Raw genomic sequence first — 288,358 nt, 5'->3', positions numbered from 1 at the left:
TATTCTGCCTGTCTTACAAATGGAGACATAGGGAGAAAAGTTCAAATACCCACTGAGTCCAAAGCTAGTGAAGGATGCAGCTCAACCCTGTGATATATAATGAAGTGAGTGTGAGAAACAAAAAGATAGAGACAGAAAGATAGACAGATGACAGACACACAGAAAGAGACAGGCAGACAGAAAGAGGCAGGAAAATATACATTAAAAAGAAAGAAAAGCAAAAAGAAGACAGTGACAGAGAACAGCAGACAGACAGACAGACAGACAGAAGACACAGATTTTTAACACAGCTTTAGCGGAAAGTAAAAATCCTTTCTCAGTTTCGGCCCTCCCAGAATCAGACTGTTTGAATAGCTTCTGTCGGTGCGTAGAGCACAGACCACCCGTCCACACTGCTGCCCATCATAGCAAGTCCCCCCCACCTGGACCGGCACCCACTGGGGTCTGTGGTACCAACCCTGGGACAGAAGATGGAGCTTTCAAACCGAAATTCACCCACTTCCTCTACCAAGGGAGGATGTTTCTCCCACTAATTAAGGAAGATGTGTTGGTGTGGGCTCCCCTGGGCTTCAAGGCAGCCCTGATGCATGAGGGCCGATCATCAATCTCATTTAGTGAAAATCCCCCTGCCCCCTCCCCCCAGAGCTCTTGCAGAATATGTCAGCTGTCACAGGCACTGGGGGCTTCGCTTCAATGCCCCTGGGAAGTCATGCTGGAGAGAAGACTCGTGCACTAACCTGCAGAAATACTACAGAAATTTAGGAAGAGACATGGAGGTCTCCAGATCACTGGCCCAAGACTGAAGGAATTACAGTAGAAATGGTGACAAGTACAGGGAAGATAAATCATAGGCTGCCTGTCATCTACTTAGAGAGAGGAAAGTGGAAGAGAAAAGAAAATACGGAACGTTAATTAACCTGCCAAGTTTTTAATCATTCACCCACATTTCAGAGCAAGGAGACAAGGACAGAGAAAGAAAGAGAGATGAGTCCTGAAATGCAGGCAACACTCAGAACCCGTCCCTCTAGTCGGTCCCCATCATGGGGAGGGAACATGATACTTGGAGAGAAGTGACAAGGCCTGCTGGGCTGTCCCCTGTTCTGCAGACTCCCGCTTGCTGGTCAGAGTGGGTTCCGTGGCTCCAGCTGCCCGCTGCCTCAGAAAAGTGATCTTCTTTAAGAGAGCAGCCATGTTCCTCCTGACTTCCGCTTTCCCCGAGAATCTTGCTTCCTTCCGAAGCCACAAGCATGCCAGGGCTTGTGTCTCCTCAGATCAGAGCATGGTTGCTGGCCTACAGATGCCAGCTGCTGACACTGTTAGCGGCTGCTCCATATTTAAAACCACGGGCATGGCTGACGTGGCCACACCTCTGTAGTTGGAGTGAATTATCCCTCCATCACTGCTTCCTGGGGCCCCAGTCCTCATTGTCTTGTGTGTGTGTGTGTGTGTGTGTGTGTGTGTGTGTGTGTGTGTGTGTGTGTGTGTGTCCAGGGTACCTCCTCCAGAGCCTTCACCAGCAGCTCCCGCCACGTTCACATCCAGACGGGCATTCTTGCTGGGTAAGTGTGGAAGAAAGGGACAGTGCCAACCATTACAAAGAGACTTGTAGGCTCATGCCAGGCAGATGGGGTCTGGAGTGTGACTTCCAGAAGGGGGTCTAGTGCAGAGCTTCCTCCTTGTGAAGCAGCACATGAGGGCTCCAGCTCACAGGTTGCTAGGATTAAATAAGATAATGAGCCTGGCAAGCAGAGCTCAGTGTTGAGTGCCCAGTGGGTGTTCATTCTCCTCCGCTTTTCTGCAGCAATGATGATTAAGCTGACAGTGTCTGTTGTTTTCAGTCCTTTCCAAAAGGAGCCCTCGACTGTATTTCTTCCACACCCAGAGGGGCCTCGTGTTTCTTCTTTCTCATAAGTCACATAGAAAGAGCCCACAAAAAACCCACTCACCCTGGCCTTTCCCACGGACCCCCAAGTGCCAAGGAGGGTAGAGAGATGCATTTCACAGCAAACATCCATTTCTCTGCTGATAGAAAACAAAAGATGAATTTCTAAGCTCTGTTCTGAGGTGGAAGACAAATTCTGTGTGTGTGTGTGTGTGTGTGTGTGTGTGTGTGTGTGTGTGTGTTCAGATGGAGAACTGGGAGAGGAGATGAATCTGAAGAGAAGAACAGAGGGGCTGGGGTGGAAGGAGATGATGAAGTTCAGCCTCACTCTTAGCTCTGCTTTAAAATCTCTCTTGTAAAAGTGAAACGTGATCCTGGGCTGGAAGAGTAGCTCAGTGCTAGAGTGTTTGCCCAGCGTGTTCATGTAGTAGGTTCAATCCTCAGCAACACACACACACACACACACACACACACACACACACACACACACACACACTTACACAATGGGCACACACACACTCACACACATACATACACACACTCACACACACAGATTAAAGCAAAAACTGGTTTGCTGTGGTAAGGGCTTGAATAGGGATGTGAGCCTGTCAGAACAGTTAGGAGTAACAGTGGAATCCTACAACTACTCCCTGACAACTAAAAGCAGCGAGGGTTTGGCCCTGTTGCAGAGACAGGTCACAGACTTTAATGCTGGGGTGAACCTGGTTTCCTGGTGAATTGTTGAAAAGAGAGCTTTGTATAGGGTAAAGACGCCCAGTGATTCACTCCCCTCTCTACAGCTGTCATTATTGGCTATGTGCAGAAAGGTTCCTGTCACCAAATGCCACTAAGGACTGTCAGTTCACATGCCTTGTCAGGCCCACCTAACAGTCAAAATGCTTTCAGCTTTGAGACATTACAGCAGCCACAAGAAATTTGAGGCAAGGGCAAGGGCATGGATGCTGCTTCTGCGTGGTGGGACTAAGCATGGGAGTTCAAGTCAAATACTTGCCCTCTTAAGACACCACATTGTCCAACTCCTAAACTCCCACATTTGTCAAATAATTTTATTCAGGAAAATTGGTTAATCGCATCTAGAGCAGTGTCCCCACACAGCCTGCCCTTGTCACAACCTGGCAACCTTTCCATGTGAGGCTGTGGTCCTCTAGACACAGCAGATCTTAAAAAGATGGACGGTGAGTGCAGATTCCAGAGAGTACAGGCAGAATGGTCACCCACACAGGCACTGCTCAGCACAGCTAGTTACAGCCACCAGCTGCAACCATGGCAACCTATGCATCTGGGCTGTGTGAGTTGAGCAGTGACCCCTAACAGGTACATCCACATCCAGAACTTGTGACTTATGTTGTCTGATCTACAAGAAGGAGCCCCGCCATGCTGAGAACCTCATCTGCACCACCCCCAGTCCTCACCGCAGTATAAGCTGCTGTGTCCAAGTGTTCTGATGTCACATGGGTATCCCTCACTAGGCAGGGGACCCCTTCGGAGATTTCCTGACTTCTAAGGTTGCTCCTAGGCACCACAAGGAGGCCACTTGCTGGTCCCTGGTTGTGTCTCTCTTGTGAAACTTAACTGGAGAACCACTTGCTGTTCCATCCGTCACAAGCATGAATTTTTGAAAGAGAGGTCATTCGTGTGCCCTTTGGGGACTCTTGGAGCAGCAGGGAGGAGAAGACATGTGCTGACCTCACAATCCTGACCATTTTGCAAGTAAGAAATCATTGCCAGAATCCCCTAAATCATTTTATTAAAAGCGCAAAGAGGCTGAGTGCAAAAATCTCGCTTCTAGCCCGCCAACTCCCACTCCCAGCCTTCACTCCTTCGATGAGCAATATTTACGAACGTCAGCAAGAGCCAGGTACGGCCTTAGGTGTGTGGAATGTAACAGCAAACCAAATGAAGAGAAACACCTGCCCTTGGCATTCTGAGATCCCTGGGGGGAAGGTCAGGGAGAGGGCAAGTAATGAATGTACAAGCCAGCAAGATGCATCGCAGTAGCCACCAGACAGGGACAAAGTGACAACCAGCAGGTAGAAGACAGGGAGGTGGGCTTCAACCTTAAGTGCTACTACATAGGATTCTGTCAAATCATTTCTAAGCAAAAGGAAATCTTTCCTTATTCTTCAATAATCGTACATGGAATTGCAATATGGAAAGGCTGACCCAGGGACACTTCCATATGACGTCACAGCCAAAGCCCTCCCAGTAGCTATTACCCTAGACCTCTAGTCTGTCTGTAAAGCACTGGGGTGTATGGACCCCCAAAGGAACCAATGTGCTGTTAAAGAAAAGCTCTGTTACCTCAAGCGCCCGATCTCCTTTGGGTCAGCTGGTTTATTCTGCCCGGTCTCTCATGCCCTAACTTATAGGTCTGCTTCTCACAAGCCCAGGGCTGGCTCTCCCTGAGCCTGGCCAAGCGAAGCTGGGAACCATCTGCAAGAGAGACCTGCCACACAGGGTGATGTGCCTTTGAGAGCTGGCCAGATTTTCAAAGTAACACCGTGGGGGAACTGGTCCTCTGCCTCGCTTGAGGGAGATGCTGGGAACTTGGCTCCTGAATGCTAGAGGGGAGCTGCCTTGAGGGTGCTCTCCTGGGAACTGATGATGGTGACAAATGGCCCCTTGTCTGACTAGCTCATATGGCTACAGTCGTGAGCACCCAGGCCACGCCACGTTAGCGGGGTCCTGAGAAAGAGGCCCTTTGGGCTCCTTCCCTGAGCCTTCAATTCACCGTCAAGGCTCTTTCCACGGAGCTCACGGCCCAGCCAAGGACAAGAGGTAGGTGAATTAGCTTCCATGCAGCAGAGGGTTTATTCTCTCAGTCCTCAAGTGAAGGCTTTGATTCCAGAGGGGCCTTCAACTGGTGGAGCAGAATAGAAAATGAGGCCACTGCTACAGGAGGTAGGGGTGGGCCAAGCCAAGCTACAATCCCTATGCAATCCTAAATGCATTCACCGGTCAAAAGCTCAGGTCCAGTGGCCGCCCGTGTGAAAGGCTGCTCTGCCAGAGACTTACCAGTCTCAGGACTCCACCTCTGTCTACCTCAGGCCTCAGAGGGACAGCTCCCTCCTGTCTCCCTGTCCTCACCCTTCTCTGCAATTGTCTTGCTACTGCCCAGCTCTTTTCTGGGACTTCATTAAGCCTTCATTCCAAAGTAGCTTGCTAGCAGATTAAAACACTGGAAAATACTGAGGAGGAAAATGAATGTCGGGGAGGCCCAGCCCCATGATAATGGGGCTGTCTACACTGGACTGGCTAGGGAGCTGCTGACAGGACCAAGTTAGCAAGGCAGCAGAACCAAGAAACAGCCGGCAAGTAGACCCAGAGCCAAGGCAGCCTGGATTCCTCCCTGCCCTTGCTTGGTGGCCGGCAGTGCCAGCACTCTGCACCTTGTGGCTGTGCCCTCTCCCTATGCCTCATTGCCTCCGTTTACCAAACACAGAGCTTTGGTGCGGCACAGCCTGGAGGCTTCCATTGTGTCCTAGGGGGTTTTGATCACACTTACTGGAGTGTGCATTGACCACTCAGGACACCCCATACTCTCCGCCCCCCCCCCCTCCGCAATTTCCTGATCATAAAAATGGAAGCATGACCATTTTTTTTTTTTTTTTTTTTTTTTTTTTTTGCAACCTACTGCCCATGTGGGCCTCCCACTTAAGGAGTACACAGACAGCTTGCCTTTGACCTTGTACCCTTACCCAAAAGTTTCCACTATGGACCTCCTCTTCTGGTAAATTACAGCCCTCATGCTCTCTGGGGCTCAGAGCTCCCTGAAGCCCAGGCCTGGGGCTTTCTCAAATCTGGATCCTGGAAACTCCATCAGTGCATTGAAGCTAAACCGTTCACACCCACAAAGGCATTGGAAACAGAACTCAGGATCAGGGTGCCAAGTACTAAGTCAACCTCCAGACCCCACATTCCTTCCTCACCCCAACACCAGGATGGGCCACAATATCCTGGAAATGAAATGCTTTCTGAATGGAGAGCTAGAACATCCCATGATCATGTCTCCAGCAGACATGACCACTACCAGAGCTCAGCTTCAAAAGTGAGACGCCAACAGGGGCCTGCTCCCTGCATGCAATGCCACCATCCCCAAGGCTTTCTGCATAGGGCTTCTAAATCCTCAAGCCTGTGGCCCTCCCCCAACAGATAAACACCAGGCTGCAGAGATGTGTGGGTCCTAGAAAACAGAGATAAGAGGGTCAGCTATTCGGACACTGGGGCCTTCTTGTTGGGCACCTCTGAGTATCTACACTAACCTACTGAGAGGGTCTCCCAAGCCAGACTGTCCTTAGGATGCAGTCAGCTCTCACAGTTTGAAACTTAACTGCACACAACCCCTCTATGCCATCCCAGCAAAATCATCCCTTGAATGCTTCCATCCAAGGGCCTCATCCTCATCAATTCATACTAGGTGGGAATCATTTGGGAGTTTATAGTGAGCCAGTTTCCTTCAAGTCACCCTTAGCATCCAATAGAGATATCTGTGTCTACATAACCCCCTCCATCCTGTCCCAGCCAGTCTCATCCAGTCTCAATCCCTGACCCCACTGCCCATCTGCTTGGCCATACCTGACCTACTCTCACCTTCTTCCCATCCAGGCTGGGCCTGTGGGCCATGCTACACAGTGCTCTGGAGAGCCAGAAGGAGAGAGTTGGTGTATTCTTGCACATTGATGAGATCCGCTGTTTTAGTATAAGCTCCCAGGACATTCAAGCAGCCACAGCATCATCCTTTGTATTTGCAGCCTCCCAAACCGCTAGTAATAGTGTCCTAGCATCCTTCTTGTGGTTCACTTCCTGTCTCCCTGCCTGCAGTGGAGATGGAAAAACACAGGGCTGGCTGGCCCCAGAGCCCACCTCCAGGGCATCACACATGATAGAGGCTGTGCTGTTTTACCTTCTCTCATGCCTAATGTACAGTTTGCTTCCTCCTTGCTGATAACCCCTTGGGCCCAGGACCGCCAACTCCTCATTCACACTCACTCCCACCCAGAAAGTACCAGAGCTGCTTCCTGTCATCTCAGTGGCTGGGACGATTTCAAATCCAACCTGGCATCAGCTGCTGCACTCACTGGGCAGCTGACATACCTTGCAGACCCACACTGCTCTTTCTTTAAGCTCTCTCTGTTCATTGCTGGCAGCTCACCCAGCCAAGTATGGCCCACCACTCACTACTTCTCTTGGTCTTGTATGAGCTCCTCCCAGGGACCAAGCAGGAGCCCCATGAGCCATGTAACCTGGAGGGAAAGGCAGAGGCTTGAGGTCTAGGTTCCCCTTGGAGTCCTCCCGTGATGTGCTCCTCCTAAGCTCCCCTACAGAATCCCAGTCCTCTGTGAATGAGGTTTACACCTACAAGTTTCCCTGACTCTGCTCCTCCACCAGCACACCTGGCACAGTCACTGTCACTTGTCTGAAAGAAGTCAAGAGGGAGCGCCACTGTCTTGGGCATTGGTAGATTTCTACTCTTCCTGGTTCTCAAGCAAGTCTGGGGCAAGGCTCTCTCTGTCCCTCTTGCTGAGCCATGACAGAGCTCTGCTTCATGTTATCTTGTCCAGCCACTGAGATATCCTCCCCCTATCTCCTTGGCCACAGTTTCTCATCTCCCAAAAGCACCTGTCCCAGTCACCAGATGACCAAGCTGTTCTTTTCCTGACATGTTTTCACCATCACCCTGTTTCTGTGAACACACACACACACACACACACACACACACACACAGAGTGACTTTTCATCCCCACCCCCACTGTGTCCTGCCTGGCTTCTCTGCCGCGTATGACATCTGCACAGCTTCTCAGGCCAGAGGTGTATTCAACCGGGTCCTTCCCTCCAGGCCCAACACTTCATGAACAGCTCAACAGTCAACCAGCTTTGAATTACCCTCCTTGGCCAGGCACCCTGTATTCTCCCAGTGCATGACTGTCCAGTCCCCCTGTCTTATTCAACCCACGTCTCCTGCACAGAGCCCAAGGGCCACAGGAGGCTGTTTGCATGCCTGTCACCCACTAACTGACCAGCCTGAGCGTTCCTCGGAAGCTGACAGGGGCCAAGCTCTTTTCATCTTTAAACCCGTAGCAGCGTCTGGCTTCCAGCAGACACCCCCCTGGTGATGGATAAATGAATGAATGATTGATGGAACCAGCCTGCAGCCTGGGATCTCCTCTTCTCCGTAGACAGTTCATTTTGTCCTAACTCGCCAAACTCTGAAGAAAAAAAAAAAAAAGCAAATAGCTTTCTAAGAACCCAACCACTGAAGCTCTTAGTGGGAGACTGACGTGTGTCCAACCAAGCCAAGGAATCTAAAGCCCTCTGGGCTCGGCACCATCCAACAGTCTGCGCAAGATTACAGCCCTGGAAGTTTCTAAAGGGAGACAGTGTCATCATTCATCCAGCTTGCCCGAGCAGCAACTCCAGGAATGCTATCTATCTTAGTGCACACCTATTTTGTGAGCAAACATAATTGCATATAAAGGGCTCCCTCAGCCCTGGTACACCCACAGCCCTGGAGACTCAGGCTGTCTCCTGGACAGGGTGGGCAGGAAGACAATTCAGAAGCTAGCTCAGCCTGTGAGTTTCTCATCTGCCCTCTAATCAGCTGTGAGGATTGGTTGGCAACTGAAAAACAGGGACATTTTGATTCATCCCCGAGAGCTGGGAAGCCTAGAAGAGGAAGCCAGGTCCAGAACCATAAAGACTTGGCTTATGGATGTTTTCCCAGATTGTAGAGATGAATGAAAGAGAGTGGGACAGAAACGGGGAGCCTGGAACCCGGCAGGGCTCACCTCTGTGTGCTGAGGCTTTGTACCTTTGCCTCCCCCACAGGGTCAATGCTACCCACACAGAAGGTGACGCTGTGCTCTAAGATGAGCCAGGCACCCTGGGCTTAAAAGCTCCAGGCTGGGAGGCTGCTGACAGCCCCAGCAAGCAGCAGCACCACCCGACCCCACCCTTGTGTATATGCATTCACTTTTCCACACAATCCTGAATGCCAGGCACAGAGGACAGGCACACCTGGGCCTTTCTCCACTTTGGCCTCTGTCTTCCTTGGTTGCTGGTTATCCTGAGAGCACGGATATTCAAACTCTTGCCTTCTTTGCCTTCACAGATCCATCTTCTCTGCCACCAGTGTAGCAGAACTGCCAATCATCATCTCCTGTCTTATTATCTCCCACTCTGAGCTAAGCTAAGTGCTGCCCCGTTCCCACAAGAAAAATCTGATCCCCATAGTCTGTGTGGAATGCTTCTTTTCCTGGCATGAGGGACTCGTGTGTGTGTGTGTGTGTGTGTGTGTGTGTGTGTGTGTGTGTGTGTGTGTGTGTGTGAAGACCAGAAGACAGCCTCAGCTGTCACTCTTCAAGCACTGTCTACCTTGTTTTGAGTTCTTTGTGTGTGTGTATGTGTGTGTGTGTGTGTGTGTGTGTGTGTGTGTGTGTGTGTGTGTGTGTGAAGGCCAGAAGACAGCCTCAGTTGTCACTCTTCAAACACTGTCTACCTTGTTTTGAGTTCTTTGTGTGTGTGTGTGTGTGTGTGTGTGTGTGTGTGTGTGTGTGTTGCCTTAGTTTTTGTTTTGGTTTGGATTGTTTTGTTTTGTTTGAGGGGAGGAGTTGTTTTTGTCACTGTTGTTTGTTTGTTTGTTTGTGTGTGTGTGTGTGTTTGTTTTTCCCCAGTAGGGCTGGCTGAAATGGAACTCCCTATACACACCAAGCTAGCCTCAGACTTAGAGAGTCACTAGTTTCTGCCTGTAGGCTCTAGGATTAAAGGTGCATACCACCATTCCCTGCCTGCTGCTTTGTTTCTCTTACTTGCTCTGGTGATTCTCATTAGGTGGGTGAGGGGTGGAGGTGCAGGTGAGGTGAGGGAGAGGGCTGGTAGCAATCCTCAGAAGTCCTCTTGTCTCTGTCCTTCCCCCAGTGGGTGAATGGCAAGTGCATACCACCACAGGAGACCAATTTTTCTCTTGGACGTTTTGACTTAAACTTAGGTCCTCAGGCTTGCAAGGCAAGGACTTTATTGACTGAACCATCTTCCTCACCCCAGGTAGGAGTCTTAAGGAAAGACAGGCCTAAGTTATCAAATTGGACCTTAAATGTGGTTACCATGAGTATCAGTGACTTTTCTGTCATTGTGACTGAGATCCCTGACAGAAACCTAAGTGGTCACAGGAGGACAGGGCTTCTTTGACTCACAGTTTCAAAGGGGGCAGTCCCTCACAGTGGAAACAGCATGGTGAGTGGGTTTCACCTTTGGAGGCAGGAGCAGGAGGCTGTGGCTGCCCACATGTCAGTGAGCTGAATGCAGAGCAGTCCGGCAGACCCAGGGCCAGGTGTTGCCCTCAAAAGCAAGACCCTGGTGTCTACTTTTGACAGCCAAACATTACCTCCTAAAAGCCCAACCGCCTTTAAACTAGAGCCACAAGCTGGAGAGCAAGCCTTCAAAGTGCGAGGCTGTGAGAGGTGTCTCATATTCAGATCCTAACACCATGTCCACAAAGGGAAAAGGCAGAGAGATGACCACAGAAGAGAGGAAAGTGGTGTGCTGGTGAAAGCAAAGGAGTTCATGCTGAAGGAAGGGACCAAAGATCAAGGAAAACCTGCAGATGTCAAAATGATGGGAAAGTGTGCCTCCTCCCAGGCCCCAAAAGAAAGCAGCCCCACCCCCCACCCAGTGGGCCAACTTCAGCAGGGGCTAAGGATCAAACTTGAAAGGCAGTGTCAATGTTGTATTGTGCTTGAAGTTGCTGAGCTAAGGCAACTTGTTTCAATGCCTAGGAAGATCCCAGAGGAGACTGTGCCTTCCACTGGAATGTCCTAGGATGTGGTATCTAGACTGGGAAGGGCCATTCTGGGCCATCAGGGATCTCTTTAGGTTTCCAACACTGAGCTCACTGGTCAGGTTTGTACAATGGGTTGCTTCCCAGTCTTACTTGAGCTGGAAAGAGGGGTGATGTCAACAGAACAGATGCTGAAGAACTGCCCATGGATGCAAGGGTTGCTTACTCAAACCATGTGACATGGAGGCCAACACCTGCGTGCGCACGCACACACGCGCACGCGCAGACACACACACACACACACACACACACACACACACACACACACACACACAGACCATTTGATTCTCAGACAATGCTGGCTGCTAGAATGTCCCTTCTTTGACTTGACCAGGGTTCCCTAGAAATCACCTCTTCCAGAAAGTTCTAAGAGTGAACAGACCCTAAAAGAGCAGTGCGGTCCTGGGCTTCTTTCTCCCTTCATGTGCTCTATTTTTGTGACAGCCACCAGCTCATTCATCCAATTAAATGCTATATGAAGTTCCCACGTCCCTGCTCCCTTACCTGTCTGCTGTCACTTAGACACACTGCCCTTGTGTCTGGGCAATTGATTTACTTGGGCCAGGCTCATTTTGCTTTTGACTGGCCACCACTCCGAACTAGACCAGCTGGTCCTGCTCGCCTGTATTATCCACATAGTCTCAGCTTTCTGTCAGCAGGAAAGCTGAGCTTCTCTGCAGACGGTTTGTCTCCTGACTCCCTGGTCTAACCTTCTGCAGGTCATTGGACACACATCAGGAGACTCTATGATCACAGGTCCATGAGGCTGACCTTGCCTTCTTCCTCAGGGTGGTGTCTACTTTTACCGAAAATAAGAAGAATTTAAAGCACCTTTCTCCCTCATCTGTCTGAGATCCTGACAGGCCCTCTGTGAGGACACTCCACTGGCATTAGGGTACCAGGCGAGGCCTTCCCAGAAGAATTCCACAGAGATGCCAAGGGCCTGTGAATCAGGACGGCGGCCTCTGACAGAGATTGGTGAGGCCTCCCCCATTGGCTGAAGGAATTGCAGCCAGCCACCCCAAGCACACCCTAATCCTCCCAACAGAACACAGATATCAGCAATTAGAAGCGTACCATTTCTAAGAGACAAAGAACAACACGGGCAGGAAGATAAGCCAGGGAGGGTTGGGACACAACAATATGCAGTTGGAGGAGGTGATCCAGTGAGGCTTGCCAGTCATATACCCCAAGAAAAGGCCTCTACAGAAGCAATCTCCCTCTCTGGACCACACTGTGCTTTCCCACAGGCTGAGCATGAAGTGATACCGCCAGTCTTCAAGTAAAAGATGAGCAATATTCCCCCATTGCTCTTGCCATATTGCGCTGCAGCTCCCTTCTCTTCTGTGGCCATGAACTGACAGACCGTGTCCTCACCCAGCAGAGCACTTTGGTCACGGGGACTCTCCACCTGCCAGTGATCTTCATAAGACATCTTCTGGTTGTTCCCCCCAGAGTCTTCGGTGACTAGTGGGTCTTCTCTGGAGTCTTTCATGACAGGTGGCCTGTGAGATCATCCCTAAGTGTTGACTTCTTGGCTCCTTTCTCTGATTCTCCTCCCATCACCTGACTACAACCTGGCTTTTCGGTATACCGACATTCACCTTTAACTCGAGGCTGTTCCTGCAATGTCCTCTGGGAGGCGCTCTTGCAGCCTCTCTGATGGGCTCCATCAACCTGCTGCTGGTGCCCTTGATGCCCTGGATGCTCTGAGAAGAGCCTGTAGCACTCAGAACCAGCCTACTGCTCCCATCATGAAACATATCTTACTATGTCAGATTTCTTTTGTGCCCAGCATCTAGAAGAGTGGAAGATGCTGGCAAGTGTGGGTCCCTCCTGGTCTCTCTCCCATAGGCAGCATCCCACTGGCTCGGCCTTGGGGAATACACACTTGCACTTCTTGAGACCCCTCCAGCCACCACTCAGCCTAGAAAACAAGCACCCTGACTTCTTCCCTCCCTTTGTTAGATAGTAGAATCTGGTTACACAAAACTTTCCCCTGGCAAGACACATGCACACACAGGTTAGAAAGAGGCCATGAGCTCGGAGTCACTTGCACAACTTGTCAAGGCCCAGTGCAAGATGGAAGCCAGACTCCTGTGTTCAGCAAGCCTATTCTCTGCTGCAGCCTCTCTCCCTCTCTCCCTCTCTCTCTCTCTCTCTCTCTCTCTCTCTCTCTCTCTCTCTCTCTCTCTCAAAAATGTCACGACTGGGCAAGTAAGATGTCTCAGTGGGCAAAATGCTTGTGGCCAAGGCTGACGACCTGAGGCTCCCCCTCTCCCAAGACCCACATGGGAGGAAAAAAACTGACTCCTGCAAGCTGCCCTCTGACTTCTATGCACATCCCTTGCCATGCATGCATATATGCAAATGCACACAGACACACACAATAAATCAATAATCAATCAAAGACTTCAAAGTGTTGGGATAGGCTGTATTTCTTATTAATATCACTTGCTCTTGGGACAGGGAAATTTTGCAGGACAGTTACTGACCTTCACAGCCCCTCCCTTCAACCCCAGCACATCTGATGCCCTGTACTTTCCGGGTACAAGGGTGGTACTGAGAGGGGAAGGGGAAAGAGCTAGCAGCCATGGGTAGCAGGGACCCCAGCCTTTAAGTACAGACCCTCCAATCCCAGCAGACATCACTCACAAGACACACATACACACACACTCACAGAGAGAGAGAGAGAGAGAGAGAGAGAGAGAGAGAGAGAGAGAGAGAGAGGAGAGAGAGCTGTCAAGAGATTCAACGTGACAGCTTTGAAACTTTAAGCCCCAGGTGTGGCATGCTAGGTTTGGGTCAGTCACACATCTGTGACGACAACCCAGATAAGACCAACCCATGACTGCAAAGAGAAGTGTAAACATGCGTTGGGTCTCTTGGTTGACCTGCAGTGTTTATCTCCTATCAGCACCAGGCCAACAAAGGGGCCTGGCAAGCCTTCTCTGTAGATGAGGACACAGGTGCTGGCATGGGTGAGGTAAGCTGAGATCAAATCTTGCTTCAAAATGTCACGTCATCTCGCTTTACATGCCGGGTTCCCTGTGACAAGCAAGTGTGACAGTCAGTAACCTTCGCTGTAGACAAGGAAGAAAGTGGCCAATGCTCTGAGGTTTGGGGAAATTCACAGTAGGCATAACATGTTAAATACAAGTCCCATTAAAGCAAGAACAAAAAGACAGGACATGAAGGATTATGGTGGGGGAAGGAAAATGGTTTCACCAGGCTCTGATTTAAAATAAATAAATAAATAAAAGCTTCATTGGCAGATCCAAGCTGCCTGGAAGCTGAGGCAGGTCAAGGCCCATGTACCACACCGTTCTTGGGCCCTGAAAAATAGTGGTATGTGGAGAAGTGCATGACGCCTACGTCATTGGCACTAGATTTTAAGAACGCCATGAAGCCATTTGACAAACACCAGCAGATATTCTCATCCTGGCCATTTCATAGAGTGGCTCTTGGGGCTACAGCTGAGATGCCACATTATGTAGCAGGAAAACTGAAGCACACGAACAGAGGCGCAAACAGTTCCGGGGCATTCCATGAGGAAGTGCTGGCTTCCTCATCCCGTGGGTCAAGGACTCTCACAAGGACTCTGTGCTGGAAAGTCCAGACCCAAGATGGATTTCTGGACACACTATCTCCGTGGAAAGATAAAACTTATGAGGTAAAACAAAAGATTAGTGTTATTGAACTAATAATCTTATTATTTTTTTTTTTTTTACAAGCTGGACTCTTTGTCCTCGTTTAGAAAATCGTGTTGGACACGATTACTTTGCCACTGTGGGAAACTGGCCCTTGGCAGGGAGCTGCTCAGTTCCTGGCCTCGGCAAATGCCAACATTAGAGAGACTCTGAGGGGAAAGCATCAGTGTGTGTGGAAGATGATAGGGTCGACTCTGCAGCTTGGAGTCTAGCGCTGAGGGATGGGAGAGACTCTAGTCAGAGACCAGAGATTGCTATCAAACAGTGGCCTCCACTCTCAAGATCAAAGAGGTTGGGGAGGAGGAAGGAGGGGCCTAGAGCAAGAAGGGAGCACATACAGCCAGACTTCCAAGCTGCCTACCTGTGAGCCAGCTTTGGGTTCCCCCAGCTTCCACATCCATCCACAGGGAGGCCAGGCAAAGAAGGGCTAAGTTAACAAGCACCAGCAGCAGGGCTTGGCTAGCAAAAGGCTAGAAACAGGCTCTCCACACTAACATATCTGGTTCAGCCATGCCTGACACTCTGACCAGCACACCTGCTCTCTGTGGATGTCTAACCGTGCTCCAGGACAGTCAAACAGCAGCTACTCATGAGAACCCTGTGGTATCATACGTAAGCTGCCCTTGAATTGAATGGAGAGGTGACTAAAGTTCCATCCCTGACCTCAGGGGAACTGGCCATCTAATGCAGAAGGGCCAATGATAGGACACCACAGCTGATACAGTTAGATAGCAATGTCCCACTTCACATGCTTCCAAAATTCACGCTCCAACACATCTAAAAGGCTATGGGCAAGCTGCGGTGCCCCAAGATCACTTCACATTTGGCCCACTGGAGGACCCCACAGTTGCCAGGCGTTCCATCTGCTAGTTCCTAAGAACCAAGGTGGGCTGCTGAGTTCTCTGTATTGGGTGTTCTGGGTGATTGGCAGTAGCTCTCTGAACACTAAATGTGACGGGCTCTGAGCTCACCACATTGACCTCACAGCTTGCCAGCGCAGCCTCTGTCCCTTGAGACTAACACTGGGTATGAGCACGGCCCTTGAAGTTTGTCTCGCCTCAGGACATAAACCATCCAAGATCATTAGCAAAACTAATTTGGACCCTGATTAGTCCATATAAACCATCCACCACCAAGGAGCAGGCTGTGTTTGGACTGATTAATAATTGTTACTGAAGCTGGCTGTAATTAGTTCTGTAATTCCGAGCAGGGTAACTCTAATTCCACTGAGCTGACATCACAGCCTGAAGTGTTAGCAAGAGTTGCTTTCCAAACGCTGGTAGGTATGACTACATGCCCATGTGTTCTCGCCCTTGTGTTTGAACTAAGTCCAGGGCCACAGGCTCGATATCAACTCGACATTGTTTTAACAAGGCTTTTATGGAACCGATGCCACAAGTGTTTCTTTCTTGGCAACCCCAGCGCCTGCTCCAGAACTCCTCAGAACCCGCTTCTGGGTGGCGCATTTTATGCTGGCTGCCTTTCCCACCTACCCCAGTGAGGCATACTGGCAGCAGCTGTCCCTGCTCCTCACTATGCCCTGAGCATTGATTCCCTCTTGGTTCTCAACTCTCACGGAGCTTGAATTTCCAAGTGCTGCTGCAGCTGCTGTCTATCTGAGGGGACACGTGTGTCCTGGCCCCTCAAACGTCCATCTCCCAGGGTGGGTCAGAGTCTAGGTGCTCTGTGGCTCTTCACCTCCACCAGCCATGTACAAGTCACCTCATTCTAATTCATTCCAGATCATTCCAGAAAACAAACCTATCTTGCTGTACTTCCGACAAAGGCCTTGGAGTGGGGCAGCCCTGCATTCCAAGTCCACAGCATCACCCTCCCCTATTGGTAGGGGAGGCCACAAGGACACCATCTGAAAGAGTGACAAGAATGGCTCCCATAGGATAGGCTCATATGTATGAAAACTTGGTCCCCAGTTAGTGGAACTGATTGGGAAGGATTGGGGGTGTGGCCTCTATGGAGAAGATGTGTCACTGGAACAGGTTTTGTTTTAAAAGCTCACATCATTTCCAGTCTCTCTCTGGGACTCATGCCTGTGGACCAAGATGTAAGCGCTCAGGCACTGCTCCAGACTCATGCCTACCTGACTGCTGCCATGCTCCCCACCATGATGGCCGTGGACTCTAGCCCTCTGAAGCTGTAAGCCCCAAATAAATGCCTTCTTTTGTAAGTCCCCTTGGCCGTGGTGTCTTATCACAGCAATAGAAAAATAACTAAGATGGTGACCAAGAAAGATAGTAATCAAAATATCTTATATACATGGATGAAGACAACACATGAATCCCATTATTTTGTGTAGTTAACATATGCTATTTTTAAATAGAATGGAGGAGGGGAAGCCCTTCTCACAGTAGAAACCAGAATTAAGAACAACACCGTTAGGATCACTGGTCCATGGGGCCCCATCACCAGCATACAATATTCATGTCTACCTTAGTATCTCTATATCAGGCCCCTCCCACACCATGGTCCTTCAGCACTTGCTTCCCAGGCTAGCCTCTCACTTAGGGCCAGCTCCCTTAGAACCATTGCTTTAGTTTGAAAATGGAATCTTATACAGATAGTCACAGGGGAATTCTGACCTAGTTATCCATCACTGTATCTCCTCCATTTCTGTCACAACACAAGCAGGGGAATATTACAAATCTACATGCAATGACTTGACTCTAAAGGACTCTTGGAGTCTAAGGAGTCAGGTAAAAACTCATCCAAGCAAATGACACCATGGCATTGGTTGATCAGTTGTCACTAAGCCTAATCTTGCAATTAAAGGAGACAGTGACAGCCTGTGGGAAGGCTTTGTTCCCTTCATATCCCCTGAAAGTGCCTCATTGGGTTATTTTCCAAGAATAGGAGGGAGATTCTGTAGCTGGATTACAAAATATTGCTGCTGGTGTGACTGATGGAAATGAATAGCAAAGGTTCCTGTAAGTAGGTCACAGTGAACATGATCTCTCAGCTTCCTGCTCTGGCCAAATGATGCCAAGATTTTCATGACGGACTAGCCCTCTGAAACTGTGAGTACAAATAAACCCTTCCTCCCATGAACTCCGGTTACTTCCGCTTTATCACAGCAGCAGAAATGTAACCAACAAGGCAGTGCACCATCCGCGTTAAGCTAGTACAATCTACCTTGTCTACAGAGGGGGGAACTAGGCTCTCCTTCATGGGATCTGCCTGAAGCTCTGACCCTGGCCGGAGAACTCAAGCCTCTGCCTTTGCTTTTGACCCTCATCAGTCATCACACTGACACTATAGATTTCTACATTATGCACCGCCTCTGCCGTATTTCCAGGAGGCTAGATGTTCTTATTATACACAATTCATAAAATTACATAACAACCTCACAGAATCATGCATTTCAAACATGGTGTTTCTCTCACAGGAAGGAATACGGAATGGGAGTATTACACCTTCAGATTTTTCTAGGAAGCAGGATATAAAACAAGTAAGGGGATAGATATAGTGCAGGCCCAGAGGTACTGGTTTCTCAGAGGCCTATCAATCATTTCTGCCAGATTTGCCCACGATGTCAAAGACTGGGACTGATGGAGGCATCTCCCAGAAGTCAGGAGGACTTCGTGATAGGATGGTTAAACCCTGGGCTTCTCTCCCCTGTTCAGTTTTCAGGATTGTTGGGCCAGGTACTGTATAAATGAAGTGAGCTAAGGGGCATCGAGGACAGACTCATAGGCCAGGCAGCCCAGATCTACCATCTGGTGTTCATTAGCAAGCAATGTTTTAAGCTTCTAGTCACGCAGGGAAAAAGAACTCTGTTCATTGGAAATGTGGAGGTATTCAGATGTCAGCAACGAGGCCCACCTCTAGGGACCAGGTTTTCTTGAAAGAAATGTTATTGCAGCAACAAATCTGTTTTTCTGGTGATTTCACCCCATTTCCACATCACCGTCATCTAAGTTCATGTTCAAAACTGATGCAAGGCATGTGGCAACTTTTTTCCATGGGTGGGGCACCTGACTAATTGCAGAACTATGTCTCCCTTCTCCTTACTCACCCATGAAGCCAATGGAAGCATCTTTCAGCAAACCAGGCTGGTCCAAGGACGTGGCCAAAGTCACACAGATGAGACGTGACAGAGGGTCCTATGCCAAGTCCCTCCTCCCACAGTCCCTGGGTGTCCTAATGCTTCCACCAGAGATTGGATAACGTTCTCCCAAAAATTCATACACTGCAGGCCTAACCTCCAATTTGCTTGTGTTCATAGACCTCCCATCTTCCCTGGACGTTTCTATAACCCAAACCAGTCCTGTGCCCAAGGTAAACAAGCATAACGAAGGGTCAGATGTTATACTTCAGTGTCCATGGCAGAGAGTATCATCTGAAGGGCATTTAGGGCTTTGACTGGGTACCTCCTCCCCCCACCCTCAAAAAAATGATACATTAAAGTCCCAGTTCCTGATACCCAATACCTCCAGCTATGATCTCATTTGGAAAAGTAAATCTTAGAAATGTGATTAAAATCATGGAAGTGGGCTGGCCACTAATCCAATACAATTGTCACTTTTGCAGGACAATGGCTTTGCAAAACTAGGAACTGATTTCTGTAATCAACTTAACTTGCACTTGCCACAATTGGCTTCTGGCTGCCATGTTGGACGTGGGGGGCACACACTGTGATCAGAGGGAAATTGAGGCCAGTTTGAAGCTCTGTGCTATGGAGGAAGGGTGGGAGCGAAGATGCCTTAAGCTTAACTGGGCAAAGGATGGGTTTTAAATCATCGGAATCTCTCCTTACTGCACTTAGCAACTCAAAAGGGAAATGGGATACTTGCGTAGAAGTTGGGAATCATGCCCAGGGCACACTGTAGGTGTGCAAGATAAATCTTCACCCTCTGTCTCTCAGTTAGCAGAGGTCACTGCGCCCTTCAGCTGTCCCATGTTTGTATTAAGAGTGGGTGCATTTCTGGACGTTTTAAAAGCTTCCCAGATGAGCCCCAGAGATCCGTCCTGGAGATGTGGCAGGCACGTTATTTTATGGGGTTTTATATCATCAGAGCCTTCTTCTAATGTTGTAAAGAAAGCCCTCGGGGAGGATAGGATGCCTGTTGGCTAATTAAACTCAGTAACAAGCCATTTGCCCTCTCTTGGGGCTTAGGAAGCTCCAGCTACCCCGTGGAGGACCCTCTTGATGCACCACATGTCAGAAAAGAAATATTTAACCACGGCTGCACCATCCACTACATCTCTCACTAATTTCCATGATGGCAAATGCTCTTTAAAAAACAAAAACAAAAACTTGGTTATTTTCCTCTAAGCTCGTATCACTCTGTATCAGTCCTTGGGCATTGGCAAAGGAAGCCATGCTCCCACACATGTTCGAGAAAACCAACTGGAATATGGTCACATTCCCAAGTGACAGGGCCTAACTCAGGGCCTGAGGTCTCTCCCAATGTCTGACATCATCCCTCAGACGCCTTTGGTCTAGAGCGATGGCTTTCAACCTTTACTACCGTTCCTCATGCTGCTACGGTGAGCCCCTAACCATCAAATTTTCTCACTGCTACTGTTACAAATAATAATGTAAATATCTATGTCTTCCCATGGTTCAACTTCAAAGGGGCTGTGACCCACAGGTTGAAAACTGCTAGTCTAAACCTTCCTGTCCAAACTCTGTGGCATCCCTATGAGAGGTATATGGTTGGGTGTCCAAGGATGGGCTGTATTGTCTTGTAAAGGACTGCACAAGGAGACTCTAATGCTAAAGGACTCCACAGTGGAACACCACACACAGCTACATATGAGAGCGTCAGGTGGATAGACTGATGTGGTCCCCAGCTCAGGAACTGAGAAGTGTGGCTCGCACCCAAGAGGGAAAAATCACTCCCCTCCCTGAATTCAGAAGGACTTTATCACCACAGACCCCAGCTGCAAGGAGCCCCGGGCAGAATAAAGATATTAACCAGATTAATGAGACCTATCTCCTCTAATATTTTTCTTGGATTGACCAAAAGAAAAAAACTACATGTTAACTTTTTTGTTTGCACTGCCTGGACTCCTGCCACTGCCAACTCCAACCGCCTGTGGCAGGGGTTTGTGGGTCTATTGCAGTCCGTCCAGCTGTGGCCTGAGGGACACTACCTCCCCCACCCCTGGACAACAACTATTTCTCTGTGGCGTTTTCACACACAATCCCTTAGTGTTCTCAGGTTTTATTTCCTTCCCATTTATTCAAGCCTAGTTGGCAAAACCGTCACGCAGAGAGACCTTATTAGAGACAATCCTTTCAGTGGTGTTTTCATTTTTACCACGGTGCTTATGCCACCACTTGGGGACTTTTTTTTTTAATCCTTTTTTAAATTAAAAAAAAAAAGATATCAATGAACTAGGCTGTCTCACTGGATGTGTCCCAGGGTTATGAAAATAAAATATATACTCCACGGTGATGTCTTCAGAGAGAAGAAGCAGAAAGGCCAGCACAGGTGACCCACACAGCAGTCATTCTTAATAACCAAACATAGAGTGAGGCTTCACTTCCTAAAGCAACACCCCAGGCCTGCTATAGCTCCTGCTGGCAAGAATCAATACCAGCACCAGCCAGAAGAGCAGGCTTAATGGTATCTGCAGGCATCCTTCCATGCGGTGTCGGGGGCGGGATGAAAGTCCTCGACAAGACACGGAGCCACACAAACAAAAGTAATTTGGGTATGTGAGTTTTATTCTCAGTGGGGGTAAAAAAAATCATTCAAAGAAATATTTGATATTTAACTCTTCTAAAAGTTGCATGCCAGACCCTGGGGGTGCAGGTTGGGATGGGGCAAGCCAGGCTGAGTGGGTCTGGAGGCTTCCCCCATTGTTCCCCCCATGGCTCACAGGACACACAATGGCAGCATGGGTTTTGTTGTGGTGACTGACACTACTTACACATCTGTCTCTCTGTGGACCTGTGGCCAACCTTGCTGGCTCACTCGCTGCAGGTAATTAGAGAGGAGCCTCTCCTCCCCGGGGCTGTCGCTTGTGAGTCTTGGCACGATTTACAGTGTTTGGTTTTCATTAAAAGAACCCGCAGATAGTTCTTTCAAAAAACCCAGCCTGCCCTCGGGATAGATGTGGTAAGTCTTGGCCACATTAATGGGAGTTTTGTGAAAGCTCATGAATTGATCAGCTGGGCCTGAGTGAAGTCTCTTTGTTACCGTGAAGGGCACGTGGATCATTCATTGATTCCTTGATTCTGCAGCCGTGCCTTTGTCCTACTGTGTTCTAACACTACACAAGGACCAAGAGCACATATGTAGAAGGCATCCTCCGTTGGGTTCTGATGTCTCACCCTCAGAAACTCCCGGGTGAAAAGTGCAGATACTCCTGGATCCCGTAGGCCATGTCCCCGGCAAGCCCATCACACATAGAACCGTGTTTAGGATCCCTGGCTTTCCAGGTGTCCCATCACAGCTGCCACAGTACATCACAGTACAGTGTTTATCCATCCCCTTGGTTACAGAACTGACTGGGAGCTGCACTGGGTAATGCTTCTCGTGGCCCACTGAGAGAGGGTGGGACCACCCATCATCGCATGTGTTAGCACAAAACACAGATCAGCATCCTAACGTTAAGGATGGCTTCCATGGAGTGAAGTCCAGGCTGTTGTAAAGACGAAAGCGCACTAAATCCAACCGTCCTAAATCAGGAGCTATCTGCATGGCAGAGGCCAGAGAACACACGAGTGGAGATGAACTCAGGCTGTTCTCTTAGGTGTGAGGTGATTAGTCATAGCCATGGGCTTCTAACCTTCCTGATCTTTCTCAGCCTCCCTCTGGATCTCAGAACAGGCTACACAGCATCCAGACGGCCTGGGGCTCAGGGACAGCCAGCTCACACGACCGACCACCTGGATTGAGCATGTGGTCTGACTTCTAAATCGGGTCCTAAGGGAATTCCATCACTTGCAGGCAGCCCTCAGGGGCCTGCAAGGCATGCTGGTCCATCTCTTTGCCATTGGCTGTTTCAAGGAAGCTGTGTGAATTGGCCTTAGGGCATGTCACATGGTCCTTGTTCACTCTGCCCTGGCAGAGGTACAGGGTTCCTGAGTTGAGTCACTGTAGTCAGAGCCAACAACTTACTTATTTTCTCCACTGTTGTTCATGTTTAGAAACCTCTAATGGTATGCATATAACTGCAGGGTGAGGTTTTAGAAGCTCAACCCACATGGCTATTAAAATAGAATGAAATATAATCTTTGATAATGCCAGAATTTTTTTTTTAATCCATTAGGTAGGGCCTAGAGAGATGGCTTAGTGGTTAAGGGCATTGGCTGCTCTTCCAGAGGATCCAGGCACTATTCCCAGCACCCACATGGTGATTCACAACTGTCTACAGCTCTAGTTCTTGGAAATATGACACCCTCTTCTAGCTTCTGGGGGGGACCCATGGACAGACATACAAACAATCAAAATACTGATACACAAAATAAAAATAAAATAAATCTGTTAGGTGAATCCATATGGACAAAGAGACCGTACAGAAACAATTCTTAAGATGACTTAGAAGACTTTACTGCAATGGGTTATATTGATCTGGGCCTGCAGAGCTTGCTGGTGATAAAACATATTTGTTTGAAACCACCATTCTACAGGCAAAGCGGGGCAGGCCTGGGGCACTGGCCTGCACGCAAACCAAAGACTTCATCAGTCATCTCAGTTGCCCTTGTGCCTTGACAGAGTAATGGAGAAGAAAAGCAAGTTCTGGGGAGCTGGGGAGCTGGAGAAGTAGAGCTGATAGGCCAAGGCCACCATGACACTATCTAGGGATTTTCCTTTGCATCCTTGCAGTCAGACACTGGAGATACTGTAGACAGAAGCACACCGCAGAGAGGGTGAGTTATTTGAGCAGAGCAAGAATTTTTGATCTAGATAAATCTGACTCCCAAATTACAGAGGTGCCACTGCGTGTGCTGGGAAGAAAGCCATTGCTCTCTGAAGCCATCAGCATTTGCTTTCCAGCACCAGGCTGTGAACTTGGAAGTCTAACCCAGGAAAGCATGGAATGGAAGTCTGGGGTCCGCTGAGCTGGCAGGATCCATCAGAGCTCTCTCCATTGGCGGTCTCTGGCCCACCATGAGGCTAGGAACACTCAGAGAAACAGGGACTCCTGGAATAGAATAAAGGCCACTCCAGTCAGAGCCTGAAGCCAAGAGGGACCCTTACATCTTCACCTTCTTGAACTTGGACAATTTCTTGGAACTGAATTAAAAAGCAAATGGATCCTGCTCCATCTGTCTCTTTTCGAATACAGGGACATACCACATGCCAGAAAGAGCAGTCATTTTCTGCACTCACTGACTTGCTCATTAGCTTAATGAGCCTGTTAGGCCCGCCAAGCACTGCGCTAGACCCCAGCCATAGAGCTGCAGAAGGCCCATCCTAAGAACCCCTTCTGAGGAGCTTGACTAAGGTGGACCAAGGAGAAACATGCCTCCGTCCCTTTACCAAGTCTCCAATTTTTAAAAATGTTTTCTAGATCAAGTAACCAGAAGGAATTGGTGGCCAAAGAGCAGGTCAGCATGGAAATGGCCATCTTAAACGAGGAGAGACTCATTGAGATCTAAAATGGTGGCAGGCTTAGCCTCCTCCATGAAGCAGCTTGGCGGCTTGGTACAGCCTCCGTTTGGCCACCCTGGACCTCCTGCTGAAACAATGGACAACCTCAGACATCATAGCCACGCCCTTTGAGTTGTTGATCTTTAGCTGGGCCTGCCTTTAAAAGAACATGATTTTTTTAGGCATGAAAATTATTCCTATTTATCCTTTCTACCAAGAAAGACAACGGATTGTCAACTTGACAAACTCAAGGGAATCTCATGAGATTCATTAAACCAAACGACTCATTAGAAAGAAAAGCCGGGTGAGGGGTGACTCTGACCCACAGAAGTCTGTGTTTGCTCCATCTCAAAGCCTTTTTTTTTTCCCCCAGCCTGATAAATAGAGCGGCCAAGGTTGCATTTTTAGATAACATCCCAGGCTTGCAATCTTATTTGGCCTTTGAGTGACTTCTGGATTAAAAAAAAAAAAACCAACTCTGTGAAACAAACGTGCAATTCATCAGGTATATCTGTTGGAGGACTGAGGCCCAAACTCACAGCTTGGAAGAGGGAAGACAGAACGTGCCTCTGTGAGTGGGCTGTGGTTTCTAAGAGCCGTCTGACTTCTCTGGGAGGCTGGGCTGTCACCAAGGGCCACTGGTTTCCTGCCTGGACCACTTAGGCTGGAGGCAGCCTAGGGGAGTGGCTTCAGAACCAGATGGTCTTGGGTTTAAATGGGGGGACTTACAATCAACTGAGTTCACGGGCTATTTGCTTGATGTTACTAACACTGCCAAAACCCCAAAGTGAAAGCCAAAAGCGCCCAGAGCTCCAGTTTGGTCTACCAAGAACACGGGAGTTCTTTCATTTCTTTTCACTGTGTATGCCCAATTCCACCTTAAAAGTCAATTCACAGAGCAATGCTTCTTTTGTGCCCACACAGAGAAAACAACAACAACACACACACACACACACACACACACACACACACACACACATACCCTATAGCATCCCAGCTCACTGACTCTGCAGGAAACTGTGACATGGATGTATCCTGAGAAGACAACACTGGCAGTGATTTCTTGGTGTATCTACTGGCCAGGAGACAATTGTTTCATCAGTTTAAATCAGCCCCTTTTCTGCTTTTGTGCTGTTTGTTAACACCGCATTCTCTCTAAAGACAGCTGAAGGAACACAATGCACGGAGCAGGGCTGAACACTTAGCGTCTGGCTTTGCTTATCTGTGCACTAATGGATGTAACAATTCAGCAGTGAGTATTTGGCACAAGACCAGCATGCCCTGTTGACGTGTCCATAGGGCACTGGGTACTGATGGCAATGGCCACTCATGACAAGGTTCCAGAAAGGTTGAACATCCCAGCTTTCCACAGAACACTACACTGGGGCTTCACCACATGAGAAGAGTAGCAGCTACATGCAGTGCTGCCTCCTGCTGCGTGTCCTACTCTGCCTCAGTGGGACTCAGTTTACAGGCCTAATTACACTCTATTACTAACAGGCACCTGGTAGGTCAGTACTAATCCCTGACCTGAGGGGCCTCTCCTCAAATGTTTGAAATGGATTCACACACACACACACACACACACACACACACACACACACACACACACACACACACCTGGAATGTCTCTGACGGCCTGGCTTTTCCATGTTCAGTTGAAGGCATTTCTCTGGGTGTGTACAAAGGCACTAAAAGCATTTGCCTGGATACAGCCCAAACCAGGGATAAAGAAACATTCCTGGAGCAAACTACTTCCACGCCATGTACCCCAAGGATGGTCCACTTACAGAACAATGCAGGTAAGACCCTAAGGATCAAACATTTGCCTTTGCACTCAAAATATCTGAGCAAGCCACTTACATGAGGTTGATTTTCCCATAGCCCCTTTCCCAAGCTTTTTTGAAATTTTAAAATTTTTTTTTATTTATTCACTTTACATCTGGATCGTGGCCCCCTACTTCCTCTTCTCCTAGTCCCACCCTTCCTTCCTCTTTCCCCCATTCCCCCTCCCCTAATCCTCAGAAAAAGAGAATTCCCCCCTTATCCACCTACCCCAGCTCATCAAGTCGAATCAGAACTGAGCACATCCTCTTTCCCTGTGGCCTGGCAAAGCAGCCCCAACAGGGGAGGAGTGATCAAAAAGCAAGCAACTGAATCCATGTCAGAGACAGCCCCCCCTCCACCCCTGCTCCCCTTACTTGGAGACTCACATGAAGCCTGAGCTCCTATCTGCAAGCATATCAGTGTACTGTTAATAGTGTCAGGGGTTGGCTCTCTCCCATGGCATGGGCCTCAGGTTGGACCAGGCATTGGTTGGGCATTCCCTCAATCTCTGCTCTAGCTTTATCCCTACACATCTTGTAGGCAGGGTAAAGTTTTTGTGGGTGGGTTGGTGTTCCCCTCCCTCCACTAGGAGTCCTGTCTAGTTAGAGGGTGTTCTCTTCAGTCTCCATGACCCCTGCTACTGGGAGTATCAGCTAGAGTCACCCCCATATCCTCCCAAAAGCCTACCCTGTCCTAGGTCTCCAGCTTGTCACAGAGATGCCTCTGCCTACAGTTTCTTTTCTCTCTGCAGGCTCTCTGTCCTCCAGCCCCCACTTGCCCCAGGTCTGATCTCCACCCTCATTTCTCTCTATGTTTTTTCTCTACTTTGTTTCCTCTTTTCAACCACTTCTGATGTCTATTCTATTTTCCCTTCTGAGAGAGATTTAATCATCCTCCCCTGGGTCCTCCATGTTACTTATCTTCCTTGGCTCTGTGAATCGTAGTACCTTTATCCTGTATTGTATGGCCAGAACCCACTTATAAGTGAATACATGACATGTGTATTTTTCTGGGTCTGGGTTACCTCACTCAGGATTATCATTTCTAGTTCCATCCATTTGCCTGGCATTTTCATGATGTCCTTGTTTTTAATAGCTGAGTAGTATTCCATTGTGTAAATGTACCACAATTTCCTTATCCATTCCTTGGTTGAGGGATATCTAGGTTGTTTCCAGATTCTGGTTATTACAAATAAAGCTGCTATAACCATAGCTGAGCAAGGGTCCTTGTTGTATGGTGGAGCATCTTTTGGGTATATGCCCAGGATTGGTATAGCTGGGTCTTGAGGTAGAGCTATTTCCAATTTTCTGAGAAAGCTTAAGATTGATTTCTAAAGTGGTTGAACAAGTTTGCACCCCCACCCACAATGGAGGAGTGTTCCCCTTTAAAGATATCTATCTATCTATCTATCTATCTATCTATCTATCTATCTATCTCTGTCTCTCTCTTTCAAGGCTGTTTCCCAAGATACTCACTCAGGGATGGATCTAAGATGCCTCTGCCCACCTCTGACCTCTCCACTCTGTTTACCTTTTGGAAGCTTAAGTTTAAGACATAAAGAAGAAAAAGCTCAGTGTGGGCTCTCTGGTACCCTGGAGCTCCCAAAGCAAAGAACCATTGCAACAGTCCCAGAAACCTCTGATGTTTTGAAGTCTTCCAGTTAAGTCTCCTTACTGGGATGCATGAATTCAGAGTTAGCACTGCCAGTTGGAAAGATCCATCAGGACTCCTCAGAGCCTGGGGTGCACTGGGAATTTCCCACAATGCAATGCAGCATTTCTCAGCCACATCTGACTTCCAAGCATGCTTAACCAGGGAGAGCTGCTTAGAGTCAACCTCTGCTGAAATGCTTTACCTCAGGAACCACCCCAACACTCTTGCTGGCCTGACTTAATGAAGTCACTCACCGCTAGTTTGCCTCTATAATATCTCACGGTCTGATAGTTGGGAAGCAAGAACAGGGGACCTGGGATTCAGGTTTGGCCACAAAGGCAGGTGATGACTTAGCTGATCTCAGATATGATTTATCTTTCCCCACACAGACTCTCTCACCAGCAAGATAAATGTCTGGGGTCCACACAGTAAGCCTAGCTGGGGTGAAGTAGAAGTGATGAATTGATTAAGCTGGTCTAGAGGCAGGCCACCAGCAACCACACCTAATTACTCACCCAGCACTCAGGGCCTCACCAGGAATTCCACCTCAGTGACTCACTGGTCTTCCTTCAACTGGCTGCCGGAAATGATTCCTCCTGGGGGCACTTTGGGCGAGCCTGAGAAGCCGTGGCCCCCTGCTAGCACCATAGCCCTTGGGCATCAGGCAGGCAGGATCCAACCCTGAAGGCTAAAGAGAAAGTATTTGGGGGGGTGGATCTAAGACTGTCCTTAGAGAACTCAGGGACTAATATCGAGTTTGGCCTCTTCTTGTGTCAGGTATTGAGACTGACCACAAAATAAGAGGGGAAAAAGAAATGTTAGACACCAGAGAGAGGGGATGTAAAGTGCCTCCCTGCCACAGCCTTTTGGTGGGAGGGGTTGGGTGAAGTGCAGGGAAGGAGTTGGCTGACAGGAGCAGAGTTCCTGCTAGTCACTCAGGAGAGCAAACGTGGTGCGGGAACCTCACCAAGTCTCTCAGGGGTCTGGGCACACCACCACAATAAGGAAGCCCAGAGCTCAGCTTCTGGGGAGGGATGGATACCTCCAGTGTTGGCATATCTCAGCTAGGGGAGGGACCAAGGCTAAATACCCACGAAAGCATTTAGGTGGGCACTGCCGTGGGAACTGGGGCTACCGAGGTAAGATGACCCTGCCAGGGATACTGACTATGGTAGAGTGAGAGGAAGAGCTCACAGGCAGTGACAAAACAAAAGACAAAAAACAAAAACAAAAACAAACCCTACAAAGCACAGTGGCAGAAACCAATCCAGTGGCAGAAGTCACTCCTTCCACCAGGGCGTGGCAGGGGAGGATGGGAAAGTGTCTGAGAATGACAGGAAAGGCAGGCAACAGGTGGACCTCGGCTGGACACTCCCTCAACACATTCAGCTTTTGAGGGGTCCCAGGAACTACACCCAGCCCTGGGACCAGGCAGCCTACTTAGGGCTGCAGCAAACATTCTCCAAGCCAGTATTTCTTTGCCTCAGCACTAATGGGCATTTGGGACTGCGTAATTGACTACTTTAAGCACCATCCTGGGCACTGGAGGATGTCTAGACACATCCCTGGCCTCTGGGTACTGGATAATAGCAGCAGCACCCAAGTATGACACCAAAGCTAGCCCCAGACCTTGCCAAGGGTTCCCAGGGGGCAGAAATATGCCCTGTTAAGAACCACTGATCTGAGTCATGGCAGGCAGTGAGTCCTGAGTGAGCTCATCTGAAGGAATTGCACATGCAAGTCAGCAGGCAGTAGAGTGAGAAGGGCCCAACCTGCCAGTGGCGCTGCAGTGTGGCAGTAGCTGGGCCCTCTGTTGTGTGGCTAGGTTCAGAGGCAGCCCATTTCCCATGGCCGTGGAAGCATGCAGCTTAGCCATGCACTTTTAGGGAAGCGATGTTTCCATTTGTCCCATGTATCACCACAAGGCACAGAAGTAAAGGGAGAGCAGAGAAGGGAAGGGGACAGAGCTCAGCTGGAACAGGCACTAGCATCGCACCGACCACTGCAAGGAGGCAGCAGAGTCCTCCGCTTGCCGAGCGGGAGACTGAAGAAACACAAAGCCAGTGTCATGCAAGCCTGCACTGGCTCTCAGCCTTAGAGCCAGGACATCTAGGCAAAGCAGGACACACGAGTCATGTAACACCCACCAATACACCATACACACATAACACAATACACACAGTACATGCCATCGTACAATATAGGCCACAAAGCAGACACCGCATACACAATATAGAGACTATACACAGGCAGCACATCATACAGCATATATGTGCCACGCTTCCTGTGTGTGTGTGTGTGTGTGTGTGTGTGTGTGTGTGTGTGTACAACTCACATATAGTAGTCCATATATACACCATACATATTACATATACTTAACACAGACTACACAGCACTGGTTCCATGCACACTCACACCCCACACATACCAAACACACCACATACATATGACATCACACACACACACACACACACACACACACACACACACACCTGAGGGGCCACACTGTTTCACCTGAGGCCAGCACTGACCCTGTCATCATCCTGCAGAATTACCAAGGAGCCACCTTCTTATGTCTTTCTGCTTCCGTGTTTAAGCACAGCATGATGAGCACTGGGCCCGCACTTCAGGTACCAGCACGAGCAAAACAGACACACAGAACAACCTCCTCTGAACACTGACTTCTCCAGGGGGTCTTAAAGGGCAAACCACAGCTGTCTTGAACCTCTAGGGGGAAAAAAATCAACCCAAAAGACGCCACCCTGGGAAAGCCAAGTTTGGGTTCCCACGGAGTCATGAACTTTGGGCGTGTCCCTACTTCACAGGGAGCCAGAAGGACAAAGTCCCAGGATGTGCAGGGAAACCATGGGGCAGCTGAAGTCATCCACCTGGAAAGCCCCAGGCTTCTCTCAGTTTTCTTTTTACTTCCCTGTCCTGGGCTTCATTTTCTGTCCCAAGAGAGGGAACATGGTGACCTTTGAATTCCAGGTAAGGATAAGGCACCACACCGGGACGGGCAGTCTCAGGGTATTCGTTAGCTCTGTTCAGACAGACCCTTCACTTTCCCTGCAAAGAACACTTAAAACGTGATGCCATCATGGGAGCTGAGGCTTAAGGCCTGAGCTTTGTTCCCGGGCCTGCCCTGCAGTTCTGGTCATCAGCAGGGTCCCTTCTCTGTAAGCCTTCCTTGTTTCTCTGATCTAAAGGGCCACGCCCTCCTTCCTCTAAGCTAAGACTCCAGGACACCCCTCGCCTTGATACACTCTCCTAGTCTCACTGCCCGTCACCACCGCGGGCCGGGGGCATCTCTAAAGGAAACGCAGTGGCCCGGCCATCTCTGCACTTTAAAGACAAGTACATTGTGCAGCCCACAGTGGGCGTTCCATAAAGCCCGTCCAACTAGGGATTGAATGAGTGAAATGTACGGACGGATGAATGAATTAACAGGACCAAGTGCAGAATAAATTGTCAGCAAAGACGTCTCTTGGGCTGCCCAGCTGGGCAACTGGCGATTTTTCATTTACACATCATGCGCCACACGAAATTCAAATTCTCATTACAGCACAGCACAGAACGCAGCCCGCACTTTCAACAAGGACCCTGAGAAATGCGCCGGTGGGGGAACCTTTAATGTGTTCTTCTATTGATTACAGCCCCGTGGAAAGAAATGAAAAGATAGCTTCAAACGCTTTCATATGAAAAGGCTAAAAGGAAGCAAATTGTGCATGGCTTGCTGAAGCCAGGCCTCTTCAGACACGCCACCGCCACCAACAAGACACGTCTGCTGCCCGCCACATGGCGCGTTGCCGTGCCAACATACATTCTGAGTCACCCAAGCAGATTTAATGCCATCGCCCCAATGACTTTCTCTCTGCCTTTTCTTGTGAAAACTGTTCAAGGGAAGACGCTGACCTACCTAGGAAATCAGTTTTGTTCCGGAAATAACTATGGAAATGCAGATGCTTCTGGATGTTATGTTGTGACAAATGGCTGTGAAGTTCCCCCCCCCCCCCGCCTCCCCGCCCCCTGCTCTGCACCCCTCAGCCTGAAGGAAGAACTGCCCTGAGTGGCAGCCGTTCAGAATCCTACATGAAGTGTCTGAAGGCATCAGCATATGAAAGCCCATAGACATGAAGCTGGCGAAGAGGGCAAAATGGCAAAGCTGTACCTCACTTTTCACATGCCATACCGACAACCATGACCACCTTTATACAGGATCCTGCCCTGGATCTGTGAATCTCAGAGGCTGAGAAGCAGGATCCTCAGAAATGGAGGCCAGGACAGCGTGGAACACAGACAAGGACTGCGTTGACAACATCTTGCAGAGAGCCAGGTGAAGAGACACTTGTAGCAGACATCAGGCAAGCTTGACAGCATGGGTTACACCGGGGGGGGGGGGGGGGGGCAGGGATGCCATACATTTCCAGGTTGGTGACAGAATCACGGAGCACCTCGGTATTCAGTGACAGGAAGATGAATCACAGGGGTTGGGGGGGGGGGGGCGGGTTGGGAGTTCAGCAAATTTCTGAAAACATTAGTGTGTCCCTGAGCAGATTTCCAAATGTGTCCCACTCTCTAGTCACTGGACTGCATTAAATCGCAGGTGCTCTGTGTTTCAGTCTCCTCAATAATCCTCTCAGGAAGAGGAGCAGCAGTATGTGGTTCACCTCACTGAGCTTAGAAGAAGCCAATAGTGTCAATCACCCTAGCTTGATGTCGTCCGGTTGGCCCCTGTCCAGAGACCATGTTCTTTCTGGGCCTGGCTATTTATTTGTTTCTATTGTTTGCATTTACTTCTTTGTGAGAGAGAGGGTTAGAGGACAATCCGTGACTCTGTCAACTCCTTTAGATACTCTTCCCAGCCCTGGACATGTCAGAGGCTCTGCTAAGGGTGTGCTTGGCACCCTGAAGCCCCTAGTCCTAGTGGCCAGCTAGATCCTGGCTCTCCTCATCACCACTCTGTTGATGCCTGGAGCCTGCTGCTTCAATGTTACTGAGCAGTTCTGTGCCCTGAGGGCTGTTCAGCAGTGGCCTGAGCCTCTACTCACTGCATGCTAGTTTTCTCATCACACCCCACCACCACCACCACCACCCCAAAACCCCACATCTGTGCATTGCCAAGTGTGTCACGGGACAGCTGCCACAGAAGAAAAGCATTGCTAAGGCAGATGAGGCCCAAAGGCAAATTTTCTTTCACCTCATTCTGAAATGCTTTAGTATAAAACAAAACAAAACAAAACATGAAGATTGTCCAGAGGTGGGAGATGGACCAGTTGCTTGCTGTTTTCTGCGCATGTCTGCGACAAGCCCTTTGCAAGGACTTTGTGATTTGGTCACTACAGTAACCATCTGGGACAAGGCATATCACATCCAATGCTATAGAGGAGCTACCAAGCTCAGCAAAGTTAAAGCCTTCCTCACTTCCCTGCATGGTGAACAGTGACAGCTCTTTGGGCTATTCCCAGGGCTGGCCCTGACCATGGTAGGTACCAGTGCCTTCTAGAAGATGAACCTCAAATTGTGGCCAGAATGCTCACTCGACTCATCCCAAACATGACCCTGCAAACCCCGTCTGCGTGTGGGTTGGTTACAGGAACAGTAATAGCAAGTCATGTCCATATGGGGGTATAGGTATACAAGTGTCTGAGGGTGTGAGAGTCAGAGTAGGGAAGGAAATGTTCCTAGGAGGGTTGACTCACAGCTGAACCAGCTGTCCAGGCTCCCCTAGCTGCTCCCAAACACAATAAAACACTGCAGAGCCAAATTCTGCAGGTAAGTCAGCACACCATCAGAGCTGGTTCACATTTGTCTCATATCATGTATGTATTGTATCCCTGGGATCAAGACTGGGGCGGGGCTTGAAGGTGTTGCAGGGAGGCACCCCACCAAGTCTGAAGAGAAATTTTGCTGGACGATGTAGGCATAGAGGAGTGGAGGAGTATTAGAGCTATAACGCTGAGCTTTTTGCCATATGTGGCCCACCTGTACCCATCACTTTTGAAGGACTAAACTCCACAGAGAAGCAATACAGAGTTCAGAAGGGAGACCCTGCTCCCCAGGCAGGTACCTTGGGGCCACCTTGCTGCCGTCTCTATGGATGTCCCTGCCTAATCCATTCCATGTCGTCCCATCCTGTTCCACCTCATGCAAGTCCATGGATCTTGCATTTCTCCCAAGCTCTGAGACACTGCATTTCGCATAGATGGATATCTCTGAGACCCGTCAGTTACAGGGTACCCCCAGAGAGCACCCTAGAAGGAAGAATTCCCTAATCCTAGTAAATAAACCAGACACCTACAGATGATTCCAGGAGAGGCCCCAAGAAACCTCTGGTGCAATGATTTCAAACTTCTTGACTCTCTGACGGTTGTGAACACAGATGTGTGTGTCACGGGGAGGGGAGCTCCAGGTTGCAGGCATGGGCACTTGCATGAGGCTCCTCAAAGGAACACAGGCCATTGGGTAGTGGTTAGGTTTTGTTCCTTGGTGTCAAGTGCTTTGAAAGTCATTATTCTTAATTTCTGGAAAACCCAGGCCACACCTAAAGTAAATAGTTTATGCATCAAGCCAGGGGGAATACATCCACACAGCAGTGAGCAGTGCTAATAAGTGTTCCTGGAGCTTCTGGACGGGATGGAGAGTGCAGAGGTGTGGCTCCTGGCAGGTAAGGCACCAAGTGGCCTTCACACTTTGGGTGGCTAGATCCTGGTGTTTCGAAAGATCTGCCCTTCACAAAGGAAGCCAAGAGTGGCTCCAACATGCCATAGTTAGGGTTCCTATTGCTGTAAGGAAAATCCTTATTTCAGCCTCCAGTTCCAGGCAGCAGTCCATTGCTCAGGGAAGTCAGGACAAGAATCCAAGGCAGGAACCTGGAGGCAGCAACTAAAGCAGAAGGCATGGAGGAACACCGCACCAGCTTGCTCTCCATGGCTTGCTCAGTCTGCTTTCTTAGAGCACCAAGGACTGCCATTCCAAGGATGGCACCACCACAGTTAACTGGGCTCTCCCATATCAACCACTAACCAAGAAAATGCATCATAGTCTGATGGGGGCAGGGGGAGCATTTTCTCAGCTGAGATTTCTTCTTCCAAAAATGACTTCTAGCTTTTGTCAAGTCGACATAAGAAGTCAGCATAGCAAGTGACAGAATTCCTGGGCCTCTGGTGTCTTGATTTTAGGAAAATCAGGGTCTCTTGGCTTCCCTCTTTCCACCAAGTCCTGTACCACATCCATCCATCACACAATCTTCTTTCTGCCTCCCCTATGCTCACATACTTAGAGTGGGACAGAATATTCTCTCTGTGTTTAAAGGATGACCCATTCACTTGCATACATTCTATACTCCTGATTCTCCATTTTCCCATAATGCCTCAGGAAATGTGCTGCAGAAGCCTAAGGTTGGACTTGGAGTATAGAAAGCAGGGATCCATCACCAGGTCTTGGAGCATCGGGGGAACAAAGAAGAGGATGTGTACAAGTACAGAGAGAGTTCAGTCACTTGGCCATCCCTGAGACAGAGGTGTTGTCTATACCCTGGAGACAGCTGACTTGGCACATTTGTCAAGAACCTTTTGCCAGAGTAGGGTGGGGGTGGGGTGGGGCATGTAACAGGAAATCCCCTCAGTGAAAAGGCACAGGATGGCAAACCTCTCTCTGTCTTCTCCTCATTTCATAGGGAGAAGAGACAGTTAGATGGTTATCCTGTGGCATAGGGTGGTAAAGTAGAAAAGGCCAGGAATCCCAATAAACACCCCCAGGGTCCCACATGGCAAGGACTTGTCAGCAGAAGCCAAGGACTAAATCTGACAGAGGAGACCTGCCTGAAGAGCAGGCAGAAAGGACGTATCAGGCAGCATCATGGACTCCTACCCACCCCAGCGAGGTACAGTCATTCATGACTTAACCAGTCTTCCAGAGAAAGGCAATAGGCCCTCACTGGCTATCTGAGCCCTCGGGGCCTCAATGGTAGAGGAGAGTTGAGCTCTGTTGAATATTTTCACTGAATGCAGGGCTGAGCTGTAGACCTCTCCCCCTCCCACTCGACCTGCCCCTCGAGTTTACTACTTAGAGAGTATCTCTACTCATCTGAACCACTTGATACCTCAGAACAGACACGAGGTCCCTGGTCATGGTCAGGAACACACAATGGGTTGTAATTTCCCCACAACTTTGCATGACCATTTTTCTTATTTTCCCTTGTCGGTAATTCTGCCTATTGTTAGACTATTATCTCGTGGGCTGTATGATTGCTAGCTAAGCAGAATGTTCTTTGGATAGAGGCCAATTGTTGAAACACCAAAGGATGTAAGTATGCACTCAGCAGGTATTAATACAAGTTAACAACCCTAGTTTAAAATTTTTTCAGGCATGAAGCCCTTCATGGGATATAGGTGTCCTGCAGATGACATACATGGTCCATGTGCCCCTGGGGGACTTTAAGCTGCTGACTGTGAATGAGGGAAAGCCCGTGAACACAGGGGCTTTCCTACAGAAGGGCAGCCGCAGGCTCTCCAGATCAGTGCTTCTGGCTTTGATTTATCTATGCATGGGCCGACAGCCCCCCTCAATCATCCTCAGGGCTGGAGAAGGAAAATGCAGCTTTGAGAACCAACCTATCTCTGAGTTCCCGCCTGGCATTCCTTTAGCTCCATGGAGGATTAGTGAGGGTAGGGAATGCCCCCATTTTAAAAGGACACTTCAAACTCATCATAACACGAATTAATGCACAAGCCAGAACCTCGCTTCCTGCATTCCCTTAGGAGGAGGTCCAAAGCCATATTTTGAGACAGAGACTTACTACATAGTCCTGCCTAGCCTGGAACTCACTATATAGATCAGGTTAGTTCTAGCCTTGACCTGGCAGAGGCCGGCCTCCAGAGTGCTAGGAGTAAAGGTGCTTTGTGCTCGGGGAGTCACACGGCATACCCAGCTCGCTGACACATACAATAACAAGAATGGGAATGCACTACCTAACCCTATGGCCTCAGTAGGAAGCTGCAATGGACATGTGGCTGTGGAAGATGGCTGGTGTAAGGTGAGGGCACAAGCTCCTGGGTAGACAGTGGGCAGCACATCTTCCAGCAAGTTCCACTCAACAGCCACTGAGATGCACCCACCCCAGCCTAGCTCATCCTGCCCCCACCGCCTGAAAATGGTCCTTTAGGAGCAAAGCAAAGGGACCCACCCTCCTCAGATGCCACTTTTGAACCAATCCATCCTCCTGAGCCCCGGAAGCCCACCCACCTGAGCACCATGCTTGAGTTTTACAGTGGTCCTCTCTCATTGAATTTCTTCTTCTTGGGTGCATGTGTCACATATTTCCGTTTGTCAGTACCATGCCTGCCATCCAAAGCCCAAGCATGCTTTCAAAACTGAAGCACAGACGCAGCTTTAGGAAACAAAAAAATCTTTATTAAAAAAATAACTTACAAATCATGAGAACGTTCTGTTCCCTTTGTTCATGGGTTTGCAGCCAGAAACATAACTCTACAATACGGTTTATGTCACAACTGCATTGCTGGGCAGTTTTTTTTGTTCCATATCCTGTGCTGGCACCAAACACCACACAGATATAAAACTATCGTAAATAAAACATTTCAGCCAAGGCTGGCATAAATTTATATTTATATATATTTATATATATATATAATTTCAAATCAGCTAACAATTAATGTCATCCTTAGTCAAAACTCAAGTCCAAGCTAGTCTGAGGCCCTACACGGTCTGAATACAACAGCATTACACACCTTCCATACAATATTTAAAATATATTTAACTTTCAAATACATTTATAAGGAACATCCATAGTGAGAAAATAAAGTCTTAAAACTTAAATACAAAAGTCAACAAGTAAAAACTTGAGGAAACACAGAAGAGTCTATTTTACAGAAGTCCAAAGCAGCCTGTCCCAACGCTGGCTTTAATAGACAGCTCTGCCTGCCCCCAAGCTGTCAGAATGAACACCCAGGTGACAGCCACCTTGGCTGGAGAGTGAGAGACGGGAAGCACAGTCACAAGCCATCTCCTCTTCACACCTCTCAGGCAACCAGACCCAACGCTACATTGCTTTCTTCGAGAAACCACAGGGCCCGGCGCCCCACTTGCAACATGCACGTGTTCCCACACCTCTGCAGGGCGATCACTTGGTGTTCTGTTCCAGGGCTGAGTACTCCGTCTCTGACACTCTGGAGGCATCAATGAGCTTGGTGAGGCCTGTTTTGGCTGAGTACTTGAAAATGAAGGCCTTCATCAGCTCGTACCTATAGTTGCGGTTGATGAAGCTGTAGAGCACCGGGTTGACGCAGCAGTGCACCAGGGACAGGCACTGTGTGACATGCAGCGCTGTGAAGAGGGCGTTCTCCAGCTGGCATGTGAACGGGATGTAGTGCAAGATGGAGAATATGTCCAACAGAACCACGGCGTGGTACGGCAACCAGCACACCAGGAAGACCACCACGTAGGAGAAGATTATCTTCCTGCTGCTGTGCTTCTCTTGGTCACCCGATGATGACATGGCTCTGGCTAGCAGGAAGTAGAAGATAGCGATGATGGTGAAGGGAACAGCAAAACCCAAGATGACAGAGACCAGCTCCATGCCGATGAGCCACTCCTTGATGCTGTGCTCGGGGTAGAAGGACCGGCAGTAGGTCTCGTTGTTGGAAGCGGAAGTGACCGTCTTCAGGTAGTAGGTATCAGGCAGGGACACAAAGAAGGCCAGCAGCCACACCAAGATGCAGACAACACGGCGAGCCATCTTCTTCTTATAGCCGGAGGTGCTGGTGAAGTAGGTGATGGAGAGATAGCGGTCCACGCTCATGCACGCGAGGAAGAAGATGCTCCCGAAAAGGTTGATGGAGAAAATGAGGTGCGTGACCTTGCATGTGAGCTCACCCATGGGCCACTGGTTATGCTGCACGAGACTGACCACCCAGACGGGGATGGTGATGACGACCCACAGATCCGCAATGGCCAGGTTTAAGATGTAGCAGTGTGTGTCGTAGCCTGTGGTCTTGGCCTGGATATTCACCCAGACCACCACGGAGTTGGCGATCATGCCGATGACGAAGATGAAAATGTAGACGAAGGAGAGTGTGTACAGCAGCACATTCTTGTTGGGCATGCTGGGACACTGCACCGTGTCCACCATGATGCAGTCGCTGCTGTTACATGGCCAGTTGATGTCGGAGTAGTTCCCGGGCTCTGCATAGTCAAACAGATGCGCATCCATGGTCTGGAGGAGAGCGAGCACGTGACCTACAGCAAAGGCAAATGGGAGAGAAAGGCAGGCAAGATCATTTCACTAGGAAAACCTCAGGTCTCGGTCGGAACACTCTTCTGGGGCTCTGGAAGTGCTCATCTGTTTTGTTTTTCGCTCTATGATGTCTTCACAAAGAAAGGAGGGAGGTGGAGGGGGGTAGGGGAACAACCATCTTAGACTGCAGAAAGGAAAACCAAGCACACCCAGATACAGCTACATGGTGCTGGAGAGGGGCTCTGCTATCGAGGCATCAGCTTGGCTGTGTCCTGGGTGTGAAATCAACATGATACAGGGGCCAAAGAAATGTCAAGACAGTAGAGCCCTGGCCACAGAGATGCTGATGGCCTTCCTGCGCTCAGCAGGAGCCCACAGACAGCCATTACTGACATCCCCAAGAGTGGCAGGGTTGATTGGCTCCTGGCATGAGGATCACAAGTGTGCTGCTTTGGTGTCTTAATGAAAGCACTTCAAGTCACTTCTGATTTTGCATTTAAAAATGGGACTCTGTTTTTAGTCTTTTTTGCAATGTCTGTCTGTTTACCTGGATCCTCCCCAGGTCCTCTGCTGCCCTCGAGTGCTAGCCTGTGTGGAACGCCTGCCATATGATTGTACCCAGCAGACTCTAGGCTTGCTGGGAGTTTTCAAGCGAGGGCAACCAGCCAACTGCCTCAAGCTCTCAGCCTTCGCCTGGGTTTCCATTTCTTACTTGCTCAGTTGACTCAAGAGCAGTGTGTGCCAAGACTCAGAGCGCATGAGCCACCAGCCACCTGCTGTATCTCTGGAGGGTTGGCGAGCCCTGTTGATTGATGTCCCACTGACCTGCCTGACCTAAGGCCAACACTCTTAGCTGTCATCATGTCATACCTAGTGAGAATTTGTCCCCAGGATGGCATTCTCCCTGGGGTGATTTCTCCACAGACACTGTAGGGACCTACGAGCTGTCTTCTAGTGCCCATCTGTCTATGGTTCTAAGACCGTTGTCCATGACATCCCAGCCAAACCACACTGCAGGACTGGGATGGAGAGGCATCCAGTCACATGTCGGCACCCATCCCTGGTGATGGCTTAAACAGAGCTAAGCTTGTCTTTCGGGTTCACTTGCGATGGACTCTAGGTTACGCATGAGAACTCTCACGGGACAGCAGTCAGTGGGTCAGTGGCCAGGTGGCTAACCCCAAGTTATGAAAACCCACCAAATCCAGGATCGGACACTCCTGGGTTGGAATTATGGCTTTCTCAATCACTTCTAAGCTAAGATTTAACCACCTGTGTCTGCTCCTCCAAGGCAGAATGGCATAAGCCAGGATCTGGGAACCAGCAGTTACTCCACACAGCTCCACCTCCAGCACCCGCCAGGAGGAGAGGACACAGGACTCTTCTGTTAATTAGGGCCTGGAGAGGTGGCTCAGTGGTTAAGAGGCTGCTCTTCCAGAGGACTCAGTTTCAATTCCCAGCACCCACATGGCAGCTCACAACCTGTCTGTAACTCCAGTTCCAGAGGATCTGGCACTTTTAAACAGACATACATGCAAGTGAAACATTGATGCAAATAAAAATAAAGAAAAGTAGCCAATTATCCCCTTTAGCAAAGCCTGACCTGAATGCTGGCTGTGTGCTCTTAGGAATGTTAAGAATCCAGCAGAGGAGACATAAGAGCTGGTAGACCACCGCTAGTCAGAGGGCTTTCTCATCCAAGACAACGGCAGTGGGATCTTGTAAAAAGATGGCTTCTGATGCCACCCACAGTCACTCATGCCACCAACCCACAGCAGGTAACCCATTTCTGAATCCCAGTTAAAACAGACTGCCTGCAGGCTCTTAGAGGGCTCCTTTCCCAGTAACCTAAATAGACTCTGAGTTCTCAGCTGCTGATGGATGATGTAGCCATCTGTGATAGACTCACTAACCCCGGCCCCCCGCCCACATTCAGAGGGTCTCCCATGGTGGGAGAGGATGATGGTCCTCAGAGATGTCCTGGCAAGTGGACCACGACCAGTTTAGAAGGTGCCAGTTCTGCCCTACATCATGGCTCTGAGAACTACAGAAGGGCACCAGCTCTCAGAGCTGCAGAGTACCTTCCAAAAGATGGGGCCTCTGTGACTTATTAGACTGGCCTCTGGGAAGAGTACCAACCCCAGGTTGCTTAAAACTGCTACACACACACACACACACACACACACACACACACACACACACAACACACACACACATACACAACACACACACATACTGGCACTGACTCTTCACTCTGAACTCATGACTTGGAAGGAACAAAGTAAGAATTCTGTCCTGCATAACTCCAGGGCAAAGATCCTTTTTTTATTTTTTTATTCTAGTTCATTAAAATAAGAGACATGAGCCAGGTATGGTGGTGCACACCTTCAATCCCAGCACTCAAGAGGCAGAAGCAGGCAGATCTCTATGAGTCTGAGGCCAGCCTGGTCTACAAAATGAGTTCCAGGACAGCCAGGTCTATACAGAAAAACCCTGGCTCAAAAAAAAAAAAAAAAAAAAAGACACATGGTGGTTCACACCTATAAATCCAGCACTCAGGAGGTAGGAGATCAAGAGTTCAAGGTGATCCTCAAGTACATAAGAACTCCCTCCTGGACTACAAGAAACTCAGTTTAGACTGAGCCTTCTCAGGCTCCTCTGACCCAGAGTCTCTGCGTAACGTCATTAGCATCATCAATCAGCTAAAAGATAACCCACAACCACATAAAAGGAAGGATGGCAATGGAAACCAGGGTTGACTGGAAGTGCTGCAAGGCCCTCCTTGACCTACTGGTCCAGTACATGGCCTCAAGAGCCGCAGTCATGGAGGCTGAAAGGACTAGCCCCAAGTCCTGAACCTGTTCTCCCGCTGTCTACACACCAGGAGGCAGCCTCTTGCTCCCACCTCCCTTGCCTTTAGTGCCCAGGCATGTGTAGTGCTGGCAGTGGTCCAAGAAGGTACTGTGCAGCGCAGGGGACAGAAGGAGAAGGCGTCTGCCTTCTGCACCCCTCCACTGTCCCTGCAAAATCAACTCTCCAGTTCTCATGTGTATCTGCAAGTCTCAGGGGTTTGGTTTGTTTTGTTTTGGGGGTGTCCTCTAGAGCAGCAGTTGATGGTAGCAGGGCTTGGGGATCCCCATCCAGCCCTTTGGCTTCTGACTTTTACCTTTGGGGAACGGAACCTTGGTTTCCTGACCATTGAGTCCCAGAGTCACAGCAGTATTTCGGGGGCAAGCACAGAGCCCCAGCCTCCTGTCTGTCCCTACTTACGGGGCTCCCTGGCACCGAGGAAAGTCAGGAGCAGGGGTGACGCTGCTATGGTCCCACTCTGAAGGATGGAGCTGAAGCTGGCACCATGACTACCTGTCCCCTCCTGGTACCATGACTACCTGTCCCCTCCTGGCACTATGACTACCTACATGTCCTCTACAGTGGGCCAGATGAAGCTAGAGAAACTCACTCTGACCACCCACCTTCCCCGTGACTGGACGTCCCCTCTCTGCTATAGGAGGCACCTGGAGACCAGGGAAAGGAGGGGACCAGACCCTCCCTCCTTCAAACAGGCAACTAAAGAAAACAAAAGCAAAGATGCCAAAGGGCCACGCACAGCATGGCCTTTGTCATTTGGACATCTTTCATGCATTAGGTGTTAGAAACAAGAAAGACCGACTCCAGAAAAGAGCCAACGAAAGGGCACTCCATCTTCTCGGGGACAAGAGAAGCTGCACGTCACCTGGGTGTGCTCTGCAGTCGCAGCCCCAGTGCAAAGAGCCCTCCTCCATTTCTTGCGTTTGCTCCCTCAGCAAATGGCCTTTAGCCTTTTTGACGGAAATATAATCGTGACACAGTAAACTAGGGGACATCAACTCACAGCCCTTAGACTCCAGGAGTCCTGGACAACGCTCTCAGGGAAATCTGAACGTGAAGGCCAGTGAGGTTAAAAGGAGACTCCACCAACCTCCCAGGACCCCTGCATGGGGACCTGGACTCCCTCCAGCAGACAAAGGGAATTCCCAGGCAGTTCGTGAGGAACCCCTTACGTTCCACAAGAATCTGGGTGGACAAGGCCCAGAGTCTAGAATTAACATCATCTGGCTACCATGACAGGCCTGTTTATACTGGCAGCAAGGAGAGCTGACAACCAAAGAGACCAAAAGAGTTTTTTCCACCCTGCCCAGTCACCCATTGCTGCAATCAACCCTGGTTCCTTTCCTGCTGTCTTCAGGCCAGAGGTAAAGAGTGATTGATGGGGTGCCCCTGCATGCGGTCTCATTTTTGAACATTCAGAGTCCACCCCTGGGAAGGCCAGGATGAGACCCACTGAGGATGTTTCCAGTGTGCCACATCTGGGAAAAGAATGCATGGGGGGGGGCGGAGGAGCAGAGCCTCAGAATGATGATTTTATTCTATGATTTTACAAGTTCCCACACCTCTTCTTGAGATACCCACATGTTCTCAAGCACACACCTTAGGTAGCTACTAAAGTTTACCAGCAAAAACCGCTGGCAGCATAAAAGTCCCACAATAGCAGACTAGTCCAATAAAGCACAGTGCATCTAATGTGTGGAATACAACACAGCTGGGATGAGAGAGGGAGAGAAGAAATTGAGAGCTGCTTGTTCTTAAAGAACAAGGGTGGTATTTGGCGTCCTGTTAGGCAAAAGGCAAAAAGCAGGTGCACCGCCTGCGGCCCAGCCCCACTGATGTTGGAGAAAGGGCAAAATTAGGAGCATTTTATATGCAAATGCATGCATATAAAGACACAGACAAAGATCTACAATGAGAGTTAGACTTTGGGCGGGGAGCAGAGACTTCTCTAAAGGCAAAGGGAGGAGCATCTGCCTGGGCTCTCTCCTCCAGAGGCCCACTCTTAGCTCATTCTGTCTTGTCTGTCAGCGACTTTGCCCACTATCTATACACAGACAGACCCACATCTGTCCAGCTCTCCCGTGGGTCCACAGCCTATCAAGTGGTCCAGCCATGCCTCCCAGTGCCAATGGCCCAAGAGTCCTCTTTGTGAATAAATATGCCTCTTGCTTCTAAGGTTCACTAGTCTCCATGAAAAGTCCTGGACAGCACCCAGCTGCTGCGAGCAGCCTGCGGTATCCAGCTGTTTTCCAAGGGCTCGCCTAAGCTCCCTAGCATGCTGGGACAGCACCAGAATTAGAAGCATCCAAATTTAGAGTCTCCATGGGGTGGTGGTTTGGGCTGCAGCCCATATGTCCCTATCCCCAGATAGATCCTTCGAGAGACTGCCAAGTGTGTTCAGGTGTCTGGCAAAGATTTCGCCAAATTGCCTCAACATGTTTCGCCACATCCCATCGGAGACTAGAAGACCCTTCTCAGTCAGGCTGTCTTACCCCTCCCTCCCACAAGCTGTGCTCCCCACTGTACCACAACGCTGTCTACCCTGCTGCCCTCTCCAGCTCCTCCCCGCTGTGTCTTATTCACCTCTGCTCACCCAATGGAGCAAAGTGACCTGATAAAGCCAGTCATGCTCCAGGAAGGCCAGCAGCCTGAGCAGCATTGGACATCCACAGAGACTCAAGCTGCAATCCTGGTCCATCTGATTTCAGTTGATCTCTTCTCAAAAGCACCGCTGTGGGGCAGGTGAAGGTGTTAAGCTAGGACCACCTTCTCCAAGTACCCACCATCTAAACAAGGCCACTGGGGAGGCACACAAAGGCTTGCCAGCCTCCCGGGCATGGGTACTTTCTTCAGTAGTAAAGTGGGGAGCCTTCAGGAGAATAGAGGCAAGTCAGGGATGTCACAGAGACATTGCCAAGACGACAGTCACTGTCTCTATGAAGGGGAGCAGAGACCAGAGGTGGGCCTTGACCTATGGGCAAGGAGATATGGTCTTAAGCTTATCTATGCCAGTGCAGGTTTAGAGAAAGGCTGTGGCTCCGGGACAGAGAAGGTTTAAAGACAGAAGTGCCACACAGTTGAGAAAACCTGGCCCAGGATACCCTGGAAAAAAGATGCATTGCCCCATAGAATTCAGGTAGGATACTGTGGTCCCAGCCCCAGGGGCTTGAAATCTGCTAGGAAACAAGAGGCCCACTGGACCTGTCAGACCTTCATCTCCACTTCCTGGACAGGTTTTCTGAAACTTGTGACCTGAGTCTCCTGTGGAACTTCCTGGAGAAGTTCAGTGTGGACTCAGGTCAGGAGGCGACATTTGTCCCCCCTGGCTTCACTATCTACACCTCTGTAAGAGGGCAGGGCAGAGGATGAGACAAGAGGAGTGAAAACAGACGTATCCGTGCACTGCAGCTTGTCCACACTCCGGCGAGTAGGACCCAGGATCAGTAGCTTCCACTTGGGTCCTGTGCTACAAGCACAGTGCTTTCATTTGACTGGCACAGTCCCCACAGAGTATGCCACCGAAGCAGGAGAGTCTGGCCACCTCTACAGAATGGTGAGGAAGTGTCTATCAGGAAGATGATGGGTGCAATGTTGCTGTTTAAACAACTCTATGTGGTCCACTTGAAACCCACACCAATGAGAAACAATGCTGCCCTGAGCACACATTCATTGTGGCCTTAAGCGACCTTACTTTCTTATAAGTAAGGAACTGCTTTGAATTATTTGAGAACTCAAAAAATAATAAATACAGAGAGAGAAAAAAAACCCACACCCTGATTCTGATGCAGGCTACCTATTCCCAGGGTTCTTGGCTGAACTTCCCACCAAACACATGAGACGGCCTCCTGTACTGTGAGCACTCACAGACATTATGAATGTCCCATCCAGAAACCGGATCAGAGGCATTGTGTTCAGCGGCCCAAGGGAGCAGAGCCGCATCTAGTGGAGAGATCTAGACGTCCCTGTGTCATACAAAGGCTGCCAGCTGGCAGGATATAGCCAGAGCCTGCATTCCCACCAACTTAAGACCTGGGCAAGACAATGGTAGGTCCAGGGTTCCCAAGACCATGCTACGAAAGCTGAGGCTTTTCCTGTATAGTACCTTCCCAGGGTACCAGAGACAACAGCAAATCTAGAAGATGCCAGCTATGTAGCTTCAACACAGCTTCCCATCCTGTCCAGGGCTCTAACGGTAGTCATGTGATTGAGGCAGTCTCTGTCTCTCCCGTCTGTGAGCTGTAGAACAAAGCATTGTCCACTTCCACTATAAAATTCTACTATCCTTGGGAAGTGTTTATAAGAAACAATTTTTTTTTCTTAAGTAGAGTTTGGAGGAAGAGGCCAGAGGGCCCACCACCCCCCTTTTAAACAAGTGAAGCATCAGCTTCTGAGGAAAGCATCAGCTAGTCCCTGTACAAAATGCCCTTGCCTGACACACCAGGCCCCATCTGTTTCTTTCTCTAGGCTGTTTGTTTCCTTTGTAATAGAAGATAGGTGTCCCAGTGCTTGGGGACTTTGAAAACACTCATTACTACACTTGATTATCAATTTCTTGAAGTACATAGCTTTCAATTACAAAACTTGTGTTTGTTTATTATTTATTTATTTTTAGATGTTGTATGTACGCAACATAACCCAAGCTGGCCTCAAACTCACAGCTATCCTCCTGCCTCTGGAGTTCTGGAATCACACGCAGGCATGCAGGAACCTAACAAGCAACAAGAGGCATTTTAATGAATGCCCTGCCAGTCCTTAAGAACCCTGGTTGCTTAGTTTAAAAGTACAAATGCCTTCAGGCCTGAATTCCACTCTGTTTGCTATAAAATCTCTGAGAAAAATAAAAGTTCGGAAATCACTGAGGCCCTCCCCTCTTTCCTCACTCCTAAGTTTGTAAAGGAATAGCCCTTCAGCCTCAGCTCTGCTAAACTTCAACCAACGTCCCTGTGTAGATTTGAAAATAAGAGCTCTCCGCCTCAAATCCTCACACAAAAAGCCACTGTTCTGATTAACCAGGGTGTTTCATGGTTTTTTCTTTCTTTCTTTCTTTTTTCCTCTACACGCCGCCCCCTCCGTGTCCCCCCCCCCCCCATCTAGAAAGCCTACCCTTGGCCCTTTCTGGGCCTGATTAGAAATCAGAATACCTTAAATTCTTAGCTCCTTAAGGACTCGCTATTAATACTGGATAAGCTCACCTTCGAAGTCTTGACTCAGTTAAGCACAAACATGCTCCGTGTAACTTTCTGGAACTTAAAAAAAAATATGCCTGTGTGACTGCACTGTACTACCCCTTTAAAAAGCAAACCTGAAGAGAGCAACAGGCAGAGTGCAGGCAGTGGGCTTCCCCAGCCTTACACCTCTCCTCACAGACAGCTTCCTCCTGCCCCTGCTGCCTCCTGGAGGCAGCGGTGGAGCTCAGTGTTTAAGACTCAGACTGGGGGAAATTAGAGCAAAATGTTTCCAAGCTGCACAACTCCCGTTTTTTCTTTGGGGGTGGGGGGAGGGGCCCCTATTCAGATAGGAGAAAGACCAAAGCTTTATCCATTTAAAATCTGCAGCACAAAACCCAGAGCCTCCACTCTTCTTTCGGGTCCTATCTATCAGAGCCGCACATTCTCCTGAAGTAAATAAAGACGCACAAAGCCAGCATCTGCTCCTTCAAAGAAAAACAGAAAGTTTCCGCCGCTGGCACAGCACAGACTGAGGTCTCAAAGATGCCACTGCCCTCAGACACCTTGAAAAGATGCTCACTCCTACTCCACTTTGAAAACATTAATTAATCTTGCTTGTGAGCAAATGAATGGAGAGAGACAGAGAGAAAGAGGAAGAGACAGCCAGTCTGCCTTTCACAGTGCCTCATTCTCCTAGCAGCTAGCAGCCAGGAGTCTTGGCTGATCACCCACCCCTGACCTCACGACAGTCTTCACTCACTCCCAGCCACCCGGTGAAACTTTACGCACCGATGAACCTTTACGCACCGTAACAAAACTCAGCAGTACAGTTTACTTGAAGAGTAGATTTAAATTATAAAATACTAGACTTTTCAGTGTCTGCTTTTTCTATTCTCCCAATTGAAATTGGACACTACTTTCTAAGAGAGCAATAGATACTCAAAATTAGATTAGTGGAGATGCAATGAAGAAATAAGATGAGCAGTAGCTAACATTCACACTTACAACTTCCAGAATTTAGGAGCTGAGAATTAACCGACACTCCATGCACACATACTCCACCCCACCCCCAGAGCACTGAGTTTAAACCCGTCCTAGATGCAGAAAAGCTCAGCCCAGCTGTCTGGTCCACTGGACAGCACCTCTGAATACATCGTATCCCCTTCTGGAAGTAAGTTTTTACAGTCAGTTCTATGTACCTCCAATCTGATAACCAGAAGTAGAGCGGGTAAAGAGTGGGTACCAAGCTCACCCCTAAGCCAGCTTTGGGCAAGCTCAATGGGGCAGTCCACATTCTCTGCGAAGTTCCTCTGCTTCCTGGAACTTAAGTACTCGCAGCAACAAATCAGAGTCCAATGGCAAACAAGTGCCTGGATGAGAATTCCCCCAAATCAGGAGCAGTAGTTGGAAATGCGGCATGCATTGAGCCTAAGCTTTCCGAGCCAGACCTGCAGGTTCTAAAGCCCCCAGCTCAGGGATCCAAGAGTTCTTAGAAAAAGCCCGCTTCTCCTAAGAACAGGAGCCCTGCCCTTTGCTGTCCTTTTGCTCCGCAAAGCAGTTGCAGAAGCACCGCTTTCTCACCTTAGGGCTGCCGGGACTGTGGCTTGCCTTCCTGGCTGTGAGCGCGCTGCAAGGCTCCTTCCGTGCTGAGCAGTTTGTAGCAACTGAGATCTCCAGGCTCCGGACTTGCCTTTTATATACGCAGCAGGAAAGCGCCTCTAGGTGGCAGTTTTGCAACTCTTCTCTTCTCTCTCTCTCTCTCTCTCTCTCTCTCTCTCTCTCTCTCTCTCTCTCTCTCTCTCTCTCTCTCTCTCTCTCTCTCTCTCTCTCTCTCTCCCCTCCCTCTCACCACAGCGCAGGCATGCAGACATGTACACGCGCACACGCCCTCCTGTAATCCTCTCTAGGTTGCTAGGTTTTGTTTTGTTTTGTTTTGTTACACAAACACTCTCCGAAGCCCTCAGTTTCCCTTCTTTTGCAAAGTCTAGACCCCATGGGGGGAAAAGTCAGGAGAAGAAAAAACAAAAGAAGTCCCAGTGCTTTGCAAAACGATCAAATATTGATCCTGTCCCAGTTATACCTTTAATAATCTCTCGTGCACCGGGAGTTCCTTTGAATGCCTGTAGCTTTAGGGAAGACTGTTCCCAAGACAAATTACTCTGAACTGCTGAACTTCGCTGTTGATTTGTCAAGCTTCTCTTTCTTTGTCGATGCCCCTCTGTAACAGAAATCATCCTTCGAAAAGAGAACAATTCGTTGTCCTTGTACCGCCCAGAAGTGAGGGGAAAGGTGCCTTTAAACTGAATTCTACCAGAACTCTTACACATAGTCCTCGTGACCCTGTCAAGACCGCGTTCCACAGAGCTGAGGAGTGCCAGTCACTGAGAAGGTCTTGTCCGCAGGTGAGGTAGCAACTCTTTATCGCCATGGTGAGCTTAGCAAACCTTTATCGCCACTGACATCGTCATTTTCAACATCTCCACTCTTATCTGGGTGCTCACTGTTAAGATTCCAGTGTAGAATTGTGCCCCTTACAATGCCCCATTTAGTAAAAATCGAGCATAAAAAGACTCAATCCCTTCCTTTTAAAGCCGTGTCACTGTGATGCATTCCCCCAACGCCCCCCACCCTCCAAGTGCCGGCGGCCACTCTGCTCTCTGGTTTTCCAGAACTTTTTGAAGAACACTGGAGGCACGGGGCTATATGCACTTTCTTCTGGCTGCGCTAAGACTTGCTGAGTCTGTTTTCTCCCGAGGGCGACGGCTGAACACAGAAACCCGAGGACTCGGGGAGGTCAGAGTCTCACGTAGGTTAGAGAGCTTCGGTCTGGAGAAAAACCTTAACAAAAGAGATGGTTTGTTTAAACAGCCTTGCACTTTACTCTTGGCGGGGCAGATCCTGCTCAGTGGGCTCCTGAGGAGCACACCTGCTTTCTGGGCTGTGTGGGAGGGGGTCTGTAAGTAGTGTGAGATCTGGGTGGGAGGTCATGCGGCCTCCTGGGGTGCCGAGGACCTCACTGAGCGGGAGGGGGTGGTCCTGAGGCCTGTGGGCGGGGTCTGTGGCCCGGAGGTGTGGTCTGTGGTCTCAAGAGTGAATCTGGGTCTAGCTAGAGAGGAGGCGGTTCTGTGGTCACCAAGTCTGTGACCCCAAGGGAAGAGAGGTCTGAGTCAACACGGAGGGTCGGGAGAGTCCTACAGCTTCAGCCAGGGACCTCTGAGGCCTCAGGGTCAGAAAGGGGTCGGGGCTTCGGGAGCCAGCCAGGCCATCCTGCCCTAGGCCTTCTAGCTTCCATTCACTAAAGACCTGGCACGGATTTGCTGATTGCAACCCGCTCTCGTTTGAGACACCAAAGCGCCTGCGCATGGCAGCACGCCCAGGTCCCGGCCAAAGCCTCCGCGGGGAAGGCTGCCTTTGTCCAGAGCCCAGCGCTGCATCGGAGCAAAGCTGAGACCTGCCCTCGTGCGGCCGTCTCAGGATGTCCACAACCGAGGACAGGTTGGCTTCTCGCCGCGAGGCATGGACCAAGACCGACCGCAGAGGATTGCAGGAAGTGCGCTGGAGCCAGGAGAGCCCCCATTGGTCAGACCATACACTTGCTAAAGAGAAAGATGTAAAATAATTCTTTAAAAAGCAAATGTATGCTCCCAGCCCAAGCGCGCCATAAGGCCCTGGCCCTTGCTGGAGCATCCTGCTTCTGAACTCCTGGAGCTTCAGCTTTTCTTATAAACAAGGGGTGAGGGTGGACAAGATGGCTTGAGAGGTTAGAGGCGCTGGAAGCCACACCTGGTGTTCTGAGTTGGATACCCAGGATAACCCAAATGGTGGAAGGAGAGAGCTAATCCCCAAAAGTTGTCCTCCAACCTCCATATGTCATCCTCCCAACTCAGCCTCTGTCATTCTCTCTCCTTCTCCCTTTCTCTCTCCCTCTCCCTCTCTCTCTCTCTCCCTCTCTGAAAAAAACAAGAGTTAGCATGCAGTATTTTCTAAGGTAATAAATCCAGTGCCCCAAAAGTGTCCTTGAAAGCACTGATGTTCCCCCAACTCTAAAAAAGATTGTCTTGGCACAGTAGGTTTGTTGAGCCGAGATGCAGCATAAGGTCCTACTTAATGGCTCCCACCTTTGGCCAGGAGCCTATCTGCTGACTCACAGCAGGATAAGACAGGTTTAGGAGACAGTCCCAACTGCCCAGAGCTCTGCTCTTTGACGCTACAGGCCTCGGGGTGAGGAGTGTCTGGTATCTTCCCTTCCCTAGGATCTGAAGCCCACTCAAGCAGCTGCTGTCAGGACCCAGCCTCTTATTTGCATGCCATCACCTCCTGCCTGAATCCCACCCACTCAACACACCGGCCACTTGAAGGGCCAGGACTATAGCAGGCTGTTGAGTTGCTGTGACTATGTCTGGAGATCTTTAAGCAGCTGGCCTGGGGACAAAACATTACAATGTCCTTGCGTTACAACCCAGGAAGAGGCGTCATCCTCCAGTGGCCAGGCAGGACAGGGATGCTTCCTGCCAGACAGGACACCACCCCCACCCCCACCCCCGAATTACTTCAATACCAGATACCTTCCTTAGAGGTAAGGTCAGTCAGCACCTAACCCCAGAGGATACCCCAGCTGGATGGTCCAGACAGCTCCATCTTGGAATTGACACTTGTGTCAACTCTCCAAAGTTGAATGGCTCAGTCTCTTTACTGCCAAGTCTGAAGACCTTCTATTCCTGCTGGGTGCCAGTCAGGATTCAAGGAACAAGTGCGTGTCCTGGGTACCCAAGAGGGGTCCAGACAGGCTCATTCTCCTCCTCTTCCCACCTCTGTAACAGCCCTTTGTGATGTGGACCTCTGTAAGGAGTATAGGAGTTCGTTAGCTAATGCTAACGACGCTTACAAACTTAGAAATGACCCTTGGCCCTAAGTTAGGTGTGAGCGCTTGCTGTCCGTCTTTCCTCTGAGGGTCCCGCCCACATTCTTCCCCGTAATCAGCACAGCAGCCCTCATCTCATTTCTGTAATGACGAGAATGAGGCCCAGAGAGCCAGGAGCTATGGATAGGGAGAGAAGCCAAACAAAACTGCGTTTGTCTGACGCCACAGAGCACCTTCCTGCCCGACACCACAGAAAAGCAAATCTTGAAAAGAGATAAGAAAACAAGTGTGAGACGTGCTTCAGGGGCCTGGGAGGTGGCTCAGTGGTGGTGCCTAAAGGTTAGTATGCTACAGACTCAGACCCATCCCCAGAATGAAAATAAATGAATAAAGGTCAAATATGCATATTGAATACATCTATAATTTTTAAGTAGTGAGTATCTTAGGTTGGCACTCAAAAGCAGTAAGGTAAGAATTGAGGACCAGCTCCTTAATTGAGAAAATCTCCCAGAAGGAACTAGTATGCAGAAGGTAAGATGCCCAGGTATGTGAGTCCAAGCACAGCACCTGTTTCAAGTGGCCCTCTGCAGCCCAGGCAAGGGGGCTGTGTGCTAGTCACACATGCTCCAGCCACTGTGTAAGGACTGCTAGCCAAGATGGCCCCAGCTACCTGCAATTAGACTCTCGCTGATCAGTGTCTTTCCTTGCCTGGGAAGCAAGCCTGCGTTAAAACCGAGGGAGAGGTACAGAGAAACTAAGCAAGGTATGGCAACCCAAGAGTACCATGGACTTCTATGGCATGTGTGGTATGAGTTTTGCCCAGAATAAGAGTGTCCTGTAATACTCAGGTCCACCTGCCCATGCCCACCTGCCTAGAAGCTGAGACTGTCCTCATTAATCATCAGTCAAGAAAATGCACCATGGCCTACAGGCCAACCTGGTGGTAGCATTTATCAGTTGAGATTCTCTCTCCCAAAATGACTCTAGCTTGTGTCCAGTTAATCATAAAAGAAGCAGCAAAAGTGCCATTCAGCAATAAAGGCATGGAACCATGTCATCTGCAGTAAGATGAGGAAAACACAGTCCTATGTGATGGTAAACAATAGATTATGTTATATTACATATAGCATTTGTATTGTACACAGTATGCTGTATATGTTTATATGTATGCACACACATATATAGTGATAATTTGAGTAGGTATGGCCCCTGTAGACTCATGTGTGTGAAGACTCAGCTCATAGGGAGTGGCACTGTTATGGGGACTGGCCTTGTTGGAGTAGGCATGGTTTTGTAGGACGAAGTGTTTCACTGTGGAGGTGAGCTTTGAGGTCTCATATGCTCCAGCTAGGCTTAGTGTGGCACAGTCTCCTTCTGCTGCCTGCGGATCAAAATGTAGAGCTCTCAGCTGCATCTCAAGCACTGTGTCTGCCTGCATTTCTCCAGGCTTCTTACCATGACGATGATGGCCTGGACCTCTGAAACTGGAAGCCAGCCCCAATGAAATGTTTTCCTTTGTAAGAGCTGCCTTGGTTATGGTGTCCCTTCACAGAAATGGAGACCTGAATTAAGACACATACACACACACACACACACACACACACAGAGAGAGAGAGAGAGAGAGAGAGAGAGAGAGAGAGAGAGAGAGAGAGAGAGAGAGAGAGAGATGAAGAGGAGAGGAGAGAGAGAGGAGAGGAGAGAGAGAGAGAGAGAGAGAGAGAGAGAGAGAGAGAGATGAGCAGAGGTTGCAAGGTCCTGGCAGTCAGGTGGGGAGGAAGAGATGTGAGGAGGCTGATCAGTAGGTGCTGCTGAACAGCAGGGTGACTGCAGCTAACAACCATCACACCACCAGAAGAGAAGAGTTTGAGGAGTCTCACTATGAAGTGACAGGGAGCTAGAAGCTTGCCTTGACTTAAAATAATGCAGTGTGTCTGCACATCTAAATGTCACATGTCACCCCACTAACTATCATTTCTGTGTTTTAGGCGTCAATTAAAAATAAGTTTTACTTGAGCTAGGAAGATGGCTTGTGGCTAAGAGCACTTGCTGTGCCAGCATGAGGACCTGAGTTTACCAATCTGGTACCCTCATAAGAGCCAATGGCCAGTGAGCTTTAAACCCTAGTGCCAGGGGGTATGGCAGTGGTGTATGTGTGTGTGTATGTGTGTGTGTGTGTGTGTGTGTGTGTGTGTGTGTGTGTGTGTGTGTAAGAGTATAAGAGTGTAAGAGCAAATCCCAGGAACTCAATAGACCAGCCAGCCAGCCTGGGAGGAGTGGAAGGGTGATTAAAAAACAAAACAAAACAAAATCTTAAACTAAAACCTGGTGAGTTCCTGTTCAGTGAAAGATCCTTCCTCAAGGGCATGAGGGAGACAGTGGTAGAAGAGGACACTTGGACATGTGCATGGGTGCACACCTGCACACACACACACACACAATGTATTCCTTAGCACTTACCATCTCTTATGTTTGGAGTATTTCATTCTTGCCTGGTTTTTTTAAGCAGATGGGGGAAGGCTCTTAAAAGTTTGGAGCAAAGCAATCCTTTTCCCTGATTCTGCTTCACTGTGAAGTTTGACACAAAAAAAGAACATCTTCTGATCTCAAGGAGGCCCGGAAACTTCTGCTGTGAGAATGCGTCAAGGCTTGGGAAAAAACCTAATGAGATACTGGCTGCCTGGGATCAGGCAAAAAATACCTAAACCCCGAAGGCCAGCCAAGAACACACACCGTAGCTGACCCACACAACGATTTGAACCACACTCCGGTAGATCTAAGCATTTCCCTTTTCCTTTGTGTTTAACGTGCCCCTGAGGCCCCAGAGAGGTAAACCAAGGAAGAGAGGCACACACAAACTTACAGGAAAGTCTCTAGTTTAAAAAAAAAAAAAGGACTTTTTCCCTGAGCCATTTGGCAGCCACACGTCTTTCCATCCTTAAGTGCTATTTTTCATACGCAGGGATGTCCTCACTGTCCTGACACGGCCACCACAGTCAGCATGCAAATTAAAGCACCTTCCACCTCCTTACCAAGCCCTATTGGGTTTTGATGGATTTTTTTTTTTTTTTTTAATTCTTGTGTACATGTGCATATGTGTGAAGTGCCTGCAGAGGCCACAAGAGGGTGCCAGATTCCCAGAGTGCTGGCAACTGCCTGACATGGGTGCTGGGAATTGAACCTAGGGCCTCTGGAAGAGCAGCCAGTGTTCCTACTCTCTGAGCCATTTCTCCAGTTCCCCAACTGGGGTTTTAAAGATTGGCCCAGCTTTTTTGTAGAAAACTTCTCACCATCAAATGTCTACACAAGCCCTTTCTTCAGTCCCTTCTACCTGGCTCTGGTTCTCAATATTCCGTGTTTTTCAGGAAGAAATGTTGACACATTTTGGTGGAACTGGCCGGTGCCTGTGTTGGCTGGTTCATTTGGGATCTTCCTGGTGGTTCCTTCAACATGTGTAGCCCACACACTACATAAGTGACAGTAGGCTCTTCCTGAGGCCCACTAAGCATGAACAATGTCAACTTGTTCCCTTCCGGACCCTCTTCTCTTTGGTTCTTTGAGGGCTTTTCGCTTTTCTCCTAACTAGAACACACTTTAAATAGCTCGTTCTTTCTCAAGCACTCAGTTTATTCATTTGTTTTTTGACTTGTGGTTTTCTGCATTATTTGGTGAGTTATAATACACTTCTCTTGATACTTATTTTGCCACTAGTCTCTGTATCTCTGTATTCACTCAGCCAATAAGAGCTGCTTCTATCTTTGTGTGGGGTGTGTGTGTGTGTGTGTGTGTGTGTGTGTGTGTGTGTGTGTGTGGTTTGTTGTTGTTGTTTTGCTTTTATTTTTTTCAAGACAGGGTTTCTCTGTGTAGCCCTGGCTGTCCTGGACTCTCTTTGTAGACCAGACTGGCCTTGAACTCGCAGAGAAACCACCTGCCTCTGCCTTGTTGAGTGCTGGGATTACAGGCATATGCCACCATGCCAGGCTGCTCGTATCTTTTTAAACACACTCCCATCACTCTTTGAATAGTTGATTGTTGTCTGACACAAGAGTCGGTCCAATCCCATCTTCTACTTTCCCTAGCTTGCCTTGTCTTCAAAGAGCTTAGAGATAATGCTGTGTGGAAGCCACTGGAGGTAAAGTATACCTCAGGAACAACAGGACAAGGACCTTAGTGGCAGCTAGACCCGTTGTCTCTGTTTGGTTTGGTTGCACTTATTGGATTGAACACTGCTTAGGAGACTGGTTGAAAAAAAAAAAAAAAACCAGCCTTGGTATGTGTGAGAGGACATTCCCAGAGGTGAAAATTCAAATGTGGGCAGAGTTATCCCTTCAGCAGGGCCAGGATACAAAAAAAACCAGGGAGAGAACAGGCACTTTATCCCCTCCTCCCTGTCCACTGCGGTGGGAGCTGTTTTCCTCACCACACCCTCCCTGCAGGAAGCAATGGAGCTTCTGAACCATGAATCAAACTAAGCGATTCCTTGGTCTGCAAAAACTCAGCCAACCTCAGGAGAGATGCACGCTCTGGGCCCTTAGTGGGGATTAGTTCTCAGCTTCACATCAGCGTGCCTACAGTATCTTTCCAGCCTCCCCTGTTGTGGCTACCCAAGAGAAAAGGACCTTTGCACGCACAGGAATGAACGTTACCGTCTCCACCTGTGAGAACAGGACAAGAAAAATCTCTCACAACTGGTGTTCAGTTTCAATCTCTCTTGGTGCCTCCGTTGACTGTCAGTGGCATCCGCGGTGAGTTTCCAGGTTGGCGGTGATAGTTACTCATCAACACAGCATCATATTTAAACAGGTAGCAAACAGCATCCACATTCATTGAGACCAAATTCATTAGCCAATGGCACCAGAGTCTCTGTGCTTTTATCACCTTTTTATTCTCCTCAAGGAAGTATCAATCAACCAATCAAGTGGCCAACCATGCTGCCCTTCACATTGTTCCTGTCAGGTATTCCTATCACTGCGAAGTACATTCTGGGAAACTCAGTACTTCTCTCTCAAGAATCCATGCCATCTTTCCCCTCCCAGGTTAGAATCAGTTGGGGCTGCAGGTGGTCAACGGGTGTGTCACCCTAATTAGCCTCACTGCCGGGCATGGAAAGGGCCTGAAAAGCCCCATTTCTGGCTTAGGGGTAACATAAGTAGTCCTCCCACTAGGTAAATAACCACTGGGGACAAAGAGAGCTACTAGCCCTGGGTGGCAATGCATTAGATGAGTTAACCCTTTCTCTTGGTACCCTGGAGCAGGATTGGAGGGTCTTCCTTACCCCTGAGGATGCCCAGGTCCTGGCAGGGAGGTTTGCCATGTTCCCCTGTCCTGGAAAGGGTCTAAATAGCCACAGAGGGAGGGAGAGCACAGGTGCGGTTTTTAGCGGATAGGAAAGCTGGGGAAGATGCAGAGTGAAAACACTGATAGATCAGAAGGGCTGCTGAGAGACAAAGCTGGCGTGTTCAGGGCCAGAGCTGACCTAGGAAGCTGGCTCAGTTCCAAGAGCCAACCATCCAAGGAAAACAGCCTAGAGCTGGGGACATCCCCAGTACAAGCTAGGCAAATGTTTGAGTGAGATGTGAGGTTTGGGGATCGAGGTTTTCAGCGGAGGGGCCAGTGGGGTTGTTAATTGAGGGCCTTTTAAATTCTCTTCTGAGGTTGTCATTCTCTGAAACTCTCTAGGGATGTTTAAGAGCTCACTGCAAGCCAGCTAGAAATGTGTTTGTGTCTCGGGTTGGTTCTGCGGACAGGGCGTGGGTCCCTGAGCGCTCTCACTGTGCTGTTGAGAAAGTTGGGGGCGGTGGGTCAAGAGAGGGTGCCAGGGATGAGTGCAGGAAGGAAGTCCTGCTTCTGTGTTGGGACGGTGGCCCTTGTGGGTTTTCGCTGCGCATGCAGCTCCCCCAGTGCAAGGTTCCTGGAGTCTGGTAGCTTCGGTTTCTCTGCAGCAGAATGGGTTTAAGTAATTGGTCCATCTAAGATGGTCCCCCAGCCCCATAAAATGACCCCTGCCGACCTGGGAGCCGGGCCTTCTACATACCATTGGCATCTTATTTCTGGATGAGTCTTCCTCTGTGTGAGCCTCAGTCTCGGGGCCTGGCTCCTCTGCATCTATGAACCCCATTTTCTCTCCAGTCTTCTCACTGGTCAGTGCCTCATACCTCCCTTGTTACTGTCTTTTAAGTTGAGCATGTGACCATGCTGGGGACAGAATCCACATCCTCACATTTGCTAGGCAAGCACTCTGTCACAGAGACACACCCCAATCCCTCCACACTTGCAGTCTGTCTCCCCTGACTGGCCCTCTTTCGGCTAAGCACCTCTCTGCTCCTGCTGTCCCTCCCCATTCCCACCTAGAACTCATCACCCTCAGGGGCACGCAGATCCATCAGAACTGGCTGAACCATGCTTCCTGAGACAGTTCTTCATGTGACATGTGCAAAGGATTAATGACTCTCGGTGTTTAGGGGCCCCCTGTCCCTTACTTTTGTTTTCCCAGAATAGAAAGAAGGTCAGAGTTCCACAGAGATGGGGCACAGCTGAGGCTGTGGGGTTCCCTGTGGTGCTGTGTCCTTGTGACCTGCTGTCTGGGACCCTATATGACTGTGGCACAGTTACAAGTGTGAAGCGGGTGCTAAACAAAAGCCAGTTGGTCAGGGGATGGCTGAGTAACAGTGGGAGACCAATGTAGGGTAGAGCCACGAAAACATTACCTAAAGAGAACACTTTGTTTCCTCGCAGCCTTTATCTTCCAGATCCCTTTCCTGCGTCAGATGCTTGGCCCCACCCTTGGCCAACCAACCCTTGGCCCCACAAGTCCACATTACTATTCAGAGCTTCAACCAGCGACTGCGGGCACTGAACTGTATGTCTCTCTGGCATGGACCCTTTGTGACCCAGCGATGCCCTGGGCTGGCAGGTGGATGTGTCCCTGACCCCTTCCACAGCATGAGGCACGCCCTTCCAGGGTTCATCTTTATCTGATCTGAGACACTCACTTTGCAACCCTCATTCCAGCCCCCACAAGCTTACCATTGCAGCCCAGCCTGTGACACTAGCGCCCTTGTCTGTTCTTTCTCTTTCTGGCTCTTCTGTCTCAATCTCTCCACCTTTGCTGCATTATAGTTCTTTTTAAAAGATGTTAAGTATAAAAAAGATCCAAACTCACCCGTGTTTCCTTCAGATGTGGGCAGCTTGGGTCTCCCGAACTTTGCAGGAGCCCATGAGCCTTAGCTGTGGTGGCCACCTCTCTCTGTGCTCCTTGGTTAGTAATACTGCGTGTTAACCCCACCCTGTTTCTAAAAGCATCCCTACAAGCACACCTAAGTAAGCAAATATACTGCTCATGTGATCCCCCACACACACATGTCCCCCCCCACGTGCATCTTCATTTTATTCGGATTTTCTAGCTATTGACGAAAGCAAGTTCTAGCTATGTTTTCCATATAAACTGTCCCCTGCCCATCCCCCACGCTCCACCCCAGCCCCTGTGACCCAGAAGGCTCAGAAGAAGAAGAAAGGCTGGGAGGAACCTGTCTTCAAGGAGCTTGCTGACAATTTCTTCAGCTTCACCTTTACCACTTTCCCCAAAATTCCCCCTGCCAATTAATGAGCTCCAAATAAATGACAGTTCTTTCTCCGTCCCCAGTGTCTGTTCCCTCCAGTGGCCTTCACACACAATCCCAAGGACACACTGGCAAGTCCTGGGCCACTGACCTGGCAGGGAGGTCTAAGTCTCCTTTCAGGAGCTCACAATACGAATTTACATCTTAAAAGACCCTCTCTGTTCTGTCCTGAAGAATGCCAGGGTCTGTTGTAGAAAAGTGTCAAAACTCTGAATTGGGTGTGAGATGGCTGATCCAGGGAGAGAGCTGCTGCGTGTTTGCACAGGGTATGAATTAGGGGAGAGGTGGGCCACGGTTCAATTAAAAAAAAAATTGCAGATGTGCTGAGCACACAGGGTGGAGCATGCCTGTAATCCCAGCACTCAGGTAAGCAGAAGCAAGTGGATCTCTGTGAATTAGAGGCCAGCCTACTCTACAAAGTGAGTCTAGGACAGCCAAGGCTACACAGAGAGACCCTGTCTTCAAAAACAAAAACAAAGACAAAAACAAACAAAGAGTACCTAGACTGACCCCTCCAACGCCAACCCTGAGCTATAGCTACTGACCTCCCTGGGCCAGGGTAGAGCTAATAGCCTGTGTGATCGCTAAGGCCATTCCTAACGGGTCCCAGCTATAAGATCAGAGAACTAAAGAAACAGAGAGCCCAGCAAGACCAGGTCTTGGAGGGCTAGGCTGCACTTTAGGAGCTGGCTGACACTGGGAATGAGAGGGCATAATTCTCAGCCGCCCAAGGCACCTTTTGCTGTTGCAAGGCCTCCGCTTGACCTCGCAGAGGCTCTCATGCTGGATCAGAAGAGGGACACTGGGGTCAGCTGGTGCATAAGCCTGCTGCTTCCTGGATCTACTTCCCAATCGGCAAAGGTTAAACCAAGAGCCCCTCTCATGCCAGCTACCCATGATCCCTTACGGTGCAGGTCTCTGCCTGGTTCAGTGTGCCTCTGGGTATCAAGGACAAGCACTTTCTGTGTGCTTACAGAAGCCCTTCCAGTCCTTCCTGAAGCCAGACTGACCTTGAGGCTAATGCCCCAGCTCAAAACCACAGCAGGGTCCTTCAAGTGGCCAAGTAGGAAGAGACATGGGATGCAGGGCTGGTGCCATAGGAAGTCCGTTTCCTGTCTAGGGCTGGCATGTAGAAGGATCCCTGAGTTTCGAGAGGCTGACAAAGGAGGGCAGCATCCTATCATCCATTAGTGTCAGCTCTGCCCTCGGATGGATGCAAGGTGTATGCTTCCATCAGTGCTAAGGGAGGCAGGGGAACTGAGGCAGGGCATCCAAAGAGAACAAGCCCTCAGGGAAAAAGAGAGAGCTCTGCAACAAAGGTTGGCACCCAGGGTGGAGGCTTAGTGACAGAAACTAAGATGTAGCGGGCCTAGCAGCGGAGCCTGAGCCGTTCCAGCATCTGCTCAGCAGGACAGCTGTGCACCACGGAACACGACACAGTGACCAGCTTCATTATCAATGAAAAGAAGGAGAGCAATACATGTGAACCAAAAATAGATGCTGGAGCCCTGGCAACAGCCCTGCGGAGGGTAAACATCGCAGATGAAGAACCAACCGCAGCTTCAAAAGACTGTGTGCGCTTTCTGCAGCCTAGCCTCTGTCCATCTTGGACAGATTTAGAATTGCCTGCTTATCTAGCCCAGAGATGAGGAAGGTGGTTGGCTCGGTCCCATCTCTTGTATCCTCCCATTCCTCCCTCCCTCACATTTTCCCCTTATTCCCCTCCCCAATGACTGTGACTGAGGGGGAGGCCTCCTCCCCCTGTATATGCTCATAGGGTATCAAGTCTCTTCTTGGTAGCCTGCTATCCTTCCTCTGAGTGCCACCAGGCCTCCCCATACAGGGGACGTGGTCAAATATGGGGCACCAGAGTTTGTGTGAAAATCAGACCCCACTCTCTGCTCAACTGTGAAGAATGTCCTGTCCGTTGGCTGGATCTGGGTAGGGATTAGAAGTTTACTGCACGTAGTGTCCTTGGCTGGTGCCACAGTTTGAGCAGGACCCCTGGGCCCAGATTGGCCCATTATTATGATCTTCTTGTAGGTTTCTAGGACCCTCTGGATTCTTCTATTTCCCCATTCTCCCATGCTTCTCTCACCTAGAGTCCCAGTAGGATCTCCTCCCCTCTTTCCCACTTTCCTGTCCCTGGAAACTGAGGGGACTCCTTCACTCCACCTCTAGAAGAACACCAGGCCAAACCAGTGCAGGAAACAAGAAACCCAACCTGATTCTGACAGCACAGCCACTGCCCCCCCCCCCCCCCCCGTACAACACAAGGAAGTAAGGATGCCGTTTGCTTCGCCTCCCACGCCACTATCACTGCATCAACTTGTCAGTCTGTCTCAAGACCATGGGACCAGAAGAAGGACAGAACCGCGTGGTACCTGCTGTCAGCAGAACTGGGGACCCCCTAACTGCTATTACAGAGTTCTTCTCAAACAAGCTGGTAGGTATCTGGGCAGACAGGTGGTACCATGCCTTCAGACAGATACCCCTCTGCCAGCCATTACGTGCAGATGCATTCTCATAAAGAAAATTATGGTTTGTGGACAGTACTCACCCATCAGCCCCCTAGACATGTCTCCCACACATTCGAGGTTCTTTTCCCAAAGTTATGTCCAACTTCACCACAGTTTCTACCTGCCATAGCTGGTGGGGGTCACAGCAGGTGTGGCCTATCCCCTTGTAGAAGAAGCATGGACCAGGCGCAAGCCTCTCAGTGCAGCTGTTCCTTGCCCCTGCTTTCTCATACACAGCCACAGCAGGGGAGGAGGAGATAGCATCTTCACTACGCCATGGACTCTGCATGTCTGCTTGCCTGTAACACTCTGTATAAGAGCAGCCTTCAGTTCTGCTTTGGGGGAGCCCCTGAGTGCCACTAATCAACCAGGAATTCACAGAAGAAAGTTCCTAGAAATCCTCTTGAGCTTGCAGAAACAAGGTACTGTGTGCTTTCACCAGGGACAGCAGACAACAGGACCAAACCTGCTCAGCCTCTGATGAACATGCAGGGAAACAGGCAAGGAATAGAAGTAGGGTGAAAAGGAAGAAACAGGAGAGGCCACTGGAAGGTCTAACCCACATACATCAAAGTTTCAGGAGGAAGGACTTAGGAGGGAGGGGTGAACGGGCTGACCAGACACTGAGGAAAGTGGCCAGTGCTCAATCCCTTAGACTCAGGAAGGGTGACCAGCTTCAGCTAGAATTCATACAAGAGCTGGGCATCCAGGCAGGTTGTAGACACTTTGCCAAAGTTAGGGCATGAAGGGAGTGCTGAGGGGTTACTCTGGTGGGAAAGCAGACTCAATGGTGCCCTGAGGAGACTGGATCACAGCCCCCAGAGAAAACCACAGAGAGAGGCAATCTCTCACACACCAATGACAAGAGCTGTGACCTGGATGGGGCAAACCAGGTCGTTAAATACGGAGAAGGAAGGCAAGATCAAAACGGGCACAGGCTGACAAAACCCAAGTTTTCTACCAAGAAGTCTTCCTTAAAAGGCCTCTTAGAAATGGATTCATTTTAATGTTTGCAATGTACGTGTGTGTGTGTGTGTGTGTGTGTGTGTGTGTGTGTGTGTGTGTGTGTGTGTGTGACTGCATATGGGTTGGCACAAGTGAGTGCAGGTCCTCATGGAGGCCAGAAACTGACAGGCTGTTGGTGCTGGGAACCAAACTCCGATCCTCTGCAAGAGCAATGAGCTATTTCTTCAGCCCCATAGAGGAGTTTCTTAAAGCATACAGTCACCACCACCACCACCACCACCACCATCACCATCATCACCACCACCACCATCATCACCACCACAACCACCACCACCACCACCACCATCATCACCACCACAACCACCATCAGCAGCAGCACCACCACCACCATCCATTTTTGATTAATCCATATGTGCTCCACTTTGGATTAATTCTAAATCTGCCTCTTGTTGGTGCCTGAAATTCAGGACCTGAACTTCATTTTTTTTATATGGTATACTTTGAATATGTAGGCAAAAGGATTGTATTTTAAATTTTTTTCCACATGTGGAAAGGCTCTGGATAATTTGTGCTCCCTTCTTTATGTGTTTGCGTGTTCTGTACAGTCATCTTTGCAGAGATCTGGCCATGACAATGTGTCTCTGTGGCTGGAGGCAGGTTCCAACTGTGTCTCTGTGGCTTGGAGTTGGGGGTTGTCAGAGCGAAGTTGGGAGTTTGGGGGAGGATCCAAATGAGAACAGCAGAGCAGAAAGTCTGTCTCCACCTCCAACCCTCTGACCCCAGAGCTGCAGTAGAGGCCAATGACCGCCCCCCAGAGGACAGCAATGGAAAGGAAAGTGGTCGTGTGGGGGCCCAGTCAGGCTAAAGAGGATAGGATAAAACACAGCCCACAAGTAACACATGGCTGCTAATCCTTCTGGACACAGAACTAGGTCACCAGTCTCCTGACCCAGACACAGTGTCCCAGACAGGGTCTTGGTGGCAGCTAGCTCTGGCCTTGGTAGTCTCTTGGGTCTGCCACTCAGGGTGACTGACTCCTTCTTCAGTGGATGTGCTTTGAATCAGGAAGGGTCAGGTCTGGTAAACTGAGGCTCCAAGGACCCTGGAAATGTCCTTGTCCAAGGATGTGTATCATTTAAGTTGCAGAGAGTACTCTGACATTTCCAAATCCCGTCTCTCACTGATGCCCCTAAAAGCTGGCAGCGTGTGCTATTTATTACACTTGGGGGGGGCGGGGCTAGGGTTGTAAATGAGACAGTAGTGTGCTTGCTCAGCATGCAAAAAGCCTTGGGTTCCCTCCTCAGTTTAAACTAAAACCAAACTTTGCAGTATACAATTGTAATCCTATCACTGAGCAGGTGGAGGCAGGAGGATTGAAAGTCCAAGGTCATTGTTGGACATATAGGAACTTAGGGGCCAGTATGAGCTCCATGAGACCCAAAGAAAGAGAGAATTTGGAGTGGAAAATGTCTATGCGATAAAGTGACTCTTTATACAGAGAGACAGGTGGAGAGAAAGCAAGGTGACTTCACTGAGTGCTGAGGATAACAGGCCTCATGGCCAGTATTGAGAGCCTAACCCTTCCAGGAGGAACCTAAAAATTAGGCCCAGTTTCCTCCTGGGCATGCCAATCATTGAAGGACCCATTTTCCTATGGTTAAGTGAAAACACAGTCCTCACATTACAAACTCAACACATGTAACTGGGTATCTAGCTTCTCAAACGATCGATGATCACCAGAAGGAACGTTCTAGAATACTAACACAGTATCACCTCACACATCATGGGTCCCTGAAAAGGAAGTAAAAGTCACTGTGGTCAGAACAATGCCTGTCACCTGTAGCCAGGCCAGATGGCCCAAGCTTTCATATCCTTTCACACATACTGAAAACCAGGGCCTCTCAGTTCCCACCAGGCTGCGTGTCACAGGCATGTGAGAGAAGAAGTTATGCAAACGATTTAATACGTGAACATGGTTTGTCTTTCTAGTAATGGGAAGGCATGTGGCTAGGAAAGCACCCTGGACTCTCCTAAGAACTGCAACTATTCTCCCAGGAGTGTCATGTTACATCCCTGGAGAGAAAAGACCCCAGAGTCTGCTCCATGAATTATCAGTTTAATAACACATTGTGAAGTGCAGTATTATGAAGTTGTAGGGGATATAAGGTCCCTACAGAATCTGCCCCTGCCCCAGCTCACTGCAGAAGCACAAAGGCACCTGTGAGGATGGGGAAGCTGAAAACCAGCCCAGCTGGCTTCCTTACTTGATTGGGTTGAATGGCACTTGAGAGAGCCACAGGGTAGTTTCCAGAGTTTTATGGTCATGTTACCTGCTCTAATTCACCCCTGGAGGACTAAGATTGTGTGTGTGTGTGTGTGTGTGTGTGTGTGTGTGTGTGTGTGTGTGCGCGCACACACGTGCGTGCCCTTGTGCATGTGTGTATGTGTTTTGGGTGCATGTGCACAAACGTGTATATACATGTGGAGGCCAGAGGCTGAAGTCAAGTGTCTTCCTAAATGACTTCTCCCCCTTTGTTTCTGAGATGGGGATGTTCCCCGAACCTAGAGCTCACTGATTGGTTTGGGCTGGCTGCCTCCTGCCTCCTTAGCAGTGATGTTCCAGACTCATGCCATACCCAACTCTCTATGTGGGTAAAAGGGGGATCCAAACTCTGGTCCTTACGCTTGCATGGGAAGCGCTTTACAGACTGAGTCATGCCCAAAGTCCTGAGTACTAACATTGTCTTTCCTCTTAACGCCAGGCCTCGGACAAAACCACCTAGGTATTTATCACTCCAGCTCCCTGATCATAGGGTGTGCACTGTCTCGCTAGAGCGCCATCTTCTCCCCTCAGTACACTGATGGAAGAGACCAAAGACCCTCAGACATCTGCCCGAGACTAGAGGATCGGATCGGCAGGAAGCATTGTGGAAGTGCTTGTGTGGCTTGTCACCTTGTCCCAGTGGGAAAACATAGAGATGCACTCCCTCAGACAGTGGCCATTTTCCCAGGTAGGCTCCTTGCTACAGAACTACCTCCCCTGTGTGAAAGATGGAGGAAAACCCTCTGGACCCTGGGACACACCCATTTCACACAGGTAGAAATACCTATACCCACTAGGTTGCAGAAGTTCAATCAGTGGGTTTGATTCTGTGGCAGTTCTGTTTGGGACCCTCCATATCTATACCAGGAGCTGCATCTTCTGACACAGAACATTGCCCCATGGGTCCTAGTTTGCTTTCTATTATTGTGATAAGCACCGGGACCAAAACCAATCTGGGGAGGGATGGGCTTATATAACTTCCATGTCCCCATCACAATTCATCATTAAGGTAACTCAAGGTGGGGACTCAAGGCAGGAACCAAACCTGAGGCCACAGAGGAGCAGTTTGCTCTCCAGAGCTTGCTCAACCTGCTTTCTTATATAAGCCAGGCCCACCTGCCCAGGGGTGGCACATTCCACTGTGGGCTGAGCTTTTTCCCTCCCCACATCTATTGTTAATCAAGACAATATCCCCCCACAGACTTGCCCACAGGCCGATCTGATGGAGGTAATTCAACAATTGGCTTTCCCTTTTCAGAGTTGTCTCTAGCTTGTGTCAAGTTGGCAAAAAGAAGCAAGACATCCACCACCATTCCCCCTCACTGTCAGCTGACCAAAGTGCATAAGTCGGTAATGGTGACATCCGGTGTTTACGCTACAAAAAAAAAAAAAAAGAGTGTTTGAAGAGGTTTGAAGAGGTGGGTGTGCTAAGTCTGACTGAGAACTGTGCTCTGTCCTCATGCTTTCAAACGTCACATGGCACGCCACAAGTACGAACAATAGTTTGGTTCTTTATCAGTTTAGAAAAACAAATTAAACATGCCCAGTATAGTAGCTTAATCAAGATGTACCCTATCAGCCAGCTGTATTAATTCATGCCTGTAACCGCAGCACTTGAGAGGCTGGGGCAGGCAGGAGGATTGACCTACGCCAGGGGTTCTCAACCTGTGGCCTTGAAACCCTTTTGAGAGTCAAAGGACCCTTTCACAGAAGTAATCTAACACCATCTGCATATCAGATACTTACACTACAATTCATAACAGTAGCAAAATTACAGTTATGAAGCAGCAATGGGAACAACCGTGTGGTTGGGGGTCACCAGGACATGAGGGACTGTACTAAGGGGTTGCAGCTCTAGAAGGGTCGAGAACTACTGCCCTAGGCTATGTGGTAAGTTCCAGGCGAGCTTGTCTCAAAAAAACAAAACAAAACAAGAGATCAATAACCTATAAATGCCAGCCCCTTGGAGCCCCACCCCCCTTGCCAACCCAAATCTCCTAACACAGGGGACAGGCACCAGCTCAGAAGGGCTGGTCGCCCTTCTTCTCACTGCCTCCTACCTCCATTTGTACCTACCACAGCACAGCGACAGCCTCAGGAGTAAGGGGAGGGTCTGGGACTCAGCATTTCCCTAACTCTCCTAATACTGTTTTCTCTACACACTCACTGTAAGCGAGGAGTTAAGAGCCATTGGAGTTGCTTGGCTTCCACCATCTCCTGTACCGTGGCCTCAAGCTCCACTTTGGAACACGGCTTCTGTTTTCTTAGGCATCAGTTCATCTTGCCCAGAGTCATCCCACATCAATGCCCCACTTCATGCCACAAAGCATGACCCTGTATCCCCAGATGGCTTGTCTGACACTGGGCTGCACACCCTGAAGCAAGGCCTGAGGTTCTGGGTTGCTCCATTGGCTCTTTCTCTTCTGCTGACGTCACTCCTACTCCACCTTTGCACTCCAAACAGCACGTGGCCCTGGAAGGGTTCCATTTAGATCCAGCAAAAGAGCTTATCCCACTCAATTGAGTGCATGACCTCACTGTGTCCCACAATAGAGTTGTAGTTCTGAAGAACTGTGTCTGCCCGTGCCTGGTGATGCAGGATTGTAATCCTAGCCTTGGGAGGTTGGGATAGAAGAATCATGTGTTCAAGTCCAGGCTTGGCTGCATAGTGAGAACCTTTCTCAAATACATACATACATACATACATACATACATACATACATGATGATAAATTGAATTATTTCAAATTATTAATATTTTTATAATCAATTAATTAATTAAAACAAAGGGCTCAGAAGATGGCTTAGCCAGCAAAGCATTTGCTGCATAAAATGTAAGGCCCAGCGTTTGGACCCTCAGTACTTCCATATATGCTGCTGTCAGCATGCAGGAGGCAGAGAGTGGGGTTCCTAGAGCAAGCTGGCTGGCCACACTAGCTGCGTTGGTGAGCTCTGGATTCAAGGGAGGGACCCTGCCCATAGGTATATGATGGAGACAGCTTGAGGAAGACACACAGTATCAGCTTCATCCACATGCATACACACCTGTATACCTGCAACCTATATGCACACATATACGGCAGCTGCACCTGTGCATACACATGTCCACACAAAAGCAATCATGCATACATTGGCACACAAAGACACACACACACACACACACACACACACACACACACACACGCACATAAAAGTAAAGTAAAATGAAATCAAATAAAACAGAAACAAAAGAACTGTCTCCCCATAACCCTGAAGCTCATCACAGGGTCTGTGTGGAGCAGGTTCTAGACAAATCATTCCCAACTCACAGCTGAAGGACCTCAAGGGACCAGGCAGTGGCCTTGTGCAGCAAGGCTATGGAACACTATGCAAATGAAGGGGGAAATTCAATGCTGGGTTCTCATATACAAGTGCGGTCGATCGGGCTTTCCTTTAAAGCTTATTCTCTTTATAAAAAAAAAAAATGCCATATACTCTTTAGTCACACGGAACCTTAATGCAAACTGAAATGCCACGTCTCCAGGAACATGGCCACACCGCTCAGAACAGAGCCCGCCCCATTCCTGCCTAACCCCAAACACGTGCACATAAGACTGTAAGGTTCTCTCTGCCAATTTGGTCTGTCTCAGTAACAGACCCAAGAGACGGTCCAGGGGCTGTGGATACCTCTTCAGCTGGGAGCCTTGCCAAGTCTTTTCAGGCTCTGAGCCCCTCTCTGCATAAGGAGAGCAGACGTCCAGGAAACAGGGCAGCCCTCCCACCTGCACTTGCTATAATATATGAAAGAAGCCATGAGCAGGGAGACACAGCCCAGAGTGGACACTGAGGTCCCCATGCACTGACTATACACTGTCACCAGTAGAGTTCTCTCTATTAACAGGCTGCAAAGCTCTCCATTGGCTTAATTCCATCCTGGTGTTATAATTGAACACAGTGTATTCATGAGTGTCTGTCCCTGGCAGGAAGATGCCCCACCCCAAAATGAACTCCTTGTGTGAAACAAGACTTTGATCCACCCACAGCCACAGCACGCTATGAAAACTCCATCTCCTTACCAGCAGGAAGGCTGCACATGTATCCCACATATTGATAAGGACTAATGACCATTCCTTGTGGCTAAGAGTAGGTGATGCTGAATTTGCAACTCTTTCCCAGTCCCGCGGTGTAAATGCTTCTGCCATGGCTGACCTCAAATTACAAAACTTATCTCACTGACCTGAGGTGGAAAGAGGTAAGAACCGCCCACTCTTGCAAACTATCACAAGCAAGCCGAATGTTGGCCCCAAAGTTCCATCACCAGGAAGTACCAAGGACTGCCTCGCTCTTCACCTTGGAAGCACGAAGCGCCTACTGGATGCACGGTGCTATGTTGAATCTTACAACACAGGGCAACAGATCTCTGTCTACTGTTGTGCTCAGTCGAGTGTCAAAGGCAGCTATGGTTTGAACATATGAACACTTGGCCTCCAGCAGACAGATGGTTTCAGAAAGTGGAAAGATCTTCAGGAGACGAAGCCTACCCTGAGAACATTCGGAGGACCTCATGGATCACAGCCTGGCCCTGGTCCCATCCCAAACCCTCTGCTACCCACATCAACATGATCCAGCTAGATGCTTCACGTTCCTTCTGCCACAACTGTGAGCCACTCACACCACCACCTCTTCCCAGAGATGAGATGCTCAATATCCCCTCAAACTGCGAGTCAAATAAGCCCTGCCTGCCGTAAGCTGTCTCGGTCAGGTACCTAGTCATGGCCATGTAAGGTCACCAACACAAATAGAAATTCTGATGACTTAAAGGCAAGCTGAAGACTGGCTCAGTGGCCAAAGTGCTTGTGATGCAAGCATGAGGATCTGAGTTTGGGTCCCCAGGACCAACGTACATATTAGGTAGGCATAGCAGCCCACCTACACCTCCAGCATAAGAAAGTGGAGACAAGAGGACCCCAGAGTTGGGTGGCTAGCAAGACTAGCTATATTGGTAAGGTCTGGGTGTGGCTGAGGGACCCTGTCTCAGTAAATAAAGAAAATGAGTAGTTAAGGATGACATTATCTCTTGTACACACACACACACACACACACACACACACACACACACACACACACACATATCCCCACACACTTGCAAAAGAAACAAAAAACATACATATGCACGTGCACACCACACACACACACACACACACACACACACACACACACACACACACTGAGAAATGGAGAAACAACAGCAAGCTGAGCTCCCATCTGCAACAGGGCCTCAATTAATTTGACACACCAGCATGGAGCTGGTTCACAGAATAGCTCAGAAATCTGAGGAGGCTTGTGGGAGGGTGTAAAACAAAGGAGGTTTCACTTACAGCACGATTTGTGGGAGAGGAAAAGGCAACAAGCCGTGCGTTTGTCTGTTGGAATAGCATTTTAGTGATAAAAATAGAAAAGGCACTGAAAGCTAAAGAATTTAAAGTGCAAAACAAATATAAAAAAAATTTCGGTTGTCATACCTTATAATGTAAAGAAAGAAAAAGAAAAAAGAATTGCAAAGAAGAGGAGAAAAAATATACAGGAGCTGATGGATAGAGGGATAGGGTGGCCCAGATCAACAAGAGACGAATGTGAACAGCAGTGTGTGTCCCTTCTGGAACCATCGAAAGCATCTGTTACCCTTCCAGACATGCTGACTCGCAGCGAGTCCAGATAGAAACTGGGTCCTGCCAATCAACTTTAGAAACTTCCAGGAAGTCAAATCCAGATGGGATGACGTGGCCTCAGACCAGCCATCTTGCACTAGGAAAGGAAGCCTGATCTGTTTATATTGATTTTCACACTAAGGAAGGGAAACAAACAAACAAATGAAGCCTTTAACTCAAGACCTGTTAAGAGAGCTTTCTCTAGGAGTAATTTTCAGAAGCTCGATTCTTTTAATGAGCTGCCTTTCAGAATAACACTTCAAAGGCTATTTTTAGTTTCCTACCTGTCAGTGGGGGGAGGGGAGATGCTGAGTGCAAAGGCCAAATGCGTTACAGAAGCACACTGGGTGTGTGAAGGGGCGTGAATGCACACTAGAACTGAAGCAAGGCTAAGCTGGAGGAGGAAGTCACACATCTGGGGGGAAGTGCAGAATGGGAGAGAGGAGATAAACACTTTGATTGAATTTTTACACGTGTCCCTTCCCTCTGGTTCTCTGCAGAAAATACTAATTCTGAATCATTAAGTGATGGTTACAAAAAAGATAACAAGGAAAAGCCAGGCCGCCAGGCCACGGCTCATGGCTGTACATACTGGGACTGGCAGGCTGTGCAGTTGTTTGTCCTAAGATGGGCTTTGAGCTGTGAGTTGGCAAGCGCATTGAAATGGCCCAGCGGGGGAGCTGAGTTAAACATCTTTGCTTCAGGCAATGTGAAGATGCTACCCTAAAATTACAAACCTGCTACCTAGAAGAGAGTACAGCTAACAGGGATGTTTAGACCACCAGGCCCAGCAGGCTCAGACACTGCCGCCTCTGTTCATTCAGATTGGCCAATTTGGGCTATGCAAAACCAACCTCAGTGACAGTTTCTCACAGCTATGACTGTCGTTCACTGGCCTCTCATACTTAGCACTAGTGGACTGACCTTCGACCCCTGTGATCTTCTTCTCTGCAGATGATACTCTAGGACTTGGATGGTGGAATTCATGGTCCCATGATCCATGGCTGCGGTCCACCATGTGTTACCTAAGCTTGGGAGAGAGATCTGGAGCAGGCAGCGGGTGGCCAGACCTCTGCCTCCACTGCTTTCTTATACAACCCAGGACCACCAGCGCAGGACGGCACTGCACACAGTGGGCTGGTTCCTCCCACATTTATAATTAATTTAAAAAGAAATGCCCCTCAGACCTGCTCACAGGTCAGTCTGATAGAGGCAGCTCCTCACTTGAGGCTCCTTCTTCCCCAGGTGACTCTAGATTGTGTCAGCTTGACACAAACTCACCAGTTCAGAGGTGCTGAGTTGTCTTAACTGCTACACACGCTTGGCGTGTGTGCAATTACTATCATGTGTGCCATAAAGATGGGTGGATTGAAAAAATAAAAATAAAGTAGTTTTTTTTAACCTAGGAACTGAGCTAGGAAGTGAAAAATGTACTGCTGTGTGTGTGTGCATCTCTGTGTCTTTGTGTTTATGTGTATGTCTGTGTGTGCCTGTGTTTATGTATGTGCATGTCTGTGTGTTTGTGTGTATGTATGTCTCTCTGTGTATGTATATATGTGTGTATGTGTCTGTATGTGTCTGTGTGTGTATGTGTGTGTATGTATGTGTGTATATATGTGTGTCTGAGTGTGTGTGTGTTGTATGTGTGTGTATCTATGTATTTGTGTGTCTGTGTCTATGTGTGTATGTGTGTATGTATGTCTGTGTGTCTGTGTGTGTGTTGTGTGTATATGTGTGTGTCTGTGTGTATGTGTGTATATGTAAGAGTGTGTCTGTGTGGTGTGTATATGTGTGTGTGTCTGTGTCTATGTGTGTGTGTGTGTGTGTGGTGTGTATATGTGTGTGTATGTGTGTGTGTATGTGTGTGAGACGATAACTTAGGCAACCCTGCCTGTCCAAGCACAGAGCATCTCCATGCCTTTCATGGTTCTCTGTGGGGTTTCTGGTGATCTTGTCTCTTCAGATGAGATGTCATTCACCCTGTTCACAGGTGAGGCCCGTCTATGAGTCATTCAGAGACTACATGGAGGAAGATGGAAAGTCAAGCCTTGCTCGGCACTCTGCTCCCTGTCACATGTGGAAGGTCTGAGGATGACCCCGCATCTCAGAACCTGCTGGGCTCTGAGCTGGTCAGCTTTCTGGGTGTTCATCTGCATCTCCCCACGAACAACGTGCTGACGGTATTCAACGCCATGTCCTCACTTAAATAAATTTGCGCAGGCAGGTTGTTCCCTTTAGGATAAATTCTCAGAGGTGAATATTCCTAATCAGTTCCCCTGAGGGGGACTAATTACATTTCCTGATTATACACATGACTGAACATTTTCCATCTTATTTGCTAATTGAATTTATTCTTGTGGAAATGTTTACTAATAATTCTACCCATTTGCAGACTTCCTATTTATGTGTTTCTTACCAATGTATTTAGATGTTGACATAACACGACACTTTATTACTGACTGTGTGTGGATGCGTGTGGATGCATGTGAGTAGGTACATGCAGAGGCCAGAGCTAGTCCCTCAGGTGGCACCCACCTTGATTTATTTATTTCGGTCAAATACTGGTTTTGAGAGAGGGTCTCTAGCCCGAATCTGGAGTTCACAAATTAGGACAGACTGCCCAGCAAGCCCCAGGGCTCCACTTACCTCTGGTGCCACAGAGGTGGGTGTTAGAAGTGCACATGCCACACTAGCGTTCTCACCTGGCTTCTGGGGCTCCTCTTGCTTGTCCTGTAAGCACCTTACAGGCTGAGTCATCTCCCCAGACCATTTACCATGATTTTTATTATGGACCACCAAGGGCCACATCCACATGCCTTGTGTCACATAGGCACATTTTATCTGGTCTGCAGAAAGTCTGGTCCACCATCCCTTGAGTTCTTTCTTCCATGATAGACTCCAGAGACTAAGACTGTCACTAACAGTGTTGATTCCATCACTTTCCTCTACAAATGTTCCAGAACTTTCTATGCAGTATTGTTCCTGCCTTATAACCTAATTTTTCTTTATTGACTAGTTATATTTGGTTTTATGAAAAAGCCAGGCTCTCTCCACTTCTGATATAGGGGTTTAATTCTGTACTTGTTGCTGAAGATCCAGCAAACATCCCCTAAAGCAGAAACTCTTCAGTGAAGAGTCTTAAGAAAATTGACCGGCCGGGCATTTCCGAGTAAAAACAGACAAGGATGTATATATGAAGGAGTCATGGATCAAAATCATTGCCCCTGGGCTCACAGGATGCTCAGCAGGCAACTTATTCACTGTGTAAGCCTAAGGGCCTGAGTGCAATGGCTGGTATCCACATAAAGATGGCAGGAGAGAGACCAGCTCCACAAAGTTGTCCTCTGACCTCTCCACAGACTCCATGGCACTCACGCATCCACTTGCATACATCTTACACACACACACAGCCCAAGAGCATGTATGAACACACATATACAAATAAGTAATTTTTTAAAGCCAATCTCACCTTGTTTAAAAAATTATTAGCAGTTTAAACTTGGCATGTGACATTTTTTTTTCCCTTTCTTACAACCTCATGTGTTTCCTTAGGGACCTGGTGTGTGAGAACATGAATTGCCTATTGCTTAGGCTGAGCAGTGGGTGGAGAGGCTCAGGGCTTATGATTTGAGGTCTGCTGTGGAGAAGACGCACCCTCAGGCCCAGTCACAAGCAGAGTTTGAGGTTCCCAGCTGCAGAGAGTAGGCTTGGCGGCAACCACCTGTTTCTTGTCTCAAATCTTCTGGAGCCCTGACATTGGGCTGTAAGAAGATATTTCAGCCCTTGTGTTCGCTTCAGTCACTGTGATGGAACACCTGACATAAACAGCTTAGATGAAGAAGTATTTCTTTTGCTCCCAGTTGATTGGCCTGAGGGCAGAGCACCATCAGTGGTTTGCAGCTCTGACTGGTATTTTGTAGCCATTGATGCTTTTAAAAAAAAAAAAAAAAAAAAAAAAAAAAAAAAAAAAGAGCATTTTGCAGAAATACAGAGCACAAAATGGCAGAAATGTGTTTAGGCCTACTTCAGAGATTGTTGGGAATTCCAACATCCCCATCAAGTCAAAATTCATTTAAAGAACTTAAAAAAGAATTAAACTCAAGTCCACAGCTCACACAACAATATTTAGAATCAGCCATCCTAACTCAATCTAACACAATGACAAGCCACCCTGGTTGGTATAGCCTGAGGACCGATGGCAGGGCATTAGTAGAATCCTTTGCTCTCCAGAGTTAGCCAGCCCGTCTCACCAGAGCAGGAGACTTTTATGTGTACCGTAAAACGCTTGCAGTCTGAGATCACCAGTTTCTAAAGTTTGAGTCCAGGCATTTCATTCCTTGCTAGTGTCATGTGGCACAGGTCCACGTAGTACAAAGAGTGTGTGTGTGTGTGTGTGTGTGTGCGTGTGAGTGTGTGTATGTGTGTGTGTGTGTTGTGTTTGGAACCAAAGCTGCAGTGCACTTTTGTGATTACATACATGCCGGTTCAGTCAGAACCCTTCAGATTTGAACCTGTGCATTTGAATCTGAATTGTTTGTAGTTGTCTATTCAGGAACTGTTTTCCTGTTCCCAAACCTTCTGCAACCCCCACTTTAGAGGTGATGGTTTTAGAAGCTGGGTTCTCCATTAGAAATGTCCTGAGGTAAGTCTTGCCTTTTCTCTTGTTGTCTGGGTTGGCCTAGAGAAGCTCTTGCATCCTCCATCTTCATCTCCATATTAACGGACCAAGAAGTCTTTCTACTATACTGGTGCGGGAATATAAACCCAGGGACTCAGGAGGCTGAGACAGAAGGATCACAAACAAGTTTGAGGCCGGATTGAACCATGGAGTGAGTTCCAATCCATCCTGGGCCAACTGCTAAGACTCTTTCTCAATTTTTTTTCTTTAAAAAATGTGTTAGGGACTGGAGATAAAATGCCACAGTACAGTAATTGCCTAGCATGCACCAGGCCCTGGGTTCAATCCCCAGTACCACAAACAACAACATGTCATTCAGATACCTTGTCACCTACAGACTCTGTAACTACACTTACGTTATCAGACTGGAGGGTAGAGTAGGGGTCAGCATAGCTAGAGAAATTCAAGACAGGCGCTGTGAATCCTTTGCTGAGAAGCCAACAGAGAGAAGAAAGCAAGCCCCACACCTAATCCAGAGGTTTCATCAACCCTGGCTTCAAGGGCTGCCAGCCACTAGCCAGCTAGCCAACCTAAGCTGGCTTTTTTCCATGACATTTACAACCCAAAATCAGAAACAACTGTGCTAAATTCTAAGCTGAGGAAGAACCGAGGCCTGGCAGAAACATCACTGTAGACTAGGGAATGCCTCTGGCCTTTGAAGGTCACCTAGAGACAGGGGTGTGAAGTCTGAGGCAGGTTACCCAGTGAGGGCTGCGACATGGGCAAAGCTCAGCTACAGCCCTCTTTGAGGTACCAGGCTTCATTCAGTTAAGTCAGGGAGGAATGGAGCTGGAATCTGTTCTCAGGGTAGAAAGGAGGCTTCGATGTGGGAACAGGTCCACAAGGAGCTCTGGGGCCTGTCTTGGTCAATCTTTCACCAGGGAGATAAGAGCTGGCTCTGGTGTGATAAACAGCCTGACGTCTCAGGCGCTCTGTATTACTGGAATTCGTGATGCCAAGCCAGTCTTAAGTGCAGTGTCCAAAGCCCTAAACAGGGGGGCGTTCAGAGTCTAACAGCAGTTATTGAAAGCAGGCCTGGTGTGTTTACATGTCAGTACCAGGTATGGCTCTCTGAGCCCAAGGGATTAGAAGCACCATCAATAACATCTCTTAACTCAGTGCAGATTCACACCAGGTCAGCATACCACTAATAATTCCTTCACCCACAAGATGGATGCTGGCGCACCACAGGTATTTATTTTATGCTCTGAGCTGAGGCCTCTCACCAGGTCTCAGAGGGCTAGGCTAGCACGCTTTGGGATGCTGATGGGTCTCTACCCTACTTGTTCCTGTCAGAAGACGTGTCACACCCAACACCGGGCTTACCTCCACCTGGGGAGGTCATGGCTAGGGAAGGGCCAGTCATTCCTTGGAAGGAACTCAAGGTGAGCGCAGTGGGCTCTGGCAGCTGTAGAGCAGCCCACTGGAATTCTGGGTAAGGGTGCATGACTAGAAAGCCCAAGGCAAAACTGAGGAGCCCACAGATGCCCCCTTGTCAATCACCAAAGGATGCTCATAAAGGGACCCAGAGCTCTGGAAAGGAACACGGTCTGGATGGCACTCAAGTTCAGCCTCCAGACTGAGCAAGAAACCTGGCTGTGGGCTGAGAGACAGCCAGACTCAGGCACCTTCTACAGGTTCTACCCATTTGTCCTCCCTTTCTTTTTGGCTTTTTCTTCACATGTGGCCATTCACTGTCCCTGTTTACCTCTGCTTCAATTCTGTACCCATTACCCCACATGGCAGCCACAGAGTCTCCAAACCACAGGGGAGGAAGTGTGGTCCTCGGTGGCACCTATCCCCTGGCATCTCTGATCCATCCAAGGTCATGAAATAAGCAGAGAAAGTACTGAGTGCAATCAACACGCTGGTCAGGTGGAAACAAAAATCTCACCATTGCTATAGAAGCCCATATTTCCTATAAGTAAACCTAAGTGTTTGGTTTGGAAAATGACTGTCCTGAGAGGTCCTAGCAGAGAGTGTGTACAGCCCCAACCAGACTCTTGTGTTGGGATCTGAGAGGACATCGCTCTCTCTAAAAGTCAGGAGTGACTCAGTGACTAACCATTGGACAGGAATGTGGAGATAGGTGACGTATATGCTAGCAGATGGCCCCTGTACACTTCTCACACGCCTGTCTTCCTGTCTTCTGGACTCAGGGTTCTCTCAGTTTCCCTTGTTCATCTCATCGGCTTCTTCAAGCAACAGGGGTTGATGGTCTCCATTCCAGGAGGAAGTCATGGACATGCCAGTGTCTCGCCTGAAGCGCAGCACTGAACTGGAAGGTGCACTCATGATGAGCAACAGGGACAGGGGGAAGAAAGGTCTAAACAGAGTGAGTCAGGCCTGAGGAAGCAGGTCAATGGGTAAAGTGCTGAAAACATGAGGATCTGAGTTCAGCTTCCAGAAAATCTAAGCATGGTGCTGTGTGCCTCTCAAGGCAGAAACAGAAGAATCCCAGGACCTTGCTGTGCAGCCTGCCTAGCTATTGTGGTGAGCTACGGAATCAGTGAGAGACCTTGCCTCAGAACATAAGGTGGAGGACAGGCAAGATGGCTTGGCTGCTAAAGGTGCTTGTAGCCAACTCTGATGATCTGAGTTCAATCCGGGGGACTCACACAGAGTCAACCCCTGCAAGTTGTCCTCTGACCGCTACTTGCTGAGGCATGTGTGCCCCCATAGACATGCATGCATACATGCGCGCGCGCGCGCGCGCGCACGCGCGCACACTCACACACACACACCACATAAGGTTATTTGGCTTTGAGTGCCCATGCTTAAGTCCTGACTCTGCAGTACAGTGTTTCATGACCCAGCCCCTTCGTGCGACATCAGTTACAGGTGTGGAGAAGCCACCAGGGCCACAGATGGAGAAGAACTACCTCGACTATTAAACAGCCCATGCCGCCATGCCCCTTGTTTCATTTGGTCTAGACATGGCCAAAACATAAAGAGAACGGACGCTAAAACACAATTCCAAGGCAGAGAGCATCCGTAAAGAATTTGGTACAAAGACACAATCTATCGATGAGAAAGAACCTAAAAGACCAAGGGGATTACTAATCAAAATACCAATAACCAGATAACCAGAGCTAATTAATACTCATACTAAATATTAATAATTCTGCCCCTCTCCGCAGCTGTTATCAGAACCGCCCTCTTACCACAGAATTCACAGAATGGACCAAGTCTGTGACCCTCCTGTTTTTCAGGCTTTTTAGGTACTAGGAAGTGGAAAGGAGAGGAAAGCAGTTGAGATGCGGCTTCTGGGAGTCGGGTGGCCAGCTGTCTCTGGCCCTTCCTCCCCCCTCCTGTTCCTCCTAGCTCCATCCTGCTTGCTCACTCCACTGGAGTTAGTCACCATGATGTGACCAGCCTGCAGCAAGGCCCTCACCCCAACTGACTGTGGACAGGAACAAAGGGAGCCTCTTCTAGCCAATGCCAACAACGAACTTTAGATTCTTTAAGCCAACAGCTCAGAGGACAGGGTCCCCACCTTGTTGGCAGCTCTATGAGTCAGCCAAGCAAATGCTCTCCCCAGGTCAGGTGGTTGGGTGATGCTGTTGTGCCAGCCTTGACTTCTCAGCCTGGGAGCCAAAGACAAAAACAAAACAAACAAACAAAGCAGTAGTTACATATGTCAGCCATGGCAAAGGTGTAGTGTGTGTGTGTGTGTGTGTGTGTGTGTGTGTGTGTGTGTGACCACAGACTACAGGCATTAAAGAGATATCATAGAGTCATTAGCACCCAATGATATGAGAGAGATGGTGTGGAGTCACCAAAGATCCCCCTGATATTGACTGTGTGAGGTCACAGTGTCAGAGACAGTGTCAACTATTGTGAGCATCTGAATAAAAGAAATCCCACAACTTACATCAAATGATGCAGTCAACCAGTAAGAAACAGAAAGCTTGGGCCATGCTGTACTATAAGCCACACTGACATTTCTTCATTGGAAACCTTCCACAAATAAAACTTCAGACCTAGACGGTTTCTACCAAGCATAAAGACATAAAACAGACCTTACATAAATTCTCAGAAACTATAAGGGGTGCATCCCATCTTATGAAGCCAATATAACCTGATAATGAAATGTGACATCGCTGTTAAAAGAAATCATGTGTCCAGCTACAACAATCTGAGATGCTGAGGCAGGAGCATCCCCCAGAAGGGTTTCCTTTGTATTTATACTCCTCTCAGCACAGGCAGGCTGCATTATCTGAAACCTGAGCCCAAAGGATGCTGGGGAAGGGCCATAGATAAAGCTCAACCTTCAGGAGGTATAGGCTTGCACAGTCCTTGCCCTGGACTAGGTCAAGGCTAGGTCTAGGAAGTGCTGAACTTGAAAATAAACAGTGAACACAGCCTGGGAGGTGGCCAGGGGAAGCCATAAACACAGTCTGCCTTCCAGCCTCCCATCTTTAAAACTAAGATGTTTCTACAAATCCTGACAGTTTAACGTGGTAGATGATAAGCCGAGTAGCTGTTTTCCCTCCTCTTCAGCTGTGCCTTGCTTATGTTGTTGGGCCACTGGTAATCCCTGTCTCCCCTGTCTCATGGGTGACTAAACGTGTCACTTTTGTTTTATAACAGGCCAGCTGTTGTTTGCAGTTGGCTCCATGCCGTGGGTACCAAACCCATTGTCTTATTATAAGCCTTGTGAAAATGACATCGCAAGAGGCGAGACGTGAAAACCCAAAACAAACCAACAGAAACTGGATGGACACGTGTTATTTACTCGGAAGTTTTTATCGAGAATGAAATATGGGAGACTGTCTGAGTGGGAGGAGGGCAGGCTGGATTTCTCAATGGTTTGGGGGGAAGTTGTGTGTTCCTTTTCAAAGCGAGCAGGTGTTAAAACAATGAGAAATGACCTCTGCTCGGGGTTAGGAAGGCTGCCTGGATGTTTGCGAAGAAACGGGACAATAATAAAAACAACATCCTGCGCTGTGGAGAGCCTTTCCCCTCCGTTCTCACGCGGGCCAGCTTTATTTATAGATAACAGAAATAGCTTAGAAGATACATGCACACACACAAACACACACACATTCACAGGCACACACACACACAGAGAGAGAGAGAGAGAGAGAGAGAGAGAGAGAGAGAGAGAGAGAGAGAGAGAGAGGCACACACTCATTTTCCCAGGGGAAGTGAATTTTACTTGACATAATTTGGCTGTGGTGTCTGTGGGAGTCTTCTCCCCTCACCCCACCCCCAGAAACCCTTTCCAGAATGCTATGTTCTGTCACTTGCATCCATTTTAGTTGACCAGCTTCCTCTCAATGAAGTTGACTGAATCAGACTCATTTCCAGGATGCACGATGCTTGAAGGCACAGTTGGGGCAACTGGAGAGAAGCCAAGATTGGCAGCCCAAACTATGCAGCCTGGGAATGACCTGGCCTGGCAGGGCTCCCAGGACGGCTGCTCCCATGGACACCTGTGCGAAACCCTCATCCGAAGACTGTGAGGAGCAGACATTGGATGCCTGGCTTATACGTCTAGCTATTCCTGGGGCTAGAGAGATGGCTCAGCGGTTCAAGCGCTTGCTGTATAAGCTTGAGCCTTGAGGACAGATGTAAATGCCAGGTCATGGCAGGCCACCTATAGTTCCAGTGCTTGGAAACTGGAGACGAGATGACGATGACATGTGCTCTGGTTAGTTTTTGCCAAGTTGACACAAACCTAGGCATACCTGGGAGGAGGGAATCTGAACTGAATAACTGCTTCTAGCAGATGGCTCTGTGGGCATGTCTGTGGGGCATTTTATTGGTTGCTAATTGATGCAGGAGAGGTGGGTGGTACCACTGGGTCCCTGCTTCAGTCCCTGCCTCCCGGGTTCTTGCCTTGAGTTCCTGCCTTGCTTTCCCTTGATGAGAGACTGAAAGCCGAATAAACATTTTCCTCCTCATGTTGCTTTTGGTCATGATGGTTTCACAGCGACCAACACCAAACTAGGATCCAGTGGATTTTGGGAGCGAGCTGGCCAGGTAGGCTGACTGTAGATGAGCTCTGGGCTCAACTAAGATACTTGATTCATTCAGTGAATAAGGTGGAGGGCGAGTCACTGGGGAAGACCTCAGACATCAACCTCAGGCCTCCACGTGCATGGCCACATACCTACACAAATGTGCATAGGCACCCTGACACACACACACACACACACACACACACACACACACACACATGAGGGGGAGGACAGAGAGAGAGAGAGAGAGAGAGAAAAGAGAGAGGAGAGGGGGAGAGAGAGAGAGAGAGAGAGAGAGAGAGAGAGAGAGAGAGAGAGGAGAGAGAGGAGAGAGAGGAGATGGAGAGAGAGAGAGAGAGAGAGAGAGAGAGAGAGAGAGAGAGAGAGAGAGAGAGAGAAAGAGATGCTTCTGGCAGCCCCAAAGTGTGAATGCTGTTGATTCTGAGGAGAACCTTAGACTCCACACAGTTTATGGACCTACCTATCTCCCAGCCAGAGGCAGGTTCAAATTTGCATTCAGTGCCTTCCATGCAGCATCCATTTAATACCCATAACTGCCAGAGGAGAGTCAGAAGTCTCCTTGTCACGAACTGCAACTCCCCAAGACCTTGGGGAAACAAGAAGAGTGGCAACCTGTGATTGCCTCTCCTGTAAGCTTGCTGACTGTCCCATCCTATGCCTTAACAAACCTGCGTTAGTGAAAGGCAGGTATTACGCCCTGCCCTCATCTACTCCTTCTGTATGGACTTGACGCCTGACATAAAAGTGGCCCAGGACAGCAGACAGCTTCGTAGCTGTCATCCTGAAACACTCAGTCTCTGAAGAAAGACATTTCCAACTCAGAGGCACAGAAGTGTGTCTTACATCTCCGTTTGGAGGAGCAAGGCCATCCCATTCTGAGTGAACCTCGGGTACCTTGCTTTCATCTAGCCCGGTGCGCTTCTCTTTCTGTGGCCTACCTGAGCAGTGAGCCGGACAGAATCAAAGTCGACTGAAAGCTCCTGCTTTCTTTTCACTGGCCCTTGAAGTGCCCATCAAATGATGACTGGCTTCCTGAAGTACTGTTTGACTCACGTACTGCAGACTCCACTCAGGCTGAGCAAAGCTATCTTGACAGACTCTACTCCTTCTGCCTGGGTTCAGCGAGGGAGGAGAGGAAAGCTGCTGAGGACACCAGGGCCCTGGTTTTCAGAGGAGCCTGGCAAGAGTTTGTCTGTAAAAGTGCGCCCTGCCCCCAATGGCTCCTACATTGCAAAGGTGGGTCTGGCTGGTGGTACTGTTTTTGAGAGGCTGTGGAAGCTTTAGGAAGTTAGGAGCAGCCACTGGAAGCAGGTAACTGGTTTCAGGTCCTTGAGGGACTATTTACCCCTGGACTTTTCTCTGCTTCTTGGATGCTATGAGCAAGCAACTCTGCTCACTGCAATTTCCCACCATCATAGACACGCACTTGGAAACTGGGAGTCATATAAACCTTTCTTCCTCTTAAGTAACTGATACAGAGAGTCCATCTTCTAAACCATGAGCGTCAGGTGGTCACTCTGATATAAACACACAAGGCCACATTGCCCAGTTTCTCCTGCACACAGCAGTTAAAACAAAACAAAACAACACCAGATGGGGGGACGGACTGTGGCTCAGCAGTTAAGAGAATATACCACTCTTTCAGAGGACCCAAGCTCAGTTCCAATTCCAATGCCAAGCAACTCAGAGCTACCCGTAATTCCACCTCCAGAAGGTCTGATGCCCTCTTCTGGCCTCTTCAGGCACTGCACTCACATGCACATACCCACACAGAGACACAAACCTACACAAATAATACAACTAAACTAAATCCTTAAAAAAAAAAAAACTATCAAGAGACACACCACCATGTGCTTTGAGTGACACAAATGACCCTCTCAGTCTGTACAGGCCGACTGGGGTTTAAAGGTGTTTCTAGCATCCATTCAAGATAGAAGAGCGGGGGCTGTTTTTTTGTTTTTTTTTTTACTTTAATTTTACTTGTGTTAAATAAACATCCAGTTTATAGCAATCTTCCTGTCACAAGACCTGGTTTCTAATAGCAAATATTATAAAGTATGAAGGAGGAGTAAGCCATGCTTTGTGCTGTCCAGAATAATGAGCAAGGTCCACATGCCAGGGATACTGCAGCAAATGTGTGATGGACACACAACTCCCTGCTGTCCCTGAAGAGATGTGATGTGTGGTCTTTCTGGCACACATCTGCAATCTTACAGAAAGCTTCCTAGAGTTACCAGAAGTGCACACTGTGGCTTAGATCCAACAGTCCATAAGGGTCAAGCCTTGTCACCAGAGCACTCAAGAAGAATATCTGTGTGCAAGGCATTTTGGAAAAGAGAGAGGAGGGTGGTCTGTATGCAAAAGACGCTTTTCCGAATGCAGTCCAAAAAGCAAGTGATTTGGAGAAGGGAGACATTGCTCAGGAATTAAGAGCACGGGCTACTTTTCCGGAGGACCAGGGTTTGATTCCCAGCACCCACATGGCCGCTCACAATCATCTGTAACTTCACTCCCAGAGGACTCTTCTGGCACCCATGGGCATTCCACACATGTTGTACACAGATGAACATGTAGGCAAATACCCATTTATACATAATAAAAACAAACATTAAACGTTGTTACTTTGATCATTGTAAATGCACAATTCTACAGCATCAGGTGAATGCTGAGTGTTGCACAAGTATTTCTGTGGCTTCAAAATATTGCCTCATGTCTTACCCTTTTCTGGGCTCTTCCCTAGTCCGTGGTAATCTCTAACTTACCTGTGAATGTTCCTGTTCTGAATACCTCATATTAACTGCAGTCAGACGGCACGTGTCCTTGTGTGTCTGGTTTACTGTGACTGTACAATAGTCTCCAGGCTCACACCTGTTGTCACCCATGTCTGGCCTTCATTCTTTTTCCTGGCTTCAGGTTACTCCATTGTGTGTAGAAAGTATGTTCTGTGTATCCACCCACCTGAGCTTCCTGTCTTTCCATTGCTGCCTGCCTCCCATCCATGCACACTCCCCTGCCCACATAACGCACCATCAGTTCTAGATAAGGCCTGTGAGTTGGTACAATGTCTCTTCTCACAGCTAAACAGAGGCACCCTGCAGCCACACTCCAACAGTGACAAACCTGTTTCCATGGCAACTGGAAGCTTTGCACACCACGGAGCACACCCTCCACCTCCACCACTATGCCAGAGCTCCCTTCTCTGTGGATGCACCGAGTGCTGTGCTAAACATAGTACTGAGTGGGGTACTCAGCACAGCGCTAAGTGAAGTACTCAGCACAGCACTGAGTGGAGTACTGTGCTTTCACAGAAGGTGAAAGCACCAATCAATATTTGCCCTATTGATTTAGTATACGTCAAAAGAACAAGGAAGATAAATTTTCACCTGATAATCTGGTCAGAAGGCTGTTCAAGAAGACATTCACATTTTGCATAAAATAAGGCATCTGTTATTTAAGACAAAACACAGTGACTGCAGAAGAGACACCATGCAAGGAAAATTCTAGAATGACAAGCTAGAACAGTGGCTTGTCCAGCCCAGTCCAGCCCAGTCCAGTCCAACACAGTTGCTAAAGTGTTCTTGTAGAGAAAGAAGGAACCTCAGCACTCACTGAGGCCAGTGTGGTGACCTCTGAACTTGAATCAACAGCTCAGAGGTCACAGGGGACAGAGCCCAGGCTTCTCTGGAAATCTAAAGGTGGCTGTGTCCCCAAGGGATTATCTCCCTCCTTGGATCAAGGTCATCTGGCTGTCTTCCTCCCAAGGGCTGCCCAATAAGCCTTGGGAGCCGTTTGCCCTCATGTTGAGTGTTTGTCCATTGGTTCCCTGGTGCAGATATTTGGGAAGGAGATAGGAGGGCACTTGGGACTTGAGAGGGGGTTCCAGAGTCCCCATGGGGTCTCACTGGACTGGACAGTGGTACTGGGCCTGCCCTGGTGGCAGGAACTGGCTTTGCTGTCCATTGCAGCATGAGGTATCTCTGGGAGCCTAGGCAGATAAGGTCTAGGCTGGAGTGGAGAGGCTCGGGTGTGCCTGGGGAGCCAAATTCCTGCTCTGAAAGGATTACTGTGGGGTCATGAAGACTGAGGTCATGAAGAATTATGGCAGAGAACTAATGTCTGGTTGATAAGAAGGTTGAGTGGAGGCCTGTGAACTTCCTGTGATCCCAGGAAACAGTGCAGATCATTAAAGTGATGTCTGAGTCTACAGACAAAGCAGAGCTGCCAAGCACCACTGTCCTGGGTTCCCCCCAAACACACGAGGGCAACAGGAAGATCAAAGCTTGGCCTCATGGGTAAGGATGATGCTGCAAATACAAAGATGGAGGACAGCAGGGGCGGGGCGGGCTTACTGACTGTTGATTGACACTGAGATGTGCTTGAAGGCTCCTCAGCTTTGGCAGGGAGGATATTTTTATCAGTGGCATTGCTTAAACCTGAGGAATCACAAGGACCTTGGTAGGACGATGAACTCCACCATGTGACAGAAGACATTACAAGCTTAAGACAGAGTCCCCTGGCCACGAGCAGCCCATGAAACACCAGGGTACAGCAGCCATGCAGAAATAAACACGGTGTGCAGGAAGGGCTTCTGGGTGAACCAGCCAAGTGTCCACTGCTCCTTCCAGGGAAGGTGGTGTCCTTGTTTTCTGTCCAAAGGACACAGACAGAGGAAACACACCACGTTCTACCAATGAACTGCAGTCAGGAAGACTTAAAGGAGACTGGCATGGGAGTTTGACCATGCACAAACTTGCTCCTGCTGCCCCGCTGGACAGGGGCCAGCTGAGCTTGCATGCAGAAAGAGCAATGTCAGGTTTTTGTACATCCCTGTTGCCAGGGTGGCTGACACAAGTGCTCAGGGACCTAGACTCTCAGGGATAACCCTTGCCGCGAGGACCAGCAGAGCTTTTGTCTGCTGCCATGGCAGGCACACCACTGTTGTCCAATCCAGTGGAACTCTGTGAGGACTCTGATAATCCCTTCTCAAGGTCCTACTATCCTTCTTCCCCAACATCTGTCCATTTCCCAGAAAGAACAAGACATAGCAAGGCAGGAAAACCCAGCACCTGGGACTCAAGGGACAAACACCCAACACAAGACAGAGGCAAAGTGGCTCCCAGGGCTTGCTAGGCAGTCCTGGGGAGAGGCCAGCCAGGCCACCTTGGTCCAAGGAGGGGGTCCAAGCCACTCCTAGACTTCCAGGGATGCCTGGGCTCTGTTCCGTCCCTCTGACCGCTGAGCTGTTGATTCACGGTCAGAGATCACTTTTAGGCACTGGGTGCAGGTGTAGATCAAGTCTCTTTCCACAGCCACCTCAAGGCCTGTTCACTTTCAAGGAAGTGTGCTTCTGTGGGGACAGCCCGCAGCCCCAAGATGGTCACTCCTTCCTCCCAAACTCCATGAAGGCCATTCACTCCAGCAAAGTGTGTCTGTCCCCTGCCCCCATCCAGCGTTTCAGATGGCAGCATAAACACCTATTTGCTCCAAACACAGCAAGAAGAAAAGCTCCCTTCCCAATGAGCTTGGCAGCCAGATGCTGAGGCTGTGTAAATCACCCAAGACCGAGGATGAAGTGGACTTTCTGCTTTATCCACTCATGAGTGTCAGGTTTCCCTGCTGGGTAAGTGCCTGAGGACCCACTGTTTTGGTCTCATAAAAACTCAAAATTTTAAGCAAGACAGGTATTGGTCCCAACACAGAGACAGGGACCTTTTGCTGTTTTTCTCTCTTTAGGACTGTTTAGGGCCTGGCAGGTATTCATCTGTCTTCTCGAGATATCATCAGGCAAGGTGTAGCCGTTCCCACCTACACAGGGTAGAAACTGTCTGGGGTCTTCGAGGCCCAGCCAGGCCGTGATTTACATCACCTCCAGTGTCCATTTGTCTGAGGCCTTGAAACTAGCTGCTGATACCCTCTGGCTCTCACTTTCCACCTCACATAATTGTCCAGTGAGAATTGTCCAAGTGAAGCAACAGCCAACTTCACAAGACTATGCTTTAGGCCTTAGCACCAGAGTCAAGGCTGAGCCACGTCTCTGCCTACAGAAAGTTTTTGGGGTTTTTTGTTTTTTAAAAGCACAATGTGTTCATTCTTTGGCTATTGTTTTCTATGAAATTATTTCATTTAGAAATGTCTCTTTATATTTCCCTGTATTGTGTGTGTACACACATATAAAGGCCAGAATCAAGATCAGGTGTCTTCCTCAACTGCTCTCTCTGCCTCATTTTTTTGAGCCACAATCTCTCCCTGAGCCTGGAGCTCACAGAATAGACTAGTTTGACTTGCAGTGAGTCCCAAGTCTTGTTTCCACAGGGATCGGAGATGTGTGCCACAGAACCTGGCTTTTCACAAGAGTGCAGGGGAATCTGAACTCAGATCCTCAAATTCCCTGCTGCAAAGAATTTACCAATCGAAACATCTCCCCAGCCCCAGAAGTTCTTTTTTCCCCCAGGAATATCAGCTAACCCTTCTTAACTGTCCACGGGTCTCCATCTTACCCAGTCCTAGTCACTACAGCTGACTCGGGTTTCCTTTAGGTCAGGAGGCACTGAGATCTGCCTGGCCTTACTCATCTTTTCCTAATTCCTTTTCTGTCAAGCCCCTTTGTTTCTCTTTCATCAAAGAGCATCTCGGAGAGGGACTGGGCCAGGTATAGATCCGGTCTCCACTGCAGCTTCCAGTTGGGCGGCTCACCCGGCTACCTGTGCGGAGAAGGTTCGCGCCACCTTTGCTCACTCCCTTGGTAATGGTATGAGGGTTCTGTTGTCCAGGCCTGTAGCTTCTTGCATTGGCTCTCTTCTCCCCTCCACCCTCTCCCTGCCTCCTTACCCCTCTCTTCCCCGCCCCCACCCCACCCCACCCCTGTCTCTCTCAATTGTACAGGCTCTAGACGTGCCCCTAAGGAAACTGTAGACTCCAAAGTATGACAGTAAACCTCAACATTAACCAAGGACGAAGAAAGACAAACAGGAAAGAAAGTCTCCTTGCAGGTCTCCAACAGCTCACATACACAGGGCACCTCCCCTTTATGGAGCGCTGGCTTCTGCACTTGCCATAGTGCAGGACGAAGGAGTGACTTCTGAGTCCACTCTTTCTGAAGTTGGGAAGACTGAAGTGTGCCGCCGGGACAGTCCTTGTCCAAGACCCCGGGCAGAGCTAAGAGGCGCTGCGGCCAGCAGGACCTCAAAAGCCAGAGGTGATCAGCTGCAGAACCTGCCCCACCCCCAGCTCCTTACCTGCTGCGCAGTTGCCACGGAAACGGGAAACGCGTGAGGGCACTGCGCATGTGTAGAGTCCTCGTTGCTAGGGCTTCTTGGAGCTGCTCAAATAGGAGAAGTGAAGTTCCAAAGCCCGGGGCAGCAACTAGAGCGAGGGAACTAGAGTTCGTGCCTGCGCTCCCCACAGGGTGACGGCAGGGTGATCCACCTCGCTGCACCCTTGCCTGTCCCTAGAGACAGGCTGTCCTCCGTCGCTGCCTCTCCCTCCAGAGGAATCTCCAACCTTTGGGAACCTCTGGGAGTCCCCCCTCCAACCTGGTCAGTAGGCCAGCCTTCAAAGGGGTAAGGAAAAGCTTCCCAGTGGGTGAAAGGAAGACCGAAAGAGGCCAGCCATGTCGAACCTGTAAGTGGTGGGTTACTATTGCCTTAGCCCAGGGCTCTTAGGCAGAGTGGTTTCTGCCTTCCCGCCTCTTCTCCTCTTCCTCCCTCTCTCCTCTTTATCTTTCATCAAGTTCAGTATGCCTCAGGATGGACTATCCGTGTCTTGTTGGCAAGGAACACCAGGCTGTTTCCCTCCATCCCCAGGGAGGGACCTCCGGGTCTGCATGTCATGCCATGGGTGACCTAGGTGGCTTTTCTATTAGTAACGAAGGGGTTGCTTGTGAGAACCGTAGCCCCTAAACTTCATTCTAGAAAGATCTGAAGGGAGAAGCATCAGTGTTCTGCTTCCCAGGCCAGCCTCCAGGCCATTGCCTCCAGATGAGATGAACTTGGCTCTGAAGTTACTCCACGTTGAGAGCATGTGGTATGGCTTGGCTGGAGTAAGTGTACAGCTTCCATATTGCAGAAGAGACAGCTCTCAACACATTGCGGGACAGTGGCTCACAGCATCAATAAGAGGCAGCTGTACAACCACAGCTCCAACCTCAGCATCCCAATACTTGTCTTCCAGGGAACCTAAGCCTGGAGGTTCCTAGCTCTTGGAGGCACGGGGTGAGAAGTGGGCTATAGGGGAGATCAAGAGAACAGGCTGAGGCCTGTGGAGTTGGAAGAAAGGCTGCAGAACAGCAGGTCTTAGCCTCATGAAGATGAGTAGGAACTTGATTGTATAAACACAAGATAGTCTATATGAGACGTGGTCAAAAAATTAAGAGGGCAAGCCTGGGTCCACAGGGAGAAGAGCTAACCCCACAAAGGAACCAAAGTCCCTCCCTCCGTGGGAAATGGTGTAGGGAGAGGGAACAGGCTCTGCCCAGTGCTGCTGGCTGAGTCTGAGGAAAGAAGAAATGGAAGCCAAATTAGCAGCCTAAGGTCTGAGCTCATATTTGACTGGAATGATGGGCTGGAAAGATCATTTTGGAGACAGAAGAGGGGAGCCCTAACAGTGTCTGTTTGTTTGGTTGTTTGTTTGGTTGTCTGTTTGTTTTTGGAGACAGGGTCTCTCTGTGTAGCCTTGGCTGTCCTGGACTCGCTTTGTAGACCATGCTGGCCTCGAGCTCACAGCAATCCGCCTGCCTCTGCCTCCCGAGTGCTAGGATTAAAGGCGCGTGCCACCCCACCTGGCAAGACAGAGTTTTAGATGTTAGAAAGAAAGCCCGGTGGTGAGGGAATCAGGATAAAACGGGAGGTCAGGAGGAGGTGGGTGACACCCTTAATAGTGAGAGCCAGTGGGAGCACTTGGGCCAGCAGACAGCTCACCAAAAGTGAGTATAACCGAACATCTGGAAGGAAAGCAAAAGAGAAGAGTCCTACTTCTGAGGACATGGGAGCTCTGAGGAAGAGGGAGAGGGTTTAGAGGTGGTATGAAAAGCCAGGAGGCCCCCGGAGCAACACACAGCCAGGACAGAAGAGCTCCATGCAGAGGGGGGCCACCCATTAAAGAACATCCCACACACACCAACCTACACCCCCAATAAACATATGCACACACACACACACACGGAGGGGCAGAGAGAGCCAGATCTCTCTCAGAGCAAGAAGATGCTGAGGGGCAGGCAGGAAGGGGTGACCACAGGCCCAGTGAGAAGGAAGATGGCTTCATCCCTGTCACTGGCAGGAGATAATTGCCATTGACACACTTAGACTTCCCAAGGATGCTCAGCTCATGGCCCCTCCCCAGCCACCAGTGGCAGGAAGAGTCCATCAAGCAGTAGAATAGCCGTGTGGTCTTTCTCAGCCCACCGCCCACCGCCACCCTGACTTCAGATTCTGCCACGTTTCTAGGCCACATGCTCAAGTCTCAAATCCATCACGGACCTTTTAAACCACTAGGCAGTCTCAGGATTGAAATACATCTAGGTTCTCCACACCATCATACCTGTGACCCAGCCCCCCAGAGTCCCCTTAGGGACAGGGACCCGCTCCTGAGGATTCAGGAGCACAGGAGGTGGCCTGGTCTGCTTATACCTAGCTCTCCCTTGAGAGGGAGGACAGCTTTGCCATTACTGCACTCACCCCTTTGACACCCCACCTAGCCACAACCAGAAAGGTAAACTCATGTCCTCACAAAGAGGCCACAGCAGCGGTATGCTCAGGACAGAGCAGAAATGCCCCAAAGGTTCCTTGATTGGTGGAGAGTAAGCCACAGAAGGGTATGCCCATAGCACCACAGGCTCTTTGGCATTAAACCAAAAAAGTCCTGGTTTGTGCCACAACATGAGTGAACTTGTCACGTGGTATGAGTGTATGAAGCCACTAACAGAAAGTGACTTAGGGCAGACTCCATTTATAGACAGCCGCCAACTTAGGATGGTTCAACTTAAAAATCTCTCTGCTTCACGGAGATATAAAAGCCATTGGAATTCAGTAAATGCCATACCTATGCGTTTTGAAGGTGGAGCTTCTGTGCTAATGATTTGTGCCTGGTGTTCTCAGTGCTCAGCCTGGTAAACGCTGATCAAGAGGGAAGCCACCATTCACTGCAGTGGGCCCTGCCTGCTGATGCATGTCATTTTTTCCATCCGTGATATTTTCATTTAGGATATGTGTGTCAGGTGCAGCTGTATATGGGACTGTCCAGATGAGACCAACAGAGGCAGATTTGGGGTTTGTTTTGTTGCTGTTGTTTTGTTTTGTTTTTTTTTTTTTAAAGATTCATTTATTTATTTTATGTATATGAGCACTCTATCTGCATGTATACCTGCATCAGATCCCAGGATAGATGGTCCTGAGCCACCGTGTGGTTGCTGGGAATTAAACTCAGGACCTCTGGAAGAGCAGACAGTGCTCTTAACTGCTGAGCCATCTCTCCAGCCCCAGACTTGGGATCTGTGGCCATCAAAGCCTGAGAGGAGGCAGACTCAGGGGTGCCTGTTTGACTGGACAGGATTCTCTTGGGGTGGTGAAAACATTCTAGAACTCAACAGTGGTGATGGTTGTACAGCACTGTAAATAGATTAAAGCCACAGCATTACACCCTTGAAGACAGGGTCCCTGGTAGTTTGTGACATGTATCTCCATGATGCTGTTGTTTAGCACCTTGCTGTGTCCTTTCTCTCACATCATCATCACGGGTCCCATATGAGCAAAAGGAGCAGGGGATGATCTGTGGGCTCATGTCACACCAGGTCTATGTGGCGGGGGTGGGGGGGGGGGGGGGGGGGAAGGGAGCGGGGGCCAGCCCTCCACAGGCTGGTGTGGTCAAGGCATGGTAGTTAAAAAAGTCCAGGGGCAGGCCAGCATGGTAGAGTGTGGTGCTATAGACACATGAAATGGATCAAGGCAAAAAGTCACGGTGTCCAAGAAACAGCTCTGTCAGAAAGAGATGGAGCCATCTTCAGTGATGAAGACAACAGGCTGCGGCATAGAATCCATGAGTTTATCCAGCACCATGCCTGCAGGGTCTTTGAAAGGTACAAGGGAGAAAGAGAGGATTCAGCCTAGAGGGAGGGACTGGTGAGGCTCCAGCCACTAAGAGTGTCTTTGACTCCATGTTTCTGCTATGGCCTATCTTGAAAAGTCCCTGCTGCCCTAACCCTGAAGCGGGTACATGAAGGCATTGACTCTTTTGAGGGCACAGGCTCTACATGATCTTGCCTGGCTGCAGTGGCCCCTCACAGCATCCAGTCACCCTGCATTTCTGTTCTATGGTGACATCTGGGGAGTGCCAGGATGGAAGCCTGAGTCTGTTGATGCATGTGGGTGTGGGCGGGATCAAGCTACCCAACCCCACACTCTTAGGGGGCAGCCTCTTTACAGTGCTGCTGGGAGATGCAATTTGAGGTATAAGTTGCTGTGGTTGTTTACATAAGAATGGCCACCATAGGCTCATATATTTGAATATTTGTTCCCGATTGGTGGAACTGTTTGAGAAGCACTAGGAGGTGTGGCCGTGCTGAAGGAGGTATGATTGAAGTTTCGAAAGCCCACGTGATTCCCAGCTGCCTCCTCTACGTCTTACTTACTGATAAGATGTAAGCTCTTGGCTACTGCTCCAGCACCATACCTCCCCGCCCTCAGCTACACTCTCCACCATGATGGTCACGGACTCTAACCTTCTGGAGCCATGATGATTTTCTTGCAGTTGGCAGTTAAGTCGTTTACAAAAATTAATGTTAAAACTCTCTTTTTGTCAATCCCTTCTTCCCCTTTTACTCCGAATTTCCAGGGTCACCTTGTTCATGTTTTCCTGATGAGGATGCAGCGGTCTCTGGATTCAGCATCCTGCAGCAGCCCTCACTCTTGTGTGCACAGGGCGTCTTCACTCAGGAATGGGCTTGCGCCTTGCTGGGTATTTTCTCAAATGCCTGTGACTAGCCTGTGGTTTTGTCACTCTGTGGCTGGGTGTGGTCAGGTGCTCCGGCATTCAGAACCCCAGGCATTCCTGGGTTCACTCTGCCTGGGTTAGAGCTGATGCTCTCCTTCTGCCTGAGTTTGGTTTGACAAGTAGAACAAGTCGAGTGTCAGATCTGAGTTCTCAACAAAATCAGCCAGAGCTCTTCTCTTATTACCATGTCTGTTAGCTGAGACCTCAAGCCCTAGTTTGTCCCTGAAAACAAATCCTACAGTGTTTCTGTGTTTGATGCTGCCAGCTGTGGAGCCGGCTGGTGTGCTCAACCTGTGTTCTTTCAGGCCAGTGACCATCTTAAATTGTGCCCTTCTCCGATCTGGCGAGTATAGGATTTGGCAACATAACCTCATTCTCAGTTTATGTCCTTCGTGAACTTCTGTTCTGCAGGTAGATGACTGGCAGCAGCTGCTTCTGTTGAGGCCTGACACCACCTTTGACTTGCTCATCTGTGCTTTCCCCTGTCCTCCCCTGTTGCTTATCTTTCTGAGCCCAGAATACACAGATGCAGAAAGTCCGGCACACCAGGTGCTTTGAGCAGGAGCACATAGCTTCTGCAGTCCTTGCTCTTCCATGGACAGTCATTGACTCTGGTTAGTAGGACTGACCATTAGCCACTAAGTGTGCAGGGATTGAAACCCGGTAGCAGTCAGAGCTCCTGCTCTGTTTTGTGGGAATCTACCAAGCGGAGCGCTCTTTCCCTAGCAGAATCCTCTAACTGTTATAGAGTTTGGGGAAGTGTGGTGCTTGGACACACTGCAGCTGGAGTGCCAGATGCCACACTCAGCATCATACTCAAGGGGATGGAAGGGAGGAAAAGCTATGATTTGGAATTCACATAGCCTTTGCTTCTCATGGTGGCCTTATATCTACCCAGTAACTGCCCATGCTAAGCAGCTTCAGATCCAGCAGAAAATGACATATGAACAGGTAGCTGTAGATCAGGCACCAGGATGCCCAGGAGTTGTCTAGACTGGAGCCAAGAGGGCCTGAAAGGCTTCAGGCTCTGGCTTCTCATTCAGGAGACAGGGCCACTACTCTCTCAAGAGAAGCCTCTGCCCAGACACAAACAAGAAGCATAAAGCTTGGAGGGCAGGCAATAATCCCTGGAATCAGAATGCCAAGTCTTGGAGTCTGCCCTCAGACCTGTGGCTTGAGCAATAGCCTCTGAGTGCTTTGGTTTCCTCACACATAAACTGGAACAATCATTCATCTATAGCCACCATTTCTATCACCATTATTACACTGCCACCAACATCATCGCAGTCGTCATCATTACTGCCATCACCACCATCATCACCATCACAACCATCACCACCATCATCTGATCCGAAGGGAGTTTCAGACCAATATAATCAGCAGAGACATTGATACTGCTGCCAAATTCAGTGGTGTGGGCTCTGCAACAGTAGGAGTTGCTGGTTCTGGTGCTGGTATTGGAACAGTCTTTGGCAGTCTTATCATTGGTTATGCCAGAAACCCTTCACTGAAGCAGCAGCTGTTCTCATATGCTATCCTGGGCTTTGCCTTGTCTAAAGCTATGGGTCTCTTTTGTTTGATGGTTGCGTTCTTGGTCTTGTTTGCCATGTAACAGAAATTGCTGCCTGAAATGTTGGCGTTCATAGTAATAATGGATGTAATCCTGTGTATCTTGCTGTGACTCCAAAAACTGTAGTGCTGGTGTCATGGAAATGTGCATTATTTCCAAAGTCATTTCATTAAAGATGAAAACTTAAAAAAAGAAAAGAAACAAAGAAACAAAGAAATACTGGAGCTGGAAAGATAGTTCAGTCAATGAAGTATCTTATAAATATCCAGACCTGAATTAATTTAATTCTTAAAAAAAAAAAAAAGCTGAGTATGATGTAACAGTCTTACAATCCTAGCACTGGGGGTACAGAAAAAGGGGGATCCCTGAGACTCCCTAGCCAGCCAATCTGGCCTACTGGATGAATTCCAAGGCCAGTGAGACCTTGTTCCGAGAAACAAGGTGGTTGTGTCCTGAGAAGTGGACACTGAAGGTTGACCTTTGGCCTCCACACACTTGCACACACATCAGGAACCTGAAGGACTAGGGACATATTTTAGTGGCAGAGCACTCACCTAGCTTGCTCAAAGCCCCAAATTCATTCCCCAACACAGAAAAAAAAACATTACCACAATCAAACTTGATACATAGTCATAAGGTACTCTGGACCATAGCTTTATCCACAGAAAAAGTCTGCACACATCTAATTTTACAAGGTAATGTGGAATTACTTTCCCAAATGGTAGTTTCCATGTATGCTTTCCATCATATATACATCATAGAAATGTACATATATACCTTTAAGTCAGCTAGTTGTTCTGGATATAAATGACTTTATTACTTAAATTGGTAGAGTAACACTGGCTTCACAGACATGCTGAAGAGCAGTCATTATTAATAAAGAGGCTTTTGAAACTACTTACTAATCATAGCAATGGTTGTTCAAACAAAGAAACAAACAAACAAAAAAGCCCCAAAACCACAAGCATGTCAAAACACCAGAGAGCCTTCCAGCCACTTACCACCATGTCCTGAGCTCACCCCTGCCTGTGTGTTGTGCTTTGTGACGCCAGATGACCAATAGGTGTGCTCAGCAGGATAAAGTTTACCCATGAGGTTGTTTGAACTCTATATCTCCCCACCCCAGAACGTACAATAAAATGTGGCACCAGACCCAAGAAGCCCTCAATTCTCTGCTTGACAAAGAGTCTCAGAAGAAGACCGAACCCCAGAGAAACAAGGTCATAGTCTTCCAGATGTTAGCCACCTTTTACATAAAGTATGTGCAGATCTTCAGAAACATGGAGAATGTCTACGACCAGATAGTTCATCCACAGAAGCGCATGCTCATCCGCAAGATCCTGAGTGGAGTGATGGGTCGCATTCTGGAACTGAAGAACGAGATGGTCGAGCTGGAGATGACGGAGTTCCATTATTTCGACGACATCCTACAAGACCTGAAGTTGGCTCCTGTAAGTATTTTGTTAGTGTTTTCCTCATTAGGTTTTTGTTGTAAATGAGGTGCATGGGGCTGTGTCTCTTTGTCTGCAGCCACATTGAAATGTGACGACCTTATTGAATTAAAACGCTTGAGTGTCCTCTTCACCTAAACCTCAGCATCATGAGGCAGGCTTTGGTTGCCTCCTTGTCTATGTAGAATGATCTCTGCACAGCCTTTGAGTCTGTTTGACGCCGAGGTCCTATTATCACAGAGCTGCCACACTGCCAAGATGGTTGAGATGGGGTAGATTGATCTCACAATATACCCCAAAGCCCAACATCCCCCATTTTCTCTGGGTCATGCCCCCAGTTCTCTAGCTACACAAAACCCTTTGCCTTCTATTATGGTATCATCACTTGCATGGTAGTCTGCATGGCTTCCTCCTTGTCCCCAGCTGGATGAATCTCTTTCTTGGCTCTGGGCCAATACCAACCCAGTAAGTTTATAGTGATGAGTTTTGCTCCTTGGGTACTATACAGAAGGAAGTAGTCTTCCTTACTGCCCAAGGGAGCCTCCCTCTGCCAACTGGTAGCTGAGCTACTTCCTGTGGTCACTCAGACCCTGCCACTGAGCTTTTTCCTCTTTGCTGACAGACATCAGCCTAAGGTGTCTTCAATATTCTGGCTGGCTGGGCTCCCCCAAGGTCCACTGGTCACTTAATTTCTTACAGCTGTAGGCACTATGCACTCACCCTTGACTTTTGAAAGGATGTTTCCCTCAAGACATTAAGATGGAGCTTAACGTCTCTTTGTTTTGAAAAGATTTTGACTTTTGTAAAGGTTCTTTCTCTTTCTGGGAGAGACCTCTTGTGTTGTTTTCTGAATGCACAGAATAGACTAAAGAGAGTACCTGGATTGAATCAACACATTACAGAATTTGCACGTGTATGTCATACATGTTTAAGAACAAAAGCTAAACCACTGGATTCAGTCAGGTGTGCTGGATGCTCACTCATGTGAAAAAAGCAAGAATAGCCTGCGCCAAATGTGAAATAGCTATTTATTGAATTATATTCCTAAATTTAATTAGTAAGGTGACATTCAATGTCTAAATCTAATTTCAAGGCTATTAAATGGTTACAGACTGAAGAGGTTTGGGGACTCACGTGCCAGGATCTCTCCACTTTCCCTGCTATTCACACTACCCTGTGCTTCAACCAGTCACCTTCCTTATAACTAGGAAATGCTGCTGCTGTAAGAACCCAGTTGTGCACAGGGAAGAGAGGGGGAATAGGGGAACAGGTTTCACCCAGGCACCCTATGTTGTAGGATGTTATCAACAGTGTTTTCCACCATCCTTGAAACTGATGGACAATCCATATGATGCCTTTGATGTGCACAGGCCAGAACACTGGGCCATCAGTTTCATCCGCATTCTGTGAACAGTGTCCTGCAAGAGAAGCAATCCCTGGCAATGTCCCTGCATTTGGGATGGACCATTCTGAGCTGTGTGCCAGGCCGCTGTGGCCATTCTCTGACAAAGACTCCTCGATGTTTCCCTGGCTATCCCCCTACTGTTTGTATGTTAGAACTTAAGCCCCCAGCACCTGGGATACTGTGCCTGGCAGGCTCTCCCTGAAGCTAGAAATTGATGGTATCTGTCTCTGGTCTGAACTGGCCTCCCAGTCCTTGGAGCCTTGGTCAGCTGGAAGATCAAAAGCATGGAGGAGGTAGAGCTATAGCCAGAAAGAAAACTGGGGAGGAAGATCAAGCCATTTTCATCCCCACTCTGCCCTTGGTCCAGAGTTCCTCAGAATGCTTCCATGTGTCACTACTTGGCCTTGAACTCGGATCTTCATGCTTGTGCTGCACACACCTTTACCCCCACCCCTGAACCTTCTCTCTAGCCCCAGCCCCAAGCAACCCATCCTACCATAATTTCCAGGTGGATCTGAGTCCTGAGACCCTAACAGAATGTTCTTTTATTTATTCTCTCTTCTTCAGCAACAGTTGGATGTCCCCATACCCAGGTTTTTTTTGAAGGAGAGGTTGGAAGCCATAAAAGGAAGAGAGAAGATCCTTGCTCAGATCTTAAACGAATATGGATTGAACCTTTCAGGAATGGTTTGTATCATGTAAACAAATGCCTTTGTTGTTTGTATAACCTCCTCTTCTATGTCCCCAACTGTGTGAGAAGCACTTACCTTATTTCTATGTCGAGAAAGGTACCTCCCTACCCTGCCTGCTATATGAGGTCTATAAGGGATAATATAACTTTTGGGTGGTTGCTAGTGAGTCACCACGATTACAAGAAATAAAGAACAAATAATAATGCTTCATGGCTTATACTGGGATTCAGCCTGCATTGTCATCTCTAGTTCACCTGGTGAAGTCACACAGTGAACCCACTGAGCTCAGAATTCACAAGCTCAAGGCTAGCTGTGCATTCTCAGCTGCCCCCTGGCCTTTCATGAGTTCTGACTGACTGACACTTGAATCACCTGGGAGGACTGTCTCTTGGAAAAAAAACTTCCTTAAGAGAGCCCCAAAAAGGCCTGGGAGACAGTTCAGTGAAGAGTTTCCTACACAAGCAGGAGGTTCTGTGGTCCACCCCCAGACCCAGCAGAAAGTTGCATGTAGCAGCAGAGAGCCTCTACCCATGCAGGGACATACTCTCCCGTCATGGTCCGAGAAGATGCCTCCTTTGCTTTCAGGACAACAGTAGCCTCACCCTGATCCCATTCAGGTCTCCATGGGCTACTAAGAACTCCCAGAGATCTTACTTGCATAAATCCACAGCCCTAAAAATGGCACACATCACTCACCTAGCCTGTCACACATACCCCACTTGAGACCTCACAGTCCGCAGCATGAACCCTCAGTTATCATGTTTGTATATTTGTGTGTGTGTGTGTGCGTGCTTCTGTGTATGTGTGGTGCTCATGTGCAAACAGGTGTGTGTGTGTGTGTGTGTGTGTGTGTGTGTTGCTCATGTGCAAACAGGTGTGTGTGTGTATGTGTGCGTGCGTGCTTCTGTGTATGTGTGGTGTTCATGTGCAAACAGGTGTGTGTGTGTGTGTGTGGTGTTCGTGTGCAAACAGGTGCACTTGTGTGTTGAATGCACTCCTCAGTCATTCTCCACCTTACTTTTTGATACAAAGTCTCTCAGCAGACCTGGAGCTCACCGATTCAGCTAGACTGGTTGGCCACTGCATGTCAGAGATCCACCTGGCTATGCCCTGAACACACCCCCAGCACTAGAATTCCAGACACACACTGTCACACCCAACTCTTTAGTTGAGTAGCGGAAATCCAAACTCAGTTCCTCCACCTTGAGAGTGACTGAGCCGCCTTTTCACACATAGCAGCAAATAGTTCTAAATGGTTTAACATCCTAGCCTCTGACCAGTCTACCACTGGTTTCAGCCTTTTGCTTGAAGTACATTTAAGTCTTCAACTCAGAGCCATGGTTTTCATTGGTATTTCTCTCATTAAACAAATGATGGAATTTCCAGCATGAAATCGATATGTCTGGTTAACATTTCTAGTCATCTCAAGTCTAACTTGCTGTAGAACTAAACTGCTGGGGTGGCAGTTAGCATTCTGTTTAAAAGGGTAGTGGCCTAGTGTGTGATCGCTCGCCTTGGTTAGCAACTTATCACACCTGGAAAGAGGGAATCTCAGCTGAGAACTCGCCTTCATCAGATTGGTCTGTGGACAATTGTTGCATGTACATGCATATGCATCATATACCGTATTATAATGTACTATATATCACGCTCACGTATACACATTTACACATGCATATACAACCTACTAAGTTCTTTTAACATTGCTCATGTGTACATGTGTCCCAAGATGATCCCTTAGGATTAGGAATCTTATTTGGGAACTTGTCTCTGGAAGAAACCAATTCTCCTTTTCCGAGTAGTATGGGAGCATTTCCTTGATCGAGAGCTGGTGTAAAAGATCCCAGGCCACTGTGGGCAGTACCACCCCTCAGCCGATGGGCCTCAGCTGTATAGAAGGGTGACCTGGGAACAAGGCAGTAAACAGTGAGTTTTTGTAGTGTTTGCTCCAAGCTCCTGTCTTGAACTCCTGCCTTGGCTTCCCTTGGTGATGAACTGTAACTTATAAAATGAAAGGATAAAAGAAGCGTTCCTCTCCAGGATGCTTTGGGCATGCTGTCCATCACTGCAACAGAAAAACCAGCTAGGACATTGTCCTTAAGTCGGGATCACAGTCTACAGTTGGTTTCCTAGAGGATGCAGTTGGCAGCGAGCACTCATACTTGCTGAGCCATCTCATGGGTCCGGTTCACATGCATAAATATTGATTTGTCTGATTTTTTCCCCCAGAATTACGCTGTAAAGAGCATAGCACTGGAAGAGGCAGTTAAACTGATCCAGATAGCAGAGCGGGCAAGGCAGGGCCGCCTCCGGGCGCTGTTCATGAAGCAGATCTTTCTTCAGGAGTGCAGAGCCAAGGAAATGAAGCTGCTGAGCCAGAAGCCATCAGACACTGGCATTGCGGCGCTCCAGATTCAGAAAGTAAGGACAGACAAACGACGACGACGACGGGGGAGGGGAGAGTAGGCTGGGGGAAGGGGGGCGCCTCTGGATGGGAGGGGCCAGGCCACATGGTCCAGCCTTGGGGCTAAGCTCTGAAATTCAAAACTCAAAGCCTTACCTATAGGAAAACTGGGCTGAGTTAGTAAACCCGACAAAGACCAATGGCTTATCCTGGAGAAATACCGTCTTGTTTTTATTTTGTTTATTGTAAACTAGGGAGTTTAAGATGCAGAACACTGTGTTCAAAGACTTCTAAAAGGGCACCGATAATTATTGGAAAGAATGTTGCCAGAATCTAGCAGGGATGTAAATTCACAATAAGATTCTTTTAAAAAAAATAATGCATCCCTTCTGAGACAGTTGCAGAAAGGAGAGGCTAGGAGCTACTCTGGGGGGGGGGGGGGGGCTTGAAAAGTGAGCTCACCACTTAGCACATTCCAGCCACCATGACTATGGGCCAGAAACTTGGTATTCCTTCTCCAGGGGCCCTTGGGGTCTGATTTTTCTCCTCAGTGTTACTAGTAATGTACCCTGTCTTTTTCCCAATGGAGGGCAAGGTTGCTTGTGGAAAGATGAAGACCAAGGCATGTGGCACAAATCATAATTAAGTTTGAAAGAAAATAAGTACAGGGACATCCTGCGGAGCCTGAGGGGCAGGGCACTCTCCTAGCTGTGCATGGGGAGACCTGGGCCAAGGCAGCGGGAAGGACAGGCAGACCCCTTTCTTTGCCTCTCTGTGGCCTCATCACCCACCATTTCTGGAAGTGCTTGAGCTGTACCCGCTACATTACTTTGTATGGTCATGAAGTACTACCCCCAGGTCTAGTCTCACTCTTCTGACTTCTAGAAGTTTCTCTTAAAGAATCCAAAGAAAAATTCAAAGACAGCTGCAGGTCGTTTCGATAATAGTCCTTTAAAACCATTGACTTTTGGGGGCTGCAGGGATGGCTCAGTGGTTCAGAACACTGGCTGTCCTTCTGGAAGATCTGGATTCAGTTCTCAGCAACCACGTGACAGCTCGCAGCCACCTGTAACTTCAGTTGCCAGGGATCGGAGGCTCACTTCAGTCCTCTGTGTAGGTTAGTGCAGTGTCGGTTAGCACGCACATATTGTGCAGACATATATGTAGACAAAACACTCATACACATAACATAGAAAAGAATTTAAGAAAGCTGTTGCCTCATCCAGCCTTGATCTGAGGGTCTGTGCCTGGTCTTATTGTAGGACATGTTTGGAGGCTTGCTCTTTTCTGATGGGAAATGAAGGGATAGTGGATCTGAGTAAGAGGGGAGGGGGGAGGGGAGGAGGCTAGGAAGAATGGAGGGAGAGGAGGATGTTGTCAGGATGTATTTATAATGAGAAAAGAACAAATTTTTTAAAAAAAAAATAGTAACAAAAGAAAAAAATAAAAGAAAGTCATTTCATATTATCCCAACATTAAAAAAAAAAAAATCACCCCAGTGACATCCACATGTGTGGCTAGAGTTGGTTGACGCAGGGCTTGGAATGGGCACCTTCTACGGGAGAGCTTCTTGTGGGAGTAACAATGCATTTGTCTACAGGTTTGGCGAAGTTTCCACCAAAACAAGAAAACAGTGAAGGAGAGGGAAGAGGAGATGGTATTCCTGGGTATGGTAAGTTCACTGTTTAGAGTGGAGCCTGTAGGATGTGCATCTTCAGTGAGTTTCTGAGGAGAGAAGAAAACAGAATAGGTAACTTGAGAGAGTAGAAGTGTCTGGCTGCTCAGAAGCCTGCAGGGGACTCACTAGGTTGGGGAGTGTCCCTCAGCAAGAAGTAGGTGGGAAGACAGGCTGCCAAGCTGGAAACATCCCCCCTCCCGCCCTGTGCCTGCCCTGGGGTCAGCAGAGCCCTCAGCTTCATGAGTGTCTTTCTGGCGAGAATGGGATTGTTTTGGTCCAGCTGATGCTGAAGGGCCCATTTCCACAGTGATTGCCAAGTCACGGGTTACAAGGGTGCACTTGCCATGTATCGCTGCGTGGCTGTGTCAACACAAAGCAGCAGCTTAGGCGACCACCTGTGTTATGTCACGGGTCCCGTGGCTCAGGAATCTGGCTCAGCTCAGTTCTCTGCCAAGGTGTCCACCTGTGTTATGTCACGGGTCCCGTGGCTCAGGAATCTGGCTCAGCTCAGTTCTCTGCCAAGGTGTCACATGGCTGCTGTTGTACCAGCTGGGGCTAGGTTCCCATCTAAGGCTGGAGTAGGGAAGGATCTGTTTCCAAGGTCGTGTGGCCGTTGATAGCATCCCTCCTTGCAGACAGCCAGGCCAGCACCATCAGTTTTATGCCAGATCTCAGCTGGAGAAAGCCCAGCGCCTGATCTCATGGTTTTCCATGTGGCACCTTGCTTCCCCAGAGATGGCAAGGAAAGAAGGTCCCATCATCCTATTGTTAGTTAAAAGTGAGCAACAGGTCCCCAAAGAGGGGTTACGTCAGGGTTTAGGGACCAGGAGGCAGGGCAGCAGAATCCCCTTATAGCAGCATTTATCAACCTGTGAGTCACAGTACTTTTGGGGAACTGAACCACCTTTTCACAGGGGACTCCTAAGACCATCAGAAAACCCAGTGTTTATTCACATTTTGATTCCTAACAGTAGCAACATTACAGTTATGAGGTAGCAACAAAATGATTTTATGGTTGGGGGTCACCACAACATGAGGAGCTGTATTAAAGGGTCACAGTGTGAGGAAGGTTGAGACGCACCACCTTAGAGCCTGGTCCTTCGCGTCTTCTGTGCATGGAGTATGGTGACTCTGAGAGGGGCTCACGTATCCTGAGCACAGACCGTGCCTCCCAGGGCAGCCCACCACTTCCTTTTCAGAGCCCCCTCTTCCTCAACTGGAACCTCTCTCCTCATGGGTCCCACTGAATTACTGGGCACTATACCCTGTGGAAGCTCAGGAGACCTCTTATGTCCCTGCATGTGACATGACATCCCTTCAGAGCCGAGAAGGTCAACTCTGTAGTACTAGCATCCCCAGAGATGTGCCCACTCCTGAAGGGGCTTCGCTTGTTGACCAACTTAGTTTCAGTGAAAGGAATTTTTAACGAAGAATACCAGAATCCCACCAGGCCTTACACACCAGCTTCAGGTGCACCACAGGGAGCCGGCTACTTTGCGTGTGGGGCTCCATTGGTATCCTCAGCTTAAAAACACGGAAACAGCAATGCTGACAGGACACGACAGGGACTCTGAGAAGAACTAACTGCCTGTAGAGCTCCGGTGAAGCTAAGTAAAGAAAGAAGAAACAGGAACATAAATATACCATAAATAAGCACAGACGCTAACAGACTTAAAAACTATGAGATCGTGTCTTAAGCCTCTGCGGTCATAAATTAGAAGACACTACACAGAGGCAATTGCCTGGGGAAATATAAATATCAAAACCCGTGAAAGCCATAAGAAACCTCAATTAAGCCAATCACAGTAGCAGAGGCTCAGTCGATTCTCCAGCTTCTGGGTTTAGTCAGGACCAGGAGAACTGGGCACCGAGGACAGTGGTTTTTGCCCAGTGCTGACCCCAGTGGGTACAGTGGAAGTGGCTCAGGTGGTACTCTGTACACAGTGGATAATGGCAGCATGTGTGGCTGAGTACCCATGCCTGTGCACAGCAAGCTGGCTTGGCTGGACCTTGCTTCCTGGGGCTTGGGGGGATTTTGCCCATAAAGGCGAGGAGGTATGTCACCACCCTGCTCCATCTCTCAGCCTAAGAAGTTCAGCTATGGTCAGACTCTGTTCCAGGTGTTTCTGTTTTTTTTTTTTTTTTTTTTTTTTTTTTAATTTACAATATAAAGACAATAAAATAAAATTGATTTTCACTTGAAAGGCAGAGTGAGTTACGGCAATAAGTGGCCTTGGTCATCCACCATTTCTGTCATAGTTGGGGCAGTGCAGACAACAGTGGAGTGTGAACCAAGGCACTGCCCATCCCCATCACTGTAGCAAAGACCCTTCTCAGTGCACCCCCTGCTGCCACCTCCCCCCTCCACTGGCCAGTGTAGGTGGGTGACCGACTGCTGTTGTCAATCGTTCATACAGAGAGGACCTGGGCCTCCTTCTTTTTTTTTTTTTTTTTTTTTTTTTTTTTTTTTTTTTTTTTTTTTTTGAGGTATTGTTGGAAAATAAATCATAAGCAGTTTCTAACTGCCCATCCATCCCCAACAATGACATGTGGAAAACAGATAATAAACATTGGGTCAGTATAAGGAAAGAACAAACAGAAGGAGAGAGAAATCTTGGCTGTTGGTGTCAGGTGAAAAATACAAACCAAAAACTGAGCCATAGACAAATGTGACACCTGGAGTGTCACATACTCACAGTGGGCTGGGCCTCCCATATCCATCACCAGCCCAGATCCATCCCTCACAGACAGGGCCACAGGCAGTCTGATCTGGGCAGTTCCTCTGTTGACACGGACACTGCCTGTAATTATAGTGTTCAGGAGGCAGAGAGAAGGGTTCCTGGAGGAAGTTTGCTGGCTAAACTTGTCAAATCGGGTTCACGTGAGAGACCCTGCCTCTGTGTATAAGCTGAAGGGTAATTGAGGAGGGGCCCTAATGTCAGCCAATGGCCCCCACATACACTCACCACGCGTGTACACACACATATACAAATGCACAGGTATGTCTACACACATACAGACACCCACATAAACACACACATGCACACACATATGCATGCAGAAAATAAACTAATTATATTGGCTGTTTTTTACTTTAAAAGTCAAATTAGCAACTTAAGATTCACAGCATGTACTTAAGTGAAACCCACGGTATCAAACTTTTGACTCAACAGCGTCTATTTGAGAAGCACTCTTGTTTAACATGACTCAGCCTCCATTTTCTGGCCACCTTCTGTGTTAAAAAAAAAAAAAAAAATCCAGAATCCCAGGCAGTGACCAAAGACGCTCACATTCACCCTTCACTCTCCACTGCCTCCCCTGGTGCCATTCAGAGGTGGATACGTGGTGTATGGTTCAAACTCTCCACCTTGCTCTCTAATTTCCCTGCGCTGGGCTCCAAAGAGAACTTCTCCGCTGCCCTGCAGTTTGCACATCATGAAGGGAACAGCCGCCCGCCCTGCACCCACCCCCTGCTGTGCATTCCCTTCCACTCTGCATGCTTTTCACCTCTTGATATTACATGTTCTGTTGAAATTTTAACCACTGAGAAATACGTGGACTCAATTTTTGAAAGAATGTTATGTGCAGTTTGCTGCATGATGACCATTAGAAAAAGAAGAAGAAGAAGAAAAAAAAAAAAAACCACTATCCCAAACCAAGGGCATGTTTTCAATTCAGTATATTTTCCACTCTGTCATTGATGAGGGTGTTGCCTCCTCCTTTCAAATTTTGGTTTTCCATTTGTTCATCTCGATCCGTTATGCCAATGTAAAAGCCATTGGTTTAGTCCATCCCAGCTGTGCTTGTGTCTTCACACAAGCCCACCACACTTCCTGGGGTGACGACGATGACGACGAACTAGCCTGAAAGCAGAATCAGGACAAAGGGCATCCCTCTGCCTTCTACCCCAACCTAATGTTTCTCTTAACCATTGGACTATAAATTATTATTTTTTGATATTGCCATTTTAGATATTTAGATTATAAAAGTCTACAGAGGAAAATAAATTGTGATCTGAAAATCGTGTGCAGCTATTTTAATTGGCAGAACCAATAGTGTGGATCCAGTGAAAGGAAACTTAATGAATACAATCCATTCTCTTTGCTGGACCCCTCAGAGCCATCCGTCCTGCAGTCAGGGCCCTGCGTATTTTAAGTTACCCTGAAGGCATCAAGCATCGCTGTTCGCGTTGTAATGAGGAACTCTAGGGTCACTTATTAAAGGGATGGTCCTGTGGCTTCTACAAACATCATCAAAATCCTAAAAGCACCAATAAACCCATCCACTTTTAGACTCCACCGTCAAACAAGCTATTTTCTCCATAGCTTTGGGGCTAATCAATTAGAATTTTATTTTTATTAATGCCAGCACAGGCTGGGGTACCTTGGGAGTGAGGCCCAAAGAGCCCCTGCTGCATCTTGTAACATTAGAAGAGCTGTCTGTCCCCTCAGTGTCCCAGCAGAGACAGCATCCAGCCACAGCATTTCTCCTGTAATCGCTGGGCCCCTCTGGGGCTCTTGGTTGGCAACAAACCTTAGAGGCAAACAGCCACAGTCCAAAGCCCAGCTCTGTACATTGCCAGGGGCAGGGCCCCACATCTTACATACCCTCTCTGGGAGCCTCAGTTTTCTCTTTGAAAAGCTGGCATAGTACCTGCCTCTCTTATGGGACAGTAAACAGAACAACCTATGAGCTTAAAGGGAAAGGCCTCGCCCGGAGTGTGAGGTGAGAAACACCTTCAGGAAGGTCGTTTGTATCATAATGGGAAATGTTAAGATGTAGTGATGGTTGAGTCATCCTTACAACAGAACACTTTGAAGAAGTCCGGAGCGTTCATGTACAAAAACACAGAAATAAGCTCTTAAATAAAACACTTGTATCCAGCATACATACACAGGCCATCACTGTCTCGCCCTGCTAATTCGGCCTACTAAAAACTGGCCCATCAAAATTTGGTTGGGAAAAGTTCACGAGGCTGAGTCTGGCTCGTTGCTTCCTTCCTTACCTGGCTGCAAAGCAGCCACCCGAAGAGTCCCCAAGGCGACAGGTAGGGGCTGCCACACTGGGATCTACCAGAGTAAAATCTACAGAGGCAGTGAGCTGCCCCTCTAGCCCACCATGCCCGGAAGTGTTGAGTGATTTCAAAAGCCTGCTTCCGCTGGGCATGAGCCCCCGTGTCTGGAGTTCTGGACATTTATAAAGGAAGACGCTCAAAAGTTCCAGGTCAGCCTGAGCTATATAGAAAGTTCCAAGCCAGCCTGGGCTACAGTGTGAGGCTCTGTTTAAAAAACAAAAACAAAAACAAACCCATGATCCACTTAAGAGGCCTTGGAGAAAAGGCAAAGGCATCCCTGTCTTTTCTATTAAATAAAATTGTACCATCCTGTTGCCTGACTTGACACACCCTAATTTGACTTCAAGTCTTATTAATATATATATGTGTGTGTGTGCGTATAATTATTTCTTATTGCTGTTAATATTCTGCTTAATTATGGCAAGTTTCTAGGTCATCAGACACTAAATGACAAAATAATTATTTCCTTTGCCCTCCCTTTATCCCCTGGCCCCAGAAGTCCCTCATGGCCTCATTCACCTCATAGGAGCCCCTTTACAAAGCCTCTCGATGCTACGTGGACTGCGGACAAAGCTACAGACTCCTGGGCCTGTTGGTGGCACCGTGTTCTCCTGTACAGAGCAAATCATGTGAAGCACTCACCAACTATGGTCTGTTCTGCTCCTAAGACAGCGTAGGATCCTGAGTGAGATGCCAACATCATTTGCAAGTTGGACATGGTTACTAAAGCACTAGCCAGTTGGTTTTTGTTTTTGTTTTTTTACCTTTGTGATTTAACTCATTTAAGCTAGAGAGGGACCAGGAAGGCTCATGTCACCATATTGTCTTGAAATGGCGCTGTCACAGACTCAGCAGAGAGAATGCCTTGTATAAAACTACCATGCAAGGCAGCTCAGCAATAGCCACCAAGCTCACAAACGTATTGTTTTCAAAATACGATTCACAGCATCCATTAGAAATGATTTTTCAGACAAGATAGACTCAGCTTGATGCTCAGCAAAGAGGGACATCAAACACAAGAATAAGAGTGTTTCCATGTGTCCTGCCTGTGTGACCCTGGACAAGGTTCTTGATAACTCCATGCCTCCATTCCCTCATATGTAAGGGAAAGTAGCAGCCCTCTCTTCGCTTAAGGCCACTGTGAGGAATAGTTGAGCTCATTATTTGTAAAACAGCTCAGACTTGCCTCACAGTGCTGACTTTAAGCTGTGAGAACACAAAGGGGACGGACTCAGCCTTGGCCACTAGAGGTCTGAAAGATCTCCAGCACCCTACCCTACCGTAGTTCTCAAATAAGCCATTTTTTTTTAAAGTACTGGATTCTTAAACCCGATGGCATAGAAAACACTCTTCTCTTTAACAGATCTGGTGTTTGCTAAAATGGTGGATCTTAAAGATTCACACTGAGCTCATTCAACTCAGAGGACCAAAGAAAAATGTCTCCCCTGCAGTCCGTGACTTCTGCTTCTGCCTGGCCTTGTGCCGAGTAGGTGTGTTTCTGGACCCGCAGCTGTGTACCTACAGAGAGGTGACTCTGAAGTGATGGCACACCCAACCTCAATGGGACCTGATGAGGAGTTTGCTGTTCTGCCACCTGAGGTCTTTGTCCTACAAAATCAGAGCCCTGGAGACCAAGGCAGCCCTTCTGAGTGCCTCCCCACAAACACCAGGGCACACCCTGGGAGATCTGGTATGACAGACCACTAGCCCAGATCCCTTCCTCCGCTTTGGGTGACAACTACCACACCCAGACAGAAGTCCCTTGAGTAATCTCCAGCATCAAACCACGCAATTCCCAGTCTACTTGGGGCTGATACGCTGGGCAGCTTTTTATATATGACCGTTTTCTCTTCCTAAATTCAACAAGGGTTTGGAAATCCAAAGCCGGTCAAACATTAGCTAAGCACTGACATTAACGGAGTGGGGAGTCTTGTCCCCCCCACCCCCCGCCAAACTCAGGAAGCGTCATGTCTACAGCAACATCAATTATTAATGCGTGTGTGTTTTGCTGACAGAGAACCTCGCTGGAAATGTAGGTTTTGTTATTCCGTTCTGGGTCGTTAACTGTGGAGAGCTGGCAAATGTAATGGTTTGCTCACATGGGGAGCCTTCATTAAGATGCGTTAATCTACAGCCCATGCATTCCAATATGTCGTATGTTATCATGCTCTCCCTCTCCTTTTAATATCCCTAATTTATTTTTAAATGAGTTGCTGTTTATGTGGCCAGTTAACAAATTTGAATTCATATGACCAGAGTCTCTAAAGAAGAAAAAATGTTTGCGCCCAAAGGACAGGATGCTCGTTAGCATAGGATGTAAATTTATTAGAACCTTCAAGTGCAAAAACAGCAAGAGGAGGGAGTTACAAATGACCCAGATGTATTCTCGCCAGAGAAAATCTATATGGAGAAACACGCATGAGTGCTCCCATCTGAATAACACAGCACGGAGCAGCACAACACGGAATGAAAGGGGCTTGGAGCTTGTGGTGGCGGGCCATCTTCATTGGCATGAGCCCTCCGCTTTCACATCTGTCGAATGGGATCCTCCCTGCTCTCACTTCTACTTCCAAAGATGAATGTGAGCATCGCTGAGGAGGCACAGAGCAAGGGCTTGTGGGGCAGAGTACAGCCAAAGCTTGCAATGATTAGATCAGCCAGTTAAAGCATGTTGCAGGGGGTGGAGAGATGGCTCAGTGGGTCAAAGTGTTCACTGTGCAAACATGAGGACATGGGGTTCAGATGCCCAGCCCCCACATAAATGCAGGGTGGACATAGCAGCCTACCTATAATCCCAGCTCTCAGGAGGTGAAATCAGCTCTTAGCAGCAGATTGCCTAGCTGGAATGGCCAGATCTGTGAGTTCTGGGTTTAGATGAGAGACTCCAGGAAGTTACTCAGCGTCAACCCCTGCCCTCTACACACACACACACACACATACACACATGCAAACAAATATTTGTAATTCTCACTCTGGAGCCACTCTTTGGGTATTTGCATCTTAATAAAAATTGTGCTTTTTGTACTTAATTCTCTTTATACTAAATGAGAAAATTGTCATTTTAAAAAGTTTCTAGTGGATACATTAATATAAAGTATTACACATAAAACTTCCTCTTCTATTTCACTTGACTGTTTGGTTTTAAGTGGATCCTAAATTCTAACAAATGGGAAGGTGGAACAATCTCTCCCACATGGAGGTCCAGAAGTGTTCCTTATGGAGGTGTGTGTGTGTGTGTGTGTGTGTACACACACATACATTGGAGCCTGTTTGACTCAATGGCCATGGTACAAAATTCCTAGAACAACTGAGTGTGGCCTTTGATCTGCCAGGTTGTGCTGGGACATCAGCACCAAACCCATCACCACACTGGCTAGGATAATGTCCCCTGGGACTACTCCCCAAGCAGTCAAAAGTTACTCAAAGTGATGCAGTAGGCATTTCCAGGAGCTCGGGAGGCAGGAAGTGGAGAAATGTCTTGAGTGGATGTAACAACTGTCAATAAAGCACTGTTTAGCCAATAAGCTGGGCAGAAGGACAGGAAGTGAAAAGCGGGACTTCCTAGAGAGGGGCAAAGCCAAGATTGACAGTTGAGAGGGGAAGTGGGTTGAGAGTTGACAAGGACAGGGGACTGGGACAAGGGGAGAGAACCGGCCAAGGATTACCAGATTGGCAAGTGCTTGGAATATATGTATGGTATGAGGTTTAGATTAGTCAGTTTACGTTAGTTTACAAGTAGATTTGTGTCAGTTTAGATTGTGCCCAGCATAGTGCTGGCAGCTTTAAAGTACATTTCAGACTCTGTGTCAGTTATTAATCATCTTAGGCTGAACCGATACATTTTACTGTAACACAGAAGTCATGAGTTCTGAGTGTTGGTAACTTGGTTACCAATATTATTGACTTAAATTATTTCATATAACGTTTGATTTAAAAATAGCCGTGTTTAACATCAGCAGGCAAATTTACCAAGTATGTACTTTGGTTCTCAAGACCTGTGAAAGCCTGGCTTTGGTACCCAGTCATTCTGCTTTTGGCTTGAGGGCCTTGGCTGAACCTCTGGAAGCCTTAAGATGCCAGCTTTTGCCCTGTACAAGAGAGCTGTCCTCTCTCACTCTTGTATTTCTGATGCGGGAGGTAAGGGGGGTTGTAAGCACCAGGCTCGGCTCCTTCCCCAACCCCAACCCCTTTCCTCCACTCCATCCAAGTTTCCATCATGGTGTTGCCTGGATTGCTGCATAGAGATAAGGGCTAATCTACCTGATTTTGCAACCTCGGGACTTCAAAAGAACTGAGTTTTATCCTAGCATCATTTGAGGTATGAATGCCTACAACCTTGCATAGATGCTGCACATGGCTCAGGGCTGGGGGCCAGAAGATGCTGCACATGAACCACTTTCTGATTTGTTGATTGACAGGTCTGGAAGGAGAACATTCTGTAAGATGTGTTGGGATGTATGTCTGAATTAGGCTGCACAGTGTGTGTCTTTGGAGAGTTGAGAGTTGATTTCCAGAGTTGAATTTTAGGTCAATTCTAAATAATCAGAATACAACTCCTTTCCATAGGCTTTGCAACAAGCACTTCCCTCTTCTCCGTTCTTTCCTCCCACTCATCAATAAGGCTGGGGAAAGCTTTAGTTTCTGAAACCTGGGGGATGATTTATAGACTTACTGAGTGTCCTAGTTTTCTATCGCTATAACACAGTGTCTGAGATATTGCTTACAATCAATGGGTCCTCACTGTTTTGGATCTGAATGTGCATTGTTTGAGCTATTACACACCTTGGAGTGTGTGCAGTGGCGTGTGACGTCTCTCCCCTTCCACGGTGTGAGTTCTTCAGATGATAGCCCTGGCTCTGACCTTGTGCTCTAACTGTATTGTTTTCTAATGTGTCTGTGTTGCAAGGCCTCCAAAGGCAACACACTTGATTTCCCTCTAATGCTTCCCCCAACACACACACACACACACACACACCCAGTCCTGTGACTTTTAGAATCTCAACGCTTTGGGCGGTTTGTTTTCAGAAGCCACCCCCTCGCTCCAACGAGGTCAGCACTGCCATCATCCAGTCTGAACATCTGAGGCGCCTGCGGAACGAGGTGCAGCTGAAACATGAGAAGAGATACAAGGAGGCCTTGGTGAACATCAAGGAGGACCTGAAGGTGATGGAAGGCCCAGACATCAAGGATCACCTTCAAGACCAGATCCGGCGCTGGTTCATCGAATGCAGGTGACCAGTTCTCCCCAGGTGGCTCTGCGCAGCAGTTGGTGGTTTTGCTGCTGTCTGGTTGTCTCGTTTCATTTTTGAGGCAAGGTCTCACTGTTTAGTCCGAGCCAGGTTTGAATTTAAGGGAGGCCTCTGGCTTCCACTCTGCAGCCCTGGGGTTAGGAGCGTGAGCCACCGCCTGGCATGTTGTGGTCTTGAACACCCAGGCATCCATCATGGAGGAGACAAGAGGTTTCTTGACTTCATTTTGAAGAAGTCAGATACCAATGCTAAGGATTCAGAAATGGTGTTAATTAATTGCTTCTTGGCCTGTGCCTGATTGGTTTTGGTTTTTAATATGGAAATATGGCCCATGCAGTGCTCTGTGACCAATCCAATAGGGTGTGATAGGTAGGGGACTGGATGGCCAAGTGTGTCTACAGCCCAGGAAACCAGAAATAACCTGGTCTGACTGCTTCAGGTTTTCAGTCCCCTGTGAGCCAGCTGCTAGTTCCAGCACCTAAGACTCCCTAAAGTGATGGATCACTAGGGATCTGAGACCAAGGCTCCAGGCCTACTTTATGTTAGATTTTTTTTTATTGCTTTCAAATGGAATGCTAACTGGTCTAAGACTTGTTTGCTGGTGCAGTTTTAAAGTATGTTCTATCTCAGGGAGGAAGAAATAAGGGTGCCCTGTCAGGATCAGGTGAGGACATCACTTCCTACTAAAGAGTATGTGCGTGTGTGCATGCATGCATGCATGGGTGGATGTGTGCATGCGTGGGTGGGTAGGTGGGTGTGTGCGTGCGTGCATGGGTGGGTGGCAGGCAGGTTGTTGAGCAGACATCCGGGAATCCTCTCTTTCTGGATTTAGTAAGTCCCTTAACAGAAAAGAATCCAGCAGTAGTGATGGCAAATTCACCTTCCTCTGGTTCATCACTCACCTTCTTGTCACCATAGAGGCCCGGGGGCAATGGACATAGAGAGGCTCCCAGGTAATGACTGAAAGGAGAGGGGATGGGCTTGTCCCAGCAGCTGCACAACCAAGCCCTGTCCACAACCGTTTTCCACCTCTCTCTGTTGACCTCATATGGAAATCTAATTCTCGCTCCCTGGATGATAGTCAAACTTTATCCCAAAACTTCACAGTGGGTGTTAGGTATGGCAATCACATGCATCTGATGCGAGAATTCTATTCTATTCTTTATTATAAATGACGTTTCTACACATTTAATGATTTTTCTCAAGTTCAAATTTGATTGAAGTTGTGATTGCCTGGGAGGGGCATTTCAGTGAGCATCTTGATGGAGCATTCTGACCTCATCCTAGGAGATACGTGGGCTTGTCCCGGGGGAGGAACAGACAAGCACGTGCCCCCTTCCTATCCTGCCAATCTCCCCATCTTCTCCTCCTGGCGATGGTTGCACAAATGTACACACTTGTCAACACTTATCAAATCTCCCTCCTGAAATCTGGCAGTTTATCACCTGTCAGTTATACCTCAAGACAAGCTGTTAGAATGCCACAAGATGGGTAGTGTACCAGCAATGTGCCAGTATGCTAACTTGTAAAAAATAAATCACATATTTTGCTGTTTCTTGGAATACCAAAACCCAGTCTTCCAGCCTTATTCCAAACCCACGCCTACTCCTAGCATAAGGGAAAGTTGCATTTGTCAGTTCTGGTTAAAAATAGTCGCTTTGAGGGCAAACTGATCTTCCTACATAGATGTGGGATCAGTTCAGGTGCCCCTTCTCAAGAATCTTGCAGGATGCCTGCCTACATAGAGAGCCAAGCTTCAAACACCCAGAGCTATGCTGCATGAAGAGTGACGAGACTGTAGGCATGGGCAGACACCTGTTAATTGGCATAGTAATACTAGGTCACTTGGTAGAAAATGAGGTGTCAGGTGAGTACACCATTGTGTGTCCATCACAGGGCTACACACACACACACACACACACACCTGGATGCCCAAGCCTCCCTCACAACTGGACACCATGAGGCCTCTAGATACTATGTGTATGTACATCTGTGTAGTGGTGTGCAGCACATACGTGGCATAGTGCAGCCGTGTTCTATCACGTTACTCCACTTTTTAAAGGGCATGAACTATTTACTCTGGAAGTCTACACTTAGCATGACAGTGGGTCACAGAAGCCAAAACCACAGAGGGCAGAAGTGCAGCTAGGGGAGCTGTTATGCTCACAACACATGGAACCCCCTCAGCTTTGTGCACACGTGTGGAAAGCTCTAGGAAGAGCGCAGCGGACACTGAAGGCTGCCTCCAGCTTGGCCCTAGGGAGATGGGTTACTATAGCGTCTATCTTCTGTGAGAATTCTTTTGTTTAAGTAAGCGTTATTTTTATGATTTAAAGAGACAGTTAAAAATACATGAGATGGGGGAAGCAATCTGCTCTCATTGGTTTAAAATGCTAAAGACACTCGAGTTTCAGGGAAGTCGTTTAATGGGCTGTGTTTCATCACACGCTGGGCTGTCATTCCGGACACAGGATTAGGTAGGACGGTGAAGGTGTGAGTTCTTTTCCCTACCTGAGTCCAGGCAAGCCCTGGCTGTCACTCTGGAAATGCCCAGTTGTTACAGTATTTCTGAGGTCCTTTGAAGATGCAGCTGGTGGGCCTTCTGGAGACACTTCCTCCTGGTGTCGCCGACCCCACCGTTTGGGGGCTGCTCAGGGGACCCCTCATGGGTACACTGGGCAGAATCCACAAAGGCATAAAAATTCCTCTTTTTGAAGTAACGTAAGGTCAAGGGTAAATTTATTTTCATAATTGGATTAAAGTCATCTGATGGGCTTTGATAAAGAGCCTTCTCCTTGCTTTTTTAAATCAAAGGCAAATAAAAGCAAATATTGTCTTTTGAAGTACGAAGAACGGTCCATTCTCAGAATAAACCCCAGGCACAGGGGCGGGTCAGGCAACCGTGAGAAGCCCTAAGGAATAAACACTCACACTCGGCTCATCTGGTCAGTGCGTACAGGCTGGCATCCAACTCCATCCCACCACGCTGCTGGGGGCGACATTGACCTCCCAAGGGCTGGGTCACAGGTGTGCGACACTATGCCTTTTGATTGTTTTTTAAGCCACCTTTTACGCTACTCTGGATCATTTTTATAATTATCTGCCATTTCATACACGTGTATAATGGTGTTTAGCTGTTTTCTCTCCCTGTCTTCTTTCCCTGCATACCCCTCCCACTGAAGAGTTACACTTCAAAAATAACACCTATTCATTTGAGGTAGAGTTTAATGAGGAAAATTTGGCCTCTGTATAGTTTCAGCATACAGAGAGACACCAACTGTGAACATGGTTCCTTCCTGTCTCTTTTCCAATATCTATTTTAATTAGTTTTATTTATTCATATTTTTTGCTAATGTTTAAAACCTAAACATTGAACTTTCCCACAGCCTTGTAATGCTTTCTAAGAGATTTTTTTAAAGGAATGCTTGGCACTCAGTTGCATGGGTGCACTAGTTAATAAACTGATTGCAATCTGTTTTTAAAATATTTTGCAGAGCTTATTTAAAAAGGTTATCAAGTGATCTTGGAATTTGTATTAACTTAATTATTTAGGGGTTGGGGAATAATTTCATTTTTGCTTTTGCTTTGAGACAGGATCCAACTATACAGCCCAGGATAGGCTTCAATTCAATATATTCCTGCCTCAGCCTCCTGAGTGCTAGGATCACAGGTGTGCACCCCCAACTTATTTGAGTTGGTTTTGTTAGTTGTTTTTTGATCTCTGGGCCATTCTGTCATTTTTTTGTTTTTGTTTTTGTTTTTGTTTTTTCTTCTTCTCTGTGTCATGGTGCCGGGTCCTTTCTCTAAGTGATTCCTGCTATGTAGTTATATACATGAATATTAAAGATCCTTAAACCTCTGGTGTATCATTAGAATAATCACCATCTAGGTTTTCATTTGTCATTATTATACCAAAGGAGGCGTCGGCCCCTTGCCAGGCACCTCACAGACCTCTTCTCTGGTATGTCCTCTCCGCCTCTCTTACACTGCCAGGCCCTGGGATCTTCTGCAGAGTGTGGCAGTGTGTGTGTCACCCTTGCTATAGTGTGGGCTATTTGAAGCAGCCAGTGGCCTTTGTCAAAGGTCTTACTTAGTCTGGGAAGCTTAACCAGTTAGAGGCTGCTTCAGTTGTTGGTCAAGCAAGCACCAACTTCCAGGACTTTACCTTCGTGCCTCCTCCTAGCCCCAGGGTCAGAACTCGGATGTAGGGTGCCCCACCGTAACTCCCAGGGTCTCATTTGTGATTGTAGCCATTTTAGTGACTGGGACATCAGGCGTGCACTCAGGGAGGAGGGGTTGCCTGTTACTTCCTGAATACTTATTCTATGACAAGAACGCGTTACAGGTGAACTCATTTGACCTTTGCTAGTTTGCTATCGCTGCCGTATTAAATCTAGGCACTCTCGGTGACTTAACTGGAACCTGGAGGCCTGAGGTGAAAGGATAGAGCTGTGCTCTCCAGAAACTCCGCGGATAATGTAGTCACTGTTTCTGGCCTCCGGTGGGTGCTGCCACTCCTTGGCTTGTGTGTCTAGGTCACTCCACCAAACATCAGGGGTCACGTTGCTCGCTCCTCTGTGTGTCTCTGACCACCTTGCACATGTGTTGTAGGATATTCAGGGCAACACAGAGGGACTACCACATGACACAGGTGACCCCTGTCAGATATCCAATCACACCATCCAGAGCAATTCTTCCATGTACGGTGTCACACTGCCAGGATTAGGACCAAGGGTCTTTGGCATCCACCCTTCAGCCCACCACACACCTGCAGCCCTGTAAGATGGCTCCGCATCCTTTGCACCACTGGGAGCATAATAAGGACTGACGGCAGGACCTTGGGTGAGTGTAGACAGTTGGTATCAACAGGACTCTCTGCTGCACTAATTCCGCCCTCTAGCACAGTAGCAGACGTCGACTTAGCCTGCAAGGTTCCGCTATGCAGTGTGCAAAGCAAGGCATATCAAGAGGAAACCGCGTTCCTAATCTGTTCGTGGACCTTGCCCTGATCTGATCCTTGATGATGAGCAGTAATGGGTAGTAGTGGGGGGTGGGGGTTGCGGAGCACAACTCCCAGTCAGCCCAGTTACCTCAAGGGCAATCTACAGTGCACTGGGCATCAAGCTGTGACAGTCGGCAGAACAGCTATATAAAATGCATTGCCCACTTGACACAAGAGCCAGCCCAGGGAACTGGGACTCTCATCACTGAAGATGCAACAGCCTTTCCTCCTCCCGGTCACCTGCATCAGCACCATGTAAGTGGCCTTCATCACCAGAAAACTGGGACTAACTCTAGCTCTTATAAGGCCCTTACAAATGAGAGGCCCAGGTTCGTCCAGGAGTCTTGCAGTGCCTCCGCCGCTGCGGTTCATTGCTTACTGACTTACTTTCATTTCTCTTGCTGTAACTAAGCACCCAGGCAAAAGCAGCACAGGAGAAGAGAGCTCTTATGTGTACTGTAATTCCAGGTTACAATTGCTCATCGCAGAGAAGTCCCCGAGGCAGAAGCTTGAAGCGATTGATAATATAATACACACTCAAGAACAAAGAAAAATAAAGCAGCTGAGCTCGGTGACGAGAGAGAAGGGGGACAGGGCACTCGAGCTCCTGCCTGTGCTCCTCGGAAGCTTCTGTTGCTTTCTCTCCACTCACACAGTTCAGGACCCAGCCTAAGGGGTGGTGCCGCCCACAATGAGAGAGGCCCTGCAAGCCGATGTGATCTGGGCAATCCCTCCACTGAGGCGTTCTTCTCAGGTTACACTAGGTTGTGGCAAGTTGGCAATTAGAACTAACCAACGCCCTATGTAAAAGTGCTCTTACTAGCCGGGCGCGGTGGCACACGCCTGTAATCCTAGCACTCAGGGAGGCAGAGACAGGCAGATCTCTGTGAATTCAAGGTCAACATGGTCTACAAAGTGAGTCCAGAACAGCCAAGGATACACAGAGAAACCGTCTTGGTAGATTAAAAAAAAAAAAAAAGTGCTCTGACTTCCAGGGAACCTTTCAAGGGCGGGGGGGGGGGGGGGGGGGGGGGCTACAGTGTGGGAGTCAGATCAGCCTGGTGGCCTCTCCAGGCACATTGAAGCCTCCCGTGTTACCGTTCTCATTGCTGGGATCAAGGACGTGACAAGAAGGACCTTAATTGAAGTGGTTCACAGTCTGAGGGGACACATTTGCCACGGGAGGGAGAACATGGCAGCAGAACCTTGGACACAGCTAGACACACTGTATCTGCAGTCAGAAAGCAGGAAGTGGAAGTGAACTTTGCAGCAGGACTCTGAACCCTAGATGCCTACCCCCAGTGTCGCACGTCTGTCATTGACGAAGCTCCGTGTCCTAAAGGTTCCACAACCTTTACTGCCACCAGCTGGGGACCAAGTATTCGAACACAGGAGTCTATGGGTGACATCGTACATGCAAATCAAAGAGTACTGTGAGCTGTATATAGCCTTATGTTGTTTTTCCAGCCGATACAATAGTCGCCATAAAGGTCAAAGGAAAATGACTGTAGAGGGCAGGTTGGACCTCAGCAGTGTGGCCACGTGGCTGGAGATGTAGCTACCACCACTGCCTGTTACTGTTATGGTGCAGTGATGCATCCAGCCTACACATCAAACAGATGTGCTGTGAAGGCTGCATATACACACACGCTCTCACACTAATTTGGGAGTTGAGATCCTAGAGTAGAGATCCTAGAGGCTATATGGGTTCAGATCTTCACTCTGCCACTTAGGTCTCTGTGACCTTGAGCCACACCCCCTCTCCCTGCATTTGTTCCTTCATCTAAATGTATGCTGGTGGTGGGGACAGTCTTAATGCCTGCTTCACGAACAGGATAGACAGACTCATAGATATGCCACCATCCGAATAATGCAGAGCCATGGTACTCCACCAGACACACAACTTACGGTTCAGAACAGTTGTTGTATCCTTGACACCCCATGTTGTATCCCTGGGCCTAGCACCCCGACTTCCACAGCCATCAGAATGTTTTGGAGCCTCTTATTCGCAGTTCTGCCTACCAATGTACAAAGGCGAGATTGGCTGCTGGGGCTGGTGGAGAGAGGAAGGCCTAAGGGGGAGGGGGAGGCAGAGATTAGAAAGGGGTCATAAAAGGCTTGTGACACAAAACAGCAGGTGTGTAACGTGCTCAGGCCTCAGGGCAGGGGAGCAACTTGTCTGGGATCTTGGAGATGTGCATTCTTTCTTTCAGTAATGTGTGTGTGTGTGTGTGTGTGTGCGCGCGCGCGCATGTGCGTTAAAATTAAAATACAGTTTAAGTGAAGTTACGTCTGCTTCCCACTCCCCACCATTGTGCACAATTCTGTGTGTTAAGCTTTGGCATTTTTAAGGCTGGGAGACTATGGATGCAGTGCCCTGTCTTGTCCCTCCCATCATGCATTGTGAACTCTAGAACCAACCTGTCAACGAGAAGTTGCCATGCTCCGGCCCTGCAAGCGTTCGGCTGGAAACCAATTTGCTGACTGTGCTGCTATCTCCAGTGGGCAGCAAAACTTTGGCTTTGACACTGGCCTGAGGGAATGGAAGCCTGTGCTCCCCACCTGGATCACCAGAGCCTTGGGTCCAACTCAGCTCCCACTAGTCATGTCCTAACTGTTTGCTCCTTCAGATGAACCTGCCTGCCTCCTGCTCCGCTAGGAAGGGGTCTGTGCCAGGTGCTCATAACCATCCCCTAATAAGCATCTATCTATCTAATTAGCTCTTTAGTCTTCCACATTACTTCACTTATGCACCTTACACAACTATCACAATTAGCCCACACAGCAGTTGAAGCAGGCGGCAGCATCCTCCCAGCTGCTACTCTCCTTTTAATTTTTCTACCGCCACTTTCAGCTCTTTACATAGGACAGGCGAGTAGCAAGCCACCCCTATCCATAATAACAGTAGACCACCCACGAAATTGACATTAGGAATGTAGAGACTGGGGACATCTATGTTTTGAGTGCTAAGTCATTCCTGAATCACACCTAACACGCACTGGAAACCTCCAAGGGCTTTCTCTGGGTTCTTGGCTGGAATTCTCTCGCAGCTTTGCTCCCTCACACCCAGTACATCACTTATTTTCTCCCTAGCGGTGACAAGATGCCTAGCAAAAGGTAGTCACATTGCGCCTACAGTTGGGAGGCAACTGGTGCTCGGCTCACTTCATCCCTTTCATTCAGCTTAGGATCTACGGCCCTTGAGGGTGAGCCTCAGTTAACCTGAAACTCCCTTACAGACATGCCAAGATGCTGGTCTCCCAGAAGATTCTAGTTCCTGTCACACTGACAGCCAATATTAGCCATCACACCGGCATCTCCTCCTCTCAAGGGCTCTAGTAGCAAAGCCCCTGGCTGCGTCTCTTCAACTCTAAGCCACAAAAGACTGGGAAATAATCACCACCATTTGTACAAAGGGATGGCTGGCAGATACATGTATTTTTTTTTCTACTTCTGTTATTCCTTTCATTAGTGTTTTTAAGTTAAAGTGCAATTTAAATGAAGTTAAGTCTGCCCACCCCCACCATGGTGCACAGTTCTGTGTGTTAAACTTTGGCATTTTTAAGGCTGGAAGACCTTGGGTGCAGGGCCGTGTCTTGTCACTCCCATCATGCATTGGGAACTCTAGAACCAACATGTCAATGCCGCATTAACATTCTCTGGCCCTGTGAGCGGCAGTAACAGAAATTTGCTGGCTGGCAAGAAGCAACCTAAAGGAGAAAGGGCTTATTCTGACTTTCAATTTAAGGGGAAACACAGTCAGCCATGATAGTGAAGGCATGGGAGTGGGAGAGTAAGGGAGTTTGCGGTCAGGAAGTAGAGAACAGACAGGAAGTAAGGCCGACTATCAAACCTTGGGGACCACACTCAGTGACTACTTTCTCCCATGAGGATTCTAAAGCCTTCCAAAGGTGGCACCACAGGTGGGACCCGAGTCTTCAACTACATAAGCCAGTGGGGAATATTTCATGTTCAAACCACCATAGGGCCCACAGCCGTCGGGCTCATTGGCGTCACCTGGGAGCCCAGGGCTTTACTGACTCCTAACTCCCCCTCTTCCCTCAGCAGCATCATGTCTTCACGCGAGGTAGTTAAAAAGAGAGAGACACCAAGAGAGGGAAGGAAAAGGGTAAGGAGAAAAGACAAGGAGCAGAGGAAGCTGGCTGTGGCTCGCCCCATGAGTTTCACATGAGACCTTGCGGACTTGTGGAAGTTAGGCAACTTGGCTACAAGTTCACCTAGTGACTAGCGATGGAGAACAGAGATGGAGGGAGAGACCTTGAGAAGTTCAGGCATTGTGTAGATCCAGGGTGGTCTCCGGGGAAAGAGCAGAGCTTCCCTCTGAGAGCTTTCAATGACATCAGAAGAAGCCACCAGCCCGCTCCTATCAGATGCTGTCTGGGTGTTTGGAATCTAGCTATGTTTGTTTCTTCTTTTGTGCTTTCTATATTTTCTTCTGTATTTGTTTCTTCTTTCTTGCTTTCTATAGTTTCTGCAAGGATCCTGAGTTACATTCAAAACGAAACAGGAGTTTGAGGAAGCCAGGGGGGATGGTCACACATGGAGAGAGGGGTCCAGGCCTCATCATTGTGAATTCCTTATGTAATTACATATTCGGTGAATTCTCAAAAGCAGCTGCAGTCAGATGCAAATGTACATGTGGGTTATTCGAGTCAGAAGGCGAATTGTCCTCCTCCCTGCCGTTGCATTCATGGAAAATATATGAGCTTGAACAGGGGACATGGCAAGGGGTGGGCGAGAAGTCAACATCCAGACAGTACTCACTGAGGCCTGCGGGACAGGTGCACAGCCCATGGTGACGTCACGTGTTTTGATGTGGCTCGTCATAATAAATAAAGTTAAGAGCACCCAGCACCTAGGGGTTCTTATGGTCCTCGATCCAGATAGAAGGGCTAGATGACAGACAGACTCCAGGCTCATCAGCAAATGCAGTAGGCTAGTTTCCTTTGTCTAGACCTAAACAGGTCCAGGCAATAGCCTTGGGCCCTTTGCTCTCTCAGTGTACCCCACAGACTGCGAGGACAGATCTGTCTTCCCCAGGATGGTGGTCCCTCAGAAGCATGGCAGCCAACAGCTGCAGTTACCACCGCCCTTTACGTATCTTCTACCTCCAGAAAAGTGAAATCCAGTCTTAGGCTTCAATGTGGGAGATCTCACACCCAAGTATTTCTCCTGCAGGTCACAGGAAGTGGGATGGCAGTAAGGCCACCACCTTGAAGAAACTGAACGCTGCAGTGACAGGACACAGGATGGGCTTTTGCAGTCAGGGCCTGCCAGTTCTGAACAGACAGAAGTGCTTCATTTCCACGCTCCGTGTATAAACACTGTTTGGGCAGAAACAGCCACACACCTTCATGTTTTATAAATACAGTGACACCCACTGTCCACTTGATCAGACAAGGACAGAGGGTTGAAAAGGGACAGGGCAGGCAAAGGTCCTTCTGATCAGGAAGGGGCGTGGAAGACTCTGGCTGCGTTTGAGCCATTGTCTTAAAGGGAATGGATGACAACAAAGAAAGACTTTACTTTCATCCCGACAGGGTTGGCTCTGTCCTGAGTATGAATTCTACATACATGGCATTTGGAACAGGAAAGCAAAAATAAGACTTGCTTGTCCCTTTCTTAAAAGAGGAGCAAATCAACATAGGTTCTCATGTCATCCCCAATGTATTGTTTCTTTCTGTTAAATTGTAAGGGGGAGGGCAGGGTGGCTTGTACAGGGTTGGGGGAGACTTGTCACATTCAAACAGGAGCAGAATCGAAGGTGAAACTCTTGACCCAAGAAGGAAGCCTCGATCCTGACTGGTACCAGCTAAAAGCATCCACTAATAAGCAAGCCGCCTATGAACAGATCGATTTTCCTAAGAGCACTGTGGGATCAAGAGGCTGGTGCAGGGGGCTCTCTTGGTCTCCTCTGAGTACAGGTCCACTTGGTGTCCCAGAGAGGCCATGTAATCAAGCCCATGTGTAACGCATCGCCTTTATTGAGTGCCTGTGAATTTATAGGCAGCAAGTGACACCTTTGGAGGCTTCTGTGCAGTGGCATAAGCTGCTTACTTTAGAACTCAGGAGAAATTTATGGGACTGCTGACATTAATGGAGGTGGCTGACTGACTGGGGGGGGGGGGGACTGGCCGGAAACCCCTCCATCCATATATTTTTCATAGTTGATGAAACACAGATAAATCTCTGTCCTGTGCGTCTGAGACGGTGAGACCCGTCGAAGCTTGGTGTCGGGCCTCAGGGGGAAATTTATCATGCATAGGAGTTCTGCTTTCTAAATCACTGTGAACTCCAGACTGGCCATTTGCACATTTGTATGAGAATTTTTGACAATATCCATAAATTTTTAATAGGCCCTAACTTTACCAAGTGTGCCACACCTCCTGTTTGTGAACAGAAAACTACGAGGCCAGAGTGTTTTTCCTCAGATTACTCAGATAAAAGAACAGGAAAAGGGCACTCAATGTCCATCATATTTTTAGTGAGAAAGACGACATTAGTCACTGAATAAATTTTATAAGAAGTTAACATTGCCCCCATCATTTATCACATGTAAATTGTAGAATTTCCAGACGCCAGAGGAAATACAAAAATTGCCTAGTGGGGCACAAGGTTCTATTTTTAAAACAACAAACCTAAGGTTTTGCAAAGATGGAAATGCCCCGGTCCCAGTGGAGATTTTTAAACTTAATTTATTGTTATTATTTGCATGTGTGCACATGGATACAAGTCAGAGGACGGCTTTGTGGAGTAAGTTCTCTCCCTACCCCTTTCCATGTGTCGAACCCAAACTGTCGGGCTTGGCTGGGGCCAGCAGTTAGGGGAATTACCTGCTGAGCCATCTCACAGGCCACTCCAAGGGGATTTCCTACTTTGCCCCATCACAGGAGTAGTCAGTGGCAGCTACCACACAGCTTCCCTCCTTTCCAGTCAAATCTTGTTTATCATGCATCTGTTCTCCCAACTACTCCCTGATTTGGTGTGAAACTTTATTTTAAGCTCAGTTTATTGGCATCTCCATGGGCAGTGTGCTTGCCTGCCTCAGCATCCTTGGTGCTGTAGTGTACCTGTGTCACCACACCTGGTCCTAGCGCCATCCTGTAGCTATAGCTAAAGCAGAGAGGGAACTGGTGGCACAGATCTGTAATCCCAGGAACTTGTGGGGGAGGGATCAGTGTAAAACCAGATGACCTGAAATTCAAGACTTGTCTAGGCTAAAGGGTGAGTTCAAGGCCAACCTAAGCAATTTAGCAAGACCTGCTCTCAAAATTTAAAAACACAAACAAACACAAACACAAACAAAACATTTTAAAGTTGAGGATGTAGCTCAGTCATGGAGACGTGTGTCCTAATGTACACACAGCCATGGCCCTGGGTTCAATCCCAAATACACACACACACACACACACACACACACACACACACACACACACACACACATTCATACACATGCACACACATAGACATACACACTCACACATGCACAAATATGTACATACATATGCACACACATACACACGTGCTTACACACACATGTAAACTCACACATACATATACACTCACACATGTACACACACAGCCATAGCATTCTGACAAAGGCCCTGGAGGCAAGTGTGACATACTGTGCTGTTGTGAGACTGTATCCTGGGCTCTCAGGCACCCAGGGACACCCCTTTGTCAGAGACTATGTGGTTTCCCCTCCTTCATAGGAACCCTAGCTCAGGAGACTCTGCCCACCCTTTTCTGCTCTCAGAATCGTCCCTAGTGTTTTGCTTTTCATTGTCCAGGCAATGGTGAAGGGGTAGTGGGTGGGCTGGGCTCATGTTGTGTTTCTTACTGTACAGGACTGAATGGGCTTCCATGGCATCTGTGCCATCCTGTTTTGTTGTGATTGCTCACTTCCTACTTGTTTGTACGTTCAGAATGTCTGTGAGTCATTTAGTTATTCTAAAAGCACTTTGGCCTTTCCAAGAGACGCACAATTAAAATGCTAGTGTTCATCCTTACATGCTAGGAAAGTTGGGTATTAATCATGAAGCCCATGATTACTTCTGCTTCTGCAGAGAAAACCTTTGATCAAGTTAAATGTCTGCTTCTCACCTGAAAATCTAAGACCCGGGAGAAAAGGCACACATTGTAGGGACATTTACTTTAAGCAGGACAAGATGTAAGTTGGGTATAGAGAGACTGTTGTATCTTCCACCTGCTGACTTTTCTCAAGGCCACAGACACTGTCTAGCACACCACACATGCTCAGTGAGCCTATTGTGAGTTAACAGATGCAGCATGGATGAGTGAATCAAAGATTCTGCATCCTCAGTGGAGCCATGCCTCACAGGCGAGGGGCACAGCCTTTGTCACCACCTGCACATAGCCGGTGCTACGACGTGAGTGAGTACCGATAACCAAGACAGTACAACGGGAAAGTAACAAGAATAAATATCCTGTGGAAAGTGGGAAACTGTGTTAGGTGTTGATGCCAGGGAAGCAGCAGAGCTGTGTAAGATGACAGCCATGCACGACGGTCAGAAGAAACAAAACAGTTGCTGGGATAGATGGAGCGATGGGCTCCGCTCCTGCCCAAACAGGAAGACGATGGATCGGCCCCAGGAGACGTACAGGGAAAACACAGTTTCAATTAAAAATCCCAACAGGATTATTTGTTGAATGTGAAATATAATTATTAAAGTCATTAGGATTAAAATAAGAAGCTAAGAACAATGGGGGAAGAACAAATGGCTATGTATTCTAAAGTACATTACAAAGAAAAATAAGGTAACTGCTTAGTGCTAATAAGAAGGCACATGCCTGGTTCAGTGGGCTAAGAGGGCAGCCCCGGAGCTGACAGGCATTAATGGAACAAGTAATTTCTGAAAAATGCATTTTTAAAATGGAGCCAGAGAAGAAAAATACAGTTACAGTAAGTACATTGTTAGAGTTGACTGGTAACAGAAACAGAGAATTTAATGTCCTGAAAGAGAAACCACGAAAGCATAAGTATTTTAAAATAAAATTGGAAAAGCCCACTGCAAAAAGCATGAGGTCTGCCTAGTAATAAGACTCTAAGAAAGGAAAGAAAGCAAGCGAGGACGACACTTGCTTTGATTGTGACGTGTTTTGCTCTGCGGTTTAATTAATTTGACACACCGCTCCTATTTGCTGTGTTAGAAAGAGCAACAGGCAAGTGGCCTCAAGAGCTCCACAGCCTTGCTCCAGCCTTCTTCACCTGTCTCCAGGCTCGGAAGACACAGGCACGAGGGATCTCCTGCGTCCCCTTTGCTCTTAAGCAAAAACAATGCCGTGATGATTGCCAGGTCTTTCCTGCTGGGAGCTGCATCATCATTTCAGGAACTGACGGATGCCCTGTGCCTTTCCAGCATCCTGCAAACACTCCGTGGGAGGAGGACTGTGGCGACTGTTCAGAATGGCTCTGTTTTCTCCACTTATAAGTCGTGAGAACTTGACTTCTGGAAAGCGTTTCTTGCACAGAGCATCGGATATTGTGGAACAGACTGGTGTGATTAGCAGAAATGCCCCTGCCCCCCCCCCCCCCCCCCCCCCCCCCCCGCCACCAGGCTGTGACCGGAAGTGGCTGAGGTGAACTGAGTGAGTCTGGCAGGGTAGGGCAGGACAGGCTGGCTTCTGCCTCCAGGCCCTGAAGACACAGGTACAGAGCATCTCCTGATGTCCCCAATGGAGCCTCTACCTTGGGGCTGAAAGGTACAGGGCAGCGTTCTTACATGCACAGAAGGACAGGGCACCGATCATTTACTGTCCTGAGTCTCCCAGAAGCCAGGCAAGTGCTACACAGTGATGCATGGTAAGGGAAGAGAGACATGGACAAGCCTGCGGGCAGAACAGGCCTCCGTGGTGTCTGGCCAGGGGCTCTTGTCTGAGACTCAGACACTACCACACCTGCAATGGAGCAGGGAGTGGAGCTGGAGTAGTAGAGGTCAAAGCATTGAGAGTCAAGCCCTGGGATTAATCCTAGGAGAAGAAAAGGCAATGTCAAAATCTACTTACTCGCTGAGCCTTTCCCAGCCCAGTGGAGCTTCGAGGCATCACAGCTCAGACAGCTAGAGTCTGGCTTCCAGCGGGGATGGGCGTGCCAGGCTGCCGCATGCGTGGTGTGGCTCGCTTGGCTTCTGGATTTTGCTTGTCAGCATTCTAGAGGTGATTTGGACTCAGTGACAGGAGGTGACGTTCCTCCTGTTAAAAATATTAAACAATCTCTGTAATGTCATGTTTTCATTTTCTCAATACATTTCAGGAATCCCATTAAGGAATAATTAAAAGTTTTCTTTTTGGAAGTTAATATTTGTCTTGATAGAAGTTAAATAGTATAGGCGGGGCAGGTAACTCCCTCAATGTGGCATTTGCCCCTTGCAAGCTCTGGGACTAGAGACTGGCCACCCAAACCCATGTCATAAGCAAGCCAAATGGCAAAGGCAGACAGAGAGACCTCGGGGGCTCCCTGACCAGTCTTCCTACCTGGTGAGTTCCAGGACACTGTTGCAACACTACAGTCGTCCTCTGGCCTCCACGTGTGTGAGTACACACAGGCACACACATGAACATGCACGTGAAATAAATACCCCTCAAAGCTGAAAAGCTTTACTTAGAAAAACTCATCCCTATGAAATACCTGCGTTTGCTTGTAGGTGACTAAGTGTTGACAAATAGGTCCTAATTTCTGAAGATTTGCTTTACCAAGACAGCATCCATTTTTGAGCTTTCTGTTCCCTGACAGCTGCCTCCCCATTGTCTCTCCACACCCCTCCCCTCTCCACCCCTGCTTCCCTCTATAGACAAGGGTGAGCTGGTAGTTCTCACACACATGGCTTTGGCTGTTTCACTTGAAGCTTTCTGCTCGAACCACCTGGTGGGTCCAGTGCCCACTTGAAGACCTCCTCTGACTGTGCCTGTGGCAGCAATTTGAGGGTAAATGGAAATGGGAGGGGAGGTGGCGAGGAGGCAGAATTCTAGAACGGCATTCTTGCATGCTACCCGCTGTATGTCAGCAAGATGGTGCAAGTTTAAAGATAATCAAGGCTTTGGGTTCATAGTTGAAAGAAAGCTGTAATTTTAGTAATTATGCACAATCTCGGTATATTGAACATCTTGGAGCTGTGCAGAAAATTATGCCTCAAGGTTCACTTTCAATAGAAAAGAGTCCTGATTCTATTATACTAATCCTCCAGACTGCAGGGAAAGGCCCAGGTTGTCAACCCCCCCCCAAAAAAAACAATTTGATGTTCCCCCTTTTTCATTCTACAGATATGTGCCCCTACCAGTTCTTTGGTTGTAAAATGAGAGCAAAAGTGTTATATTTGGTCAGCTTATGTCATACAGTGTGGTTTAAATCTGTCTGAGCAGATTTAAAACAAGGAAAGGAATCCATCCGCCACTTGGTCCATTTTTCTAATCAAGAGAACGGGACCCAGACTGCAGCCAGGGTGGCCAGAACTTGACATGCAGGAAAAGATAGAGGAGACAGAGTGAGGGAGTCTGGTTGCAGTGTCACATGGGGCAAGAGTCATCAAAGAAACCAAGTAACCTAAGGCCCAAAGCAGTTCAGCCTTAAGAATAAAAGGGGCGCTGGTGTCAGTTCTCCCAAGTGAGCTGGAACAAAGCTTCACCTAAGGAGATAGGCAAAAGTTTTGTTTTGAAAGAATTGGTGACCTTTGAGCAAATACATGATATGGTATAACTCATGTTTTAAAAGGGTCCCTCACCACCTCCTAGGGTAGGGCCACAGCACAGTAAGAGACCAGATCATGATATAAGCAACTACTTGGTGGCAGTGGCCTGAGCCCAGTGATGTTTGCCAGTCACCCTCAAGGCATGCTAGGAAGGTGGAACCATGGGAAAGGACACCTGGAAATGGCTCCAGTGCTCCATGAAGCACCCCTGGAGGGACCAGAACACAGTCTCCATCCTCTGCAATAGGAAGAAGAGGAAGAATTTGGGTGTCAGAGTGGCAAAAAGGCTTGATTGGCAGAGCCTCTGCGCTTCTGGGTGTTTTTATGGACAACTGGATCTGGATCCAGGCCAGGGAGAGGTGAGAGCCAGGGAGAAGTGAAAACCAGAGTCAGCATCAAAGAGCTGAGCACACATGTGCTGAGTCAAACTAGGAAACTGGGTAAGATGGCAGTGTGTGAGGGTGGACAGGGCCTTCAGTTTCAGAGATAAGAGGTGGGAAAGGACCTAGCAAGGAGGATTTGGGGGCAGGTCTGTGTGGAAAAAAGAGAACCCACAGAGTGTCCCCATCAAGAAGAGGATGGGGACTAGGCCTGTCCTGTATGTGACCAACTGTTTCCATGGAAGAGATGAGGTACTCAGCAAGAGAGAAGGCAACCAGGGGCATGTGTTGCACTTGAAACTGAGGCAAGAGAACCTTTCCAGAATTAAGACACTGTCCTCCAACTACAAAACAGCACATGCTGGCTAGTTTTATGTCAACTTGACATAAGCCAGTCATTTGGGAAGAGGAAATGTCAACTTAGAAAATATCCCACCAGATTGGCCTGTGCTGTATTTTCTTGATTGATAATTGATATGGGACATCCCGGATCACTGGTGGGCGGTGCTGTGTCTGGGCTGGTAGTCCTGGGTGCTCTAAGACAGCAAGCTGAGCAAACCATGAGAAGGCAAGCAAGCAAGCAGCATTGCTCCACGGCCTCCAAATCTGTTCCGGCCCCTATGTCCCTGTCTGCTTACATTCCTGCCCTTACTTACCTCGGTGATGGACTGTGGTTTGGAACTATAAGCTAAAATAAACCCTTCCCTCCCCAAGTTGCTTGTGATCATGGTGTCTAATCACAGCAACAAGGCCCCTAAACCTCAGCACCATAATGAAATGCCCTTTAGAAGGTAGCAACCCCATGCTAGGCCATAAGCTGTATACTAGGATGCTGGGTCCCGACTGCCGTAATTATGTCCTAAGTCTAGGTGGCTGAGCAGCGGGAATGCATTGTCTGGGTTCTGGGCAAGAAGCCCAGAGTTTCAGCAGGTTCTTTCTGGGGACTGTGAGGTAGAGCCTCATCTTAACCAAGCATAGTCACAAGGACCCCCATATCCTGAGGTTAGGATTTCAGTGTAAGCATCTTTAGGGTCTGGGCCACAGTTCAACACTCTACACCTGTTAAAAACTATCCTTTTTTAAAGATTTATTTCTTTAAGTATGCAGTGTTGTGTTATGCCTGTATGTATGCCTGCCCACTGGAAGAGGGCACCAGATCTCATTATAGATGGTTATGAGCCACCATGTAGTTGCTGGGAATTGAACTCAGGACCTTTGGAAGAGCGTGCAGTGCTCTTAACTTCTGAGTCATCTCTCCAGGCCCTGTAAGAACTATCTTAATGGGGCGGTGGATATGGACAGTTCTCCCAGCTGAGCTCAAGGAATGAAAGCTAAGGAAAGTAAGCATGCCAAAGGAAGGGCTACAAGATTCTCAGGGCTGCAGCTAAGAAGTAGGGGAGGGGAAGTAGGAGTGATGGAAGGATGAAAGACTGAAGGGAGAAAGAACCCCAAGGAGTGGCTCCTGAGGCCAGAGCCCAAAGGGACAGAAGTGTGTGTCTAAGGAAGGTGACAGGAGCCAGGTGGTGGTGGCACATGCCTTTAATCCCAACACTCGGGAGGCAGAGGCAGGTGGATATCTGTGAGTTCAAGGCCAGCCTGGTCTACAAAGTGAGTCTAGGACAGCCAGGGTTACACAGAGAAACCCTGTCTCAAAAAACCAAAGAAGAAGAGGAGGAGGAGATGAAGAAGGAAGAAGAAGAAGAAGAGAAGAAGAAGAAGAAGAAGAAGAAGAAGAAGAAGAAGAAGAAGAAGAAGAAGAAGAAGAAGAAGAAGAAGAAGAAAGAGAGGAAAATGACAGGAAGGTGGCGCCTCCCTGATGGGTGGGGTACCTGGATGTAGGAGCTTGTAAAGATGCAAGTGCTCATCATTAAAAGCTCCCCAAACTCAGGGGCTGGAGAGATGGCTCAGAGGTTAAGAGCACTGTCTGTTCTTCCAGAGATCCTGAGTTCAATTCCCAGCCCCCACATGGTGGCTCACAGCCATCTGTAATGAGACCTGGTGTGCAGGTGTACATGCAGGCAGAACACTGTATAAACAAAGAAACAAATATTTTTTAAAAGCTCCCCAAACTCAGTGTTTTTAATCAGAACCACAGACAAGTATCCCAGGTACTCGCTTATGGATTCCTGGTTCCATGGGTGTTATGGCTGCATGTGTGCAGGTGTCCAGGAGAAGGCAATTTCCACTATTAAGACTTATTGGGGGCTGGAGAGATGGCTCAGAAGTTAAGAGCACTGACTGCTCATCCAGAGGTCCTGAGTTCAATTCCCAGCAACCACATGGTGGCTCACAACCATCTATAATGAGATCTGGTGCCCTCTTCTGACCTGCAGGTGTACATGCAGGCAGAACACTGTATACACAATAAGTAAGCAAGCAAGTAAGTAAATAAATAAATAAGATTTATCATTAAGATAAATTTCCACCATCCACAGCATCCAGGACTGTGGGGAGAATGTGTCATGGGGGGTGGGAGCCTGAGGCCTAGGATTCCTCAAGACAGACACATTGTTTTCCACTGTTAATCAAAAGTGTCTTGGGGCTGACACTGTATAATTTGGGTCCTGATACTGTGTAATTTGGGGTCTTCAGTTCCTTCTGGGAAGGTCCAGGAGGGCATTGCCTGCAGTCACAGCTGTCAAGCCCCAGCTGCTTATTGCCAAAATTACCATGGGAACCTAAATAACATTTGCTGTTCCCTCTTGCAAGACTTATTTGCACCTCTACCCTCAGCTCTCATCCCAAAGCCTAGAATGCTCCAAGGCACACAAGACCTGAATTACAAGAAGGAAAGTACAATCATTAAGATAAATACATGTAATATTATTTTACAAAAATTACTATGGAATTTTAATATTAACTCTATGAAAATTGACACATCCTAAAATTAAAAGGTAACACGCAAAATGAGATCATGTGAATTGGGGTAAAAATATTAAGTCACGAGGCTGAAGAGATGGCTCAGCAGTTAAGGTTAAGAGTATGTGGTTAAGAATATATATTGTGGGCTGGAGAGATGGCTCAGTGGTTGAGAGCACTGCTTCTTCTTCCAAAGGTCCTGAGTTCAAGTCCCAGCAACCACATGGTGGCTCACAACCATCTATAATGAGATCTGGTGTCCTCTTCTGGTCTGCAGGGGTACATGCAGTAAAAACACTATACATAATAAATAAATAAATATTTTTTAACAGAGTATGTATTGCTCAGCAGGGCGTGGTAGCATACGCCTGTAACCCCAGCACTTGAGGAGACAGAGGTAGGCAGATAGTTCCAGGCCAGCCTGGTCTACAAAGCAAGTCCAGGACAACCAAGGTTACACAGAGAAACCACCCTGTCTCAAAAAAAAAAAAAAAAGGAATATGTATTGCTCTTCCAAAGGACCTGCGTTCAATTCCCAGTACCACCCTCCTATAACCCCAGCTTTAGGGGATCTAACACCTCTGGATTCCAAGGGACCCACACAAAGCATAAGCTCTCTCTCTCTCTCTCTCTCTCTCTCTCTCTCTCTCTCTCTCTCTCTCTCTCTCTCACACACACACACACACACACACACACACACACACACACACACACACACACACTGAAAACTAGCCACTACCACCATCTAGAAGCTCCTCTGATGGTAGTTGAGAGATGGACTAATCTCTGGGTGTATCAATAAGTCATTAGGAGTCGGTTTATATGATTTCCATTTAGCTGCGTAATAGTAGTAAATTCTTCCCTAGGGCCTATGACTTGTTTATCTGTGGGTTGTTGGCCTAAAAAAAAAAAACAGTGCCAGGTATGAGTTTCATCTTGTGAATCAGGGCTATGGTAGATTACTCGGTGACATCTGGGCCATTGCTGCAGCCATGGGCATGGCTTGCTATGCCTCCCGTTACTGTAGTTCAGAGCTGGAACAATTGATGGTTACTTTCCTTCTCTGATAATTGCATTTATTATTTTTAAATGAACTAAAAAATACATATTTAAATTTTTCTGACTTTTACCGTCTAATAGGGTAAATATCAGTAGTGTAGCTCACATTTCTGCTTAGAAACCTTTAGAGGGCCTCGAAAAGTGTTAAGTGTGAAAAGAGTACCTTAAATATGGCCGTCTCCTCTAAGCCTGGGGCTCTCTGCTTTGGGTACTAAAAGCCTCTGGTTCAGCAGGCAGTCTATTTTCCCTTTGCATGGAGTAGGTGTGAGGCTTGGGTCGAATTCAGTTTCTCTTATAAATAACGACCACATCCCCCTTTGGTGATCCTTTGCACTAAATTCCACAGCCTGCTTTCTCTGTGGAGAAATTATGTGGGTACAGACAGAAATACTTGTTGGACCCCATCAAACATGGGGCCCCAGACTTCCTAAAACCGAAAGCACGCGTGAATGTTTCAGACACTTTGCTGGCTGTGCCATTTGTGCAGCTCCACCCTTCTGTTTAGTTTCAAAGTCCTGTGTTTACCCTGTGTTTTAAACAGGAAGAAATGATTTGTGCTTCTGTCCTTGAAACCACAAGCATCTTGATACAAAGAGGTGGGGGGGAGGCAGAGGAAGAAAACTAGAATCTAAGAGAGAGCCATCCACCTCAGGCTACATGTCCCCAGAGGCAGGAAACCTCGGGCTGCTGGTTTCCTCCTGCCCAGCCTTGGGCACAGGGACCCTCACCCTGAAGAGCCACCCCTTGCTGACAGAAACTTACACCGGTTGTCAAGGGTGGCATTACTGAAAGAGTCACCCCACTTCTCTTTCACCTCACATCCTTTCCCTCTGCAGGAATTTAACGGGTGCATTTCCAGTCTACCCCAATGAGGAAGAAGGGGGATCAGCTATCGTTTTTTCCGACAAGACCCCGGAACAGGTAAAGAAATGCAATGCATGAGAAGTAAAAAGTGTGTGAGCCACAGTGACGTCTCCTTAGACTCAAATGTGAATGAATCCAGTGTGTTGCATCTCCTTTATGTTCTTAGGATTACTCACATGACATCTTCCAGGGTGAATATCATTTCACATATTCTTTCTGATTTCTTTCACAATCAATTCATTCTTTCTCCTGTCCCATCTCTGAAAAGTGTGAAGCCATTTTTCTTGTCAGCTCTAAGCATTCTGAGTTCTGGTTCCTGGTACTTCTGCATCCTTCCTCCCTGCCCATCATCAGGCCACTGACTCCAGCAGTTTACTCCCATATCTTCCACATCCCAGGCTGCTCTCTCCTGACTCCCCACATCTCAGGATGCTCTCTCCTGACTCCCCACATCTCAGGCTGCCCTCTCCTGACTCCCCACATCTCAGGCTGCCCTCTCCTGACTCCCCACATCTCAGGCTGCTCTCTCCTGACTCCCCACATCTCAGGCTGCCCTCTCCTGACTCCCCACATCTCAGGATGCTCTCTCCTGTCTCCCCACATCTCAGGCTGCCCTCCCCTGACTCCCCACATCTCAGGATGCTCTCTCCTGTCTCCCCACATCCCAGGCTGCTCTCTCCTGACTCCCCACATCCCAGGCTGCTCTCTCCTGACTCTCCACATCTCAGGCTGCTCTCTCCTGACTCCCGACTCCCTACATCTCAGGCTGGCCTCCCCTGACTCCCCACATCTCAGGCTACTCTCTCCTGACTCCCCACATCCCAGGCTGCTCTCTCCTGACTCCCCACATCCCAGGCTGCTCTCTCTAGCTCTCAGGTGACTTCTGTCACATCTACTAGTTAGTATTTCCTTGACAACTCTAGGAAATGCAATAAGATCTTAAATCAGACTGAGCTATAAATGCTTTAAGTGACATTTTTTCCACATTATGGGTTATCTTCCTAGAGGTTGCTATAATATCAAAATGAAATCACATTGACAGACACACAGTTGTCCAGAATTACATGGGTAAAACTTCACTGTGGAGGCAAGAAAAGCTTCAATTAGACAAAGAGTTTGATAGATCATTTCCCCGAAGACACAATAAAATAGAAGTATATTTAGTCCATTAGTCCCCATCCTCGATGCAAATTTGATCATAAACAAAGTAATTTTTATATCGACAAACATATTATTATGGAAGAATACATGGAAAATCTCTGAAAAGGTTTTTAGTAAAAGACTTCGTTATGGTGGTGACGCCACAGAATTACAGAAAGAATGGGCAGACAGCAGCCATAAGAGGCATGTTCAATTGCTGAGAAAATGTTCTGTGCCAGCTACTATGCAAAGCACATGCAAGTTTATCCCATGAAGATCCAGCAACTTGGGCAAACTCACAGTTAATAAAATGTGGTTTTTAAATTCAAACCACAGAGGCTGACTTTAGAATAATGTATTCAGAAGCCAATTCAGAAACAAATTAAAAGTCAGTCATCCTGATGCATCCTTTCAAAATAGGGAGAATGGACCAGCCACCAGCCAGCAAACGGATGGGCAGGCCTGCTTACTTTTTGGCAGAATTTGGTATATCCTTACCCTCCCTTAACTTGTAAAATAAATTCCTTTTGCATTGAATATTTACATGTGAAAAAAAATCAGACCACAAACCGACAGAAGAAATTGCTAGAATATTTAATAATCAGAAATGTGGGGGTAACATTGGAAGCATGTTACCGTAAGGCAGAAGTCATAAAGAAACAGACTGGTATAATTAACTATATAAAACTCAAGCAGTTAAAAATAACAGCATAAGTGAGGTTAGAGTCATGAAAAACTAAGGAAAATGCTTGCGGCATCTCTGATGAACGGTTCATCCATTTTTAAAGAGTCCTTAGAAAATAATAAATCATCTGACCATCTCAGTAGAAAAGACATCAATAATATGAATAGAACTTTTTTTAAAAGAAAAAATAGTTTTAATTACTGGCAAAGACTTTTTGGTATAAAACAGCTTTGCTGTGTCTCTTTAGCCACACAGCTAATAAAAATGTTAAGTTAGAAAACCAGCTTGGTGTGCTTGTAGGAAAATGTCACTCTCAAACACTATGGCTAGGTGAATTCATTAGCATGACATTTTTTAAAGGGGCAGAGACCAAGGTGACATCCAGAATTTCAGTGTAGATGTTCTGCACCTGAGGGACACCAGTTGAAGAATTGATACTAAAGAAAATAACAAGGCAGGTTGACAGAAAGTTACATACAGAGCCAAAAAGTAAGGACCCTAAGCTGGGCGTGGATACTCTCTGCAGTAGCTGTAGAGCACTACCGTGCTATCCGGAAGACAGCCACGATTGCGTGCAAGTGATGGGGTTGTGTGGCGTTGACCTCTGCCATAGGGGATGGTAAAAGTTGGTCATGTCTGCCTTGTTTATAGCATGGATGAAGAACACCAAAGTGTGTGAGTGTGTTAAGATAATCTCTGTAGCCCAGGCTAGGCTCAAACTCATTATGTATCAAGGGTAGCCTTGAATTCCAGGTCCCCCTGACGCCATTCTCTAAGTACTGTACCACCACATGCATGTATGTTGTGCTTGAGATAGAACCCAGGTCCAGGGCTCCATGCCTGCTGGACAAGCACTCTTCCTGCTGGGTGATGTCCCCAGCCCTCTAGTGTTTTGTGTGTGGTGAGGGTGTTGTTGTTTTGTTTTCTAACGTTTATTTTATGTATATAAATGTTTTGCCCGCACATATATAAGTTCACATGTGTGCTTGGTGCGTGTGGAGATTCAAACAGGGCATTGGATTCTCTGGAACTGGAGTCACTGGTGTTTGTGAGCTACCGTGTGGGTGCTGGGAACTGGACCAGTCCTTTACAAAATCAACCAGAGTTCTTCAATGGTGAGGCATCTCTTCAGCTCCCACCCCGACACCAGACACCAGCACCACCCCACCACCCCGCCATGTTCTTATAGAGCTAAGTCCCTGGAGCATGATGCAGTGGAGTACCCACTCTTAAGGTCGGAGACCTCACGCCAGCCCTAAGCCAGACTCCCCACTCTGGGCCCTGTAGCCTGTGGGATCGGGCGCAGGGTGCCTCTCTAACCTGACACACTTGTGCAATCACAAGCCAGTATCTCTCTCATCCCTCTAGACCACACTCTGCCCTCCCCCAGAGTAATGTAAGTGTGCAATACCAGCACTGTTACTTGTCATTTCAACAGGCCCTGCCCTGAGAGAAGATCACTTTAACTCTATATTGTTTCTTTTTCTTTGTTTCCTTCCTTCCTTCTATCTTCTGTGTGTGTGTGTGTGTGTGTGTGTGTGTGTGTGTGTGTGTATGTGTGTGTGTATCTGTCTGTCTGTCTGTCTGTCTGCACACACATGCCTATGCACGTGTCTAGCCCTGCAGCTAAGTCTTCAGGAACAAGCAGGGTCTTGAAAGTCAGACCAGGGCAAGCAGCCAAACAGGCTTCACTGTAGTTTAGAGAGCAGTGATTACAGGATTAAGAATGTTGGTGGAATGTCTCAGTTGTCCATAAGAAACATGAAAAGGTGGAGCTGACGCTAGTCAGACTAAAAACAAACCTAAGGGCATCTGGTTAATACATTCCAATAAAGCAAAGAGGACCACAGGGAAGCTTAACATTACACGACAGATGACAGAGAGTGAGAAAAGACCAGCGATTACAGACCACATTCCACCGTAGGCTGTGTCTGCAGCCTGGGCCTGCCTGTCTAGAGATGGAGATCAGGCCATAGCTTCCTGCATGGACCATGTGTGATCAGATGTCCTGAGTTCAATTCCCAGCACTAAAGTAGGGGAGGGTAGAATATTGACACACTAAAGCTAGCAGCATACTTAGGAGGTAAACCACAGTCATAAAGTGGCAGTTATTTCAGAATGCAATAACACTCAGATTTAAGGTATGTGTGAGTGCACTGCATCATGGGAAGTGACCCAAAAGAAAGATCATGATTTCATTCCATGGATATGGAGTCTCCAAATCTCTCCCTGAAACTAAAAATTAAATCCTCTTCTGAGTTGTTGGTCAGTAGGGTTCCAAAGACACCCTCAAACCGGTAATTTCTATTGCTCTTGGCTACCCTACAGAACTTGAGGTAAGACCCTATTGCTGCAGATACTACACACTTGAGTCACAGGACATAGACAAATCAAGCTGGTACTGACCTGGAAGCCTAATCCTGACCAGCTAGTGTGCATAGTGCCAGAAGGTTCCACTTACACTACTGAGAGCAAAAAGCATTCAGCAATCTCACCCAGTTGTGAGCCCCATGAACTGCAGCACTGACTGACCTAGCAAGATATACCGACAGGTGCAATAGTGCCATGAATGTTCTAGAAGTAACCAAATACTTTCTGATTAGATCTAAAGAATTTAGGCCTGGTACTGTACATTGGGCCCTAAACCCATGGCTGGATGGGTCATAGGTCATAGGTCATAGGGAGAACCTTCTACTATTATTCTACTAAATGAACAGAGTAATAAACTCTTCAATTGTGGAAGAGAGGGTAGAAAGATTATAAGAGCCATAGGAAATGGATGTCCATAGAGAAAAATTGTTTGTTAGACATGACAGCAAATCCAAGCACTTAGCACTGCAGATACAAGACCTGAACCAGATCAAACCAGTCAAAATGTCAGTAAGGACAGAAGAGGGTCTCAGTAAATCATGTCTCTGCCTAAGGAACAACTTACACTTGGTGGCCGTTAAGGAAGAAAGAGTTTTCTTCAATGACGTGGCCCCTGAGAAGGCTGCCCATGCTCCAGCAGATGGTCCTACACACACCCATGCACATACAGGAAACCTTCAGTAGAGCCAGTGTTTGTCTGTCTGTACCTATGTATGTATGTATGTATGTATGTATGTATGTATGTATGTTGTTTTAACAAGAGAGCACATGATGTTGGGAGGGAATAGTGGTTGGAGGATAGAAGAAAAAACGGAAAGGGAGATAATATGGGGTGGACTTGATCAAAACACATGCATGAAATTCTCAATAAAAAACACATCAATAGGGCTGGAGAGATAGCTCAGTGGTTAAGAGCACCGCCTGCTCATCCAAAGGTCCTGAGTTCAATTCCCAGCGACCACATGGTGGTTCAGAACCATTTGTAATGTGATCTGATGCCCTCTTCTGACCTACAGGTGTACATGCAGGAAGAACGCTCTACATAATAATAAATACATTTAAAAAAACACATCAATAAAATTGAAACATATGCACCCTTCTTTAACATAGCAACATATTTCCATCTTGGTCTGAAAACCAATGTCATGCCTAATTAAGTTCATGAGAGTCCCACTAATGGTAGAAACACACAAGAAGGGTCATTACACCACCATTATTAAACGTTGTTCTATGTGAACTACTGTGCACTCTCAGACAAGACAAAGGGCAAAGACATGGAAATTGAAACGGGCAAGAGATCATCTACGGCAGATGTGTCCTGGGTACAGAAAAGCAGAGAGAATGACCAAAGAGCTGAAAACCACGCAGGCTGAAACAGGAGCCTTGCACTATTAGTGCGCAGAGCAGTGGGCCTGTGTGTGCAAACACTAGTGGAGAGAAAACACCACAAAAGCCAGTTGGAGCAACAACACCATCATAAAGATGTGATGCCTGGGGTGAACTCAGTAATGATGATTGTGTGCTGAGAGTTACAGGGAGACAAAGGGGTATGGGGAAGGAGGGGTCTCCACGGGGAGGAATGATCAGCATCACAAGCCCCCAGCTCCACCGAACATCAGTCTAGAGATGTAATTGATCAAAGAAATCCTGGAAGTACATTATTATTTGTTGGATCCTCAAAGAGGAGAGAGAGTGAGGGTGACCAGTCTGTGCTTGGGGCAGAAGACAGATAATTGAGGATACCCAGCTCTGCCAGCTATTAAAACATGACTTAGTAGGAGCCTACTGAGGTGGGCAAATGTTTGAAAAGTTCTAGCTTCCCTAGGCATGCACACAAGCGTAACACACACACACACACACACACACACACACACACACACACACACAAGTCCCAGTAGAAAGCAAAGCAGCCCTCAGATTGGACTACTAGAGTGCTGAATGTGACATACCCTGCTGCCACTGACCGGCTGAGAGAAGCACAGCCCCTTCTAGTGTCAATGTAACCCCTGAAGGGTACGGAGATGTGGAGGGAGCTGGCTGATCTCCATCTACTCTCCTCAGGTGCCTTCCATTAGGAGAGCAGAACCCAACAGGATGGGGAACAGTCCTCCTCCTGACCAGAGTGAGTGAGGTGCTATGATTGGCTTTTTTTTTTTTTTTTTTTTTTTTTTTTTTGGTCTTTTCCACAGGTTATTGAGGATATCCTAGCCAAGCAAGAGGAAGAAGAAAAACTCAAAAAGAAAAAGAAAAAAGAAGAAAAGGAGAGTAAGCCCAAAGAAGGCAAAAAGGAGAAGGAGAAGAAAGGCAACCTGAAAGAAAAGCTTGTGAAGGTAGAGTGTATGAGAGGTTTACAAGTCCGGTTTCTCTTTTTCTTTGTTCTGTCTTTGCCCCGCTCTGAGGCAGAGGAGTAACCTTGAGGCTGCTAAGGTCACCATCAGTAGCTTCAGACTTCATTGTATTGTATGTTGATCAGCATAAGGTCACAATCTTTTCTCCATTTCCTAAGTATCTACCAGGACAACTGTCAGTGTGGACAACTTGTCAGTTTATAGAATTTACATGATTATTCCCCAAGATACATCATCCCACTTGTCTTTCTTCAAGGCAAGCTGCTTGGCAAATCAAGGTCCCACTGTGAAGTGAAATAACCCTGTCTTTGTTAGCCCAAATGTACTCTTTGAATTGATTATAAAGCCTGAATTTAGCCAGGCATAGTGGCGCACACCTTTAGTCTCAACACCAGAGAGGCAGAGAGGCAGGCAGGTTTCTGTGAGTTCAAGGCCAACCTGGTCTACAAAGTGAGTTCTAGAACAGCCAGAGCTATTACACAGAGAAACCCTGTCTCAAAAAGTAAAATAAAATAAACACTAAACAACAACAACCCTGACACTGAGGGTATGCCTCAGCAGCACCTTCAGACATCACCAAGCCAAGGGTAATCTACTAGCATTTACCCCAGGAGACAGTTGGGTAAAAAGATAATAGCCCTGCCTTATTTTTCCAACTCCTCTTTTGTTTTAATTACATGCTATCCAAGTTTCATTTCTCTTGCTATGATAAAATACCCTGGGGGTGGGGGGGAGGTCACGGTGGCAGAAGCTTGAAGTAGCTTGGCACAAGTAGTCAAAAGCAGAGAGGCAGGCACACCTTTAATCCCAGCACTCGGGAGGCAGAGGCAGGTGCATCACTGTGAGTTCAAGGCCAGCAAGGTCTACAAAGTGAGTCCAGGACTGCCGAGATAGCATAGAGAAACTCTGTCTCGAAAAAACAAAACAAACAAACAAAAAAAAAAAACAAAACAAAACAAAAAATAAAAAAACAGAGCAGAGAGAAAGTAATGTCTCCGTCTTGCTTGCTTGCTTGTGTTCACTCTTCCACAGTTCAGGACCCCTGTCTAAAGCACAGAGAACACTGGTTCTTCCTACATCCATTAATATAGTGACGGCAATCCCCACAGACGAGCCCACAGGCCAGCCTGATCTGGACAAGGCCTTCTTGAGACTTTCTACCCCGGTAATGCTAGAGTGTGTCCAATTGACAATCAAAGCCGACCGTCCCACATAGCTTTCCGTGCCTTCAGAGGTAACCGCTTGCTACCCACAGGAAACAGAGTTGGCACCTTATCACACTTCCCGTGCAGGGTGGGGTGGGGAGTGGAGGTGGGTTGTTTGCGTTTGATGCTATTCCAGGTCAGTATTCCAAGTCTTTGTCCTCAAGGGCATCATCCATCCTGGTTAGAAGGCCAGGGAGGGAGGGGCTGGAGCAAGAGCTCAACAGGTAAGCATAGAATGTCACAACCATCTATAACTCCAGGTTCAGGAGGTCTGATGTCATCTTTCGACCTCCATGCACACACATGGTGCACGTACGTACACACACAGATAGACAGACAGGCAGGTACACATACATGCATACAGACACACAGAAAAAACACTCTTACACATAAAATAAAAATAAATAAATCTTTTTTTAAAGGTGGAGTACAGGGCTAGAGAGATGCTCATTCATAAAGCACGTACCAAGCATAAGGACCAGAGTTCAGATCCCCAGAACCCACATAAGTGCCAGCTGGGCCACAGACCACCTGTCACTCCAGCTCAGGAGACACAGAGGAACCCAGAGCGAGCTGGCCAGTCAGACGTGGAATCAATGAGCTCCAGGTTTGATTGAGAAGTAATCTAGGGCGATTCCCACATCAATCTCAGGCCTCACAGGCACACACATGCATGCCCCGAGACAAACACCCATGCAAACAAGCATAGACGCACGTGCGTACTACACATACACAGAAAATGGCGTGTGTTGGGGGAAAAGAGTAGATCCTTTCTGACAGTGACAAGTTGGACTCCATCAAATTCCAAAGCTCTTGTAGTGTGAATGACTTGACATTGGGGGACTTAAACATGAAATGGCAAGCGGTACAAACTACCTCACAAAGAGCAATGTATAGAATATCTAATGAATTCTCATCATTTCACAGTTTTTAAAAAAGATGGTTTTTCAGTGCACTTTTGGGTTGTCATCCAAACTCTTTAGGATTTCAAACTGCAGAGGGGGCAGGAGAGATGATCCCTTGGTAGCAGCGTCCAGGTCTCCCACCCATCTTGGTCAGGGTCTTGGGTAACTTACTGTGGTGCATCTGCTCCTCTCTCTATCTCAGTGATCACGGCTAGTGCACTAGCAGGTTTTTTTGTGTCAACGTGACCCGAGCTAGAATCATCAGAGAGGAAAGAGCCTCAGTTGAGGAGATGCCTCCATGAGATGCAGCTGAAGGGCATTCTCTCAGTTAGTGATCAGTGGGGGAGGGCTCAGCCCATGGTGGGTGGTGCCATCCCTGAGCTGGTATCCTGGGCTCTATAAGAAAGCAGGCTGAGCAAGCCATACAGGAGCAAGGCAGTAAGTGGCACCATCCATGGCCTCTGCATCAGCTCCTGCCTCCAGGTTCCTGCCCTGACTTTCTGCACCGATGGACTATGATCTGAAAGCACAAGCTCAATAAACCCTTTGCTCCCCGACTTTTTTGGTCACGGTGTTTCATCGCAATAGTAGATGCCGTGGCCAGGACAGTTAGAAACTGTATTTTAAGATAAAAGTGGGCCAAGATCATGTGACAGCACATTAACTTGATAGAGATGACACAGACACAGATATACAGATACATGTCAGCATGTCGCAACTAATTTTCACCTTACACTTGAGTGTCATGTTCTACCCCAGTTAGATACTGGGAGTTGTTCGTGCCTGTCAGGGTTTCAGGAGGCTTTTCTTGCCCACACAAAATCAGCAGCCGAGCTGATAGACTCTGAAATATGAAACCTAAAAATATGATGCTGTGCCCCAAATCTGTATTAATTTTCGTTGATGATTGTGAGTGTAGCTTTTGTCAGCAGGGTGCCTCTGGCGTTTTTTTGTTTGTTTGTTTGTTTCCAAAGTGGCCCTGAGGAAACAACACTCCTGGCCACACACAAGTGGTGGCGGGGTTTGGATAGGGTGGGGGTGGGGCAAGTGAAGTTTAGCCACACCAACCAACAAGGTAAGGATTAGAAGTAAGCAGCTTTCTGCACCCACTCAACTGGTAAAACCTGTAAGTCCTTAGCATTGTGGGGTGATGGGCAGGCAACACACATGCAGGCAAATAGCAGAGCACAGTGGGAAGTCACTTCACTTTGCTGTAACAGCAGCAGGAAGATCCAGAGGGAGGGTGGTGTGAATGCCTTCAAGGGAGCCAGACCTTGCAACCTGCCATCAGTGCCCAGTGGGTGCATTAAACAGGCCCTGAGGGGCATTTGAACAACTCTGAAGAAATGCAAGGGTGGAGCTTATGGAGGAGGCTCACACTTCTCAGTGGAAGCACCACTGGGCAGCCTCACTGGGTGGCAGAACCAAGCTTGCTAAAGTCATCAATGATAACATGAGACAGGGGACATACAAAGTGCAAGGGACAAGAAATGAGACCTCCTTTGGCCTGGCCTGGAGTGGAAGAGGCTAAGGACTCAAATCCAGGAGCCAGCTTCTTCATCCATCTCCTCTGAAGATATACACAGGCGTGCATATGTGTGTGTGCATGCCTGGGGCTGGACTTCTCCTTCTTCAGAACAATCTGCAGCCACTTGGCTGAGCTGAGAACAGCAAGGTTCATGGCCAGAAAGTGTCCATCAGAAAAACACAGGGCTGTGACTAAGTGCACAGTGCACTTCTATGACCCCATCGAAGTAAAGATCCAAGGAAAATAAATGACGTTAGGATTGAGACACAGATTCAAATTTCCTGGAGGAAATTTCCTACAATACTAGTCCTAAGAAGTGATGTGTCGAATGCTTAGAACAGCAACCAAAGAAGGAGTTACTCAGTGACGCTGAAGGCACTTTGAGAAATGCGTTTTGAGGGGGAAAGCGGAAGCTCGGGCTGCACTCTCCCCTCCAGTGAGAAGACAGCTCGTGTAACTGGCAATTATGTCATTACTGCATGGAGACCCGCACCCATTATGTCATGGGAATGTCTAGTGTTTTCTCCTTAAAAGCACCAGGATTAGATGTTTTCCCGACCAGTCTCACAGTGGGTTTTGCCCTTGAGAACTTGAACCATACTGTCGAAGTAAAACACTACAGGCCTGTAGTGTTGCTTCCATGTTCCTGCCTTAAACACCTGTTGCATGCAAAGCAGTACACTGCTTTCAGGCAGAGCAGGAAGTTGTGTGTGAGACGGCAGCCTTGCCATGGGGGTGCCTCAGCCCAGAGCAGCGAGAACAAGCACCCTAATAGTCTGCGATTTGTCCTATCACTATCCTACACTGCCCTTGTAGATTTTTTTCTCTCTTGCCTACGTGTCTCTGTACCCACGAATAGGACAGTGGCCAACTGTGAGCTAACCTGGGCCCTAGGTGGGCTTCTTAAGCAGTGATCTTTACTTTAATATGAGCCCTGCCGGTCAGGTTAGCTGCTCCTCGGCTCTGTGCCCCAGTCCTTCAGGGACCAAATTCTTTCCTGGCTCTGACAGGCAGGTGGCTTCCTTACCTGCCTGCCAAGCTGTGGTCCTGGAACTCTTGCTCTAGCCCTCCCTTCCCCCTCCCCAGGAGCATCCTGGTCATCTACACAGAAACCTGTGGAAGGAGGAGCCCACCTTTGCCAAGCAGAACACAGGACTCATCTGGGGCTAGAGGCTGACTGAGGTCTAACTAGATGGCGTTTGAGCATTTCTCTTAAGTGGAGTCCTCTGAAACGTGGTCTTTGTGCCCAGCCTCCCTCACTCAGGGCATCCTTGCAGCAGGTGTTGGTGCCTCGTTCCTTCCCACAGTTAAAGAGCAGCGTAGTATTTATTCATCTGTGGACTGAGAATATGTGCTTTACATTTTTCTTTCACTCAATAAGTGTTTATGAGAGGCAGAAATGCCCCCTCCAAGACTAGGGGGCATCCCTGCTATTCACAACCCTTTGTCTTCTCAGGAAGACAGGAAGTAAATATGAGCAAAATCCAGCCAGTGCTGGGGTATAAAGCTGACTGCTAGGGATTCCTAGGGACCCTGGGGGGGCTCGTCCAAAATCAGAAACCGTTAGCCGCCAGATAAAGGAGGAGGCAAGGAAAGAGCATCCCACTGTACACAGCACAGCATCCCCCTCCATGTGGCTGCAGCAAGGTCGGAAGCAAGAAAGTAGCCTGGGGACCAGGGCTGGGAGGGCTGCTTGCAGCCTGCTACAGGGGTGGGTCTTTGTCCTATGGGGACAGAGCCAATGAGGAGCTTCAGGACAGATGTCTCAGGGCATCAGTTGAAGGAAGTCTTAAGGTTGATTGCATTGGTGTCTGAGTCTCTTCCGGAAGGACCAAGAGGAAGGCCCCAAGTTGGATAGTGTACGAATGTAGAAGGGAGTTTTCTATAACCTGACATTTTTCAGGTTTATTTCTTGTTCCCAGAAATAAAGATTCTGAGACTTAAAAACATTTACAAAAACCTAGGCCAATATAGCTAGGCATGTTCCCTGGCTTGCTCATAACTAATATCCCATATATACTATTCCAAGTTCTGCCACGTGGCTGGTTACCTCTGCTCAGGTTTCATGCGTCTGTCCTCCTCTGTGCCCTGGGGTGAATTTCCCAAGTGCTTCACTCTATCCCAGCATTCACTCTTTCTTCCAGATCTCCTCCCTCCTGTTTCCTGCCTCAGCTATAGGCCAATCAGCTGTTTATTGACAGGTGAAGAATCTACACAGTATACAAGAAATTATACCTACACATGAGAAAAGGTCCTATCAGATGACTGAGATAAGAAAAGGGTAAGATCTCAGGAAGTGCAGGAGTCAGGACAGGCGTGATTTGGTGCCCATTTGTCTATGAAACTAAGGAGGGGCGGCAGTGGGGATTGGAGGCACAAAGATCATGCAGTCTCCAGGAGTGTGGACACTCAGTGATTGGTACCACCACGGAGCCCAATACTGGAATCCAGAAAAGGATGGGTTGTTGGTTTTCCAGTGTCTTGGGAACTCACAGCACACCAGTGAAGAGATTAGCTTAACACACACAGTCCCCTCCCCGTGTTGGTGCAAAGCATGCAGGAAGCTTCCGGGACTCTTCGTGGGCACAGCAACAAGCATGCTTCCTTTGATCCTTTTGGACAGTAACAATAACCATGACATTTGTCACCAGAAACTATTGATATGATAGAAACATAGATGAGAGTCGGCAAGACTAGTTCTTAACAATCAGGAGCAGAGGGACAGAGGGACTCGGAGCAGAGCTATCCACCGAGCAGATGGCATATGGCAGTCTCCTGTCTTGATGAACAGAATTGACAGGAGTCAAGAGCAATGGTAGGGTCTCGGGATTCAGAGTTCTCCAGATCCTAACCCCATGGAGGAAGCCAGTTCATTCCCAAGAAGGAGGTGCCTGTGGTTGGTCCCCAGGCTCAGGGAAGGGACAAGTGAGATGATCAGTCCTGGTACAAACAGAAGCCTAGCAATGGCAGGGGTGCAGTAAAGCCTAGGGTGAAAGAGAAACTCAAAGCCTGGCTATGGGGACACTGAGAGAGAATGCAGACAGGACCCGAGCTGAGAGTGCAGCATTTGGACAGCTCTTTGCAAGGTAGAACTCAAGCCAGCCCTGTGGACTGTGGGAAAGCCTCCATGCAGAGAGAATGTCTGTCCTACAGATGCCTCAGTAACCTGCCTATCCATGCAGCCAGGACTGGTTGTGGCACTCTCTGCTCAGGTCACTAGCAAGGGCACTTCTTTGGTGGACAGTGCAAGACCTCTAGTCCTGTCAGCCACAGTGTATGTGCCCCCTGCTGTCTAGTCTTAACAGATACGCTGTGCCTGCAATTAACAAGAATATTCTGCTCTCAACAGGAAGAAGATGAGGAATGGAAAATGTCACCAAGTCTTTTCCTTCAGTTGATGGAGGAAGAAAATTGCTTATACAGAGGTCAGTCCCTGATAATGCCCGGTACTCAGGGGGTCGACGTGTCTGCTGCGCCTGTGCCTGAGCTCCAGTGAGTGGGCAGGTCTTAAGTGTTCGAGCATGGCCTGAGCTATGTTGTATAAATCCAGCCAAAACCTGTTTCTCTCAAGCTCCTTATGCTTCCTAAAAGCCTAAGTTGGTGTGGTCGCTACTGTCCTGGTTTAACAAAAACAGCCTGGGAAAGAAAGGCCTTGTTTCAGTTCACAGTCTGCCATGAAGGGAAACCAGGGTAGGCACTCAAGGCAGGAACCTGGAGGCAGGAGCCGAAGCAGAGACCATGTAGGGACACTGCTTACTGGCTTGCTCCTGGTGGCTGGTTCAACTTGCTTTCTTATAGAACCACCTGCCACGGGTGGCACCACCCACAGTGGGCTGGGCCCTCCCACATTAGTCTCTAACCAAGAAAATGCTCTCATAGACTTAGCTGCGGGCTAATCTGATGGAGGCATTTTTTTTTTAAACTTAGACTTTCTCTTCCCAGCCTATGTTAAGTTGGTTAATTAATTAGCTGATTAATTAATTTAAAATAACGTAGCCATCACAGTTTTTCATTGTCAACCTGATACCCTCCCCCCAAAAAATCACCTGGAAGAGAATCTCAAAGACTCGCCTAGATGAGGGCAGCCTGTGAACTTGCCTGTGAGGGGATTTTCTTGGTTATGATCATTGATGTGGGGAGACCCAGGCCACTATGGATGGCACTATTCCCTGGCTTGAAGTCCTGGACTCTAGAAGACTAGCGATGGCTAACTGGGTGAGAGCCAGGAGGCAGCAGGGTGATTTGTTCCTCTCTGCTCTTGACTGTGATGTGCTGCTATGACTGGCCAACTGAGCTCCTGCCTTGCCTTTCCTATATTGATGAACTGTAGCAGAATAAACTGAATAAACCCTTCCCTAACTTGTTTTGTTTTGGGGGGTTGTTTGTTTGTTTGTTTTTCTTTTTTTTTTTTTTTTTGGTTTTTTTTTTTGTGGGGGGTGTTGGGTTGTTTGTTTGTTTGTTTGTTTGTTTGTTTTGGTCAGGGTATTTGTCATAGCAACAGAAATAAAACTAAGAAAATTGAGGAAAAAGACACACGCAGGCTGGGAACGTTCTAGTACTCTCCTTAGTTTTGCACTCCTCAATTGACCGCACTCTTGCTTAGTGGTATGAAGAAAGGAATTACAGTAAGGAAATTAATTCCATATGTACAAATCTTATTCCTCTCAGATCAAGACCCGACTCAGTTCTGTCCGGGGCTCAATTCCATTAGCATAGCTAGAACCTGGCCAGGTGTTTGAGCGGATGGGCTCTGCCCTTTCTGATATCTCCATCGTAATTTTCCAGGGCCATTATCCAACTCATTCGTTTCACTGCACCCTCGGGATAAATCGTAACAGCAGATGATTGGCTAGTGTGGCCCTGGTCCCTAGGCCTGTTGTGGAAATGCCTGGGAAATGTAATTAGGATGTAAAGGAGAAATTTTTCAAATGTCAGTTAATCATGGACTTCCTTTCCAATCTGAATCTGATCTGGACAAGAATGGATCAGATAGATAGATAGATAGATAGATAGATAGATAGATAGATAGATAGATAGATAGACAGATGATAGATAGATACAAGAGAGATTTAATGTTGATTAAATTGAGCAAATTGAGATATATATATCCAAAAGAACCTGTTTGAGAAGTCATCCAAACATTTACATGCAATGAAGCAGAACAGTTGCCATCAAAGCATCCACCCATTCATGTATTCACCTGGCATACTTGTCTCCACTATGTTGGATGCAGTATTGATCTGGAGACCCACATATGAAGTTAGTCATTTACATGCCTGCAGGGCATCACGTGGAGCAAGGGCAGATGGGAAGGGCCCAAGCTGGATAGTCACGTGAATTAGGATGAAAGCAGAGATGTAGCCTGTGCTGTCAGGACCTTCAGCAATTCAGTTTGCAAGGCCTGACTGGGGCCCCACTGGTGTGTGTGTGTGTGTGTGTGTGTGTGTGTGTGTGTGTGTGTGTGTGTGTGTGTGTGTAAGAATGATGACTGGCATTACAGTCTTGCCTTTGGGCCTTTTCACCAGCCTATTTGTGCTGTGTGTACACTGTCTCCCCCACCAGCCTTCGGGATGGTTTCCACACAGAGGAGCCAAGTAATGCCACATTCATTTTCTCCCAGGCCCTCTCCTGGGAGCCCTCATGACCATCATAGGCCCTCCCTGGTTTCCACTCACTGCCAGCCACACTCTTGTCATCTCTTCTCCCCCTCACTTTGGCGGCACCATCATTTAAGACAGCCTGAGCAGGAAGGACTCCAGGGTGTGTAGGGCTGTGAGCACGATTTCACCCTCAGAACTTGGAAGGCCTGACTCTTTCCTTCCCTTTTCACACAACTGAAGGAAAAGGAGGGCAGAGGAAGCGGGCAGGGGGAGGAAACTCCCTCATGACACTAGGTACTCAAAAGCTGCAGTCTGGACGCACTAAGGAATCAGGACTTGCTTGTGCAGACCTGAGGGAGCAGGCCATGCACCAGCTGAAGAAGCCCAGAGGCCACATCTCCTGACACTTATCTTCCCCAGCATGCCCAGCACACCCCCACAGCAGCTGTGTGCTGCCCGCTCCCCTTGCTCACAATGCTTGTCCCTTCAGGCCTCATGCCAGGATTGCCTTCCCTTGGGCCTCTGCAGAGTAGCAGTCTCCTCCCCAAGCAAACCCACCTTGCCCCTTTGTACTCAGCTCAGAGGCCAAGCCATGAGTGTGTGGGCTTCCCACGGTGGGGGGTGGGGGGGGCTAAGTCCCAATGGGCAGGACCTGTCACCTACTTGCTCTGCAAGCAAGGCCTGGTCTGAGACCGATCAGCGCAGCAGCACCATAATTAACACAGAATTTACTTCCTGTAATGAAATGAATGCACGGACTCTGTGACCCAGAGGCAGATGGCACAAGAGTTCAGTTTTCACTGTCTTTTTTTTAACTGTCTTTTAGTGCAAGCAGCGCATGTGCACGTTTCTTCTTGACCAAAAAAACAAAACAAAACAAAACAAAACAAAAAAATAAGATGAATTTTGGGGAGATTTGGTATTCCCATGGGAAACCAGGGCTTGCAACCTACAACACCCCGCCTTAACCACTGCCACCTATTGGGCACAGTCTGTGTCCATGAAATCCAGGAAGCAGGGAGAAGCCTCAAGTTGTCTGCTAGTTGGCAGAACCTTGCCCGTCATCTTCCAGGTCTGTAATTTAGTAGGGATCTTTCCATCTTAGATTCCTTTTCATTAAAATCAAAGGTTTGCCCTCTCAAACAATACATCAGCATTTTAATCACTGAGATTAAGCTCCTCCACCCCTCTCCACCGCACCGCCTACCCCTTCCCTTCCATGTGAAAGGGCCCTGGCCTGCTTTTCACATTCTTGGGATAAAAAGCTCTTTCTGGCTGCAGGAGAGTGAGGGCAGCAAGTGCCCTCTGAGGGTCTCAAGCAGCTTCCTGCATTTACAAATGCCCATGAACTCCCTGAAGGGATTAAAAAGTGCCTTGTGCAGAAGTGTCATGAGAAAGCAACATTTTCGATGGAAAAATCGGCCCACTGAGACCTTCTCAAGGGGAGATCAGATGGCTCCTTGTGCAGGACCGTATTATAAAGCTTAGCTGCTGGGACTCCAGTGTGTGAACCTGTTACTGTGACTGTTACAGGAATACTCGTGTTGTGGTTCCCTCCCTGTTAAATATTCCATACTCCTTCTATTGCTGAAAGCCTTGTTCTCAAAGGGGGTTAGGAGGGATGGAGGGGCACAGAGTGCTAAGAAGTGGGTCCCTGTAAATAGCAGAGCGACTTTGCTCTCTGATGTCTGACTGTAGCAAGTAAACTTGGTGGTGCTTGAAAACTTACCAATCCTGCAAGCTGGAAACCTGTCAGGTAGTTATCATTAGTAAATGGCACTTTATAACACACTCTCCTTTTACTATTGTCAGGGGAAAAAACATAAAGGTTTTGTTTTGTTTTGTTTTAAACACAGAAAAGGAAGCCAGTGGGCCGGTCATGGAAGCCAATCTTGTCAACTTAGAAGGATAAAATAGAAGACCTCTAGGTCAAGGCAGGCTTGGACTACATAGTGAGACCTTGTCTCAAAAGAGAGGCATCTGTAAACCCTACATTAGGCTGTTCTGCATTTTAGAATAATGTGTATTTCAGGAAATGGGATTATTAAGATATTTTTATTTACTTATTGACACTTTCATATATGTATACAATATATTTTGGTCATAGTAACTCCCAGCCTCCCTCCCCCACTCTCCCTGAACGCCCCTCAGCATGGCCCCCTCTCACCTTCATGTTCTTTCATGTAGTTCATAGTCTACTGAGCCCATCCCACATGTGCATGATGTGGAAGCATCAACCAGAGTGTGGGTGACCACAGCAGTAGTACTCTAAAGAAAAATGGCACACACACACACACCCCAGCAGCCATAAACTTCTAATAGATCCTTAGCTAGAGGAGGAGCGTAATGAGCCAGGTGGAAATGCTGGCTGCATTGATCTTTGCAGGTAAACAAGCTCCTGTGGATTCATGGGTGCAGTGGTCATGCCATGTCCAGAAGCCAGAATTCCATAGCTCTCATCCCCATCTTCCTGCTCTTACATTCATTCCTCCCTCTTTTCCACCATGTTCCCTGAACCTTGGTGAGACTGATATAGAGATCCTGTTTAGAGATGAGCATTCAACAGTCACTTATTCTTAGCACTTTGCCCATTAGCAGCTGCCCATTTCAGACAGAAGCTTCTCTCACCAGGGTTAAGGGTAGTCCCAATCTATGGGTACAGACGTAAATATTTAGAAGGTGATTTGACAACATGTCCATTTATCAAGACAACAGTAGTAACGGGTTCCCACTAGGACCTGTGACTTCCATTGCCATGGTTTTTTATCATCAGGTTTACAGTTTTAGGTATGAATTTCTCCCTGTGGAGCAGACTTCAAATCCAATCAGAAAGTCGTTGGTTGTCCCACAGTAGTGATGCCACTGGTATGCCAGTGGTCACATCTTGCCTTGCAGCTTGCAAGGTTCAACTCTAAGTAAGAAAGACCATGTATGACTTTTTCTTCTCCAGCAGCTGCATAGCACCATGAAAGCTAGCCAGCAGAGAAGAAATTTCCTGGTCAGCTCCAGCTTTATTTCTGTATGTCTTTAGTAATGGAGTCTTACCATATGGTTATAATGGGCAACCAAAAGTAATGATCATAGCCTATGTTGCTTTCAGGGGGTTCTTTGGACCCTATTGACCAAAAACTTCTTACAGAAACTGTCCCACACCTGACAGTAGGATTTTCATGTTATAACATAAGTCCTCTTGTAGAAGCATCATCTACCTATACAAGGTACCCTTTTCGCCAGGCTTCTCCCCTGCCAGGCCAATGATGATACATCTTGAATTTCAGCCTCTGCTCTTTTATCACCTTCAAACTAGCTTCCTTCCAGTGGTACCATTCATCCCCTCTCTCCACCCTGGCATCCATCCTGTGCTCTGGACCAGTCACTGAGGCACTTCACATGCAGCTGCCCTGTCTAGGGAAGGGCACATGGAAGAACTGGGCCTATAAAAAATGCACCAGTTTGAAATGTGTGGGGGTTGTTTTGTGTGGGGGTTTTATTCTGTTTCTTGTGAGTCCACACTCTGCATTCTCAAGCATCTGCATCCCCTCTGTAACCCCCACAGGCTTGCCCACATATCTCGGTGGTAGAGACTATGGTGTGGTAAGATGGGACTGGTGTGGTAGATAGTCACATCCAGCTCAGCTCACATCTCTCTCAGGCGGGACAGAGGGGAAGTGAATGAGAACCCGTGATGGTGCCGGAATCCATCCAGGCTCTGTGCCAGCTAACATCTGCTGACCTCAGGGTTTGTCTAGGAAGTAATGTGGACCCACCTCACTTGTGCGTGGTGACAGCCATTGCTTATCCATATGTGACCCTTGTGGCCACTGGGTTGGTGTCTATAGCTTGCAGTCTTGACACACACTTTAGAAACTTGACCTTGTGTCTATGTCTTCCTGAAGCCATTCTTGGCTCAGACTCCCCCTACACACACACACACACACACACACACACACACACACACACACACACACACCAACATTATTTCACAATTCCTGATCTAGATAGTTCCTCAGTGAGGCTTTCTTCTCAGGAGATTCTAGGTAGTGCTGAGTTGACTAAATCAACCACTACAGCAGCTTTACTTGATGTTTTCACGTTCTGTTTCTCTCTCTCTCTCTCTCTCTCTCTCTCTCTCTCTCTCTCTCTCTCTCTCTCTCTTTTAAGATATCATATGACAGGTCTGTGAATCCCCATCATGTTCTAGCTTTTTTTAATTCAAATTTGTGTTCTAGAAACAGGACAGATTGATGTGTGTTGAAATTACAGTAACAGCTCTCATTAACCTAGATATTGAACGTATTTTTTTTTTCATTTCCCTTTTCTCTGTCTTTGTGGAGTGCAGACATGTGGATGAATAAGGATGAATCTTGGAATTTCCCTCAGGACTATGACCCAGAATTGATCAAGGAGAAAAAACGGAAGGAATTAGAGATGGAGATAAGGGTTCAGGTATGACTGCACTTATCAGCCCATAGGAGAGAAGAAGCCATTTGCTGCAAATGATTACACTTTTTCCTGTTTCCAAACTGACGAGCAGGCCAAGAATTTAACCCCAAGGAGACACAAGGCCTGCAAAGTCACCTAAAAGCCAATGTATGTATTTTGCATTTTCTCCTAGGTTGACGAGTTGATGAGACAAGAGCTGAAAAACCTTAAGCTAGTTGTGAACAGACAGATAGAACTGCCATCCCAGGAAAAGAAAGGGAAGAAGGTGCGTATTCAGGAGCATAGGCAGCCACAGATAGCAATGCCTGCTGGGTGGCTGCTTGCTCCCACGATGCCCCTCATCATGCGGTGGTTTCAATAAGAATGGCCCCCATAGGCTCATATATTTCAATGCTTGGATTTCAAGGAATGGTGCTGCTTGGGAAGAATTAGGAGGTGTGGCCTTGTTGCAGGAAGTGTGTCACTTGGGCATGAGCTTTGAGGTTCCAGAAGCCTAAGCCAGGCCCAGTGGCTCTCTCTCTTCTCCTGCTGCCTGTGCATGCCGATGTAGAACTCCCAGCTACCTCTCCAGCCCCATGTCTACCTGTGTGCCACCATTTTCCTGTCATGGTAAATGAACTAAACCTCTGAAACCATAAGCAAGCCCCAATTAGATGCTCTCTTTTATAAGAGTTGCCTTGGTCACTGTGTCTCTTCAGAACAACAGGCCACTGACTAAGATGTCAAGCGTCCCTTCTTTTGCTCATTTCTACTGTTCACCACCAGTGCTCAATGGCCCGGCCTTTAAGTGGGATTAGCCCTGCCATCTGAGAAGATCTTCCCCAGGACCACACATTACAGACTCATATCACCCAAGCCCTAGAGAGGATGAGTACTATCAGAGGGTCACAGCAAATGCCTCCCAATCCCTCTTCCCCCATCAGCTCCTGTGGTGAACGACAGGAACAGCAGGCTTTATGAGTAGGGGAATCAGACTGAAAGGAACTGGGTGGATCAACTCTTAAATTGCACACACATCCATCCCATGGTGGTTTGCAGCAGCCAATTGGACTTCAGAGTGTCTAGTTGATTCTTTGGCCTCCTGTTTCCACCTTCATTCCCTGCAAGATTCTTCCCTGGCAGTGTTATCAGAGACACTAAGCCACCCTGCCTCTGACTTGTGAGCTCAGTTGCACTGTGTTCAGTCTTGGCATCTTGAGGAACACAAAGTCTTAAGATACCTTTCTTGGTCCATTTTGTGCTGAACATATGACTTGACTCTGAAGTCAGTTAGATTGTCCCTCCAAGCTCTGTTCTGAAGACAACTCACTGGCTTGGCGCAGTCCTCTCTCCTTTATAGAGGCATCTCTTGGTGCCACTATTCAACTTCACGTGTGTCATTATCTATGAAAAAGAGGTGTGTCATGGCTAGACACAGAAATATTATATATATATATATATATATAATATTTATATATATATATATATATATATATATATATATATATATATATATATATATATATATATGTCACAGTGGGTGATATATATTGGAGGTGACTGCAACCTCCTCCCAGCCTTTTTTTCTCTTTACCAGTCAGGATCAAGGCCACACCAGGCTTACCTCACTCCTCCCTCTGACCCCATCTCATTTCCTGAAATATTGCATCTACAAGATGCCACCATGTCACAACAGGTGTCAGGTGCTCTCAAGAGATTGATGGCAGTCATGTAGCTAGAAGAGTTCATACAGCCCAGCCCAAGCCCTGGTGACCCGAGGATCAACTCAGGGCAAGGTAAACATTCATTGGTTACAAAGAGTCTTACAGGGATACTACTAGCCAGGGACAGGACATGGAAGGGAAGGACAGCACTCAATAGTTTCCAGCACTTACTGGAGATGGCAACTTAGAACTTACCTACCATCATGAGTGGTCTTTCCTGAACACAAGTCTGCTTTGGTCACTCCCCATACACACTCTCCAATGGCATCCCTGTCTCTCAGGGATAGATGCTAGTCTTCCTCGGGGAGGCCTTTGGAAACTCCATAGCAGTTCTTATTTCTTTGCATATACATGGTGCTCTGTGCCATATCTTATTTGTGCTTCATAACTGGCAAATGTTACATTTGCCAATGATGCCATGTTAACATCTTTCTTCTACTTAAGGACAGTGAGTGTAAGCATGTGTAGACATTAGTAACTTTCTCTGTCTCAGAGCAAATCCTTACTGTATATCGTTGTATGGATGAATTGTTAAGTCTAGATCCTATGGAGATTGGTCCCTATAAACTAAGTGATCATCTTGGACTGTCATACTCTGGCCTCCAGAAAAAAAGTAAAAGAGAAGGGGAAAAGTTATTTTAAACTTAATTAATTAAAAATGTAAAATAAAATTCCAACAATAATTAGGAGGGAAGACTTCTAAGCTATTTTTATGAGCCCTCTATCATCCTGAAACCAAAGCCAAATAAAGACACCACAATAAAAGAAAACTAGGTGTCAGTATTCCTGACTAACAGGGCCACACATATCCTCAACAAAACTCTAGCAAACTGAATTTGGCAGCACTTACATGGATTTTGCTCCAGGACCATGCAATGCAAGGATGGTTCAACATGAACAGATAGGTCCCTGTGCCCCACCACATTGAGAGAATAGAACCGAAAAGCCGGAAGCATTCATTGTTACAATCCATTGCCTTGGTCATTGTCACTTCAGAGATGGGAAAGTATGTGACAGAGCTCAATATCCTTTCATGAGAAAAACTCTCAACAAGTTAGGTATAAAAGGAATTTGCCTCCATACAGCACCACTGTGTTAATACTATGCTGTGTTCCTAAGAAAATACGGACATACATATTGACAGGCAGACAGACTAATGGACAGACAGATAGATGTATATGGAACAGGACAGAGAGCCCAGGCAGCCCTGGTGCACAAATACACAAAACTAATTTTTATCAAAGATGCAAAAACAATTCAGAGAAGAGGGGAAACCTTCAGGACTCATCTACTTGCTCATTTTAATAAAACCATTGCTTATTTCCACTTTCTTTCAGCAAACTAAAGGGAAGAAAGGCAGGAGAGGGAAACGGGGAAAGGATAAAGACCTGACGGCTAACAGGTGAGGGGTGGGTTGGTTCTGGGGTGACAGATGTGGGGAGTGGACGGCGGCAGAGAAAATAAGAAATGCAGAGATGCACCCCAAATTCCAGAGCAGGCCAGTGTGAGGCAGCCCCTCTCAGCCCTACCACGCTCCTCCTGGACAGAGTGGCGGGCACAGGAGGAAACCCTGTATGTGCTCTAAATTAGGAAAAAACACACCAAAGGACCACCTGCCTGGAGGGAAAACTGCCCATCACATCAGAGTTCCTGTAACTTTTAAAAATTCTAATATTTATATGGAAGTCAAGGATGGTGATTTTTTTTTAATGGCTTAGAAAATTATATCATGAAACTTCAGAACATGCAAGGTGAGCTCCTTCTGACTGAGGGAACCTCACTTCCTTTACAGCCTTGCCATGCCACCCACGGGCACTTCATCCAGCTTGCTGAGAGAACTGGTACAGAGATTCGATGGCGCTAAGTCTGCATGGGGATGCTTGCAAACCCTGAGTTTCACCAGCCCAACTCTAGTACTAATAGATGGCCTAAAATGCTTGTGTTTTGTAAACTTGGCACATGGGCATGAGGACAGTCACATGGTCAGGGAGTTCAGTAATGCTGCTGGGTAGAGCCTGGGTATCATTCCAAAGTGCCCTTCTCTCACTGTGGGTTTTGCTCTTACTAGACATAAGTGATGTCTGTGAGAAAAGAAGCCTACTGGAGTTTTCTGGAAGTCCCTCTGTAGTCACCCGTGAGTCAGCCAGAGTACCCCACAGCTGGTGCATGCTTGGAAGTAGCTCCCCCACTTGAGGTTGCATTGTTTGGCTGCCTGGTGCCTACAGGGGTGCTTGGGAGCATTTTGAGACTCTAGAGCTCTGATTCGTGGAAAGACAGATACCTGTCATTGCATGAATGTTGAAACTGCCCAGGACAGAGACACATGGTCATTTTGAGGAGGGTCTGGCCAGGCAGACCACAGAAGCTTTTGTGTAGTCCTTTCCTCCTTTTTTTCTTGCCTTAATTCCAAAATGGAGTAAAGTAATGAGAAACCAAGAGCTAACGCTGGGTCTCCTCATATGACCCTGTCCCTAGTTAAAAGCATTCACCTACATTCCTTTGTATTTGAAGTGTTACCAAATAGAATGGTGCTGACCAGCATGGGTGCAGATGGACAATGGACAATGACTGCTGGACGCTGAAGGTGTTCTGAAACACTTCCTTGCACTTGAACCTGTCATAAATAACTCAGAAGCAGTTTGTTCTAGTTTTCTTTCTGATACTATAATTTTAAAAAACAAAAACAAAACAAACAAAAAAAAAAACCACTGTCACTGAAATCAATTCAGGAGAGAAGAGGGCTATTTTAGCTAAACATCTCCAGATCATGGTCCATCATTGAGGGAAGTCAGGACAAGAACTTGAAGGTGAGCCTGCTTGCCATCCCACACAGCATTACATCCAGCCAAGTCACATCCAGCCAAGGAGTACAGCAGGAAGTGTGGAGTATGCTGATTGCTAGCTGGCTCCTTCACTACTCTTGTTCAGGTAGCTTTCATACACAGTCTAGGACCACCTGCCTAAGGAATGGTGCCGCCTGCAGTGGGCCGGGCTCTCCTATACCAATTAATGACAAAGACAAGTCCCTACAGGCATAACCATGGGTCAATCTAATCTAGATGATCCTTCAATTGAGATTCCCTTCTCTGATGACTCTTAATCTGTATCACATGGAAGGTTAAAGCCAGCTAGAACACAGCTCTGTGGTGAAAAGATCTGAGGCTGTTTCCCATTCATTTCAATTTCCAGAAATATAAAGCCACCGGCAGCCACCTTATCCTTTCAGCTTTAATCTTAATGACCAGACTCTAGGCTCCGGTTAACTCTAAAGTAGAACTGCAAGACAGCTTCTGTTTCTCTCATCAAACCAAGTAACCTTTAAACCAGTATTTGCTCAATATACTTTAAGGACATTTTCAAGTTGAATTTTTTTTCCAGATCAAATGTTCATTTGCCTATGAAAACAAATCAAAATACATATGGTTTTGCGTTTGGAAATTCCTAATATATACTTTCATCATGTTAGAGAATTTTTTCAATTTCATGTTAATATTTTATGCCTAGTTACACATTTATATTAAACATATATTCCTGTGAATATATGTACTCAGTACTTCTGTGACAGCATTCAGTACTTCTATGACAGCATTTGATACTTCTGTGACAGCATTCGGGTACTGTCACTCCCAACTATCATAGCAATCAAGCCTTCCTCAACTGTCACCAGAGGGCAGGATATTTGGCATATAATTGGCAAATATAGATCCAGTCAACTGAGGCGTGGGGCCTCTGAACTAAACCATCCTGGTGGAATTTGGCTTGACTCGAACTTAACATTCTTGGGTCTTTTTAATTATTTAAATCATGCTCATTTAGATCAATGTACAGTGAGAAAACTTCTTAAATACAGTTGTGTTTTTTTTACTTCCAACATGAAAAAAATGCAAGAATAGGATGGAAGGATGGAAAAAAAAAAAGAATGTTAAACTATCCCATAGGGTCAAGTTGAATAATTCTCAAGCTGAACCTACTGCATTTCTGTAAACAAAACGCCAGCTAATATCATTGGGGAGTTCATCCACTAAGCAGAACCCTGTGTCTATCATCTTCAGCTGTTATAAATTATCCGTGTCCTGGCAGTATGCCCCTCTTTGAGAAGTATGTGTGTTGTTGTTTAGGCATGTATATCCAGCACAGAGCACATGCACACACACGCATGCCCACACGCGCACACACACAGACAGACAGACAGACAGAGACAAAGAGAGAGAAAGAGAGAGAGAGAACTATCTCTAGTATAAGCCACCCTTGCTCCGTGTAGATGTGAAACCTCTATACTATCAAGTTGAAAAGAAACAGAAGTTTCCCGAAGGCTAATGATCTACAGCTCACAGATTCTAACTGAATATAACATTCTAGGCCCATTGTATTACTGTCATCGGGTAATTTCTAATTCACATCTGGACCATCACAAAGACTAATAGTGTCATAGTTGGTCTCAGACGCCCACAAATATAATTCTTAGTAATGGGAAATACCCAGTATCTACACGGTTGACTGAAAATTCTGTTTTCAAAAAGCCTGATTTATCCCCAAATTGAAGAAATATTTCAAAAAGGCATTTCTTTGCATAAATGAAAGCATACTTCAGAGCAGTTGAGGTCTGAGTTCTTGAGCATTAGTGTGTGCTTGATGACAATGACAATGAATGTGCTTCGTCCCCAGGACCATTGAGTCCCTGTACAAGGAGCTGGTTGAAGAAGGCTTGCTGATCCAGGCCCTGAAGGTCAACCTCTCTGACTACATTGGTAAAGTACCCAGAACAGTGTATGGCTCTGTCATGTGGCACTCCATAGGGTCTGGAAAAGCATTTTATTTGTGTCTCTTTTCAAACGGAAGCGTGGTCACAGTGGCTGCTTGCAAATTGGTTTTTAACAACCTGAGTGGGTGCTGTGACCAAAGGGGCTCCCTGAATAAAATCAGTCCCTTAAAATGGCAGAAGCACATTAGCAGATCTCCTCAGCCAGCTCTTCCAGGCACGACCTGAGGTGGAGAAATGAATGGTTCATGCATTGGTGTCGAGACACTTTGCCCTTGATGCTTCCATGGCCACAAACCTCTCACAGGGTGATCTTCCCAGAGGACTTCTAGGGGTGGGGGGACGGTCAGAAGAGTTGAGAAGAGTGAGGTGGAACAGGTGGAACTACAGTCTTCAACTAAGGGTTTATGTGGATTTTTAAAATTAAAAATGTATCTCTGCTGACCTAAGAGCATGCTCAGTAAAACTACTCACAATTCTGCACCTGGTGGGACAAGGTGTGCTTACTCTGGTGAAGAAAACATCTCTTGTGGTCAAGGACAGTCAAGAACCACAAAGAGCAGTCACACTCAGAAAAATCAAACACCAATCCAAACGCTGTCACTGATGTGTACTCAGTGCGCAGTCTCCACCTGTCATGAACGGGTTCTTAACAACTGTTTCTCTTCCTCGGTCCCAAATCCCATTGCGGGTGTGCTTGAAGTGTAGATCTCTACTCCCCTGCCAGCCCCTCTGTCTTGATCACTGTCACTTCTGTCTTAGTTAACTTTCTTTTGCTGTGACAAACACCACGACAAAAAGCACCTTAGGGAGAAAAGGGGTTATTTGACTTACACGTCAAGGTCACAGACCATCACTGGTGGAAGTCAGGGCAGGAACTCAAGACAGGGACCTGAAAGCAGGACCCAGTGGAGAGGCCACGGAGGAGTGCTGCCTACTGTCTTGCTCCTTGTAGTTTGCTTGGCCTGCTTTTTATACAATCCAGGACCACCTGCCCAGCAGTGGTACCACCCACCGTAGCTTGGCCCTCCTACGTCAATTGCTAATCAAGAAAATGCCCTACAGCCTTGCCGGATGGAGGCATTTTCCCATTTGAGGTTTCCTCTCTCTAGCTGTGTCAAGTTGACACAAGCAAACCTAAGCACGCCTACTGCTCTGAGCTGTTCACGAGACTTCCCCTTTCCGAAAAATCTGGGTTGCTTTCCAAGCTATCCGTACATCGGGTTTCGTCCTGGCTAAATGTTTTTGGCAGGAAAACTACATGCATAAGTGTGTCCTCAGGTCTCCCACTGGAAGTACGTGGAACCTCTTTGTCGCACCTGGTGGCATTTAAGTCGGACTGTGTGGTGAAGGCATGGTCCCCAGCGTCTCCCTTGGAAGTTTCCTCTTTCCCTTTGCAGATGGTGAACAGTCTCTGGCTTCAGAGGTTCTAACAAGCCATCTTTCATGCAAACACCTGAGAATCTACTGGTAATTTTTGCCACCCAGATACCCTTGCCTCTTCATCTCTCAGCTTATAGGACAGGCCTGTATGCTCAGGCAAGCCTCATGCAACCTTCACTTGTTCAGGAGTTGAGCTTGGTTTCACGAGTTTTAGTTACGGGCTCCTCTCGTGTGTTCTATGGTCTTGTATGTATCTGTGCAAGTATGTGCACAGGCGTGGTAGAGAGCCTACACTGATACACTGACGTCTGGTGTCTCCCACTGTTGCCCTCCACCTTATTTTATTTTTTTATTTTTTGAGTTAGAGTCTCTCATTGAATTTGGGGCTCACAGCTGTGGCTGGCTAGATAACGACCTCCCCCACATCTTCCTGTTGCTGCCCCCCCAGCACTGAGGTCGCAAGTGCACAACACTAAGCCTTCCCAAACTCAATCCCTCACACTTGCTCGGCAAGCGCTATACCCTCTGTGCCATATCCCCAGGCCTGGTTTCCTTCACCTCCCTTAATTCAACTCAGCCCTCTTGGTAGAGCCGGACAACATAGGAGGCTATTTTACAGCCTAATCCTTCACTCCTCAGCCTCTGGTTGGGCATAGACCGGCCACCCAGATGGAGGGGGCTTTGGATAGCACTTTGATATGGCACATTACCTCCTTGGATCCATTTCTGGGGAGTTGTGATGAAGTAAGTGTGAGGTAATTTTAAGCACGCCACTCACCACTGGAAAGAACTTTGTTCTCCGCCTCACTCAGGCAGTTCATATCTGGTCTTCTCACGCAGACAGGGTAAAAAATGATCAGCTCCCGCTTGGCCTCTGGATCACTGGTTTTGATGTTCTTTTCTTGTTTTGTTGTTGTTGTTGTTTGTTTGTTTGTTTTAGCATTTTAGTACAGAAGTGCACACACACCCCAGCTGGCCCTTGGTGATTCATGTCCTGTGAAAGACACCTTCCCAGTACTCTGATTTTCCTGTATGTAGACAGGAAAGCAAGTGTGTGAGTCAGGTCTCCAGGACTCTTCCTCCAAGTAGGAGAGCGCAAGGACCTCATACCCAGCAAGCTAGAAACCTCACACATTTCAAAGATCAGGGATGTGATGCAGGTCCAGCAAGTGAGTGCTCAACAATGCCAGGACCTTAAGCCAGCTTTTAGGGCCCTGTGGTTTGCACCTCCATCCTGATTTTAGCTCCTTTAAAATTCCAGGTGTCCTCTCCACCGCAGCAGGTCAGGGCTGCTCTCCACACTCCCAGCTCTGCCCCTGCCTGGATGCTCGGCTCCAAGCACTGGTCCTATGCCCAGAAGCCCAGCAGCAGGCCACTGGCCAGATCTCAGGCACACAAGAAAAAAAATCTACTTTGGCTTTGCAACCACTGCATAGCCTATGCTGTTCAAACACACTCACTTTGAAGAGCCTATAGCCTGCCCCTAGGGAGCAGCAAGCTTCCAGACTCACATGCAAAGTATCCTGGGTACTTACTTATCCCGTGCAGACTCCTTTGCCACATTGCTAAGGCTGGATGTCCAATGCTTGGGGACCCTTGACTAGGATTGGCAAGGCTGCTCTACTCCAGCCTTCCAGAATCCCTGTCCCCTGGATCTTCCAATGCTTCCATTTCTTCTACCGTGCAATGGAAATGCCAACCGCGGCAGCCTCGATGAATGGATGTCAGCACCAAGTGAGTCACAACCCGAGTCCTCAGCCCCTATTAACTGCTTCTCCTGCTATCCCTCTGCCAATGCTGTTGTCACCTTCATTGGTGGCCTCGGGGTGTTGCCATGAGAAGGGCCTCTGACCTTGGGGTGTCCTGCGTTCCCATCCCATTCCTACATCACATCTACTCAGAGCACCAAGAGAGCCGGTCACCTCCAAACAACTCAAGATGCTCCCGAGAGATCTTGGCACGGCATGGCTCCTCAGCTGCTATGCTTGATGAGAAATGGACCAAAGCCCTCTTAATGCCGATCACATTCTCCTCGGTGCTCATCACCTCTGCTAAAGCTTGGAAGATTCCACAGGCTTCCAAAACTCCACTCCTAGAGCTGTGGGGTATGCCAGCACTGCACACAGGCAGGATCTTGCAAGAGAGTTCACCCTGAGGTGTCCTTTGTGTCACTTGATATTTGTACTCTCTTTGGAAACTGAGGAGCCCACGCCAGACACAAACACAGTTCTCCAACATTTCCAGAAGTTTTTGATGTGCATCATTATGGCTGGGCTTTAACTCTGTAGCTGTGTAACGCCAGGCTTGTCCATAGAGCACCATGCCACAAGCAGCCCCCACCAGGCAACAGGAGCACTGAGTTGTAGGGGTTTATATGGCCAATGTGTGATGTGCCAAGGAGTGCTGTTTATGTTCATAGACCCTCCTGTGTGCTGTCCCTGAAGGAGTTTTTTTTTAAGAAGCTAGGTTACTGGCTAGGGAGATGGGTCAGTCAGTAAAATGCTTGCTGTGCAAACATAGGGATCAGAGTTCTATCCCCAGAACCCATAGAGAACAAGCCAAGTGTGGTGGTGCCTCCTAGCGCAGGGAAAAAAACAGAGACAGGCTAATAAGCCTAGCCTACCAACTGAGCTCCAGGCCAATGAGAGATCCTGTATCAAAGCCAAGGTAAAGAACTGAGGAATGGCAGGGATTGATAAACCGCTTCCTTCTTCATTCCTTTCTTGTTGCTATATTGAAGAGAAGGGAAATACAAGTGGCTGGTCTTGTTTTTATTCCCAGAATCCTTTGTGTTTCTGGTTGCTCTTCACTGTGCTCTTCCATACTGCTTCTCTCTGTGTGGCACGGCTGTCTCCACAGGGACAGCAAGCCTGGCAGCTTAAACAGTAGACATGGACTGACTCATGGTTCTGAAGACTAGAAATCCAAGGTTGACATGTGGTGGGGTGGGCGCCTTCTGAGGCTGTGAGGAAAGCACTCGCTGAGTCTCCTCTACTCCGGATGGCCACTCCCACATCTGCTGTCACTTGGTGTGTGGATACTTCACCCCTTCTGCGCCCTCATCTTTGGGTCCTATTCTCCCTCTTGGTGTGTCTTTCTCTATATCCAATTTTCCCTTTCCTATAAGGGCAGGAATCTTGTTCATTTTCAAGCACCTGGTGGTCCCACTGTCTAAAAGCACTTCCGCAGATCCTCCTTCCAGGGGAGGTCACGTGGTAAAAAGCTGAACTTAGACCCCAGTGCACAGACTGTACCAGAGCTCAGTGCATTCCCTACCTGCCTGTCTGTCTGTCTGTCTGTCTATTTTTTCTTTCAATTGCCCAGCACTTCCTAGCCCGGCTTCACACCCTCTATCTCAAATACCTTCTCTTCTTCTTTCATCTTTTCCTCTCCCTTCTGGAAGACCTGGTGCTTGTGCAGGGCATCCAGAACTTTCTGTGCTCTGACTTTATCGATGGGACAGGATAATGGCTCCCATTCTGGGCAGTCATAAAACACAGAGACATGCTTTCAGAATGAGGCTCGTAGCTTGGCAAACAGCCCGGGCCAGTTGGATCTTTCTCTCTATCAGAACCAACATCCACTAATTTAATTTAATATAATTTGTTTAAGTAAAATCTGCTAGGTTCCAGAAAATATGGTCCGCCTGGATATGAATATGGATTTGCATAAGCAAGAAAATTGAGGTCACTTTCACAGCCCCTCTAATGTCATATTTACTGGCAGTAAGCATCAGATTTAACGGTTGCTACAGGGTCTCTTTCCCTTCTGGTGGAGGCTAAATTAACCATTCTGCTATTTATTACCTGCTTGTTAAAACGCAGGAGTCTTTGGATCCGTGATGGAAGTGGCCACTATCATTCATTCCACCAGCCAATGCTGTCGTCCTCGCCAAGGACTTCTCTTTCTAATGCTGAGGACTTGGAAGGCTGCCCTGCACAAGACAGCAGCAGCCAGTCTCTTGACTTTAAGCTCTAATTTTCCTCACGTTTGGAAATGTTATAAGCACTGGGTGCCTTTGGTATTTCTCACAGGAATGTGCTCCTTGCATCTGTCACACACACACACACACACACACACACACACACACACACACACACACACACACTGGGGTCAGTGAGCGCCTCAAGTAGGAAAGAAGGCATGGCGGGGGGCGGGGGAGGACAATCAAATGCCCTGCCTCATTCTGGGGGTATTTTCACTACACATTCAGAAACAGATCACGGGAATCATAGCAGTACATAAAGGTCCATCCTTGTGACAAATGGAGACAGCCAAACTAATTTTCTTGGTGACCTTATCTAAATGAGTTAGAAAATAACACTTCAGATTTATGGCCAGTTACAATTAAGCCCTTTGATATCTTTAATTAAACCTGTAGAGATTTATTTCCACATTATTCCTTTGGTAACCCTTTAAAAATGATAAAAAAATGTAAATTAATATTACCCTCAACAGGAGATGTTTCTATTTATCCTGAATTAGACTCAGACCCTTTCTTTCATACTGCACCGCTCGGATACACGTTCAACGTGGACCTTAAATAATTTGTTGTGGAACTTTCTGACAGTGTTAGACATGATCTTTTAGAGGCCAAAGAAAAACCTGCAACATTTTAGCTTCTTTGTATGTCACTCAGAACTTTATCTCACTTGACACAACCAAATACTTTGTGTGTGTGTGTGTTTGTGTGTGTGTGTGTGTGTGTGTGTGTGTGTGTGGTGTGTCTCTGAGCAACAACGCTGAAGATCAAACCTGGGACCTGGTACCTATTAATCAGCTGGGGGGTTTTTTTGTTGTTGTTGTTGTTGTTTGTTTGTTTGTTTTTCCATGGGAGATTATTGTAACAATTAATGCTATTTGCCTTTTATTTCATCTGGTATTTCATGCTTTCTTTCCTGGTTTCTCTTCAAACCTTATCTAAGAAAAGATGCCATGGGTTCATTCTGTGGCTGTGACTTTTTTTTTATTTAAAACCCTCTGACAAAAAAGCTACTTGGGGAGAAAGAGATTATGTGGTTTACACTTGCAGGCCACAGTTCATCACCGACAGAAGTCAGGGCAGGAACTCAAAGCAGGAGCCACTCACGGAGGAACACTGCTGGCTACTCGCCCTCCTGGCTTTTGCTCACTTACTCACCCATACTTAGCTACCTTTCTTATACAGCCCAGAGCCACCTGCCTAGGGAATGTGCTGCCCACTGTGGGCTGAGCCTTCCTATGTCAATAATAACCTACACAGTTCCTAGCCCCGCCTGCTGGGGTTCAACTAAAGCTCGGCAGGAGAATCAACCTGTATGAAGAGAACACAAGACACAAAGAAATGGGGTCAAGTCTGGATTCTGATCAAACCCCCTTTATTGAAAATTTTCAGAGTTTTTATAGGCACGAGGGCATGGGTATTTGCGTAAGCGAGGGTTACTATGGATACCTAACTCTGGAATGCTCCAGCAGGTGTCTACCTTTACAGCTGCTATAATCACAGAAGAGGGAGAAATTCCAGAGAGAAAGGGAAATTGTAAAAGATCTGGTTAGTCAGGAAAAAGTTCCCAGAACTGCTGCTCACAGGCAGCTGGCCTTTAATCTGATTTTACCAGTAGTCTTACTGGAAAAGCTAGTTTATAGCCAGAAAGGAGTAGCTCTTACTATGAGCTTGGGGGTCTTAGAATGACCATCCGCCACAATAAACCACAACAGGTATCTAACTGCCAAACCACAACAGGGTCAGCTGATTTCTGGTAAGTGACAGACTGCTGGAAAAATAGAAACCTAAAGGTGTAGGTTCTGACAAGATGGCTGAACACTGGCCATATGGCCTACTGTCCCCAACAAGTTCCCCCATAGGTATGTTCACAGGTCAAGCTGATCCGGGCAATCCCCTGATCAAGGCTGTCCTCTCAGATGACTCTAGGCTGTCAAGTTGACAGTTAAATGTGACTAGGACAGGACAGATGTATCCGGGCTGGCTCTTCCATGTTGTGTTTGTATTCTCTGGCCTTTCATTTTTTCAGATCACCTTGGCTTCCCATTCACTCACCCATGTTTCCTTCCTCCCCAGGTGAGTACAGCTACCTGGGGACGACGCTGCGCCAGGTAGCCATAGAGCCCATGCCCTCCCTCCTAGATGTCAAACAGCTCATCACACTGTATGGAATCTTGCCTTTGGGTAAGGACTGGCCTTTCCTACAAGCTCAGACAGCAGCGTCCCTTCTTGCTTTGATGGTAGTTCCTCTTTGACACCAAAAGGACTTCTCACTTTCCCAGCTAAGCCCTTTCTCACTTCCACAGTACATGCCCGGCTGAGCAGGGCATGCTGGGAACTCTTCCATGGTACATGCCCAGCAGAGAAGGGCATGCTGGGAAGAGAGCTTCTGTGCCATCTTTGGGTCTGGTTTGCTTTATAGCAGTTGGCTGGAGAAAAGTGGCCTTTGTGAAGTTGATGTGCTAAGCTCAAGAGCTAAGGGGGCTGTGTGCCCTCACGTACTACCTCCTATGGCTGGGTCCTGGACAAAGAAAGTGCTCTGAAACCGATGGAATGCCTTTCCTGTGTACCAAGCCCCCCTCCTCCGCCCAGGCTCCATGATCTCCCACAAAGTCTCTTCTCACTGCTGATAAAGTTCCATCACAGTTCTTCAGACACAGCTCTAGGGTGTGGCCGGGGATGCAGAAAGGCATGTGGTCCCTTCCTTCTTTCCTTCTGTTTGGAGGCTGCCTCAGGAGGGCAGGCCCACGACCGGCAGAGCTCTACCCGCCGCTCTGAAACTAGAAACTACTGCTTATTTCAGCCGCTTCCATAATTCTGTCCCGCTTTGACTTAAGAACTTAAGTCTGTTGGCAAGAAAGCCTTAAATCCTGTCCTGACATTACGTCAGGAATAGTAAATGTAATTTGGGGGCAATATAAATATACACGTGCTGTATTTCATATTGCACCGCATACAAATAGAACATATTGGAGTACATGATTTAATGACAACAAACTCAATATGTAGTATTCACAGGGCCAACTTAATAAAATACATTGAGCCTCTCACCTTATTGTAACGTAATGGGAGACTGAAAAACAATGAGCCAGTAGGGTCTATAAGGAACTGGTCCTGCCTGAGTGTCTGCTACAGTTGATCCCTCGGCTTGCAAGTCCCTGGTGTACATGGCTTTCCATTCTGCTTTGAAAGTCTCTCTTCTGGAAGCAGCCGGCCCCCCTCCCACCCCACCAATCTCCCCTCACCTCTTTGTGAGGACCCTCCCATTCCCCCTACTCCCCACTCCACCTCCAATCCCATGCTGTCATCAACAGCTGCCAAGCCCTCCTGGCCATAAAGTCAGCCGGAGAGTTTGTTCTCCTTAGTTTTATGTCACCTGTCAGGAATGCAGACACAAGTAGGGCAGAAGAGCTGTGTGTATGCAGATAGGCCTCCGGGCGCTTAATCTAAATTTCATGTGTCACCTCCAGCTGCAAGTGAACGCAACCTGGGGAGATGTTGGCACAATTCCTGAGGCTGCTGCTTGCCTCTCCCATCATCATAGGGGAGCCCTCGTATGGGAAGTGGGGTCCTGTTACAAAAGGAAAGAGTCAAGGCCTTATGGGGCACTGATTGTTCAGATCACGTCAGTCATGGCTACTGGCATAAACCCACACAGGCCAGGTCCCATACCTGGTCACGAAACAGGACCCCATCCTAAGAAACCAGTACTAGGGTTGAAGCTCCCTGGACCCCTCAGGGTATCAGAGGAAACCCACAACATGTCCAATCAGGTCCTGGAAGAGGAGGGGAGGGTACTGGGGTGTGTGTTTTCTTGAGTAGACATGGGTCACTGTCTTAAGGAGGTTTGCTTCTATGGTTCCTAACCCTTCAGAGCCCTTAGAGCCACTGACCATCCTCCATCTCCACATGGCAGGTGAGTTAGAGAGAGGCAGAATGGGGTTCAGGACCTAGAATGCCAGCCCTCCTGTTACTCTAAAGTCCTCCAGACCTTAAACAGGCGCTACGGCCAAAGCTAGAAGTGTTCCAAATCACTAGGCCACTCCATTCGAGTGACACCTCCTGGATTCCTGGGTTAGCTGGGCCCTCAGCACAGAGACCGTCCCTGGATCACCCTCTTAACCTCTGAGTGGTCTAAGTGATCCCTCTCTAGAAAAGTGACGTGTCCCATATGTGCATCTGGCACATCGTCCCCAAGGTCTCCTTGTATCCCTTGTCCAGATCCCACTCTCCACACTGTCCTTTTCTTCTGCCAGCCCTTCCCAGGCCTCACTCATGCCTGGTCCTGGCCAGCACCCTTGGCAAACCTACAGTTCCACCTTTCAGAGACCATACTACTGTCCCCAGTCTCCCCACTTGCCCTATCTGTCTGTCCTTGACACCTCACTAATCAAAACGTACACTGGTCCCTTCAGGCCAACCTGACTGGTCACTCAGCCTCCACCACTGGGATTCTTCTCACACACTGCTCCTGCGATCCCCTCCTCCAAAGTGCCACATAGATGTCACCTTCTCCCAGGGCCCAGCTGAGGCCTCTAGCTGAATTTTAACTTCTCCGCCATCTGTGAATCTTGAGGTTCCAAAAACCCTTTGCCTCCCACTAGTACATGAAGCCCAGCCCATCCTGGCTTTCTGTCGCAGGTTCACCCTCTCAGGGCTCAGTTCCCTCCTGACCAGAAACTCTTAGTAGCACATCTCAAGACCTTTCCACTTTTAAAACCCACCCTGCCCAGCCACGAGAGCACCCAGGGCTTGCCAGGGCCATACCCAAAGCATCCTTCCATGTCCAAATATGAATGAAAGAGGAATGACTGGCCTCTTTCCCAAACACACACACACACAGAGTTCCTTTTCCATCATGGCATCTAGCTGTAGTCCCCACTAACAACAAACAATGCACCCATGTTCATGTCACTGAAAAAAAAATATGGAGAATGATAAGCAACTAGTCAAGACATAGGTACCCAGAGTCAGTGAAAGCAGAGCCCCTTGAGGACAGCTATTCCCCTCACCATGGTGCCCAGCACTGAATTCTGTGCATCATGTACCCACTGAGTGCCCGCTGTGTTCTGCTAGTCCCCCTCCCCACCTCATATCTGAGAACACCTGGCCTGAGGTATAGACTGTGTGGATAAGGACAGGAAGTAGGAACAGTGATAAGTTGTTTGGTTGCCAAGCGCCAGGTGACCTTTGCTCCTGACAGTCTGGGGCCAGCTCAGGAGGAAGACCTCCAGGCTTTGTCCCTGGCCCTTGGCCTTTCCCTCTGTCTCATATGCTTCGATATGTAGTAGAAAGGAGGGTTCCAGGGGGAAATGAACATGTCTTAGCTGGCCTCATTGTCCGTCTCTCTGCATTCCGTTCCCAAGCTGTCAGAGGATTTAGTGAGGCTGTTGACAGACAGAGAAACCCAACAACCACCACCAAAAAAAAAAAAAAAAAAGTCCTGAATAAGCTATTGCAGGAATGTTCTTTAAAATTACAAGTCTAGAAAAATGCAGGACCAGGGAAGAAAAGCTAGTCTGGAGGACCCCAGAGGCCATTGGGGCAGAAGGTGAGCCTTGGGCTTGACACGATTTCCATGTATTCACCATGGCCTTAGAGACCCCTCCCACAACGCAGCCACAGTCAGAGGCAGCCTAGCATAAGGGCTCTGCTTTTCTTGGCAGCGCTCAAAAGCACTGGCCTCTCTGCCTTTTCCAGGGTCCGCAGAAGTGCATGAGAAAGCTCCCTTGGTGAAGTCGCTGCTGTTGGCTGGTCCCTCAGGGGTAGGGAAGAAAATGCTGGTCCACGCCATCTGCACGGAAACAGGGGCTAACCTCTTCAACCTGTCTGCCTCAAACATCGCCGGCAAGTACCCTGGCAAAAATGGCATGCAGATGATGCTCCACTTGGTGTTCAAGGTGCGTGCTGTGGCTCTCTCCTCCCTCATCCAAAGGACACCCAGTTCCTGCAGGGCACTTCGCTAGACCAGCAGACACCACTATGTTGAACTCCATTTCCATCCTCCCTTAAGTTTATTCATTGTCACATCTGGCTGAGCACTGCACAATTAGAAACAGCTTCTTTGGAGCCTAAACGCCCTACTGTGCGGCCACAGGGTTCCTTGCTGAGATGCCTGTATGTCTCCTGGAAAATCAAACCCACATTCTCCTTCCTCAGCTCGTCTCACGGCCTCCATCAGCAGCTTGTATTGCTTCCCATGTGGTATAAATTAACGACACCCCATTACTCTCTGCACGCTGGCTCTTCCAGCAGGTCTGAAGGAGGAACCTGCAGGGAGCTAAGCCCAGCACAGGCAAGGATGACACAGGGTCGCAGACGGCAGCTCAGACGACCAAATGCACTGCCAGCTCTGCGACCTTAGTTAAGTTCTTAACAGCCCCTCTGGATCCCATCACCAGGAGGAATGAATCTTAAAGAACTCAGATACAAATCTTCTATATGTGATACGAAGATTTACAAGATGTAATTTCCATCTGGCTGAGTACCTCGAGGTTATCCCCGTGCTGGTCAACCCTCCTTTAGTTTGTTACAATGTCAGCTTTGACAATAGAAACAAATGTGGCTGCACACACTATCCAGGCTGGGCACTGCGCTGACAGTGTCTTCTCAGAGCTATAAAGTACGGGGATGGAAGTGTCAATGGAACAGGAATAGAAGTGGGTCCCTCTTAGGGATATTGATTCAGTATATCTCAGATGGTGATGGCACCAGCGGGCTTTGTTCCCTCAGTCACGTCTCACCATCAGGCCCTGGAGAACATCACTCCCCCTTCTTTCATGATTGTCACAAAGGAACCCTATGTCACAATATCAGTAACAGGTGCCTATCCGGTGTGCTCTGCTCGTATCTTTGCCTGCTTTGTGTGGCTGGATGGGTGAGTGGGCGTGGTTTTGTTGGCATGAATGGGATGTACTTGTGTATGTAGGGGTAAGCATGCAGGTGCGTGAGAGTGCATTCCAAAGCCAGGTCAACCTTGGCTGTCATTCTTCAGATACCATCCGTCTCATTTTAGGAGGCATGGCCTCTCACTGGCCTGGACTCACCAGGTAGGCTGGGTAGGCTGGCCAGAAAGCACCAAAGACTCGCCTATCTCTACCTCCCCAGCCTTGGAATTAGAAGCACACACCAATGCCTAGCTGTGTTAAGTGGGTGCTGACCAGCGATCAAACCTGGGTCTTCATGTTTGTTTAGCAAGCACTTTACCAGCTAAGCCATCTTGCCACCCTCTTCACCGCTTACCTTCCATAGGACATTGGCTTCAGGGTTTGTTAGAATTATTTCTATATCCTGGATGCAAGTCTTCATCACACATGAACTGTGAGCACCAGCATTTCCCCAGCATCTAAACTGTCAATTTGACCTAACATAGAATCAAGGGGAAGAGAGTCTCAAGGAGGAACCATCTAGATCAGGCTGGCCTGTGGGAATTGTCTTGATTGTTAATTGACATAGAAAGTTATAGCCCATTGTGGGCAGCGACATTTACTAGGCGGGTGGTGGTAAACTGTGCAAGAATAAAGAAATCAATCTGAACAGGAGCAAGCAAGAAAGCAGCATGCATTCACTCCCCTCTGCTCTTGACTGTGAATGTAATATGATGAGCTGTTTGAAGTTTCCTCCTTGACTTTCCTGCTATGATGGACCGCCATCTAGAAGCCTAAGCTAAATAAATTTTTCCTATGCTATGTTGCTTCCACCATCCCTGCCCCTGGAGCTAATGTCTAAACCGCAGCCTTTTTCTTGCTAAGTAAGCACTTGACCCCTGAACTAAACCTCAACACCTCACCTGTGGTAGTGGTGCACGCCTTTACTCCCCGCACCTGGGAGGCAGCCACAGGCAGATCTCTGTGAGTTCGAGGCCACTCTAGTCTACAGAGGGAGTTCCCGGACAGCCAAGGCTATACAGAGAAACCCTGTCTCAAAAATAAACAAAACAACAATAAGCCCCAACTCCCCACTTGCAATGTTGCTTTTAGTCCAGATATTTTATCACAGCAACAAATATAAAACTAGGACCATATTCACTCCTCACAACAGCCTATGACCAGCCGCACAAAGAGAAGGAATAGCTTGGCTGGGTCATGGTGCTGCTGTGTGACACCCCCACCACCAAAGTCCAGCTGGAGCCTCCATGTTTCATAACCGGAGTTATGAATTCACAGCTTGTGCCTGCGTCTCTTTCCTCCCCACAAGGCTCCTGCTGTGACTCTGGGCACAGCCAGCGACCTGACCATTGTTTCACTTCTAGGAAAGTGAGGGCCCTTGTCTTGATAATAGATAAGCAATCCTCTCACTTACTAGACTCATCACCACCCGACATTATGTGGACAGGAAATGCTAGATGTCAGGATATTAAAATGTAGAACAACACATCATCCACCTAGACCCCTCGGTGATGGCGCCTGAGACACACCTCATTAAGTTTCACCTTTCTTGTGTATGTAGCTGATTAATGAAAGACTCAGAAATCTCGGGAGTGGGAGTCATTCAATTAAAGACTGCTCCAAGAGGCCACTGTGCCCCCAGGAAATGACTGACAGGGCCGCTATCTGCATTTAATTAACCAGTGAAAGGCAGGATTAGGAGCTTGCTTAGGGAAGTCAAGGGCAGGTTGCTGGAGGGTGTGGCTCACCAGGGCCCAGAAAGCTGGAGGGTATCGGCGGCGCTATGGAAGGTAGGACCCAGGTCATAGGCTCAAGGGCAGCAAGGCTGGCTCTGTGGGGTTTGCTGGAGGTGAATAACAGCAGAACAGCAGGATCCGATTACCCAGCATGCCTCATGTGACTAATCTGTATGCCTGAATTAATCTTTAGAGAGAAGCTGCAAGCACTAGGAACATGCTTATGCTCTCACTGCCAGCTGGGGGTGCTCAGTCTCCTACACCACCCTAAAAACTGGGCGGAAAAAAACCCTCTGATTTGCTTCACAACCATAGAGTCAAGTCCATTCTGTCACCCTTGCTTCTTAAGGATTCTTGGGTTTTACACAGAACAGCAGGGTAAGGGGTTTCTTTAAGGCATGTTCCGTGTCAATGGGAACACCTGTTATTTCAGAGTCTCTGTCCAATTGGGGACATCTTGTCCCAGATGAAGAAAAGAAGATATTGCCATTAGGAAATGTTAGGAATTACTTGTCCAGATCAAGTAAACTTTCACCATCCCTCCAGCTCCTGGTGTAGACAGGGAGAATTGAGACACCAGGAGCTGAGGATAGAAGTGAGAAGACACAGGGAGAACATTTTTTTTTTCTCAAGGAACCAAGGAAAAGCTGAGGCGACAGAAGGGAGGAGAGAGACATGGGGAAGCTCTAAGAAAGACCCAGCCCGGCAGATGCCTTGATCTCAGACTTGCAGCCCCGAGAATATATAACAGTACGTTTCTGTTTTTAAGCAGACAGACAGACAGACAGACAGATAGACTGATCAATTTGTTGATTCAACATATGATGGATACTGACTAAGTACACATGAGCAGCAGGGACATTTCCCAGGATGCCACAAGCACCCTCTTTGGATTCTTATGACAGTAAGTCAGAGGTAGAGGTGCCAAAGGGACTTTTGGAGACATCTAACCAGCAGTGAGGCGCACACAAAGGAGTTATACCTACTGTCCTTTTTCATTGTGCCCAAATCCAATAAAGTGAGAAGTCATGCTCCCATGCTACAGATAGGAAAACTGAGACTCAGAAGAACCAGAAGCTGGAATCTAGACTTAAGGCCAGGCCAGGCGTGACTCCAAAGCCATGGTGTTGGCTGCAGGGGGGCCCCTGGTGGGACAGGACCCTTAGGCCAAAGCATCAGCTGGGACCATTCCAGCTGTGGACACCCCTTGGACTTGCTCCCATGGGATCCCCATCTTCCTACACTCTCTGCTTGGTCCTCCCTCTTCCCTCTTTTCATAAGAAAGATCCTGACCCTTCAAGCTTCTCCTTAGAGATTCAAGGGAAATCAGAGCTCAAACAGCAAGCCAAGCAGAACCCACCAGCCTGCATCTCAACCCAGGGGAGATGCTGGCTCTTTCCTGATGACCCAAGTCTCTTTTCTTCCTCCTTCTGCGCAGTGACCCAGCCAAGGGCCAGCACAGGAAGAAGGTTAAGATGGCTGCTCTGCTCAGGGGTGGAGTCAGGGCCACATCTAGGTCATGCAGCCAGCAAGCAAAGGATGCCCAAAGCTCTTGTGCCCTGTTCCTTCCCTGGGAGAGGACCCTGCCCAGATATGCTGCTGTCCAAGGCCTCTGCCAGAGTCCCAAGAGGATCCCCACAGCTCCTGGGGATAAGGACTCTGATGAATAACTCCAAGACACTGCTGTTGTCTTGTGAAGAATGTGACACGCATGTGATACAGGCCACACCTGACCTCAAGACGGAGCTAAGGAAATGAAGAAAGGAAGGGGGTGACTGGGAAGATGGCTTGGTCAGTAAAGTGCTTGCCAAGCAGTGTGGAAACTTACATTCCATCCCGAGCACCCATAGAAAAAAACAGCTGTGGCCATCCCAGTGCTGTCAAGGTGTAGAGAGGAGGGTGCCTGGGGCTTGCTGGTCTGCCCAGCTTAGCCTCATCAGCAAGCCCCAGGTACCACTGAGAAGCCCTGTCTCAAAAGACGAAGAGCATGAACCCAGGGAACTACATGGAAGGTTGAGCATCACAGAGAGAGAGAGAGAGAGAGAGAGAGAGAGAAAGGGGAGGGAGGGAGGGAGAGAGAGAGAAGAGGAGAGGAGAGAGAGGAGAGAGAGAGAGAGAGAGAGAGAAGGGGAGGGAGGGAGGGAGAGAGAGAGGAGAGAGAGAGAGAAGAGAGAGAGAAGAGAGAGAGAGAGAGAGAGAGGAATGGAAGGAGAATCGGGAAGAGAGGAGGGGAAAGAAATTACTGGCTAGATATAGCATTGTGTGAAAATCAGGAGGCCTGGATAATGAGCATAAATCCTAAAAGGGTATCTGTATGAAGGCCAAGGTCATCTTCCACAGTGTGATGAAGGCAGTTTCTAATTGAGGGATGAGGTGCAAGAGGATCCCCAAATCTTTTCCTGCGCATGTACTTTATGTATAGTAGTTTTCTGCCAACAGCAGGTTTAAGCAGTGTATATAGAGTTCACTGTACTCTTACACACACACACACAGTCCCACCAGCATCATCCCACAGTGCTCATATGCTGTAGTCCAGTACCCACAATGCCATGTCACCATCACTACAAGGCCATATTTCATCATCGCTTTTAGTGATGGGCCTCTAGGTAGCCAACGAGAGCTCTGTCTTGTCTTCCGCTATCGGAGCCTTCAGCATTTAGTCCTGGGAGGACAGAATCAATGATGAGAACATCCAGAGAGGAGCCCAGATGGAACCATGTGGAAAAGTCCACCCCAAATGGAGGACACAATAGCTTGGAAAAATGAAAAAAAAGAATGATAATATCCCTTGGCCACAGAGCCACGTAGCTGTAGCTGGTTCAAGAGGATGGAAACAAGATGGCCACTTTCCCCGTGGAGGTACTAGTTTTAACTGCCCTCCAAGGACAAGTAGAGCTCCCAAGAGAGAGAGAAATCATTGGACTGTGGGCCCCTGCCCTGCCAGCAGGGTGTGAAGAAGCATGCTATGGACTTAAGTCCCTCAGTACGGGATAGTAGGCTGCTGATATTGTATATGGGTCGGGGGAGGCAGTGACATGTGACCAGGCTTGGATAGGATGTTTCTCCACCCTGGAAACACTTAGGGGGTAGATGAGGTATTGACTGCAGTTAAACCTGCCCAGGGGAGTTAAGCGTGCCTGAAATATATATATATATATATATATATATATATATATATATATATATATATATTCCCAAGTTTTCCCAGCATTGGTGCAGCCTAGAGTGAGCCCTTTGACCCCTGTGTAGAACAGCATGGGCCAGGAGGAACAGGGCTTTCAATGTGAAGTCACTGCATGTGTGAGCACAGCACCCCTCCTAGCACCCCAGTAGCAGCACTGGTCCTATTAGCCTAGCCTGCCTCCCAGCACACTGCCCATCAGAATGAACAGCCTTTCTCGTGAGTCCCTGCATCCCTGCTCATCCAACTCCCTCTCTCCTGCCTCAGTTTACCTCCTTTTCATCAGCTAGGCTCCCGGTTTTAGGATACTTGTGCTCTTCTGTTGGTAATCATTTTCAGCTTCAAAACCGAGTTAGCCTCTTGCTAGAACTTGAAATCGCCTCATTGACTATATAAAATGTAGCGCAGGAAGGCAGCAATTAACAACAGAATGTTAAGATAGTGGGATGCAGAAGAAAACGCCTTTGCATAGCGTTCAGATAGACTCCCTAGTTAGTAGAGTACATTTAGAATGTGAACACCCAATAGCCTGAACCCTTCCGCTCCTCTCCAGCAGGACAGCACCTCACACAGGCCCAGGATACTGCACACCTGAAGGCAGAGGGAGGGGTCCCCACCACCTAAGGTTCCTTCTGTCCTGCCTAGAACAGTTCTAGCAGTATCCGTGGAACAAAGAGCAAACGAGTGAAGGAATGAGTACAAATGGACCTCCTAGCTGGGTAAACTGAGGCCACAGCATAGAAAGCAGACCTTGGAGTTTGCTGCTATTTCCCTGAAGTTCTCCACATCCGGTGAAGCGGGACCTTGTGAGAGACAACCCTAGAACATTTAGGGCTCATGTCTGTAACATACATGATGTAAGCATGTTCTAACAGCTGAGCCAATGTGTCCTGAGGTCTGATGCCTGTGGTGACCATCAGGCAGTGTGCTCCAGAGCTCTCTAAGCTGGTAGAAGCCTCCTTGTTTCCTTGTTTTGATGAAGCATCTCCAGCTTAGACATTTGATAGGACTGAAGAGCCCTCTGCTGGCCACGGAGTGAACTAGCCTGCATGAGGTTCAATTACATTTAATTGGCCATGACCTCAAACTATCTGCATAATTTAAATGAAGCTTCTCCGTAGCTAAGTGAAAATTAAAAGATATCATTTTTCATCAGCAAATTGTCAAATCTTTTTTTTTTTTTTGGTTGATTCTCCTCTCTATTTTTCCTCTCTCTTTCTCTGTCTCTGTCTCTCTCTGTCTCTATCTCTGTCTCTCTCTCTGTCTCTCTCTCTCTGTCTCTCGCTCTGTCTCTCTGTCTCTCTTTTTCTCTCTGTCTCTCTCTCCCTCCTCTCTCTCTCTCTCTCTCTCTCTCTCTCTCTCTCTCTCTCTCTCTCTCTCTCTCTCTCTCTCACACACACACACACACACACACACACACACACACACACACACGGCACGGAATAGCAGACCTGAGCACTTACTGTTGGTAACCAGTGCTGACAAGGGAGAGAGATAGACAGGTGCAGCTTCTAGAAGGCTGAGGTACAGGCAGGTAGTGCCTCCAGGAACAGTGAGTGTCTGGTTCGTAAGACAAGGAAATAGCAGAGATGAGAGCCCGTCATTCCTGCCATTCAGGTGTCCTCAACTCAAGCCAAAGGAGCCAGGGCTGAGCCAAGTCATGTCGTTGCTCCATTTGTTGATTAGGGAGCTGGCTGCAGTTTGGTAACCATCATGATGGCTTTAAAGGCTTTTCTTTTGGGGTGGAAACAGCCTGGCCTTGCACTTGCTGGGTTAGCAGACAGTTGACTTCCTCAAGGAACTGCTGGGCCACTGAGGTCAGTGTCATCCTGCACAAGTGTCCTGACTTACTGAGCCTTGATATTTAAATTGGTAGAACAATGCAAGTTTGTGGTGGAAGGAACATACCCACTCAACAGGCAGCCGGCTAAGCTAGTCCTGAGGTCTCATCTTAGGCAAAATACTTTTGAAATGAACAACCGGCCTGTGTGCAGGTCTGAAGTGAGTCTGGACCCAGTTAAAATAATGAAAGGCACAGATAGGATATGGAAACAGATGTCCAGCGTTTGGGCCACTTCTTCCCCCATCTGAGAGCTGCAGGATCTTGTAAAGAACTCATATTTATAAACTGATAGGATCCATGCAGTGACTGTAGACACTGTGACCTCCCGCATATTGGACCCGGTTCTCCCCAGGGTCAGGTTGCTCTGGAATATAGCCCAAATTGGGTAATAAACTCCATGAGACCCAAGGTCATAAGTACCATCAGAGAAAGTTGAAAAGAACTTTGAAGAGACTGGGCCTGGCATGGGCCTTTGAAACCTCAAAGCCCATCATCCCCAGTGACACACTCCCTCCAACAAGGCCACACCTCCTAATCCTTCTAATCCTTCCCAAATAGCATTGCTCCCAGATGACTAAGCATTCAATATATGAGCTACGGGAGCCATTCTTATTTAAACCACCAAAGCAGCCTCTGCAAGGTGACCTAGGTGACCATTATTTATCACAATCTCCATGCTAGAGGTCCTATGTGCAGCAATGCTGGTAACAAACTAAACACTTAGTCCCCTGCTGTCTTGGTCAGCGTCTCTGTTCTGAACGCATTCTGGCCTTGCGGCCTAAGCCGCTGTTTTGTGACAAAGCTTTGAAAGAATCTGTACAAAGAAAAATGGTTTTAACAGGTGACAGATTAATGGCCCAGAGTGTACATGCTTTTGGTGCCCTGTAGTGGTCCCTACCTGTTCACCAGCAGTGGGAGGTATGGATAGATAGAGCCTCTAGGTGGCTGTGATTTTAAAGCCACACAAACTCATGTGACTTCCACCAGGCTCCCTCCAAAAGTTATTCTAAGGGAATACCAACCATGTGCCCCAAAATACACATCTAAGTACTGGTAGATCTAAGAAGTCAGCCACCACCTATATGTTCACTATAAGGGTAGAACCATGAACAACAGTCCCTTGTGGAAGCATGATGTTCGAGAAGTACATTTCCTGTTTGGGGGATGGGCAGCCTGCAAGACAGTCCACAGGGCAATGTTCCCATATCAGTGACTGGTGTGGAGGGGTTTGTAAAGACAGGAAATGTCTGAAGACAGATGTGAGAAGGACAGAGTCGAGGGGTCTGGGCCAGTCTGTGTTCAATAAGAGACCTCCTTCTCAGAGATGTGTCCAGTTGATACAGTCTTCAAAAAGAAATCCAAGAGGAGCCACCCAAATGATACAGTCCAGGGGTCCTGATTGGGGTTTGTTTTCTCTGCCCGTTAAAGAATTAAAAGGCAGGAAAAAGTTGAAGTGCAACAGGCAGCAGCAGAGGGGTCTCAAGCACCCCAGACTCATTAGCTGAAGACCAGCATTTATTGGGGGCAAGAAAATAGGCACGCAACAGATACACAGAGAAAAAGACCCTCTGTAAAGCAAAGGGAGGACCCAGAAGGCCAAGCACGCTGGTCTAGTCATGAGGCTGTGAAAGCCTATGGAGTGTCCCTGCCCTACTAGCAGACACCTACGGTGGTTGATTGCTCCAATTGTTGTGTGACATGTCTTGAGCAGACCTTGAACTTGTTGAGCCAGACCATCAGTGGGGCGCCTGCTGGTGGGGGGCAAAAAAAAAAAAAAAACCTACAAGGCCTTTGTTTTAAGATGCAGACTTTTGTCTCAAGTCAGGAGGGTAAGGAAGAAGCCGGCCATCTTGGAAATTCACCACTTTTATTACCTAGCCATAGCCCCTCTCCCTATCTGTCTGCCTACCAGGGAGTCTGTCTAACTTCCAGTCTCTCATCATGTCACACACTGTCCCCAGTAGTTTTCTCTTCTTCACTCTCTCCACACCTCCCACCTTATCTCTCCCCAATGTTGCCTTTTCTGTCTTTCCCACTTCATCACCCGCCATCTCTGTGGTCCTCTTGCCCTGGACACACTAAGCTGCCAAACATGTCTTCACTCTCCCATCCACCCCCATCCACTGTTTACACATCTTCCTGAAAGACCTTCTTAGTCTTCTAGACTCTAGTCATGCACACTTGAGCTGCCTGTCATCTGCCTTCTGTCCCCTTCACTCCTGCCAAGGCCACCAGTAACATCCTAGCAACACAGCTTCCTGACCAGCATTGCCAGCACTCCCAGATACTGTCTTCCTCTGTCTGCCTCTTCTCATGGCTTCCCAGCCGGGGCTGGTACCATTCAGGTGGAGCCTACATCCTGTGCTGTTCTGTGGTACTTTCTGAGTCCTCTCCACCCTAGCAAAGAGTTTGGTGCCTAAACATGATGGACTTCGCCCTGTAGGACTGGAGTGGGATCGCTGTCCCCAGCCCTCCGTCTGCAGTGCAGCCACGACCTCTGCTAGAGACTCATAGGATGTGGAAGCTGGAGAGTCATTTATTAAGTTGCTTTGACATCTCTGGGCACTGGTTTTATAAAAGGCTATAGATGAGGAAGAGAGAAGCAGAGAGGGCATCCCTTTCTCGTGTGGCATGTATCCACTGCAAGGGTGACAGCTGTGAGACAGATGGCTTGGTTTGTGCTGGTCACTCCTGAGGTGATTGGCTTGAGGGTTTTCAGTTCACACCATGCAGCCTCACATTCACTAGCGGCCATGCAAAGTCACACCAGAGTTGGGGGGGGGGTGAGGGGGGGGTGGAGAGCGGCACTTCCAGGAGACACTGGCAATGAATGGGCTTGGGATTTGGGGAGAAGTGCGCAGCACAAGAAGGGCCAGGCCAGATAGAAACTGCTTTAATTTGTTACTAGGACAGACTGGAGTGTGTGTGTGTGTGTGTGTGTGTGTGTGTGTGTGTGTGTGTGTGTGCTTACCTGTCCATGTGTGTGCGGAGGCCAGAGGTCAACACTAATTGTCTTCCTCAGTCACTTGTCAACTTATTTTTAAAGGCAAGGTCCTTCCCTACCCCCCTCTCTTTCTGAACCCCCCTCCCCCATCTCTCTGAAGCTGGACCTGGCTGCCTTGCTTACACTGGTCAGCAGCAAGCCCCAGGGATCTCCTCTCTCTAGCTCCCAGCACTGGGATACATACACCACTATGCTGTCTTTTTCCCTGGGTGCTGGGGATCTAAGCTCAAGGTACTTACACTTTGCATAGCAAGCACTTATTAACTAAGCCGTCTACCCAGACCCTTGACTGAATTTTTTTTTTATCTCCTTTTTTTTTTTTTTTTTTTCCTAGCAATCAAAAAAAAATCTAGGAAAAATAAAATGTCTATTTGGATTCTGGTGCCAAAAATAAACCACAGGAGGCCAGACCAAAATAAAGGACCCACAGATAGAGGTTGCGCTAAATTCAGAAGTCACAGTGGTTTGGGGTAGGGCTCAATAAAGAAGCAATGTCCATGAAGAGAGAGCTAGAGTTGTGGCATCAACAGTGAGTGTTTGGCTCTTCAACCTCCATGCACTCATCTCCAGCCCTCGCTTCTCTCCCCTGAGGCAGGGACTCTGGAACTGCCCGTGTCCTTGGTTTAAAACAGACGAGGGAGCCGGGCAGTGGTGGCGCACACCTTTAATCCCAGCATTTAGAAGGCAGAGGCAGGCAGATCGCTGTGAGTTCGAGGCCAGCCTGGTCTACAAAAGTGAGTCCAGGATAGCCAAGACTGTGACACAGAGAAACCCTGTCTCAAAAAACCTAAAAAGAAAAAAAAAATAAAAAGGAAAAAAAAAAGACAAGGGAACCACAGGTGTAGCCCATGTTTCCTGCATCATGCTGGCCTCCATCTTGTGTCTGTCATTTTGCAGTTGTGCATCTTAGATCACCTCTGACCCTCAGAGTCACTACCAATAATGGGACATACTTTGTGAGATTGAGTTGAGGACATTGCATACATGTGAGGCACAGTCAGGGCCCGATGAATGATGGCTGTATCGCATGCATGCTGGTTCTGACATGTGATGGCTGTGTCACACGAATGCTGGCTCTAACATGTGATGGCTGTGTCACACGCATGCTGGCTCTAACATGTGATGGCTGTGTCGCACGCATACTGGCTCTGACATGTGGTGGCTGTGTCACACGCATGCTGGCTCTGACATGTGATGGCTATGTCACATGCTTTGCTGGCTCTGACATGTGATGGCTCTGTCACACGCATGCTGGCTCTGACATGTGATGGCTGTGTCGCACACATGCTGGCTCTAACATGTGATGGCTGTGTCGCACACATGCTGGCTCTGACATGTGATGGCTGTGTCGCACACATGCTGGCTCTGACATGTGATGGCTATGTCTCATGCATGCTGGCTCTGACATATGATGGCTGTGTTACACGCATGCTGGCTCTGACATGTGATGGCTGTGTCGCATGCATGCTGGCTCTGACATGTGATGGCTGTGTCGCATGCATGCTGGCTCTGACATGTGATGGCTGTGTCACATGCTTGCTGGCTCTGATGTGTGTAGGGCACAGGCCCTGTGCCTGGTCTGAAGCAGCTCCACCTCTCACTGCTAGACTGCCCTCAGTTACACTCCACGCCACCTGAGGCATGGGATTTAAGAATAAGACTTGAACTCTCAAACTCTACGACCCAGGGTCTAAAAGCCTAATACCTCCCAACTGTGCTGGTTTCTACAGTTTGCTGAGTGTCCCAGCACATTAGGGGGACAGAGGTACATCTGACCCAGGTGTTGCATCAGGTTCAATCAACATCCTGGTTCTCACTTGGCACATTAATGCCAGGGGGAACAGGCTCTGTCATCACGCCCCTAATGACTTTCCCATCAGCCACTGCGTAAATGATGTTGCCTCAATAATGTTTCAAGACATGTATAAATAAGGGTCCCTAACACTGTATATATGCTGTAGCTGATAATTGCTTTTAACCCACCACAATTTTGCACAAAGCAGGAATTGTTGCAGAAATACTTGAACTCCACTCCTAGGGGGGCGTTTTGAAGAGATGGCTAGGTGTGTGGCAATTATTCACATGCCTTCGCTAAGTCCAAGCCTAACTCTGCCATGAATCCCCGGCCCACTCTAGGAAGGCTCCGAGCCACCATCCTGCAGGGGAGCCTCAGTCACAAAAGCACGGGTGAACAAATAGCTCCATGTTTTCCTGCAGCAAGCAAACTTAAATGAACCTGGGAACTGTGAGTAGGCTGTGATTAAAACACGTGGCCCTGCTCCCATTCACTCTCAGCTGAAAACCAGTGCTTTATGACAAACCAAACCAGGCAGGGGCTCTGGGCACCAATACAGGAATGTGTCCATTAAGGCAAGCCTGTGGAGGTGGAGGCCACTCCACAGCCCCACCTCCCAGGCAGTTACTGAGATGCAAAGAGCAGACGGGGCAGGTGGACAGGCACACTTCTGGGTGACCTGGAGGCCCTGCTTCCTCAGGGTGTGTCAGAGATGCCCTCAGTCGGGGAAAGAGGGCCAGTGTCCCCCAGGAAGAAGCGCATTCACCCCGGACTGCCTCTTGTGCCCTGCAGGTGGCCCGCCAGCTTCAGCCTTCTGTGGTATGGATCCAAGACACGGAGAAAACCTTCTACAAAAAAGTCCCGCATGCTGAGAAGCGGGTGAGTCCTCCTGGCTGCTTCCTTTTTATTCCCTGACGCCTTCCTTCCTCCGCAGGGGCCCCTCACAAGGGACGGCTCTACCTTTCAAGAAAAAGTCCTAGCTTTTCAAGGCAGTAAAGGAGACATGGGGAGGGGGGGGGGTGTTTAAGTCCTTCTGCAGTAGGCTCTCTCTGCTCTGAGTGCCTGTCAGTGTTTGAAAGAAGCCAGCGCCTTGGTTTTTATGAGGCATAATTTGGGAGGGAAAAAAAAAGAGGAAAGAAGGAAGGAGGGAGGTTTTTCCAGCTCAAACATGATTCAGAGGAAAGAAACAATTCAGAGAACTCTGCTCACTTACGGCCAGAGGCACACATGGAGTTATTATTACAATTTCCTATTGTTCATAATAATAAATAGGAAAGGGCCTGAAATTCGTGAACAAAGGCCATCAATAGCAAAGCTAAGTGCCCTGTATTCAGAGCCTCTGGGGAGCTCAGTCTCAATTGCTTCCTTCCTTCTTTTCTCTCCTTTCAATGGCCCACACTTCCCCCCACAAATCACCAGCAAATTTCCCACAAGTTAAAAAAAAAAATTACAGATACACAGGCTTGTTATCCCACACCAATTTGTACCAGAGCAAATAGTGGTTAGCTGTGAATTTCTGATTAAATCGGTAAGGATTTTAATCACTTATGTATTATACATCATTTTCAGCAGGTAGAGGTGATTTGGGTAAAGCCCCAAAGCTCAATCTTTGCTTCTCCAAATGAGCCCTGATTGCCCTGTCATTTCAAAACCTCTTAGGAAGACTCATTTGTTATATTTCATTTGTGAATCCAGTGGTTAGCGCCCTCTGCTGACCATGTTGAGACATTGAGGAAGAAAGGAAAAGTCCCCAGTCTGACTGATGACAGAAATTGCCAAGGAGCGTGTCATACGTTCCTATGTCTAAAGAGCAATGCAGGGCTGTCCTCAGCCAGTGGTCATATATATGATAGCATCATATGTGGATTGCTAACAGACCTGGTGGTTCACTGTCCTACAGAACTTCAGCCTCGGTGATATGAAACCCAGGAGGCATGGGCTGCGGGCTGGTTCTGCCATTCACCTTAGCTGGCTGCGTGTCGTTCACCAAGTAACCTGACCTCTCTTAGTCTTTACTTATTTAGTCATCAGCTCTTAGCTCTATAGGAACCTAAGTCCATAGAGATTCCGAAGAATGTGACCAGTGGATAAATGAGATCCAAAGGCCAGTGGGGAGGACTGAGACTGCTTTTAGGGGATACAACAAGAGCAGACACCTCACATGGGGAATGGTCATGCAAGGCAGGAAGCTGGCAGAAGATGGAGAAGTCGGTGGTACAGATGAACCACCTCTCCAGACCCCACATCCACCCTTCTGGTCTTGTCTTCCAAACCCTGAAAATACCATCCCATAGCCTGGTCTGTTCCATAGGATATGGAGGCACAGCCTCACTGTGCACAAATGGAACTTTTTCTCTGTTCACACCAGCTAGAAGATCCTTGACCGTCAGGAGAGTTCCTTGCTTTGAAGACCACAAATCACACCCAGGACAAGGCCCAGAATGTATAAGTTACTGTTCTGTCGCTGTCACCAAGCCACATGACCAAGGCATCTTAGGAAACAGAGCATTTAGTTTGGTTTATGGGTTCAGAGGGTTAGAATCCAAGATGGCTGAGTGGAGGCATGGCAGCAGGCAGAGCTGAGAGCTCACATCTTTGATCTGAGAGCTGGAGGCAGTGTGTACCCTGAGTGTGTGCATAAGGCCTTTCCCCCCTATTGACACACAGCCTTCAACAAGGCCCTACCTCCTAATCCTTCCCAAACAGTTCTCCTGACTGGGAACCAATTACTCAGATAGAGGAGCCTATCAGAGCCATTGTCGGTCAAACCACCACATAAAATATCCCATTGAATTTGAGCGAAAGCTTCCCTGAGGTCTCTGAATACAAGGTCCAGGGATAATGCAGGCACCCCAGCAGGAGGTGAGTGCTGAGCCACGTGGGTGCACAGCAGGCACCAGAGGATCTTGAGCACAGTAACCCCAGGCCTGACCCATTGGAACAGGGGCATAAAGTTCTTAATGCTTTTCTGCATTCTGGAGCTGAGGCTGGGGCTAGCTCTACCCAAGGTCCTCACCCACCAGGTCTTGGGGACCCACAGCAGTGGGTTCTCAACAACCCATGTTCAGAAGGGGAGGACCAAAGGCTAGGGCAACAGTTGCTACAGTGAACACGCGAACTTGGAGCAGCATTCTCACCAACTCCTAGCCACATGGGACTCAGAGTCCTTTCCCCCCCCCACCCCCCCACGACCCAGCCTTTATCCCAAAGGCTCCTCTGGTCTCCAGACTGTAAATGCCCAGAGAAGAAAGCATCTTCCAGGAACCAGGAGACCAATTATGGCTGACCACAATCACAACACAAAGAGCAAGGCCACTTGGCTCAAAATGGTTACCTGCCAGGCTGGAAGGTTCTAGGGCCATCCCTTGAAATCTCATCCATGGTGACAGATCCCCCCAGTACCTCTGCCTCACATTAAGACCCCTCTCCAGTAAAGCTTATGAAGTAATGGAAAAGGCTTAGCCAGCCCTGAGAAAACCTGACTGCAGAGCCTCTGTCACACTTCTGAGTTGCGGACATGGGTTCTGACAGAGAAGGGAGGTAAAAGAAGCACAGTAAACCCATGAGCACAACTCCCAGCAGCCCTTGGAGGGAGGCCTGGTCCTCTTTCACAAAAGAGAGCAGAGATTTGCGAGAACACAGGACTGAGGAAGGGTGATGGGGCATTCAGAGCCAGGCTAAGTATGGAGGCCATACCTTCAACCTGGGTACCACTCACAGACTGGAAGCTCCTTAATGCAAAACTGACTTTCCCTTCTGCTATGGGTCCAGCCTCCCGTTCCTCTCTGCCTCCTATAGTTCCCCTGGGACTATGCTAGACCTCTCCTGGGACTTGCCTTTGAGGACCTGTCTTAGGAGACAAAGATGAAAAACTCTTCCTCTGTTTCCTCCTCCTCTCCCTCCTCCTCCTCCCCCTTGCCCACCCCTGTCCTTCCATGTCACCCCAGCAAGCCCTTATTAGGCCTCAGAATTTTCAGAAAAGTCCAATCCTGGGGATGGAGAGGTGGGGACCCACCCGTGCTGCCCTGGTAGACCCTAGCTGGTGCCTGTTCTATGATGTTGCCATAACCAGACGGTCAGTCGTGTCAGAGACGAAGGTAAAGATTGAGACAAGGGCGCCTGCTCCTGCATTTTCCGCATCATTACCCTTCGTTACTCCATCTAGCCCCAGCCTTCCCTGCTGCCACAATAGGTCTCCACCGGGGAATTGCTTGCTTTGTTGGCGCTGGCTGTGATGCTCATTTTTTTGTGGCGTTAACTGCAGAAAAGCAAATTGAAATTGCCTTGTGGATGCTAGCCACTAATTTGAAATTGCCCACAATAATACAGTTGTGAGAGACTGGCAGGCCAGCCGTGAGGGGTGGCGGACGTGGAGGTGACCAGCTAATCAGGAGACGTTTCCCAGTATGATTGATGAGCAGGCCTTGTGCTGAATGAACGAACGAACGAACGGCTCTGAAATGGAACTGCACTGGCCCGAGCATTGGGAGAACACACACCTGCTTTCTTGTTCCCGACTCAAGAGAACGCCCCTCCTCAGTATGAAGGGGGTCACTGTAGATGCCACCCAGGATCAACATTTGTCATCCAAATAGGCTACTTAATTTCGGATCTCCCTGCCATTTCAGGACATGCAAATAGCCCACCTCAGAAAGAGAAGGGTGGGCACCACCATCACCATAGCAACTGAGCTACTAAGGGTGTGTACCTGTTCTGAGCCTTCCAGAACACTCAGGTCAATCCTTTCTCTGCCAGTCTTTGGGTAGCTCACACATGCACCCCCTCACTTCCTGCGCACCCCCTACAAGGCTTGTTTGCCCTGCTTTGCTTCTTAAAATCCCAGCCTACCTTCTGCGTCTCCACTCATCTCTCAACCTACCACCATTCCATCTCCACTCCATAGAAAATGCTTTTGAAAGGCACCATGGCATAAAAGTAACACAAGACGCCCCCCCCCCATCTGAAAACTATAAAAGCATTCAGAGGTTCCAAAGGCCTCAACAGACAGGAAGGCATCCAGTAGATATGCCGGGGTTGAAGATTTAATGTTGCTAAGATGGAGTCAGATTTCTAGCTATGATAAACACTGACCAAAACCACCTTTGGGAAGGAAAAGTTACATGTTGCTGAAGGAAGCCAGAGCAGCTCAAGCCGTACCCGGGGATGGGCATTGGAGAAGAGACCATGGAGGAATGCTACTTAGCGGATGGCTCCCATTACTTTCAAGCCCTGCGTTCCTAGTAATTCAGATCCCCTGGCCAGGGGTGGCACAGCCCACAGTAGTCTAGGACCTCCCATGTCAAGCTCAGTCAAGAAGATGCCTCACAGCTGTGCTCATGGGCCAAACTGAGAGGCAGTTTCTCCTCTTTGCAGATGGCTCTAGCTCGTGGTGACAAACTAACCATGCAGATGACATCGCCTTGAGATCCACCTTCAGCTGCAGTGCAACCCCCATAAGCTTCGGGGCTGACTCGTTCACATACATTTAAAGCTAACTCCAAAGTTTGTGTGGAAATTCAAGAGACCTGGCCAAAATAATAAAGCCCCCAACTCCTTTTTTTTAAAGCCCACAACTTGTAACGAGCTAAAAAAAAAAAAAAAAAAAAAAGCCATGTTCCCGCCCCCCTCAAAAAAAGACACCAGCCTGACCACGTAGTTCATAAGAAGATGCAAAGTATCATTAGTCAACAGGAGCCAAAATGAGTGGGCATCTCTGCCTAAGCTCTCATCCCGTGCTGCCTCTTCATCTAGCTGTACCTGTCAGATGTAACTCCAAGGCATGCGTTGCCTGTGGCTACAGGACCAGCTCTGCTTCTTCCTGGCATCCAGAGCAGAGCCCATCCACACCCCAGCCTCTCCCTCTTGGTGAAGACGTGGCACTGAAATGCTACAGCCTGAAGTCATCATCCAGCTGCTGACAGCGGCAGAGCCCTTGGTGACACGGGAGCCAGGACTTTGGGTCCTCGTGGTGCCTTGTGCAGCACAGGAAAACGGAGTCCATCTTCTAAGGCAGCTAGGGACAAAGTGGTTTTTTTGGAGCCAAGAAATCTAGGTCTTGGGTCCTCATCAGGTGCTTCTTTCCTTCCTTTCCGTTCTTCTTAATTCCAAATTTGAAAACAGAGGCCACGGGCAGGAAATTGCCACAAGAAAATGTCGGGCCAAGTAGGAGGCGCTTCCCAGGGTCCATCCAGGGAGACACTTAGAGAAGGTGTGAGCAGAACCTTGAAATGGCCTCGCCGAGTGCACGTCACCGCACATGCCACTCCATTTTCTCCACCCTCAGTTCTTTTCTCCATATGACCTAATCTTTCCCCTCTCTCTTCCTCCTCCCAGAATGAACCAAAACGCCTGAAAAAACACCTCCCCAAATTTCTGAAGCTCCTGAAACCAGACGACAGGATCCTGATCGTGGGGACCACACAGCGCCCTTTTGATGCTGAGCTTCAGTCCTTCTGCAGAGTATACCAAAAGATCATTCTGGTTCCCAGACCCGACTATGGTTCCAGATATGGCAAGTATCATAAGGCTTTCTGGGAGGCACCAAAGCTGGGCCACCGGGGTCTGCTTGCAGGCGAGTAGAGCAGGAGGGCTGCGGGTGGGCTTAGAACAGTGGTTCTCAACCTGTGGGTCACGACCCCTTTGGTGGTCACATATTCTGCGTCCTGCACAACAGATAGTTACATTACAATTCCTAACAGCAGCAAAATTACAGTTATGAGGTAGCAGCGAAGTAATTTTATGGTTAAGGGTCACCATAACATGAGGAATTGTGTTAAAGGGTCACAGCATTAGGAAGGCTGAGAACCACTGATTTAGAGGAACCTGCGTCCTTCGGGGGCTAAGGCTGTCAGTCGTTCTAGCGGCACCGAGTGTGACCCTGACCTCATAAGGAGTCAAGGAGGGAAGACTCTAGGACCTGTTATGTCTACCCACCTAGGGCTTGTTGATCATGTAGGGCCACAGCGGTCCTTCTCAACCAGCAAGACCTGAAGAACGAAGGGAAGACGGGTTGGTGGGTGACACAGGTGACACGGCAGGAGAGAAGAGTAGGAAGGAGCGGGGAGAAAGCTGGACAGAGGTGAGGGTCACCAGAAAGAGATGGGGAGACATGAAGAGGCTGTACAGAAGAGGAGACCAGTGAGGAGCAGAAAGGAGGGTGGTGCAGTGCTGGGAGCAGCAGTGGGGATCCTGTATGGGGCTCCGGTCCTCTCGGGGCTCCCCCTCCCTCCTCAGCTCATTCACTTTCCCTTTTCTCTTATTTCACATCACTTTACCGCAAAGAGATGGCGTGTTCGTTTTAAGCGACTACAAGCCCTAGGCTTAACTTTGGATTGAGTGTCTGACAAAAGCACAGACTTTACAGGGAAACTATCAATTCACATGGCAGGCAGCTGATGTCCCTGACGGAAGTGCCAGGTGTCTCCAAGAACTCAGGTCAAACTGCAGATTCTTTACTGAGTGTTTTCTGCCTTCATCGCGGTGGAGAAGGAGCCCTTCCTCTTGGGCAGAAAGTGCTTCTCCCGGGCCCAGGGCCCATCCATCAAGTGCCTGCTTCTCACACATTTCTTCCCAGCGGTAATTCATCTGGCAGCCATTTTTGCCGTCATCATAAACGCTGTGTGTGTTTCTCACTGTAGCCCTGACGCTCTCAGTGTCAGTGCTGCAGAGCATCTGTCTTAGAGAAAGACCACTCCTGCCTCCACAGTGATCACAGAGGTTTCCTCCAGCCCTTGCAGTCAAGGGCTACAGATTCATTGCCGGAGCCACTACTCTGCCATTTATCTACCCAGCAGCCAAGAGCCCCAGAGGTGTGCGAACACATCCCCCGCATCACCACATGTCAAACCCCACAGGGGTGAGTTGGGTACAGTAGGCACAGGGAGGTCAGCTGGGCAGCTGGGTGGGGCAGGAGGCTTGAAATAAAGCTCACTAGTCATAGCTCAGTGTCTACCTCCCTCCTAGTGCCCAAATGAACCTGTTCTACAAACCACCCTCAGAAGCCCCCCTCCACCACTACTCCCTGGGGCCACCCTACTGCTGTACCCTAGCTGCCTTTCCCCAGGATCTGCCTGGCTAATTACACAATCCATAGGCCCCGCCCATCCAGACTACAATGGGTGAGCTCAAGAGTAAAGGGTTCAGGTTTGTTTGGAGTTCAAGGCCCCAGAGGGTCAGTCTCTCACTCAGATCGTATCACGTAGCTCTTGGGCCCATGAAGCCCAAGATAAAATGAAAGTTAAGCTCCTATGCCAAGGAGGACCCAGCCAGAATCGGGTCAGTTGAGGGAAACAAAAAGCAGATTGCTGAGCCCAGATCCCTCCCTTTCTCCACAAAGGGTGGGGAATGTGGGTCAGTCTACAGAGTGAGGGGCCTCCCTTCCAAAGGAGGAAGCCAAAGGCTGGGGTAATGGCCCAGGCAGCATGAGGACCTGAGCCTGACCTCCCAGCTGCACACCTGTCATCCCAGTGCTAGCCCATCGGCCAGCTTAGCCACCTCAGTGAGCTCTAGGCTCAACAAGTGATCCTGTCTCTTCGCAAAGTGAGGTGGAGAGCAACTGAGGATGGTACAGGACATCCACCTTGGGCTCCTGCACGAGCACACATGCGCGCGCATGCGCACGCACACGCGCATGCACACACGCGCACACACACACACACACACACACACACACACACACACACACACTACCATCCCCAGCAGAGGCTCCCTTGCTGTCATAAACACTGAAGGGGTGCTCACCTCACCCATACCAGCACCCAAGACATCTGTGCTTTTTTCTTCCCATCTGCAGTCCTGGGTCATCCAGCTGCCTGCCAGTCCTGGGCCCGCTGTGGAGCCCCTCTCAGCTGAGACTCTCTACACCAGGTCCCATAGACCCCAGGGAGTAGCTCAAGTGTCACCTGTCAGAGCCACCACTGGAGTCCATTGGTCTTTTCTACAGATTGAACAGGTTTGGGTAGAAACCAAAGCTGTTTGCAAGTGACACAGTTGTGTAGTTGAGGCTGCTGTCTGCCATTTTGCTGGAAATTGTATTTTCTGATTTCTAATTCTGTCTATGGTGCTTACATTTAAATGCGATTTCTCCTTGTTTGCTATGCTCTGTCTACACACACACACACACACACACACACACACACACACACACACTGCTCATGTTTCATAGTTGGTGTTTAGAGGGTTAAGAAACTGGAAGGCAATGTTAATAGTTTGAGAAACAGCAGTAATCCAGGTACAGAAACCGCCCTGTCACATGCTGCGGACCTCCCAGTATGTCAGGTGCACACTTGGCAGTTTGTACCTACTTCCTTCTCCCACTAGCATTAACCAGGGCTCCAATCCCAACAAACCCACGAAGGATATAACAGAATTTCAGGAAGTTGGCTGTTGTTTTAAGCCACTAGGAGGCCCCTGTGGCCCTGGCTACCTCCCCACAAGTGTCCAAGCCCATCATTCCTAATGCTGCAGCAGCTTAGCTCATTCAAGGCCCATACTCCCAATCCAGGATGCCAGTAGGAGAGAACACTGGGTAATTCTCATCCGGGCTGTGGTACTCCCTGACATAGCCATGGCCCTTCCCTCAGCCATTCTATTCCTCATAGAAGTAAGCAGAGCTTTACATCTTGGCCAGCTTTGGGTGAATGTATTTATGGAGTCATTGAATAGACCCAGAATAGACCCTTGACCTGACCTGTCAATCATCATAGCTCATTAAAATGGTCATTTTTAAACTGCAGTTTTGGTGTTCCTTGAGGAAGTTAAAAATGCTTTGGAGTCTAACCAGACCTTCCTAATGAAGAGACAGACAGTCACAGGAACACTCCTCACACAGCCTAGTTTGAAAACAGCAGGCCCCAGTAATCCCCCTCAAAGCTCCCTGAACAGCGAGGACATAGCTCACTGGTCATGGTGTTATTTTGAAGACTGTACAAGACTTCCAAATCTGTCTCTAAAGTTAAGCATCACAAAGCATCTTATGACTCCTTTTCACAGCATCCCTATGCTCTGAGAGAATGGTCCCCTGACCCCAGCACCCATCTGAATGGCTGCAGTCAGCCAGCATGTTGATGGCCTGGGGGGTGGAGGGGAGGAATGTGGTGTTACTATGTGGAGCCTGGCACCGGCTAATAAAAGTGGGAATCTGTATTCTTATTCCAGTTACAACAATAAAACAAGAAATGAACCTTATAATTACAAAGGGAAAGACATTCTGCTCCCACTTACCCACACTCATGGATGAGCAGGGAAACCACACACACCCAAGGTGAATTTCCCATCTTGAAAGTTTCTAAATCCCCTTGCATTTGCCACATTAAAACCGTTCGGGGTTTCATTTTCCTTCGAGAATTCGCAAGGGACCTGAGTTGGAACTACAGACTTGAGAGTCTCCAATATGCATCCCAGTTCTGGAAAAGTCCCCAGGGGAGATGCATCTAGCTGATTCAACTGTCTGCTCATCTGAATTGCAAAGCAACTGGGGTGGGCTTCTCTTCGACCGACCATCTCTCCAGGAGAGAGGGGGTTTTGAATGGAGAACTTGGCGTAATTGCGGTCTCCTGTCTTTCCCTACTCCCTTGGATATGGCAGTTCTGTGGAAACAAATCATTCTTCGCAACGGAGGTGTACTCACCAATGCCTTGAACATCAGTTGCCTGTCCAAAGTCACTGACGGCTTCACACAAGGGCAGATCGTCAAAGTAGTCAAAGAGGTGCTCACCGACCACAGAGTCCGGCGGCAGCCTAACAAACCGCTCACAGCCGTGGAATTCATCGCCATGATGACCAGCATGAACCCCGTCTACAAAGAGGAAGAAGAGAGCTTTAAGGTAACACCACACCACCCCTGCCCGCCAAATCCTAGGCAAGCGCTTGTCACGTGACCTCCCTCTCCCTCCAGGTTCCTCGCCTCCATGGATTTGAGTCCTGCCCCATAGAGTGAAATTTTCAAACTCGCCATTCTGAGACCTCATAGCCTTTGGCGCCTCAGGGCATTTGTCTTGTGAATTTTATTTGTACCTGGGAGGTTAGCGCTCCTGTCTTCTAGATCTCAGGAAAACCATAGTCTGTGGCAATTATGGAGTGACACTCAAGTTGCCGAATTAAGCAATAGTTTGAACGCCACTGATTTCAGAGCTTGGACTGTGGGATATGTTGCTCACTGGCACAGCATTTGCCTAGAGACCACAAGGCCCTGGGTTCAGTCTCCTGTCTTCCACAAACAAAGCCTCTCTCTCTCTCTCTCTCTCTCTCTCTCTCTCTCTCTCTCTCTCTCTCTCTCTCTCTCTCTCTCTGTGTGTGTGTGTGTGTGTGTGTGTGTGTGTGTGTGTGTATGTCTGTCTGTCTGTCTGTCTGTCTGTCTCTATCTCTCTTCTGTCTCTGTCTTTCTCTCTGTGTATGTGTGTGTGTCTGTCTGTCTGTCTGTCTCTGTGTATGTGTGTATGTGTGTGTGTGTGTCTGTCTGTCTGTCTCTCTCTCCCTTCCCCCCTCCCTCCCCCCCCCCCCCCCCCCGCTTCATCCTTTATTTTGCTTTCACCACACAGTTCACATTATGGGACAAGTTTGGCATAGGAAAAACTATACCTAACTGTCTTTCAAGATGAAGCTGTCTGCCCCTGTCCTCACAGCGACCCCTTCCTTTCTAGTCTCCTGTGTACATACAATAAGAAACATGAGACAGATCATCAGAATTCAGTTTGCCAGTGTTTGGGAGCATGCTAATGTGTTGGTGGGAGGTTTCAGTCGGGAGGAGACCTAGAGAGCAAAGCTCTCACTTGTCCTTCCCAAGTCTGTCTTCCTAGGAGGAATGAAGCTGCCCATGCTTTCCTCGGTCCTGTAGCGGGGCTAAGGCACAGTCAGGAGCCCTTGCCAGTGCCTAGGCTGCAGGCATTGCTCAAAGACTCCTTCTTGCCTTTAGTTCAGCAATTCTTGGCCTTCCTAACGCTGCAACCCTTTGCTGTGACCCCAACCATAAAAGTATTTCATAGCTGCTTCATAGCTGTACGTTTGCTGCTGTTGTGAGTTATAATGTAAATGTCTGTGTTTTCCCCCATGGTCTGTTTTCTGTGTAGCCTGGGCTGTCCTGGAACGTACTCTGTAGGCCAGGCTGACCTCAAACTCAGAGATCCATCTGCCTCTGCCTCTGCCTCTGCCTCTGCCTCTGCCTCTGCCTCTGCCTCTGCCTCTAAAGACATGTGCCGCCACCACCCGGTGAGTTTTTTATTCTGTACTGTTAACTTGTTTACCATTCTGTTGCCTTAACTGTTTGTGTTAGTTAAAAAAATATTATCTCCCAGTAATATGATCTCTTCTGAAATTTGGCCTTTTAAAAATCCTTTTCTAAAACATTGATTTTCCTTATTTTCAGGAATGTGGTTTAGCATGTTAAAACCTAAAGCTTTCTCTTTTTAACTTTACAAATTGATCTCTAGTCATTTCTGCTGTGACCGGTGTTTGAGGACTGACAGACAAATGCATTCTTGCCTCCATTCTTGGTGGATTTACTCATTCTATTCCTCTCTCAAGAAATGGAATCATTTCCCCACCATTAGCCTACTTACCAGGCACAGTGCTAGCCCCAAGTCAATGCTCGATAGATTTGTTAGTGACACATTTATTGAACAGATGGCCACATGGGGTGATGCCATCACCTGTCTGGATACTGAGAGGACCACTGCTGACATGCCGCATGACTAGGCCATGAGTTTTCCCTAACTGTGCTTCTGAGGATGTGTCTCCTGAGCTCCCAGGCCCTCGCAAACATTCTGTCCCGTTCCTTGGAATGTGGTGGCGAGAACGTGTAGGGCTAACGATGTCACCATTCAGAGCTCACAGCCTTGGACAGGATGGAGAAAACACACAATGCTATGGATGGTAGGATCATTTAGACCTCACAGCCTTCTATAGCCTGAGCTATAAAGAGGTGGGGGTGAGTAAATAAGAGCCCCCCCAAAGAGATCTTGATACACAGAGCTCACAAGGCAAAGGGCGAGTAAGTTTACTGTTGGCTAACCCTAAGATCCTCAGACTAGCCTGAGCTAGTCTAGAGAGTCCAACAGAACCCTGTAAGCAGATGACTAGAGAGGGGGCAATTGGAGGGGTACTCACTGGCATCTCAAGTACCCTAATGTCACAGCTTATGGAGAGACAGGGACCCACCCACCAGAAGCACAGAGGTCTGTGGAAGCTGCCATAGGCAAGAGATCAGCCTCTCCCAGGAGGCACACAGCCTTACCAATGCCTGGACCTAAGCCAGTGAGACCATTCCAGAACTGTGAGGCCCTAAATGTATTGCTCTGAGTACTGATTTGAGCAATTTGTCAAAAAAGCAGTAAGAAAGAAAAAAAAAAAAAAACGATACCAGAAACATGTAACTCCACCAAGAACTGAGCCGAGAGCAGCAGAGCCGTGATTCATGGCCTTACTCCAAAACAAAGTCCATTAGCTGGACCCTATGCCGCAGAATCCTGAAGTCTCTAAATGAAGAACTCAATACTGGAAGCCCTTGACCACTTCACTTATTAAAAATAGAGCCAAGGCTAAGAGGAGGAGGGTCCTTAGGTAGCTCTCACACAGGCCAACATAAGATGTACATGTGCAGGAGCCTTGGACACAGGCAGTGGACCCTGCGCAGAGTTGAAATGCATTCAGGCCTCGCCAGGGCATTTGTTCAAGACATTCTATATGGTGTCAAAGACCTTGCCAGCACATTGTCTGTCAAGGAGCCACATCAATGCTACTCCAGGACACCAGAATTCCAACTCAAAATGCTAACATTTTTCAAAAAAGTTATGTGATCATTAAAACCCCTGAAATCATATCAAAAGCAAAGAGAGAGAAAAAAAATGTTCTATGCAGAAGTGCATCCACGTCAAGGAACATCCAGTTCCTACAAGAAACATAACTCTCGATGAAGACAAGTTCACAATAAAAGCATTATGACCCATGAAGAAATAACATGGGGCAACTATATCTAACTTAGTAATAGCTTATAGAACGTTCTGAGAGACAACTACATATTAAATACAATTAAATTACAAAACGCTAGAAATGTCACAAAGAGAAAAAGGAACCAAATAGAATATCTGATACTGAAAAGAAAATAAACATTAAAGTAAAAATTCAGTGAATATGCTATCTGTTGACTAGACATACCTACTTAATTATGTGAATGGGAAGAAGAGATACAGAGACTAAAACTATGGACAGACAGCCACAATCCTTTAAAACTAATGTGGAAAACCAAAACAGGAAAACACTGTAGAAAATACAGTTTATTCAACAACAGTTAATTTAAAAAGAAGCCATGGAATTGAAAGAGAGCAAGCCAGCGGGGTATATGGGAAAGTTTGGAGATAAGAAAAAGGAGTAAATGGTGTCATTATATTACACAGTCTCAAAAAATAATTTTAAAAATTTAAAGAATAATATGACAAAATGCTTTGAATGCATATAATTACATGTTCAAGAAAATAAGTGAAAACATAACTTCCACTAAAAATGTGTTTTTGAAATAGAAAAAATACCAAATTAAATAATAGGAGATAATTTTCTTTTAAAATCATAAAACAATTTATAATTGAAAAAATACTAACTAAATGTATTTTTACTAAATACTAAAAAATAGCTAATTAAATGGCAAAAAGCTAAGAGGAGTGTGAACTCTAGACTAAATAAGTAAGGTCAAAGAGCAAATCACAGAACTGAAAATTGACTCTGGGGAATTCCCTCAAGAAGGCATCACAGAAAAACAAAACAGATAAAACCTATAAAAGTAAAAGAAAACCATTTAAAAGGAGTTGACCTTTGACTAACAGAACTCCCAGATGGAAAAAAATACAAGATAACTCTAAAGTAATACTTGTAAAAAATTTTCCCAAATTAAAAACATGAGCTATCAGATTAAAAATAAATTCCAGGCAGCCAGCTAGACAAATAGGAGAAAATCCATTTTTGTCAATTACTACAAGGCTAAGAACAAGATAACAAAGTAAGCTAAAACAAACAAACAAACAAAGCATGAGAAATCAAACATCTCTTTGGTAGCAAGAGATACCACAAAACAGTGACTTACACCATCTAAGTGCTGGGGGGAAAACGATCATCTAGCTAACATTTATACCCAGCTAAACTAGCACAGGAGCAAACTAGTGACAGGAGGAAACAAAGATATCTTGAGACAAATGACTGAAATAGTCTCCCACTCACAGAGAGCAACTTGGACAAGTCAAACCATGCCACATTTGGTTCCCAGAATCTACATCAAGTAATGTACAACTGCTAACATTCCAGCTCCAAGATGCCCTCTTCTGGCCTCTCGGGCATCTACATGCACATGGGTGCACACCCACACGTGCGTGCACACACATGCATGCACACACATGCACACACACACACACACAAAGAGATGGGCAGATGAGGGAGGAAGAAATTTTTTTAACCGAATTGTAATAAAACTGACAAACAGCATGCAGTATAATCATTTGCTTAGATTATCTGTAAGATTATAAATTGAAAAGTTTCTCCAGTTTTAAGTAAAATATTACCAGTATCATGTTTCCTACAGCATCTCCCTCAAAGGATGTTGACCACTGTGGCCATGCATGTCTAACCAGTTGAGCTACTAATGGCTAGCCAGCATGTGAACCAGGAGCCATCCACATTACCAGGAAAGCGATCAGGCAGTCTTAATTACGCAGGACTGTGGGTAGGAGTTGATATGTGGTTCTCTGAAACTACCAACTACCAGAGGACAAGTTTTAACTCACAGAATTACAAGCCAGAAATGCAATGAGGCCTTTGTACTGAGCTTACACCAAATGCCCGGTGTCTAACGGCCCCTTACCATCCCTTTCTTAGCAGATGCATCTTTACCTCCGGGATTATCTCAGTATATTCATGTTGTTTGATCATTTCTAAATATCTTTTCCTTTCAGAACTGGTATGCCAAAACCCCTCTGGGGAAAAAGCGAATATTGTCACTAACAGTTGGTGGCGGCAAAGAAAAGGAGGAGAAAGGGAAAAAGAAAGGAAAAATAGCGAAAAAGAAGTAACTTCCTCCTCAGGAGCCACCTTGAGCGTCTTTGAGATGGTGATGGCCCCACCTCATCGGGGAAAGGCTCACCCCTGCTCTCTTGGGGAAGCCTATGAAGAAGCTAAGAGGCAAGCAGCCGCTCCCAGGCCCTGCACACTAACCAGTTTGCTCAGTTATCCTTTAGGAGGCTGGACACCAAGTGAGATGCCCTTTACAGCCATTCCTACTGCTTGCCACTGTCCCTTAATTCATGCAGTCTGTCTGTAATTCAAGTTTGCTTTCTCCACTCCCACACTGTCTCACACTTGTCAGTATTAGGGCCAAGATTACAACATACAGGGAGATCTCTCCTGTGATGAGAGCACCATAATTGTATTGTTGGTACACTAGCTGTTTATTAACCCATATTCATTGTATATTTTATTGCACATATTTTAATAATTTAATCATTTGCTGTAGTAATGAGTATCACATAATGAAATAAAGCTGTTGTCCTTGAACTGACCTCGTAATTTTGGTGGTGGAGCTAAGCAAGATCTTTACTGTGGCCGGGTGGTGGTGGCGCTGCCTTTAATCCCAGCACTTGGGAGGCAGAGGCAGGTGGATCGTTGTGAGTTCAAGGCCAGCCTAGTCTACAAAGTGAGCCCAGGACAGCCAAGGCTACACAGAGAAACCCTGTCTCAAAAAACCAAAACCAATAACAACAACAAAAAACAAAACAAAATATCTTTACTGTGGACTCGGCCAGTTTCCTAGTGTTTACATGAAACTCACAAAGTGTGGTGGCCCCTCTGCCATTTGGACCACTGCACTGACCACTGGCTTCTAGAAGCTAGCTGACCTCTGTAAGCCAAAGACTTGGCAAAAACCACAACCTAAAATGGGAGAGGGACTAGAGAGATGGTTGAGAGAGTGTATGCACTTGAGAAGGGCCTGGATTCAGTTCCCAGCACGCACAACGCTCACAAATATCTCTAATCCCAACTCCAAGCAACCCAACATCCTCTGTGGCACCCACACTCACGTGTATATACCTACACAGAAACCCACACATGGACACACATAATTAAAAATAATAGTTTTTAAAAATAAAAACAGGGTAAGTACAAATAAAACAAAATCTAAATGAGATATAAAGAGATTAAATAAAAATATTTGAGGATAGATGAGTTAAGGGGTCAAAACAGAATGTAAACTTTACAAAAACATGACAGGCTATTTGGTGGGAAACTGCACTTTAAAATAGTGTGGAGGGCTTAATTACAGCAAGAGATAACTGAGATGGGTGATTTCATTTCAGTACTAAGGATACCCCATCTTACAGTTTGGGGTACAACACAGGGTCACCATGTCTCCCACTAACAGGCCAGGCCAGTCATCCAGGTTCTCCAGGACCCAGCAAGTACGGCCACGACACACAGGAAGGCTCCGTGTTCTCCAGCCAGCCACACATGTCCCAGTCTGAGTCTGTAGGAGATGGGCAGCACAAATGAGCAGCCACAGGGACCCACCCTGACCCTCAAGCCTTGGACATGCTCTGGGTGCACCAGAAAGCACAGTTCTACCAGAGAAATTCCTAGAAGCGAAACTTCGGTGGAGGCAGCTGCCTATGCTTTCTTTGCATTCCGTGTTGCACCCCTTTGCAGGGGTCAGGGGCACAGTGGAGAGTCTTGTCACTCATGCTGCTGTGGGAAGTCTGTCCTGCCATATTCCACAAAGCAGTTGCAGCGGTCAAACTTGGTGTACTTGCCTGAAATCACACTTAAGACCCAGCCTGAGCTCTCCCTGCCAGTGAACCCAGGAGGTACTGGAAGGCTTGTGTAAGGAGAGGAAGCAAGGTGACATGATGGTGGGGGTAGGGTGGAGGGATGGGTGAGGAGAGGGGACACTCCCTTCTGCAGTTCTGCCAGGGTCTCAGTTATTCCTGGGCCATTATGTAGCAATTAGCCCCTCTTGAGCATGCTCTAAGTGAGGGGGCAGTAATTAACGTCATTAACCCTCATTAAAGGGATCTTCTATGGAATTGCATCTGATTAGAGTGGAACTCAAGTTGTCTGGTGGTTCCGCACCCAGCCTGCACTTGTGAAGAACGAGATCCAAGTTCCCAAACCACTGCCTAGCATCCCAGCATCCCTCACAAAATGCCCCGGGGACCACCAGACCTTTGACAAGCACCTTGCCTCAGAAATCAGTTGTTTAAGAAACCTAAGGTAGAAGAATCTGCCCTTGAGGCTTTCCCTCGGCATGTGTCTGTATCAGTGGCTGAGGCAGGAACTGTGGTGGGCAAGCATGGGGTAACTGTGCCCATGCTATGCTATTTCTCATCACTGTAGGACCTAAGCCACAGAGGCAAGACGATCCTGGTGTGCCTGAAACCTTAAGTGTTGATTATGAGGGACGATGGTAGTAAAAGCAGAAGTGGGAAACAGTTGTGGGCTAGAACCAGCTGCCAGCTGTCTGGGGAATATTTGGAAAGCCCGGAGGACCTTGAACCAAAATACACATCTCGGAGAACCTGAAGCAGCCCTTTCCGGGAGTATTCATTGGCTGGCATAGGTCTCTTAGCAATCCTGTTTCCTTGGAGGTTCAGTTGCAGCCCAGTTGTCTTCTAGATCTTTCCAGGCACTATAACCTCCTAGGTGGTGCTCAGGAAGCCACTGGGTCACCCAGTAGTCAAGAACATTAATAAAATGCTGTGCAAACTGAGGGCACAGATAAACTCTAGGTGACCCCAGAGGCTGGGCTGAAAGGCCAGGATTACTGCCACTAGCTTTACTCCCTTGGGAACTGTCAGCTGGCACAGCTCAATGAAGAGCGTGCAAAATCAGGAGAACAGGCTTCTCCTGAACCCACATCCCTGTGATCACCTAGGAAACCCATGGGATGCAGGCATCACCTAGGAAACCCATGGGGTGTAGGGATCACCTAGGAAGTCCATGGGATCCAGGGATCACCTAGGAAACTCATGGGATGCAGGGATCACCCAGGGAAACCCATGGGATCCAGGGGTCACCTAGGAAACTCATGGGATGCAGGAATCACTTAGGAAACCCATGGGATGCAGAGATCACCTAGGAAACTCATGGGATGCAGGGATTACCCAGGGAAACCCATGGGATCCAGGGGTCACCTAGGAAACTCATGGGATCCAGGGATCACCTAGGAAACCCATGGGATGCAAGAATGCAGCCCAGCAGAGTAGATGTTAGTCAGGGCCCTCCTCATGGTGGGTATTGTGAAGATAAGGGGAACCAGGCTCTGGAGAAGGTATGGCCTTTGAACCACACCATGGTGTTGAATGACTGTCCATTACCTGAGGCATTTAACTCAGTTTCTCCTCTTGGCAAAAAACAAACAAACTGTTCTTCCTGTTGTTGGCCAAAGGTTAGAGACTCAGCAATTTAAATGCAACTGGACAGCCAATTTTACTCATATGGACCAAGGACTCCGCCTGACTCAGACTTGGTATCTCAGCCTTCTCTGTCAGTTTTACACAACAGAGTTCTTTTTTATTTCATTTTTATTTTTGTTTGAGCACTGGCAGAGGAGGGTGTCAAACCCAGGGCCACACACATGTGAGGCAAGCTAGCTCTATGCACGTGCAGCATTTTAATGGCCATAAACTTAGGCTTTGGTGAGTAGGGCTATACTGGGGAATGAAGCAAGCTAAGGCAAGCATGAAAGTCAGAAACTGCCCAGCCCAAGGTAACTCCATCTACTAGTCAGTAGCTTGCAAGCTCTGCCAAGCAGGAGTGCTACAGCTAGGTATCCCCCTGCATGGGGGTGAGACCAGGCTTCTGGGGGAGAGGGGTAGAGGACCTGAAGAGCTGTCCTTCTGTAGCCTTCCAGAACTTGGAGATCCTTTGAAATACCCTGGCCTCATCCCTGGAGCCCTGTCCCCATCCTCTCCTCAAGCCCCAACCGGACAGGAAGTTAGACCAGACAGAAGGCCTATTAGGAGGGTCATGGTGCTTTACTTTGGGCCAAGTGGGGCAGTGCTGAGTCCACCTTAAGCCTGTACACATATAAACATGCCCACACATACAGGCACACATGCTCACAGAAGACCAAACACTTTGCATGCTTGTGTGCAGGTTACATGTGCAGCTACATGGGACATTCATAAACCCACATGCACACACATACAAACCATGCCAAATACATACACATACCCAGGTATGCACATGTACACAGAATGTTCATACACATGCACATACCATCCACTACAGATGTGCACAGAAATGGACATAAAAACAGATATATACATATACACAGATTAGACATAAAAACACACACTCATGTGTGCACATATTCATACACATGCATACACTCAGCCCTGAGGTCCTCACTTCCTCAGAAGGCTAAGGGCAGGTGCCTGTGACCTGTACAACTCTGGGCCTCAGGCCACATCCGGGAGCTGCTGCAGGAACCAAACCAAAACAGTGCATTAAATGCAGAAAGATACTTAGGCAGGTGTTCGGATCCTGTTGACTGTTTACTTGCTACACTCTGTGTAAACATCCTCTTCCTGTTCCTCATGGGAGTCAAAGGACACCCCAGCTGCAGCAGGAAGGGCTGACGCAGGAACCCCAGCTCCCAGCTGGACCTCATTCACAAGCTTGCTAGCCTGAACCCACAGCTGCTCCCCAGGGGAGAGCACAGGGGATAGAGGCCACCCTGTGAGGGCATCTCCACTAAGCAGCAGGGCCCAGAGACGCCAGTGGGAGACAAGTCCTGAGATACCAAGTCTGACCAGACAGCAGGAGGAGTTTTGCATGGACTGGAGCCTTGTTTTCTTCTTCAACCATTGAAAGACCTGGGGAGACTCTAGACTACTCTTCAATGTCTGAGTTCCTATCACTCCGAGGACAAGAGATCTACAGAGCCTCAGCCGTGATGGACACTGGGAGGAGACAAGGAGTAGCGCTGCACACCTAGAAGACAGACTAGCATGCTGGGGTTTCTCTCCTGAAAGGCCAAGACACAACACAAGACACAAGACATGAATAGCTACAGGGTTGAGCACCACCAGCTCCCACTGGGCATGTGGTTCTCTGAGCATCCTGGCTTACATAAACCCCAGCTTTAGTGTCTGAGCCAGAGCCCTCTCTAGCCCAAGGCTGCCTTTATCCCAGACAGCAGGGGGGATGTTTGCCTTTGATCTTTGTTAGCAACCCACAGGGCCATCTGGGCCAGGCTATGCCTGTGCCCCCAGGAGCCTGCTGGGAAAGATGGACTGCTTCTGCCCCACCCAGGATGCTGTATGCTCCTGGCACAAAACCTACCAGCTTGCTGGTCATGCCCCACCCAGTAACTCGGTTGTATACGCCTGCTCTGTGTTTTCCCAGTCTTGAATACAACATCTAGGCATCTGCTCTCTGTTCTCCAAGCTGAACTGGAAGAAGTCAGGAGAGCAAGATTCTGACCATGTTGCTGTTATGTCTCCAGACCTAGGGCAAGTGGGCCTTCAACACTGGATCAATAACATACAAATTAATGTACTTCTGCTGTCACCAACCAACTCCCAAAGTTTCATACCATAGCACTTCTCTGCCATTTAAGTTGTGGGTGCACCCAGCACCTCCCAAAGGTCACCCCAGACATCGCATCCTGCCTGTAGATGAGCCGGATGAAGAAGGCTTTCTGAGACAGACCCAGAGTGCTTTGTGCATATCATCGTCTCCTTCTCGGCACGGACATAGCTACATCCAACTGCAAGAGAAGGGGAGAAATGAGCTGCCTGTGTGGCCAGCCTAAACCACGGGCAGAAACATGAAGATAGGTTAGCAGTTCTTAGGCTGTGAAATCAAATGTCCAATTCAAGTAAATCCAGTGTTTCCAAGCAATGACACTGAAGATTACATGGTAGGGTAGATATATGGAGGACGAATAGATAGATTATAGATAGATGATAGATAGGTAGATAGATGAAGATAGATGATAGATAGATAGATAGATGATAGATGATTGAAAATAGGTAGGTGACGGGTGATAGATTTTTGACAGTCCAATTAACACTACCCGCTCATCTTCCTGAAATATCATTGTTCTTTTGAAAGAGAAACTTTTCCAAAATCTTTTACCAAAACGCAAATACCTTAGAGGGGGTAAACGCTCTTGTGTTTCTTGAGTGCTGACCAATACAGAAAAGGACCCCCAGGCACCAGATGGGCCAGCTCCCCCAGATACTGTCTATCCCCACCTGAGACAACAGCCCGGATGAGTCACGGCTGGTTCTGAACTTCACCTAGACGCAAGCCATGTGGGGGCTCCTGCCTGCCTCCTACTCATCCGCATTGCAGCGGAGTCTCTTCCGCCTTCTTGTGCAGCAGCATTCAGCCACTGTCATTGTGGAGCAGGACCACTGCGTGAACACTGCAACTAGAGTTTATTTCACTGTTAAAGAGAATCCGACTGGGGCTGGAGAGATGGCTCAGAGGTTAAGAGCACTGACTGCTCTTCCAGAGGTCCTGAGTTCAATTTCCAGCCACCACATGGTGGCTCACAACCATCTATAATATGATCTGATGCCCTCTTCTGGCATGCAGGTGTACATGCAGGCAGAGCACTGTATACATAACAATAAATAAATAAATCTTTAAAAAAAAGAGAGAGAGAGAAAGAATCTGACTATGTCCTTAAGTAAGGGGGCTCTCTGTGTGATGCTGCTGTGTACGCCTGTGTGGAAACCTCTCTATGTATACATGCATGTCTACAGCCCTGTTAGGGAGGCACCTGAAAGAGCCACTGCGGTCCTGCTAGAGCATCCTCCAAGGTGACTGGCAGTGCCATGGCTTATTGCCGTGGCTATGCATTTCCCCACCAGGACAGACAGACTCTCTCTACTCCACATCTTCTCCACACTTGGAGTGACAAGCTGTCTTCACTGCCCTTGCCCTGGAGTGGGAGCCAGTATCACCAGGAAGTTTCAGTTTCCTTACCTTGGTGACATCTGGGGTGGCACATCTCTCCCTAGCCTGAGGTTCGTCTGCTTCTGTCTGTATAAGGTGCCTGGGCTGGTTGGCCCCTTAGCCACTGGGTCAATCTGTTTCTTACCAACTTTAGGCTTCTTGGAATTTATTGTGTCCCAGGGGAAACTTTTGTGGGTATATGAGCCACAAATACAGCCGTTATGATGGTCTTTTGATGAACCTAAGTCACTTTGCTAATCCGTTTTTTCCGTGGGAATACAACATTCGCTGTGTCCTGTGAGGGGACTTTTCAACTGCCTCAAGACTATGGGGCTCTACTTGCTAATGTCTCTTAGATGTCTGGTTATTTTACATACCAGGTTCATATCTACTTCAGCTAATGGCTTAAGTTTTGGGGTTTGGTTTGGTTTGGTTTGGTTTTTTGTTGTTGTTGTTGTTGTTTGTTTGTTTGTTTTTTGTTTTTTTTTTTAATCTGTATGAACATACAGTGGACCCAATAGTCCAGGACCATTCATTTAAAAAGACTCATTTGCCTGCTCCTCTGCAGGGCTCTCTGTGTTGTCAGTACAAGCATTCAAAAATAACACTGAAAACCTTGATGAGAGATGCACCGCTCTGATCAGCCGCATTAAAAGCCTCATTCTGTCAGTGCCTCCCGTCATCCAAGGCGCTTAAAGACTCCATGTCCATACAGTGCCCTGCTCACCCTGTCTCTCTCCACAAGTGTCATAGACAGGTTTGCCCATTTGCATTTCTAAATTTAGAGTCGGTTTGTCTGTTTCTACCCAAACGCCCGATATTTAATGTGCGTTATATCGAATCTGCATATTAACTAGAGCAGAGCTGGCATCTTCACACTATTGGATTTTCCAGCCCATGGAGTTACATTTCCCAGCACGAAGCTCAGACTTTTAAATCTTCTCACGATGCTTTGTCCTTTGTGCACAGGCATCTCACACGTGTTAATTAACTTTTAGGACACAGAGCAAGATGTTTCACTGTGGCGTTTTCTTCATGTGTGTCACTGAGCTTTGCTCATTCACACCCCCCCCCACACACACACACACACACTTTTCCATCTCCTGTGCCCCTCCTGCTGGCCCCCCATCTTCTCCCCCAAAATAGTCCTAGGTTGTGTGTATGAAAGAAAATGAGTGGGACTTGTCTTTCTGAACCTGGCTTGCTTTAACATGAGCATCTCTGGTTTCGTCCATCTTCCTGTAAATGTCATAATTGTATCCTTTGTGCTTTAATAAGGTTCCATTGTATATACAGATCCCATCTCCTTCGTCCCTCCATCTGCTGGTGGATGGCTATGCTGGTTCATATCTGGGTTTTAGGAACTGCACTGCAATGAATTTACCAGTGAGTGTCTCTGCAGCTCTTATACACCCTTCCTATTGTTTACTCTGAGGTATATGTCTTTACATTGTGAATTTTATTCTTTGAGACCTGAATACCAATGCATTGCTGATATATAGAATAAGACTGGGCTTTTATATTGATAACACATCCAGAAATGTATTAACTTGCTATCAAAATTTAAGTGTTGCCTGTAATTCTGTATGTTCATAATCATAGCCTCTTTGAACGAGTGTGATCTATTTACAACTGTCATTGTTTTTATTACTTCTTCTTGCCTCGTGACCCTGGGCTGGCCCATTCATTACAATGCTGAATAGACATAACCACAAACAAGATCAATGCCAAACTTCCGGCGGAAGAACACTCAGCACACGGCTGGCCAATGCAAAAGTCCATGTGAGGTTGATGAAAATGTACTTCATGACATTAAAACTCATCTGGGGGGATAGGGAGAGTTCATGGCATCCAAGCATGAGGACCAGAGTTTGGGTCTCCAAAGCCCACGTAAATACCAACTGGGCCTGTGTTATTCTAGCACTCAAAGGTGAGGACAGGGATCCTCCCCATCTACCCACCCATTTTGCCCCACACGTCACACCCCACACACATGTGCACACACACACATGCCTGCACACTTACACACGGCAAGCTACCTAGCTGGACTGATCAGATCCTCAAGCTCTGGGATCAACTGAGTGACTCCATCTCAATGAACAATGTAGAGATCGATCCAGGAAAACTCCCAACTTCAGGCTTCCACACACACCCACATATGGGCATGCATACCCACATACACATGCCCACATACACAACTGTGCACATATACATGCACAAACAGAGAAACATGTGAGATAAATTGTAAGACCTAATTCCAAGACTTGGCATGCTACAATTTTTTTTTTTGATATGTGGGGATATAAATGTGTATCGAGCACTTTTCTCTATATGTTGAGATAGTCACCTTTCTCTTCCATTTTGCTGTCATGTTGGATTTAACTAAATGATTTGAATTGAATTTTTATTGGCGTAATTACTCACATCCTTATAAGAAATAGTACAGAGAGACTATCCTCCGATTGTAACACTGTGCATAACTATTATGCCATTATACTGATTTTATTCAGAGTTCCTCAGTATACTTTTACCCATATTTGCATTGAGTTGTATGTAATTTTTCCATCTGAGTATCTATGCTTGTCGTCAAAACACACGGCAGCTCTAACACCAGAAGACCCCTTTACACACAGCCCTGTTGTAGCCAAGTCTCCTGCTCTCCTACAATTCTTCTTTTGCCCCTGGTAGCCACAAATCCATCCTCTGTTTCTAAAATGCCAGCCGATGCAGACTCTTACAGAGTGGGATAGCACAGTTGGAACGGATCTCTACAAGTGGCTTTCTTCACTCCGTGTGATTCCATGGACGAATCCCAGGTTATTTGTGTAGCAATGGCCCGGTGTTTTTTGTTTTGTTTTGTTTTGTTTTTGTTTTTGTTTTTTCATTCCATGCTGTGGTTGTACCACAGTTTATTTACCCATTCCTCTAACGAAGATATGTAATGGTATTCACCATTTCAAATAAAGCTGCCATGCAAGCATTCATGTACAGGGTTTTGGGGTGAATTTGTCTTCCCACAAGCATTTGAGACAAATACCCAAATATAAGAAATTTCTCAGTTGGCAGAAACTACCTTTCCAACAGCAGTGTACGGATGCCCCAGTTTCTCCATACACTTCCTATGCTAAAGCTGTTCCTGTAACTGTATAAAAACTGATTGACTATTAAGCACTAAGCCAGTCTTGAATTGTCAAGCCCAAGGTTGTGTTTGTGATTGGCCTTCTGTTCTGCACATCATCATGCTTGGCTTGGTAATGGCTTTGTTTAGACTGTTGTACATGTTCTTACATGAAACCACTGTGTAACATGCTTCTCATACAAAACTCTTACTAGACTTTTACACCAAGATTTCATAAAAATCACTAACAAAATCTTCCTCCTTCTTTTATGCTTTGAAGGATTTATTCAAAAGTAATACTGTGGTATTTTTAGCAGTTTGGTTGCATTCACGGGTAAATACGTCTGGAATTTTCTTTAGAAAAAGGATTCTAATTCCCTGAGTTCATTTCTTAATGTGTGATACGACTTCAGATTTTCCATTTCTTCTTGTGTCAGTTTTGGGAAGTCGTATCTTTGAGAAATTCATTTATTTCACCTGGATTTTAATTTTTTAGCATAAAGCTGTCACAATATTCTCCTCTCATTTTAACATTTGTAAGATGCAAACAGCCATGGTGTTAATGTCCATTCTGTTCCCAGCATTGGCTACTTCTGCCTTCTCTTTTTTATTCAGAGGGTCTTTGTCTTTCTTAAATATAGAGACAAAAACTTCAAGGGGTCAACTTTTGGATTTGAATGGCTCTATCTATTATAACTTAATTTGTATTGATTTGGTTTTGTTCATTCCTTTCCTTCTATTTTTTGTGACTTAATTTGGTCTCTCTAATTTTCTCAGAACAAAGAAAACCCTTTGATTTTTTTTCAGCCTTTCTTCTTTTCAATACATGGATATGTTGGATATAAGATTTCCTCTGAGAATCTATCACTTGACAGTTACCAAGATTAAATTAAAAACAGTTAGATGGAAAAAATGTTGGCTATAATGCATTTCAGGGTTTACTTGTGCAAATAGAATTTAAGGATGTGTACCAAAGTCAGTTGTCCTCTCTATATAGTGGGATTACAGAAATGCCTATTTTCTTTGTCATTTTTTAAAAAAAATTTTTTGATAGGCCCTTTCTATTTAGTACTATATTTTATTTGTGATTAGAATTAAATAACTATGATTTATGATAGTCCAGTATTGCTTAGGGAAAATGGGATAACGTGGAGAAATGGAGACCGGGGTCACCTTGATGCCATGTGGGACGCTGGAGAGAAGAGAAGCTGCTCTTCAGTATCATCAACTTAGTAGCAGCAGGGGGAAGCGGTGTAGGATCTTGGCCCTCTAATCTATGTCAACTTTATTTTTGTACTAGCATCTTTTCTCAGCATAGCCAAGGCACACACATCTACAATCTTTTAGAGTGTTTTTAAGTGGATAACTACCGAGGGATAGAAGGTTTAAGTTTTAACGAATCAACTGACAGTGAAAATGTGCTAAATGGACACACATTTACTAACCAAAAGCCAAGGAAGTAAAGAGATGGGATGGCCCCAGAAGATCCATAGAATAAAAACACTGGAGGACGAGGAACAGGAGGGAAAGAAGGCTGCCCAGCTCAGTCACCTGGACCCAGCATCTGCCTTCATTCCCAGCTGCTGCCCTCCAGGCCTGGCTTAGTGCCAGGTCAGACACCCACATGCCTGTGACACCCATGGCCGATCACAAACTCACTACAAAGACCAGAGGTCTATAGAGCTTCACACACAGCCCTGCCCAGCCACCAAATCCATAACCCAGCTGCCCTGACTTGTCCTTTTTGCTCTCTATACTACCTTGTCCTGAAGCCTACTGTCTGCTTACCTGTGGCCACCCTCTCCTGCCACAGTGACCCTCAGACTCCAGGATCCTGGGAGTGTTGGGTGAAGGTCCGGTCAGATCTGGGGATGCAGAACAGAATGGGATAGCTGACATCAGCTTAAAGAGCTGGCCACAAGCACAGGCTCTCCCTGACCACGAGATCCAGAAAGGAGGCCAACGGGAAAATAGAAATGAAGTGAGGCTCACTCCAAAGTCATGTCCCTGAGAGGAAGAAGCTATAGCCCCCTCCAGGCAGACAGCCACATTCACAGGCCATCTACACAACACTCCACCACTCTAGATACTTTCAGTTGGAGGTGGTGCCCTAGCTGCCACTTCCGTGGCCATGTACCAGTGAGCTGTGGCATCTTCCTCTTACTGGCCAGGCTGCCAGGGGCACAGGCACTGAGGAGTGGGGCTGCTCACCTTACAGTAGGCAGGCAAGGCTAGGCCTGGGCTGATCCCATGGTGCTCCAAGGCCTCGCCACCATGTGCCCTGGCAGCTGTGGAGATGACCAGCACCCATCAAGGCCCACTGTCCCCTCCAGTAAGACTGACACTGACTCACACAACCAAAATAGAGACCGCGCCCGTCCTCTGAGTGGAAATTAATTGATTCTGCCTCCACAACTTTCCCAATTTGCTAGTATTCTGCGACTGGCAGCGCCAACTGATGGGAACACTACCTTTCTATAGAGTGGTTAGCCTCAGACTTCAAAGCCTTCTCAAAAGTACTTTTAATTGCATTCTCCCCAACAAGACATCCAAAATCGCCTCACCTCGCCTTTGTGCGGTTATTTATCCTAAGCACAATGCCCACGTCCTGTGCCATCAGTATTTCCCCTCTCATCGTTGGAAATGCGAGTACTTTGGAACTGACTGGAGCAAATTATAATGCACCCAGCCAAGGCCTTTTGTCACGCAGCCCTTCACCGGCGCTGCCCCGCCTGGCCCTGTGAAAGCTGTGGGACCCACTGGAGTTCATTTGAGAATACTCTACCCCAAGTTGGTCTTGCAAATTATTTCTGCCCTATGCAGAGTCTTTCTGCTCATAGCATCAAGGAGCTTTGAATCACGCATAATACATACGCGTCCATACACAGGGGGAGGATTATTGCGCAACCAGGATTAAATAGCGCCGGTGATAATGAGCTGACAAAAAACAAATCAAAAACCGAATCATCGAGGTTCCGTGTTTGCCCCTGCGGCGAGATAGCGTGAATGCGGACGAGGAGAAACTTCAGGGTTGCCAGGGCACGGGGTTATTTGTTTCTATGGAGACTAGCCTGTGCCATCCTCCACAGGACCAGTACCTGGGCTGGGACAGCTGTGGCCACGGGGGCGGCAGCCCTGCCTTTTCTTCAAGGCCCAGCAAAGTGCAGAAAGATGGCTCATTCTGAGGTCAACCAGTGGTAAGGCAGCAGGCAGCAAGGCTGGATAGGGTCTCTGCTGTCATTTGAGGGACCTGGCTTCCTCAACTTGGCAGTGAGCTTGAGGCTGTAAGTCCTTTTACCCACCAACTGATCAAACGGAAGACAAGCATCAGGCTGTGGAACAGACCAGAGAGTCCATTGTGCCTGCAGAGAGCGGTAGCCAGTCTCCTTTCTAGTGACGCACCACCAGTGGCCAAGGACACTTAGCACTATCTCCATGCCGAGCAGGCAGACAGATAGCCGCTCACTCAGCTCATGGACCCATCCCTATGGGTATGAAACCGTCCCTCACACTTCTAAGGAGCACGAGGAGAGCTTGAGGACCATTGGCCACCTGCCCAGGGTCTGCCTCAAGGGGACACTCATGCGACCTTTATTTCATGGAGCCCTAAGGCGAACATGTACAACCTCCACTTAGCATCACTCCCAGTCAGATCTGGGCTGTCGGGGCCCACCATGGTGCAAATCTTCCACTCTAAATATAAACATGGCGGTCACTATGGATAAGAGCATTTAGTTTCTTAGATGATTACTTAAGGACCCTACACACATCCTAAAGATCCCCGTTGACCTTGGAGGGAAGCAGAGGCCCCTTGAGCAGGATGGTTCAAAGCCTCCCTCATTCTCAGTTCTCCCTCGGGTGAAGAGTAGCTGGATCTTAACAGGAACCAGAAGACAGGGGACATGTACAGTGACTACTGGAGTCACTAAGAGCTACTTGGAAGTCAGAAACACAGGCTGCTTTCTCCCAATGTATCCTATGCATGTTATTAGGTAACTAAGCCCTCCTGAGTCTCCCTGAGCCTTCCCTGCAGATGCGAAGGCCCAACGGCTATGGAGCTCTGGAAATTGGGACAGGGTCCTTGTCACATTGCCACCTCCCCGCAGGTCTCAGGACAGCTGTAGTGCAATAAAACATCCTCCCACTTGTCTATCAGACTCTGTCTCTGAGAGGAGCCCCTCAGACTGCAGAGAGGACCCAGCTAGTGTGTGGGGAGAGGAAGTCCACTGTGTAAAATAGAGCCTGCTACATGGAAAGAGTTCACAGTAGACCATTGGTTCTGTGAGGACGGAGCTGCATGTCGCCCATGTCACCTGAAGCCGAGGAGCTGAGCAATGGTGGAGCACAGAGGACCTGCACAGGACCCTGGCACTTGAGACATCACCTGGCAGACACCAGTGTACTGGCTGCCTGAGGCAGTCACCTGCAAAGCCACATGGCTATAATGAACTGCCACAGGCATCAACTCTGGTATGGTGTGATGCCATGTGGGACCCATGTCCCTGTTTGCAGACGTGAGGCCCACACTTCTGAGGGGGCGAATCTGCTCCTTCACTGATCCCAACACAAAGCAGAGATGAGCAGACTCTTGGGGTTCACTGGCCAGCTCAGATAAGTTAGACAAATGAGTTCCAAAACAACATGTGTCCACTGGAAGTTGTCTTCCAGTTTCCATATGCACACCCTCACACAACATGGACGCTTTCACACACGCAAACATGCTTACACATATGCACACCCTCACATACATGTTCACTGCACACATACAAACACGCACATGCATACACATACTACTTTCTATTCTGAGATCCCTGCTCATTTACACTAAGTTGTGATAAATAACACCAGAGCAGAGGGACATGCTTTGTGCCTTGACCCAGCCTTCCCTGAGGCAATGCCTGGCAAAGCATACAGGGGCTAGAGACAAGGTTCTGAGGCCAAGAGCACTTGCAGTTTTTGCAAAAGATATGAGCTCAGTTCCTAGTACCCATGTCAGATGGCTAACAACAGCCTATAATTTCAGCTCCAGGGGATCCAAAACCATTTTCTGGCCTCCACAGGTACCCACGCACATATTAGCACACAAACACACAGACACACACACACAGACACACACACACAGACACACACACAAATAATTATATGTTTTTTAAAAACATAATAGAACATTACAGAAATAACTGACGAAGACACAAGGCTCTTATTCAGATTACCCCAATTTCACATGCCTTGGTATATACTCACAGTTTCACCCCAATGCTCCCCCCATCCTTGGACAAACATACCTCTTCTCTTATGTCCCCCTCCATTCTTAGTGCTGCCAAGCTTCTGGTCACCACCTATGTCTACTCAGAAGCAGCTGAGTGCGACAATGCTGCAAATGGTCTCGCACAAGGATGTCTCCAGCCAAACTAGACCCAGGAGGCGAAGGCTCAATGCGGCTAACCCAGCAGCCCCTGCTGGGCAGTGAGAGAAAGTCCGTTTCTTTCCTCTTACTCTTTGGGGCACTGTTTTGGGAGAGTCTCACACCCAAACTGGACATAAATAAAATCAAGAGCCTTGGAACTAATGGACCTGGCAGATAAGGCGGCTCAAGATACTACTGATATAGAAAGGAAACTGAGGCAGGGAATGATTCTAGCACTTGATCTTACTCTACACCCAGCCTTATCTTTGGTGATTCATGCCTCAGACCATGTGTTCTGTCATCAGCCAAGTGCCTCAGGGAGGGCGAGGCCTTGGCTCCTCTCCTGGATCCAGAGAGGTAACCATTGGGACATGGAGCTTTGGCACTCTGTCCCAACACTGTCACCCACGAGGCTACGGGGTCCAGCCAATGAAGTCCTCACCACAAGTCAGAGCCATTCGGGTACTGGTACCCACAGAAGTGGCATGCTCTCTCACTTTACAGACAAGACAACTGAGGGACAGGAAAACCCAGCAATGTGAACCCAGACCCTCTTCAAGGGCTACAGTGGCAGTCAGTACTAGTTACACTTTAACCTCAGGTCCTATCTCTATAGCCAACCCCATTTCTCCTTCACAGGGTGGGTACTCAGCACTCTTTGGTCACCACTTGCTGGGACTCGCTTCCCTAAGAACTTCCCACTTTCTTCCAGGCCTGGCTTTGAGCCCAGGCCAGGTAGCCATTGGCAGATTGTGAGTCAACTGCTGCCCACTGCTGGCTTATGAGTGCAGTGCCTCCAGCCATTTCTCAGGTCCCATGGTAGAGAGAGCAAAACCAGCCTCTGGCCCATCCTAAGTGACCAGTGAAGGCCATCTCTGGAACCAAAACAGCCCTCCATTCACAGACAATCGGTATCCCATGGAGAATGGGTAGAGATGTTGATGCGGCTCCCTAGGGCTCCTCAAGGAAGCCTCCCCCAGCTTCCCTGGTATATCCAGTGGTAGATAGAAGCTTGGATAGAAACTCTCCCCTCAGCCCAAGGGAGACTTTCCATCCTATGATTCCTTACAGGAAGCTCTAGGTGATCAAATCCCATCTCACATGCTTCTGCACAGCTAGACTTGGGGTTTGGTTCACTAACTGCTAAAATGTTCAGTATGATTGCTTCAAGCAACCACAGGAACACTGCCCAAGAATCAACAAGAGCTTAAAGCTGGTGAGGGACGCACACACACACACACACACACACACACACACACACACACGCACACGCACACGCACACGCACACACACACCACAATTTTAAAATATTTTTAAATGGGGTGATTCAGCTGTATGTGAATACTGCTGAGGGGTTTTTAGACTTGTTTGAGGTTTTCTTCTATCGGAAGACACAGTCCTCTTTGCGGGAGGCTCGCCTTCTAGGGCATATCACCCAGGGGGAAGCCTGGTCAACAGTGCCATATACAACTCATCTGTGTCTCAACTGCCTCTCCTAGACTGGTGCTCACTGGTGAGCTTCCAGGTGGAGAATCTCAGAAGACTCCCGTGCTGCTAGTTCAGGGGACAGTCCCTCTGCCCAGCACACACCTTGACATCACCTCCATCCACCCCATCACTTTCCCCAAGGACGTGGTGCTGAAATGATGACTCTATGGTCAGTATATCATCAAAGCTCAGGCCATAACAGGTGAGGTGAGAGGACTTGACTGTGCCCCTGTTTTTTTCTCCTGTAGTCACCCCTCACCTTCTTTTCCTAGCTGCCTGACCCTGGCCCTCTAGACCATCCTGGTTTCCTGGGTAACAGCATCCAGGGGAGAAGGCCATCCTATACAGCAGCCATCCACCCCTGCAGCACTCCCCACCCATCATCTTCCTTTGCACCACCTACTGATCTCTGATGTGTATGAGCTCACTACCGCTCACTGCCCGCCCCCATGTTGGTACCTGTGCTCTGTGATGTGAGGGCCTTCCCTGGTTCACTGCTATATTCCCAGTACCCTGATGATGAGCTGAGTTGTCAGCATGTCCTTTCTCCCCCAGCCTCCCGCTGCATCCTTACCCTGCCCTATTGGGCTCTCCTTACCCAGGAGCCTCTTCCCATCCATTTTTGGCATTAGGCTCAGTCTCATGTCTTCCAGGAGTTCTCCAGAATAAAAACCCGAGCTCCCTGACATCTTCTGCAACTCTGTCATTGCATGCAGGTCATCTGATCCACCTTGGCTCCTTACCTCTAAGTCCAACAGGCCTGTGGCTGTCTGGTTGTCCTTTCAGGCTTGTCACAAAGCTCACAAGGGGATGACACAGGTCACACTGTCTGTGCTCTCCACCTTCTTGGGGCCAAGAAGAACTCTGTTTGAGTCTAAACTCAGGCCAATAGATGGATCACTCAGACAGCTTTTCCCCCCAGGTCAGGGGGGCCTACCACTGGGTCAGCTGGCCAGGAAAGTGACTTTGTCTAGCAGGTGAGGCAGTGGATCCCAGTCAACACATGCAGAGTTCCAATGGAGGTAAGACCCTCGAGCAAGGCCACAGGACCCAGAGCTCCTCAGGGGAAACAGACAGGATGCTGATTGTTGACTTGAGGTGACTTCCCCTCTACCCTCCTCCCCTGTCACCTCCAACAGTGAGAAAGCTTCAACCAGAATACATTTGAATGGCAAAATAATTTATGCTTAATTAGTGTGCTAGATTTAAAATTAGAAGTTTAAATGCACAATCAATGGATTGTTTAATCTCATTGTTTTGCCACTCATTAGTCATTCTTTCTCGATGTCTGTGACAAGGGAGTGTTCTCCTTATTCCCAGGGTCCCCTTCCCTCTCCTGCCCATAAATTATGTCAGATTAACCTTCCTCAAACCACATTCTTCCAGGGTCACAAGAGGCTTCCAGGAAACTTGAGTAGTTTCTCACTGACAGTTGATGTCAGGAACCGGGGACCCAGCCTGCTTCCAGTGTCCACTCCCCAAGACAACATGGTCACATGGTGCTTCCCACCTCTGCTGGCCAGTTGGCACATGTATCTCCCCTCACTCACTTCCTTTCCTCCCTACATCTAGGCAGATACATTTTTCACCTTCCAAAGTTCTGCTCCTGAATTCACAGACCTGAGTCCCACTCTCATCTCTATGAGCCTCGAAAGCAGCCTCGTGAGGGCCGGGCCCCACCAACAGCCACAGGTGTTCCTAATCTCCCTGACTGCATTTCAGCTCGCAATCCCATGCCCTGCTCACAGAAAGTGACTCTGACTTCTCTTCAGCAGAAGAGAAGACACCATGAGAAGTCTCTCAGCAGTCCGGATGGGGGACAGCCTCTGGACTCTCTCATCTCTCCAGCATCACAGGAATGTGCGCCTGGCTCTCATGGTCTGCTCCTCCATGCCGTCCCTTGTTTACAGCACTCTCAGAAGACTGAAATCCCTCTCAACGAGCTCCCACCTTGTGGGGCATACACACCTGAAGTCTCTAATCTCCCACAATGCCTGTTCCATATTTTCTGCTCCGAACCCAGTCTCTGCATAAAAGCCTGTCACCAGAATCTCCCGCTGACATCAATATTCCCGCCTGCACTGAGCACCATGCAGATCTCAGCTTCTCTGGCCAGTCCCTTCCACTGCATGGGGGGCCCCCTCCCCTCCATCCAAGTGTCAAGTATCACCATGTCAACAGCTCTGTGCTGAGCATCTTCTCTCTCACATCCTCTATGCAATCTTACTACTGATGCCCTGTATTTGTTCTTCCAGCCAAGAGTTCTGAAAGATAGGGGTTAGAGAGACAGTACAACAGTTTAGCTCACCCTGTTGCAGAGGACCAGAACCTACGGGGTAGCTCCCAACTGCCTATAACTCTGGTTCCAGAGTATCCAACTCCCTCTTCTGGCTTCTGTAGTTCCGGATGCACATGATACACATATACATGTGCAAGCAAAACAGCCATTGGTTCCAAAACTAAAACTTGAAAGAAGATGCTCAGAGGGTCCTGGAGGGTGTGGTTATCTAGCCATCCTGACCCGAAGATGCTCAGAGGGTCCTGGAGGGTGTGGTTATGTAGCCATCCTGACCCAAATCTGCGGGTCTGCAGCACCTTGTGCTCGAGCAGTCAGCCCAGAGCCCACCTGGAGCTCACCTGGAGCTCACCTTCATCTTCCCAGTGTAGCCCTCCTCTCCGCACAGCCGTGCAACCTGCGGGTCTGGACCTGCCTCCCACCGTCACTATCTCTGTGGCTCCTGCTGTTGCTCAGTTGTCTAGGAAAGCACAAGGAACTTGACCTCCTGCGTTGTCAGTCCATTCTCTGCCATCCAAGTACTGAAGGACACCAGCAGTTAGCTGCATGAACGTCCATCAAAAACCAGAGGAAGCCTAGAGCAAGACGCCAGAGTCGAGGGGTCTCTGGTAACAAGGGTTTCCATCTTTGGACCTTTAGCATTTGGAGTCCAGAGGCTAAAGGTCTCCTCCCATTGGTAGGGCTTAGGAACTCCTTACCATCCTGCAATCTCTCAGCCACCCACACATGGAATTGGCCCTTTGTCCTTCTTTGTCTGGCAACCATCTTCTTCTGCCTGATATTTTCTTGCACTTATTGAGTCATTCGGCCACTTGAAAGCCACATCTTACACAAAAACTATTCTACATTATCTGCAAACTAGATGTAAACTTCATCTAGAAGTGTTTTACTGCTTTTTAAAAAAATCACTATAAAGAAATGCCTGGATCTTCCAGAGGGGAAACTTCCAAAGGAAGAGATTTACAGCTTTTTAGAATGAGTTACAAGAGGAGACATGATGGATCAGTAGAGGGTAGAAACAGCCCTTGCCTGGGGAACCGCTCAGATATGCACATCTCTGGCTTCTACTTAAACCTCAGCCTCACTCCAGGACCTCGAAGGCAGGCTTTGTGGAGGTCACTGGATCTCTCTGCCCATCTTGCCAGTGTGTCCACATCTCTTTTTATGCCTTTCACTAATTTTTTTTAAACTCAGACGTTTAAAAAATGCTGCAAATCTTGCCCCCTAAAAAGTACATCCCAGCAGTGATCAAAATCACTTTTTTCTCAGTTTAAAAACAGATTTTCATTTAACAATAAACAGTAAGCAGATTTCCATGCCATTAAATACACCACCATCGCTGTGCTCTCACAGGGACTGCGAGCCTCGCTGGACCAAGGCACCACGGCTTACTGAACAAATCCTCCCTGAACCAATCCTCCCTTGTGGATATTTGGGTTGGTTCCAGCTTGTAGAGGTTCATCAAGTGGCCCCTGGAGAGAGAGCTCATTCTCCTGCAAATGACAGTTCTCCAGCTCAACAGTTTCAAGACCCAACATCCATTGAGGACAATTGTGGCTCTCTGCTCCATCAGCCACTAGTCCCCGAGCCCACACCACGCTCCCAGCCACAGGTTCCTCTTGTCTTCTAGCCACTGTTGTCACTCATCCTTCACCATTTTCTAAGCTTTTCTCACAAATGTCTTCTCTAAGAACCAGCTTTTGGGGCTGGAGATAGATGCAGCTCCCTGGTAGACTGCACACTTAGCATATGAGGTGTTGAGGTCTGTCCTCAGCACCAATTCGTCACAGAACCAGCACCATCGTCTTCCAGAAAACTGAAAAACTGCAATTATTTGTTTACCGATGACTGTTAACTCAGTAACTAGGCTCTCTCACTTTTCCCTCTGCATTGTTTCATATGTGCACTACCGGAAGTAAAATCAGACAAAACGCTCTGCCATCCAGATTTTTATGTCCACCTCAGGTGGGAACAAGCCTTCCTTTGTCAACTTAATGTCTCTTTTCAATTTGTATTTCTTCACATACTGGTGAGACTTAGCATTCTTTTGAGTGATCTATTGGTATTTTTGCTTCCTTGTGAATTAGCTGTAAGTGTCCTTGGTCCCTTTGCCCAGGGCTCTTCTGTTGCTGCTCCACTCACCTCTGTAGTCACTACACACTTGGTAGAGTGGGTTTTTCTCCCAACAGTCCTCTTTTGTTAAACTTCCTCAACATTGATGTGTTTTGATTTTTAGGAGCCCCTCCTCACAACTTGCCCAATTTTCTACTTTGTTGGTCTATAGAAAAGCTATTATTTTTGTCATTTAGTAGGGTAATAGTCTCGCTTATTGAACATTTTATAGGTTCTAATAGATGGGTCTCTGCTGATCTGCTCGTGTTTTCTTCTCTGTGTGTGCTGTGTGTGTGGGCACTCACTCATGTGCATACACACACACACACACACACACACACACACACGTGCAGATGCATCTGGAGGCCAGAGGCTGACATAGTGTGTCTTCCTCGATCTCCCTCCAGATTATTTTTTGGAGACAAAACTTCTCATTAAACTCAGACCCTGCCTATTCAGCTAGACTTGTGCAGCCCAGTTTGAGGAATCCTCCTGCCTCTGCCTCTCCAGCACTGGGGCTATAGGTACACACCTGGTTTTTTACCTGTGTGCTGGGAACCTAATCATAGGTCCGCAGACAAGTGCAGCAAGTGCTTTACACACTGAGCCATGCTCACAGTCCTTGTATTGTGCGACAAGCAGTATCACCTGCTGTGTGTGTGTGTGTGTGTGTGTGTGTGTGTGTGTGTGTGTGTGTGTGCATGCACGGGGCCTGCAGAGGTCAGAAGAGACATTAGAGTGCCTAGAACTGGAATTACAGACAGTTGTGAGCCAACATATATGTGCTGGCCCCAACCTTTGTTTCTCCTTCTGGAAGAGCAATGAGTGCTCTTACCCACGGACCTGTCTCTCCGGGCCTGTCATCTGGGGATTTTTATGATACGGTACATGTTGTTCTTATTTCCTGTTTCTGACCTTGCCCAATTTCTAAAACTTCCCAAAGAAGGAAGAGCACTGCTGAAGTCCCTTTGGCCTTGTGCTCCCTCACACACAAAGTCGTATTCTATAAAGTTGCACCCATGTGACTCTTCCAGGAGCTCCTGGCCTCCCTCTCATTTCTCATGCATTTTCCTGGTGAGGATCTCATTAGCACCTTTAGGAGAATGAGTTTGCTCCTGTGGCTTTGTCCCTTCTGGCTTCTCTTTGGTTCTGTCACTGAGAGGTGTCCTTTGGTCCTTCTGCTTCCTAGGAGGGGCCAGCCTTAGTCAGGTGTGGGAGGAGGAACCCGGCAGTGTCTGTGAACGTTCCCTAATTCCGGGACTGCTGGAAAGATCACCTGGCTTCAGATGGGAAGCCATATTCTGCAGCTGGCTTCATCAGTAATGAGGCTGACATTGCGACCCGCCCAGGTCTGGTGCCTCCTTTCAATTGGTTCCAAACCAAGACAGGCAGGAAATGGGGACAGTGAGCTACCTTTTTATTCCCCTTTTGACAGTAGAGAAAAAAAAATACATGCCCACAGCGGTTAAGATGCCGCTTAGAGCTTCCACAGATTGTCTCTCTCGCGCTTTTATTCTAGCTTACTACAAGCTGTAATGAGAAACGGACAGTAAAAGATTATCAAGCGGTGGTGTCAAGATTTGCTTGTAATACTTTTAACTGTGTGTGTGTGTGTGTGTGTGTGTGTGTCTGTCTGTCTGTCTGTAGGGGCTATGTGCACACAAATGCTGATGCCCATGGAAGTCAGAAGAGGGTGTCAGATCCCCTGTGTCGACTTCTCAGTTGACCTATGCAGATCTCGTCTGCTGGACCTGGGACCTGAGGACCTGAAAGAACAGAGTGGACTATAGTCTAACGCCGTGGACAACCGTCCTTCAGTTCCAGTGTACTTTGATACACAAATGTAACAAAGAAAGCAATGATCCCAGGAAGGTAGCTCAGAAAACCATGTAAATCAACACCAGCAAGCACATACTAAGTTGTAGCCGAGCACCCTTGCCAGAACTTTCTCGGGACAGAGCAACTGAAACACAATCATCCTATAGATGGCCTATAGATTCTATCTGGGGAAGCAGGAGAGAAGGCAGAAGGCCATATCCAGGTTAAGGTACACCGACCAGACTGGGCTCTCTAGCTCTGTTCTAACGTCTATCAACAATAAGCATGTCTTATAAATTGAATGTAAATGTTTGTCACCGGAAGCATGGAATCAAGTTCAAGTACATAATCCAGGGAACAAAATGTCCCTGAGGTAAAAGGCCCTCTGCCCGCTTCCCTAGAGCTTCTCACAGTTCCCCAAGGCATTGCGTACCATGCACCATTCTTTTGACCATGCTCGGTCACCCTGGAGCTGGAGTGACAGGCCATTGTGAGCCACCACATGGATGCTGGGAAATGAACTCCGGTCCCCTGTTGCCTGGTTCTGTGTTAACTTGACACAAGCTAGAGTCATCTTAAAGAAGGGAGCCTCCATTGATAAAATGCCTCCGTAAGATCTGGCTGTAGGAAGACCTGTGGGGCATTTTCTTAATTAGTACTTGATGTGAGAGAACACAGCCCACTGCAGGTGGTGCCATCCCGAGGCTGCTGGTCCTGGGCTCTATGAGAAATCAGGCTGAGCAAACCACAGGACCAAGCTAATAAGCATCACCCCTCCATGGCCTCTGCATCAGCTCCTGCCTCCAGGTTCCTGCCCTGCATGAGTTCCTGTCCTGACTTCCTTCAGTGATGAACAGCAATGTGGAAGTGTAAGCCAGATAAACCCTTTCCTCCCCAAGTTGCTTTTGGCCATGGTGTCTCATCACAGTTATGCCCTAATAAGACCTTGGCCAATGATTCCCTGCCTGGTTGCTCACCAGCCAAGCGAGAACACAAAAGTCCCTGAGCTCTGAGAAGAGAAAGCACAAGGGCACCACGTGGCTTTAGGAAAGTGCAGGCACATGCAAACTCTGACAGGCTTCTTGTGCTCCCAGCACAGCAAGAGCACCTGGACTTCTAACGCTCAGGAGGCTGAGGCAGGAGGATCACCATGAATTCAAGACCACCCGCAGACTACCCTGTCTCAAAATGAGGACTGGGTGGCGGGGGCGGGGGGGTGGGGGGTGGGGGTGGAGTTGGTGAATAAAATGCAGATGTTTGTTCGGGGGGGGGGGGGGGGGGGGGGGGCGGGAAACAAAAACAAAAACGTATCCTTGTCTCCATCCAGGCAGTGCAATGCAAAAACCTTCAGAGTCAGTACTTGACCTCATCAAGACAAATACTCCTGGCAGAGTCACCAGAAATGTCTAACACATTTCCCACAGCCCATCAATACACAGAGAAAGCTAAGTGGCCCTGCTCCCTCATTGCACAAATAGCTGCCGTGAAAACTACTCTGCCACCCACTGGTTGGTGGGCAAACCAGCCCTGCCACAGAACAGTGAGCATGTTCACTCCAATGCCTGGGTTGAAACTGTTGCCCTTGAAAGGGTTCAAAGGTCATAGCTAGAAAGGATCGTAGAGATGTTTGGCCAGGCTGAAAAGTTCCTGGCTCCTCCAACTCTCAATTAGGGAAGCTAGTAGATCAGCCACTAGAAGGATCAATGAGATCCTTCTTTGTTGCTATAAAATACCTGAAGCAGGTGACTTTATAAAGAAGAAAGTTTTCGTGGGTCTCAAGGTTCTCAGAGGTATAAGGTCAAAGGGCCTTATCTAGAGATGGCCTTCTTGCTGGTAGATTCCCAAGGTGGCATGACCATTGTGTGGCAAGAGACAAGGAGCAGTGTGTGTGTGTTTGTGTGTGTGTGTGTGTGTGTTTTACAAAGCCACCAAGACTCAATCATGGAGCCTGCATTTTAATGGCTTTCATCCAAAGGCCCCACCTTGAGCTGGGCTCGATGTCTCACACCTGTCATCCTAGCACTGAAGAGACCGAAGCAGGGAGGGGGCTATATAGGAGAGCTTGTGCCACAGAGTCCTTTTGACAACCCAGAGTTGCCTAAATGTGATCATCAATTCAGGCAGAGAAAGGTCTGAGGAAATGGCTCAGCCAGTGTAGTGCCTGCCACACACGCTCCAGGGCCTGAGTTCTCTAGCACCCATATAAAAGCTGGGCACAGGAATGAACACGTACAAGCCCTGTGATGGGCACTGTAAGTGACAGAGACAGCGCTTGCCAGTCAGCCAAGCCAGATGAGGCAGCAGGATCCAGGATCAGCGAAAAACCCTGCCTCAGTAAATAAGGTACACACACACACACACACACACACACACACACACACACACAGACACACACACATACATACAGACGCATACAGACACATACACACACAGACACACACAGACACACACATACAGATATATACACACACACACATACACACACTAACAGACACACACAGATATACACACACACACACACACCTGTGCATGCTTACCCACAAAGCACATATGCACCTTCAAAGTCAATGCTTGGCCTCATCAACGCAAAAACTCACAAATGTAGACATACACCACACACATACAATGACAAAAGGAAAAAAAAAGAACAGTTCCCCTCAAATATTAGGCTTTTTTCCCCATGAGTGACTGTTTAAAAGTTTAAAAAGAGCAAAGAATCCCGAATCTACCCGCCAAGGTTGCTTTATGTGTTGTGAGCCTTTCAGAGACAACCATTGAAGGAGAAATAAATGTGTTGGGGGGTCAGGGGTCAGGGGTCAGGGGCTAGAGCTACTGACTTCCTTCCTCATATCATGCGGGGATGGGCTGGGAGACAAGGGAAAGTTCATCAAAGAAAAAGCCAAGATAAGAAATTTCGTACTGAAATAAAGAAATGCATGTTGCCTTAAATATAATTTGTGTTAGTTACATTTCAATTCCTAATTTATACATCACAGCCTTGATAAAGGATTACATTATAACAAAATTAGCCAGGATCATTAGCATAGTGTGTGTGCCGCTGATTAGCCACCCAGCAGATCGCTGGGTAATTAAGATCGGCGAGGGCCGTATTTTGAGACATTGTCATCCTATTATCTGCCTAACAAGTTCTGGGCCCTCACCTCCCTTCTGATTTGGGGCTTGCACAGTGCTGCTGTGTTTCTGGACAGTCCTTCCCCACACTCACTAGTCCCTGCGACCACTCCCCAGCCTCAGAGCAAACCATCTGTGGAAGGACAAACTCAAGACTCTTAACGCCAGGACCGAGGATGGAGCAGTTCAGATGGATTTCAGTAGCCTACGTTCTGAGAAAGGAAACAGTCGACAATATAACTGTCATCCCTGCACTCCAGAGGTTGACGTTGGGAGGGTGGCAGGTTCAAGTTCAGTTCAAGCTACACAGCGGTGTGGTTTCAATGTAAAATGTCCTCAGGGGCTCATGTGTTTTAACACTTGGTCCCCAGTTGGTGGCGCTGCTTTGGAAGGGTGTGGAGCCTCACTGGAGAAAGTGAATCACAAGGGCTGGCGTTGAGGGCTTTTAGCAACATCTCACTTCCTGTCTGCTCCATGCTTAGTGGCTGTGGAAGAGATTTGACCAGCTGCCTCATGCTCCTGCCACCATGCTTTCCCTGCCGTAATGGACTGTAGTCTCTCTAATTGTGAGCCAAAATCAGCCCTCCCTTAAGCTGTTTCCTGTCAGGTCATAGGTCACAGGTCACAGGTCACAGATCACAGCAATAAGAAAAGTAATTGATCTAAACCTCTCAAACAAAGTCACCTCTGGAGTTTCTCCAAACACACAGAACTGCCCACTGCTCGTCTCTCCCGCAGCTTGTACAGTGGCTCAGGAAAGGGAAAAGGATTCCTCAGACCTGCAGGCAAGGCAGAAGGAACTTGGTCCCCCCCCCCCCCCCCCCCCCCGACAGTAACCCAGCCCTGGTTCTATTTATAGCCACACATTATGCTCCGGGGACAGGGCTAACTTTGGACATGCGTTAGAGGAAGAGCAGAAGGCTGGCCCCTGCACAGGAACACCACAATGTCCGGTGGGGACTCAGTACCAGATTACCCCCTCAGCTCAGACTTAGTGAGGAGATTAAAGTCTGCCCTGGCCACTGGGGACAAGGACACTGTGCAGGAGCTGATCTGCACTGAGGTGGAGCCCGTGGACGCCGTGATAGAGCTGGCTAACGACGACTGGATGAAGGAGCCCTCGGCCCAGCTGCCCACAGGCGCACTGCTAGGTAAGTGCAGAGAGGGCCACAGGCCAATTACTAACGCATTCTGGGGTCTGCCCTGGAGAGAGGGCGAGGGCTCAGACGGTGGAGCTGCATCCTTGACATCCATTTCTCCTATGTGACAAACTATGTGTTAAACTAAATAAGAAATGGGGAGACTCCCCCAAGACAGTAACTATCGTGGCAGGTGGACACTGGTGGTTTGCGGGAGAGTTCAAGAATGGGTGGCGAGGGGACACTGTAAAGATAGCATCTCAGTTTGTTTTCTAACTGCTGTGAAGAGACATCATGACCAGACCACAGCAAGGAAGTCATTTCATTGGGGCTGGCTTACAGTTCAGAGGCTCAGTCCATTGTCGTCACGGCAGGAAGCGTGGCGGCATGCAGGCAGACGTGGTGCTGGAGAAGGAGCTGAGGGCAGGCAGCAGGAAGAGTGAGACGCTGGGCCTAGCTTGAGCGCCTCAACCTCAAAGCCTGCCCTCAGGGACGCACTTCCTCCACCAAGGCCACACCTCCTAATCGTGCCCCTCCCTATGTGCGTGTGTGTGTGTGTGGGGGGGTATTTTCGTTCAAACCACAACAGACAGTGGAGAACTACATAAGATGTCACTGCAAAGATCAGAAACAAGGGTGAGGCTGCAGGTGCCACCAGATGGTAGAGCACTCATCTAGCATGACCGGGACTCTGGGCTCCATCCCCTCAACGTCAGATTAAGCCTGTAAGTGACCAAGGCCAGTCTGCTTGCACTGGAAAGGCAGCCACTGGGCAGATAGACATCCCTTTCTGTGTCACATCTTGGTGGCTTTTGTTCTGGCAGTTTCTGTGACTTCTAGTTGCCAGGCATGAGTGAGATGTCCCCTCTGTCCCAGTTTTGGCTGCACTGTCATGCTGTTCTTAGGGTGTGGCACAGGCGACTTCATCCTCAGCGATGCTTACACACTTGCCTATTGCAGGGCCGAGGACATGGGCGTGTCACCTCAGCATCACACAAAAACAATAGAGAAAAAAGCCGAGTTTCTACTCTGCTCGGGACAGGCTGTTCTCAGGGCCATCTCTCTCCTCCTTCATCCACTCATGGCTGTAAGTTTCACAGACCCACTGCCATTTGATGGTCTTTTTTCATATCCAAAAAGATTTGACAGCAGGGGCTGGGGGGATGGCTCAGTGGTTAGGAGCACGTCCTGTTCTTGCCATGGGTTCCCAGCATCCAAGTCAGTCAGACACTGACAACTGCCTATAGTTCCAGGGGGGATCTGGCATGCCCTCTTCTGGCCTCTTCAGGCACTGCACTCATGTGCGCGCACACACACACACACACACACACACACACACACACACACACACACTTTTATTAATTTATTTACTATACATATGCATACATAATTAAAAGTAAAATAAATCCATGTACCTGCATGAGTTTTCTAAACCCATCACATATGGAGATTAACTACAAAACCCTTGAACCAAATGCCTGAGGAAGACTGTCTTTAGGCTACTGTTCCTATAAACAATGCTGTCATCTAAGTCTTTGATGCCGCCTGTATGCTTTCATTCGTATACAGCACTTTCCTTTAGATAAGTTCCTTGGAGCCCTATAACTGTTCATGAGTATAAAATCTTCTCGGGATATGTTTCCAAAATCCAAAAGGAAGTACAGAAACATGTTTTGCCATGGCCCCTGCCAGCATGAGAATTGTCAGTTTTGAAAATCCATACGGAAATTGCCAGTTTAATAAGGGTGTGAGGATAATCCTTCATTGCCTGGTAGGCCACTCGTGTGCGTGTGTGCGTGCGTGCGTGCGTGCATGCGTGCATGCGTGTGTGTGTGTGTGTGTGTGTGTGTGTGTGTATCTGTGTCTATGTGTGCCTCTGTATTTATTATACAGAAGAACTCTCAATCAGCTTCCCTGTCCACCTCCCCTGCTCATCTTTATCACCAGCCTCCTTCCAGATACCATTCAGGGAGGTCACCTCTCTGAAAGGTCACACTGCTCATCCAGATGGCCACCTCGCCACCTCCTGCAGGAACATTCACCCTTCACCTCCATTTGTTACTGAAGAGCATGGCAGGCTTAGTCTGTTTTCTGTTGTTGCTGTAACAAAATGCTTGGTGCGGGATGATTACAAAGTACAGGAGTTTACCTGAGCTGCCAGTCTGAGAGCCTGGGTGTGCTGGACTGGGCGACTTAGCTGTTCATCCCCTTGACTGCCTGACATAACGTGGCCTGCAGTATCAAGGTGGAACTCAGGATTGAGCAGTCTCATGGTGAGTCAGAAGCCAGAGACAGAAAGAGACCAGCCACTATTTTTAGCAAGCTTTTGGTTTTCTTTTATATTATTTGTTTCTTTTTCCAAGCTTTTTTATGACATATATTTATTACCTGTAATACTGGGTTTCATCATGACATTGTGTGTGTGCATATAATGTATTTAGATCATATTCACATCTACTTCTCTTGACTCCCTCACACTCTTGCTGATCCCATTACTCTTCCCAATCAGGTTGTCCTTGGTGTGTGTGTGTGTGTGTGTGTGTGTGTGTGTGTGTGTGTGTGCACGCGCGCACATACGTGTGTGGTATGTGTGTATATTTCTGTGATGTGGGTATATGCGTGGTGTGTGTATGTGTGTGGGATGTGTGTAAAATGTGTGTGTATGCATGGGGTATGCGTGTATATGTGGAGTGGTGTGTGTGTGTGTGTGTGTGTGTGCGTCCTAATGAGTTTAATTAGGATGGCTCACAAAAGCCTGGCTTTAAGGTGCTAAGATTTCAGGCAGGTGCCACTGTGCCTGGCTTTGTATGTGGTTGCTCAGGATCTGAACTTGGATCCTGGTGAGCTGCATCGAGCACTCTACTCACTCACTGAGCTGTCTCTCTGAGCCTTTTCTTTTTAATGTCACCAGATATGCCAAACTCACATATCTCTCCCTGGCCTCACACTTTATATCCTTGAACAGGGCTTCAGCCTTGAGAAGAAACTTAGACATGGGGTATACTGCTGGCATGGACCAGCCAAGCTCCTCTGTTGGCACTGCACTGGGTAGATGTGGACCCTACTAATGGTGCTTTTTTCTGGAGAGAAATGTTTCGTTCTACTTCAAGCCAAAGCCAGCCTCCTGCTATTAATTGTTCATGACAAGTGCATGATTGTTCCTGCTCCTTCCCCTACTGACTGGGACACAGAGAGGGATAAAGGGTGGCTGAGAGGAGGGTGTCAAGACCCACCTAACCCCTCAAATGCACCAACCCTTCAATTTAGTAACTGCCATAATCGCACTACTTAAGAAACAACTGATTACTAATTGCTATTATTAAGGGTATCAGCATTCTGTGATTCAGCTGAGGGCACATCATATACAAGTCAAGATGCCACTTGAATTCCTGATGGAAATAAAGGGACAGATGTATTCTGTTGTGTTTAGGGCAATGATATTTAAGCATCCAAGGGAAAGCTAATACTAATTGGGCTTTTATTAAGAGATCTCCCCTGTTGCATCTATAGGTGGGAATGAGTGCCAATAAACATGCAACAGACATGTATGTGCACACATGTGAAAATGGGGACCAACTGTGAATGGGACTTCTCACCCAAGGTTGGATGCTGAAGGCACCATGACAATTAGACATATCCACCAGGCCACCATGTGTGTCATACTTCCTTCCATGTGAAGAGGGACACCATGTGAGTCACTGAAGTTGAGACATTATGGCCAGCGAGTGTGGTAATGGCATCTCAGACCAATGACATAGTGGGAAGGCCAAAGGTCTTAACAGTGAAGCGACCCAGGCTCTCACTTTGCCACTGTCCATGAGCATTGAAAATGTCAATTCATCCCTCTGAAGCTTAACTTCCTCACTGAAAAAGAAAATAAGACCAGTATCTCCGAGGCTCCCTGCAAACTGGGCTGACTAGGGTTCTGAGAAGGACTGGTGTTCATGGAGGAGGTTAACGTCATCTGCTCCCAGCCAGCCTGCCTTCCTGAGCAGCCCTTCCCTCGGAGATGTTCTTCCTGAGCAGTCCTTCCCACAGAGCTCTGTGCGGACCATCCCCTGCCTTCAGCAGAGCACTCCAATGACTAGTTTTGGGTCAATGGGGAGCAGTAGTATTACCTGAACAGCTGATAGGAAACCTGGGTGCACATTCGTGTGCACAGAATGAGCCAAAGCCATTATGGCTACGAGGCCAAGGAGAACAAGTAAGTACCTCAGCAGAGTGTGCCAGGCCTGCAATCATCCTCCCGTGGAGACAGAGAGAAAGAAATTGAAGATGCTACACTGACCTGCTGTTCTCTACACACTCCCCAAGAAGTGTTATCTTCCCACGCTGAGGGAGGTGTTAAGCTACCCAGCTGAGGTCTCCCAGCCACTGCATATCTAGGTATCCAGTGCTCTCCTTGGTACCCCACGATGCCTAGAGTTCATGCTGGGACTGCCCTAGGCAGGACACAAAAGCTCACTGTGTTCACTCACTAATCAACGGCCAGGTACAAGGACAGCATGGATGCTCCTTGCCTCCGGCCCGGGTTCATGCTGTCTGCCCATCTAAAGGCAGCGTCCAGGAAAGTCCAGAAAGGCACTTTCCCCACTGAAGATGTTACCATTTGCGATGGTTCCCAATGGATGCATATTTTAACAGCACCATCCATGCATGCAGATGCGTTACACACATGCCTACAACAAAATAGTTCTGAACATTTCATTGAAAGACTTCAGAAAAGAAGAAAGGAAGGAAGGAGAGAAGGAAGGACAAATGCCTGAGAGTCTCATCTAGAGAATAAGAGCAAAAACTAAGAGCAGGAGGTGACCCGTGGCAGGGAAAGGCGATGGAGACGCTCCCCACCGACTCTGCTGCTCACCCGGTCAGAGACTGTGGGGGCTGGGAGGCCCTGCTTGCAGCAAAATGAAATTAAACCTTTCTAAGTACTTATAAATCAGAACCTAATGACACTATCCCACCACCAGCCTGAGCATTGCTCTTATTACTTTGATTCACAAGCCAGGAAAAGATCCGGAATTATGCACAAATTATTGTCCCATCTTCTTAATTAACGCTGATTGCAAAATTCTTGCTAAAGTCCTTGCTAACAGACTCAATTATGTACCGCCTGAATTGATTCACCCAGATCAAGTGGAATTTATTAGAAATACACTTTCCTACAATAACATCAGATTATCTTTGAATATAGTTAAATTATTTAGGAATAAGATGGCTGCAGCAGCCTCTCCTGATTTAGATAACACGAAAAAATACCTAGAATTACAGTGTTTCTTTGCTTTCTGCAAGACGCACACTCTAGGCATTTATTTGTCCTAGAAGCAGGTTGAGTCACACTGTGAAGAGATGAAATGCATGGCCTTACAGCTAATGGTCCAGCTTCAAAGACATATGGGCAGGAAGAAAAAAAAATCCTACCGGGCCGCATCTCCTCCCACTGTCGTACCACCCCACCCCACCCCCGACACACACACACACACACACACACACACACACACACACACACACACCCAGGACGAACTGTCCCTGCCTGTGGAACACAGTGAAATTGCAATTAGGCTAAATCAGGATATTTTCAGAATCAAAATGGAGAAACAGACTAATAAAACGGTAATGTATGCTGATGGCACCCTCCCATTAGCATCACTGCCAAGCATGCTGGAGAGTTTCGTTTGGGAAGAACAAAAGGAAAGGAGGGAAAATAGGACGAGGTTTTCTGCCTTCTAAGAAGATGACTCTGGCTTCGGCTATAGTGTTCTGCCTTGGAAACACAGCAAAGGTGGGATGGCAGGGCAGGCAAGCTCTCCATAGACAAATCCCATCTTCCTGGTCTCTTTTGCCCTTGCCTTTGACACCAACATCCAGAGCTGGATCTTGAAGGGGGACCTCGCTTAGTAGACAGTATTACAGACCAGGTGGATTATGGGATATTCAGGTTGGCCTTGGATGGATGAGCAGTTGTCGAAAAGCAATGATGATAAAGCAAGGTCACTCAGCAGGTGCAGTGCAGATGGGGTATGAGACGTTGTATGAGGCAGTGGGACCCAACAGGAAGGAAAGAGGTAGACATCAGAGGAGAGTCTGGGTTGCCCTGTGAGACCAGGATCCAAGGTTTTAGTGTTGACATTTGTCGAAAACATAGTGAGCAGCCATTAGGCAGAGGAGTGGGATCATATGATCTGGGAAAAAATAAAAACCCTGAAAATTCTTTTACATACATAGGAAGGGTGGGAGTAGAGAGGTTGGTGCCAGAACACACACGAGCTCTACTTGCCCACCTCTCCCTCCCTTACTGATAAAAATCCTTTTGACAACACCATGTGCCCAAGAATGACCCCCTCCCTTGAAACTGGGGCTGATCTGTTGGTTGTTAGCCTAAAAAGAAAAGGAATGAAAGTAAAATGGCCGTGGACTGTCACATAGTACACAAATCAGATATACACAGACAGGATCTAAGAAACAGACACAATGGAGAAAAACAGAAAGACCCAAAAAATAACTACCTCACATTTTCCAGAGTGCGTGGTGAAAGATATGAATTTACAGATCCAAGTTCAGCACACCCAAGACAGAGATGGGAGGGGATGGTGCATCTAGGTGTGTGGGCTTGTGGTTACCGTGGGAGAGTCACACTCACCTTGTAATGGAGGGCAGATTTGGGGATGACTTGGTACAGTGCCCCTTCCCACAAACCAGCAAAGGTTCCCGTGACAGCTGTTGTTCTTTGCCTACTTGACAGACTAGAATCTCCTGGTAGACGCTCCTTATGGGCATGCCCACTGTGGGCGGCACCATTCCCTGGCTGGGGTCCTGGACTGTACGAGTGGAGAAAGGGAGCTGAGCAGCAGCATGCAGCCATCACCCTCTGCTTCTCACTGAGGATGTGATGTGACAGCTGCCTCAAGCTCCTGCCACCCTGACTGCCCCACCACGATGACCTTTGCTCTTGGTCTGTGGCCCAGAGTAAGATCTGTCTGTCTTAAATCGATTTGCTCCAGAGGGTTTTGTTTTGTTTTGTTTTGTTTTGTTTTGTTTAATCAAAGCAACAGGAAAGGAAACTAAAACAGTCCCCTACTGCCCAAGGCAGAAGTCAGCCAACTGGCTTTTATGAATAAAGTTTTATTGGCACACAGCCACCTTCTTCATTTACAAATAATCTCCAGCTGCTTTTATAACCCAAAGGCAGAGCTGAGTAGTTGCCATAAAGACCATGTGGGCCATAAAACCTAAACCACTTACTGTCTGAGGCTTCACAGAAGAAAGTTTGGCACCCTGTATGCAACAACACATGGTTTAAGTTTTAGAGCAAACACTGGATGACCTGCCCACCCCAGCCATCCCTTCTCAGTCTCCTTTCACCTGCCAGGTATGGCTCCAAAAGCTGATCCACACTCTAGTGCTGCCCTGAGCCTGCTGGGAAATGTTTAACACTCACACTGACTGCTGGCCTTTAGAAATGTTTCCAGCAATTTGATGCAATGGCACAATTTCACTGGTATGGTTCATGGACTTCTAAGTCTGCTTTCATTTTGTGTTTTCCAGTAATTATTTTTTCAGTGGATTTTTAGAAAAAGAATCAAGTACGTAACAAATTGGGAACTCTTCCCCCCCAAAAAAAAGAAAAGAAAAAAGAAAAAGAAAGCCCTGGCCCTTCACCTCAAGTGGCTAGGAAACTAACTAAACTATACTTCTGCAAGGGGGTCAGTCCTGAAACCCTCTCATTCTCTGAGACCTTCAGATTGTCTGGGTGCTGGCAGTGTATCCATTCCTCCTGCCAGGGAGGCCAGGGGTCCACAGTGGAACACTGGGAGAGCTGGACTCATGGGACACTGGCTGACATCAACACCTAGAAAGCATGCTTGGTGGAGGCACGCTGACGCGGTTCTGACCCTGCAGCTTTGGAGCTCATGGGCTTGTCGGGACCTGCAGCCATCATTACTCCCTGGTGACACTGGAGAGGATCCTAGTGGGTGAGGTGGCTGTCTACAGCCAAGTCAGGCAGATTCTGACTGCGCTGACAAGAGCACCAAGTCCTCCTTAGAGGCCCCAAGGCCCACTGCCAGGCTTGTTTGTTTTCCACCTATCTCCCTTCCACCTGGACTCCAGAATGCCACCTTTCAGATGGCACCCTTGTTGCCAGGCACCATAGCAGTGTGCCTCCTTCTCAATCAAAAGAATGAGGTTTGCTCCCCATCAGCAATCAGGGAGGAAGCATGCATGCACGCGCGCACACACACACACACACACACACACACACACACACACACACACACACACATCACCTTCCCACTGCTCTGCTCAGGGGCCACCTTTGGGAGGTGCCTGCTGTTGGAGTCCAGTGACTTTGAAGCCTTACCTTACATGAGGTACCCAAAGCACAAATGCTTAGGCCTCTGAGGATGCAATTCCAGTGGCTGCTAATGGCTGCCTTGCCCATCTCCCTCTAAATTCACAATCCGTCGAGCCAGGAGCTCCCACACTATCTATCCGTATGCTGCTTGTAACTGAAGCATGCTCTGTATACAATAACACGCTGCATTCGCATGCATTTCCAGTCAGGTACAAACAAACCCTCTATCCTCATCAACGGACTTCCAAGACGCAGTTATCTAAGGAACTCTTTCAGTTAACAAGCAAGAAGACTTTTTAGCTAACATTGTATTTTTGTGAGGTAGGTTCTCATTTAGTTCAGTCTTCCCCCAACTCAGTGTGTAGCTGAGGATGACCTTGAAGTATGAACTTGAACTGTGACCTTGAACTGCCAGTCCTCTTTCTTCTGGGACTGGGACTCCTCCTAAGTACTGGGACTACAGGCATGCTCCATCACACCACTTTATACGGTGTTGGGGTATGAACTCCAGGCTTGTTACATGCCAAGCAAGCATTCTGTCAACCGAGCTACATCCCCAGCCCTAACTTACATTGTCGCCATGTGTATATATGTTTGGTATACACATGTATGTTCATGTGTGTGGGGAGCCTGTGTATGTGAGTGGATGTGGAGGGCAGGGGTTGGTTGATGCTGGCTCTCATCCTTGATTGCTTTCCATCTTATATTTTGAAGCAAGCTCTCTTGATTGAACCCACAGTTGTGGTATCCCCTCTCTCCGCCCAGAGCACTAGCAGTACAGACTGTTGGACATGCCCACCACGCCAGGCACTTACATGGGAGCCAGGGGTTTGAACTCAGGTCCTCCTACTGGCCGGTACTCTACTCACCAAGCCATCTCTCCAACCACACAACTTTCACTTTAAATTAGTAAATTTAGATGTGTGAGTTTAATATTCATTTAGCTTATACAATTTTCCTGTTGTGCCAATAAGAAATAAGCCCAAGGCCAGCTAGACAGCTGAGTGACAAAGGTGCTAATCCCTAGACCTGACAAACTGAGTTCAGTCCCTGGACCCATATGGTGGATGGAGAGGATAGACTCTCACCAAATGTTTCCTCTAAGCTCCAAACATGCCCCATAGTGCTTGCTTGGGTGCTTGCTGGCACAAGCACTCATGTGCGATCATATGCACACACACTAAGGAAATAAATGAATGTGACCAAAAAAATCCTTTCAATAAAAAAGACCAAAAAAGCTCCCATTCATCACATGACACTGGCTTTACTTTGCCCCCTTGGGCCTTTGTAAAATACCAGTAAGAGACCCCAGGAACTTCTGGCTTCAAACCGGGTCACGGAGCTCGATCCGCACAACAATCAGACCAAACCAACTTCAAGAGAGAAGCATCCTGCTCCCTGTGTGAGATTCATAGAAAACAATCAGGCTAAATGTGCAATTTGTCTCAAGAGGCAGAAGCTGCAATTTTACCATGTCATTAAATCCCCAGGACAGTTGCAAGGAAAACGTGGCCTCCTTGAGCACGGAATGCTCTTCTGATCGGCCCTCCAGCACTGTCCCTATGGTCTATAAATGGCCTGCAGGAGTTGATGCCACATGGTCCTGCATGAGAAGTATTTGGCAGTTCCACCCTGCACTTAGCCATAGTGGCAACTCACACTCAAGGGCACCTTTGCATCTTGGGTACCACAAAACCACTCTGGGATGTCAGTGCTTATGGCACTTGACCTTTGGCTCAGTCAGTGATGGGGCTGGACCTTGTAACTTTACATTATCTGTGCTGGGCTGTGTGGCACGTAGAGAAAATAAGTTACAGGGGTGCTGTGTTCCTCTCCCTGCCCCCATTGTGTTCCTCTGCACGGTGGAAATGAGATTTCTTAATAATGTGAAATTGGTACAGATAATTTAAGTCATTATTAATAGATACACTTGATCTGAGGGAGTAAATGTTTTAATGTTTTGTTAAATGAGGTGTGCTGTGTTCACACTGTCATTCAGAGACGAGGTTAAGGCACTTTAACATTCCTCGCATTAATGTCTGTGTGAGGAGCGTGGATAGATGCATCCTGGAAGTCAAAATATGGAGCTTCGCGCACCTGCCGCCTTTCCCATTTAAGACCATAGCCATACAAATAAAATAGAAAGTGGGATGAAGGGAGGTGGCCTTCAGAAACTTCCAGAGAGAATATGCCCAGAAAGGGACAGTGAAAGAAGCCCACGATCCCACCTGCAGCCGTGCGGATTTTGGAAGACGCACCATCAGCATAGCACCCAATGGAACCCTAGGAGGTGGCAGTATCAGATGCTTTTCTGTTGCTGCGGTAAAATGCCATAACCAAAAGCAACTTTATCTGGGCATATGTTTCCAGGGATTATATGCCGTAATGGTGGGGAAGGTGTAGCAACAGGCAGCTGGAGCAGGCAGCTGAGAGATCACGTCTCCACTGCACACAGGATGCAGACAGAGCAAACTGGAAATGGCGTGAGGCTACAAACTCTCAAAGCCTATCCCAGTGATCTACTTCCCACAATAAGGCTCCATACCCTGAAGGTTCCATCACCTCTCCCTAAGAGTGCCACTAACTGGGAACCAACTGTTTAAATACCTGGGGCCACCACAGCAGCCATGTATAAAAAGGGGCACACTGACTGGGCCGGCATTATAAATGAACATGTTTAAGAGACCATGCAAAGTCTCCGATGTGATCACAAGACTGTGACTTCCTGAGCCAGGCGCAGTGGCGCACGCCTTTAATCCCAGCACTCTGGAGGCAGAGGCAGGTGGCTCTCTGTGAGTTCCCGGCCAGTGTGGTCTACAAAGTGAATTTAGGACAGCCAGGGCTCCACAGAGAAACCCTATCTCGAAAAACAAGAAGAAGAAGAAGAAGAAGAAGAAGAAGAAGAAGAAGAGGAAGAGGAAGAGGAAGAGGAAGGAGAAGGAGAAGGAGAAGGAGAAGGAGAAGGAGAAGGAGAAGGAGAAGAAGAAAGAAAGACAGACTGTGACTTCTTGCCCCTTCAACTTTTCACTTACTTGGAAACTTGATGCTCCAGGAAGCCAGACGCTTTCCAGTGGTCCAGGAAGGGAGCCAAGCTCTGCTTTTACCTAGAGAGCATGGGAAGATGGCAGGAGAGTCCTGCTACTCTAGACACTCTTCCTCTTGCCTGGGACACATAGAACGTTGCTGCTGAAGAGAAAGAGGCTGGCCCTGTCATCAAACCACCAGCCCAGCATTCATCATGGCTGGATTGCTCCACAAAGTCCCAAGAGTGGAAAGATGACCCCCTCATTCTGTCATTCAGACAAAAGCTGGGCATCCCCTCCTGCTTAGACTTTCCCCTCCTTCCTCCTGCAGTCACTCCATGCTCACTCCATTCTATTTGTTTCCTGCCCTGCCACTGTTTACCACACAAAGTGGTATATTAGTTCGTCTAAAGAAATTAAATTATTAAACCTGCTGCTCGGGGCAGATTAAGCCCCTTAGCAACTCTCTCCCTGAGAGAGAACAGCATTCAGAAGCATGTCTAGGTAAGATCAGCTCCCTGGTCATAGCATCTATGGAAACTCACTCCAGGACAAGATGGAAGACTTTCATGGCGGTGCCCAAGACTCAGGAAGAGGAACTGAAGAGAAAGGTCTCCTAAGGCTGTGTGCGATGTGAGAACCCCGCTCTCGTCTTCAGCGTGGCTGCTAATGTCAATAAATGTTGAATTAATAACCTAACTGGGAAACAAGACACTGGCCGGGAAAGTCAACCCAACTCTGGGCCAGTGTGAAGGCAGAGCCGATGTACACAAGCTCCAAACAGAGATCAAAGGAGACCACTGTGGGCAGCAAAGCTCAGTTGCTCAGGGACTCCAGGAAGGGACGCAGGGTTCTAAAAGCCCAAGTCAGTGAACTTGGATTGACACAAGTCACTTCTCTACAGATATGCTTTGATGGCTTAAAATAACTCCAGATAACTTGCTGCATTTGTGTCACCTAAATCTGGTGCAAACATCAGTATGCCTTGGCACCAACTACCTCTGAGCTTGCCAACAAGACAGAAAAGCCACAAACAGGAGGACTCAGACAGCAAGCAGGAGCCTGAGGCCCTCAGTTCAGGAGGGGGCCTGGCATTTTTCCCCCCGACTGCCTTGGAATTCTGACTGAATCAGCCCACTGCCCTGGCCTGCTGAGGTCATTTGGAACCTGACTGCCTCATGCACCCCATTTCTCCTTAATACATTCACACAAGTCACCACTCGGTGGACGGTGGACGTGCAGGGCAGGCCTGAAGGGAAGCAACGTCCTGCAGTGTTCCCAGCCGATGTGGCTCAGCCTGATTGCAGAGAGAAGTGCTCAGAGTCCCCAGTGCTCACCATGGCCAGGCTGCAGCCCAGCAAGCTCAAGAGTCTTCAGGCTGGGGTCCTGGCTTTTATAGCTCCTCGGGTGATTTCATTTTGCAACCAAAGTGTTAGGCACTGCTCTGAGACATCATGCGAGGTACTTCTCCGCTGTGAATCACTCGGCCAGGTTTTCTTTTTAAAAGAACTGTACTTTGACATCTTCTCAGAATTCTTCAGAATACCACCCATCTCAGGTTGGAGCGCACACATCCCTTACCTCACCTCACTGCACAGTTACAATCACACCCCAATCACACACACTTTGTCTTGCTCACCTTGATAGGCTCCTCCTGACCCCCAGATCTACAAACAACACCATTTTTTTTTCTAAACATCCCTAGACCATCTTGTTCCAAATCCAGTAGAGGCTTATCCAGACCTAGTGTGATGTTCCTTTCCTCTATGTGAGTCTTTTGATCCTTCTGTTTTACCATAGTTTCTCAGGTTTTGATGGATTTTCAGCAACTTACACACAAATTTACATTTTTTAAAAGTTGGGTTTCCATGTGAACCAGACTTGGCAAAGAAGGCAAAACCTGAGTAGTGTCCTCGGGCTTTGCATTGATTTTGACCGAGTCGGAAAGGATGAGGCTGAGCATGTGGGAACACTTGGCCAAGCCAGTGCGCATGAGCAGTGTCATTTAGAGGCAGAAGCAGGTAAGGAGCCTAACGCAGAGCATTGGGTCAGAAAGGAGTGTGAGTCACACCCCTAAAGGATTTCCCACAGCTGGTGGGGGGACCTCTGAATGGCTCCTGTTGGGGTCTTCCACACACTGATTTATTTTCCTGTGTGATCCTTGTAGATGGGGTTTTTATCTCTGAACCTCCAAAACCTAACAGGAAACCCTGAAACGTAACTATGTTTGGCCAATGACTAAAGGAATGAATGGGTTGGTTTCCAAGTTTGTTGGTTTGTTTATTTAATATAATAGCCAACAGTGTTTCTATTCTCATTCTATAATAATGAGGAGGAGGAGGAGGAGAAGGTCAGCTCTCTGCCAGTCTTGTGACATCATCTTCATGTCCCATTTGCAAAGGTGACACTGTCTGCCAGGAGTTATTTTTAAAAGCACTACTCCCTAGCTACTAAATTCCAACTCAGACACGGAGGGAACTAAAACACAGAGGAAGCTAAATTTAGCCTAGTGCATAGTTCATTTTATCTGGAGACTTACCTCTGACCCCCCCTTTTTAAAAAAAAAAAACTCCAGTGACAGATTACAACAGGTTGGAAAACATCCTTCAGTTTAAAGTGAGGGGCAAGTTCAAGTTGCCTCATCTTAGAGCTGCGCTGGAGCCCTCTAGAAGTGGATCTGATTACAACCCATTTCAAGCCAGGCATGACGCTGTCTTGAAAAAACAAAAACAAAAACAAAATACAACCCATTTCAGCAAAATACAATCTTGTGGTGCCTGAACTTGGAGAATGGAAGACTTGGAAACAATGTTGCTGCTGGAATGGGGGGAGAGGGGTGGTGCCAAGCTCCTCCTCCAGCCTCTCTAGCAAAGGGAGGATTTATTTGGGCTCAAAGTTTGAAGGCAAAGTCTGCATAGCAGGGAGGGTATGACTGTAAGGGTGCCTCTAGCTAGGGTTGCAGGAGCATGGGCTGCTGCTCGTATCTTGTCCACAACCAGGAAGCAGAGAGAGATGAATACTGGTGCTTCTCAGCCCAGGACTCCAGCCAATGGGACAGTGCTGCCCACACTTAAGGTGGGTTTTCCCTCCTCAGTGACACTGTGTGGGAAACCCCCTTGTCGACACACCCAGAGGGCTGTGTCCATGGGGATCCTAAACCTATTCAATGAAAATTAACTGTCGCTGTTCCGCCCATTGTCAGCTTGACACCCAAATGTCTCGTTTTAAATTCTAATCCTCCACCCCTGGGCATAAAGCTTCATTTTCCATCTCATGATGCGAAGTGCGTTTAGTGCACTCCTGAAATTCTCCGCAGTCTTTAATAGTCCCAACACTGTTCAAAAGTCCATGGCTGAACAGCTGCCTCAGCGGATAAAGCAATTGCCAAACAAAAGCAAGGACTCGAGTTCAGATCCTCAGATGTCCATGGAATGCCAGACAGGCACAAAGGCTGCGTGTAACCTCTGTGCTGAGAAAGCAGAGAGAGGGGCAAATAGCCTGGGCGAGCCAGCTACCAAGACTAGCTAAGTTAGTGAGTTCTGGATTCATTTAGAAGATACTGAATCAATAAACAAAATGGAGAGCTAGTATTAACTTCAGGCCTCCACATGCGTGTGCAGTCTACATGTATGCACAGACCTACATACCCAAATACAAACACACATATGCACACACCACACATGCACACATTCAGAGAGAGAGAGAGAGAGAGAGAGAGAGAGAGAGAGAAGAGATCATCCAAAGTTCAAATTCTCATCTGAGACTCAAGACAAATTGGTTTTCTCTTTTCTTATTTCTTATTATTGTGTTTGTGGGTCAGGGAGTACGTGGAGATCAGAGGACAGCTTTGTGGAGTCGGTTTGCTGCATCCACCTTTATGTGGGTTTCAGGGATTGGGCTAGATTGCCAGGCTTGTGAAACAGGCATTGACCTGCTGAGCCCTCAAGATAAGCTCTTAACCAAGAGCCTCTGTAAAATAAGCAAGCCGTACTCTCCCAACACCCAATGGTACAGAATACACACCCCAGTCCAAAAGGGAGGAAGAAGCAAGGCATAGCTGTGAAAGACCAAACACCTAAGCCTGCAGCTCCATAGCTCCCGTCTGAGCTCCAGTCCCACCCTCCAGCTCTGCTGCCTGCAGCACATGTGGATTCTCTTGAGCCAGCTCTACTCTGTGCCTGAAATCCTCTTCAGTGGACATCCAACGGTCCGAGCATCTCCAGTGTCCTGAGGTCTCCATTGCAATTTAGGCTTCCCCATCACAGCATCGGGCTATGACTTGTCTTGGTCTCCTTTCAGAGAATCTAACCCTGCCAAGCCCTGCATGACCTTCCCTGCTTTCTAGAACCTTGGCTTGAGTCTCTGTGACTTGTGTAAGGCTTGGGTCACCTGGCCAGACAGTAAGTAAGAGAAATGCTGAGTCTATCTGTGAGGTGAAATGTATGTGGCTGGTATCTTCTTTGACGTCACGTGTATAGAGCAGCTCTGAGGTGGGCAGAACCATTTTTCCCTTTGGCGTTAGCATCTATACAATCACAGAGGTGAGTAAACACTGTGACATCTCAGTGGTCACATGACCATGGTCATATCAAGTAACCATTATCATATCAGAGCCCACAGAAGTTATAAATACACTACCATGGGGCTCCAAGTAGAGGACAATTGAGTAATGGCAATAGAAATAGCCCACTCTTCATAAGGCCATCTTCCTCTGCTAAAGAACCAACCCATCCTGAAATCAGTTGCTCTGCAATGGAGAGACAGCCAGAGGCGCTTGGAAGAAAGCTGAAGATCTTTCAGAAAATGAGCAAAGAGCCTCAAGCCAGAGCTGGGACTCCCGAGCTCGAGTTCCATGCTGCATTGGTTGCAGGAGACCTGGACCATATTCGATTCCTCATGGACCAGTTCTTCCAGGACGCCAACGTGGTATTCGAGATCAGTAACGAAGAGCTGGAATGGCAGGTGACATCCCTGGCCACCTTTGGGCTCTCAGGTACCTTGGTCCCTCTAAAGCTCAGTTGTGCCTCTTTAAGCTTCTACTAACCCTCTGGGAATGTGTGCATCCTTCGTGAAGGCTGGGTACACAGACTCTGCCCTTTGGGAGTGCCCATAACCAAAGGAGGTCTGTAAACAAATTGTGTCTGGTGGGTGATGGGAAAATGACGGTTGAGAAGCACCCATCTGGTGGTGGTGGGTGCATCTCCTGCCTTGAAAGCAAAGCCTTGGTTTAGCTGTTGGTCTTGGCAGCTGGGGGAGTTAGAGATTAGACAAACCAAAGTTATGTGCAAGGTCCTTCTATGGAGCACTAAACACCATGGGAACCTGGCAGTGGGCATGGTGCCCTACGGCCCAGACAGCATCAACAGGGAGAAGAATACCAAGCACTCAGCAGACCCTCCTCTTGGAACCCAGAGACGCCTGAAAATAAGAAAGAAAGAAAAAAAAAAAAAAGAAAGAAAGATAGGGGAAATAACTTGGGTCGTGTGTCAGGGCACACTTCTGCAACTCAGATGTGGCTGCTATGTGCTGAACCATCCAGACATACGCAGTCTTTAGAGCTAGAAGCCTGTACTTAACACACACCTGCCACGTGCTCCTGTGTTGAAATCTACCACTGCTCTGCCAGACCATAGGAATTTGAGGAGCTGTGGCCACTGTCCCAGATCCTAACCTGTGAGCTCTAGCAGGCTAAGAAACTGGAAAGGTGGTTCTTCCCCCTCCCCCACCTCACCCCACCCTCCCTCCCTCCCCTGAGACAGGGTTTCTCTATGCAATCTTGACTCCCTTTGTAGACCAGGCTGGCCTCAAACTCACAGAGATCTGAGTACTGGGATTACAGGCATGCGCCACTGCACCTGGCTGGTTCTTTACCAGCACATTTCTGTTTATACCTCTGAGGGAACGGGACCCAAAACACACGGCCAACAAGCTATGTAGTTTGAACTAAGCATGAGGCCTGCTGCCTGGGAGGTGTCAGTCCTAGTCTGGCTGCACTGTCTCCTAGTGGGACCTTTCTGGGTGTCACCCCTTCACCTGCCCCAGACAAAGAATTACAGCTGCTTGAATGCTAAGCCATGTTTTATTTTTTTAAATCATGTGCTACCCAGCCCTGCACTCACATGTGCTCAAATGGCAAGACCCATGCCCCCCACCCCTTGCCAGGATGTTAGCTTAACCCATCTTTTTCATGTTGTCAAATCCCAAAATCGAGTTCCTTCCCCACCCCACCCCCATCCCCATAGTCCTTTGACCCCTATGCTCCACAATCTTTCTAGAACACATCTGCAGGGCTGGATATTAGAATGTGCTGAACAGCAGGGGACCAAGAAAATGACAATCCAGTTAATATATCGAGGACCAGGAAGGCAGAGGCTCTGGGATACCTGGATTCTCTGTCCTTTTACCCAGCCGCCTGACTCCCCAGAGCAGACACAGCCCCTAGGAACATCCATTCTTGAGACAGAGTCTCTCATTGGTCTGAGGCTTGTCAGCTAGGCTAGGCTGGCTGAACAGTGGGCCCAAGGGCCTTCCTTTTCCATCTCCCCAGTGCTGAGATTGCAAGCATGGACCACCATTCCCATATGTTGTTTGTGGATTCTGAGGAATCTCCTCAGCCCAGAAGTTAAGTTTTCTTATAGGCATGAAGGAACCATCAGCCCAAGACCTAGGTAGTCTTGGCTCATCAGAGTGAGTGTACAGAACTGGGGCAGGAGTGGTGGAGGCAGCAGGGTATGCTGGGAACGTCAAAGACTCTGACAAAGTAAGTAGACTCTATCTTGGGTAATACACCAAAGTAGGTCCAAGGTATGCTCCTTGACAAAGACCCACCCCATCCCAGCAGTCAGATTGTCTTCCCTGAAAAAGAGAGTCCAAACCCACCCAGACCCTGCCCTCAATCCCTGGGCCTCTGACTACTGTGACAACACACCAGTGGTAACAGTCCCTCCCCCACTTTCCCCACTGAGCAAACAGCAAGCCAGCTCCAGGCTAGGCCTTTGGGACAAGCAGCAGGCTGGAATTCTCAGCCACAGGCAGATAGGTAAGTAATGAGTGTGGGCTTTCAAAACAGCCCAGCGTGGGTCCCAGGAAGGAGGTGGCCTCATAAAGGGTCTCCTGCACAGCTCGTTACAGCCACCTTATCGATCTTTCCATCATTCTAGGAAGCCTTCGTGCCATGTGACTGCCTGTCCCTTGATGGTATTCTCCAGGGACTCCTCCCTCCACCCCTCCCACAAGTGCCCCTGGTCACTAACAACCTTGCCCCAGCTTCATGAAAGCAGAAGTCACACACAGCATCTGCTCACTCATCTATCAAGAAAGCAAACACACACACACACACACACACACACACACACACACACACACACACACCGGAATTGTAAGGACTGTGGACAGCTGCATGAAGCATCATTTTATAGCAACCATTTCCAAGAATACTCAACTTCCCTCATCTTTTCTTCAGCAAGCCTTGGTGATGGGGTTTGGCTTGTCCGTTTGCTTCCCTTTAATGACGAAGGGGCTAGATGACAAAAGGTTAGATTCTGGGAAATTCTCCAGCCCACTCCTCTCTAAAGCTACCCCGCCCCCAAACCAGAGCCTTTACGAGATCCCTTCTGCACTGGGATTACATACATGTACGCATGTGTGCGTGCATCCTATTACCTCCCATCCTTCCTCCTGGACCAGCCTTTAACAGATTTCCAGCCATCCCACATCTGAGAAATCTCCCCTCCATCACAGTAACGGGACCTACCTCAGTTGTAGCCCTCCCAGCCTCTTTCTCTTCTTCATCCATGGTTCCTGTCTTTCACTCCGTGTGTCTCTCTGCCCTCTGTCTGGGATACACATCTCTAACAATACTTCCAGGTGATTGTCATACATGTGCACGTGGTACTTTGCTCTCAGACGCGGCGGTTTCACCCTCTAGCCTTAGCAAATTGCGCAGCCCACCCGGCCTGCCATCTGCCCCCTTCGCCTTACATCCTACCCTCTCCCCTCCCAGGCCTCTGGACCCTGGAGTACAAGCGGGAGCTCACTACACCGCTGTGCATTGCTGCGGCCCACGGTCACGTGTCCTGCGTGCGACACCTGCTCAGTCGCAAAGCGGATCCCGATGCCAGCCCCGGAGGTCGTGGTGCACTACATGAGGCGTGTCTCGGGAGCCATACCGCCTGCACCCGGCTGCTGCTACAGCATGGAGCAGACCCAGATCTGCTCAGCGCGGAGGGCCTGGCACCCCTGCACCTGTGCCGCACACCGGCCTCTATTGGGTAAGACACGCTCCTGCTCCACACTGCACCATGGACTGGTCCAGGGACCCAGATTGGGGCAGGGGATGCGGGGCGGTGGGGGGGCACTCAGGCCTAGACCCAAGTCTGGCTCTTGGCCACGTGTTCTCTGACAGTGGTCCATACTTGCTTCTTTCCCCAAGCACTTAGTTGGGTAGGAACCCTGACCCCCACTTCCCAGGCGAGGTACCTGTCTAGCCCTAGTCTCCAAGGTAGAGATTTCGTAAATCTGGTCCCCCACTTAAATCTGAGACTGTGACTCTAGTCCTCAGGCCCGGCATCCATCTGTCCCTTAGTCTCCAAGCCCAGGACACTAAGCCTACTCCCCACGTCAGTGATCCTGACCCTGGTCTCTAGGCTTGGGATTCTGATCTTAATTGCCAGGCCAGTGATCCTGACTCACAGCCCCAGGCTGGGATCTTTCTGGCCCAGGCTAGGATTAGACTGAGGTCAGACCCTTGTCCTTAGGCTATGAACCCCGCCCCACGGGCCGCTGGACCCTCCCAGGCCCCGCCCCGCCAGCGCGGCCCGGGCGGGTTAATTAGCGCTTGATTGCGAGCGCGCGGGGCGCCACGCCGCAGTAATGAGCCTCTGATCACGGCCTGCAGACGCGGCGCTGAAGAATGCTAAAAGGCCACTGGCGGGGTTGGAGACTGAAAAATTAGGGTTTTTAATGATAATTTTATGCAGAATAATTGTCACAGTGTGACATGAATGGTTAGCTCCTCGGGCGGGAGCTTCCGAGGCCCACAAGGACTCCATGCGCCCGGGTCGCGCTGCCTGGGGCTGAGAGGAGCAAAGGGGCCCCAGCGACCTTGGTGCTGCTGCTGGGTTTTCTTGCCCGCGTTATGTCATCCCAATATTTCTTTTCGAACGTTCTAACCTCTGCTCTTGCGTTATATTTGCTCGGCTACTTTTGCTGTAGTGGCAGTAACATAGAATCACTCCATCCCGCACTTGGATCTTGCTGGGGTCCACTGCTCCCCACCTACCCAAAGACACCAGGGTCTCCTTCCCTGTGCAACAAGTAGGCAAGGATGCTAGGTGCTGGGTCTAGAGTTGGGGACGCAAGGGGCTCTCAGACACCCACCATGTTCGCCTTACCCTGTGAAGGACATCCGTAAGTCCTACGTGTTTCAAAAGTCCAACAATTTTTAAAATTTTCATACTAAAAGAATGCTCTGCACTCAGAAGGCAGAAGCAGGAGCAACTCTTGAGTTCTAGACCAGCCTGCTCTACAGAGTGAATTCCAGGACAGCCAGGGCTACATAGAGGAAACCACGTCTCAGAAAGCAAAATAAAACTACAAAACTGTACTATCTAGTTTCTTGCTCTCAACATAATTCTCCTGGGATACATCCATATTGTCCTGAGTAGCCCATGGTTAGCTCTGTTTTCATGCTAAGTAGTATTCCATGCTGTGGGTATAGGGCTGTTTGGACCCCTGCAGGAATGTAGCTTAGGGTAGGGCTCCTCCCAGACATTTGTGAGGTCCTGAGGTCAACCCTAGGTTGCAACAACAACAACAACAAATTAACTAAAATAACAAAGACATTTGATTGTTTCCAGGTTAGGGCCGCTACAAAAATCAACTGTCCCGGAGCTTTTATGCCCTTTTATAAACTTTTATTACTTCCAGGTTACTTTTGGGGTTGCCAAGAACTAGCCTGTCTGACGAGATTAAGAAGGTAACTTAAATTACTATCCGACTGGTTTGCACAGTTGAACCATTTGCACTCTCTTCAGCCCCTTGGGCATTTGAGTGTGGACACACAGACAGCCACAGGGAAGCAAAGCTATGGCTTCCACCTGCATCTCCCCAGTTGTATTATTTCCCAATTATATTGAACCAATTCACAGATATTTAATCCACATTTATCTGCCATCTGTATGTCTTCTCAGGTGAGCTATCTGTTGGGATCCTTTGCCCAGACGTTAAATCCAGTTGTTTTTGTATATAAAGAAACTTTGAGATTTCTTCATATATTGAGGGCACGAGGCCCTCATCACACGCTAGATTTAACAATCGTCATCTCCCAGCCTCTGCAGTCTATTTTCTTCTCTTAACAATATCTATGAGAAATAGAAGTGTTTTGTCTTGACAAAATTCAGTTTGCCAATTTCACTCTTTTAGGATAAGGGGGGGGGGCGCTGTTTTATTGCCTCACATGCCCACAAACGTTTTCCATGTTTTCATCTACAGATATAAATCTTACATTCAGTCCTACATGAAAATCTGTGTGGAGTCCATCTTGCCCGGACTACAACCACCTCTGAGGCAAAAATAACCCCCAGACATGTTGTCCAGAGCTTTCTTGGGAAACTGGGTGGACAAGAGCCTGTTAATGGGTTAGAAGTTCCGCCCTCAGGCCCCGGCTGCAGGAGTGTACTGTCGCTTTGGTATTAGCCTACGGTAGGTTAGATCCACTCCCATTGCTCTAAACTCACAATGGCCCTCTGTTTCTGATCTGAATCCCTGGGGAACCAAACACTCGTCTTGCTGCCTCTAAGATCAGGGTTTGCTTCAGTAGAGTCCCCCAGCTGTCAGCACTATATGCATTTGCGGAGCCGCCTGTCCCCTTTCCTTCATCTCACAGCTCCTTGGGACCTGCTGTCATGTGCCAGGGCTGACCTGATCCAGAAAAATCTATGGCCAGTTTTGGGTCTATTTCTGAATATGTTGTGAGGGGTGATCAAAGTGACCGGGGTTTTTGTGCCTTTGCCTTTCCATATGGATATCAAACTGGTCCAGCAGGGATTGCTCTGGCTTCTTTGGTCTACATAGTTAGTCGGAGGCACACCCACACTGTTGTATGACACCCACACTGTTGTATGACACCCACACTGTTGTATGACACCCACACTGTTGTATGACACCCACTGTTGTATGACACCCACACTGTTTGTTGTATGAGCATTCTGTATTCGTGCTGAGCGGTGTTCCAGGGTGTGGAATACAACTTACGAGGGCCCTGCAAGAGGGTAGCAGAGTGGTCTGCCATGACAGCTTCAGAACTGGGTTAGGTCTGCTGGTGTCCAAGTCCTTTCTTTCTCTACTCAGCTGCCTTTGCAAATTGCTCAAAACTCAATTAGTGAGAACTGAGTTAGTGGCTCATTCAGTAAAGTGCTTGCCGTGCAAGCATGAGGGTTGGAGTGGGAGCATCAGTAGTCATAGTGGATAGTGGCATGCACTTATTGTCTTTAGTTATTTCTTTTATTTTTTATTTTTGAAATTATAATAGAATTCTATAATTTCCCCCCTTCCCTCCAAATGCTCCAACATGCACTTCTAATCCTGGGGAGGCAAAGGCATCTAGTGCTCACTGGCCAGCTGGCCTCACTTACTCAGCAAGTGCCAAGCCAATCAAAGACCCTGTTCAAAAAAGGAGGTGGGAGCTGGGCAGTGGTGGTTGAGTACACCTTTAATCCCAGCACTCAGGAGGCAGAGATAGGTAGATTTCTGCACTCAAAGCCAGCCTGGTTTACAGAACAAGTTCCTGGACATCCAGGGCTACACAGAAACACACACACACACACACACACACACACACACACACACACACACACACTAGCTGGGGACAGTTCATAAAGAAGAACACTCAAGTTTGACCTTTGGCCTCCACAATCACACACACACACATGCACAAATCAACTGACCATTTGTAGCTGGCATCATTTCTAGACTCTCTTGCCAAGTACACACAAAATAAGATACAATCTTACTGGCTTAACTAGTCATACCTCAAATAGTCCCGTTTTGTTACATCAACACTGAGAGGAAGAACTGTCATGGTGGCCACTTCAAATGGCCCTTGTCTCACACACTAAACCAAAGAGGTGGGGTACAGCACTGTGAATAGAAGGGTATCCCACTGCAAGCAACCAAATCTAAACTTCCTTTCACTGAGCAGCTTCTGTCTATAGCTCTGATCTGAAGGAAGTGAGGAAAGACACCCCACAGCTCCTCGGAACCCAGGAAGGGACAGGAACCTGACAGGATTGCCATTGGGGGGGGCAAGTGGCCCGGTGATGGTGCTTTATAAGGACTCAAGAAAACAGCAGGGTGATCTATTAAGACTGTCTCAGCAGTCAGTCAAAGGGCTAGTGTGGCCAATATGGCCACACACAAGGTGGCAGGATGGAAAAGCCATCTCCATCCTTATGGAATCTATTCATTTGTTTTCACACCAACACAGCACTGCCTTGACTGTTATGACTGTATTAGTAGACCTTAAGATAAGAGTAATCCCTCACGTGTTATTTTCAGAGCTGCTTTGGCTATTATATATCATTTGCATGTCATTTGAATTTCAGGTTCAGTTGGTCAACTTCTACATGATGTCGTCTGGGTTTTGATTGGGGCTGCCATGAGCACATACATCAGTTTGGGGATAGTAAACATCATAAACAAATGTTTAGGTTTAGGTATCCAACATATGGATACATTCCATACTTCTCCTTTTTTTAGGTTCTTTTTTATTTCTCTCAACTGTGATTTGTAGTTTTCAGTGCCTAGGGCGTGCAAATACTGTATAAGATTTGTTCTTGATTCATATGTATACACACACACACACACACACACACACACACACATTTGTTTGCTGGTTGGCTTGAGAGGGTATTGCTGTATGGCTCAAGCTGGCTTCAAATTCATGATCTTCCTGCCTCAGTCATTTGAGAGCTGATCACAACTGCCCTCCTCCCTCCCTCTCTCCCCCCGCCCCACCATGTCCACTGTCCTAATAAACTTAATTGTCACCTCAACACAGCCTAGACTCACCTAAGAAGTAGCTGTCAATTGAAGGATTGCACAAAGCACACTGGTTAGCAGGCATGTCTGTAAATGATTGTCTTGATTGTTAGTTGATGCAGGAGGGCTCAGTCCACTGTGGGCAGAATCATCCCCTAGGCAAGTGGTCCTGTTCTGCATTAAAAAAAAAAAAAAAGTCAGCCAAGCATGACCCCATGAGTGAGGCAGCAAACAGCGATCTCTTCATAGTTTCTGCTTCTTATTGTTGCTTGAGCTCCTCCCGACTTCCCTCCACGATGGACTGTGACCTGGAAGTGTAACTTAAATCAACCCTTTCTTGCCCTCCGTCGCTTATGGTCAGAGCATTTTATCAGAGCAGTAGAAAGAAAACTAGAACACTGCTATGACCAGCTATTAATAGTCCATATTTTTGATGCCACCGTACAAGGAATTTTTATTTCAATTTCTGATTTTGTGTAGCTACCATATTTTTTTGTATGGTAAACTTGCAGCTTTCTGCCTCAGTGGGCTCACTGGTTTCTCTGAAGGCATTTTATAAATGCCATGGGATTTCCATGAAGACAATTAGCTATGTCACTTGCAGACAAATTCAGTTTTGTTCCCTTTGCGACCTGAATGTTCAGTCTCATGCTTATTTCACTAACTAGAACCTTCCAGTGCAGTTCTGGACAAGAGTGGTGAAGAGTCAGTTTTCCTTGTTCCTCATCTTGGAGCATGGTGTTCAGTGTCTTTCACCATTACAAAGTTCTTGTAGATTGCCTTTTTAAAAGATGGAGTGCTCCTTCTGTTCCTAGGTTGTTGAGAGATTGCATTACATTATATGGACATATATTATATCTGAGCACTGAGTTTTCATAAATGTTTTTGTATGTGTGGAAATTGATCATATGACCCTGGCTTTGTCTTTTAACACTGATTTTCAGGTGTTAAACCAACCTTGCATTCCTGGGAGTAACTACACTCATGAATTATTATATTCAGACAGACAGAAGACAGATGTATAGTTGAACAGATGGATTGATCGTTGAGTGGATGGGTGGATGGATGGATGGATGAATGGATAAATAAGTGCTTTTCATTTGCTGTAATATTTTTAAATATCTATACTCTTTTTCATGAGAGACACTAGTCTATGGTTGTCTTACACCATCACATCTAATTTGAGCGTCAGTGATACGATCTCAGCAAAGATACCAGAGGCAGCCCCTCCTCCCACCCCACTCATCTATTTTTCAGACGATCTTAGATTGTCCCAAGTATTGGTACAGTACACCACCAAAGCTATCTGTGTGTTTTCTTGGTGAGAGGTTTCTAGCCATAAACTCAAGTTCTTTCCTAAACAGAGGTAGGTGTTTCTCCTTTTTTTAAAAAAAATAATTTATTTATGTTTATTTTATGTGCCCGCACATATATCTGTGTTAGGGTGTCAGACTGGAGTTACAGACAGCTGTGAGCTACCTTGTGGGTGTTGAGAATTGAGACTGTGTCCTCTGGAGGAGCAGGCAGTGTTCTTAACCACTGAGCCATCTCTTCCGCCCTGGTTGCTTCTCTTTTTAAGCAAGCTTTGTCTCTTAGAGCTAAGTTGTCTAATTTGTTGCTATGAAGTTGACTTCTTTTTTTTTTAACTGGCTGTGAAGTCTGTTATATTTTCTCTCTCATTCACATTGGGGCATGTCCCACCCCGGTCAGTTTTGCTTCTAATTTCATCAACCTTCCCTCATTCATGATGTTGTAATTTGCACGGATGCCTCCAGTTTTATTTGTGATTTCATTGACCTTCTCTGTTATTTCTTAGTCACCTTTCTATTATTTTTCTGTTCTCTGTCTCACTGATTCCTGATGTTTTCCTTTCCTGCTTGTATTGAGTTTCATTTGCTTATCTTTTTTGAAATTTCTTAAAATGTATGCTAAATTCATTGGTTTGAATACTATTTTCAAATTTAGACTTCCAGGGTTCTACAAACCCTCCTATATACTATCTTTATTCCCATTTCATTGAGACAGTCTCACCATGTAGCCCTGACTGGCCTGGAACTCTTTGGGTAGACCAGACTGACGTTAAACTCACAAGATCCACCTGCCTCTGCCTCCCAACTTAATCAGAGAAATTTGGAAATTTTACTTTGCATGACTTTATACATTTGTTGAGAATTATTTTATAATCCAAAATATGTCTCTCTTGGTAAATGACCCTATGGACTCAATCTGCACTTGGCAGTTGTGTGCGATTCAGCACTCTAGGAAAGAAAATCCCATCAAGTTCCCTAGGCCTATCAATACTTCTGTGTACTTAGTTCACTTTCTTTACCCTATCCAAACTATGGAAGAGGGAGTTAAGCTCAACATGTGTAGTTACTGTTTGCCTGGATGTATGCTTGTGGACTGCATGTGTGCAGTGCCCACAAAGACCAGAGGGGATGCCCTGGGACTGGAGTCACAGATGGTTGTGGGCCACCATGTGGGTTATGGAAATTTTATATGGGTCCTCTGAAAGAGCAGCCAGTGCCCTTAACCACTGAGCCATCTCTGCAGTCCCAGTGAAATGTTTTTTTTTTAATCTTTAGTGATCTTTTTTGAGCCATAATCTACCTTATCTGATACTAAAAATAGCTTATTTTAGAAAGCTGAGAGCAGTAAAAATAGTTTTTCCTGGGGAAGATTCTGCCCCCCCCAGTTGGTTATTCAATATTAAGTGGCCAGCCCTGAGGTTGTATTTATGTATTTAGAACACTCTCTCTCTCTCTCTCTCTCTCTCTCTCTCTCTCTCTCTCTCTCTCTCTCTCTCTCTCTCTCTCTCTCTCTGTGTGTGTGTGTGTGTGTGTGTGTGTGTGTGTGTGTGTGTAACAACAGTTAAACAGTTAAATAAAAAGAGGCCATGAATTTAAACTCGAGAGAACATGCAGAAGTGAGTACAGGTGAGGGATGAGAGGGAAAGAAGGGGGAAGGAAATAGTACCATTACATTTTCATTTCAAAAATTAAAAATAACAAAAAAGAAATCATTTTAAATAGCTACTTTAAATATCAATATGGTTCTCTTTTGACTAGTGTTAGCATTTTACATCTCATCTGTTCTATAACTACTGTGCAACAAATTAGCACAAAGTTAGACTTTAAACAACACATTTAAGTGCTAGAGAGATGGCGCAGCAGCTAAGAACGCTGGCTGCTCTTGCAGAGAAACCTCGTTCAGTTTACAGCATCCACGTCATGGTACATAGCTCATAATCTTTAATCTCAGTTCCAGAGGATCCAGTGGCCTCTTCTCACCTCCATGGGTACCAGGAATTAATGTGGTTCACAGACTTGCGTGCAGGTACCTACATGTACACATTAAACTAAAATTGACTTTTTGAAAACCCATTTATTACACCACAATCTCTGCGGGTCAGGAGTTTGGCCACAGTTTAGTTGGGTTTTCTGCTTTTAAGCTTCTCAAAAGACTACACTGTAAGTGACATAAAGGCCTGTGGTCTCATCTGAATGGTCAACCAGAAAAAAAAACAAAAAACAAAAACCTGTGGACAAGCAATACAGTTACTGGCAGAATTCAGTTTTTTTAAAGGACTGCTGGGTTGAAGGTCTCCATTCCTCACTGGCTGTGGATGAATTCAGCTCCCTACTGCCTCAGTCCATTCCTGCTGCAATGACAAAAATGCCTTAGGTTGGACAGTTTACAAATCATACATATTTATTTCCCCATTTCTGAGGTTGGGAAGGCCAAGACTTGGGTATCAGCAAATGCAGATCTAATGAGGGCTCTGTCTGCTTCCAGCACTGAACTTTGCTGCTGTGCATTCATGTGGCATTAGAGGCAGAAGATATGAGAGCAATGAACCCATTTCCCGTGTGCTCTTTCATAAGTACTACTTGCATCTGTGACCACAAAGACCTTAAGACCTAATCACTTCCTAAAGTTTATCCACTTCTTCTTTGTACTTTTCCACTGAAGATTGAATTTAAGGTGACTCTTGGAGATACCCAGTCATTCAAACCATAACCTTCCCTACACAGGTTTTCCTAGTGTGGCAACTTGTTTCAAAGCATGCAAACTGAGAAAACAAAGGAAGTTGCCTAGCATGTAGAAGTAGCAATTTCTTGGCCTACTGGCAGAAAAAAAAAGTCTCCTTTAACTTTTTCCATAAAGTATTTATTAGAATCAAACCAAAGGTCTTATTCCTGGTCAAGAGAGAAGATAAAGGAAGTATTAAGGTAAAAAGTTTGCTGCTTGTTGAACCAGACTTCAATTTTAACTGTTTTCAGAGTCTTACATAACCTGACTGGGCCTTATATACATTATGTAGCCAAGAATAACATTGTACTTCTGATTCCTTTGCCTCCAGCTCCCAAGTGCTGAGATAATGTACATATGGCACCGTGCTCAGCCTATGTGGGTACTATTTTGTTTTGTTTTATTTTTTAATCTCTCTCTCTCTCTCTCTCTCTCTTTCTCCCTCCCTCTCTCTCTCTCTCTCTCTCTCTCTCTCTCATCCTGGCTGTCCTGGAACTCCCTGTGTAGACTACACTGGCCTTAAACTTAGAGAGCCACTTGCCTCTGCCACTCAAATACTCTATGTTTTATGTGGGTTTCTTACAGGCAGATTATAAAAAGCCCAAGCCTCTGCCTTTTAATTTGGTTTTTGGGTTGTTTACATTTAATGTAATTTTGGTCTGGTTAAATTCAAATTAAAATTTAAATCTATACTTTATTTTCTGTATCTTCTTCTGCCTTTTCTACTGAGTATTTTTCATTTTATCTCCATTTTGGCATACTATATAAATACAATTTTGGTTGTTATCAAAGTGATTCTTTTTGAGTTTTGCCCTGTACATTTTTATCTTATCAAGCAACATTAATGCATACTATAAAAATCATATATATATACATATATATGCATTTATTTCTTCCACCATCTGTGCTATCAGTATGGTACACTTTACTTATACATTTAAGTCCCACAATGCATTGCTATTGGTTTTTAACAGTCAATTATCTGCTAAATATGTTGAAATAATGCAGAAGAAAATTTTATTTTTACTTATGTAGGTATCCTTTCTTTTCATTGCTCTGTGAGGATCCAGGACTTTATCTGTTATTATTTTTCTCCTGCTCCAAGGACTTCAACGGTTTCTTCTGCTGAGAGTCTGCTGCTGGTGAACACTTTCAGTGTTTACCGATTGAAAATGGTTATTTCTTTTTTTTTTTTTTTTTTTTTAATTTCTTTTAAGTGTTTGAAAGGCATCTTTGCAGGTAAAGAATTTTGGGCCAAAAACTTGGTCTTTCCTCTTTCCCATCCCTCTCATTCTTCTCTCTTTTCTTCTCCTTTATTCATCTCCTTCTTCTTCTACCTGCATATTAGACATGCATATCCACTGTCTTATAACCTGCATTTCTTCAACAAGAAATCTGCTTTCCTCCTTATCCAGATTTAGGAATTCCTATGTATCATTCACTTTAAGCATTTGATAAGATGTGCTTATCAAATTTAGACATGTGTTGACAATTGTCTTTTTTTAATTAATTTATTTATTTTTATATATACATTTATATTATTACATATATATACACAATAAACTACATGTAGATGCAGCAAGAAGAATGATGAAACAATCAGGAATTATATAAATGTTACTTTCATAGTGTTTTGGCTATTTGTATTTGGCAACCTACGAGAAAACATCTTTTCTATCTTGGTGAGTCTAAAATTCTGAATGTAAATCAATAGCTATCATATCTAATCTCTATCAACTTAAAACATCTATCAGACCTAAAAATGTCTTAACCCTTACACAACGAAGCTTAATTGTAAAACTAAACTCGCTGGTCTTCAACCCCATCAGAGACATGAGAAGGAATAAAATTAATTACCTGAGTAAACAGGAAATTCAGGATGGCAGTTTCCATAATGAAAAAAAAAATGACAGAGACAGTTTGCTGACTGAACAGTCACTCAAAACTCTCTATAATGTTGGAGCATCATCTTCAGCCTTCTGGCCCAGTATCTCACAGAGATGTTTCTGTGGTAGGAACTATTGAGGGCTTCCTTACCCTGTCTTGGCAGAGTTTGGCTGTCAATTCTGCCTGTGACAATTATGACTTCATATGTTCTAGCAGATCTTCCATCACTATGTCAAACATCTGACATAAATGACTTAGGCAAGAAAGGATTCATTTAGGCTCACGGTGTCAAAGGCTTATGATTTTTTGTTTTGTTTTGTTTTTTGTTTGTTTGTTTGTTTGTTTTTTCATAGTCATCTGACTCCATTGCTTTGGGTCTGAGATGAGACAGAACTGAACTCATAGCATCAGGAGCATGGTGGCTAAAGCTACTCAGCTCAATAGAGGCAGAATGGATTCCTCTGTGTTCCTCTCTTGGCTCCACCCACACTCTCATTTTAAGTCCACACTTACTAGATGGCTCCACCCACATTCATAGCAAGTCTTCCTAACAGTTGTATAATTGCTACATTTATTTTATGGAGATCAAAACACTATTTCACTGTCTCTATTTAATTTGGGGTTTTCGTGTTTCTTCTTACTTCTATACATTTCTATATAGGTATACTCTATACATTTGTTGGTCATCTGTGACTTCTTAGTTGCTGGGATATTTTTGATCAAGAATAAGATTCCCAGTTATAGCATGTTCTCATGGAAAACATAACATGTTCAATGACATTTCATGTGTAGTTTACCATAACCCATGTCTCCAAGGGTACACATATATTATTTACTTGTGTCTTATTCAGAATTAAAGTTAGAGAATTCAAATGCAGGATCGTAGCCTAGATTGGATCCTGTCACAATGCATGGATATGAAGTGGGAGGGCCAAAATTCAACCATCACTTTCATTACCATTAGTTCACCAAACGGTACCATTAGTTTCCTAATGGTGACATGTGTCCCATAATAACACAAGGTCTTAACTTGAGGGAGAGTTGGATAAAGGAACTTGTGTGAGCTCTTTGCCCTGTCTTCCACAACTCTCCCATGAATCTGAAATGAGTGTTAAAATTAAGAAGGAGTTTCTTTTCTCCTTCATTTTATAACTATTTTACTAAGAATTGTGAATGCAGGATCTACCCAGAGCGCAAACTACTGTGAGCCCAGACAGCAGCCTTATGATAAGCCAACAGTTTGCATTTAGATCATAAGATGCTAAGACATGGTGCTGGCCAGTAGCACTGCACGGCTTATGCACTGAACAGAAACTAGCTTCCCGGCACCGGCTGCTTTTTAAGCACCATGCAGGACTAGGGCATTGTTTCATGGGGGCCCCTGAACACATCTCAGGATGGAATAGCATTAGTTAAAATCTTGTTTCCCCTGCCTTCCTCTTGCCTTTTCCTTTGGGTCATTTTTCTCTACTGTTTCTCTGTGGGTCAGCCTTTCCCTTTGGCCACTTAATTTGGGAGTCTCTTATCATTTGGGTCCTTCTCATGGAGGGTGGCCAAGGCAGTTTAAGTTACATGACGAATAAACCAGAAGTTTAAGCAGGACTATGAAACAGCTGGCTTAGAACCCCTCCAACGTCAATGAACAGGCTGCAGACGCTGGCAGATTCCATGCACGCCTCTACAATAGCGGAGCCCACTGCCTCGAAGGATAAAAAAGTTAATAAAATATCAGAGAAGACTTGAGAGTGCAACTAGGCTTTTATGCTCCAAAGAGTCCTCCTAAAGACAGGACTCTGAGGAGGTCTTCTGGCTTCAGGGAGTATAAACATTGTCACTTTGACATGAAAGAACTCCTTTCTCTGGGATCTTTTATACATAGTCAATTTTAGGTCATCCTTAATGAGTTTTTAGTTTTTTTTTTTTGTTTTTTTTTTTAACCTTCCAGCATCAAGAAGGTCGCTGACCTACATAGAGAGCCATTTTGTTCCCTCGGTCTTCTGACAATGGTCCTTATACCAAGGGACCCGGCTCTGCCCTATTCCCTGTCAGTTAGCAATTCTCCATGGGCACAGGACATGAAAACCTTTGAGTCTCTGAGTTCTTGAGATTTAAAAAAAAAATTACCTGTGCTTCCTTCTGAGCAGCAAGCCTCAGAATTCGGAATTCAGCATAGGGAAAGGGATATGAGAGACCTTTAATCTAGTGGCTGTTTGAAGAGATTTTTTTTTTCCAAAAAAGAAAAGTTTCAGTAAAGTTCCTCTGTTCCCCGCCTTGCAGGCTGCATGCCAGCCTTGCCCTGTTTGGTATCAGAGTCTCCCTTGACCCTGTCCACCGTTTTCTTTTGACTCTTAGCGATTAAAACCACAGATGGCTCCCAGAGTCCCTGAGTCTTGTTCTTGGCTCTCCTCGCCTTGATTTAAGCAAAGTTGAGAGGACTTGCTTCCTCCGTGAGACATATTAATAAGAAGCACACTGGCTCACTTTCTTGTTCCAGGTGTGTCAGTGCTAAGTGAAATGTAATTCATAAGTCAGAATCGGGCCAGTGAACGCAGCTGATGGGGTGGGGACAGACATCATTGAAGGAAATCATTAGGCAATTCTGTTCCGGGTCTAGCCTGGCAGGTGGGACTATCTGAGCAGAGAGGGAAATGCTATGTAGACATCCCTTGGTATCCATGCAGCATTGGTGCCAGGATATCCATGGGTACCCAGAATCTGAAGATGCTAGTCCCGTATGTGAAGAGGCCTCAGATTTTAATGGAAGCCACGCACACCCTCCGGTATATTTTAAATCACCTCTAGGTTCTTAGAACGCCTACTGCAATTCGAGTGCTGTGTAAGGCATCAGTGTGCTGGATTGTTTAGTGACGATGGCAAGGGGGAGATGAAATTTGTTGTTGTTGTTGTTGTTAAAATATTTGCAATCCACAATTGTTTCAGTCTTGGGCTGTGGGACCTACACATGTGGAGAATTGACTACACTGCTTTATCTGAAGGAAAAAAACAAACAAACAAGCAAAGCTACTCTGCTAGGGGACAATGGTTCAGATGTAGACTCCTAACTAGGACAGCAACAGCCTCCACGTAGCAGCAGAGGCCACGCCCACAGCTTGTGGGCACCATTACTAATCCAGTAAGTAGCTGACCCTGTGCCCATCAAGCAGACAGGAAGGAAGTCTCAGTCAACATAAATGGAAGGCATCTCATATTCAAGAAAGTGGGCTCACGGTGGCCCGCTTGGTAACTTGCTGTTTGGAGAACTCTGTAGTTCCTGAGTTCTGTAACTGTTTTATGTACTAGAACCTTCTTGACCCTGAAAGACATGACCATCCCCAGTCTAAAGATTAGGAAACCATGGCCAGGCAGTAGTGGCACATGCCTTTAATTCCAGCCCTTGGGAGGCAGAGGCAGGCAGATCTTCGTGAGTTTGAGGCCAGCCTGGTCTACAAAGTGAGTCCAGGACAACCAAGGCTACACAGAGAAACCCTGTCTCTAAAAATAACATTTTAAAAAAATTAGGAAACCAAAGCACAGAGGGGGCCAGTGGTGGGCCAGCATGGTGACACACAGGGACACTGGCAGAGCCAGGACCCAAAGACAGTTAAGCATTGTGCCTGTATCCCAAAGTGGTTCCACTTAATCTCTGTCATTAACATCCAATCATGCCCTGCCCCTACAGGCGGGTGTCCTCAGTTTTCCTTCTGCTGTATTTGTTTTGGGGGTTTGGGGTTTTTTTGGTTTGGGTTTGGGGTTTGGGTTCCAGGTTTGGTTGGTTGGCTGGTTTGGGGGTTTTTTTGGGGGGGGGTTGTTTTGTTTTTGTTTTTGTTTTGTTTTTTTAGGTTTTTAGAGACAAGGTTTCTCTGGTTAGCTCTGGTTGTTCAGGACGTACTCTATAGTCCAGGCTGGCCTTGAACTCAGAGATCCACTTGCCTCTGCTTCCCGAGTGCTAAGAACAAAGGTATAGGCCACCAGTGCCCAACCCGTTTACTCGTTTGTTTTCTGTTGCTGTGATACAATGCTGATCAAAACCAACTTGAGGAGGAATAGTTTTACTTAGCTTAAAGATCATCGTCCCTCACTGAAGGAAGTCAGGGCAGGAACTCAAAGCAGGAAGCAAGAGGCAGGGACTAAAGCAAAGACCTGAAGGAACATTGCTTGTTAGCTTTCTCTCAAAGCTTGCTCAACCTGCTTTCTTATACAACCCTGTAGCCCAGGTTGGCACCACCCACAGTGGGCTGGGACCTTCCGCCTCCATCATTAAACAAGAAAATGGCCCCACAGGCTTTCCTGGAGGCCAATCTGATGGAGGGATTTTTCTCAGTTGAGATTCTCCCTTGCCAGATGACTCACTCTAGTTTGTGTCAGGTTGACAAAACTAAGCAGAACACTCCCCAGGTAGCATCTTATCACTTAGAAACCAGGCCAAATCAAAGCCTCCTCCCCCTGGACCAAAGCCTTGGGAGACACTTCATAAAATGTACTAAGCATTACTGATTGCCAAGAAAATACAAATTAAAACCGCAATGGAATAGTTTCCATTTCGTGCTGATTAAGATTCAAAACAAACAAAACCTGCCGACGGCAAGTGTTGGTGAGAAAGCAGAGCAGCTAGAACTTGCCTACACAGCGTTTTGTTGTGTGAAATGATACAATTTCTTTGGGATACTGCCGTTTTCTTACAACATTAAGTATGGAGCCACCTTTTAGCCACTTCTGGGGTTCTAGCTAAGGAAAGTGTGGATGTATTATCTGCAGGAAGATGTATACAAAAATGATCATGGCAGCTCTCTTCAGGATAATCAGAGTCAAGACAGCCAAACATCTGTGAACGCTAACAGAAGCCTGTGTTTAAAATACGATCTATACCTGGTCTGTCTGTGCAATTGAATATGACTCTACAGCAGCAACAAGAACAGTTTACTTTGTACACAAAGTGATGTGGGTGCGAAGACAGGCGCAAAACCATGGCAGAGTCTCAGAAAGACAAAAGCAGACAACGTGAGAGAAACGAGAGCAGCAGCTGTCTATGCAGGGAGGGCTGAGAGACAGCGAGAGGCAGTCCTTGGGAGCTGGGGACCATGAGTATTACGTTGAGGCAGCAGTCATCCTCATGGATTCTATGGTCAAAGTCCACTCAGGTGCAGTCTTGGGACCTGTGTGTTTCCCTGCACGTGACGTTTACTTCAAACTCATTTCACTGTCAGCTTCTCCCCACCCCTGGCATTTTTCTCACCTCTCACCTGATGCCTTTCTCTCTCCTCTTTATCCAGAGTATGAGGATTAGGAAAGGAGAGGAGAAAAGAGAGGGAGGGAGGGAGGAAGGGAGGGGGACATTCATTCTTTTGGAAGAAGGAACACTAGGGAAGTTTCTAGACAGATGTTATCTGGTGGGCCATGTTTAGTAAAAGGCAAAGTCAGTTTTTGACATTTTTTTTCTCTCAATTATGTCTCCATTTGCCAAGGCACAGGGGTCTGTTTGCAGTTTAGGGACAATAGTGCCCCCCCCAATATCACCATCCACTGTAACTACCCAACACCAGAAAAACGCAGCAGCAACCATCGCCCAAAGGGAGACAGTGATGCTGCAAATGACCATGCAGGTTTTTCTTGCTTCCTCTGCCCTGAAATCTCTGTCCACTCACATCAACCTTTTCTACTATGAACTTTTGTGCATCCCCCCCCCCCAGAGGAAGGGAGAGAGAGGAAAATGAAGTGGCTGGGGTGGTAAGTTTCCAAAGAAGACCCTGGGCAGAAGACCCAGAGAACTGCTCTTCCATTGGTCTCGGGGCTGTGGCTTCCTGTCCTTCATGCCAATCTTTATCAGCAGGCATGGTTGCATTTTCCTCTTGAGTTCCTCCCCAGGATCCCTCCCCAAAGGCCAGTACACACACAGCCTTGTAGCCTCTCCTACTCCTCTCCCAGGGCCCTGCCAGCAGCCCAGTTTTCACCACGCTTACTCACTTAAGAGCGGGCAACAGCAGTAACTGCAATCCAACTTGACCAGCTCCTAAGACCCATCATCTTTCCACATGTCAGAGGAGGCCCATGGCAATTGTGTAAAATGGGGGCAGGGGTGGATGTGGGTAATGTCCAAGGACTCAAGGGGCATACAGCAGGAGTTACCCATAAACAGTATTGCCAACAAAGTGCTCAAAAGCATTGCCTGTCTGCCCTTATCTCCCACAAAAGGTGATGTTTTGATCATGAAGTTAGCTTTGTTGGCAGCTCTTTTTTTTTTTTTTTTTTTTTCTCTTTCTGTTATCACCTTGCTTGTTGAGGGACTGCGGAATCACTGTACCTATGATGGCTGACACTCACACCCAAGAATGCATTGACCATGGAGCCACCCGCATGTCCCCTATTCCTGTGCTTAGACCACTGCTCACACCCAAGGGAGAATAGGTCCACCATGGAGGGTTCCTGGAAGGGCTGAGTGACAAGCAGGTTCTGTGACTGTCCCACAGCCAGAGGCCACAAGGCAGGCCGCCCCCCCTCCCACCTCATGTCCAGGAAGTCCTACAATGTCCTGTGCCAAGAAACACATCTCCTTGTCTCCAAAGAATATGGCATGTCTTTTTGATTGAATTAATTAATCAGTTATTTATATTAAAAATCATTTTTTCACACAATATATTCTGATCATGGCTTCCCCTCCCCCATCTCTTCTCAGATCCTCTCCACCTCCATACCTATCCAATCCCATGCCTTCTCTCTCTCTCTCTCTCTCTCTCTCTCTCTCTCTCTCTCTCTCTCTCTCTCTCTCTCTCTCTTTCTCTCGCTCTCTCTCTTTAAAAAAAAGAATAAAATAAACCAGGTGGTAGTGGCAGTGGCACACGCCTTCAATCCCAACACTCTGGGAGGCAGAGGCAGGCAGATCTCTATGAGTTCAAGGCCTTCCTGGCCTAGACAGTGAGCTCCAGGATAACCCAGGCTACACTGAGAAACTCTCTTCAAAACAAAACAAAACAAACAGGCAAAAAGAAAAAGCACAAGAAGCACACACAGGCAGGAACATCTGCCCACAGAGAAAACCCATAGAAACACAAAATCAGAAAACATAACATATAAGCAAAAGACCCATAATGTTTTGTTTTAATGGCCAAACAAAGCATTATGAGACCAAAAAGAAATAAAGAAATAAAGAAAGCACCATTGAGTTCATTTTGGGTTGGCCACTTACTGCTGAGCACAGAGCCTGTCCTTAAGTGTGGTTTATATGTCCCCAGTGAAAGAACTAATTTTTTCCATTGCGAGCAGTTATTAATTGGAGATAGCTTCTTGGCTAGGGGTGGGAGGTCATGTCCACTTCTCAGCACAGGGACCCCCATCTGGCTTGGACCTCTGCAGACTCTGTACATGCAGCCACAGTCTGTGAGTTCAGGTGTATGCCAGTCCTGTTATACCTTGAAGCCACTGTCGCCTTGGTGTTCCCCATCCCCACTGGCTCTTACTGCCTTTCTGCCTCCTCTTCCACAAAGCTCCCTGAGCCCTGAGGGGAGAGGTTTGATGGAGACGTCCCACTTAGGATTTGGTGTTGCAAGGTCTCTCACTGTCTATACATTGTTCCGCTTGGGTCTCTGTGTTTGCTCCCATCTGCTGCAGGAGGAAGCGTCTCTGATGATGGTTGAGCAAATACTGATCTATGGGTATAGCAGAATGTCATTAGAGTCATTTGTTGCTGTGGTTCTTTAGTAGAATGATAATTTGGTTTTCTCCAATGTCCACAGCCTATCAAGTCTCAGGTTCCCGGCTGCCTGAGCAGTATCAGACATAGGGTCCATTGATTAATTGTTTTTTAAAAGCTTAGTGTTCAGGGGAGATGGGTCAGTGGGTAAAGTGTTTGCCCTGCAAGCACCAGGACCTAAGTCAGGATCCTCATCACCCATACAAAAGTCAGATGTAGTGGCATCTGTCTGTAACCCCAGTGCTGGGGCAACAGAGATGGGGAGATCCACACAGCTCACTGGCCAGCCAAGCCAGCTAATGGGTAAGATCTCCCTTTAGTGAGACCCTGTCTCAAAATATCAGTGATAGAGGACACCTGCAGCTGACTTCTGGCTTCTACACACAGACACACAGACACATTTAAATTCAAGGATATAGTCTGACAAATTCACCATTCACTATTTTATAGCTCATCACGAAGCAATTTCATAGCCATGTCCACATCATAACATGCAAACCTTACTGGAGAAACCTGCCTCACACGTAGGCTGTATAGGGCGGGCATCCCCAGGCTACCCACCTGTTACGGTATCACTGTGCTATACACTATACACACCACCTTAGCTAGGCAGACAGACAGACCAGCCTAAGCATAAGGAGGCACAGCAGTAATTCGAGGTGATAAGAGTCCTCAGCTGCATTCTAATTCCCCAGGACAGCTTTATCCCTGTAGACACATGGCCATGAAGCACCCTACCTCTTTAGTACCCGGTGGGAAGATGCAGCAGAGCTGAGGGTTTGACTGAGAATTTGGAAGGCCAATGGAACAATCTAGAACTGTGCTCGGCCACTTCTGGCTACATGACCTTTTGGAAGTCACTGTTCTTCTAAGTCTCATCCACATGTAATACTGAGATGTGGCGGTGAATAAATACATTGTTTTAAAGCGCAAGATGGCTCGGAGATAAAGGCACTTGTCACTCAAGCCTGATAGACCCACACAAAGGTAGAAGGAGATAAGTGACTCTACAGAGCTGTCCTCTGGCCTCCGCATGCATACCCCAGTGTGTGTGTGTGTGTGTGTGTGTGTGTGTGTGTGTGTGTGTGTGTGTGTGTGTTTGTGTGTGCGCGCATACATACGATAATAAATAAAATATTAAAAGAAAAAACCCAAGGTGCTTAAGATGCCCAAAAAAAAAAAAAGCCTTCCAACTCAGGTCCAGAGGGCAAGAGAGTACTGTGTTAAGGGATTTGTGGAAACATGGTGACCATGAGGCAGAGGTGAGATGCTGTCTGGAGCCTCCTGCATGGGGTGTGCAGGAATCATGGCAGCCGGGCAGCCAGGCAGGGTACATGTGAGAGAAGGAGGAGGAGGAGGAACAGGAGGAGGAGGAGAAGGAGGAAAGGTCAAGCTGAAGGACTTGGCCCTCCTGCCAGAGGCTGACAGTAAAAGCCATGCTCTGTGGGGAATGCAACGTGGGGCGGGAGCGGTGTGTAGGGGGGGTGGGCTCTTTAGCGCTCTGTGCTTCTGCTTTGGGGATGAGATGTGAAACAGGCCCTGATTCAACTGCTCCTGGTGGCCTTAGCTTGAATCACCTCAGCACCTTCGTCTTTTACTATCAACTAGACCTTGGAGCAGCTGTCATTGTCTCTGAAACCATTATCAAAGTTGGGGATGAGGCTTGAAGGACCAAGGGCAAGAGGTGAGTGTTTATCCAAGTTTCTTTGCCTTGGACACTTTCAAGCCATGCAGTGTCTCGATCCCTGTGTGATGGACTTGATGCTCTTTCCACAGCCATGGGGGATAGAGCACCCCTTGACTCCCAGCAGCAGCTGTTTGTACCACCCCTAGGCCCTTCTGACTTTGTCTGTCTAGCAGGCTACCAGAAAACTCCCTTATCAAGTACCAGCCTAGAGTTCAGGACTCATCCCCAGCTGTGCTCCCCACAGGCCTGAATGATGCTTTTCCACTGTACCACTGTATTTGTTATCTTCTGTTTCTATTATAAAACTCCACGACCAAAGCAATTTACAGACAGGATAGATTCTTTTGGCTTATGGATAGGGGGCAAGGGAAGGAGCCATAATAGTGAGAGTGGCATGACAGCAGGGGCAGGAGCTGACATCTCAGCCACATGGAGGACGTCAAGCAAGCAAACTGAAATTAGAGTAAATCTATGCACTCTTAAAGCCCACCTCCATTCTTGCTCCGACAAGGCTCCACCCACCTCCTAAAAGGTCCCCACAATCTCCTCTACACAGTCCCACCAACCAGGGGCTAATGTTCAAATACAGGAGCCTAGAGGAACATTTTCCATTGTTTCTTATTTTATGTATGTAGCTGTTTTCTCTGCATACAATGTTCATACCTGGTGGCCATTGAGGGCAGAGGGGAGTATCAGATCCCCTGGAACTGGAGTTACGGGTGGTTTTGAGCTGTCATTTGGATGCTGGAATTGAACCCAGGTCTTCCGGAGGAGCAGCCAGGGCTCTTAACCACTGAGCCATCTCTCCATTTTCCATCGAAACCACCATAACCACAGACATGGCATGGAAAGGACAAATTGTGTAAGACGTGGTTTAGTCCTGGGGTAAGGTCCAGAAAGTTCCCAAACCCTCACCTGTTTCTTTGCCACACTCCACAGTCGGCCATCTCTCCCCTGGCCTGCTCGCAGGCACTGTCATACTTGCATTCCCAAACCCCTCCTTCCATCAGAGGCATCAAGGGAAACTTTGGGAGTGTTCTGGAAACTTGGAAAGAGTGACATTCTTACAGTCCAGCTGTTGCTGGGGCTGGTGGGTGTCAATTTGTGATTAATGGTGTCAGCTGTTGTTCTTAAATCAAGCTGTTATTCCAACTTGCCCTAGAAAATTTGGAAATCTAAGTCCATGAGAAGAAATCAAAGCCCCTCATCAGCACAGCACCCTACGCTGAGGTAACCCCACTTTGCCCTATACAATCCAGGCTTTCCTCAAGCAAATCCTTTACTGGCGGCTCTTTAAGGCAGTAATGTCAGTGTGTTTTGCAGACTGACAGTTCCGTGCATCCATGGGACAGATCTGTGTGTGTCATTACCTAGGCTACCACGCCTTCATTTTTAATGACCGCCTGACCTGTGCCGAGAGAGACGTGCCCCCATCAATTTGTTCTGTGGTTTCTCTCTCGGGCCTGTGGTTCTACATCTTCAGCTACTGTCCAGCATTAGAAAGTGCCAAGGGTTAGCCTATTAAAGCTCTTCATTAAAAACAGAAAGGCTGGGCATCTGCAATTCTCCAGAGTGTGGGCCAGCGTCCCCATCCTGTCCCTATGTAGCAAGCAGCAACCTCCCATTAGCCCACCAGGCCAAGGACTCTTCCTGGTGGACATCTTTCTTTGGAGGCTGTGCTGTTTTAAAAAAGGAAAAGAAAAAAAAAAGACAGGAAAAAAATGTTTATAATGTTTTTGAGGCTCGGTGGCAAAATGAGACAGAACCCTTGATTTCTAACCTCCTGCTGCACCGTTCAGAATTCCTCCCAGAGAGCCAGGCAGGAAGCAAAGCGAATTGCTCTGATTGTAAAATTTGCATCCTTTCTTGGCTGGGTACCGTCTTCCCAAAGGATGTTTCACATCACGCTGTAGTTGTTTGTAAAGATCTTTCACCCACGACAGACCACTTCTCACGATACTGCTGATGTGGAGGCCAGAGAAACACAAAGGGAGAATTAAAAATACTGAGAGTCCCTAGGAAGAAATAGAAATGCATTTCAGGGCAGCGGCTGTCAGCCTCCAAACCCTCGATGGATGATGTGGATCAGAGCCCCAGTTAAGTAAATAGTAGGGAAAAGAGCAGCAATGCAAGAGAGAGCTGAAAGATGGTCGTTAGCGAGACGCATTTGTTTAACAGGCTTTTGGGGAATACAGATAATGAGCTAGGCACAGCACTACACCCAACAGTCAGACACACTTTCTACACACGAGGAGCCAACAGTTTTAAGACAAGAGACAAAGGTGCCGGCACTCGTTTGGTGGTGAGTGTCCTGCTTGATCCTGTACTCACAAAGCAAAGAACAATACAGAGCTACAACCCTTCAGCCTGGTGGAGCGAGGAAGGCTTCCCAGAGGACGAGGGGAGGGAGGGAGGAGGTTGGAGCCCATGCCAGCAAATCCGTGGAAGAAGTGCACACACAGGCATGAGGGCACACAACCACAGGGTGATCCGAGGGTCTGTCCTCAGATCAGAGAGAACAGAAACCTAGCAGGAGAAGCCTTGGCAAAGGAAGCTGGTGAGGTTCAAGGGAGGTGGCCCAGGTGGCACCTGTGTCCCTGGGCCCTAACATGTGTCCGTCCACTGGTTCATCGCACCACAGAGATTCTCTCTGGGTTGCATGGAGCTTGAAAGTGGATAAATTTAAAAAAAAAAAAGTGGATAAATTAGGAGACTCCTGAGCTTTTTGGGGGGAGGGAGGGAGGGCCTCTCAAAAGACAGTTGACAGTGGGAATGGTGAGAAGACGGTATTCAAGTGACAGTGTCACCAGACAGTGGGGGAAGGAGAGAGGAGGCTAGAGAACAGGCAAAGGGCAGAAACAGGCCCTCCCCTGGGGATGCCAAGGTGACTGGAAAGGGTGGATGGGGGAGGGGGATAGAGGAGGCAAATGTAGAGACTGGTTCCAGCAAGCACAGGAAGGGGAGCCTCTGTTGGAGGCGGCAAGGAAGGGAGCTCTAGAAAGTACTGCCAGTGGACTTGGGTCGGGTAGACTCCCAAGCGGCTGGATGGACAGAGGACAACAGAGCTGTGATGTTGAGTCAGCATGCTGGAAGGCACTAGCCAGGTGACACGGTGGAGGGTGGGGGGTGGGGAGGGGGGTTATGAGGTGACCAGGAAGGAGAAAGGTTCAAGGCCTGCAATGGTGATCTAGATAGGTCAGCTGCAATCAAAGCCAGTCTCCAAGGAAGGTCCTGCCTCCCCCAGCAGAGTTCAGCAGCCAGGTGGAGAGGAACAGGTGACAGTTAAAGATGGAGCTGGCCATCCTCTCCTCAACAGAGGGAAATGAGGACGGGCAATTACCACAGCACTGCCCGAGGAAGGGGAGCCGAGCAGGAAGGAGAAATGTCAAGGAGAAAAGTTCTCAGTGCTCCCTAGGGCAGAAACGAATACTGCTGACAGATGCAGTTAAGTTGTGCCCTTCAGCACCTGTCCAGTGGGTAATAGTCGGGTTCTAAGCTACAGGAGACTAGCTGGGGGGAAATGGACAAGGCTCTGTGGCGACTTCTCCCATCTCAGGTTGAGAGACTACTTTTCCTGCCAGAGGGCTATAGGCTGCCAGATCTAATATGGTCCAACAGCCACCATCGGAAGGTGAGATGGTGGGAATGCTCTCAGGGGACAGAAAAGGCAGGCCAACGGCTCTGCTGTGAGAAGCTAGGTGGAGTCAGAGGCAGTCCTGAATGCAGCCGGTGAGCCTAGAGGCAGCACAATCTGTCCTCCTTTGCCGGGGAGATCGCACCTCCCCTAAAGCCAGGCCCTTCCAGGAAAGATGGGGCAGCCTGATCAAAGGAATTCTCTCTGTACCATAACCTCCGGGTTTGACCAAGTCAGCTAAAGTCCAAGTGACCAGAACCAATGTCTTGTGGACATTACCTTCCCAAACAGCACCAAGCAACTGTCATTCTCATACTAAGTCTAAGTGCTTACAAAATGTTCCTACTCTTGTGGTGACCAGTGGGGCTGGGACCCTGAGTTTGCCATACTCTGGTTTTGTCTCAGCTCAGTTCGCTCCTCAGTGGGTGGCCTTGGCCCTGGAGATCCGAAGTTCTGGTTTTGGCTGGCGTTCACCTGCCAGGTACACTGTGGGTGGCGGGTCGCGGCTAGTTTGGCACGCTAGTAACCTATTTGGCCTCCCCGCAGGTGCGCTCAGGCGCTGCTGGAGCACGGCGCGACAGTACAGCTGGAGTGTGGCCCGGGCCGAGACACGCCACTGCACGTGGCGGCCCAGCGCGGCCTGGACGAGCACGCGCGACTCTACCTTGGTTGCGGTGCGCGCGTGGACGCGAGGAACGGCCGAGGCGAGACAGCCTTAAGCGCAGCGTGCGGAGCGGCGACGCGGAGCCCTGACGAACACTCGCGCTGCCTGCGCCTGTGCGCGCTCCTTCTGCGCCGCGGCGCGGCGGCAGACGCGCGCGACGAGGACGAGCGCAGCCCGCTGCACAAGGCCTGCGGCCACGCGCGCCCGGGCCTGTGCACGCTCCTGCTGCGACACGGAGCCGACGCGGGCGCCCTCGACTATGGTGGCACGTCGCCGCTGGCGCGCGCGCTGCAAACAGCCACGTGCGCGCCCCCGGCCGCGCCGCAGCTCACCGTTCAAGCACTCCTAAACCACGGATCCCCCTCCGTGTGGCCTGACGCCTTCCCCAAGGTAAGGGGACCCTAAGATTGCTTGGCCATGCAGACGCTGGACCTGCCAAGGCGTGCATGCTGTGTGTCCCAGGCAGCCATGGGAGGGTCTGCATTTCTCTCAAGGAGGTTTAGGCTGCCAATCTTGGGGGCCCCACTTTGAGGAGCGATACTTAGAATTCTCGTGGTTAGCCAAAAGAAAAATGAAGAGGCTGCACTGTTGCTAAATATGCCAGAATGCCACCTTTCGATGTAGTCTCCTGAGGACTCGTTAGCACTTTACTTCCGTGATGCCATCACAGCGCCAGCTCCAGTATTTTCAGTAGCTCAAGTCTTTTGGTGTAATTTTCAGAAAGATGAAAATGAGTCTCTCGTCACAGCTGGCGTTTGATCTGCAGTGAAGTCACCCAACCTGCTCCGCTCCTTGTTAATGAGAGCACTTTACACCTTCGCAAATTCTTCACGCCTGCTGTGAAATTGGCCTGATGGGCCCTGTTCAGGTCGCGCCCCCACTCCCCCCACCCCCACGTTGAGACCTCCAACCCTTGCCCTGGCTGTTTCTTTGCAAACTCTGCTCAGCTCACCTTGCCACTTTCTCCATCTGTGAGGTCGTTGTTCATGCAAAAGGATCATGAAGGGGGGAGACAAACAGCGCCACCACAGTAAAATCCCCTGGGCGGATGTGAATGCAGTAGAACGATGTACATAGATGCAGGTGCCATTATGAAATCACGACAACAAAAGTTAAATGGAGGTCAGGGGACCATCTTCTCAGGCCCCTGACCTTTGACCTTTTGTTGTCATGATTTCATAATGGCATCTTCATACACACTGTATATGGACATGTGTGTGTGTGTGTGTGTGTGTGTGTGTGTGTGTGTGTGTGTGTAAGTTGAATGGTTGAGAGGCTGTGGTCCAACAATGGTTGTCTTCCGAAAGGAAGACTAAGAATCTAGTAGCTGTTCATCCACAAGACTATGTCAGCAGTTCCCATCTGGCACTGGAGCCCCTAGGGGATTCCTGAACAGCTGTGAATCTTCAAATCTAAGTTCAAATCCTGAAGAAATTGGCTTTAATACCAGCCTCAGCAACAGGGTAGATGAACTTGCCAGCGGGAGTGAGGGCAAGCAGGCAAAAGCCAAGGCTTCCTTCTTCTGTGTCCTTTCATGCTGGCTTACCACCAGAAGGTGTGGTCCAGATTTAGGGTGGATGGTGCCTCAAATAATCCGATTAGGAAATCCCTCACGGCTGCGCCTGGAAGCTTGGGTTGCAGTTGATTCCAGGTATAGTTAAGGTGGCACCCAACACTAGTTAGCCCATCACACCCAGGTCCCTATAAAAGACCCCATCTCAAAAAAATAAGGTGGACAGTTAGCTCCCGAGAAATGACACCCAAGGCTGACCTTCAGCTTCCCCACATACATGTATACACCCCCACAGCCACACATGTAAATAAATATTGGGGACCAGTTAGCCTGCTGTATGCACCAAAGTGGCAAATAAAAGGGAGCCTGCTTCAAACAAGATGAAAGGGGAGGATAGCTGCCCAAAAGGGTCTTCTGACTTACACACACACACGGTGTTCACACGTGGGCACGGGTGCGCGCGCACGCACACACACACACACACACACATACACACTGCCAGTCTGATCCCTGAGGACAGGGCTTCTGGGGCAGCAAGAATCCCACCTTGACCTACAGAGACAGCATATGGCTTAGTGCTTTCCTCCAGGTCTTCAGGGCCTCTGACCTGGGACATGCTCAAATGTCATGCCAGATATATGGGGTATGGTCATATGATCAGCACATCATGCCTCGGGGTTGGGGGTCAGCTTGCATGTGCTGGGCAGTGTGCTACAGCAGGACCATGGGAAGCCCTTGGCCCCTGGCAGCCACAGGAGGATTCTCTGGACAATTCCCCACCAGTGTGTAAGGAAGTGAACAGTTAGGGGAGAAATCTTTGTACTAAAAAGCAGCGCAGGTGCACAGACCTTGGATCAAGGTTGGCTACATGAACGCCAGGGAATCCGGTGACTTCAGGGCACAGGTCTGCATCCAACCTCTGGATATAGGATGCTGACCCCTTTGCACGGACACCCTTACACTTCTCGAAGTGACCCCACTTTCCTGCAGATGAGACACACTTTACCCACATTGAATCCAAACTAGATGCGCCTCTGGTGGGCTGGCCTGGCCGCCGTGGGATAAGCAGGGCAAACCGTGGCGATGGAGAGGCAACCTAGTCCTCCACCCAGGCTCCCTGTCAGTTTCACCTGAAAGAGTGTAATCACCTTACTGGGCTCAGCAGTACCCTTGGGGTACACAGCAAGCTTAGGTAAAGATGCCCCACAGGCAAGACACGGGCAAACACCGAGCCACCTGGAATGCAGCCCACAGCCCCCCCCCCCCACCACACACACACACACATACACACCCTCGTGAGCAGCAGCCGCACTTGAAATAGATGTAAAGACACACCCGTGGAGCTCAGAATTACTGAGGCAAAAGGTTTCACGGAGAGCTTGTGACATAAATCACAATCCCCTGCGCCCAGACAAAGGCGCCGTCATGGCGTCAGGCAGACACAGAGCATACATCTGGGCCAGGCTCACTGTGCTGCTGTGAAAGCCAAGCAAGGGGTGCCAGACTTGGGAGCCACTGTGTCCACGATGCCAGGCCCTTCTGCCCTGCTGACCCTTAATTCACGCCAGAGGCCGGAGTGCAGGCCCAGAGCAGTGTGGGTAGAGATGGGAAGCCAGGGTTCAATACGTATAAAGAGTGGGACCAGACCTGGGACGACAGGCTGCCAGCAGAGCTGGGAGACCCCAGAATGTGGGCACAGCTGTGATCTGGGATAGAGGCATTATTGAATTTCTCCTCAAATTCATGACTCTGAAAGGCAAGCCCGTTTTCCCTTGTCCACATCTTTCAAGAGCACATTTCTGGTTTACCCCAAAAGAGAACGCTGGGTCCAACAAAGAGGCTAGGAGAGGGCCTTAAGCTGAGCTCCTATAGGCGGGACATGACTTGCCTGTCACACCCCACGTCCTTTAACTCAACCCCTTCCCTCTCTCCCTCCCTCTGTGTGTTCACTTGAGAGCCACTTGAAGTGGCGAGGGATCAAGTGGTCAGCTGTATTTGTCCCCTGATGTCACCGACCCTCCTCAGAGCCCTTTGCATTCTGACCCAGCCCTGTAATGATGAAGCCAAAATGTGCTGTCCCAGTAGGGGGATAGCCACCTGCAATGGTTAGAAGTAATTGAGCCTTAGACCCTACCAGTAACATAAGGACCATGAGTTATTAATTAATTAATTAATTAATTAGCCATGCATTCCCCCAAACTGCTTCATTGGCTATGTGGACAGCCCACAGTGCCCCTCATGTGCTCAACCACGCCTTCATTTGACAATCATGCTATGGGGCTGGAGAGATGGCATGGAGGTTAAAAGTACATAATGTTCTTGCAGAGAGACCTCAGTTCAGTTCCCAGCATTCCACACCAGACAGTGCACAACCTCTTGTGAACACCAGGTCTAGGAGCTTATAGCTCTCCGTCATGTTCAGCCCAGGTGCACAGGACAGCCGCCCACATTTAGGAAGGGTCTCCCTGTTTCATTTAACGGATCCAGAAATACCTTCCCAGACATGTCCTGAGATTTGTGTCCTAGGTGATTCTGGTTCTGTCAAGGTGTCAATCAGAATTAGCCATCACATTGGGGTATCAGAGACCCAAAGCATGCAATAAGCAAGCCCAGATCTGAGGGCCAAAGCCTGCGGGAGAGGGGAGCTTACAGAAAGCAGGCAGAGAGGACAGAGCAAGTATGGACTGTGTGCCTCTGGGGACAAGGACCACCGGACTGAAGAGGAAACAGCAAGCCCTCACACTCACAACCATCCCTACACTCCCACCCCCCACCCACACTGAAACAGCTGAGTAGGCGCCTTGTGAAGGGCCTGGACCTTTGCCTAAGGACAACAGAAATCCAGTTCATCAAAGTCAAGGGGGTAACATAAGCAAAATCCGTGTGTTGAAGCGAATCTCCTTGAGTATGAAAAGAAACTGGAGGAGACAGGAACCACTGGCTGCTGTGAAAATTCAGATGAGGACAACAGAGCTGGAAATGCAAAGGTGAGCAGGGAGAATGGAAGATTCCAGAAAGAGCTGTAGATTCCAGGTCTTGGCTCACTCCTGGACATTGACACTGCTGGAACTATAGCCTCCTGATCTCTTACCTAATTTCAGAATTAAGTAACGTGACTTCAGCCACTGAGTACAGTTTCGCCAGATTCGGGCAGGAGATGGCAGAACTGTGGTCAAAATGCAGGCCCGGTTTCCCTGGCTGCCCCACTGCGCAGCAGCGGCTCCAGGGGAGGAGTGAGAGCCATCAGGAAGCTTGCCTCTGTTTTTCTACCCTTCTTTTATTTCTCCATCTACATATAAAGCAATGTGCCTGTGTGATTTTTCCCCTTAATTTTCTTTCTGCCGCCTCATTAGCTGAAGAGCGTGCGCTTGGACACTAATGACATCAACGTGTCAGAGTAATGTGGCAGCCGCCTCTCTGCAGACAGCAAGGAGGCAGCGGAGATTTTTAAACTGTGTTGGCGTAAAAATAATGAAGGCAGCCAGCTGCCTGGCAAACACGAGGGGCACAGTACTGAGGGGCTGGGGAGGGGTGGGGAGCCCCAGAGAGGTGGAACAGAGGGAGAGACAGAAAATGAATTCCTGGAGACAGGCAATAAGACTTTGTCACAGTCTATGACCCCGGGTGGGGGAGGGGTGGGGAGAAGAGGTGGTGCTTGGCTCTCGGGGAGGGCATCTCTTTCCTACCCTGGGTGGGGGAGGTCTGTGTAGTGTGCAGTCCCTGGGAGCCATTTAATGGTATTTTTTTGCAGAGAAGGAGCCGGTCTGTGTTTGGGGGAGGGGGTAGCATGGCCTTAGAAAACAGAAATTACCAGAGCCCACCTGGGAAGCAGGCGACTGGGGCTTGGGGGCTGGCTTCCCCAGCAGAGAAGAGAGTGAGTGAATGAGAGGTGATGGCCCAGGACTGGGGCTGGGGACACCAAGAAGGACAACAAGTAAAGAGGGGAGAAGGACATGTTGGGGGTTGGCAGGTGCTCCTGGGCGCAAGCCCTTCAGCTGCAGCTCAGCCTGTTCTGTCTCCTTTTCTGAAAATGGCTAAAGTTTTAACTTGGTAACGGTCATAGATGGGAAGAAATGGACTGGGGATTCCTTCGATGCAATGTGGGGTGTGAGAGATGGCTCAGTAGGGAAAGGCACTTGCCAACAACCCTGAGGAGCTGAGTGCAATCCCTGAGAACATAGTGGCGAGGAGAGAAAAAGGTTGTCTACAGACCTCCACACACATGCCTGAGACATGACACACACACAAAGTAAACAGCATCATAGCTACAACGACAGTGTGATGACTAGTCTAGAAAAGGTGGTGGTTCCTGTCTTCTGAAAGATGTCCTTGGAGACAGAGGAGAAGGAAGGAAGGGAAAGAAAAAGGAGGCCTGAGGAAGCACTAGCATTCTGTCCTCTCACCAGGGTCCCTCTGTGGTGGCACCAAGTGTTTCTGCAGCCAGTCAGAACAGTTGGCAGAACAGCCAGGAACAGTGGGCAGGCCGCTGGGGTGCTACTGGGTTTCTGAGAAAAGTACAGAGGTGTAAATGGGGTACCCAGGATAGAGCAGCCTGGAGATTCTCCCTGAAAGAGGGGGACAGGAAGTGGCCTCAGGCCTAAGTAGATAGGCATATGTCCTACAAGCCACACTCCACTCAGATGACTGGACAAAGAACAGGACCATGGCTTCCCCATGTATTCAGGTTCACCTTAACCAAAAAAGAAGCTGGGGTGAGGGCTCAGGGCTAGGAGCACTTCCTCTGCCATCATGAGGACCTGAGTTTGATTCCTCAGGACCTACGTAAGAACACCCAGACACGAGCGAGGTGCAGTTGTGCACGCCTGTAATCCCAACACTTGGGAAGGCAAAGGCAGGTGGATCGCTGTGAGTTTGAGGCCAGCCTGGTCTACAAAGCAATTCCAGGACAGCCAAGGATACACAAGAGAAACTCTGTGTCAGAAAGAAAGAAAAAGAAAGAAAGGCGGGGAGGGAGGGAGGGGGTGAAGGGACAGGGCAGGAAGGGAGGAAAGAGAGAAAAGAAAGAAAGAAAAGAGAGAAAGAAAGAAAGAAAAAAGACAAACCCATACACAGGTGCATGCATGCCTATAACCGCAGACAGATCAGGGGTTCCCAACCCTCCTAAAGCTGCGATGCGTTAACACACTTCCTTATGCTGTGGTAAACCCCAACTATACAATTATTTTGTTGCAACAACGTAACTCTGATTTTGCGACCTTTGTGCATCATGATGTAAATACCTGATCTGCAAGATGTCTGATATGCAGACCCCCGCAGGGGGTTGAGACCCACAAGTTGAGAACTACTGTAATAGACAGTAGCCTAATTCAAGAGAAACCTATAACAAGAAGACTGGGAACAGTATTCAGAGGCTTAGTAGAAGAAAACTCTACACTAAAAGTCTTAACTTTTAATTCAAGGTTAAATGAGTGTTCTTGACATGTAAATGACAAAAAAACAAAAAACAAAAAACAAAAAAAAAACCTATGACATTCTAGCAAAACTGTTCTTAAAATATATGGCAAAAATCTTACTGGCTATCTAATCAAAAAACAGGTTACTAAGCTAGGTGTCCACCTCAGAAGTGCTGGGAACACAGGAGTGTGATGCCACACCAGAGTTTCATACAATGCTCTGAGTTGAACGTGGGGCTTCACGGATGCAAGTCAAGTAGTACTCCACCAAACTGGGCTACATCCTCAGCCTCCTTGACAATTTTTTTTTTTTTTTTTTGAGTTGAAGAAAAGCATTTATTGGAGCAAACAAACAAACATATACAATGCACACACAGAGAAAAAGACCCTCTGTTCCTGAAGCTGAAAAAATCCTTCAACATATTTTTAATAGAAAAGTTTAGACACTAAAATATTATACTGAGCCAAGATGACTTTTTTAAAAGATGTATTTATTATTTATACAGTATTCTGCCTACATGTGCGCCTGCCCACCAAAGGAAGGCGCTGGATCTCTTTACAGATGGTCACGGGCTACCATGTGGTTGCTGGGAATTGAACTTGGGACCTTTGTAAGAACAGACGGTCCTCTTAACCCTGAGCCATCTCTCCAGTCCCAAGATGACTTTCATTTGATGTAAAAAAGAAAGGTATTTTCAGATATGAACAGCTCAGAAACCATATCCTTCGACACTTTTTAAAAAACAACAAAAAAGTATTTTTAGTCAACTATTTATTGAACAGATACATACAAGCACCAGTCAGGCACCAGAAAGACCCTAGGTTGTAGCTGGCCTTTGCTACTTTGTGGGTTCTTCTTTTTCACACCCTTTATTTCCCCTAGTTTCACCCACTATCACTAGATAAGAGGGAAAAAGTGTAGAGGGGAGAAAGAGGGGAGAAACCCCTGAATCTAACTTCTTTCTTCTTGTTTCTTCTTTAAGCACGACTACTAACAAACCTCAACCAACCCCTCTCACCAAACAACCACCAACCTGACCTATGGGGCCCCAGCACTTATGTACCCTCTGAAAAATTCCCAGAATTCCAAATGTCACACAATGGTAGAAACTATCTACAGCTGGCAAAACCACATCTCTGCTAGAGCACAAGGCAAATCATAGTCAGCTGCTTCGGACAGTCCAAAGCAGCCCCATATCCCCACACCTGGGATTAAAACAAAAACATATTCTTATATTTGTGTTCTTTTTTAAAAAGAAGCCAAAGCCGGGTATGGTGGTGCATGCCTTTAATCCCAGCACTTGGGAGGCAGAGGCAGGCAGATCTCTGAGTTTGAGGCCAGCCTGGTCTACAAAGCGAGTCCAGGACAGCCAAGGCTATACAGAGAAACCCTGTCTCGAAAAACCAAGAAGAAGAAGGAGGAGAAGGAGGAGGAGGCTGCCAAAAATTCCAGAACTTTCTATACTAGGTAACTTTGGGTAAATGGGTGAACAGATCAGAGAGCACCATCCCCTCAAGGATCCTGAAGTCAACCAGGAAAGAAAGGCATGGTCAGCCATAATAAGCCACTGACACAAGAAAGCCAAGGAGACACTGACCCCCTGAACAATAACCACAGACAGCCTCTCCTCAGAAGTACTACAGAGAGAGCACGCACACCACGGTTCACCGTGAGTGAATGAAAAGCAGGTGAAGTAAAGAGTGCTTTCAAAAGCAAAAGATTAAAGGAGGCACAGTGGTACAGTGGTACATGCCTGTAATCCCACATTTGGGAAACCGAGGCAAGGGATTACAAATTGGAGGTCAGCCTAGGCTAGACAGCATGATCCTATCTCAAAGTAGAAGGGGGAAATTAGGAGAATTACACGAGCCAACAAGAGGCCTCAGCTGACAAAGGCTCTTGCCAACAAACCTGGAGACCCGAGTTCAATCCAAAGATACAGAACGTGGAAAGAGAAAACTGACTTCTGGTATGTTATCTTCTGACCTCCTCCCATGAGCATTAGCATGCGTACACCCAGGTACACACACAAATAAAGCGCATGCAGATATTGTTGATTAAGAGAATGCTGATAAACCAGGCAGTGGTGGCGCACGCCTTTAATCCCAGCACTTGGGAGGCAGAGGCAGGTAGATTGCTGTGAGTTCGAGGCCAGCCCAGTCTACAAAGTGAGTCCAGGACAGCCAAGGCTACACAGAGAAACCCTGTCTCAGAGAGAGAGGGGGTGGGGAATGAGAATATACTGATAATCCTTGTCCTCAGAGTTAGTAGCAAGGATGATGTCAGCTGAATCTGGACAAACCAGTATTGAGAAATGTCCCTGCAACAGTGTCTTCTGTTTGAGGCTGTGCCCACCGATCTTGGGCCAGCATGTAGCTCTGTGAACCCTTCGGCACAGTGCTTCATCCTGACAGTATTCATGGCGGCGGGGCATTGGGGGTCGCTGGGGGGAGCAGCGTGGGACGATGTAGCAGTGAGTTCAGAGTGGGGAGTTAAGGTTAGTGGCCTTTGAACCAAAACCTGAAAGGAACGAGGAAGTTGGCTGTGCAGAGGTCTGGGGACAAGCAATCCAAACGAGCAGTCAGCCTGTGGCCTAAGCCTGGGGCAGCCTGAGCCTGTGTGTAAAATAGCAAGGGACCAAGGGTCAGAGACAACAAGGGTGGGAGACTGGAAAGGGCACTCTGATACAGGATGGACCTTGAAGGCAGAACTATGAAGCCTTCTCCACAGACTGAATGAGGAGAGTGAGAAGACATGGAAGTCGAAGACAGCCCCAAGGCTTCCAGCCCAAGAGTCAGGAAGACCTAATGGTGTGCCATCAGTGAAGACGGACAAGGACGAGGCCAGGGCAGCAGATGGCAGTGTGTGTGACCCAGGGAGTGAAGAAGAGTTCAGTGTGCCGCCGAGTCTAAGGAGGAAGGCAGAGAAGGTCTGAAGGAAGCCATATGATACTCAAGGCCAAAATTCAAGAGAGTGAGTCGCAAATAGCCTGGAGAGCAATGGCAAGGGAGTAGTACCAAAAGCCGAGAAACTGGGTGATACACAAGAGACAAAGACAGGAATGGAGATGAGAGTGAAAAAAACATAAAAAAGAAGACCTTTTCTTTCCTTCCCAACTGCCATCCTGAGTGTGGGCCACCGACAGCCACTTCTCACTGGACTCATGGAACACAGTGTCTCTGTCTTCTAAGAGCTCCCCCATCCCCCACCTCTAAGTAAAGTCAGGTCCTACTGCCCTTCACGCACCCGCCTTGAACACCACTGCACCTGCGATAGAGTAGGGATCCCTTATGTAGTGCCTGGTGCAGCTCCTCATAGCTGCCCGGCCTGTGGCCTTTCTTAGTCCCAATGATTGTAAATTCCCAATTGATTGTAAAATCCCAATTTACTTTGTAAAGTCTTCCCAATAACAAAGAGGTTGAAGCCAGGCAGTGGTGGTGCATGCCTTTAATCCCAGCACTCAGGAGGCAGAGGCAGGTGGATCGCTGTGAGTTCAAGGCCAGCCTGGTCTACAAAGAAAGTCCAGGACAGCCAAGGCTACACAGAGAAACCTTGTCTCGAAAAAGCAAAAAAAAAAAAAAAAGCAAAAACAAAAAGCAGAAACAAAAACCCAAAGAAGTTGAAATTTTATGTCTTAAGACGTAAACACCAGCACTTGGGAGGCAGAGGCAGGCGATCGCTGTGAGTTCGAGGCCAGCCTGGTCTACAGTGCAAGGCCAGGACAGGCAAGGCTACACAGAGAGACCCTGTCTCGGAAAAAAAAAACAAAACCAACAATAAAAGAAATAAACAGTAAGGCTGGAGAGGTGGCTCAGTGGTTAAGAGCACTGGCTGCTGTTTCAGAAGACCTAGGTTCAATTCCCAACACCCACATGGCAGCTCACAGTTGTCTGTAACTCCAGTGCCAGGGGATCTGACAGCCTCACATCCAAGTAAAACACCAATGTATATAAACTAAATAAATAAAAATTTTTAAAGAAGTTAACAAAAAAGCCAGGCATGGAGGCTCACATAATGTTATACTATCTCCAAAACCAAATAAATGAAAAACAAAAAATTAGGAATAAGATGATTGTGCCAACTATCAATGCTGTTAACACAAAATGTAAGACTATAGCTAATGTAGTAAGATTAAAAACTTAAGAATATTAATATCAAAGGTGGAATAACATTAGCTGCAAAATGTGTATCGGCCCAGAAAATACTGCTTTCTGTTTGCAGCACACACATTAGGCTCCTCACAATCTCTTGTAATTCCAGCTCCAGGCAATCTGATGTCCTCTTCTGGCTTCCTCGGGCATACACATGGGGTACATAACCTCATGGCAGCACACACATATACATAAGTAAAAATGAATCTTTTTAAAAGAATTATTCATTTATTATTAAGTATATAATGTTCTGCCCGCATGTACACCTGCACACCAGAAGAGGGCACCAGATCTCATCATAGATGGTTGTGAGCCACCATGTGGTTACTGGGAACTGAACTCAGGATCTTTGGAAGGGCAGACAGTGCTCTTAACCACTAAGCCACCACTCCAGCCCTGAATCTTTTTTTTTTTTTTTTTTTTTTTTTAAGACAGGGTCCCACTATATAGCTCTGGCTATCCTGGCACTATGTAGACCAGGCTAGCCTAGAACTCACAGAGATCTGCCTGCCTCTGCCTCCTAAGTGCCAGGATTAAAGGCGTGTGCCACCACACCATGCTAAAATATGCATATATTCCCACACAGACATATAAACACATTTTTTTAAAGTAACTATTTAAAAGTAAGTAAATAAAAAGAATCTTGACCTGTGAGGATTGTGAAATGTAAGGGCCACACTAATGCAAAGTCAACAACAAGACAATTCTCCTTCCTGACCCCCACCATTCTTTCTTTCCAGACACTGAAAAATCAAGGTGGGAAAACTGGGAACACAATCCTTAGGCCACACTGCCCATAGAACTGCTTTCAGTTGCTCTGAGCAGCGGACCGTCACCCATCAGCATCTCCCAACCTACCCCTGCCCCTAAACCTATTAAGCCCCACCATGACGCCACAGGTAGCCAACCCCCCATCCCCCCCCCCCCAGGATGTGGGCTTCCCCTGAAGAGTCACCGCCTCCTATACCTGGTGGAGCCTCTCACTGACAACACTCTTGCTCTGGTCTCATCGCTTTGTGTGGTGTGACTTGGGCCTTTGAGGTCACAGGGCCAAGGAGTGGCAGACATGGCATGCAAGAACCTGCCTGCCTCTCCAGCTTTTCTCCCCTTGGACTTCAAGCCTCTCGCTTCCCCCCCCACACACACACACACCCGCAGGTGCTGAGGACACACTCTCCCCCACCCCCCGCAGGTGCTGAGGACATGTGCACAGGTGCCCTCTGTCATTGAAGTTCTGTTCAACTCCTACACTCAGCTCCGAGTGTCTGAGTCCTGGCAGGACGCCATCCCTGAGGAAGTATACCAGGTGAGAAGCTGCCTCAGTCCCTTTCTGTGATGCCACAAAACTCAGTCCCCTCTCATAGAACCCCGGGCCACCAGCCCAGGGATGGCTGACATCCATCACTAATTAAGAAAATGCCTTCTGTCTTATGGAGGCGGTTTCTCAATTGAGACGCCTCCCTCTCTGATGACTCTAGCTGGTGTCAAGTTGACCTAAAACCAGCCAGGAAGTAAAACATTTGAAGAGAGAAGACAGAAAGGTGGAGGGGAGCAGTTAGTGATCCTATGCAGTCAAGCAGCCATGGATCAACAGTATCAGGGGTAAATAGGGTCCCTCCTAGAAAAAAAATACACAGATTTTCATCACTTATTATTCTCTAAAAATCACAGCATACAACAGTCACCCTACATAGCATTCATTGTTGTAGGCATTATGGGTAATCTAGATGGCTTGGGAGTAAACAGGAGGACTGGGTCTGTCTCACTCAGAGCTGCTTTGCATAAGAGACTTGCTTGCCATCAGTGCATTTTGTATCCTCCTCGGAGGTCATGGAACCTCTGTGATCACCATAAGACAATTGTGGTGGAGTGCTATTGGCCATGAAGAACAAACAGCCATCCCATGATGCCTTGAAGAGTATTGGGGCTGAGGGAGTGAGCCTGCGAGAAGTGCAGCATTGAAGCTGCAGGTTTGAGGGGCTCCTTTTCCAGGCACACCTCCCCCTGGCCCTGTGTAGGAACTGCAGGTTATAACATGTGACCTGTACTACTGTGGGCACCACAGCCACGCATGACAGAGTCCACAGGTGGCTGTTGGCCACAAAGAGGGGGAGCACTTCCTTCCCAAAGCTCCCAGAGAAAGTTTGCCCACACACACACCAGTCTCAGTGGAGTGTTAGTGCCTTACAAAGCCTCCAGCTGATGGGCATGGCTCCTAAGCCCCCTGCTGCCCAGAGACAGCAAGATTGGCCACAGTTGAATTGATGGGGTCAGCTGCTGTGCCAGGGGCAGAGCAGAAAGGGATTGGAGGATATCCCCAAACCATGTCCCACGCGATGGGAACTTTACTTTGTTTTGTTTAAGATTTATTTAAGTATACAGTGGTTCACCTTCATGTACACCTGCACACCAGAAGAGGGCACCAGATCTCATTACAGATGGTTGTGAGCCACCATGTGGTTGCTGGGAATTGAACTCAGGACCTTTGGAAGAGCAAGGCAGTGCTCTTAACTTTTGAGCCATCTCTCCAGCCCTGGGAACTTTACTTTGGAAAAGCAAGTCAACCCTCTAAGTGGAGGCCAGGTCTCAGGTGACAGAGCTTTCCTTCCCTGGCACCTGTGAGCCACAGGACAGCATGAGCCATCCATGCTCCCCGCCAGGAAGAAGGTTAGTTCCAGGCACTGCCTCACTCTTCCGCGCCTTTCCTTCTAGATGCACGAGCCTTTCTACAGGTCCTTCTTTGCCCTGGCACACACCCCGCGCTGCCTGCAGCACCTTTGCCGCTGCGCCATCCGGAAACTCTTCGGTAAGAAGTGCATTCGCCTTGTGCCCCAGCTACCCTTACCTGGCACGCTGCAAAGTTATCTGCTTTTGGAGCCAGAGGGGGTTTTGCATTGAAACCACAGACTTGGAGGCCAGGTCCTTCTGCGCATCTTTGCCTTTCCACAGAGGCTGTATGTGAGGGACAACACCCTGGTATGGGGGGGGGGGGTAATGGGGGGTTAGGGGGAGGGAGGAGAGGGTGCACATCCAGCCCCATCCATCTCCCAAGTGACCAAGGGAGGCACAGACCCACAAGCCTACAGTACACCTTGAAATGGAATTGGTAATAAAAGCCTTGTCTGTTACTGGGGCTGGAGAGAGGACTCAGCAGTGAAGAGCCCTGGCTGCTCTTGCAGAAGACCTGGGCTCAGTTCCCAGCGCTTAACCTGGTTGTGCACACTCATTCAGACCTCGAGTTCCAGGGGCTCCAGGGCCCTCTTCTGACCTCCATGGGCACTGAATGTACATATATGCATGCAGGCAAAACATTCATAAGATGAAGTAAATAAATGTAAAAAAAATTTTTTTTTTAGAAAATCCTCTCTGTGTCTTGATTGTTTATAAGGAACACTCAGTCAGCGGCCCAGTATTTGCTGTCAGAAAGCATCCTAAACCAAAGTCATACCAAGAGATAAGAGTGGTCCCCAAAATGGGGCACAGTGGTCTGTAATCCCAGCACTTGGGGAGGCAGAGGCAGGTGGACCTCTATGAGTTTGAGGCCAGCCTGGTCTATAAAGTGAGTCCAGGACAGCCAAGGCTCCACAGAGAAACTCTGTCTTGAAACATACATACATACATACATACATACATACATACATACATACATACACACAAGAGCAGTCTCCAAAGTGTATCTCTAGCCCCCGTGCGTCAGCAACATGGACACTTCTTTCCTGGGCTATAGACTCTTGGGCTTGTAGGAAAGGCTGCCCACCCCTCTGGGAGCCAAGCCACCTGGAGGGCAACTGTGCCCCAAACATAGCAGAACCCCGCTAGGAGGACACCTGCTCCAGAGCCAGGTGAACTTACACACGGTCCATTGTGCTTGCAAACACACGAGAGCTCAGCACTCTCAGGACACCAGAGGATGGTAAGCCAGGCTCTGATCATCTAGGAGTCTTCTGCCTGAAACTCTTTCAATCCTTGCTGATCTTTCTCTGCTAAATGACACCAGGAGCGGGAGGCCAGGAAAAGTACATGAACTGAGCGGTGCCTGAGCTCAGCCAGAGTGCCACACAGCAAGAGACGGCCACACATCAAGGCCCGCACTCACTTAACTCTTATACCCTTTGTTCCTCTAACCCCAAGGGGCAGTGCCTCCAATGGCTAGTGTTGGCTCTGTTTTTTAACAATTAAACTTTATTATATAACCCAACTAGCTTACACAAGAAGGAAAAAAGGTCAAAGGGACAAAAGAGTGAACCTTCCGGTATCTGTTCCATGGGACGGGTCCTTAGGTGTCTCTGGCCCTCACGGTGGTCCGACCTGTTCGCTGTTCCACACGCACTCAAGCCAGGGCTGAACCTGTTGTTCTCTCCTCCCCACCTGTCTGAGTCACATGGGAAGGGCTGTCTCCTTCTCCCATTGAGGGTCAATTAGAAAAACAATAGCCCAATTGGGGTTCCCAGGTCTGCTTCCAGAATTCCAGGCCCAGGATGGCTCTACTCAGTCTGTCACAAGGTATCCATGGGATGCCCCG

The 288,358-nt window shown here is 47.9% G+C and overlaps 3 protein-coding genes across 6 annotated transcripts; 2 read left to right on the top strand and 1 right to left on the bottom strand.

Annotated features, from left to right (window-relative positions):
• Positions 1–36,891: 36,891 nt before the first annotated feature.
• Positions 36,892–48,481, bottom strand: Ackr3 (atypical chemokine receptor 3). Of its 3 annotated transcripts, none has more exons than XM_051154315.1 (2): positions 41,284–41,433; positions 36,892–38,745 (listed from the first exon to the last, which is right to left on the bottom strand). In XM_051154315.1, exon 2 carries the CDS (start codon positions 38,717–38,719, stop codon positions 37,631–37,633), a length of 1,089 nt encoding a protein of 362 aa, XP_051010272.1. In that variant the 5' UTR covers positions 38,720–38,745; positions 41,284–41,433; the 3' UTR covers positions 36,892–37,630. The 3 variants fall into 3 exon arrangements, with proteins under 3 accessions (XP_051010272.1, XP_051010270.1, XP_051010271.1); XM_051154313.1 differs by lacking the exon at positions 41,284–41,433 and adding an exon at positions 40,016–40,118; XM_051154314.1 differs by lacking the exon at positions 41,284–41,433 and adding an exon at positions 48,361–48,481 and having other exon boundaries at positions 36,894–38,745.
• Positions 48,482–88,886: 40,405 nt separating this feature from the next.
• Iqca1 (IQ motif containing with AAA domain 1) lies at positions 88,887–201,627 on the top strand. Its single transcript, XM_051154319.1, has 19 exons — positions 88,887–89,035; positions 96,094–96,418; positions 98,391–98,510; positions 100,745–100,936; positions 102,520–102,591; positions 112,697–112,902; positions 134,783–134,867; positions 141,195–141,335; positions 148,341–148,416; positions 154,931–155,037; positions 155,207–155,299; positions 158,075–158,139; positions 161,403–161,485; positions 168,938–169,045; positions 172,562–172,761; positions 186,100–186,186; positions 191,641–191,818; positions 195,892–196,130; positions 201,237–201,627. Exons 1-19 carry the CDS (start codon positions 89,025–89,027, stop codon positions 201,351–201,353), a joined length of 2,505 nt encoding a protein of 834 aa, XP_051010276.1. The 5' UTR covers positions 88,887–89,024; the 3' UTR covers positions 201,354–201,627.
• Positions 201,628–228,541: 26,914 nt separating this feature from the next.
• On the top strand, positions 228,542–286,820 carry Asb18 (ankyrin repeat and SOCS box containing 18). Of its 2 annotated transcripts, XM_051154320.1 has the most exons (6): positions 228,542–228,767; positions 245,002–245,124; positions 248,134–248,401; positions 272,640–273,147; positions 285,029–285,142; positions 286,549–286,820. In XM_051154320.1, exons 1-6 carry the CDS (start codon positions 228,563–228,565, stop codon positions 286,732–286,734), a joined length of 1,404 nt encoding a protein of 467 aa, XP_051010277.1. In that variant the 5' UTR covers positions 228,542–228,562; the 3' UTR covers positions 286,735–286,820. The 2 variants fall into 2 exon arrangements, with proteins under 2 accessions (XP_051010277.1, XP_051010278.1); XM_051154321.1 differs by lacking the exon at positions 245,002–245,124.
• The last annotated feature ends 1,538 nt before the right edge of the window (positions 286,821–288,358 follow it).

This window comes from Acomys russatus, chromosome 12, assembly GCF_903995435.1.
Source record: "Acomys russatus chromosome 12, mAcoRus1.1, whole genome shotgun sequence".
Classification (NCBI taxonomy): Eukaryota; Metazoa; Chordata; class Mammalia; order Rodentia; family Muridae; genus Acomys; species Acomys russatus.
Note: the sequence above shows the minus strand (reverse complement) of the source record. Positions and strands in the feature narration are given on the sequence as shown.

Bases quoted from the DNA above. Each gene is read 5' to 3' on its own strand.
- Ackr3 (XM_051154313.1), bottom strand. From the start codon at position 40,046: ATGCCATTCTGCCTTGGAGGAGCAGACACAG. The intron at 38,746-40,015 runs GTGGTTAAATCT...CCTTTGCTGTAG, and splicing joins CCTTGGAGGAGCAGACACAG to GTCACGTGCTCGCTCTCCTC.
- Iqca1 (XM_051154319.1), top strand. The intron at 112,903-134,782 runs GTGACCAGTTCT...TTCCCTCTGCAG, and splicing joins CGCTGGTTCATCGAATGCAG to GAATTTAACGGGTGCATTTC. The intron at 161,486-168,937 runs GTAAAGTACCCA...CTTCCTCCCCAG, and splicing joins CAACCTCTCTGACTACATTG to GTGAGTACAGCTACCTGGGG.
- Asb18 (XM_051154320.1), top strand. From the start codon at position 228,563: ATGTCCGGTGGGGACTCAGTACCAGATTACCCCCTCAGCTCAGACTTA. The intron at 248,402-272,639 runs GTAAGACACGCT...GCCTCCCCGCAG, and splicing joins CGCACACCGGCCTCTATTGG to GTGCGCTCAGGCGCTGCTGG. The intron at 285,143-286,548 runs GTGAGAAGCTGC...CTTTCCTTCTAG, and splicing joins TCCCTGAGGAAGTATACCAG to ATGCACGAGCCTTTCTACAG.